This window comes from Opisthocomus hoazin, chromosome 7 (assembly GCF_030867145.1).
Source record: "Opisthocomus hoazin isolate bOpiHoa1 chromosome 7, bOpiHoa1.hap1, whole genome shotgun sequence".
Classification (NCBI taxonomy): domain Eukaryota; kingdom Metazoa; phylum Chordata; class Aves; order Opisthocomiformes; family Opisthocomidae; genus Opisthocomus; species Opisthocomus hoazin.
The window spans coordinates 1246637-1468037 of record NC_134420.1 but is presented as its reverse complement, the minus strand read 5'-3'; the positions used below and the strand labels follow the sequence as shown (position 1 = coordinate 1468037).

General features: G+C 51.1%; 10 protein-coding genes across 18 annotated transcripts; 5 read left to right on the top strand and 5 right to left on the bottom strand.

Annotated features, from left to right (window-relative positions):
* Positions 1-1438: 1438 nt before the first annotated feature.
* On the bottom strand, positions 1439-10819 carry LOC104333297 (NACHT, LRR and PYD domains-containing protein 3-like). The gene is given in 5 exon segments (XM_075425445.1): positions 1439-1834; positions 1836-3462; positions 4157-4452; positions 4826-5003; positions 10388-10819. Coding segments are annotated over 3 exon segments (1962 nt in total). The 5' UTR covers positions 4440-4452; positions 4826-5003; positions 10388-10819; the 3' UTR covers positions 1439-1782.
* Positions 10820-12267: 1448 nt separating this feature from the next.
* Positions 12268-29885, top strand: CEND1 (cell cycle exit and neuronal differentiation 1). Of its 2 annotated transcripts, none has more exons than XM_075425446.1 (2): positions 12268-12374; positions 25057-29885. In XM_075425446.1, exon 2 carries the CDS (start codon positions 25240-25242, stop codon positions 25636-25638), a length of 399 nt encoding a protein of 132 aa, XP_075281561.1. In that variant the 5' UTR covers positions 12268-12374; positions 25057-25239; the 3' UTR covers positions 25639-29885. The 2 variants fall into 2 exon arrangements, with proteins under 2 accessions (XP_075281561.1, XP_075281563.1); XM_075425448.1 differs by lacking the exon at positions 12268-12374 and adding an exon at positions 12444-12526.
* Positions 29886-39298: 9413 nt separating this feature from the next.
* Positions 39299-149008, top strand: GATD1 (glutamine amidotransferase class 1 domain containing 1). Of its 7 annotated transcripts, none has more exons than XR_012764461.1 (9): positions 39299-39397; positions 40287-40363; positions 40727-40832; positions 41403-41510; positions 42118-42212; positions 43381-43474; positions 45357-45468; positions 54585-54703; positions 61948-62025. XR_012764461.1 is itself a non-coding variant. In XM_075425113.1 (9 exons), the coding sequence occupies exons 1-9, from the start codon at positions 39301-39303 to the stop codon at positions 148934-148936; spliced, it is 792 nt and encodes a 263-aa protein (XP_075281228.1). In that variant the 5' UTR covers positions 39299-39300; the 3' UTR covers positions 148937-149008. The 7 variants fall into 7 exon arrangements, 6 of the variants coding, with proteins under 6 accessions (XP_075281228.1, XP_075281230.1, XP_075281229.1 ...); XM_075425113.1 differs by lacking the exons at positions 54585-54703; positions 61948-62025 and adding exons at positions 137872-137959; positions 148922-149008; XM_075425115.1 differs by lacking the exons at positions 54585-54703; positions 61948-62025 and adding an exon at positions 45987-46619.
* On the bottom strand, positions 57966-65874 carry TALDO1 (transaldolase 1). The gene is made up of 8 exons (XM_075425111.1): positions 65672-65874; positions 62552-62675; positions 61974-62081; positions 61106-61237; positions 60518-60693; positions 60156-60353; positions 58960-59105; positions 57966-58308 (listed from the first exon to the last, which is right to left on the bottom strand). Exons 1-8 carry the CDS (start codon positions 65766-65768, stop codon positions 58276-58278), a joined length of 1014 nt encoding a protein of 337 aa, XP_075281226.1. The 5' UTR covers positions 65769-65874; the 3' UTR covers positions 57966-58275.
* Positions 67341-133573, bottom strand: EPS8L2 (EPS8 signaling adaptor L2). Its single transcript, XM_075425106.1, has 21 exons — positions 133215-133573; positions 110231-110295; positions 108997-109052; positions 95642-95706; positions 90086-90247; positions 89050-89199; positions 88825-88904; positions 88565-88704; positions 86411-86490; positions 85289-85415; positions 84845-84933; positions 82498-82572; positions 81373-81521; positions 81064-81190; positions 80554-80669; positions 76700-76811; positions 75506-75613; positions 73870-74002; positions 71070-71253; positions 70043-70175; positions 67341-69689 (listed from the first exon to the last, which is right to left on the bottom strand). Exons 2-21 carry the CDS (start codon positions 110272-110274, stop codon positions 69618-69620), a joined length of 2202 nt encoding a protein of 733 aa, XP_075281221.1. The 5' UTR covers positions 110275-110295; positions 133215-133573; the 3' UTR covers positions 67341-69617.
* On the bottom strand, positions 139037-147861 carry TMEM80 (transmembrane protein 80). The gene is given in 7 exon segments (XM_075425112.1): positions 139037-140232; positions 141612-141704; positions 141818-141911; positions 143948-143964; positions 147030-147057; positions 147060-147395; positions 147398-147861. Coding segments are annotated over 7 exon segments (930 nt in total). The 5' UTR covers positions 147554-147861; the 3' UTR covers positions 139037-140026.
* DEAF1 (DEAF1 transcription factor) lies at positions 147778-171621 on the top strand. Its single transcript, XM_075425109.1, has 13 exons — positions 147778-148027; positions 148922-149019; positions 149408-149537; positions 150395-150541; positions 151357-151496; positions 152215-152280; positions 153172-153298; positions 155311-155439; positions 156201-156329; positions 159831-160081; positions 167373-167438; positions 169263-169352; positions 170932-171621. Exons 1-13 carry the CDS (start codon positions 147778-147780, stop codon positions 171034-171036), a joined length of 1728 nt encoding a protein of 575 aa, XP_075281224.1. The 3' UTR covers positions 171037-171621.
* A 3558-nt stretch (positions 171622-175179) lies between these two features.
* On the bottom strand, positions 175180-186504 carry DRD4 (dopamine receptor D4). The gene is made up of 4 exons (XM_075425110.1): positions 186271-186504; positions 177023-177135; positions 176112-176659; positions 175180-175382 (listed from the first exon to the last, which is right to left on the bottom strand). Exons 1-4 carry the CDS (start codon positions 186502-186504, stop codon positions 175180-175182), a joined length of 1098 nt encoding a protein of 365 aa, XP_075281225.1.
* Positions 186505-192767: 6263 nt separating this feature from the next.
* On the top strand, positions 192768-205359 carry SCT (secretin). Its single transcript, XM_075425119.1, has 7 exons — positions 192768-192853; positions 194854-198637; positions 201044-201140; positions 201634-201738; positions 202029-202133; positions 203289-203390; positions 204438-205359. Exons 3-7 carry the CDS (start codon positions 201052-201054, stop codon positions 204547-204549), a joined length of 513 nt encoding a protein of 170 aa, XP_075281234.1. The 5' UTR covers positions 192768-192853; positions 194854-198637; positions 201044-201051; the 3' UTR covers positions 204550-205359.
* Positions 205360-205663: 304 nt separating this feature from the next.
* Positions 205664-220980, top strand: CDHR5 (cadherin related family member 5). 2 transcript variants are annotated; one of them, XM_009931519.2, is made up of 15 exons: positions 205664-205733; positions 206274-206966; positions 207190-207368; positions 208282-208332; positions 208637-208729; positions 208855-208953; positions 210289-210399; positions 210761-210937; positions 211347-211437; positions 212669-212766; positions 213569-213775; positions 214839-214955; positions 215828-215900; positions 218368-218519; positions 219393-220980. In XM_009931519.2, the coding sequence occupies exons 2-15, from the start codon at positions 206888-206890 to the stop codon at positions 219972-219974; spliced, it is 2109 nt and encodes a 702-aa protein (XP_009929821.2). In that variant the 5' UTR covers positions 205664-205733; positions 206274-206887; the 3' UTR covers positions 219975-220980. The 2 variants fall into 2 exon arrangements, with proteins under 2 accessions (XP_009929821.2, XP_075281222.1); XM_075425107.1 differs by lacking the exon at positions 205664-205733 and having other exon boundaries at positions 206899-207368.
* The last annotated feature ends 421 nt before the right edge of the window (positions 220981-221401 follow it).

Genomic DNA, 221401 nt, shown 5'->3' with positions numbered 1-221401 from the left:
GGCCACCCGGTGCCACCCCACCATGGTGACAGTCCCCATGACAGTGACGGTCCCCACCACGGTGCTGCTGCTTTCGAGCTCCTCGCCCGGGGAGATGAGGCCGGAGGGATGATGCCACCCTGGAGGGATTTTTGGGGGGGTAACTCCCCACTCCGTGGGTTTGGGCACTTGGGAGATGCCCGGGGGTGCCGGGGCCACTCACTGCAGGACGCGCAGCCCCTCGCAGAGCAGGCGCACGCTGCTGTCACCCAGCGTGCCGTCGCCCGGCTCCAGCCGCGCCAGGCTCCCAGCCAATCAGCATGCAGGGACCACACCCACTGATCCCACAGCCATTCATCCCTGAAGGACCACACCCTCCCACCCTCCAGCCAATCAGCATGAAGGGACCACACCACCCATACCACAACCATTCATTATGCAGGGACCACACCCTCCCACCTTCCCAGCCAATCAGTGTGGAGGGACCTCACCCACCCGTCCCACAGCCAATCAGTGTGGAGGGACCACACCCACTGATCCCACAGCCATTCATCATGAAGGGACCACACCCTCCCATCCTCCCAGCCAGTCAGTGTGGAGGGACCACACGAACCCATCCCACAGCCAATCAGCATGGAGGGACCACATCCACTGATCCCACAGCCATTCATCACTGAGGGGCCACACCCTCCCACCCTCGCAGCCAATCAGCATGAAGGGACCACACCACCCATACCACAACCATTCATTATGCAGGGACCACACCCTCCCACCTTCCCAGCCAATCAGTGTGGAGGGACCTCACCCACCCATCCCACAGCCAATCAGTGTGGAGGGACCACACCCACTGATCCCACAGCCATTCATCACTGAGGGGCCACGCCCTCCCACCCTCCCAGCCAATCAGCGTGGAGGGACCACACCCACCCGCGGTCAATGGGCCCCCTGCCTCCCTCCGGCCCTGCTGCTGCTCCTCCCCAGGCCATGCTCCCTGCAGCTCCCGTCCCCGCCGGTTCGGGTGCCCCCACCCGCACCCCCAGGCAGCCGCGGGGGCCAGGCCCCGGCCCACGCGCCCTCCCCACGCTGGCAGTGGCACCGCGGTGTCGGCTCAGCGCCGGTCTCTTACCGGAGCGTCCGCAGGTCACTGCCCGGCTGCCGCAGCACCCGGCAAAGCGGGTGGATGGGGAAGCGCAGCTCCTCCTGCCGCCACTCCACGAGGGGACGGGGACGGCCGCTGGCTCCCGAGGCATGGGGGCTGCGGGGGAACAGAGCCCCGGGGGGCACAGGCAGCGCTCACCGGCAGCGGGACCTCCCGGCTTCGACGCCGGCGCAAAATCCCCCAAGCAGAGCTCGCCACCAGCTCTCCTCTTGAGGGACCTCCGTGGCTTTGGAGACGTAGAGGATCACGAGCGTTACTGCTGGAGGTAGCCTGCTCTGGAGCAAAGCTCGAGGTCTAATTAAAATTTCAGCACCAACCATCTCCCCTTTGCATGTAAGAAGGGGGAGGCAAAGCCAGACCTGGCTGCGGAGGGGCCTGCGCAGGCTGGAGAAGCTGAGCCGAGACGCTCCGTCTCCATCAATCCCACTGCACGCAGCGGGTGGAGGAGCCCACGTGGTCTTTGTTCTCCCCAGGAATAAGTAAAATCCTCCGCTGAGGGACTAAACCCCCAGGGTGAGGACAAGCCGGCGTTTGGGTAGGAGGAGCTGAAATGCCTTTAAAACCACCCTTTGGGGTGGAGAAGGTGCAACCTTTGCGATTTTGGGTCGTTAGAGCAGAGAGGGGCAGCACTCACCGAGGCGCTGTCATGGCCAGCCGGGATCCTGCTGGTTGAAGGAGCATCCCCGGAGCGTGACGCAGCCCAGCCCACTGCCTGATGCAGAAGGAAAGGGCCATTTGGTCGTACAGGGTCAGCTTGGTGTCCTCCAAGTCTATGTCGGTGAGATGACCCAATGCGCTTTGTGCGAAGCTTTTCTCGTTCATCTCAAACAAAAAGTGGAAAGTGTCCAACTCCGAAACCTTCGGCACTTGGCTGGGATGGGAGATGCCTCTGTGCCTCCCCTGAAGCCACCTCAACATATCTTCCCTGGCTCGCGGTGAAATTCTGCACCTGATTGTTTCGTCTGCATACTCAATTGATTTCTGGCTTACCAGACCAAACAGGAACCACACCGTTAAGTTCAAATCCTTCCTGGACTTGGTATAGCTTTCTAATAACATATTGACGGCCTTTGTGAGAGCCCCTGAGTCGCCGGCCGTTTCCTCATCGTCCTCCAGAACCTAAAACATGGCCCCGAAGATCTCCTGGAGGTGCAGGTGGGCGAAGCTGTACACGTTCCCATGGCCTGCGTCTTTCTTTGAGATCTTCTCGCTGAGGAAGAGGGGGAGGAGGTCTGGCTGGTCCAAGCCACGGTCCTTGATTTCCTTCTCCTCAAAGAGAACCTTGTGCTTCCAGACACCGTTGGCAGCCAAGGAGCAAAGCTTGCGTAGGAACTGCTGGAGGTCCTGCAGGTTGTCCCTGCCTCTGCACCGCATTAACTGGGAGAGGTAAGACACGCTCATCTGCGTGGTGCCCTTAGAGCACTCGAGGAGGTTTTTCTTCTTGTAAAGCTCTTGTTCAAGGACGGTGCAGATGGTCCAGCTCATGACTGGGATGACGCACAAGCTGTAGAGGATCTCATTGCCTCTGGCAAACCTGAAGGCCGCGTCAGCTTTACTGTTGTTCTGAAAATACCTGTGGAAATATTCCTCCCTCATGGCTGCTGAAAATCCCAGTATTTCTGCGTAATACTCACCCTTCAGGCTTCGTCCCAGGCTTTGAAGAGCCATTGGCCTCGTGGTGATGAGCAAGGAGGACTCGGGGAGAACAGTCCTCTTCAGCAGGCTCATCAGGGTGCTTTCCAGCAGCTTCACTTCCCCGGGGTCAGAGGTCAGCTCATCTTCGGGCTGAACCAAGGAAAATCCCAGGGCCTCAAAGCCGTCAAAAATGAACAGGATCTTCTTCGGGTCATCCAGGATCTTCCCAGCCGGCGTTCACCTGTGAGGGCAGCACTTTGAGACCAGGTCTGCCACGCTCGCTTCCTTGGTAAAGGCAATGTCTTTGCAGTCGATGCAGAAGATGTAGTCAAACTGCACATATTGGGTCCCTTCCACCCACTCCACCATCACCTTCCTGACCGTCATCGTCTTCCCCATCCCCGGGGCCCCCACCAGCCCCACGACCCGCGGTGTTTGCCCATCTCCGTCGGGTTTAAACAGCGTCTGCGTGGTGACGGTGGTGGTGGCTGGTCCGTTGTTGGTGTCGGCACATCCACGGCTGGAACCCATGGCTTCATGTTCGCCTCCACGCTTGCTCCGAGGCTTCCTGGCGATGGTCAGGGTGGTGTAGCGGCTGCTGACGGACAGGTTCTCCCCGAGACAGGCGTTCACTTCTTTGTCCCGGAAGAACTCCCGGACCACGTGCTCTCTGTATTTCCGCTTGTACTCTGCGATGGTGAGAAGCAGAGTCAGTCCCAAGCACAGCCAGATGCCCGAGGAGCTCCTAAGCAGCCCAACCGCGCTCCTGACACACCAGCAGGATGCTCGTTTCAACGCTCAGGGCTTTCCTCAGCCTGGCAGAGGCAATAAGGACACAGCCTGTGAGAATTTAGGGCCTTTGGTAAGTTGGAGGGGTCCTTCTGCTATCCCCGGTTCCCCCATCATTCTGATCCATCAACACCTGTTTTAAACACCCCGCAATCCTCATCCACCCTGGGAGTAAATTCAACCGCCTGGGGCCACCTGCAGCTTCCGTCCCCCTCTGCTCGTGCCCCTGGGCCCAAAGGCACCGTCCCTGGGCTCCCGGGGATGCCTCCGGCTCCGAAGCGTGACCAAACTTGAGCTCTGCAGAGATGTCCTCAATCCCCATCCTGGGAGGGAAGGATCTGCCCAGCTGCCTGCCAAGCGGTGCCGAGGGCGGAAGGGTCTCCTCAAGGAGAAGAGGGAGCCCAGCAGCAAGCAGAGAGAGCAAGAGGAGAGGTCGCTCCAGCCCCCGCACTGGTAGGACCACAGCGGGACAGCTTCGTGTTTCCAGGCTCCCTGGGAAGCCGAAACCTGGTCTTACCGACTTCCACCTGTCTCCAGGGTCACTTAAGGGGAAAAAAGAGACAAAGAAAAGCAAAATGTAGCCTGGCTTCCCACCTTTCACCTGCCCATCCAGGAGTTTCTCAGCCAGGTCTCTCTGGTTCATCTCTTCGAGCAGCCCGATCGCGATGTCCATCGCGGTGTCTTCGCTGTAGGTCGTGCCCATGCAGCTGACAAGCGCGCAAGGGTGGGCGGCCTTCGCCAGCGAATCCTTGGGGATATTCCATCCTCCTTCCACGTGAACCTCCGATAACTTCGTCTTAAACTCCTGGAAGTCTTTCGGTGCGAGACCTTGCAGCGCTCGTAGGAGGACGGCTAATGAATGCTCTTCCCCTGCCATCACGGGAGGTCACCTGAAAATACCAACGGTTAGAAGTCACAGCTACATCGTGGTGAGAGGTTTTGGAGCCGGGTGCCAAGTTTGTCCCGTACAGTCCGGTTCTTCCTGTGCTGGAAGGGCTGGGGACGGTCACCCCAGCGTGGCCAGGTCACCAGGGCTGCGGGCGCTGCAGGATCCTGCACCGTGGGGATGTCCCCCCCGGGACGGGAGCACTGGAAAGAGGAAAAACAACACCCAAAAAAGCATCCCTGGGGGTTTGTAACCAGACTGGGAGCTGCAGCCCCTCGGGGCAGAGTCCCCCCGGCCGCGAGGACAGCGCGGTCCCCACGGCCCCGGCCACGCTGTCCCTCGGCGCAGCGTGGCCGGCTGTGCCGTGATGTACTCACCGCAGCGCCGGGGCAGCGGGATGGCAGGGCACTGCCGGGAAGACTCGGATGCTGCCTGAGATCCCCGTCCCGCAGGCAGGCAGGGTTCCGGTTTCGAATGGCAGCCCGGCGTCTGGCACACGCTTCTCCCTTCCGCGCGACGGGGCAGCGTCAGAGCCGAAGGACCCCCAGAATCCAGCTCAAGAGGAAGGTGATGTTTTTGGGGGAGAAAAGGCAGCTTTAGGAAAGCGCACCGATGCTCGCAGGTGCCGCAGACCCTCTTGTGCCTCTCACCTCCCCGGTGCCGGCAGCTCACCCTCCTCCTAACAACACGTCATGGTTTCGGCTGAAAAACCACCGAGGCCCTGAATTTCTACGCCCTCCAGAGCAACCGCGCTTTGCTCGGGGTCCCCAAACCAATTCTGAACTTTGCCTTGGTAAGAAAAGTCACGGAGCCTCCTCCTCCTCCTCCTCCCTTTTCGGGGCTCCTGATTTCTGGTATCACTCTTCTCCTCCCCATTTCCAGTCTCCCATGTCTTTAGGAGACGAGCACCATCCCGCGGCTCTCCAGGACCAGATCCAGCTGGAATTATTTCCTGTAAATTCAGGAAACCAGAGGGAAGCTGCAGGAATTAATACCTGCTGCAGCTTTCACCCTGGAGCAAGGGGGACCTCCAAGGGGACCCCAGCACAGGCAACACGGAGCTAAATTTCAATGCTTGCAAAAGCAGAGTAGGATAAAGAAATTAAAAATACCTGCGAGAAACAGAGAGTTAGACCAGGAGCTGTCAGAGGAGGAGGATTATGGGGGTCATATGTATGAACGTGAACAGAAAAAGGAACTGGGAGCAGCAGTCACTGCCCACCCTGGGGCCCCCGAGACCACAAACCGAAGCCCAGCTGTGGACTGGTGCGTGGCCACTTCTAGAAATGTCTTTGAGCTTTGGATCGAATGGAGATGAAATAGCTCAGCGCTGAGAGCTTGTGCTGCCCCGGTCTTTGCTCCGACACGCGCTCAGGGATCAGCACGCGCCCTGCTTGCTGAGCACGCTGAGCCATGCTGCCCAGCAGATCGGTAAGAGGTCAGCAGCACGAAGATGGATCCAGAAACTGGGAGAACACGGGGAAGGATTTTCCGAACCAACAGGGAATTGCTAAGGCACCATCAGGACGCGACCTCGTATCGCAGCAGCCCTGCGCTGGTGGGACACGGGCGACGCGTCGCAGGAACTCGCTGCCCCTGGGAGACGGAGCGTGGACTCTGCTTAGATTTTTATGGTGAGATTTTTGTGTCGGTAATACAGAGACGAGAAAAAAGGCCGTTACAGAGGGTGAACGGACAGATGGAAGCTTTGATGGAGACGGTAAAGGATAATGGAAAGGGCAGCCCAGGAGGACGGCAGAAAAGCCCGCTGCGTAAAATCCATTGCCCAAGCTGAGCCAGCGGGACCTTCTGCTCCCCCACGCAGATACCCACGTCCTAAGGAAGCTGCGATGCCCGGAGTGAAATCATTAAGGGTTATTTTAAACAAAGCATTTATTGAGAAATGACAAAGCCATGTAATTTTCCACTGTGGCCCGTTAGGACGGCTGGTGGAAAATCCTGGCAAACGCCGGTGGAGTCCTGCCAAGGCAACGCGTTCCCCATGGGAACAGCTCCTGCTTGCCCGCGGTTATTGCTAAGCTACCAGAAAACAACAAGTGGGTTCCAGTTATAGATCCAACCGCTTCTTCGCCATCCTGCTGACTGAAGAATCAATTTGCAGGTTTGCTTCTGGAGAGAGGGAATAAACCCTTGCCCAGGCACCGCCGGGGCTTCACAACGCACCCGCGGGCACAGGCTCACGTCAGCAACCCCCTCAAACTGCTGTCTCCAGAGGGCAAAGAAAAACCATCTTCCGTGGGTGATAACCCAGGGAGTGGAGCTATTGAAGAGGTGAGAGGTATCCAAGTGTTGAATTTAGTTGGATTGGAAGTGGACACCCTTAGTGCAAGCTGGGGTGAACCACTGGGAACGACGGCTGGCAAGCCTGGAGGGCCACTGGGTACAAGTGGGATTCAAGCTTTGCGTGGACTACAGGCTTCTCCCGATCTTCTGCTGAGAACAGCATCAGCACGATTTCATTTCTGACAGGAGCACGACCATATCTTCGCTGGCATCTGCAGACAGTTGTGGAAATCACTGACTGAAGACTCTGGAGTGGAGCTGGAGCTTGGGACATGATGATGCCCCGACTCAAGCGGAAAGAAGCTGCTCTAAGACCCCCTGCACTAAAATGACCGGTACTGGGAAAACACCTTTCAACCGGAGTTTCCCCATCCGCTGGTTCTAGCGGAGCAGAAAAACGGTTACAGCGGGTGCCAGCAGCACATGAACTGTGTCTGCTTCAGGGTCTGGACCCAAAACTCCCCCGCAGCCTGGGCTGGGATGGCCTTTGGGGCTTTCACGCTCGAAGTCCCACCTACTCATACCCCTCCCAGGTTTTAGGGACATCCAGCGTGCCATCTACATGACTGCCGCCAGGCGTTGACGTTAGTGGATAGGAAAGGTGCCGCACAGACCTGACAAGGAGCAGATCGCTGCTGCCCGAGCTGGACGAGGTGCAGCCTGCACTCTTGAGAACAAATCCGATTGCAATGACTGGGTATGGGTGCAAGCGTTTTTTTTAAAGAACCCAGCGATAAACCAAAGGTACGCTTCATCAATGAGATCACCAGCTAAAAATAGTCCTCTGTGCTGATATTAGTAGAGCAGGAGAGCAAATAGTGGGGAAACTATTAAAAAAAAAAATCACTCCAAATAGAGCCCAGGCTATTACAGACATTGTTAACAGACAAACTCTCTGAGCCGAACCCATCGCATGTCTCTGTGGACAGTGGTTGCTTTAATAAAGAAATAAAATACTGGAGGTATGGCTGGAGAAGGTGACAGAAAGCGTGAAGGGAGATGAAGAAAATGAGCTTTCTCTTACAAGCTCAGAGAGACAGCGGGAAGAAAACAGCTGTAATGCATGGTAAAGTACATGGGAAGCCTGAAAACGGCATTGAGAAACAGCTGAACAAGCCAGGAGATCAACTGACGGAGTTTGCTGTGGTCTCGAGGCACGGGGAGGTCTGCAGCTTCCTTGCTGGACTGGTGAGGATGACCTGCTGCTTGTGGATGACCAACGGAGACGGGGAACAGCTATCCGCAGGGCAGGACCTGCGTGGGAAGGCAACTGCCCGGCCTCAGCTGCCAGATTTTGCCCATCTGAAGCTTTATTTTCTTTCTATTTAACCACAGTAGCCAGTAATTCCTGCAGTAGGATTTTTTTGGTGATTAAATATCTAACCTGTGCCCTGTCGTGGACTCGCTTAGCTCAGTCTAACACCTTAAAGCAATAACAATAAGTCAGGATCCAAGAATAAAAACTGTTACAGCTCTCAAGGGAAGCTGCGGAGTTACAGCTCTCGAGAGCTGGATCCACCCAGGCTGGGGACTCAAAGCTAAAGTGCTGCAAAAACGGTCTAAAATTGTAATAACCCAATAACCACGGTGAGTTTATTCACTTACAGGCTCAGCCTTGCAGGACAGCAGCTCGCGGAGAAGCAGCTAGACCTGGTGAGAGACGCTGGACCCGTAACCGTCCCTTACGCCAGCAGGTAAATACAGGGGGAGAAAATGGAACCCTAGCAGTATTTGATTAGTTAAAGCCTGAAAGAATAAAGTGTCTATATGTAAAATATATAAATATATCAAGTATAATATTGCTGATGCTGAAGGCAAACATTTTCTCTGACTGGAACTTTTAAGCGGAGGTGAACATATACCATCACTGCCGGGTTATGGGGAGGTGCATGGAAAAACTTTTTAAAAGTTTTATAGAAATACTATAATAATATATTTCTATAATATAGAAGTACTGCTCTGTACCTCTTCATGCACTGTGCTCTACAGTTATTTGCATTTCTGCAAAATTTTCTTGGTGATAGTTGCAATCTACTACAGAGCTGGAATGCCTGTAGGTGAATATTCTAATTGCAGAGCTAACTGCAATAACTAATAACTAATAACTAATAACTAATGGTGTGGACGCTGAGTGAGAGTTCCCAGCGCCACAAATCCATGTTGCCGGGAGGAGAGCATCAGAAGAGCCTCTGCTGGGCGAGGCGGTGGGCCCAGGCTCTGCGGGTGCGGACGAGGGGTGAGCCCTGCGGGGTCTGCGCTGGGTGAGGGGATGGACCAGACCGGGGGAGTTCGGTTGGGAGATGGAGCCGGAGGCAGGACTGGGAACAAAGCCACAGCACGGATTTAAAGTCCACGCAGGAGACAAGACCAGCACCAAGGCTGTAGCATGGACCTAAGATCCTTCCTGGAGTCAAGACCAGAGAAAGGCGACTCAATCAGCGACTGAGTGCCCAGGGCTGGGCTTAATTACAGACCAGGGCTGACGGCAGCGGGTGGGGAGGCTCCAGGCCAGGCTGGTCAGGGCTTGGAGGCTATGAATAGCCCCTCAGGGGCAGCTGGGCTGGGGTTTGCACTGCAGGGGCTGCCTGGGCAGGGTGCTGAGCCAGGCAGCACTTCCCACCTTGGCTGGTCCAGCAAGCCACTCCACCAAGAGAGATGACCTTCATCCTGCTCCCCAGCCATGCAGAGGTGAGGAAGGAGAAGCGGCTGCTGCCCGAAGAGCTGCGGGTTTTTGCTGCTGTGTAGCCTTTGCCTCCCTCTCCAGCCGTGGGTGGGTTGGAGCTGGGGCTGTAGGAGAGCAGAGATGCTCCCCTGATGCCCAGGGATGAAATGGAGGTGAGTCCACTCGGTGACCTGCTCTCCTGCTTTTTGTGCTCCAGTTTATGAACAGGGTACCTGCTTTGGTTAGGGGGGGTTAACCTGCGCCGAGGAGCAGATGGGGGCTGGGGGACTGGGGCTGAGGCACACGGGGGCTTTGCAGCTGGGGCTGTCGATGGCCTGTGGCTTGCCCAGGGCTCGCCTTCGAGCCAGGCAGGCTGGAAAGGGGTGCGTTTAGCAAAGCTGGCTTTGAGGGACGCTGGGAAAGGATGTTTTAAGGCAGCTGGGGAGTTCAAGGAGGGGGAAAAACCGGCTCCTCGTCGCCAGCACCTTGGCAGCTGGTTGCAGAGGGTGCAGCCGCCGTGGCAAGGCTTGCGGGGTCACTGCTGGGTGGCTCCTGCTGCGAGGACGTGGGACATGGAGGCCAGCGGGCTTTGCCAGGGGCAGGGCAGAGCTGCCGGGGGGCTGGTTCCACCGAAACGATGTTCGTTTGGGGTTTCACAGACCCCACCATGGCCTGAGCTGTATCCATCTATCTCGCAGCCTGCCATCGTCCTGTCCCTCCTTGCGGGACCTCGAACAAACCTGGGAACAACAGTTTCTCCCTAAAAGCGCAGGGCACCCCGCGTTGCTTCCCCAGATGCTGCTGCCACCGAGCTCTCCCAGCAGGGCTTGCAGGGTCCCCCCAGGAGCCAGGGCGCTTGGCACCCCTGCCAACTCATCCCGGGGTACGCTGCGAGCCGAGAGGGAGGAGGGAAAAACAGCAGCGTGGTTTCTAAAGGCTTCCCCTCTCCGTCTGACCTTGAAGGTGTCCTCACCTTGCTGTGGCTGGAGCTGAATCGCTGCTTGCCGGGGCTGTGCTGGCGCTCGGCTCTCTCCCACGCTGCGTGCGGGGGGGATGTGACCCGCTTGCTGCAGGGGACCCTCCCCGCGCTTGGTGCCAGGGGATTTCTGGGTGCTGCTGAGCTCTGACGCAGCTTTCCCGGCTTCTCCCTCTATCTGCAGTGTGGAGGGGGTGAGGCTTTACTGGTTTTACAGCTCCTTTCCTTTGCTTCCCTTTACAGCTCCTTTCCTTTGCTTCCCTTTTTCGTAGATTGGTAAAAATATTTTTAAAATTCAAAAACCTGAGTCATATAATACGGATTCAGAAAGTCTAAGGCATACGAATGCATCGTGTGGGGCTGTTTGCCTCCGAAGGCAGAGGCTGCGTGCGTGAATGCAAGGAAACTGCAGCTGGAAGCCCCTGGCCTCAGCTCATCCAGGCTCTGGCGCCCGGAGCCAGCGATTCCCGCTTGCGGGAGGCTCCCTCCTCCCTCCCGCCGTGGCGAGGGGACGTGCAGGGGCCGAGGGTGCTTCTGCCCGACGCAGAAGTGGCGAAAAGGCTTCACGAGTCCTGGGAGCAGCGGTTTGGGTGTTGCTCCTTGTGTTAAATCCCAGGTTTTCGCAGGCTTGGCAGAACCTTAGCCCCTCTCTGCTGCTGTCGATAGGTGATGTTGGCGTAGGTGAGATGCACGCTGGCTTGGCTCTTGTGGGCAGTTTGGCAGAGCTGGAGGGGGTCAAGGAAGAAAATACTGATTTTTCTCTGCAGTTTCTGCCCTATTCCACTGAGTATGTTCGTGGCTGAGCTGTCACTTGGCTGCTGTTTATGGGAGGGAGGAAAACACCGTGGCCACCAAAGTACAGGGAGTTCGTCTGTGACTGACAAAGTTGGGTTCTCACGGATTTCTGAGTATAATCTGAAGATGTCTATACTTTCTGCAAAATTGCATGAAGCTGGTCAGCGGGTGCCAAGTAACCGTAGGAGGAAGATGGGCATGCATCACACAGCCCTTATTTCTGGGAAAACTGGGCTAAAAGAGCTCTAGACAGCCCCACGACCTGGCTGCAGTTTGGGGTACGAGCAGGCTCTGACCCGAGCGGTGTGAATTCGAGCGCTGTGCCCGGCTGGAGGAGGTGAGGCCATGGCAGGGAGGGCTCAGTGCTGTCCACCACCGCGCTGCGAAGCGCCGGAGCGGCTGAGGAGCAGGCTGGGTGTCTGGCACAGCAAGGCTGGGTGTCTGACAGCGCTCCGCAGCGGGACCCGGGCTGCGTGCCCGGCTCGGAGCTTGGTCTCCCTCCCAGACCTTGCAGAGCTTCTGCAAGGGGAGTCAGACCCCAGCCTGCTGGGACAAGGTGGGGTCTGGGGAGAAGGGGAGCAGAACTGGCACAAAACGACCTGAAGGCACGGCATTTTAGCTTCCTCCTTCTGCTGCGCAGAGCGTCTCCTTGGTAAAACAGATTGCAGCCCCGTAACTCCCTGCTGGGGGACGGTCACACTCAGAAATTGCTTATCCTGGTGGGGGGGAGCCCCGTACTCCTTTTTTCTCTTGTCTGCACAGAAGCATCCCGATTTATGAGGCTGGCCCCCTCCCATTTTCCCCAGTGCCTTCCCCTCCTTTGGGGCTGTGTTCACCGCAAACCCAGGCAAGCGAGCGGAGCAGGCGGGGGGCTCAGCACTGCAGGGCCAGCCCCGAACCGCCGAGCCAGCAAGACACAGCTCAGCCCCAAATAACAGGGGATGTGGGGATGGAGCTGCCCTGCCTTAACCACCCTGCTGGTCCCCCCCCACCCCCCCAAAGTCCCAGCCCTTCCCTCCGGATTGGAGTGCTGTCTGTGTTCCCCCCCCCCACTCTCCATCTTTATGCGGACTGCAGAGGTGCATTGTGGGAAACTCCCAAGTTCCCCCCCCCTCTGCCTTCCTCCCTCCCTCCTCTCTGCGCAAGAGCCAGCTCCCAAGGTGTGACCCGTGCAGCCGGAGGACAGAAGGTAAGGGCTGCTGCTTTCCTCTTCGCATGCTGGCTTGGGGAGGGGACGAGGGGGCAGAGCTGCCGGGGGTCCCTCGCCGTCGGTGGAGAGACGTGCGGCATCCCCGCTCGGGGTGACGTAGCGAAACAGAGACACAGCTCTACCTGGTCAAGGTGAGTGTCTGCCTCCTTGCAGCTGCCTGGGAGGGAGGCCAGGGGCTGCCATGCCGGCCGGCTCGGGAGCGCGTACCCACGCAGCTTTCCCTGTCGATAGGCAGCAGTGTGGTTTTTTTAACCCAAAACAACGAGCACAGGGAGGATGGCTGGCCCCGACCAGCTCTTCCCATTCCAGCTCCCCTCTTCTGCTCGCTGAAGGTCAGGCAGCCAGAGAAGGCATTTCCACAAACACAAATGCGTGAGAGCCTGCCCGCTGCCTCCACGTACCTGCGATCTCCTCCACCGCCTTTGCGGGACGAGCTGCGCTCTCCTGATCTGGGCTGGCTGCTGTCAACGGATGCCAGGCTCCGGCAAGGAGCAGGCAGCAGCCCTGGGATGGAAACCTGCGGGGGGATTCGCTGCCGCAGAAGCCTTCCGGAGGCAGAAGGGCTCTGAGCATGGAGAAGTGGAGCCGGCCGTGTGCCGGAAACGGGGCTGCCGGGAGGGAGGAGGGGAAGCAGCATCCCCAGCCCAGAGCTCCCAGCCTCGGCAGGAGATCCTGCGCCCCTTCCTGAGAGGTTTCGGTCAGGCTTCCAGCCGCGTTTCGCCTCCCGTTTGCACGGACGGTGGTGTTTGTTTGCCCTTGGCGCTGCCTGGATGGGTTTAATGTCGCTGCGTAATCGCTGTCAGTCCCGAGGCAGGAGGTGACATGGCCGGGAACAGCCAGCAGCACCGGCTGTCGGGCTGCACCGTCCCCCGGGAAGGAGCTGGGCTGGCTCCGTAAGGCAGCGGGGCTTGGAGATTCGCCTTGGGCTGGAAAGGAGCTCACAAAGGGGAAAAATCTGCCCAGAAAAGACCAAAAATGGAGAGAGTCGAGGGAGGCAGTAGTGCCTATTTTAAGCTATGGGGAGAAGATTTCACCAAATGAGTGGGAGGGAGGAGGACACCAGACCAGGGCTCCTCTTCCCAGGTGTCTGCTTCCAGCGATAAATTGGGGTGGGGGGTGGCTCTCGGGGTTCTCAGCCTGACGTCCCTGCCTCTCCGCGCATCTGTGTGCAGCCGTGCCCCGCGTGTTTGCGGAGACCTGTTGATTTGGTCCCTGCTCCTGCTTAGTTCTCTGTGACCATCTGGCAGCTTCTGGTGGGGTTGGGGGGGGAAAGGAGAGGATTTTTATCCTTGAATCGCCATCAGCCTGGTGAAACTTTGACGTTGGGGTAAGGGGAGGAAGCCCTCCCTGTCGCAGCCCCGCTTTCCTGGGTGGGGCTTGGCGAGGATGCTGTCGGGAGAGGGAGGGTGGGCTACGTCCGACTGAGCTCCCCGCTCCATCTCGGGACTGACCTCCAAAAGTCTGACCTTCACAGGTTTGACCTTCAGCATTTTCCGTCTTTTCTCAGCTGCGGTGCTCAACACCAGCCTCTAACCCCATCTTATTGTGGCAAGACAGGGGAAGAAAATCCAGAATTTCTCTAAATGGAGCTCTTCATCCCTCTGCATCCGTCCCCTCCGCTGCCAGGACCGGGGCTGGCGGGCACCCTGGCTCACTCTCCCCATCCATGGCCGAGCGAGGAGGCAGGCAGACAGGGCAGAGGGGAGGGATGGAGCTCTCTGAGCTGGCATTTCTGTGCTGGAGGAGCTTTGGCCATCCTTCCCCAGGTCCTTCCCAGCTTTCTGCGGGGAGGGAGAGCGCTCTGGTTTCGCCGCACCGGGCGAGTGGTGGGCTTTACCCCAGGGCGTGCCAGGAGCCTCCCGTGAAGGTCGCTCCCTCGTACTGAACGGGCCCCTCGTCCGCCCGCAGCGGGTCCTTACATTTCAGCTGCACTTTTCAGGCTGATGCCTGCAGACCTGCGGGCTGTCAGCTCCGGGACCCAGCTCTGCACATGCAGAATTGCCTCTGTAACCTTTTTTTGCCGGCCGCAGCCGAGCCGCGAAGGGTGGGGACACCACGAAAGCCTGGTGCAGTCCCGCGTCGGTCGGAAGGGCTGGGTTTAGGATGTCCATAAGCTGAAGAGGGCTGTTAAATTTGCTGCTGCTTACTGCAGTGGTCGGGGCGATCTTACTGTGTCAGAGACAACCCTCAGATTTTTTGCTTGTGTTTTTGCAAGCGTTTTTTCTTGCAGGTATTGAATTTGAGGGATACAGGGCCCACAGGCTGTCGGGAAGGGGCCTTCAGAGCAGAGATCCGCTGGATCTCCGATCTCAGCCTTCTGCATCTGGGTGCCAGCTCCTCGTGGAGCAGCACCCCAAGCTGGAAGCATCTGCCTGCTGGGCCAAGGCAGCTTCCCAAGCGCTGGTGTGCTCGGTGCAAGGAGCAGGGCTTTCTGGTGGAGAGGAGCGAGCTGCTCACCGTTCTCCAAAAAGCAGAAAGGAGGCAATGAAACCTCCGCCGTTCCCGCCATGTTATTCCTGAGATGGCATCACAGAGCCGGTGCTGAGCAGGGAACTGAGACCTGCCCCGTGCCCCCAGCCTGGGCATTGGGATGGATGTCGTGGGGAATCTCTTCTCTCTCCCCTGGGGAGAGCGGAGCATTTTGGGGGTGGCAGTGACCTCCCTCCTGCAGCAAGCAGCTCTCTGGGAGAGCGGCTGAGCAGAGCTGAAAATGGTGCAGACCTCCTGGTGATGGAGGAGGGGGTGTCACTGATGCCGAGCCGTGGAGCTGTGGTTGGAAGGGCGATAATTACATTTTTAACAGCAGGGCTGTCACAGGGGGCTGCTGGCTCAGCTTCTGCTGGGGCTTTTGGGCTCTGGTGGCCTCCTGGTCTTACAGGAGGTGCCAGCTTCTCCCCACGCCGCGATGGCGTCGCGCTCTGTGGGTTAAGGCTCCGTGGTTCACGTTTCTGGCTGCGCATCTACTGCTGCACCTCCTGAATCATCGCTCCCTGTTGAAACCCCTCCGGTGCTTCGATCCAGCCTCCTGCCAAAGAGCCGCCGTGGAAAAAAGTCATCCTGGCTGAAAATCCTTTCCTTTGCTCCCCCAAAGTTCTCTCTCGGGGTGAGTGATGCTCAGTCCTGTCAGGGGGAGGCTGAAGATCGAACACCTCATGCTTTTTGAAGGGTAAAAGCTACAATCTCGTTCCACCACCAAAAATGGAGTTATGAAATGGAAAAAGAATATTTGATTCTGTGTCTGGGAAGGGGGGCTCAAACCCAGGATTAAAGTTAGGACAGCACAGCGAAATGAGGTGCTCTGAAATTGTTTTAATGATGACAGTCCCCCTTCGGGGGCCCACGCACCGCGCCCCGACCCCAAGCAGCCAGGCTCTGCAGCAGAAGGGTGTTTCCACCCGAGTCCCAGCAAAGTGTCTGGAGATTCTCTCTAATTCTGGAAATGGCTTTGCTGTAAGCTGTGGCTGAGAGCGCAGCTGGGCCAGCTGCATCTTGAGGGCTGGTGGCACTTGCGTGGGTGACCAGGCAGGTTGTCCACCCTGGCCAAGCGTGATTTCTCCTGCCGACAGCCGGCCAGGTCCATGCCGGCTGTAACTCAGTGCCCACCCCTACGGACATCAGTCAGAGCACGCGACTGGCACCACTGGAGAGCCTGAGATGAAACCTGCTCTTTCCCAAGGCTGCTTGGGCGATGCTTTCCTGATTTCTGGCATGGTTTGGGACAGCAGTGAGCAAGGCATGAGAAGGTGTTTGTGAAGGTTCCTTGTTCCTACCAGTGCTGGGTGCCAGGCAGCACGGCGTTTGGGTGATGAGTTGGGACCATGCGTGGTGAATGCTCTGGTAGAGGAAGGAAGAGGTAGGCTTGGTTGGGGTTTTTTGGCGACAGACTGTGTATTTTTAAGAAGAGTTGTGGGCAGGAAGCTGCAGTGAACTGCAGGTGCTTTTCAGCCTGTGTGGCTGCAGAGAAGTGGCCGGGTTTGTGCCCACGAGGTGCCCTGGAAGGAGCAGGAAACGGGCAACGGGAACTCGCTGTGGGTCTGCTGCAGGGCAGGGCACAGCCAGCCGTCCTTCCCTCGATGCTGAAGGGCAGAGTCGCTCAGGTTTACCAGTTCTCATGGTTCTTACCACTTGATTTTCACATAGGGTGAGAGAAGAGAACAGAAGTGTGGAGTGTGTTTTTGCCACGTACGTGGCTGCGTACAGGCTGAGTGTCTGAACAGTGCAGGTTAGAGCTGTGCTTTGGGTTTAAAAACAAACAAACAGAACAAAGTAAAGCCTCTGGCAGGAGCACTGTGTGTGCCTCTGCAACGTGGCCTCCCTCTCTCAGAGAATAAAATGTCTGCCAGGGAGATCTCTGGGGTCAGGACAAGCACGGCTTGCAGATGTGACCCTTGGCTCAGACGTCACCTCCTGCAGAAGCCACGGTGCAGAAAACGGCCGTTCAGCCTTTTTCTGGGCTCAGGCTGGTGGGGAGTGCAGCGGGGCTGCGGAATGCTGCGTCACCGGCGTGGGGAGCGTGGCCGGGCTGTGGCAGGGCAGCCTCTGGAGAGGACCCTGGCACCCGTGCTGCAAGCTGGGACTTTGCCCCATCTCTGCGCAGTTCTGGCCCACCACGGTGCCAAGGGTGGAAGGCAAAGCCAGTTTTGCTGGGCTACAGGATCCTGCCCTGTTCCTCACCTTGCCTGGGTGCCAGGTATAACCCAGCCCCGAACACCGGTCCAGCACCAGGCTAGGAGGGAGGTGACGTGTCTCGGTGGCACAGGAGCGAGGGGCAGGGTCCTGCGAGGCTCTGGGGGTGACGGCTGCGGGTTTGGTCGTTGCCAGCACCAGCCGGACGGGCGATGAGAGCGCCGGGTCTCAGTGCAGCCGCAGGACTGACGCAGCCGTGGAGCGGAGGCTTTGCTGGCAAATCCCACCCTGTGGCAGAGATTTGAAGCTGCTGCTGCTGCCGCCCGTTAAAATCCTTCCGACGTTCTCCACGTCAAGATTCAAAGGGCTCATTTGAGAGGGAAACGTTCAATCCAGGGCCGGGGGGAGGGATGTGGGGAGTAGCAAACGATAGATTGGGAAAAGGATTCATAAATATCTCATCGGAGGGAAGTGGGGCAGCGGCGTCTGCTGCAGCTTGGTGCTGCTGTCTCCAAGGCTTGGCTTCGGGGAGGCTGCCAAGCACGGCAGCCCCCCTGCGCAGCCTGGTCCTGGGGCACTGAGGCTGTAAAAGCGTCGGCGACAAGCGACTCCCGCTTGCGTTGTGTTTTATCGCGCTCGCTGTGCATTGCGTCAGGAGTGGGGGGGCCAAAACGGACCGTAAAGGAGCTAAAATCCTCCTCGGGGAGCTGCCCACGGCAGCTGAACGAACACAAGCTCCTTATGTAAAGCTGTTTTAATATTTATGGTAATACCGAGAGGCACTGCATTACCTCATCTGTCTTCACAGCCCTTCTTGGAGATGGGGGGGGAAAGGGCTTAGTCACGCTGCTCTGCCGTCACTCACCTTAGGTGCTTGCCTGGCATCTCGTTGCCTTTAACGTGTTTATTGCTCCAGCAGCTCGGTGCCCGTTGGAAATGGGGAGATGAAGCACTGGGAAGCAAAATATGCTGCTCAGTTGCAGGAGGAGGCTGGGATGGGGCAGGGCACTGAACCCAAGTCCTTCCAGCCCTGACGGATCACTCCCTGGTACGGCAGATGGAGTGGGCACAGACCCCTGAGGACGCTAGCCAAAGGCCAGTGTCTGGTCCTCCACGCTGCATTACTCAGGCTAGAGAAGAAGGTTGAGAGCTCAAGCATGACCCCCTTGGACCTGTCAGCAACTCCCTGCTCCAGTGGGGAAAGAAATTAGGTCTTGCCTGTCTTTGATCTCTTCTTACTAACGCCGCACGCAAGCCCTCTGTGGACCTCCTGCTCCAGTGTGAATGGCCTGGCCAGCTGTGATGGCCACCGTCGGCTGCAACCCACGGGTCGGCAGAGCACCGGGGAAGGATCTCCCTCCGCCGTGGCAGAGGAACAGTTCGGCTCCCTTTGGTGGCTCAGATTTTGGTGCTTCTTTACGGGAAGCAAAGGGCTGTTTGTTGTGTGCAGAAGTTCACGAGCAAGGTGGCAAACGAGGCCTCCCCGTTTCCCCCTGAGCACGGCTGCTGCACGAGCTCAGCCTCCCACAGCTCAGTCGCTGTTTATTCCTGCTGCCCGGCTCGGGAGCAGGCTGAGGATGAGCTGCCTCGGTGGAAGGGGTGCATAGGGTCCTAGGGTGTCTCGGACAAGGTATTTCCAGAAGGGATAGGGGGATGCTCAATCTGAAATGCTGGGCTTGAGCCCGGCCAGGCACTCGGGAGGAGCTCAGCATGGAGCAGGGCTGCAGGGTTAACTGGAAAAAGGGCAGAGCGCATCTCAGGAACGCGAGCCGGTGAAACTGCGTGTCTGTGGCCCAGTGCAAGGAAGGCAGAGACATAAGATGCTGAGCAGCTTGGGTGAACAGGCACTAAAATGAAGCAGAGCTGTATCAATGAAAAGACATGACTGACGATTCCCCTCGGGCTTCCCGAAGCGGTGGGATGCCCTGGCGACTGGCACAAACTTGCTGAGGGGCAGATGTCCCCAAAGGACAGTGGAGGGGCTACATTCGAGCCAGTGAGTCTTTTAAGGTGAGTCCCACGGGGGGAAAAGTAGGGCTAGCCTGGCTGTGAGTCAGTGTGTTGATTCTTCTTTCTGTTCTAAAATAACTCAGAAGTGTGATTCCAGCTCTGCCTTCAGCTAGCAGCTGTGGGGGGACAAATTGTAGGGTTTTTTTTTTTTAGAGGAGTTTTGATGGTTTCTTACATGATGTTCGGTTGAGCTAGCCAGGACTTGCACTCCCTCCTGCGGTCTGCTCATTTCAGCCCATGCTCACAGTCCCTTCTTTCCTTAACTCTCTTCCAAGCCCCTTTGGGAGAAGAAAGGGAGGTGAGAATGGTCTTCAGCCTCAGGATCTTGGGGACAGCCCAAACCCTATGCCCGTGGCTCTCTGAAATAATGGCTTCTCCAGGGCAATCTGCTTGACTGCAGCCTATCTCTTCTTTTGCTGTAAAATGGCAAGTGGCAATGAACCAGCATTGCCCTGGGGCAGCACCCTCAGACCTCTTTGGAGAAGCCTTCATCTGTCAGGACAGGCTACCTTTCGCTTGGCACTGTCCTCAGCACCCTGTGAACTCTCCTTAGCCGTGTGCTCCAGCTGTCTTCTGCTGACCGCTTCAGTCAAGATCTCTCTGGCCATGGTAACGCTCCACGTGACCACGCTGTCTTCCATCTGAGGGTCTCGCACTGGTGAGTTCAGCCCCCTGTATTGCATTGATTTGCACTGAAGGAGAGCGTTTGCGACACGCAGAGGCCATGTAGGAAGCCTGTAGCAGCACTTGACGCCCCCAGTAACATCCCCAGTCTCCAACAGCCTGGTCCCAGTCCCTTCAGCTCACAGCTGCCTCACCTTCTGTAGTCAGAACACTGCTTCTCTTATTTTTTTTTTTAATTCTTCCCTTTTCAGGAAGTTATGTATTTTCAGGTGCCCCTTTGAAGTGGCCAGATTTTAATCTTCCTTTTTCTGTGTGCAGTCTGCTGCCGGACCGAAATCTGCAGACTTCAGTCTAAAATTACCTGCTCTTCCCCTGCCAGCTGGTGCCTGCGTCTGTGGTGGTAACTCCATCCTCTGAGCCAGTTTGGGCAGGTGCAAATTGCTCTCACCAAAGGGAAGCTGGCTGAGAAGAGGGCCATTTTCTGTCCCTTGAAAAGCCAGCTTGGTCTTTAACAACCAAATGCAGACAGCGGAGACTTACAGAGCCAGTGAAGGGACCTTAAAGTAGTTGGTATTTGGTGGACTTTCTTCCTCCAGGACACCGAAAACCTTTTGCCATGTTGGTCTAGGAGCAATTGACTGAAGCATATGATGAGGACCGCGCTGGGTGTTGTGCTTCCTTAGCTTCAGGAAGGATGGCACAGGCAATCTCCTCCAGCACTGCTGAGCGCTTTGAGCTCTCATGGACCTCCAGCTACGTCATCTCAAAGGGAACCGAGAGCGGGCTTGGTTGCGTACCTCATCTCCTTGCAGACAAGCTCTGTCCCCAACCCGTGGGAGTTAAGGAGAGTGCTACCACGCCTGGCTCAGGCAATGGGGAGTTGTGGGGTGGCCTTTGCCGTGGTTCAGCTGCTTCAGGCTAAGGGGTTTTGGGGCGAGGCAGGATGAAGCATTACTGCTTGACCAGCAATAGTGGTCCATTTAATTCTTTGCCCAAAAGCCAACACAGGTCATGCTACTTCAGAGAACGGGGCTTTGGTACTTATAACTCTCCTCTTTGCCCCCAAAATGTGAACCTTCATGCCTTTCTTCCAGACAGGTAAGAATGACAAAGAAGTGAAGGGTCGATGAGGGGGTAGGGAAGAAGGTTGGAGGGTGTAGAAGGTCTTCTCTGGCTCCTTCTGCACAGCATTGCCACAGGTCAGACGTGGTCAGCAGCTATTTGAGAGCGATGTTTTCAACTGGAGGGCACCCGGAGTGCCTGGATGCGCCTTTGGTGCAAGGATAAATTCAGATTTGGTCGCAAGTACAAATTCAGATGCATAACAGCACCGTGGTGGTTGAATTCCTTCCTGCTGACAGTCTGCCAGTGTGGCAGTTGAGGACCCAATGGAAATCGTCTGCTTTTCATAAAGCAAAGCACCGTGTACGATTCCCCACTCCCCGCTGCCATGACCCCACGCACATCTGCGGGGTGCAGCTTCCCACCGCCCCCCAGACCCCACCGTAGCGGCCGCTCGGTCTCGCAAAGCGGCCGGCTTTTCCTTCCAACTGGGACCAGCGAGGGGAAGATTGCAGGGCTTGGGGATGGGGCTGGTCTCTGCAGACGGAAGAGGACCTTCTAACGGTGATGTAAAGCTAGCGGTGACTCCTCTGCTCCATTCGGTGTGGGATTGATGCAGCTTTCATCTGCACACGCAGGAGTCTACAACCTACTGTAGGTGACCCTGCTTCAGCAGGAGGGTTGGACTAGATGACCCACAGAGGTCCCTTCCAACCCCGACCATTCTGTGATTCTGAGACAGAGGAATAGATGGATTTGTTCATTTGCTGGGGGGTTGAGGCAGAAAAGGTGCCCTTCAGGGAGCCAAGGAAAGCTGCTCCTTACGTCGGCCCTGTTTCTCTGGCTGGGGCCAGCTCGTTGCGCTGGGTGAGTCCGACTGCGCTGACCTCGAGAGCCGCGACGGCCAGCAGCACCCCAGGAGGGCTGTGGTGTTTGTGTGCCCCTTCTCGAGGCGGCAGATGTTTGGAGGGCTTTGCTTTTCCCTTTTCTACTTGGTCGCTGGTTTCATGATCTCTGCTCCCTCTTCCCAGCCTGGGAAAGAACTAGGTAGCTGCCGGCAAGGGAAAACCTCCTGGAAAAGGCACAGATCGTTGAACAAAGAAATAGCATGGGGGGAAAGGGAGGGAATGAAGCCTGTCTCTCACAAAACCTTGTTCCCAAGTGCTGCTGGCTGTGTGGGAGGCAGAGAGGGAGCTGGAAGGGGGAGGAACGGGTAGACAGGCGGAGACAGCAACTGAGGAGGAGAGAGAAGGGAGGAATAAATAGATGTGAGGAGCTACAAAGAAGAAAGCAAAGGTGGAGAAATAGGCTGTTAAAGGAAAACTTTGTGTGAAGGAATGAGGGATGAGGAGGAGACAAAGGGCTGGGGAAAAAACCCCATACCCTTTTGTGCAGGCTTAGTTTATGAAAATGAAGAAAGCACCTTTCTTTTCAGTGTGTGGGACGCAGAGGTGCTTGAAGATGAGCAGATGCTCATACCCTTGAAAGTGCAGGACTGGGAAGGGGAAGGAGAACGAAAGGAAAGAGGGGATGTTACCCAAGGCAGAGAGTGACTGGGAGGTGGCTAATCACATCCAGAAGAGGGTTAAGCACTGTGATGGAAGAGGATCTGGTGCCATGAGTACCCTGGGTCCCGAGGAGGAGGAGGAGGGTGACACAGATGGCTGCGGGCTGGCGTGGTGGTCACCCACCGGTGGCTCTGGTAGCTGTGCCACAGCCGATGCGGGCAGACGGGGCACTTGGGCTGCCCGGCTGTGGAGCTGGGCAGCAGCAGCTCAGCCAAGCCAAAGGGTCTGGAGAGGTGCTGGGCAGTTCCGTGGCTGGTTCTGGTGATGGAAAGCCACCGACAGAAAGCCCTTTCATGTGAACACTTCAGAACCGCAGAGATGGGTTTTTAGCTTAGTTTGGTTTCTACATCTTTTAAAACCTTTTCTAATCTGCGTGAGGGGCTTGCATGCTGTTAGTGGAAACTCACTTAGAAATCAAGAAAAGCTTTAATGAGCTGTTTGTAGCAGTGCAGAGCGTGGCTGCGGGACAAGGCTTCATGCCACAGCGTAGGCTCTGAGCAAAAACAGTTTTCCTGCTTCCAGGAATTTGGAAACCAGATCTGATCAATGAAGGCTGTGGACAAACTGTGAGGTGCCTGGGCTGTGCAGAGCCCTCATTTCTCAGCAAAGAGGCCAGTCTGTCCTCTCTCTGATTTACCCCTACCACCTCTGTAGGCTGCACATAGCTTTGCTACGGAAAGAAGCAGAAGTTTAATGCTTGGTTGATATAGTATAACCACACAAATACTAGAGAGTGTGTGAGCAGCCCAGCTAATTGATATCAAAGTGACTGAGCAGGTAATTCAATATTTATGACATGATGAATCGGACTCTCCCTGCTTTAACCTCCAAGCCTGCTTCAGCCTTGGGCCCTGCTTACAATTTCTTTGGGTCGTGGTTGTACCAGATGTAAAATGAGGACCAGAAGAGCAGTCCTGCGAGTGACTGCGCGCAGCCTCAGCACATCTAATGCCTTCTGGAGACTTCAGGCTACCATCTCACCACGTACTCACACTCATCCTTTCTAAGGGAGGTGTGTAAGCTAGGTTTGTGAAAAGCCTTTTGGAAGTGCCTTCCCCATCACCATGCTAGAGGAGGAGCTGAGACTACTCCTCTGGGCTAAGTGCCAACCTTTCAGACAGACTTTTTGGTATGTGACGTACTAGTGTCATGGTCACCACACTTGATGCAGCAGGTGAGCTATGGACTTCCATGATTTTGGTGCTGCAATTCTCTCAGTCAACTCCCATTGACTGGCTTTGCAGATGGTGGCCACCAAACCACAGCTTACAAGGGAGCGCAGGAGAGGGGGTGCCTTCTATCTTATGCCAAGCCGTAAGCTGTTGCACAGTTTTGCTCTGGACCCAAGCACAGCATTTCTGTGGGTAGGTTTCCTCCAGGCCAACGTTTCTGCCAAGATGGAAATTAAAACACCACACTTGTTAGCCTGCTTCCCAGCAGAGGCAGCAGCACGGACCATTGCTGCAACCCTTGGACATCCTCCCTGTCAGTCATTAAAGGAGTGCTCTGCACTCTGAGCCTCTTTGGAGGAAACATCTATCTGTAGAGGCTTTTGAGGAGCCTCTTTACTTCTAAATCCAGCCAGCTAATAAGCTCGTATTTCACTTAGCAGGCAGAAAGCTCTCGGCAGGCTGCTGGCAGCGCTGAAGGTCAGCGGGGAGGTAATGAAGCAGGCGACTCGGATCTGACCGCTGCCTCCTGTTTACTCATTATTTCCCAAGCTCAAGCTTGACGCGGAGCTGCGCCGTCGGAGGCCTGACGGCGAGCTGCCTAGCAGCCATCTCCTCTCCTCCCGTTGTGCAGAGGTGGAGCCACGGGAGCTCCATCTCCCGGCTCACCTTGCCTAGATTGCTGCCTGGCGAGGCTTGCTGGCGTGATGTTTTTGTTGTGTTTTTATAACCCTTTGAAGCCGACTTTGTCCGTTTGCTGAATTCTCTGGGTGCAGCCATGCTGTTTGCTGCTTTCATCGGTTCCCTGGGGAAAATGGCTCCGGCTAATCACCTGCAGTACATCCGACATCCCGCTCGGCTCCGTGGGCAAGCCCGGCTACCTGCTGCAAGGAGGAGACAGGAGTGAGATCTCTCAGTCGCTGTGAGATCCAGCTTCACAGTTAATTTGTGCAGCTGCACTGGAGTCAATACACCGGTCTGCACCCGCTGAGAATCTGGCACTTGCCTCATTTTGCCGTAGCTCCACCAGAAATGCTGACGGCAATAATCCTCGCAGCTCTGATACCGATGACTGAGAAACTAATCCTGTTTATTTCTGCAGTACCCATCTGGATGGGGAGTATCACACAAGATCAGTTTAACCACCTCCTAAACTGAACTTGGGATAATGGTGCAAAAAGAGGGCTAGAGGGTGAGTTAGAAGCGGGGAGGAGCCATCGATCTGCTTTCCCATGGAGCAGAATGTTCCCTCCTCACCCAGGAGGAAGGGAGCTGTGGTGAGCAAATGGAAAGTAAGATTTATTTGCTTGGACACGAGTATATCTCATCACTGACAAATGACATCACACACATGGCCAGGACGGACTTGTCTTGGTTACACACAGAGCCCGGCTGTGGCAGCCGTAGATGGCAGTCAGTCCAACTTCTTTGATGTTATTGCAGGTACAGGCACTGCAGCAGATGCTTTGAATACAGCTCTCAGTTGCTAACAAAAGAGCAAACAGTTTTCCAGTTTTGTCTTCTGTCCTCCTTTGTTGCCTCCAGGTAGAATGGCACTGGCTCGCTCTCACTCACCTCTCGTTGCTCTGCTTGCTCTTCCAGGTGCCGGATCATGTCCAGATAGGACACCAACAGTGTGAGAACCATCCCGAGACAACCGCTCCGAGGGGTTGAGCTGTCCCTCTTAGGTGGCTCCTCTGCGTTCTCCAGCAGCCAGGCAAAGGAGAAGAGCTGGGACTGCCCCGCGCGCGTGGCATCCAGTCGCTACCTGCAGCACTCGTAGGGATGGATTCCAAAGGCAACGTCCGAAGCGGAAACAAACCCGACGCCAAGGCCCCCAGCTCCGGAAAGCCAGAAAAGCCCAACCCTGGGCCTGCCACGAATGCAGACAAGAAGGAGATCCCCAAAGAGCAGCCCGCTGCCACTGCCACCTCTGCCACCAAGAAGGCGGGTGGCGATGCTGCTGTCGTGAACAACCACAGCAACCTGAACCCCAGCCCCGCCGCCACGGAGACACAGGAGGCCACCGGCCAGACCCCTGACTCTGATCACAAGGGAAACAGCTCCGAGGAGTCACCAGGCAGCATCTTCGACAACATGAAGCCCTTGATCATCGTCGGAGGAGTGGCAGTGGCTGCGCTTGCTGTGATTGTGGGAGTGGCGTTCCTAGCCCGGAAAAAATGAAGACCGAGACGGGGTGGGGATGAGAAACCCAGCCCAGCTGTACAGCTCCTTTTGAGACAAATGCATGCAGAAAAATTCTATACATATCTATATATATAGAGAGAGCGAGCTAGATAGGTCAACAACAAGCACCAACTGCAAGAGTCTTGTTCAAGACAACTGTGCCAGTTTGACCCAGTGTGGGTAACTCCATGCACTCCGTGTGTTTTTTCATGTAATATATCTTGGCTTATACCACTGTGTATAGATTACAGCTTCTCCTGATCGGTGTAAACGACGGTGTCCCCTCCCCTCCCCTGCTGTCCTCCCTGGGAGACACCCCCACCTCTCCTGCAGTCCCCTGTTTTCGAGTCCAAAGTGTTCTACGTCCCGTCCAGAGTCCCCGCTTTGTGTTTTGGTTTCTGTTTATGGTTTGTTTTTAACTCGGGTTGTGGTAAAGAAGATGTAAGGGTAGACGGAGCCTAGTGCTAAGACCCAGTTTGCCTGTCACTGCGTGTTGGGCCAGTGTTTATCCAGCACCTCTGGGGCAGGGGAAGCACTGGGCAAACGCAGGTGAAAGGCAGCTCCTTAACCCGAACAGCAAAGCGTGATCTCTAATAGGTGTCTTGTGTACCTGCTGCTCGTCAACCTGCTTTTAAAAACCCAACTCGAAGCGCCCCGGAGGAAACAGGCTGGCTGCAGCTGGAGGTCGAGACTGCAGCGTGGCAGAGCTGAGTGTGAAACTCGGGACGTCACACCAAGTCATTTCTCAGGCTGGGCTGACAGCATGGGGGGGAGCAGAGGGGCTGCACCGTGCCGACAGCACAGCTAGCAGCACGTGGAGGTACGTGGCGAAGTCCCACGCCTACTTCGGGCGGACAGCAGCTGCCATCTGCTAGGTTTCTTGCACGTTGGCAGGCAGCCTTCGGGATCCCATGGCTCGCCAAGGTCATAGGAGCAGCGTTCGGGGACAGAGAGGCTTTGGTTTGGATCTAGTATTTCCTGAAGTTAGGCTGTGCTTTGCAGGATGCTGTGGCCTCAGCCCGGACTCCCTCGATGTCAGCTGGACTCTTTCTGTTCAGTTCTTTGGGCTTTGGATCAGGCCTTTCGCGTGCTTTCCTTCCCACTGAAGGCTATGGTCTCTTGGTACGTGAGAAGGTGGAAATGGTGAAGCCGTGAGCTGGTTGTAGGGGCAGAGAGGACCTGGGATCCCATGAGAATAAGACTGAGCTGCTTTATGCCAGGGAAACCCTGTTCAAGGGCTCTGGACGTGTGTGTGTCCTAGGGGGGTTTCTTTCCTCCCTCCTATGACAGTAGCAGGGATTTGTGACTCCTCCAAGCTTTGGAAATGGAAACAAATTCCCAGTCCTCATGAACAGCCTGGTTTCATCGGTGAGAAGCTCAGCTCTAAAGCCAGACCTTGTGCAGGGGAGGAGGAAGGCAGGTGATGAGAGAGGCTGTTTAGTGCATTGGCTGATGCCCTTCCCTGACGCCAAGAAGTGTTTCCTTATTTTGAAAGTTTCCATCGGACTACGCTTGGCTGCTGCACTACTGCAAAAAAGTCTTACAAAACCCCTTATTTCTTGTTTTAAAATTAGGTCAGAGATGAGGTCGGAACCGCAGAGTCACCAGAGCTCAGCAGCAGTTGCAGCAAATGGGCAGGGTTTTGGAGTGACGATTAGCAAGAGGCTGTGACAAAGTGGAATGAGATCAGTTAAAGAACCTCTGTCTTTACCTTTAACTGAGCCTGGATGTATAAATTCAGTGGGTGCAGGGCCAGAGGAAGGTGTATGTTCCTCACGTTCTGCCTCTGCAGTATCTGCTTCTGGCAGGATTACTGGATAGGACGGTGGGTGTGTATAACCTGACCTGGCAGTTCTTCTCTTGGCTCATGTCTGTCTTTACCTCCAAATGTGGTCTGCTGAATGCACATGGGTTCCCCAAACAAAAAGTCTTTTGATGCACCCTGGCCATTCCTACAGTGAGATTTGTCACCCTCTTTTCCCCAGGGCTTGTAAAACATACCCAAAGGCGCACAGCCTCTGGGAGTATCAGAGGCTGCCTTCTGATGAGCAACAGCCTCGAGTTTAATGCCTGCCCCTGCCTTTAACAGTACGGAGACAGGGGTCGGCACGTTGGGTGCACAGTGTTTTTTGGACCCAGTGCTAGAGCCCCAGGTAAAATCCTGATAGTTTAAAGCACTCTGCATGTATTGTGGATGTGTCTCCCAGCAGCCGTCTGTCGCAGCCTGGAGGGTTTTTTCCGTCTGAAGCAGAAGGGTCCATGGCAGGGTGTTTCTATAATGCCACTTCTGTCTGAAGAACTGATTTCCCCTCATCCTGTTTTGCAGATGTTCAGAGGGGCGTTTTTTGGGAGGGGAGCAGAGGGGAAGGCAAACAATAGTGAAGGCGTATGAAAGGTATTTGGAAAGCAGAGATGTGAGAGAGGATTTAGCTCAGAGGCAGTCCCGGCACAGCTTGCTTGCAGCGACTGCAGCGGGGCTTTGCAGGAGGACACGGCAAGGCTGCTGCATCCGCACTAAGAGCCTGGGAGTGCTGCAGAACTCCTGGACCCTGACTGTGCCCTGGGCACATCCTCTTGCTGTACTGGGAGAGACCCCATTGCATACCAGCTCCCCCTGCTCCTGCTTGCAGCCTCAACCCTGCATTCTCTTTCCCATCAAGGGAGGTTTGGGTCCACAAGCCGGAAGCAAACTGCGGTGCAGTCCTGCCAGGAACCTGATCTCCGTGACCGGGAGGCCTGTGTCCACCGGGTACGGAGTAAGGTATCCAAACTACCGGGGTTTGGATGTGGGGATGGCTATTTCTGGGCTCCCCTTCCCTCGGATCTCTGAAGCACAAAGCTCTTGGCTGTAGGGAAATTTTGCTCATGTTGCTCGCAAGGAAGGGAAATCGGCCACCCCTGCTCTGATTCTTGTTTTGCCAAAGCAGGGTGGTGATTTTTCAGACAGTGACTTCTGTTTGCAAGTGAGAGGCCTGTCTTTGAGATGCTTCTACCTGCCCTGTCTGCTCCCTCCCTCTCAGCCCCGGCATCTGATTTATTTTTACAGCAGTGTGACAACGTTACAGATGTAGCGTCTATCTATTCTGTCCTGACCAGAGTAGAGAGATACAGGAGGAGGAAAAAGAAACACCTGCTTCATTTGACTCTCCTATTTTACTTTTAAAGTGTTCTTATTTCCTTGACTTAACCTTTGGCAACAGAAGAAGGGAAAAACAGTTCTCAGCCAACATGGGCCTTAACCATTCCTGTCCGTCTCCGAACCCCCCTGCCCTTAGAGCACTCAGATGCAAGGCCACTGACTTCATCCAGAAACACACCACAGAGATGGTGATGGGGCTGCAGCTCACCTGGGTGTGTAACCACACGCAAACCCTCCCTGGGCAGTGAACGTGGGATGCCCTGCGCGTAAGGGATTCTCGGCTTACTGTGACCACTTAACATTGCTGTCTGCTGCCCAGATTCGCTACCTGGAACTCGGCTCTTTGGCAGTGGGGCTTGGAAAACACCTCTCTGTGTGTGTATGTGTATATACACCAACCTGCCTTCAAGAATGCTCTGCATATGTATGTATACATACATATATGTCTACATTACTGCAGTCTGTGGGGGCGCGGGAAAACAAATCAGCCTGGAGACGACCCTTCATTTGTCCCCCTGCATTCACACAAAGTGTCCGTGATGTCTTTTTTGTGCCATTTGCATCGTGCCATGCAGCACCCGAATTCTTTTCCGGTCCTGGTTTCTTCTCAGCTCAAAGAATGTATGGCCAGTGAACTGCTGAATGTACGGTGTGCCTGTTGTGCTAGAAGCTCAAAATTACTGCTCCCCTCCCTGGATAGTCGTGTGGGCTACTCGCTTTAAAATAAGGCACTTTTAGACTATACTGGACTGTACTGGACTGTGTCGTAGCGCTTTTCGAAGTGTGAGTCTAGTGTTGGTTTGAGTCAGGTAGATCAAGCGTAGATGCCGCAAGCTCCTGAGCATGCAGCTGGGGCGACGCACTCCAGTTCTGACTTGCAAATGTCATCCCTTTAGCAAGCACCTCCTGTTCTGCCTTAATGTGCCAGGCTGTGCGGTGGCTTCATTCTGAGAAAACAAAAAAATGTCCAGCGAGAAGTAGGCTGAGAAGAGCAAATTCACCTCTCTCAGAACTGGAGCGAGATTGAAACCAAATTTGTTGAAGCAGAAGGCTTAAATGACTGAACTCGCTGTGCTAAATAAATAGTTGTCTTTTCTCGTACTGAGCACATGCCGTTATTTGCTTGATGTTATTCTTTGTGTGGTGTTTGTGATACGAAGTCCTTCTAGTGAATATCTCCATGGGGAGAATGAACTAACGCTTAAAACTAATCAGATTCTGTGCTTGGGATTTGAAGAGATCTAGATTGCTAGTTTACTCTTTTGACAAAGTCTATAAATCATAAATCTGCAAAACTGACTTCAGACATTGTAGCTTACCACTAAAACTATAGATTCAATTACGACACCTGATCTCCATCTATTTTTAAGGAGCCATAAGTTTTAGTAAAATATAAAGATGTCTTTACGCTTTCTTGGACAGCTTAGCAGAAGGTTTTTGATGCTTCTAGCTTGAAGAAAGATGAAATGGATTGCACTTCTGCTTCCTCTTCCTACTGATTCAATATGCTGTGGAGAAGTCCCGTTATTCCGAACAGTTGTGCAGTAGGAGGCAAACGAATCTGGAAGCCAAAGGATAACGCAGCAGCATTTTCAGGAGGGTAGGAATGCCTGCTGGCAGGTGCTGTTCACCTCTCGGGCTCCCACGTAAAGCACTGAACGGTCATTTGCCCCGACGCACTTCTTAGCTCCCTTAGGCTGAGTGATTAATTAAAAACAGACTTCTGTCTCTGCTGAGCTAAAGTTTAGGAGTTGATCCGTAGGCTACTGCAAACAAGGGGAATTTTCCCATTCTTTTCATCGTGCTCTGATCAGGCCTTTCAGATCTTATTGGCACCAGGGATACGACTGCAGGTCATCGTAAAATGTAAAATCAGCTCGGTGGCATGTGTGTTCAAAACTGGCGAAAAGATTCCTTAGTCCTTCTGCTGAGGGGGAGGAAAGTGTTTTCTGGTGTTGGCTGGGGCAGCCCTGCTCACAGCCAGGCTTATACCTACACCAATATTTGTGTACCAACAACAGCAGTGTAACTGAAAACAACTGGAGCCTGTGAGAGCCGATTTCTGCCTTAAAAATTTCACTTTCTTTCCTGGAAATGGCACTGGGGTTTAGAAATCGACATCCTGCTAACTATTCTTAGAATTGGCTGAAAATAACAGCCCCGAAGGTTTGTTCTTCTTGAAGAAACAAACAAGAAAAGGAAGGCAATGGAAAAATGTATTTGAAGTGTGAAACTCTTGGAATTTCAATCAGGTCTATAGAAAGCTTCAAGTCCGTGCTTCTAAGGGGGTATGAGAAAGTACAGAGAAGTGCAGAGGAAAAAAAGCACCTGACTTCATTATCTGAGCAGTTTTGGTAGGGACACGTTAACTTTTATATCCTATCCTTGTCTGCTTTTTTTCTTGGACAAAAGCAAAATGACCAACTCTGCTGCCACGCAAATTAACCTTTGCTAACTGACTTTTCCAGACTAATTTTTGCTGGCTCTTCAATGTTAAAGGGGTCGTGAAGCAAGAAAAAGACCTGAAGTTTTTTACAACCAACTTTGCCTGACTAAGGAGATTGCAAGCTGACGATCTGGGTGTTTCGAAGGGCTGTGTTCTCCTTTCGCATGCTTTGCTATGAACAGGACTGAAAATCCAACCCACTCGCACTTCGACCCTCTCCGTCTGTGACTTCATGCTAGAGCGGGGATGCTGGTTCCCTTCCCAAGCCATGTAGCACCTTACCATGGTCTCATTCCCCTCACCACGGAGCCAGAAGAAATCTCCCAAGCCAGCAAGAGCTGTCTTCTGCAGGGGTAGGCAACCGCATCACATAACCTTCTCCTTGAACTGACTGCAGCTCTGCTTCACACGCTGGGCACCTCCCTGCACGAAGAGAACTGGCTCCGACCTGGAGAATAAAATCTCTGTACCTAAGTTAGTTAAGTTCTCAGCGCAGGAGGCTGGAATCGGGGTATTTCCTGATATTTACACCAGAGGTATTTGGTCCTTTACTCTTTCAGGGAGAAATCTGCTGATGCTAAAGATCTGACCTGGGCTGCCTGGACTTTTTAGGTCTTACGAGTGGCTCTCAGTTGACAGCTCTCCTGCAGAAAGCGATGAAGCCTGTGCAGCAGTCTTCTGGGCCAGGGGATGCAGCACCACCCACACACTGCAGGATTTATGCTCGGTGGGTTACGAAGAAGCCAGGAGAAGGTGATGTGAGCAGTGTCTGCCTAGTACTGTGGATTGAATATCGCTGTTCTGTTTTCAGCCATCATCAGGCCCTAAACACTTCTCCTGCAGTGACCGTTTTTGGCCTATCAATCGTTTTAAAACCTCTCCTGCGCTCATTCAATTGGAGATTAGTTTTCTCCTGAAGTTTATCTACTTGAAGTATTACTTGATCATCAATGGGAAGTTATTTTTCAAGTGGCATTAAGGGCAAAGAGCACAGAATGTCTCAGCTGTGATGGTGAATACTTGGCAAAAATGAGAGGGTACTTAATCCAGCTTCATCAGACTGAAGGTAGCCAGACAGAAAGGCGGTCTCCTTGAGCTAGATTATCTTGAATTCAGCAGCCCAGACGATGACACAAGGTGCTGCTGAGGGTACTGCAATGTAACTGAGGCATCGGCTTGGAGCATGCCTCAGGTGCCATTCAGCTGGACTCGGCTGGGTCTGTCCAACGCCATTTTTCTGTGTCTTTTCTTGTACCTTGCTCTGATTAGCTCAGATCACATTACCTTCACTGACGCCCTGGGGAGTTTAATCTGTTGAGCCAAGGGGTTCTATGCTGACTTTTTCCTCTTGTCTTTGAGACCCTCAGTCCAGCCCTGTGACATGCTTTGCTCTTTTAATGCCCAACTTCCTAGGCTATCTGCTCATGCCAGATCTTCAACTGCTACACACTAAGTGGCTCCACTGGTTTCTGGAGATCTGATTCATTGCTTGTCCTTTTCCACGTCTTTGGATACTGCGCTGTATTCCCTTTCCTTTCTCTGCTTTCTCCCCAGGCAGCTCTGCAGATGTGGCCTCTCCACAGCTAGGCAGAAACCCTGCCCCAAGGCAGAGGCAGATTTTGGGTAGCCCCACTCAAAAGGTACGGGCAGTGTTCAGCCGCCAAGCGCCTAAGGGGAACGCAGAGACTGTGTGGCACAGCAGGGAATGTGTGGAGTTTTCATCTGCCCTAATCGCTAGGGCTTGAGGGTCTGAGTCTGCAAGATGCTGAGTGCTCTCCTCTGCCACAGGAACTCAGCAGATGAAAAATCCACAGCTGGAAGGCCCCTTTCTTGTCCTTACTCCTCCATGTCAGCAAGTCACTGCATGGCCACAAGCTCTGCTCGGGACTGAAGCCTGCCTGCCAGCCAGGTGTGAGGTATCCTGGCTGCTCAGGAGATGCTGATGCGGCATGAGTATACACTATACTTGGCTGAAGCTGGTGCTTCTGCAGCCGTCCAGGTACTGGAGCACCACAAATACAAGCAGAGAAGAGAGGTTCTCCAGCACTCTTCAGCTCCCAGCTGAAGTCAGTGACCTGCATTTCTGCTGGCCTTGAAGAACCGGCTTACGTGCAGGGGCATGCTGCAGCTTGCTCTCCCATCCTCTGTTTGCTGCAAGACTGAGGACACAGAAGACTGCAAGGATTTTTCCATTTGCTTTGGCTGCTCAGGTGTTATCACTCGGCACAGCCATGCAAGACTGCTGGGCCTTGAAAATTCACATCTCATTCCACTAACCATGGTAATCAGTGGATACCCAAAGCCTGCCAGCCGTGTGCCGGATCATCGCCACCGGCTTTCCCAGTGCGTGGGTTTGGCTCTACCCTGTGCAGTAGTTCTGCTCGCTGCTTTGGACAGTGTGCTCGGTTCGGGTGCTCTGGCTTGCAGTACCTGGGGACTCATGGTCTCCGCTCTTTGAAGAGATGCTGTTCAAATTAAACAGCTTTTTTTTTCTGCTGAAGAATATAACTTGGGTTAAATAGGATCTGGACCAACATGTTCCTCTTGCTCCTGTTTCTCTTTCAGTTGCTCCCAGCTCGAAATTCACAGTTGATTCCACTATTTTTCCATTTCTCATAATGCAAAGCCCCAGTGCAGCATGCCAGGAATGAAGTTACAGGTTCTTTCTGTCTGTGCATGATGATGCTACAGTGCTACAACTCCGGGAGGAAGAGAGGAATCTTTCACCATCTTTGCAACAGTAAAGACCTGCATTGTACCCCTGGTTTTGCCACTGCAGCTTCAAGCAGTCAAGTTTCTGGGGCAATTTGGTAAGAACGAGGGTGCCATACAATTTTGTCACATTAAAAACAAGCAAACAAACCAACAAGCGACCAATTTGGCTTCACTAAGTTTTGAGCAGCCCTTCTTTAGCCTGGTGCCTTTTCCTGAGTCACTGGTTAGGACCCTTTCAATCGATGTCTTTAAAAGGTGCAATCTCAACTCTCCAGTGAAAACCGACTCTCTTCTAGTGGTAGGTGCAGGTTGTTTACAGACTTGTGGAGAAACGAAAATTGTAGAAAGGGAACTCGAAGGTCAGATTACAGGGGATTTCTTTTTTCTTTGTTTTGCTTGGATTCTGTTACTTTTCCAGGGACTGATCCAAAGCCCTCGGAAGTCAGATGGAAAGCTCCAACACTGGGAGCGGCGAAGTGCCTGGTGCTACCTTGGTAGCCATGGGCATCCTTCCGACGGCATCGGTGGGTTTTGAGTCAGCCCCTGAGTGTGTTTTCCAAACGACAGTAATTTTCAGAGTGACACCTTGATTTCTTCCCTGTACAAACAGACCTGCTCGTCACTTACACATACTTACCTGTGTTCAGCATACAGGTTTGGTTTTTTTTTGTTTTCAGAAACAACATGCTGCCAGACACATTTCCTGGAGGGAAATGGACACCTACCTACACACAAAGCTATACAGCTAATTTATACCTTGTTGAATTTATAATCTTGTCTATGCTTCTATGGACACTTTGTATGGGCTGCAGCTCAAATCCTAAAATAGTCAAGAATTTTTCCTTTCCCATATAGTATTCTATTTCCTTTGACTTAAAAAAAAAAAAGCGTATAAATGCAATAATGCAGGTAGACTAGAAATACTAGATTGAAAATTAAAGTAGTTTAGCTTGTCCCATTGTGACTGACAGTGTTGTACGACACCCAACGCTGTACCCTAACATTTTCCAGGCTTTCTACGTAGCTGAATCTAGTATTAGCTTTGGAAACCCATTGTATGAGTGGTGGGTGGATGGGTTGGAAACGTGTGCTCTCTACACGCTGTATGTTACTCACGTCAGAAGCTGTATGGCCACTCCATATGCTGTGAAACTGTAAATGATTCCCAATACACCTGTAACTCTTACCAGGATTGTGAGAAATAAACTATATATAGAGATCTATATACACACATAGATATATTGTATAATTCCTCATGTGAGCATCTTTGTGTACGTGGGTGTGTGAGTGAAAATGGCTCTTCTCCCTCTCGCCCCTTGCTCCCGTCCATGTTTCCCGCAGGCCCAGTATTTGCTAGGATAAGTGATCCCAGGAAGAGCTGTAAGGGAAGGCAGTCCCTGCCCCAAATAAACTCCAGCCTGCCCAAGAATAGCAGGCAAAGGAAGATTATCATTATTCCCGCGTAGGGACTGAAGTGTAGAATTAAAGACTTGTCCAGAGCCACAGAGGAGACCTTTCTGCTCCCAAGGATCCCCTGTCCTGCAGGCTGGTCTCCAGACTTTGCTGCACGCTTGTTTGCTGTGATCTCTCCCCTGCCAAATTAGGGTGCTCTCTGATTTGCTTGGTTTTGAGTTGGCTCGGGAGCATCTGTCCTCACAAGGAGTAAACCGTCCCCTGGGCACCCGGCCGATGTCCGTGGGGGTCCCTGCACATCAGTGTGAGCCAGGGATTCCCTCCGCGCTGTCGGAGGGGAGGAGGGTTTCGGCAGCGCGTGTCACTGCGAATGGCTGCTGTCACGTTACAGCAGCCCCAAACAGGGGCTCTGCAGCAGCCTGCAGGCTTTTGGAAACGAATCTCAGGAACTGGGAAAACAAATATTGTAAACTCCTTGGGGGTCAGGAAAAAGGGGCAACCTTTGGTTGCAAAAGCATTAATCACGTGACATTTTTGCTGCAGAGACACAGCTGAGGACTCAAGTTTTAGCGTTTTTTAATAGTCCTAAGAGCAGAGGAGCAAATAAATTCTTCTTTTCCAAGTCTGAATCTGAGGAGCTGGGATGGGTGGATGCCTGGCCCTTCCCGCTGGCCCCAGTTAGGGTGTGTGAAGGAGCACATGTGTTGGGCCAGTGAGGTATGGATGAGCTGTCCGGGCAGAGATGGAAACCTCCCCTGCCCTACCCGGGCTGCGAGAGAGCTGCTTCAAAGGAGCTGAAGCTCTTCTTCAGTTCCCAGGCTGGAGAAAAGCACCCTCTTCCAGCGAGAGCCTGGCCCATCTCTTCTTGACAGCAGAGGGTGTGCAGCCACGCCTGGGACAGGCAGCAGGGATGGTACGGCACAGGCGATGCCGCAGCTTGGAGGGTTTTCCTGTAATGCAGAATCAGTGGAGGCCCCTGCACAAACTGTCCTCCTCAGCCTGAGATGAAACAGGAGGGGGAACGGGCTGGGGAATCTTCCTCTGACGTCTCCTTCAAACCAAAGACGCCTCTCTGCTCGCTGCCAAGCAAGGCCGTGGCACGGACACGTCAGCGCAGTCACAGTGCCAACACAGGGAGCAAAACCAGCATCAGCTCAGTGCTCGCAGACACCAGTTTGGAGATCTTCCACCCATCCGTTCTGTGTTTTGGCTACTTCTTTCCCTCCACATATTTACAGAAATTTCAAAAGTATGAAAACCAGAGGCTATGTTTACAATTCTCTTAAACTGCGCTTTGCTTTCCCCTGCTCCCTTCCACTCCAGCCATCATTTAGCCAAATCACCGCGCTTTAAACGAGAAACGCAGCCGTTCTGTTTTACCAGACCAGATCTGAAGAGGAAGCACTCAGCTGACTTAACACAACCATAACGCCCAAGCTCTACCGAAAAGAATAGTCCACGTGAAGCAGCAAATAATTTACATTGTCCTCGTGGTCCTGACACAGCGCTGGTTACTGCCCACGTTTGTTAACCTCCCAAATTAAGCAGAGAGGGGCTGCAAAGTGTATCCAGTGCTTGCTGGAAGAGAAATCAGCAGCAGACCATTTGCAAAAAGGTGCTGAGGCACTGGCACCCGCTGAGCAGTGGAAGATCAAGTATTAAGATGTCGCCATATAATTTAATCTCCCAGCAGCTGGGGTGCACTCGCATGCATTTTTTTCTGTTTTCACCTTAAATTGTTGCCCTAATTCTTTGTGTTTTGGGCAGTCTAGGGAGGATGGGAAGAGCTGATGGCGCAGGAATTGAGACAGCAGTTTTCGTTCTGCTCTTGGACATAGAAAAAAGCACTGGATTCCCAAGCAAGGAACGAGGAATATTAACGCGGCACTCCATGCCATAGGGACTTGGGCTGCTGGAGCAGCACTGTCTCCCCTGCATGGCAGCTGAACTGCAAAGTGAGATACCAGATATGCTTTGGGTGTGAGGCTTCTTTTTTTTTTTTTAATAATTTTCTGGTAGGTAAGCTGGAGCAAAGAGAGACGACCATCCAGGTATCTCTGTGGTTAACCAGCCTACGGTTTCAGAACACACCTTTGGAGAGGAAAGGAGGCAGACGGACAGATGATTGAAGAGACGGACAAGCAGACAGCCTGATGGCATAAACTACTTTTCCTTTAGGAAACCAGGCTAGAGATTAAGATTTTGCAAATAAATAAACTGAAATAATGGCAGAATTGTACTGTCTTTATTTTATATCTATCATTTTATAATAGGATCGTCTCTTTGTAATACACTAGCAACCATCAAGCGCTAAACCTGTTAACACAGAGATGAAAAACGCAAGTCCAGAAACTGAACCAGTTTTACAGAGATTACTTTTCCTCTGGGGAGCCACAGAACCCAAGCAATGACACCTGCAATAAGCGAACATTTTTCTTGAAGAGTAAAGACTGAGAGCGTACGCAAAGCAGGCAATCTGGACCAGATACGAGGCACGTGAAGGACAGCTTCAGGAAGGTTTGGATGACTTTATTTAGTTTGCAATTCTCATGCTCGTTCCAGCGGCTCCAGGAAATCACCCCGCTGTCCGTCTATGTTTTTCGTGCATCATTTCTTTTCAGCAACCTGCTCTGACCGATCCATCTCGTACCATCCCACAGAACATAACCGTGGCTCCTTCAGAGATGCGAAACAGCAGAATGGACGTTTGTCCCTGTTGCGACACGTCCGTGGTGAAGATGGACAAAGCATACAATATGAATGCTGCAAATGTCAAACTTTATTCATAGATTCAGTACCTTATATACTATTTTTAAGATTATCTCATTGGAAAGTGCAATTCTCTAGTGACAGCTACAGATTATACCTGATATTTATGGTGACAACCACTAATTATATTCAATATCTAGTTTCTCATTAGTACAGGATATAACTTCCTTCCAGTAACATCTTTACTTGCCAATTGCATTTTTTGGCAGACCATTCAGTCCCATTTCTTTATGAATCTTTGCTTCCGTTCTTGTTTACTTCTTTCTGTACTTTTCCACAGTCCTTGAATCTTTCATCAGGGCGTCCTTTGATCACTGACTTTGGTCAAGCAAGGCCTACAAGCCCTGCTCCACAGCAGCGAAGCCCACATGTCCCTCCACAGCATCCCTGAGGTTATTCACCCCGAGGGGGAGAGGTATCAAGAGCAAAACCTGAGAGGTAACTTAAAACAGCTTAAAAAGAGCTTAAGCCACTAGCACCTTAAGCCAGTAACTTAAAACCAGCTTGGGTTTATCAAGTTTTGTTCCTCCTTATCTGATGTGTCAGAAACACATCGCCAGCACAACAAACCACGATCCCTCGTGGCTTGGGCTTCGTGGGAAGGCTCCTGGCGTTCGGTCGGCTGAGAAGGGGCTCCGTGTGGTTGGAAGGGGGAGGGCTGAAACTGGATGTGGCTGGGCGTTGGAAATCCGCTGGCGTTTCGCCATCAACGCCCGCTTTTCCATTTCCAACCCACAACGCGACAGCGCTGGTTCGCCCTTCTCCGGGGCGGGGTGGTGCCCGTGACAGGCGTGCAGTGTTACAGCCCTACTGGGTGTCAGCACCAGCCTGAGGAGGAAACATGAAATGTACAAAAAACCCCAAACCCCAGTGTAAAACCCGGTGAGGAAAACAGCCGGGCTGCCAGAGCAGAGTCGCTCGGGGCTACAACGGGGGCACAAAGCGCGGCGGCCGCTGGGCAGCAGCGAGGGGGGGGACGCAGGTGGGACGTGCCACCAGGTGATCCGCATGATCCGGCCCTCTTCCCCGGGGGGGGGTTAAAAGGCCCCACAGGCCCCTCACAGCCGCCTCGCCGGTCCCCTCAGCGCTTCCCGCCCAGCGCTTCCCGCCCAGCGGCCTCCGCCTGCGCGCGCGCGTCCTCCGCCCGTCCCGCACTGCGCATGCGCGGCGCGGCCGCATGAGGAGACGGCCGCCGCCCCCCCCGCCGGGCCCCGCCATGGCGGACCGGCTCGGCAAGCCCACCTGCCTCATCGTCGCCAGCGCCGCCGCCGCGGGTGAGACGCTCTCGGGGGGGGGAAGCCTCCATCCCGCCGGGTCCCGCTCCGCCCTTCGGCCCCGGCCGTGCGGGCCCCTCCGGCCTGCGGGTCCCCTGCGGCCTCCCAGCCCCCCGCCCCGGGGTGCAGCGGCCGCGCTGTCTCAAGCCGGTCCCCGGCCTGCGGGGCTCTTTGCGGGCCCCACGCTTTGCACGCGTGGCCGTGCCGTGGGCGAGGTTCTTCAGGCCCCGTCCTGTCCCGCGTGTGCCCGCAGGCCGGCGTGCACAGCTGTGCCGTGCGTGGGCCGCGCGTCTCGGCTGTGTGCGTGTAAGTCACCGCAGCCGGGCTGTGCGGGCACCCGTGGGTGCCCAGCCTGGCTCCCCGCGGGTGTGCGGGTGTGCGCGCCCACGCTGTGCTGCGGGTGCACCTGCCTTGGGCACAGATGTGCTGGCTTGCTGCGAGCGCTCATCTGTGGCACACACGTGCCTGCATGTTTCTCTGTGCAGCTGTGCTGTGGGGTGCCTGCTGGGGCTCCCCTCGGGACATGCCTGCTTCTGAGCCCGCAGAATGTCTCCCCTCTGCAGGTGCCTGCTTCTGAGCCTGCAGAATGCTGAGCTGCGCCTGCGTGTAGGCCTGGAGGAAGCCCAGTTCCCTTCAGTTCTGCCTTCCTTCCCTTTGCCCTCACTGTAACCCCCAACCCAGACAAGCAGAATGCCTTCATTATGTATTTCACAATATGTAGCTCACCTGTAATGAAGGCTGTGCATTTCTTAGCTCTTAAAATAACCCTTGGAAATTATTGAGAGCTTTTAAGATAAAAAACCAAGCTCGTGAGCTTTGCTAGAGAAAATGAGCTGGTGTGACTAGGATGAGGTGTTGTTTCCTTAAGTTGTTGGACTCTGTTTTTCAGGTGTGTCAGCCCAGTCCTTCCTTCACTGCTTTACACTGACTAGCTCTGCTTTTAATCTACAAGTTGCAACTCCCGGGGTAAGTAAAAATGGGCAGTTACTGTGATTTCAGCCTGAAACCAATTGATATCTCAGTTGATAAAAGAGAATTATAGTAAACATTTTTTTGAGAGGTGTTTTACTTGCTTTACATATTAACGAATCTTTTTTAATACTGAACTGAACACATGCTTCCTATAGTATGGTTCTGAATTCTCTGTTCACTCTCTGTTACCCTCAGAGTGGAGCGAGAGCTATTAGGACAACTACTTCAGCGGGTAAAAGTGGAACACTTCAGGTGTCTGAGAGCTAAAAGTGTCTCAAAATATCACATTCTTCAAGAAACATAGTGGATGTCTGTGCTGTGATCCTAACCACGGTCTTTAAACCACATTTTCCCTAGGGGAAGTCAATTGATTTTGTGGATGTGAACGAGAGCAACATGCGCTGGATACAAGACTTCCGTATGAAATCGTACGCAAACCCTGCCAAACTGGAGTCGATTGATGGTGAGGGCTTTGCTTTTGGCCACTGTGTCCTCTCCATTTATCGGAGAAACAGATGCTTCCTAGTGTTAGGTCTTTAGGGAAGAGTGACACAGAGAAGGCATAAAACTTGTGTTTTAAGAGAAAGTAATGGCAACTACAGTTGCTGTGTTTTTTATTTAAGGGGAGGTCTTGGCAACTACAGTTGTTCCTTTCTTATTTATTTTGGCCTGGTAATTCTCTCACTGTGTGTATATATACACAATATATATATTCTCTTGTGTGTATATACACTATATATTGTTATTTTTTAAAAAATAAATATTTTGCTAAAGTACAAGCTAGCAGACATAGCAGTTTTAAGCTTTGCCTGGGTAGGAATGTCTCATTAAAAATACATGTTTTTGTCCTAAAAAGGACCTTTTTCTCTACTCCACATAGATCTGCTAGTTTCTTTAGTTCATTCAGTTTACACACTTTTTGACTGACTTATGCTTTATTGTCTGAATCTTGTCAAATCTGAAATGGGTTTAGGATCAGGCTTTTTTGTATGCTATTTGTATTACAATTAGTTTATCCTTTCCTCCTTACTAGGTGCTAGATACCATGCGTTGCTGATTCCAAACTGTCCTGGGGCTATGACCGACCTTGCAAACAGTGGGTACCTGGCTAAGATACTGCAGCACTTCAGCACTGAGAACAGTAGGTGAACATGGTTAGATATTTTGTTAAAATAGATAGTGCTACCCTACTGTTCGTGTAAGATTGTTACCTTCCAATGACTTGAAAACGTTTATATAGTTAAAGAGCGTTCAGAACTGGAAAGAGCTGCTTTAGAGAAGTGTATCTTCTCTTAAAAAGTGTCCTCTTTGTGTAAAGTTGTATTAAAATTAGTAGCTTTTCAATGCTTGCGTCAGAAGAGGGTTCTCTGCCTTACGCTGGTACAGAAATGGCTCTCTCCAAGTCAGCAGGATTCAAGATCCAGAGCCAAATGTGGAAGGATCATTGTTAAGGCTGTGGTTAATTAAGACTCCTGTGTGCTTCTCATTTACCATTTGAGTATGTGTTTTTCTTTTTGATGCTGTCTCTGGACTTGGAGTTAACAGCTAGTAACTCTTTGCAAGACTGGGGAAATTCTTATTGTAGTGTGCAGGAAAAACCTTGCAGCCTAAGAGTAAAAACAGCACAGTATAGTCTGATTGCAGGAAGGCAACATGCTGTAATGTGGAGAATCTCATTAGCACTCATCTGTGTTTTAGCTATTTGAAGATGTTCACAACTGCTTAGATATGCTGTGATTTTTCTCCAGAGCCTATCTGTGCGGTTGGACACGGAGTTGCAGCTTTGTGTTGTGCCACCAATGAGGATAAATCCTGGGTTTTTCAGGGATACAGCATGACAGGGGTAGGTTGAGCTTTCTTCTGATTTTTGCTGTTTGGGCGCTTTTTTGCTCCTCAGGGGCCTGTGATTTCAGGTGATGATGCTGGTACCTGAGAAATTTCTACAAATAAAAATCATCTGTGTGGTACCCTTGGTTTAAGTGCAAGATGTGGAGAGTTGTCAGTGGCAAGGAGGCCTGACAGAGTGTGTGAAGGGATTGTCTCACTTGGCTGTCATGTGGAGAGTGTGGTTTTTTTCTGACTGTTTGGTAAACTTTAAACTGAAGCAATAAAATGCTGGAAATGACTGCAGCTCTTTGGATTAGTCAGGGGCTTTTAAGAATTACTATTTTTGGTTTCATGAATGCTGGAGGTAAGTTTTGTTTCTCAAGGTGCTCTTTTATTTTAAAAGGTAGAGGAAGTTTTAGGAAAAAAGGCAGTTTGTACAAATGGGCTTGTAATTCAAAAAATAGCCAGATACCTTTGATGCTTTATTTAATGTATGGTCATATCTCTGACTTCACAGACCATTTATATGGCAGTTGTACCTGTGCACCAAGATGGTGCAGACCTCTACAATACAACTTCCAGGGTTGAAAATTCACACGCAAAGTTTAAAAGTTAGCTTTTGAGTCCCGTAAACTTATCGGTGTCCTGATGTGCTTGTATTTGGCATTGCAACCAGTGCTAAAATATTTCAAATAAGAGGCCTGATGTGGCCCAGCTGTAGTTGCTATGGAAACCATAAAATTCAAGATCCTCCTGTGCACATAAAAACTGAACTAAGTACTCTAGATCTTTCTCTCTTCATTTAAGCTGTTCCCCATATTCATTCCAAGGTGGAGTACTGTTATTTGGACTCTGCAAGTGGCACAGTGTTTGTGTCACACCTAAGCAGGTCTGCACTTTCATGAATTGCATGCATGCTGTTCAGTGTCTAGTTGATGTGTAAAAATTGCTTAGTGACTTTCTATCTCATGCAAGAATTTTCAGTCTGCACCCTGCAGAAAAAGTATAGAAGCTGCTTGTGGTCATTTGGTTTTGTGCTTCACTTCTGTTTCATTTCCTGTATCCAGTTGGGAGAATTGTAGGGGGAACAGAAAAAATAAATTGCAGGTGGAAGTATGTGTTGGTTTTGCTTGGGTCTTTTAGTAAAAAGCAAGACGGACTCACTGCTTTTTGTTCTTTTTCAGCCTTCTGTGTACGAACTAGTAAGGCAGCCCAATTTTGCCAGTTTGTCCATTATTGTGGAAGATTTTGTGAAAGATTCTGGAGCTACATTTAGTGGTATGTGACTCTTGTCCAGCACTTTATTTTGTGACTGCGTTTTGGAAGTGAATGTTACTGTGCTAGTTTTACACAGCTGAACAGGACTCCGACAAGAGATCTCATCTTCCATTTGCATTTTGGATATAAACAAATACACTGCTGGATTAGAAAATGAGTGTTTTAAGAATAAATACTGCTCGGGGAGAAGTAGGGCAGTACAGTACAGCACACTCATCTCTGTGGTTGTCTGTGCATGCTCCTTGACCCCGTGGTAAACATCAGCTCGCTTGTCCTGCTGTGAAGGAAGGTGTGCTGCAGAGAAGGGTGTGTGGGAGAGTTGCCATCCACCTGCAGATGCACGGTCTGTGCCTGCAGGCAAACCTCTGTAGGTAGGCAGCGTGCTGCGGCTGCTCCCATGCTGCGTGGCAGGGAGGGTGTGCTCTGCTGGGAGAGGTGAAGTTCTAGATTTTGGGGTTGTCTTTTATTCAAACAAATGGTTTGTTATTTAAAGCTGGAGGCTTTAAACAATGTTTTTGGTCACTGAGTAGTTGTCTTTTACCATCAAGTATTTTACTTGTAGCTAGATCTGAGTTTGTAGTATTTCCTTGTTTGCGTACTAGTAATTTCATTACTGTTAGTCAAAATGTAGAAGTTTGACTTTTGAACTGCAAAATCTGAAGTTCTGTCCTGTATGAGAAACTAAATCTCTTAAAGCACAAGTGTCACTTTTTTCCTAGATGATTTCTGGATGTGCAGGGAAAAGTGTCATTTTCCTTTACATGCTGCTCTCTTGCAATGCTGAAGAGCTACAGGGAGAATTAAGTAATGAGCTGTAAATGGCTCTCTTCATTTGCAGCTGTCATTCTCTGCTGTTTGTTAGGTCATTTTTTAGAATCTGTCCTTAAAGAGGAGAATGTGATGCCCCTGGTATGTGAATCATCCTTTATTTAACAGAATAGTGCCACCCACCAAACTGATAGAATTTGAAGTGTCCAGATTAGAGATTACACGCATGGCATTGACAGGAAACAGAACCAGGCTCCTAATGCCCTGCAGCTGTCTTGCTAAGAAGAAATGCCACTGTCTTGTCAAACTGCTGTGGATTCTTTGCTTAATTCTCTTCCATCCATGCTGTTGTCAGCCTGTGTGTGTTTAAGTGGCATCTTTATGCTTTTTTGAATGAGCTGCTGATGCCACCTTCTGTGTAATGGGTTCAGTACTGGTAGTTTAAAAGCTGGTGTCTGTGGTACCTGTAATGTCACATGTGCCTGGTTGCAGTGGTACTGACAAATGCAGCAAGAAGAGGAAAAGCAGGTAGGATTTGAAGGCACTTAGCCTGTCTTTAGACAGTGCTGGGAGAGGGAGAAGAAACAGGAGTTGTTCATTACTGACAAAATAATGGTTCTGTCTGGAATGAGGTGATTTAAGAATACTGGTTGGAGTACTGAACAATTGCTGGCATGTATTAACACGTCAGGCTATTATAATGGGCCAGAAAACAAGTATTTTCCTGCAGGCTCTTTGTGGCATGGTGATTATGACTTTGATATCTTACATAAGAGTTTATATTGTAGTTCAGGGTAATTACAACTTTAAAATATATACTTTGAGGTTTTTATTATGAAAATCTCTTGATGTATGCACTTTGCCTATCTGGTGTTAATTGGACTAAGGGATGAATTCTGCTGTCCTTTCAGAGAAGGACTTTCTAATGAAATTGTTGCAGGACTGGGGGCTCAAAACTGTCCCTGTATGTGGGGGTTATAGATCAGCATGTCAGTCACCCAGCAAATCTGTCTGGTCGAAATAGTTATTGTCTGTGTTAGCTCTGTCAGAGATGTGATATTGACACTGAAGTATCCACTAACAGAATGCTTATTGCTTTTTCTCCTATATTTAGCCAGCAATCCAGATGCTGTACACGTTGTGCTGGACAGGCACCTGGTGACAGGACAGAATGAGAATTCCACTCTTCCTGCGGTTCAGAACCTGCTTATGCTTTGCAATGTCAGGTGAGACAATACGGGAGAGAAGAACTGGGAACGGACAGTGGTGAGCATCGTTTGGTTTCAGGAGTATTGTCCCCCAAGAGAATCTTTTTCCCAGGTTAACTGCTGAAGTGTGTCTTTGATCTAGCTACTCAATTGGTTATCTCTTTTGGTAGAAAGCATTTGTGATTATTAAAAAAAGTAAAATGAGATAGGAAATGCGCAGTTATCTGTTAGGACTGGTAAAATAAGGTGCAGAATAGGCTTCATTAAGCATTTCTGTTAAGAGAAACAGCTTTTGTGTGTTGTTCTTTGTGCTTTGGCAAGGTAGCATTTAGTTGTGTTTTAGGATTCTCGGAACGAATGGATTTGATTTCTTTGGTAATGGCTTGGCTGTTTGACTGTCTTTCATTTTGACAGATGGAAGAACACATACAAATAACCACAAAATCTTCTTTTGTTCAGGTGAATATGTGTTAGAAGTCCTTTCCTGGCTGTGGACTAACAGGTCGTGTCATGTTTGGATGTGTTTCGTTCAGCAGGAAATGAAGGAGCAGGTCTCTTTGCAAATAGGATGGATGAAGAGCCAGCAGGCTAAGGATTTTCTTGTATGTTAACTGGATAAAACATCCCTCTAAATTTCTGTCCTGGACTATGAAGTGACTGTGGCAGTGAACTGGCAGTGGCAGGTTTTGCGTACCTAGAATGGATGAAGGTTGTGAACAAGAAAACTTTGAAGTGCGTCACACTTCAGAAGCAACTATGAAACCGCCTTGTGTTTGTGTTGCTACATCTTTTTTTCACTGCTTCTCTCTAGACCCTTAATTTACAGATGTGGGGGGAAAAAAAAGTTGGTGCTATGAATACAAATTGTTGAAGCTGAAGACCTCGCGCTAGGTTGACGTTATACTGATTTTTAGTAACTACCCCAAAGAGGACTTGGAACTCTGTATGATCTGGTGGTTTTTTCAGACATGAAAATCTACACCTAAAGCTTCATTGAAATGCAGTTTTGGATGCGTTCACCTCTGTTTTGGTCGGTCTCAAAGTTACTGTCTGAATGTGTCTGGGACACTTGGATATACTTGGAATAGGATGGAACATGCTTAGCTAAACTGAATAAAGCAGAACCAGTTGTTTGAAGGCAGCTCACTGTGGTGATACTGTTAGCATAATGTGCCCTTGTTTCTTCCTTGCCTGTTCACATTATTGGACTTCTGTTTAAAAAGCTTGCTCAGCTGTTTATAAATGGTCTTCCAACTGGTTATCTGTTCTTTGTGGTGTGTATGTTATGACTTTTGTTCTATTTGAAATGTTTGAAATACTTCTCGCTGGCAAGTACATTGCAGTTGTCTCTTGCTGGAATTTTATGGACAAAGAAATTAAAAATGTAGGCAGATAGTGTGGATCACATCTTCTGAGGAGCCAACTGTAAGATGAAATCTGGCCTTCTCTTTTGCTTTGGGCAGCAGATGTGGCTGGAAGTTGGACATGGAAAGGAATAATCAGACTGAGAAGATTTTTTGGTGTTGCAGGCTCAAACATACTAAATCTATGGGGGAAAAACAGATTAACATTTTCCCTTCACTCTTGGAACTGAGGGCAGCGCTTCTGCAGTGCTCTGTGACGGAAAGGACCTTTGTGGTTGCTTTTTTTTCTTAATAGTCTAATACAACATACTGGTTATGACCAGTCACCAAACAAGGTAGTCTTATGCCTTTTCTGTAGAAATTCAGTTTTTCAGTTCTATCTCAAGAATTAAGTGCGATTTTTAAAAGAATCTGCTGTGGGATTTGTTGGGTCTTCTACTGTTATATTCTGGAGCCCAGCTCAATGGATTTTTGGCTTTCATAGAAGTTAAAATATCAAATAGCTTTGATAGCAAATCTCTAAGAGGAGTTGTCAGCAATGAGAATTTAAGCTATCCTCTGTTACCATCAGGGCATACTTTCCTTCTGGATTTGTAGTGGGTTGTCTGGTGAAATTGCATGGAAAGTTTTTGTACTTCAGTAGTATTTGGAATTGGGGTAATTGGATGTTGCACACTGCACCTACAGCAAGGAGACACTCTGCCACCAGAAGCTGTATTTCCATAGAGAAGGTGAAGCTTCATGCCCTAGACTCCACTGATTGCCTCAGCACGAAGCTTGGGGGGGCTGAGTCAGGTATTTGGGGCCCTGGAAGAGGTGGGTGCAGTTTATGTGGCTTTCGAGGTGAGGGAGCTTTGCCACACCTGATCTAACCCCTGCCTGCAGCTGCAAAGTGAAGTCTTGTTTCTGAAGTGGGATTTTGAGAGGCTGCAAGTCTCTCTGAGGCTGTGCTTCCGTGTGACTTTGTCCTTTCATTGTCTGCCTGTAAAAATAGAATATTGCTGTCTGCCCTGTGTCCTGTGTTCATTCCTTAGTTGTGAAGTTCTGTCCAGGCTCATCAATAAGCTTCCAGGTGAACAAACACTATGCAGACCACTACAGGCTTTGATTCTTTGTTGTACTATTTTTCCTCATTTTATGGCAGCCAGGGCCTGTTGGAACTGCTGTTTGTGCCTGTATCGGGAAGTACACTGATGTACAAAGTGCACTGCCGTTAGATTTTAGTAACACTTCGTTGTTCTTCCCATATGGGAGCAGATAAAGAGGAGTTACTGTGTGTATCTTCATTCTTTCACAATAGGTGTCAGTTTTATCTCAGTAATCTAAACCAGTCCCTGGTGTTGAAGCCACTCTTGTAAAATAGCAGAATTGCATGATCCAGCAGACAGCGGCTGGAGAGGTGACGTGCGCAAGTGTGCGTGTGCCTGCTGTTTTGTGATGGGTGGATGAGAGAAGGATGCTGGCTCTGTGGATGTGGCCTATCTTCTAGCAACAAAGCAAAACTACTTTGGTAAAACTGTCTTGTGGATGGTGGGCTGGCATTGTGTCATCTTCAGAAACTGCTGCCGAATTGTGAGCGGTTAGTGATGGTAGCTGTTCTAAGCTCTCATACAGTATGACCAACTTCAGCCAAGGATTGGAAAAAATTACTCTAAAACTGTGTGAAAAGATGAAATTGAAGTAGAAAACATGGGAAGCTGTTTAATGCTATGCCAAACACACTCAGGAAAGTTTTATTCTGTTTATTTTGAGGGTGCTATGTCAGTGGATTAAAATGTAAAGGTAGTATCTGTAATTTTTGTTCATTATAGTTTGACTTTTCTTTACCATATGCATATAGAATTAATTGCACTCTTAGTCAGGAATAGTATATAGAGTTGATAACCTTTCATAAGTTTTCTTTTAGTTCTTCATTTTGGAATGGCTTTCAAAGCGGCAGTAAACCTCTTGATTCCACAAAAATTTTCCACAACACATCAGGCTATTTGTGTAACTCCTACTTATTTTGAAGCTAAAAGCAGCAGGGTTGAAGTACAGGCTTCAAAGGCAACAGCATGTCTATAGCTTGGGGTATTGTAGCATATTTCCCCGCTTCAGTTCCATGTGAATTTTGTTCCACAAATGTAACACTTGATTTTTTGTTATTTTTTCTTTTGCTTAAAAGGTACTTACAGCAACTAAAATCATGAAGTGACATTACGGAAAAAGTAATGATTTATCTTGCTTTTTAAACTTCCTGTGTGAAGAATTCAGATACCTCATTTTTTATCTTCTGTACCTTGTGTGCTGTGCTTCCTGGTCAGGCTGTGCAGGAGGCCAGTGCAGTATTGCATCCCAGGCATCCAAGCAGCGGTATTTGTCCTGAGTTTGTTTTCCAGCATTTGACTAAAATGTCATGCCTTAAAATGGCACGCGTCTTTCCTCCCTGGTTGTAAGAACACAGTGTGCTCAAACTGCTCAGCAGCCCAATTTTAAATACTTTTCTTACCCAATTATATGTAACAAGACTGACAAATAGCCGTGGGGTGTTTGGAGGGGCATTAGTGTAGATGAGAAATGCTGCTGCTTAGTGCCTTGTGCCTGTTGACCTTTATCAGTGTCTTAGCTTGTAGTATAGTTACTGTTGTCTCCACTGCCACGTGTGAGAATCTTTAGCTTAACATTAATTTGGATGTAAAGGTAAGTGTTTATGATCCATCTAGTGATGTGGGTTAGAAATAGCGTATCACTGCCTTGAATGGGTGAGCCGTCAGCTAGAGGCAGTGTCAGGAGTCGGCAAAATATGCCAGCTCTTGACATACTCGTTTAGTATGTGTTCTGCAGCGTGGTGGTTTTTCCCTCTACCTGTCTTGCATGCAGCAATTTGCACGCTGCAGGGAGGATGAGCTTTTGGCAGTGCTTGCAAATGCTTGGTGTTTTGCTGTGATCAGTCCTTTGCAGAGGATTCTGGCATTTACACCACATGACAGGCCCTTTTGTCCCAAAGCCAGAAACTGCTTCTCAAACAAATTGAAAGCTTCAAATTCTGGAGACTTTCAGCCCACACAAATCCTGATTGTGTCAGTGTTGTGCTCTGGCGTGCTTGGTGCTTTGGTCCTAGGGGTGTTATCAACCAGGCTTATTTCCTTAGAAATCTCTGTTCTTGGGTAACATCCAGCTGCTGACTTTTTTGGGGAACTACATACAAATGAGGGAGTGTTACTCTTGTCTGGGTCTAATGCACGGAAGTGTGCGCTGTGTTTTCCTCTGTTCTTATGGGCAGGCACTGAAGTATCTCAGAGTGCCGCTGCAATACAGAGGAGAAACATGTGGGATGAATCCAAAGGGACGAGGGGCTTTCTAAGAGGATTTCTCCCTAGGATGACCTTTGCAGCAGCTGGTTCACAGCTGTAAAGAAACATTCCTGTGTTGCACCCCCACAAAGGATTTCTTCACCATCAAAACACCACCTATCGCTGTGCATCCCCCAGCACCACACTTACCCCTAAAGCTGTGCAGTTGGTCCCTGCAGGGAAGAAGGGAAAGGCAGAGAACATCTTTAATGTAACAGGAGCCCTTACTGGCAGTTGTACACAGAAGTTGCGAGGAGGGATACTTAAACACAAGACATTTGCGTACTGATGCAGCAGTTGGAGTGAGCCCCAAGACCTGCTTGTGGGTGTGATCTCAATTTTGATATTTTTTACATTTTAATTCAATTTAAGTTTTGGCTGTAACAGTAATGAAAAGGTTATCTTTCTGGTTTGACTAACCTAATGTTTGCAGGGCAGAAGACATTGTGTGACACGAAAGGTGATGAGGAATGGCCCGATCCCCAACAGCTTGGGCTTTGGGCTGCCCCTGCGCTGCCATACCTCTCCTATAGCTCGATACTGCAGCTGCAGTCTGCTTAGAATCCAGACAGTTTGGGTAAACTCAGCGTTTCTGATGAAAGGAAGCATTGTCTCTTCAGAACGCTTAACAAAACATTCGCTTGCTTTAAGAATCCATTACAGGATGTTTGAACTCAGTCCGTGCTGCCGTCTGGAGCTAATGGTTGTCAGTCATACTAGCATTGCAGTAGTGTATTAAAATGTTTAAATGAGATTCTTTTCCTGGAGCTTCCACAGTATAATCTTTAAAAAAATTTAAAAAATTGATTCTTCTGCTTTATTCATCTTAGGTGCTGTGTGATAAGCTCTGCCACACTTGATTCTGGGTATCACGAGGGCTTTTCTGTTTGAACTGACTTCTGCTCTGTTGTTGCTGGAACAGCCCTTTTGGCTTTGTACAGGGTTGTCCACTTCCCTTAGTGTGGACCGTTATCAGTGGTGAGCTGCCTTGTAGGCCATTGCAGCTGCAGCAGTGACAATTAACTGAGAATCATTGGGTTTGCTTGTATGCTTGCCCTAAACACAAGCAGTGAGCCAAACGGGGTAATCGCAGTATGACTGAGTCCCACAACTCTGAGACATTACCTGGCTGCTGCACTGGTCACACTGCTGTCCCAGGAGGCTCTGCCTGGTGTATTGTGTCCTGTGCAGGAAGATGTTTAATACTAGCAAGAGATAAAAGGAGCCTTTTGTCAATGCAGACTTCTAGGTCTGCAGGGCATTTCATCTCATCTAGAGGGTCTGGTATGTCCCTTTAGTTCCCCTGTCTGGGATTTCCATGTTGTCCACTGGGATGCGGAACACAGTGTCAGAAGCTGACCTGTCATCCTGCTGGGACTAGGCAGCTGGGAGCACTGGGGCAGTAATTTCTCCTCTCTAATGTTAGTGTGTCAAAACAAGTACCAGAATAAATGGCAATGACTCTTTGGTTGTGATTTGTTTTAAAATTTTGAATGGTACTAGTCAGATACTGTCTGGCTTGTGTCACGTAGTCTGTAATAGCCTATGATGGCTGTATTTGATAGTCTGTATAAATGAATCTCTAAGGACTAATTTACAAGTGAAATTCTATGTTGGGAGGCTGAAAATAAACAAATTGACTTACTGTGTCAGATCTGTGGATCCTACTGCCTGTTCTCCCAACAGCTGTGTCCCCCTGTACCTCTCTTGCACCCTTGTTTCAAGAACACAGGAGGTACTGAGAGCAACTCCTGGGAGCAGCAGCCTCTCTCCCTCAGCAGATTGGGTCGTGGAATGCAAGAGAGCTGTAAGAGGAAAGAAAAGCACTTGTGGTTTTTAATTTTTTTCCCCAAGCTTTGTGTATTTGCGTAGAGCTGGATGATGACATTAGAGACCTGCCATGCTGCGAGGGAAGGTTGATAACCTTGCATTTGTGCTCATCAGTTAATTGCTGCTCTGAATTGTGGAAAGGAAGAGGTACTGTGGGATGTTGCAGCCTCCCCACGAGGTGGTGGTACTGTTCTAGACAAAACTTCACGTTCCTTCTCAGCCACCAGCAAACTCCATCTCTACACTCACTTCATTCTTGCAGATTCCCAAGGAAGGGCCTGCCTGTGCTGGGCAGGTGGGCTGCACCTGAAAGGGGGGGGGGGGGGGAAACCTGGACCCCACCCAGGGCTACAGTACTGCAAAATGCCTGTTAGCACAGGGTTATATACACTAAGCTGTGCTGTAAGCAACCAGCTGTTCCCGTGGCTTCCCAGTAACCTGTGACCATAGGGTCTGCTCTCCCATGCACCTTCTTCTCTTAGAAGGGTGAGGGCAGCATAGTTAGAAACCTTGTCATGAAAGCCTCAATCCTTTGTTGTCATCTAAAACATCACATGCTAATGCTATCCTGCATGCTTTCCTTAGAAATTATGCCCCCTCAGCATCACTTCTGACTAAACTCCCTTTCTTCCCAAAGGTCTCCACTTTGCCGTTTTAGTTTGTGTAAAGCCAAGGGCCACCCCTGAATTGTAGCAGATTCTTTTAAGTTGTTCATTTCTAGTCTTGAACAACTGAGTGAAGTTTAAGTAGGTGCCACTGAAGGTGAATTTGAGCCTGGGGGGTTGCTCTGGTCTCTTCATCTCCTAGATCAAACACCAGCAATGTAAACTGGAGTCGCATATCCCTGGGAATAAGGGGCAGGACTTGTTCTGCCCAGGTGCTGTAGAGGTGAAGCTGAATTCCTGGCTTAGGCACAGCATCCCTAGCCATTAGTGCAATGTGATGCCAGGCTGAGTGTCAGCTGTGTCTGAGTGATGTGGGCTGTAGCAATATAATAGCCCCCTCTGCTTGCTAGAAATGCTACATTTCTTTGGAAACTGTGCCTGGAGGGTGCTGTAATTGTGTGGATTTCCCAGGACAAGGGGGAGATCACTTTGCGAATACTTGGCCTGATCCAAATACATCTGAGCTCAGACTGTAACCTAGATCCCAGTGGTAAGGCAAAAACAAAGCCAAAAAAACCAAAGGTCAGATTGTAAGCTTCCTTTCAATTATTCTGAACTCAAAATTGAGCAGCAGAGCCTGCAGTGGAGTCTTAACAATCCTCACCCTGATAGCATACTGTCCGTTAACACACAGAAGTCTGGCAGGCCCTCTGCAGTTGCTCTTTTCCCAGGAGATGTTCACAGAAGCTGTGCAGATACCTCCTGTGAGGCCCTGCAAGGTGTGCAGCCCTGAGGGACTTGGGACCTGCAAGTCCCTCACCTTGCAGAAAGCCAAGAGAAGAGTTGGTTGCTAAGGGTTGTGGTGTCGTCACATCAGAGCTGGACTCCTGCACAGACCACAACAGCAAACCAGCGCTGCCGTTGGGTTAGAGTCATGAACTGCTTGCCTTTTCTTTGCTTTCTGGATGGCGAAGGGTTTTTACTTATTTTTCCAGTAGCAGAGAAATTTTCAGATACGAATGTGGTATCATACAATTTCTGTATAAAGTTTCCAAGACTTCCAGACTAAAGCCGCGAAGCCTGGCAGTGCCGTAGAGAGCAGTGACAAAAGTTAGAGCCTGACCCTGCCTCCTTTCCAGGTAGCAGCCGTGACTGCTGTTGCCTCAGCCCTGCCTGGGTGAGCCTTCAAGTCCCCAGGGTGGGAGACACCATCAAACTCAAACCTGATTATTGCTTCTGATGATGTGTTTGTAAGAGCAAGAGACAGGTGGAAACCAAGCAGCAGTTGTCAATCTGATAAAGGGTTGCAGTTACAGGTCGTTAGGCCCATTGCTATTTGGGGAAACTCCTGTTGTCTGTTGAAGGTGTTTGGTGCCGATCCTGCCTTTTATGATAGCTGTTTTGTGGTGTTATTGCAGATTAGGGCCTGATGCTGTGCAGGTGGTGGGTGGCAGCCCTCTGTGCTGTCCCTTCTCCTGGTATGGGGCTGGGGAAGGCCATCTCATGGGAGGGCCTCCTCAGGTGTGGAGCAGGTAGTAAAGGCAGACTTTCTGTCCCAAGGAGTTGGAAAGGTTTAGTCTTTGTGGCTGGGAAGGATTACTGGCTCTGGGTGCGTTTAATACAGTGCACGGACATTTCAAACTCAAATTTTAAAGTGTATGTATTGATCCTTTGGAATCTACACACACACACATGCATTTTATTTGCCCCTAGTTGCTGAGTCCGAGCTTGTCTGTGTGGCTATGATAGCTAAAAACCTTTCTGGGAGACAACAGTCATCTCCTGCTCCCAATTTCTTAATCTGAGGAGGCAGGGACATCTGGGAAGCCACTAGAAGGAGTTTGTAAGCTGGGCTCAGGCAGGATCGTGCAAGATAACTCTTCATCTCCTGAAGAGAAATGAAGTTGAGGAAGAGTTACGGGGTAAAGGTGCTCTGTGTGACCAGATAAACAGGTGTACAGGCTGAAGGTTTATGTGGTTGTTGGATTTTTGCTCCATTTCAGAATGGATGTGGACTTTGTGACTTAGCCACGTACATCAGGTCACCTCAAAACATCTAGCCTGTGCTGAAGAGAAGAAGCCGTCATGCCGAAGTGGGAAACTGCAGCTGCTACCAGAGCAGGTAAGGGATCCTGTGACAGTGAACATTTTAGGTGTGACTTGTCCATCTCCTGCTCCCTCAGCTCTTGAGGGACCGTGTGTCTATAGGTAAGCGGAGTAAGATTTGACTGTTACTGAGGCATGTTTTCCTGCCTCCTCTTCCCTTTTTACTGCAGTATTTTATTGCCTCTTGAGCAACTTTTGGAATGTTTCAGCGTTGTGGTTGAACCCGTATTTCTAGGGGCCAGTCTTGGTCCAGATGAAATCCGTAGGTTTTGGCTGTGAGAGAGGAAGCTGCTATATCGAAGAACTGCTGTCAAATCCAGCTGCTTCTGGATTTGAAGTCAGTAGCAGCTAAAGCCTAGGACAGATACAGAGAAATGATTGTACATCAGATGCACAGCTGAGCTGTTTCAAGAAACTGGCATGTAGCTCTCCGTGTTCTTCTGCAAAAGAGCAGTGTTGGTGCCCCAGGGCTGTCTGACAGCACTGCATTGCCTTGGAATTATTATTATTAATGTCAAATAGGTACAAATCTCAGGAGGATGACTCGGCTAAAGGAATCAACAGAGATTCCTGTTGCTGCCACTGGGCTGGCAAATGTTCAGATAGGCTGTCCTTCTGTGTTGCATCGAGAATGAAGCTGGTCTGAGGAGTGACCAGCTGGGCTCAGTGCTAACGTGGGTAGCTTGGCTTCATGCAGCTTCTCTCCAGTATAATTGTGTCTGCGCCCTTCCACCTGTATTTTAGGCCACTACTGCATTCTTACCCCCTAATTCCTTTGCTAGGAAGTCGGGCATTAGGACATGCTTGCCTTGGTGTAAGACAAGCCATGGCAGGCTGAGAATCATCCAGCTATCTAGGGGAAGCTATAGCCTGTGGAGAGGCTTTATCTCCTGTCAGTGAACGTGAGGAAGAAAGATCCGTTTTTCAGGGAGACCAGCAACAACTGCACAGGCCTCTCTCTACAGCAATTCTGTATTTGCCCCTTATACAGCCCCAGATCTTCCTCTTCAGAATATGAGAAATAGTTGAGCTCTTCATCAGTGACGTTGTGTTTGATGTTCACAGTTCGCTAGATTAAGTAGGCTTGTTGCTGTGGGGAAATATTTTTGTCTGGCTGAGGATCCCCATCCTACCCTGTCATCTGTTCTGATTATTGTAATAGCAGTTTTCAGAAAACGAGTTGGATTGCCTGCTTGTGAGTTGTTACCTTTCAGATGTCATCTTGCTGTGGGTCTCCCTGGTCTGTCATCTCTGCACCTGTCAGTCTCACAGTGGTGCTGCACAGCTATATTAAAGCTGTCCCAAGGAAGTGTAATTCTGGACAGTCTGAAAGCCTCAGTTTCTTGCCAGAGGAATTCATGACTTCATACTTTTGTGACTCTTAACAGCTGGAGCCAAACTTGCTTGTTTTGGACACTGTGGTCCTCTATGAAGCTAGACATCTCCTCATCTCATATTAGCAGAAAACAGATTTTGAGAAAGCTAGATCCTGAGCAGAGAGCGTAGACTTGCACTTGGTGCCTCTGTTGTACTTGAAGTTCAGTTTCCTTTTCAGCAGGATACAAATGCTCTGCTAACGGTTTTTAATGACTGGGGTGATCTACAGCACAGTGCACACTTTGACTTGCAGTGGTAGGTCAGATGGCTGTGTGGCACAGCATAGGGAGCTGGGGGCAGGGTAAAGCTTTTAATGCTAGCTTGACTTTTGAAAGGAAGGAAGAAAGGTCATCTCCCTCCAGACAGCTTGCTTTCTGCTTCTCATCATTACCTACAGCTGTAGGGCAGAGGGGTCTAGATCAGTCCCTGGAGGCAGCTTCATCTCCCGCTGGAGACCGGCACTATTCCCTGGGCTGTGTGGGGCACATTCAGGGCAAGGCTGGGAGTGCAGCACCACATAGACATCTCCAGTATGGTTCTGTGATGGGACCTGCATCTGCTTTGTGAGCGTACAGCCGGCTGCTGCTTGGGCTGAAACAACAGCCCGGGTTGTTATGGCAATGTCCTGACAGTAGTGCTGCTGCGTCGTGCTGACGTTATCATCAGTTGTTCCCTTGGCTTGCTTTTCTTGGATTATTCAAGCCGGATATAGCACGTGTATATAAGTATTGTAGCCTCAGTGCTGCCTTTCCCCTCCACCCCCCCCTTTTTTTTTTTTTCAGAGGTTGAGTTCAGGCAACTGAATCAGGAAACAGTGAATTGTGTCTACATATAAACAGGAACCTCTTAGAATCATTTAGGTTGGAAAGGACCTTTAAAATCATCCAGTACAAGAGTTAACCTAACATTGTTCCAATGCTAAATAACCCTTTTGGTGAAGAAAGTTTTCCTAATACCCAATCTAAACCTCCTCTGGTGCAACCTGAGGCCATTGCCTCTTGTCCTATCACTTGTTCTTGTCTACTCTTGATGGAACTGGACCTATATAAACTAATAAGATATATTTAATTAGTCTTAATGAAATATATCATGAAATGTAATCACATGAATCCCAATTTAATAGAAAGCCCTGTAATTGGTAAATGCTGCATTAGGATTAGGTCATTCCTGAGGAAGGCTGCTACATAGCTCTTCCTCTTTTGCAAAAGCAGCAGCTTAAGGACAGTGAGGAAAGGAGGGAGTGATAGAACTTTAAGAAAACACAAAACCCCCTCACTTGTGGGGTAGGGTTGGCAGCAATTCCATGACTGTTGCATAAAGAAAAGCAGGAACTCCTCCACAGACAATATACAAAGCTCTAACAGACAATCTTGAGTTGCACCCACATGTTCACTGTCAGCTCAGATTAACCAACTGTCAGATTATTTATTAACTGCTTGAGAGGCTTAGTTACTTAATTTAAAAAGTGTAGCCTTCAATAACATTGTAGCTTGTGCCTGTGGTGTAATCGCAGTAACATTTTCAGCCTCAATCAGTTTGTTCTTGCTGTTACCTTGCTTTGGGCTCTCGGGTAAATAGTAAACAAAACTGACAAAATTCCTAAAAATTGCTTATGATACATCTTTCCCCCCTCTCCCCCCTGTTAAAAAGCCTTGAAATACTAATTATGATGGCATTCACCAGTAAGTCACTACTGCTGCCACCTTGGCTGCAGAAAGAGGACAGGAAGAGACTGGAGCCTAGCTGGCTTTGTGGGTGTATGTGTGTATATATATATATATATATATCTGTGTGTCACAGATAAGGACTTGTGGGTCTTGTACCAAGGAAAGCTGTTGAAGCCTGTGTCTTCACTTTGGTCGCAGTAGGACAGCATGAAAGACAAAACTGCTTTCTTAATGTGTTAGGAATGTAGACTTAATTAGGAATTTAATACAAAATTTTAAAAAATTAAAATACTATGTCAGATGGCCCCTGCAGCAGTGAAATGAACATGTTACAAGGAAAGTCTGTGTTAATTTGCATGTATTGACAAAAGTGCCACAAAAATTTGAAGTTCTATTTATCCCTTTGCAAATTGATAAAAAAGCATGATACAGAAATCTATCCATACATAGCATAAGACTTTTACAGGTAAGACATTTGTACATCCATTTAACCTCAGGTGATCCACTCATTCAGCCTTGACCACTCAGGAGAATTCTGATTTTTCTACTTTCCATTTTCAGCACTGAACATTCGCTCCTAGAAAGAGAGATTTAAACAAACAGCAGCTGAGTGAGAGTTTGGGCACTGGGCTGTCCTTTAGCGATGCAGGCTTAAGTCACTCTTCAGCAGTTGTCTACAACTGCATAGATCAGGAATATTTGGTGTGTGTCCTCCCCTCTCCCCCCAGCCACAGAGTTCAATCAATTCCATTTGAAAGACTCTCTATAAACTGAGAGATGACTTTCACATGGCCTGGCTATACTCAGCATATCTGTTCTTGGTGCCTCCTAGTGAATCACGATTTATTTCCAGCTCACTATCAGAAGATGATTTATGTGTTTTCTACCACTGCTGACAGCTAATGAGTTTAGAATTAGACTTAAGGGACTCTTCACTTTATAGCAGTGTTACCTTGATTAGCTGCCAGTCTAAATGCTGCCTTGGGCTTCAAACAGCAGGTGTGGCTGTACAAATCTGGTATGAATTCTTTCTTGAAATGCAGTGAAGTTTACCAGGTTCACTTAATTTAGGTGGCCAGTTTGCTAGCTGCCTGTTGCCTCTATAAAAACCTGATCCGACTTGCTCACAGGTTCCTAATCCTTAGCCATGCCCCAGGGAACTGTGGGTTAACTGCAGTACTTGGAGGAACACAAGAGGTGACAAGAGGCAGTGTGATATAACACCTACCTTCAACATCCTCTCCAGTTTAATTGCATCTGCAGCAAATTTTCTGATCCCATCGGATAATTTCTCCACAGCCATTTGGTCTTCATTATGGTGCCAGCGGAATGCCTTCTCATCCAGGTGGATCTTCTCAAGCTCACATCCCTGAGCTGTGCAAGCAGAATTGAAAAAGAAACAAACCATATTACTGGATTGTTACCAAACACCACAGGCTTCCTAAAACTGTCTCAAGATTCTGACCATCTCCAGCTGCTGAAAAATTTCAAGCACCACTTGCAACATGCCTTGCTACAGGAGCACACTTCGGGATGCAAGACTGAAAATGCTCCTGCTCAGGTTTGGGGGGGTGGGGGGGAAGTCATCCAAATAATCACTTTCTCTTAAAAGACAGTGTTAGTGTGTATGCCATTATCTTGTATCTGCTTCTGGTACAATAGTTTCAGGCCTATTATCAAGAATTATGCAACAGTCCCACCACAGTGAGATGTTCTAAGCAAATGTGCTGTACAATTAGGTCTTTGATTATTTGGCAAGTACCTAACAAAAGCTCAATTGATAACATGCCTGCAAGCCAGCTAGCACCCTGTAAGCAGCAGCCCGTGACTGCAGCTGTGCACAGATCTCCTCTTCCCAGTTGTACAGCAGCATTTTAACAAGGTCAGAGAAAAGCAGGAGTAGTGCAGTGGGAACATACATTCAAAGCCATCATGGCACAGTGTCAGTAGATCAAATCACTGTCTTGCACATGATTCATTCTGAGAGTTTCTGGAGGGAACACACACCTTTTAGGATGTCTAGAGCTAATTGCATCACTGATGTAATATTAACATAAGATTAAACCAGGCTTGGCATCTTTGCTGATATTCAGTAAAATTTCATCTTGAGCATATGAAGTATAAAGTTCCTTCTGCTTGCCCTGTCCTCTCAGGAGAGAGTGCTCAGTATTTAAGCACACTCGAAACCCGTTGTAACTCCAGTTAGTGTTCTCAGTGGGCCCCAGGGCCCTAACAAAGTGTCTGTCAGCAGCTGTAGCAGTACTGTTGTACTGAGGCTACAGCATTTCCTTTAGAGAAGGGGCAGTATTTATCCTTAAAGCGGAGGCGAAGCAAACACCACGGAGCTGAGTGGAACCACATACTCTTGCCATTCAAGAAGAAAGCGAGACTGAGCAAGGCTGTGTTACACAGAAGTGGACTTACCCTCTTTTACACTGAGTGTGGGAGTTAACTTGACATACTCTTTGCTGAGCTCTGCCAAAAGCTTGGGTGAAATAGTGAGATAGTCACAGCCTGTAAGAGCTTTTATTTCTCCTGTATTTCGAAAGGAAGCACCCATCACAATAGTTTTGTATCCAAACTTTTTATAGTAGTTATAGATCTTAGTGACGCTCTTCACTCCTGAAAAGGAGAAATCAGCAACTTTCAGAATAATTCATTTGAAGTACAAATTATTTAAATATGCTAAAAACCAATACTTTTTCATAAGAGGATATAAGTGAGTAAATGTTAGTTTCAATGAGTAGATAGTGTATTTTTAACAATATGTTAAAGGGAAAGCTTACCTGGGTCCTCTGAAGGCTCATAGGTTTTCTTATCTCCATTTGCAACGTACCAATCCAGGATACGTCCTACGAATGGGGAAATCAGAGTAACTCCAGCTTCAGCACAGGCAACTGCCTGAGCAAAGGAGAACAGCAAGGTCATGTTGCAGTGAATCCCATACTCTGCTTCCAGAACCCTGCAGACACAGGCTGGCTTAAAACAGCAGTTTGCTCACCTACTGAATGTATATTCTAGTAACAGGCTAGCAGGTTAAAACTACTGAATTTCATGAGTTAAATTAGGAAGGTGGTTCAGATTACAAGCTTTAAAGTTTTCAGCTAACAGCAAATGTTTTGCACTGCCAGACTTTGCTTTATTTGATCCTGTTCCTTGAACTAAATGCAGACAACTTAGCATGGTATTCCAGGAAACTGTTTGTAGCCTGGCCCTTGTATGAACAAACTTTTCCTATTTCAACAGAAAGCTGTAGCCCTAGTAACAGATTTCCTGGTGCAGTGCTTTCAAAACAATTGAAGTGCAGAATGTGTTTGTCAGGTGCCTGTCAACAGGCAGAAGCACGCTATGAATCAGCATACAGAAATACTTACTTGCCAGCCTGGATTCCTTCCCATGTTGAGGAGAGCTTTATGAGAATACGATCTTTACCAATTCCTGCTTCCTTGTAGAGGTCAATGAGGCGCCTGGCCCTTTGAATCATTCCTTCCTTATCAAAGGACAACCTTTGAAACAAGAGCAGGCCTGCTTAAAACCGACTGTTTTTGTTTGTTTTTAAATGCTCTCCCCCCCAAACCCCACTGAAAAACACAGTCCTGTTTTACTGGCATTTATAAGCCAATAGCTGCTTTTTGTTCTCAGAGATGCTTCCTGGATTGTGAGCCCATCAAGCAGGTGTATGACAGCGCTGCTACTCTTCGATTCAGAGGCTCCAGAGCTCGAGATAGCGTTCCTCGAGAAAGTTAGACTTAAAGTTTTCCTCAAGCTTCTCCATAATGAATGCAGAAGCTGAGCATTAGAAGTGAATTGGCAAGGAGTTGGTTAACAGACAAATCCTATGCAAGTCTTGAAATAAACTGTTAAAACAGAACTCTTGATAAGTTGAGAAGACATTATCACACAGAAGAGAATGGCCAAAACTCTTAAGTATACAGGAAACGTGAGGTTTCCCTTGCTTAAGGAACAAGAAGATTATTACAAAAATCCAAGTTCAGTATTACTTGTTTTCATAAAGTTTTGTCACCAAGTTATAATCAAGCAAACCAAGTTATAATCAAGCAAACCAAGTTATAATCAAGCAAACCAAGTAAAATCTATGCTCTAATTAAACAAATATTAACAATATAAACTCTTGCTAGCCTTTAGCAGTGAGCTGTCTAGTCAAGAACATCTTTCTCCAACTCACATCATGTCTCTTTTTGTATGTACTATCCAGGGTAACCCAGAGGAAAAAGAGCCAACCTTGCATCTACTTCTGTGGACACACGGCCGGGTATCCTCTTCAATATTTCAGCTCCAAATAATACAAAAAGTTTATCACAGGCATTTTTGATCTGCTCCTCTTCTGACCTGAAAACCGCAAAGAGAAAAATCATTTCTGTGGGGTGGGGAAAAAAGGTGCATTCACACCTTGCCATGGATTTGAGGATCAAATTTCACAGCCCTTTTAACATTAAATTCCAGAGTTCAAACAGCCCCTTCTGCTCTGCTCCATGTTTATGTTCTGCCCTCTGTGTCCCACCAGCAGTATTAGGCTTTGGACACCATTTCCTATAATGCTGTCAGCTCAAGAGTGTTCTCCTGAGCAGTCCTAGAAGGCCACATGAGAACTGGTAAATGGAGATGCGCTTCTTCAAAATACATCTGAAACCAGCGTAAGAAATTTGTCTTTTAAGGGTTGAGGCTTTTGGGGGCAGGAGATACACCTACAAGTACACGAGGGGAAAACCCCAGTACGTTGCTAGTAGTGCTAAACACTATTTGTATAAATAAGGCAACTTAAATATAATCTACTGAGATAAAAGGCCCGCTTTACTTACCCGCCAAGTTTTTTCCCATAGGCAACAGCATCATCCACAAGTTCCTGGTAAGCTGGCATCTGAGCCGCAGCTAGTATCAGAGATGGGTTTGTGGTGGCATCCAGGGGCTTGTACTCATCAATTGCTAGGGAAAGGAAAATAGGCTGTTTAAAACAGTCAGCAGGCCTGAGCAATGAGAAGGATTTGGCTCAAGTCTGTGAGCATGCAGACGCTTACGGCTGTGGGATAGTAGTGTTGGTGACAGAGTAGTGCACAGCGATGTTTAAATACCGCTGGCTTGTGCCATAGGTACCAGAACAAGGTTACAGAGCTACAGTAATAAATACTGCAAAGTTTACTGTAGACATTGCCCAAAAGAAGAAAACTTGTTGAAATGACAGATGAAGGGAAGTGCTACTAATTTTCAGTATCTCCCATCCGTCTATATCGTATTCACCAGCGTAGCTGAGTTCCAGGAATTGCAGGGGGGGAAGCAAAGACAAGGGGCTCTTTCTTCTGTTCCAGCAGTTTGGCATTTGGGGTTTTGTTTGTCTACAACTGATAGAACCACAACAGGAGAAGCACTCATCTCTTAGGCTCTAGCAGCTTCTCCTACTGCATTTTAAAACTTTTGCAAATAGTTGCAGACCAGTTCTTAGTATTTGTTCTTGTAATTTGCTGTATTGTCAGGCTTCCTTGCAGAAGTGTGAACCTTTGGCTTGCCTTAAGCCCTGGACTGCACCTATTTCAGGTGACAGCCCATTGTTTATCAGTGTGCTGTGACCACGCACTGCCTGGCCCTGATCACAGCTGAGCTGCCTGACTCAGCAGCTGGGGCAGAGCCTCTGCAGGCCCTTCAGCCACTGCTGCTTACAAGCTCCCTTGTCAGTACAGCTGAATGTCAAAAATAACAAAATATTTACTACTACCTCATTTTCCTCAGCATTCCTGCACAGGAACGAAACCCCAAGTTAGAGGGTGCAACTTTATTTCAGTCATAGGAGAAAATAAGTATTGCTTTTGGAGGGCTCCCTCCTAGGCAATGGTCGTGATCCTGGAGCAAGTCCATTCCGGACAAACAGGCCCTTCAAACCACACTTCAGTTCACGTAGGCACTGCTTAAAACAAAGCAGTGCACCAATGAAACGTGGTTCTGAAGCGTACGCACAATTTTAGAGAAGCATATTTTGACAGTTTATTACTTCTTTCCAGCCCTGCAGCATTTGAAGGCTCTCAGGGTCTCTGGCAACATGCACAAAGTAATCTTGTGAAGTTTTCCTCACCCCGTCTTCCCTTTCCAGCTGTGTTTTAGCTGTGCAGTACAAACTTTCAGTGCCGGGTGTGTGACCATCGTGCCACCTTTCCTCATCGTGAGCACAGAGAGCGCCGGGCAAAACAGTGAGTGTATCTTGGTCTGGGTCAGGTAAAAGGGAACCTCGTGCAGCTGCGGAAGAGGCCACCACCCCTCACTGCAGGAGCCACGCCAGCCGGCATCCCTTCCTACGCAGCGCCGCCCCGACACGCTTATCTGAACACAACTGGCAAGTGGTATTAGCAATTAATCAGCATTTAACTTGACCAGGGAGGGAGTCAGATGTTGACTGGAGCCTTGTTTGGGCTGTAAGAAAGACCCACGGGTGACAGCAGGCAGCCAGAGATCGACTGCACAACTGTTGGAAGGAGCTTGTTAAAAGTTCCCGGTGGGCAGCGCTCAGCCTCCGTGCTGCCACCCGTACGCAAACACCCCCCTGGCCATCGCAGGGACTTTTTTTTTTTCTTCATTATGCTTTTTTGAAACCAGGATAGACAGCATTATGTTTTAAATTAGTGTAATTTCAGCACACACTGGGCTTTAGCCGGGTTTGTTGCTACTCGAAGGTACCCAAACCTGACAAGGCTGAGGTTACCCAGCCACACCGTGTTTCCAGCTCTCTCCACGCAGTGCGTGACCAAGCTGTGTCAGTGCTCCGTACCTTTCACGGGAGGGCGGTGATCCCGCACGTCAGACTGTCAGAGGCGAGTAACCGCGTCTCCCTAGCGTTTCCTGACCCTCGGGACCGGGCGGTCCAAAGCGTTTAACAGCCACGCGTTACCTCGAGTCAGTCGCAAACACGCAGCCAGCACCACGAGGCACGGGGCCGAGCTGTTGCTACCTCGCCGCGCTCTTAACCTTAAATCTACTAACGTAAGGCATTGGGCGGCTGCCATTTAAGATTGTTTATTCATCCCCTCTAGGATTAGGTAAGAGGAGAGAGATTACCGCCGGCCTCAGCGAGGGCGGGACGGGACTCAGGCGCTCGGGGAGGGATGTCTCAGTTCTGAGGTACCGAGAACGTTGGGTGCCTGTGCAGTGACCGCTTCGGAACGAGCGGCTTCGCGATCGAACGCGGTCTTCCTCCCCCGGAAAGGAGAGCGCTCGCTCGGTCTCGGGAGATGCGGGGAACAGCAGCATCCTTGCGTTATCTGCTTTGCTTTGCCGCTGCCGTTTGAAACAACCAGCCCAAACCCAAAGCTCCAGCGGCCGTTGGAAAAACCAGCGCCGTGAGCCCCGCAGCGCGCATCTTGCCCGGTCCGAGGGCTGCGGGGCTGGACACCGGGGATGGAGCGCACCGGGTCGAACTGGGAGACCCGCTGGCGGGTCAGTGGGATGCTCCGCCCGGACTGGGCCGGCCCCGCCAGCTGCCGAGGCCTGGATTGCGACCGAGCCAACGGCGGCAACCGGGTACGGTGGCTGGCGGAGCCCCCCAGGCTGCCGCTGGTAACGGAGCGGCGGGTACCGGGACACCGGGAGCCTCCAGGCCTCCCGACAGCGGGTCCCGGGGCGGCCGCTGGCACCAGCCGGAGAGCTCCGGGCTGCCCTTGGCGGAAGCCGCTCCGCAGCCGGCAGCGCGGCCTGGCGTGCGGGGCTCCGAGTGCGGGGAGGGCGGCCCTGCCCGCACCGCCCCGCGTTAGGTAACGCCGGCCTTGCACAACGCACCGGCACCGAGCGCCCGCGGCCCCGCCGCCTCCCGGCGATCCCCCCCCCGCCGGGGTGGTTCGCTCCCCCGCGGGCGCTCGCCCCTCAGCCCGGGCGCGCCCACTCTCCGCGGCGGGGGGGGGGGGGGCGAGTGGGGTGACAGGACTCCCCCCGGCGCCTCTCACCGTTGAAGTCCCCGGTGTCGGCCACCACGGTGGTGTGGTGCTTGAGCTGGTCCAGCACCGACTCCATCTTCTGCCGCTTCACGGGGGACACCGACATAATCCGCGGGGCGGGGGGGTGCTCTCGCCGCCTATAAGGAACCCTGCGTGCCCGGAGGGGAGCCGGCCTGCGCGCGCACCCGCCGCTCGCTCGCTCCCGACACCCGCCGCCCGCGGGGAGGGGCGCGCTGCCCGCTCGCCGCCAATCCCATTCCAGCAGGGAGGCGGTGAGCCAATCAGGAGCGCGAGGGCAAGACGGGAGGAACTGAGGCAGGACTCGGGGGGAGGAAGGAAGTTTCTGATTGGGTGGTTTGGCGGCTCGTGGGGGCGGGGGAGTGGTCACCTTGGCGACGGGGGAAGCGGCTGCCCCTGCCCGCCATTGCTGTCAGTAGGGAGTGGGCAGCGCGGTGCGGCGCTCCGGGGAGCCGCTGGCCCGGAGGGCTGGGGCGAGGGGACCCTCCTGTCCCCGGGAGCTCCCGCGGGGCCTCCCCGCGGCCGGGCACGGCGCCCGAGCCGCCCCTCAGACGTCCGTCTCTCTTGGGCCCGCGGGGCCTCTCCTGAGCAGGGCTCCACCGAGGCCGCAAGATGGCGGCGGGAGGCCTGGGGTGGGTGGTTGGTTTAGTTGGTGGGTTCGGCAGCACTGAGGAAAGACTCGCAGCCGTGCCACGCCTGTGTTAACCCGCTGAGGGAGCCGAGCGGCGTGTGTCGTGGGAAGGATTGAAATGGCGTGTCAGGCAGGGCTGCAGCCTCAGAGAGCCCCCCGAGCCCAGCAAGGCACGGGTTTTCCTCGGGCCCTGGTGGCTGTTCGTTCACCTAAACCTCACTGAAGCTCTAGAGAAGGCAGTCCTGTTAACATGGTTGTGCTTCCGAAACAGGGAGTTGGCTGGAAATGTTGCAGAATCTGTCACTTGGCCTTTAAACAGAGGCTCTTTGGATCGTGCTGTCCCGCTCGTAGGGTCTTATATCGTTTCAGTTGTGGAAGCTGCCACAGTAATCTCCGTTCCTAATATATGAGAATATGCTTCTGTGAAACCTTCTTGTGCTTTGTCCAAGCCAAAGAGAAGGTAATGGAAAGAGGCGTTAGGTTTGAGTCCTGTTTGGATTCCATGACTATGCAGGAAATGCATTCTAATTATCTCCAGAGACCTTTGCTGAGGAATAAGAGAGCCTGCTTGTACATCCCTTCCCTTCTCTTTGTTCTCAGCTCTGCATTAGCTGGCGTTGACCAGGGTTGGGCGTTTTCCGCTTGACAATGTAGTCTTGGACAGTATCTGTCGGTGTAAATGCTGGCATGTTGTCTTAGTTGCATGTTCCAGAAGTAAGAGAGATTTGTTCCTCAAGATGAGAGACAGGGGATGTTTTGGATTCAGCTGGTAGCTTTCCCGGCATTTGATTGCTATCATATGTGGGATTTTCACCTGCCTCTGTTTTTAGACATGAATGATTATCAAGGCCATAACATCCTTCCGTTTGAAAGGCAGTTCCCCAGAAACAAAAGGAAACACGCGGTTTCAGATACCCTGCTGTGTATCTTAGACTCCTGGTGAGAAGTCGTTATGAAAAGCCAGCCCTTAACAACTGTTTTTGTGTCCTGTGGCTTTAATTTGTATCCAAGTGAAAGGGACAGACATGGAATTATAACTTAACTATTTTAATAAATCTTATACAGTGAGTGCTTATATCATTTTATCCTTCGTTCAATTACAGTAATGTACAGTACATTATAGCGTTATCTGCAGGCAGTACAAATATAACAGATGCACAGCTCAGTCATATGGAAATTTTTAAAAGTGACTTCTGCAGTAAGGTCTACTGATATATTTATTTTACGAAATGCTCCCGTGGCTCCCAGCTTTACAGAACTGTTGTGTATGCTTCTATTGTAATCCCAAGTAACTATAATTGTGTGATTTGTTTTCCTTTACACTCAAAGACAAGAATGGTGTTGTGTTTCCTAGCTCACTATTTGTTTTTATTTTCATTTTAGAAATTATTTAGCCTCCTGTGCTTCTAACACCAATGGTTTGCCAGTATTCACACCTGCTTCCCATCTCCACCTTAATCGAGAGCCAGGGCTTCTCAGGAGGATTGTCCTCTTCATCCCTCCCTGACAAGGGGAGTGCCCTTTGCAAATTCCAGCCGCTGTGGCAAGCCAGCAGGGTCGTGACTGAAACCATGATCCTCTGTAAGTTCCCTGCTGCACCCTAATTCTGCTGGTGCTACCTATGTCCTATTTTGAGATTAAGAAAATATATCATCCATTAGAAACATTTTTGGAAGAACAAAGCCCAAACTGAGAGGTGCGTCAGTACCCTCAGATTTAGACACGTGTTCCCCAGCCGCTGCGTTACAGCTGTACAGCTCTTTCCATTAAATGTGCAAGGACAGGCCCAAATTCTGCAAAGACTTAGGCACGTGCTTAACCTGTAAAGGAGGTGGGACCATTCGCAGCCCTTTTAAAGGAAAGCACCTGTGTAGGTCTTAGGGGAGTCCGGGCCTGAATTCCCATTCAGCCAAAGTTAAGGTGCGTGAACGAGAGAGAAAGACAAAGTCTCCTCAGTCTGTGAGCAGTTCCTGTAGATGTGTTTGCTTTACTGTGTTCTGATCAAGTTGGTCTGTAAGTAAAATATAGATATAAATACAGCGTGTGCCAAACTTGCTGTGGCAGGAAGTCTACTGTATGCTTGCTTGAGCTTTTAAAACTTTGAGTAGATTATTGATGCATAATCACTGAACTGTGTCTCTAGGGAAAGGGATTTTTTTCTCATCCCAATTTATAGATTTTAAGAGCGAGGGGGTATTTCACTAGATGGATGTATACATATGCACGTAACGTTATTAACAAAAACAGGAAGTGAAGAACAACAGCCTCTCCTAAATGAATTATCTTTTTTCTTGTGGCCATTTGTTTTGTATTAAAACAGCCTTTCCAACTGTGCATTTGTTAGATATTTAGGAAGCATTTCAGATTACTCTCTGCAATGAAAATGTGAAGGTGGGGACAAGGGGCCGGCAGCTTGGGAAGGGCTTTGGGTGTGACTGGGTTGGGAGCAAATGGTAGAGGCTTAGAGTCTCCTTGTTTGAGGCTCGGTGCTGGCAATACTGCACCTTTCCGATGCAGGATCGGTGCCCTGAGCCCCAGCCTCGGGGCGTAAGCAGCAATGATCAGGCTGAGCTCACCTATGTGCAGAGTCAAATCCCTTCAGCTGTCGCTCAGATCCTGCTCACTGTGGCGCGGTGAAAGCCCGTGTCTGCTGTTCAACGACAGCGCTGACTGGTGCGGTGTTTTTAAGGATGCAGCCCAGACTTAGGTAACGTGTGTTGCAGTTCTAGTCTCGTCCAACGAGAGGGCATGGGGGGACAGAAAAAGGACAGTGAATTGTCACCGGGCCTTTGCTAGCTGGCTGCAGGGGAGATCTGCCACCGAGAAGGAAATGAAAAGTGGGGGGAAAGACTTTTTTCCGTGGTCCAGACTCTAAATGTTCAGGCTGGCTTGTTCTGTGCTGTGTGCCGTGCCCTCTCTTCCCGAGCCGCGCCGGCGAGGGCGGTGGGAGCAGATACAGCCCTTTGAGAAAAGCTTTGCAGCGTCTTTTTTGCTTGAATCCAGCCACTGCCGTACATTCAGACACGTGTGAATTCTGCTCTGCTCTGATCACATGCACATAAAATTTCAGTATAAAATACATAGTTATAAAAAAAAAAATACTTCATGCAATATTAAAACACCTTTCCCAATGGGACATGGTCTTACTGTCTACCCTTATCAACAGTGTTCGAGAAATTGTGACTTTGATGGCATTACACTGGTAGGTGTGGAGCACTGCTGTCTCTTGCCTGGACTGGGGATCATTGCTTTCATTCCTTTTTTCTGCACTACTATGACTAATAGCTGAAATAAAGCAGATACATTTTAATTAGCGGAATCAATCCTTTCCTGGCGACGCTTCATGATTTCTTGGAGCTCTGACTCCCCTCTGTTTTTCTAGAATGGAAACAAAACAAGAAGTTTGAATTTTAACTTCAAGCTGTAGTTAAATTATAATATTTAACTAATGCTGTAAGAGTAGAGCTAGTTTCCAAGGGGTGAGTGGTAAGGGTAAGAAGGCAGATTCGTTGGAGGAGACGGGGTGATCTGCCTTACAGATTTGGGGCTTTTTTCCTTAAAAAACTTCTCAATGTTTTTAGGTGGTGTGTCTTTTTGATTGTGTGGTTTTTGGTTGGGTTTGTTTTGTTTTGTTGTTTTAATTGTGTTTCTTAAGTGTCTGTTTAATGAGTTATCTGACACTGCTGGCACAGGCACCCATTCAGGTAGGAGTTGTCCCGAAAGCTACTTACCTCCAGTTGGTTTTTCTCCACTGTGATTTTACTGTATACTCTGTTTCCCTCATCACCACACACTTTCTTCAGCTCCTCTCTGTTGAGGGAGAAGAGCTGAGCTCCAGTAAGGATGCCAAGGTGTTCCACTGTCCTGGGAAGACACAAAGTGAGGAGATGATAATTGTGCTACGCGTGGCCTCTTGCCAAAGGTGAGGAGTCAGAGATGATGGGGCTAGGAGCAGCTGAGGTGCAGCCCCTGTGCCAGGACCCTACCGCATGCAAGGCCCTGGGGCTGTGCCAGGGTGGCAGCTGTTGGGTAACCCACGCTCTTGGCAGGGCTGACAGCAAGCCACGAGGCGCGGGTGAAGCCAGCGTCACCCTGCCATCCACTGTGTACCCAGCCCCACGGGTACTGCAGTGATTCCACTCCAGTTGCGTCGCACTGGGAAGCAATCCTGGAGCTCCTCGTAGCTCGCTGGGCAGAGCGCGAGTTGTAACCCATAACCCTTGACCATGTGCAGCTTTTTGGTCCTTTACTAGGGGCCGGGATTTGCTAGCCCTGGCTGAGGGCTCTCCTTCAGAGATACTTTAGGACAGCTGCTCCAGAGCCAGGCAGTCATCTGGAATTTGCCTTTCAGGCCATGGGTTTAGTTAGTTAATTAGTTATTTTTCTTGAAGTTCAGCACTCCGAACTGGCTAACTGGGGCCAGGCAAGCACCAGTGGTAGGACGCTGTGCAGCGTTTGGCTGCGAGTCGTGTGAATAAGCAAGACCGTTCCGTTATTTGCAGCTACTCATTAGGTCTTTTGCTGCACTGTAAGGCAAGGTTCATTTGGTAGTGCATAAGACAGAAAGGGAGTAAGTTTGGGCTCTGAATGTACTGGTTATATAGCCTGGATTTAATATGATTGAAATCTAATTTGCAACACAGTCTCTGAAAGTAAATACAAGTGACTTGTAATCCAGTTGAAATGTTGCAAGCTGCCTCCCCCGCTCCTTTTAAAAGGAAGGCCCAGCATTTCATGCGGTAGTGAAGCAGATCTTACTCTTTGCTGAACGACTTTGCCTCCAGCCAGGCTTTGACTTCTTCAGTGCTGGATTCGAAGGTGAGGGGCACAAAAACCTGCTGAGGCTTTTCCACTTTGAAATTCCTCTGGGGGGGCTGAATTTTATTGTTTGTGATCTTCTTTATCAACTCGTCGTTCAGCTCGTCCATTTGATGAATAAGTTCTGGGGAAACAAGGCACAAGGTAGAAAGCAGTGAAATCGACTCTTCAGTCACAAATCCTGTTAAATTAACGTGTTTGTGGGGAATTTGTAAGGAAGATCAGAACGTGGCTTAGCATTTTTATTAACTCTGTAAATACACTAAAGGAAAGTGCTTACTTTTGTATTTTAGTTTTAAAGAACCAGCTGAAGTGTTTTTAGAGCAATAGGTTGAGCGATGACATTTTGATCTTCAAACTTCCATCAGAAACAAATGCGTAAAGGGAGACTGCCGCGGTTTTGGATGCTAACAGACTGCTGGAGCAGGTTGGGAAAATCTCACTGTTCCTCTCAAGCCAATACTCTCAACTTCCTTCAGCTTTTGCAACCTCGCTTTCTCTTTGGGAGAAACCTAGATTTCTGCAGTTCTTCTCCAGAATGATGGAGAGGAGGAATCACAATGTAACAGCCAAATGCTGCTTGTGCACACCAAATCGAAAAAGCTGCCTGAGGGTTCCTTGCAGCATGACTGACCCCTGGGACAAGCACTGCATGTCTGAAGGTTTGGCCTCATTGCTGCAGCAACATCCATTAGCCTAACTGGAGACTCTTGGAACAAGTGCTGCTGTTCTGGGAGAAAGGAAATCTCTGGTTCCGATGCTGACCAGCATCGATACAGCTGTATAATTTCTAGAGGAAACTGTGTTCTCTGTCGTGGTAGATACCAGCAGACTCTGAGCTGTCTCATTTAATAAGCACATATTCCCCAGTCCATGATTAACTGAGTAGAGATTGGTCTGGTGTGAAAAAGGAGAGCTCACATCTGCAGAGGCACTTGCTTTCAGCCAGCAGGAGCAAAACTACCCATCAGTCTGCCTGGAAAATTCTTCTTCAGAAGCACTGATTGGGGGGGAAAGTGTGTCACATTTGGCAACATAATAGGAGAACCTTTTGGTAAGAACACATCCATTTTGTGTGGCTGGTGTCTGTAGCAGGTGCTGATAGAGACCTGTAATATTCACCCATTTTCTATACAATTTTATATTGGCATCGATCTTATTTCCTGTGTTGCTAACCTAGCCTTTTCATCACACCTCATTCAAAGGACATAAACCCTTGCAACACCAACTAGCAGAAGTTTGCTAAAGGGTGTAAAACCTGATCTGGCAGTGTCTTTGCTTCCACTGGTGCTGTCAAGAGGTGACAAGGAACAGGGTCCCTTTTCCCTGATGTCTGGTGTTGCTGTTGCGTTTTTGCTTTAGTTTGTCATCTTCCTGTTTTTGAGTTACTTAGTTCCCTTTGGGCTATTGAAATAAGGAAATTGCCCTGCAAACTTAGCAGCAGGGAGGGGGAAAAACCTAGACCGCATGAGACAGCGGAGGTCAGGGAGGCTCGACTATCTGTTTCTGAGTACAAGGTTCCCATTTTTCTGTGGCCCTGTGTTGCCGTTTATTTTCTTCTCATTGCCCCTTCGCTGTCGCCTGGTGTGGAAGGCCAGTTGTGTGAATACCTACAATTAGAGTCTTGGTTTTGAGCTGTAGCCCTGCCCCCTCTACTTTTCAGTGCTCTCTGCTACTTCTAATAAGCAATTTGCTGATCTAAGTCCTCAGAGCTCCAGCTTTTGCTGTGCAGCTAAACAGAAGTGGCAGGAAGCATAAACTGGGAGTAAGCAGCGCACTCATAAAACTCCAGTGACGCATCACCTAGTATCACTTTTTCCATGAAACTCCTGAAGACTGTGGAGAATAACTCGGTGTTATTAATAGATACGTGTCCGTGATGCTCGTATTAGGAGGCTTTCCGCTGTCCCCAAAGGGCTCCGGCTTCCGGGAGTCCCCAGTAGCTGACCAGGGGATGAACCCCGGTTTTGGCCTTTGGGAGACAGCTTGCTACAGGTGTAGTGAGAAGGGGGTGAGGTGAGCAGGCCTCCTCGTCTTTCTTGTGTGCTGTGACCCCGCATAGCATGTGCAGGGTGAGGGAGTGATGTGAATCTCAAATTTGGCAGATCTGCTGGCTGGGATTTCTCTGAAACTGCTTGAAGGAACAGGCCAGATGGAGACTGCATGTATGGCAGGAGACGAGAGCAAAGGAAGCAAGAGAAAGGGATTGACCTGAATGTGGGTGGCTGCTTAGACAGACTTGAACATGTTAGCGGGGTAAAGAAACTCTCTTCTTGGGAGGAGGAGGAAGGTCAAGCTGGAAGGAGGGTTAAGGTGATCACCTTGTTGCCCTCCTTGTCCCAGGCTGCCCGAGAGCCCGTGACATGAGTCAGCGAGCTCCTCAGGGCTGCTCTGTTGGCTGTGGTACTACCTGAAGCCTCCTCTGTACATCTCCAAAACCACTGCTGGGCTATTGTTTATCACTAAAAGGTGCAGCCACTCCTTGTGTGGAGCCTTACGAGAGGGAACGCACCCTTGGGTAGCTCTCGTTACATGCACACAGCAACCAAAAATAGTGGACAGACCATTATGGTGAAAGTGAAGAAAGAAAACCGAGACAGAGAGCAAGCAAAAAGCATGTGCTCACAGAAACTTTTCAATTAAGTCCTGAAACGCAACGCCGCGGTGCCAGGCTCTCTGGCTGCCTGAGGCTGCTGTGTGTGGTGTGAAAGGTGCCCGGAGCGCGGTGTGGGACACGTACGTTCTTTGGCGTCCTGGGGAGAGCTGCGCGATAGCATTTCGCTTCCCCATTTGTCCCCAGCGTAGCTGGCAGGTAGCTTGTGAGTTGGGCTGGATGGTCCGTAGCCCCTGGGGCTCAGGTCTCCTTTGTACCTCTGGTTAGATTAGGTGATAAGAAAGGGAAAAAAAAAAAGTGTAAGATTTTTTTTTGCTGTTTTTCATTTTCTTAAACTTTTTGCCTCCCACCCACGAGAGCAAATTGAGGGACCAACTGCCATGTTCTCCCCGTGCTGATCCGGGGCCACTCGGCTGAGGCTGATGTGAGCTCAGTGGGAGCTGCACGGAGCAGGTTAATTTCTGGGGTCTCATGAGAACGAACAGAACCCCCAGCAAAGACCGAAGACTGCGGGAAGGCATTTACACCCTGGAAAGCACCTCACGCTCGTCGCACGGAGGGCAGCGGTGTTTGACACTTGCTTACTACTGCTGTGGATGACTGCTCTCACATGTGTGACTCGGCTCTTCAGCCCTTTGCTGTGCAGAAATTACTGCTCGTAGGACTTCCTCGGAGATGGAGAGCAAGGGAAGCAGGAGGGTTTTTATGTAAAGAGGAAGCAAACCGAAATCCCATTTGAAGCTAAAGCATCATTGCCCTAGTAACTGGATGTTGAGTGGGCCCACTGCCAAGTGCCTGGAGCAGTCTGGAAAGAGTTGTTTCACATTTTGATTAAACTGACAGGGCTTTTATCCAGAGCCCTGCTGGGGCACCTTATGCTTTGCCCAAGCTGTGAAATACCAAAGTGGGGAAGGAATTCTGTGCTTCCGTAGGGCTTTCAGAGCTCTCCGGCTCCACATTCTTGCAATGCAAGGTGCTTGAGAGCAATATTCACTTAGTACTCACTCAGATGATATTTCCATCTGCCTGCACTCCAGTAACGTGTTCCTGCTGCTGAACTGAACTGGAGGAGGGAACCGTCTGTGTTTAATTTAACCCCCAACAAAAATGTCAACATTTTCACAGCAGAATTTGCTTTTATGGCTGTGTTATCTCTTTCATCCTGTTCACAGCACAGCCCTGAAAGCAGCAGGGTTTTGCAATAGAGGAGGTGGTAAACCATAGGCTGAGAAGTACGTGGGGTTGGGGGAGAAGGCACTGGCAAAAAGTGGAACTCTTTCAAGCCACTGTAGCCAGCAGCTGTTTGGTGACATCTCAACACGAGACCTTTTCTGTTGGGATGACAAATCATGGTGCTAGGCTCGGGGTGGGTGTCCCTTCGAGCTAGGGTCTAGCTTCATAGCAGGCTGCTGCCTGTAGTGTAGGACTCAGCCTTCACCTGTCCCAGAACCCTGCCTGCCAGGCACTGTTGGCAGCAGGCAATGTGCTTGGCGTCTCAGAGCAGGGGGAAAGTATGAGGCTGCCATGCGGGTGGGAAGGATAGGCCTTGTTTGGGGAGGGGGAAGGTAACTGGCAAAATTTGAGAGTTTTATCATAGGAGGCTCAGGAATCTCCAGGATCTTGGTTCATCTGCTGGTGAGGGTTCATCCTGACTTGTGCACAGCATGCTAAAAAATCCAGGGAGGTCTAACTACAACATTATTTTCAGAGGCTGATTATGCCCTGCAGCTGGCTACCAGTTAAATATCACCTGGCTACAGACCTGTTCGAGCTCTTCCAGTTTCACCACATCCAGGATATTATAAGGGACGTAACCAGCCTGCCCGCTCCGGTTGAGCAGCTTCCACCACTGCTTATTATCTTCCAACACCTGAGAGAGGGGGGAAAAATGTTTGCTAGCAAGAACATCAGATCTCTAGCACATATAAGTGGCATACAGTGGAAATAAACGGCACAGTAACGTGAAGTTGTCAGAATAAGATCACTGAGGCCAGGAGCTGGCAAATAGATCTGTTGCACTCATTTGCAGTTCCTGACAAGCATCAGCACTTATCCTCATGGGGAACAGGAGAGCATCTCTGGGGGAAAACAGACCTGGGGTGCTGAAGGACTCATAGTTCCTACTTAATTTGCTTGTTTCTCCATCTTCTTTGTTTCTTTTCAGTGACTGAGTTTGTGTTGTCTTTTTGCATTAAAAAAAAATAAATCAAGAGTGACTCCTGCCAAAGATGCCGGAGTGTTGTCATATAACTTGCTCACGTGTCACATCATCACATGTAATCTGATCACATCAGAACCATGGGGTGGCAAGGAGCCTGCCTGTTGCTGAGAGATCTCCTGTTGCACCTGCCCCCCTGCTCATCTGAGCAGGCTTGTTTTTACACAGAATTGTGATTTTTTTTTTTTTTTTCCTAAAGTAATCTTCCTAGAGTGTATGAGCTTTGCTGGCAAGACCCGCAGACGTTTTCATTCCAGCTACATTTTGAACAGAGCTTTGAGTTTTGAACAGAAGTCTTTTTCTCAAGCCATAGGTCTGTTGCAGCGAGTGTGTAGACCAAATCACGTCCTACATTCTCCAGCTGCCAACAGTGTTGCAGTAAGAGAAAGGTTACGAAAAAGGATGTTTTAATAGAAAAGAATTCCTTTGGGGGTGGTGGGGTGGTAAAATGACCATATGCCCAGCAAGTGGGCGAGCAGTGCTCTACGGTGACTTGTTTTCCTTCCTCCCCATTGCTGATTAAGCTGTGACTGATGTGTTTCAGCTGAGCAAATGACCCAATGCACGCAGTCAGCCTGATCCAGCTCAGATGTGAAGCTTTAGATTTGAGCAAAGCTTTGGAGCTGCTCAGAAACCACCAAGAGAAAATGAGTTTGCCCTTGCCAGTATCCTGCCATCTCCCTGTGGTTCCTGGAAAGGGGAGGGGGGCACACCTTCTCCCCGAGCGTGTTCACGTACCTCCAGGATTTCATCCTTAAGCACTGAGAGTTCATTGGCATTTCGCGCAGTGAAATCGTAGCGGATTTTGGCATATCTCTTCGGCGGAGCCATTCCCTGTGCCTCAAAATTCCTGCAGGAGGTAAAAAAAAAAAGGGAGTTTTAATGGAGGCCCATCTAATAACTAGGACAATGTAGGTTCACTGGCAAAAGAGGAGCGGTGAAGACTGTGTGCCAGTGCACGTAGTGAGACAACGGTGTTTCTGTTAGGAGGGGGCAGTGCCTCTTTGCTACTCTATTTTGAGGAAAATTTCCACGCCTTGTTTTAGTGAAACAGCCTATGTTTGGAAAAAATAAAAGGCAAAAAAAAAAAGCTGTAGGGCTGTTTAGTTAGTGGCCTTATTGGGAGACTGTGGGGCTGCTGCTTTCAGGGTGGGAGAAAAGACTTTTCCCCCTGCCAATTGCTCTTTGCTGCAGCAAGGACTGGGGAGACTGGCAAGGCACCAGCAAAATGCTCTGATTGCACCTCCTGTGAAAAGCAGTGTGAAACCCTCATGTCTTGATAAGTGGAAACAACTGCCCTACATGCTAGAGCAGGGGAGAAGCAGTCACCAGTGCTTGGAGAAAGGGTGTTGAAAACCAGTGTAGGTAGCACTGACTGGACAGCTGTGGTTTTTTCCTCAGGCAATGGATGCTGAGCTACTGAAGCAGAATTCTGCAGGTTCTCAGGAACAGTAAGTTTGAATGTTTCTATTCTAAGATACATTTGGGGGGAAGAGGAATGTGTTTAAGTATTTTGCTTAGGAATTTCTGGTACAAGAATATACAGCTTTCAATGTTGAATTGGCTTCTTTTGGAGAGAGAGACAAAATAAATATGGTAGACTGTCAAAAATGGAAAATGGTGAAAAAGTGGAATGAAAGATTTCTTTTGACCTGAAGTGGCTTATTTTTTTCATAGTTTTTTTGCCTGGCTTAGGAAAATTTTTCACATCTCGTCTTTTTCTTCTCTAGTTAAGATGGGTGTAGTGTTATTTTTTTAATTCCAAAAATGTTTGCAGTGTGGAAAAACTGTCTTGCCTTGTTGTGTAAGGGCAGGTAGGAGCTATTTTAATGCACCTTCTGTGGATCTTTCTGCTTGTGACTTGCAACTGGCACAGCTGCCTGGTGCAGAAGCCTCCCGGGTGCCGTGTTCACAGCGGGCATGCCGACAGGGGGTCACGTTCTTCTCCGGTTTATGTCGAGCTCTGTGTAACTCGGTGAAGCCAGTGCTTCCAGCATGGCTAGCAACTATGGTTTTTAGCCTGATGTTTTTCCGTTGCTGAGTTCTTGGGGTTGGTCAGTAATTTTTAAATCTATGATCTGTGGAAACTCAGCTCTTTGTGGACTGCTTCTAAGGCATCTGTAAAACCTGGCTTTGAAAAGCAAGCCTGTGATGTTAAGTTTCAGTTCATTTTACTGTCTTCACTGGATGACTTTTGGTGGTCTGAAAAAGGTTGAAACCACTGGTTCAGTGGTTTGATATCGTGCCTGTGGCTGTACTGTTGTCTTTAGTTTGCTTGATTTGGGACAACTCTTGGTCTAGTTACAGCCATGTGCAATATGTAAGTCATAAGTCTGCAGAGGGGGAGAGCTCAGAGCAGACTCTCAGGCAGATTGAATCCACCAGTCGAGAAAGGGAGTGGTGGCCTTACCCAGCATTGCCCTGAAGGCAGGGAGGGGGAGGAAAGCTGAGTTAAGTAGAAATTACTTCTTCTGTAGCATTCCAGAAGGTAAATGAGTCCTGAGGAAGGAGGTGACAGCTGGAGGAGTTTGAGGCTAATGTGTACTTTGCATGCACCTAGGTTTTACGCAAGCGACCTTTGCTGACTATTGTAATATTGCTTGGGGCTTTCTTGATGCTTCTCTGCAGCCAAAAGCCCATAATAATACTGATGCGTGGGTATTTTTGTTAATATAGGGTCTCTTGGTTAGGAAACTAGTTCAAACTACCCTGAAAAAAGCATGAGTACAGCAGGAAATATGTCTGTCCCAGGACTGTGATCTTGGCAAACGTCTGGGCAGACTTGGCTGAGGTCTGCTCTGGACCGAAGAAAGTGTCTAAGCGCATTCTCAACTTTAGCATCTGCTTCAGTGCCCTTAACGTTGATGTGTTTTTCTTAAATGTTATCCATAAGGAGAACTTGCTGTTGATGGTCTGAAAGGTAGGTTAAAATGTACACCCCTATGCCCGGAGAAGAGATCCTCATCTACTCTTCTGTGAGTCCACCCTGTACCTAGAGTGGGTGTAGTCTCAGGGAAGCAGTCCCCTTGGTGAAAAGTCATGCTGGTAACTTGTGTTCCAGGACTCGACACCACTATTTATAGTCTGCCTGTGCTGAGACGAACAGGTGAAAATGTGTGTGTTACCTACCAGTCACTAGAGATGGACTGAAACATTCTCCTTATTTTTCATAACCTCACTGAGAAAAATTGGAGAAGAGAATTTGTTATCATGATTCTTTCCCTGCTCAACACTGCATTTGTACCATTTTATGGTCCCACCAGGACCTTTGATGGGGTGAATGGGAAGAGTAAGTTATTTCACTGATATGATTGGTTTTAAGGTATTTTACTGTGAATTTGAACTTGTTTGTAGTAGTAGAGCTTATAGATCTTTTAGATTAGAACATAAACCCATGAAAAAACAGTCTAGCTTGAAGATTTTTTCCCCATTCTAGAGGTGGCTACAGAAAAGTGCTTGGTTAAGTGTTTTACTAGGTTTGGACTTCCACTCTTTAAAGACCTGAAGTAACTTCATGTCAAATCACTGCAAAGGGGAGTATGGCAGAGAATTCATTTGCATTTTTGGAAGAGTTGGTTGAAGCTCAGAGATCTTGGGCAAACTTCAAAGGCATAAGCCCATGGAAACAAGCAAGCAGATGAAAAGCCTCTAAACTTTGAACCAAAAGTACTTTCATAAAGACTTTATGCCACTGAGTAACTGGTGACAGAAAACTAGCAGCAAGGCAGAGTGTTTGGTTAAATTGTGAAAGAGTCATCTTGGAAAAAAGGCAAAGGGGTGGCCTGGCTGGTTCTGGCTTGGGAACCGAGCTTTTGGAGCCTTCTGAAGAAAGGGGAGGTTTTTCCCCCCACTTTCTGGATTGATCTCATCAAGAAGAGTTGTCTGAAATCAACGCCCTGTCAGTCTCCCGGTGGAGAGATAGGCAAGGCCAGAAACACCTTCTCCTCTCAGTCAGCCTCCAAGAAATGCTTTTCCCTTTGGTTGTAACTGAAAGCGAAAGGAGGAGCCGCTGGCTCCAGTGAAACAAAATGGCAGCGCCTCAGTTAAAATGTTTTCCATGGGGTGCTGCTGAGCTGGGGCTGCTCTTTCCCAGCGCTGCCTTTTTGCGCAGCACAAAGCTTGCGTGGGCTTCTGCTTTAGGACAAGTTCTTCCCACGAGCAGGTTCTCTCTGTGAGCCGTTGTGCTGTAGGATGAACGCAGAGATGCTAACTTCTCTAAACGTGTGGAGACCGCAAGCGCAGCGCAGTATCTTTGGCGCGTGATCCTTAATATCCCTTCGGTGGGCTGGTGCTCTGAAACAAGACACACTGGTCTACTAATGAAGTCAGTCAGTATTTTTGCTTCTTGTGGTGGAAAACACACGTTAACCCGTCTCTGTGTAGATGTGCTGGGGATTAAAAAGCAGGTAGTGTTTACATGAATAATCCCTCGTCTGATCTTTAAATTCTCTTGATCTTGTTAACAAGTCTGAATTAATGATGGCAGAGAGTTATCTGCCAGGATGCCAAAACATCCCCGTTGCAGCGTGTATTTGTGAGGTTCCGAGGCGGGAGCTGCGGTGCCGTTGTGCCGGGCGGTGCTGGTACGTTACCTGTTCACATGCTGGGTTACGTTCTGTTTGAAGGCATCCACAGCTTGGGTCTGGTCAGCGGCCTGGCCGCGCTTGAGTGAGGAGCTGCGGTAAGGGTACCCGTTGGCTAATGACAGCTGGAAAGGCAAAACCGGAGTCAGTGTTACCAGGGAAGGGGAAAGGTGGATGGGAGGAAGGGAGAGTGATAGTGGCAGATGAATCGTGGCCTGGAAGCATGTGGCCACGGTGAGGTGCAGACCAGAGAAATGTTCGTCAGGCAAACCTATACCCATGGGGCTCAGTTACGGTATAGTATCCTATTTCTTGTCGATTGGGAGGTGAGGCTGATTATTGCTGCCCTTTTCTGGCCTTATTTTCTTTCTGTATTTAACTGGAGTGACCAGATCCAGCTGAGTTTTGAGCTGCCTGCTTGTTACACACCACTGCAAACTCCACAGATCCATCACTCACTCTGAAAAAGGGGGAGGGAGAGGGAGAAGAAGAGAAGACGACCAGGGGCACACGACTAACCTCTTCTTGCAAGTGTCCGATGTCTATTTCCCAGGGAGCTCCGCGGAAGATTTCGATGGGCGGTTCCCAGCCATTGCGGAATTTGGGGATGTAGGTGGGGATGTTTGCTTCTCGGGGCCATTCAGCTCTGGGACATGAAGCGGGGAATATGCAGTGAGATTCCCAAGGAACGCGTCTCTGAAAGCGCGTCAGGGAGAAGCAGGGGCATCAGAGCGCCCTTGACCCTCTGACACGGCTACAAAGTCAAGCACCCTGCCTGCCTTTCTCGAGAGTTTGGGGGACCTGGTGAGATGGCAGCTCTCTCCTCACCTGGATCTGGTCCATGCCTCTCCCAGGGAGTCCCAGAGGTTTATCTCTTTCGGTGTCAGGTGTCCTCTGAGGAAATCTGTGGCGTCTTTAGAAAGAAGTGGGCTGACAATAGACCTGGCAAGCTCAGGGCCACCACAGCTACTGACGACCTGGATTGCACACAAATATGAGAGATTTTGCAGGAAGTGTTCAAAATATCAAACCAGCACAGACACAAAGGAACAGAAATCAAAGACAGAAAAATCAGTAGCTCCGATCCTTTGGCATCTCTATGCCTGCTCACTCCAGAGGAAGCCAACGTACCCTCCATGGTGAGCACCTCTAAACCCAGGGTAATTCACATTAGACTTTCCCTTCCAAAGATCTCCTCTGTGCCTTTCATATGTGAGGGTGAGGTTTTGCAGTGCAGATGAACTAAGCCAATGGTTTGGTGTCACCTGAAAGGGATGCTCTATTCCCTCGGCATTCCCTTATTATCCTTGCACTGCACTGATAGTACTGGATTGGCAGACTTTATTAAGAAAAAGCAACTGGCTCTTGCTGGCAGCAGCTAATTCCTAGATCAGCTCAGCTGTTTCAAGAAACATCAACCTAGACCTTTGAAGGAGACTGGACAGTTCAGAGGAACACAAGAATTTTTCCTATTGGCGTCAAAGCAAGGTCTGATCTAAAAATGAGCTGTTGTTAGAGACAGGATACATCGCGAGCTGGCGCTTTAAGAAATGGAAAATAACTTGGTAGTTCAGTGTCCCTTCTGGCTTCTTTTTCAAGTCGGGATTTCTTCTTCCTATTTTCAGTGCAAACATTGAGCCATTTTTGCTGGAAGGTGAGCTCAGGCAGATTCCCAGCGGGAACCATGGTTGGCTTGCACTTCTGTTCACAGTGAGTCTTTGTTAATGGGGTGGGAAGTTTCATATTTGCCAGGGTTTGTGTATTTAGTTCAAGCTGGAAATCAAATCAGAGGCCAGAAACAGTGGTGTTGTTGCTGCTAGACTTTAGTGAGAAAGCTTTAGCCAGTTGTGAGCAGTCTTCTGACTCTTCTGTATAACCTAGCTGCCTGTAAGCGCGAAAGCAGCGTTTGAAAGGAGGAGTGAGTTCACAGTGAAACCTGTGAATACGGCTTACCAGTTCCAGCGGCCCAAAGAGGAAGTGCACCAGCTCGGAAGCGCTGGGGTTCTGGATGTGCTTTCTCAGTTTCGCCTGAAGGGAGAAAGGAAACACAGTTTAATCCTAACCTGGTTTTGGTTTCTCTTTCCATGGAGGGGTTGTTGCTGACGGGTATTTGCTACAGTTAATAACAAAGTCTGAAAAGTAAGGAAACGTTCAACGGTGCACTTGAAATCAGGGAAGAACAGTAAGTGATTGGGGAGTAGGAATCATTCAGTTTTAGATCATTTCTATTTTGTGTCCGTTTCTAAGAGCACTGAATTTCAGGAGGAGTGGTGTACCTACTCTGTTAAAATCGGTCCCTTTGAAGCTATTTTGAGCAGAAGCAGAAAACCTTGGCTTATTTTGAAGGTCTTGGTGAGGAAGGGCCGGGCCTATTGCTTCTGACTCTTGCGAAGCTGAAAATCCTGCTAGTTCCCATAAATGAAAACACCAGAACAAGAGTTTTGCATGGTCCTTTGGCAAATTTCAGACACCGAGGTCTTGTCTGCACTAACTAGAGCTGCCCTGGCCACTGAAGCGCTCGGTATTTGGAATAGACTGAGGTGGGGTGGAAGAGCAAGTGCTTAGGATTACTTTACTGTGAGAACTGCGTTTCATTAACAGCAATCAGCGAAGCTGTGGTGAGAAACCACTTCAGTTTGTGCTTCCTTTCAGCTCCTTCTTGTGTCATGTGCTACTGGCATTGCTGCAACGGAAAACAGACTCCCTCCTCCCCACCAAAATGCAAAGCATTTTAAATGCCAGTGATTAAACATTAATGTGGAGTGAAAAGTGTGAGATAACTGGTGGCAACAAGGTGACTAAATGAAATGGCACAAGGACTTTGCAGCCATGTGGCACGTGGTAGCAGTGCTGGGGCAGCCATGGCAGTGCTCCACTGCGGATTCCCTGCTCTCCTCCTTACTTGCCCCTGGCCTCTTGCCGGGAGATCAGCTGCTCTTTGTGGATATGTGGACAGCGAAGTGCAGGGAGAGCTCAGGCACGTGAACGAATTTCCTCTGTGCTGGCTCCCATGCTGCTAACAGGGGAGCAGCAGCGGTGCTGAGCTCGGGGGCTGCGTGCCAGAGCGTTTGCACAGATCCGCACTTGCGGCTGCATTGGGCAGTTGGCAGCGTCCGGGGCAGGACACGAACTCCAGCGCAGTCCTGTGCTGTGACGAAGGGTTTGCCTGACCGCACTGACTCCACTATATTTATCTCAGCTGCGTGGTCAGAAAGGGCCACGATGCAACAGCCTGGCTGGGATTTCTTGGTGCTTGGAGAATCCTCAGCTGTTTCTGCAGGGAAGCTGACATCCGCTGTGGGACGTGTGGCGGGGCGCCTGGTCGGCTTGTGCGAGAGCAGTGATTGCTGGCCAGAGCTGCCACCTCCGAGACTCAGTTCTGCTCCTGAGCAGGCAAAAATGTGTGCGTATTGGCTTCTAAAAGAAAAGGCTGGAGCGTGGTGTTAAGGCTGTTTACAACCTCTGTGACTTCCTTACAACTTCTCGGGAAGGATCTTGTTAGGCCGTGCTCGCTGGGTGGGTTTGGTCAGAACTGACAGAATTTCCTTCTGGCTCGTTACCCTCCTGGTCGTGCATACTTCACCGAGCGGAGCTGGCAGCGCTGGGAACATCTTTATGCTTCTGCTTGTTGTCCCCTTCTTAAGACGGCAGCTTCTCCAGGGGAGAAAGAGAGAAGCCGGGAACCTCAGGGCAGTGGGGACATCAGTTACTGCTAACCAAAGGCTTTCCAGGCCCCTGGCTGAGGCAGCTTTACAGCTGCACTGTAGACAGAACTGGATGAGAACAATTTAAAGGAGATAAGACTTTTTTTTCTTTTTTAATATTTGCAGTCCTCTGTTTTATGCCTTGTAAGGATAACAAGGACTGCAGCTCTTGGAAAATTGCCCAGACTTTTAAAGGCCACAAGCAGAAGTGAGTATCTGGAGCAGGGTTGTCTGTATAAGCCTTTGCACAGCTATCAGCAAGGTGGGCAGGGCAGCTCTTGGCTCTTTTAAGCTCACAGCTTCACAAATGCTGTAAGCCAGGACTGTATCTGAAAAGAGATCCAGGCATTGCAAGGCCCCTGGCTGCTCGGTCCCATCCTGGACTTTATGCTTCTAGTTTCAGTTTAACAGCTTGGCCCAAGAGACCTGCACAAGCCTGACACAGTGTTTGTTCTGGATTCTGAAGAATCTGGAACTCACACCTTTGTCCCTTGATAGTATTTTCAGTTTAAATTTCACTTTAAATGCTTGCTACTGTGGTATATGGGGAAAAAGCCCAGTCACTGCACGGGGCGATAACGCCCTCTGTGTCTTACCAAGAGGTTAAAAGCCAGTTTGGTCTTCTGGAAGCAGTCGATGAACTCGGCCTCACTTGGGGGCCTTGCTCGAAGAGTCAGCATGCCCTCTGTTATGAGAAGGTAGAGAAACACACTTTAATTAGAGCATCCCTTTTCAGGAAAGTTTCATCTTGCTGGCACGAGAAGACATAGCAATAAAGGGTGCTGATACTAGAACTACTAAAAATAAAGGGTTCAAGAAAACTGAAACTCTTTCTCTGTGTTGGCAGCTTCACTAGGCTCTGTGTGCACTACAGGAGGTCCCCACAGACCAGCAGCACCTTCCAGACTGGTGTAGCTGCTGTTGGGTCCACAGCCATGCTGCTGCATCAACCTGGCTTTGCTGGGGTGTGAGCTGAGGTCTGCTCCCAGCCTTGATCCGTGCCCCCGTGTTCCCTGTTTGTTCTAGCTGCTGCACTGTACCTGCTGGCGCTTTCTTCTTGTTCTTCTTCCCTTTCTTCCTCTGGTTGAGCTGTTTGAATGCCTCTGCAGCCTTCTGAAGCCTGGCAACAAACACTTCGATGTCATCCAGAGTGCAGTTCAGGATTTGCTGCAAGGACAGAAATGCAGTGAACCATGGCGAAAGAGAGCCCGCACGGCACGCACCTGGGCAGCCGAAACCCAGAGCACGCCGCCCTGTGCCTGCTTCATTTCCTGGAAGAATGCACAGGAGTGGGGAACCCAGGCATGAAATTGAGCCGAATTCATCACTGTCCAAACAAACAAAGCTGTGCCTGATTGTGTGCCATACTTGTCAGTATACCCCATCTGCAGTGCTGTGTCCAGTGCTGGGCTCCCCACTTCAAGAAAGATGAGGAGCCACTGGACAGAGTCCAGCGGAGGGCTGCGAGGATGAGGAGGGGACTGGAGCATCTCTCCTGCGAGGAGAGGCTGAGGGAGCTGGGCTTGTTCAGCCTGGAGAAGAGAAGGCTGAGAGGGGACCTTAGAAATGCTTATAAATATCTGCAGGGTGGGGGTCAGGAGGACGGGGCCAGACTCTTTCCAGTGGTGCCCAGCGACAGGACAAGGGGCAATGGGCACAAACTGAAGCAGAGGAAGCTCCAGCTGAAGATGAGGAAGAACTTCTTCCCTCTGAGGGTGACGGAGCCCTGGCCCAGGCTGCCCAGGGAGGCTGTGGAGTCTCCTTCTCTGGAGATCTTCCAGCCCCGGCTGGACGCGGTGCTGTGCCCCCTGCTCTGGGTGACCCTGCTTGGGCAGGGGGTTGGGCTGGGTGACCCACAGAGGTCCCTTCCAACCCTGAACATTCCATGATTCTGTGTGACAAGTGAACCCTGCTGATGGATGTCTGGAAAATAACCCTGAGACTGGACTGTGGGCTGGGGAGGAGCAGAGCTACCTCGGGCCAAAGGAGATTGTATCTGACCCAGTGACGGAGATTTGCTTCTGTTCTCCTGGTGTTTATGAACAGTAGATACCAGTTTAACAATGATTAGACTGTGCATTAAATGTCTGCTCGTGGAGGAGCCCCTTGCTTCCTTCTCATCTCCCTCTCCTTATTGCCTGTGCACCATTCTTGTTACCAACCGTTTCTTTTTCAATCTTCTGTGCTAAGATGGCTCGGGACTCTTCGTGGTCGTGAGAGCTGGAGCCTCGTCGTTCGTAGTCTGTAAACAAGGGAAGGAGAGAAAAAGATATTTACTGTCAGAGGTTGAAAATGGGCTCCATTAAATGCAGGGACCCGTGGGACGGTAACTCCCAGCTTGGTGCTGAGAGCACCTCCGGAGAGCGCAAAGAGCAGGAGATGATCAAAATTGCCAATTAAATCTTCCCAGGTCACAGCACTTGTGTTGATACGCTGCCTGTTCTCAGATATAAGCAGTGAATGAATTGTGCAGAGCTGCCAGCTACGGGCAGAGACCTGCAAGCCCTGGTCTCCAGCTGCTGTGAGACACCTAACTCCTGCCTGTGACACATCTGAGCTGACTTCTGCCCGCGACGAGCTGAAAGCTGCCGTGGGCACTGCAGAGCACTCCACGTGTGTGTGAAGGGCGTGTAGAGTAACTCCCACCCGCTGTTCTAACCCCAGCTTGCTGCAGGAGCCTTCCTTGTCCCAGAGGTACCAGTTTAACTAAATAGTAGCTGAGGAAGAAGAAGTAAGACCGGGAAGTGAATGCAACTGTCACTTGCTCAAAAGCAGCGTGCCAGGAATTCTGCGTGAGTGATGCTTGGGCAGGCCTATGCACAAAGCAGCACTTTTGTACAAACTTGTGTGCAGTCTCTCATGTGTTTTTAATGGGTATTTAAAAAAATCCTCCTGCAATAAAAAAACACAGGCACCTCCCAGCTTCCAGCCCCTCAGTGAGGGGGTGATATTTCAGTGTGAACCATTGCTCGGGTGGCCTCTTGTGAAACGTGTCGGTTCAGTGCAATGGGGTTTGAAAGGGCCAGCACGGCAGGATTGATAAAGTGGGAGATCTGGGGAGGCAGTTTTGGCAAAGGACCACGAAGAATGTACGTCATCTTCAAGTGTTAAGATGAGGCGATTTGTTTTGTAGAAAAAGCAATAAGGCGTGTTTCAAAGGAGAAGCCATCTCAGCAAATGGGCATCATTCAAGGTGTTCTCCTGTCGCCTGCTTTCGTGCCAGGCTCTGTGTTCTGGGATCCCAGAATCCTGCCTGCTTAGATGCTCTGCTGATGTAAGCAACGGACTTGAAGCTTTCTGCTAAGCATCCTGGCAAGGGCAGAGTTAAGGGTGCCTGTTTCATTAAAAACTGCTGTGCCTCGGAGTACAGATGTTTATACACGGTCCAGCTCTTAAATACAGATCTTCTTTTCATTAGGCGAAGCTGGACCTGAAGTAGGCTCTCGGTGCAGGAGGCCGGCACAGCTGCTCGGCTTCAGATCCCGGCCCAGGGAATGGAGTGTCTTCTCTCCTCAGCTGGTGTTCGGAGTTTCTTATAGTATCCTGATTACGTGTTTTCCTTGAACCTTGAAATTAATCCTGAGAGAAGGTGGTACCATAGGCAGTGATAAAAAAGGCTTAAAGTTTGCTTGTCATTTTACTCAGTTTGAGCTTTTGTCAGGCAAAGAGCTTATTTCTGTTACTTCTTTCTTCCAAAGAGGAATGCAAGTTTTCTAAAGCCAGCTCCAATGGGCTGAAGTCAGGATGGCTTTGGAAGAAGATTTTAGATTAGCACACGGGAGAGGTGAGCTCAGATCTGCATTTCCACACTGAACTCTAGGGGAATTCATGCAAACCACTTGATTTCTGAGGGTGAAATCTTGGCTCCTGCGAAGTCAACAGCACCAGGAATTTGCCTTTCTGACCAGGTCGGTCTCGTCTGTATATTTTAAGATCACCAGTGCCTGGTCCAAGCTTCACGTGATTGCTCAGTTTTATGACAGGCCTTCACCTCTTTTGGGAATGTCAGTATCCCCAAAATACAGGGGTCGTTACAAGGGGTTTGCAGGAGCTTTGATTTGTTGAGCTGCCACTGAGAAGATGCGTACCGCTAGCCCGGTGGGTGGAATTGTTTGCTGCAGGCCAATTTTTAGGCGTTTATAAAGCACAGCCAAAGATGCAACAAAACGTGGTGCCTTTGGTACATGCCTGTGTTACTTTATAACAGGGAAAAGACACTGGTCTTCCCTGTGTCCCAGCAATACAGGGCCTGAAATGACCACAGGCTACTTCAGGAGGGCCGGCTGTCCAGCTAACGAGTCCCTTGTCCCCAGTACCTGGATTGTGCTGGGAAGGGGGTGCCACCCGGTTCCTGTTCATCCCTGAGCCTCGCGTGTCGTGCTGGATCGGGATGGGAGCTGGCCCTTGCGGCGGTGGGAGGATGGATTGCCTCTGCTTGATCTTTTCTTGGTTTGCTCTGCAAGGGAAGCGGCGCAGAACAACCCTGTCAGTGCCTGCTGATCCTGTTTGTGAGACTGATGCGCGAATGCACAGTTGTAAATTTTTTTTACTCCCAGCTGTATCCTGCAGTACTTACTTGAGTGTCTGTGGCCGTATCTTCTTCCCGTGCTTGTGGTCTGCCAGGGCACTTTCTATGTCCTCGTGAACCATCTCCGCCTCAAAGATAAAACAGGGATATTCTTAAAGGCTTTTCTTTGAAAAGGACTGAGGGCAATAAGTGGGCAAAGAAAGAGGGGGCTGGCAGAGAGCTAGGAGCAGGTTTTGTTCTCTGTTTCACACCGGCAAGGAGGGCTCTGCTCACCTCCACCTCGTCGCAGTTGAAGAAGTGGATGTCAGGTTTGTGCTGCTCCGAATCTTGACACACCAGGAGGAGGATGGAGGAATAGCGCATCTGATTCAGCACCGTTTGGCAGTGCTGGACGGTCGGCAGAGGGAAGTCCTCCAGCTCCTCCTGGAAGAGAAAGAGGAAGGGGTCAGGCAATGGGGAACTGATGGGGAGCGGTTCTGTGTATGAACTCCTGGGATCCCTGTTTGAGGAGAGGCCTGGCAGAGCTTGTGCTTCTCAGCAGTGGTTTGCTGGGCTCTTCAAAGATGCATGTCAGGGTTTGGCAGAGGGATGGTGGCTTGGGACTGCAGAATAGGAGAGAGGTGGGTGGCAAACAGAGGTGAGCTCCTGTTCTGCTCTGAGTCCTGAATGAGACCTCAACAACCTGAGCTTTGTTGCTCGCCATCATCTTACTGCTGTGCTTTATTTGCACCAGTACACTGGCCATGCATCCCAGCAGAGCGCTGGGAGGGGCTGCAAGGGGCTTACCCTCCCACTGTCTCCTTGGATGACTTTGGGCCAATATCCTTTAATTTCTCCTTGCTAAAATCAGGGCAGCCCCATCGCTCTCCCGCTGTCTGGCTGCTCTTTCCCCACACACTGGGTGCTCTGTGTGCATGTACGTGTATCACCTGTCAAAATGGGGCACTGTCCTCAGGCGGGTGATCCTGCGTGTTATTTTAATGCAAGTGATACCTCCTTCCCTCTCTGGCTGTTCTTTAGGCAGAGCTCTGTGGACTGGGAAGTCTGCATCGCTCCCACAGAAAGCAGTTTTACTGCTGGCCTGGAGCACAGCTCGAGGTTATCTTTCACCTGGAGTATCTGTGCTCTGGAGCTGTGAATAAATCACCCCCCACCTACCTGCCCTTTGAATTAGCCAGCCGCACACCCAGGAGTGGATTTTGGTAGGAATTCGCCCTTCTTTGGGTTCCTTACAAACGGCCCTGCCGGGCAAAGTGGCCCACGCTGCACCCCCTGCGTCAATCTGTGGGTAGCACAGAGCTCTGGGTACCTGCGACTCGCAGTCCAGCAAGCGGATGGACTTGTCGTTCACTTGCAGCAGCATCTCCTGTGTCCAGATCTTCTCTTTTGAGTTGAGCAAAATGAGTTTTCGGATAGCGTCATCCACCGTCACGATGGACTCGCTCTTGTCCATGATGAAGGTGGCCAAGTGCTGAAGTTGGGAAAGGAGGAAAAAACAATTGAGAAAGCTTTGATGATGTGAAGTGTAAATCAGTGGTGAAACCACCTCTAAAGGCTGGAACTACTGTTTGTCTGCTCGTTGGGGCACAGGCATGAAAGAGTCGCTGCAGAAGGGGTCTGTTCTGGTTGTTAGTGCCAGCCTGTCCTCAGTGGTGAGAGATGAGGGTTTCATAAAGCAGCAAGGGTTTTCATAGCGAGTTTGCATATTTATCTCTTCATATGTCAGTTCTAGTAGCTCTGGCCCCCGTCCAGCAGTGCGTGTTTGCAAATGCTTTGTCACACGAGTTAGTCCCCTGGCTTGTCTGGAACTGGCTTGGAAGTTTAAATACAGTAGTTAAACTTCACTTGCCAGGATAAAAGCACTTGCATGTCGCCTGTCTCACGTAGAAGATCTCCCTGTGTGGAATTAGTCCCAGGCAAAGAGCTCACACAAGCCGTGGGTCGATGTTGGTCCTCTGTGCTGAGGTGGGATCTGCGCGATGCCTGGGCTTCGGCCGGGTGCCCTGCTCTGGGTGGTTCGACAGGCAGCACGGCTGCACCAGAGAGCTGCTGCGCTGCGAAGCCACCCGGTTTGCAGGGCAGCTCCAGGCCTGGCAGCTGGCTCTGCACCAGCCCTTTAGTCCCCTCGTGTTACCTTCCCCCCAGAAGTCCCCAGAGTGGCCCTCATGGCAGTGCAGGTTGGCCTTGCTGACAGTAAGAAGGGATATTTTGCTACTTGCTTTTTCTGCTCCGTCCTGTGGCTTTGTTAGATTACAGAATCAAAGAATGTTCGGGGTTGGAAGGGACCTCTGTGGGTCACCCAGCCCAACCCCCTGCCCAAGCAGGGTCACCTACAGTAGGCTGTAGAGGACCTTGTCCAGGCGGGTCTTGAATATCTCCAGAGAAGGAGACTCCACAGCCCCTCTGGGCAGCCTGGGCCAGGGCTCCGTCACCCTCAGAGGGAAGAAGTTCTTCCTCATGTTCAGCTGGAGCTTCCTCTGCTTCAGTTTGCCCTGGTTTTCCTCGCTCCCTCCACCTGTCCTATAAACCCAGCCTAGTGCTCTGCCCGCTACCAGCCTGCCTTCTGTGCCATCTTCCCCTCTCGGGCTGCCTCCTGCGTGCCCTTGGGCTGGGAGCAGCTCGGATAACGTGGCGACGTCCCAGACATGACTGAACTCGCCTGCCTTCCCATCCAGCAGTGTCCTGAAGCACGGGGTGATCCAAGCCTTGCGCTTGGCACTCGTATTTACAGAGGTTGTGTAACGGAGCTGCCCCTGCAGGCTTTGGACCGCTCGTGGGGCTCCGTGCGAGGGGAGTGCTGGGCTGCGCAGGGAGGCAGCTGCAGGCAGAAGTGTGGTGCCTGCCCAGCAGCCGGTGAAGGCCACTCCAGAAATCCAGGTAACTTATCTCCAGCCTGACCAGCAGCCAGTGAGAGCGAGCACTGCGCTCTGTGGGTGGGGAGAAGGTGCGTCTGCCAGCAGAGGGAACTGCAAGGCAGGAGAAGGCTGGAGCAGCCAGGCAGTTGTCCTTGTGCGAGTGACAGCACAGCCAGGCCTCGTGTTCAGGTGACAGCAGGGCAGGGGAAAAAATTCAGGAAGGACGACAGGTTAACCATGAGCCGGCAGCCCTGGCTGCCAAGAAAGCCAATGGAATCCTGGGGTGCATCAAGAAGAGTGTGGCCAGCAGGACGAGGGAGGTTCTCCTTCCCCTCTACACTGCCCTGGTGAGGCCCCATCTGGAGTACTGTGTCCAGTTCTGGGCTCCCCAGTTCAAGAAAGATGAGGAGCTACTAGAGAGAGTCCAGCGGAGGGCTACGAGGATGGTGAGGGGACTGGAGCATCTCCCCTACGAGGAGAGGCTGAGGGAGCTGGGCTTGTTCAGCCTGGAGGAGAGAAGGCTGAGAGGGGACCTTCGAAATGCCTCTAAATATCTGCGGGGTGGGGGTCAGGAGGATGGGGCCAAGCTCTTTCCAGTGGTGCCCAGTGACAGGACAAGGGGCAATGGGCACAAACTGAGGCACAGGAAGTTCCGTCTGAACATGAGGAAGAACTTCTTCCCTCTGAGGGTGACGGAGCCCTGGCCCAGGCTGCCCAGGGAGGTTGTGGATTCTTCTTCTCTGGAGATATTCAAGACCCGCCTGGACAAGGTCCTGTGCCCCCTGCTCTGGGTGACCCTGCTTGGGCAGGAGGGTTGGACTGGGTGACCCACAGAGGTCCCTTCCAACCCCTACTATTCTGTGATTCTGTGATTCTGTGAAAAGGAAATGGTTCTGTTTCACCTCGTTCCCTCTGTTGCCCTGCTGTGTTTCTGGTGAGGAGAAGGCAAGGAGAGCATGCCTGATTAGGAAAGCGGCTGAAGTTTTTCCCTGTCGTCACCAACTTTCTCCAGGAGAGCAAGGCAGGAGGTTTTAGGACGGGCAAGTTTTAGGCCTGCCCAACGCGTCTGTGCCGCAGCGAGTCCAAAGGACTGCGGCCAGGAGGCTTACCAGGCCGGCTCCCTATGGAATATCGATGGCCCATCCACCAGCACAACCCTCTTGCCCCGCTTCCCCTGCTCAATAGCATCAGGGTGAATAGCAGTTTGCTGCTGAATCAGCTGTGGGCCAGCTGAAGAGCCATGGAGCAGATTAACCCTTCTGGCAGGGCGCCCGGGGTGCTGCGGGTAGAGCAGATGATCGCACGCGTTCGCTGTGGGCCTGGGGGCACCAGTGCGGCGACCCCAGCTGCAGTCCTGCCCGGCGTTCGGTGTCTGTGCGGTGGAAACTCCTGCTTGTCTTTGCACAGGTCCTGCAGCCTGGTTTCAGCGCAAGGGCTGGAAAAGGGGATGCATTTGAAAGCAAGCCACAAATTGGGGTGTGAAATTGGGAGAGGCTCTTTGTTGTTTCTAGTTCAGGGGTGAGTTTTGCCTGGCTTTTCTGCCTCTGATCCCTTGTCTTTGTGCCTTCTCCTGGTGATTAGACATAATGATTTTAGGGTTCAAGCAGTTTCTCCTGGTGCTGTCTCTTTGCTACAGTGGTGCTGTACCAGGGTTAGGGTCTGGCATGGCACAAAAAGCTAGTCTTTGTCCCAGAACACTAACCAGCAAGTGCTACGAAACACAAGCAGAGAAGGAGAAAGGGCTGGGGGAAAATTTGTTCCCAGTAGCGGTCGCAGCTCATGAGCTGATTAAATAACCCAACAGGTAGTGTCCACAGTCGGCATGTGCCTCTGAAGGCAATGGAGGAGGATGAGAGTTGCTTGGGAAGGAAGTCCTTTTTTACCTGTAAAAGCCCAGGGATTTGCAAAGTTCTAAGTCTAGCTTCCACAGACTAAGAGGCAGCAAAAGCTGACCCGGCTCCAGCACCAGGGAGGGAACCAGCACTGCCCTGCAGTGGAAATAGGTTATGGAGGTGACCTGGAGAGGCCATGAACGTTGGGGTGTGATACAGACCCGATGGACCTGAGGGGGATCTGTGTACGCAGAGCATGGAGCCTTGGATGGTCGTGTTGGAGCGCAGGCAAGAACCGTTGTTGCAGTTGGCTCCAGACAGCGTGGATGCAGGGGGACAGGCTCAGATTTAAAGCACTGGTAGCCCCGACAGGCAGCACACGATGGTCGATGGTGGGAATTAGGGGTGGAGAGGATTTCTGGGGACCAATTTGTTGTTAAGGTGGTTGTTGGATAATTCACAAAGACTGGAAAGACCGGAGAAGAGGATAAACACTGCGCCGTGTAGGACCCAATCCTGTGTTGCTAAAGCAAAGGTATTGGGTGAGGCACTGTCTAAATAGAACTCCTGGCAGGTATTGAGCTGAAAGCTGAGATTAGCCATGCGATCAGATATGGAAAACGTGCTCGGGTAGATGTTACTGTAATTGTAAAATAGTGCACGAAAAGGTATTTGCAAAGTCAATATTATTTGTGCAGAGGTGACAACCCCTTTTGCTTTGCGATCAGTGAAGAGAATTGGTTTAGGCCTGATGACAGGCATTCTTATCTGTTCTATTATTTTAACTGCCAGGTTTACAATCTTCATAAATTCCTCCATTGTTTACTGTTAAGTAAGTTACTTTTCATGGAGGGGAAAGCTACTTGTCTAACTCGGACTTCTTAGAATATCTTTTTCTTTTCTATTTTCTTTAGATACTGGTGGAGTGACAGGGAGAGAAGCTTGCTACTGTCTGATTTATCTCATTAAAACCCCTTTTCACCCAGATGGATATTTAAATGTAGTAGCTTGTATAAGAATGGGCAATGACTCTGTCCACTATTAAACTTTGGACAGCTTGTAGATTACTTCAAAGGGTGTGAAATGCCTCTTGTGAGGAAACCTCTTCCTACCTCACTGCCTGCTCCTCAAATCCTGTTTGCCTTGGTCAAAGTTCAAGGCAGAGACTCACAATGGGTGGCATGTGGCATAATTAATGAAGAATTCACGTACGTGTCCCCGTTTAAAGTCCTTTCTCGGCTGCCATGAGTGACTTTGACAGGAGTCCCTGGTGGGGATGGTTGGCGGGGCCACCGATGGGATGGCTGGCCATCGAGTTCATTTCTCTGATGGAAACCAGGGCCTCTTTCCAAACAAGCGTTTCTAAGTCTGAATTGCATTTTTAACTAACAGAACAGGCTTTTTTTATTTCTAACTGTCTACTTAAGCTCTCTGTCTTAAACCAGAGAAGAGAGGGCCCTATCTGCTAAATATGAACCTCATGAAGCGTTTTCCTCTCTCGCCTTGCCCAGTTTTCAGTGGTGACTCGTCCAGCTGCCCTCAGACAGGCACCTCCGTTCCCGTGGTGCCCTGCACCAGCGTGGTGTACGCCAGGAATCGCCGGGCCCGAGATGGCGGGGCTGGCTTCTCTTTCTCAGTGGCTGTCTGTGACACTGGGAGATGATTTTGGCTTAATGCCTGTCGTGGTTGAAGGGTTTTGAATTACTTGAGAGGAGACAGTAGCTGAGGGAGGGCTGAAAGATGATAGTCGATGTGGCCTCCGTTGTTTGGGCAGATGAGTTCCTGTAACCACCATGGGAACCCTGTTTCTAACTTGTCTGTCCCCACTGATCAAGAAGGGTTTGAAGCGCGGGGTGATGAGAGGGACAGCAGCGGATGGCGAAGTCTGGAAGTGCAGTCCAGGAGCTAGCAGTAGTGAGGGGGCCCGGCTGGGTGGGGAGCTCAGGAGGCGAGTTTATCTCCAGGCATCGGGGAGCTGGGGAAAAGAAATACGAGGCTGCACGCAGCTTTGCTATTTGCCTCTCTCAGGGTGTGAAGGGCAACACTTGCTTATTGTAAGAAGGTTCCCAACTCCTCTTTGGCCTAATGGAGGTCCAGGGCAAACGAAAGACGTTGCATTATTGGCATCTATCGCTGATGTTGGCCTTTCGGCCCCTTAACGTTTCATTGCATACTCACCTGCACGTGGTACTGTGAAGTCTCATGCATAATGACATTGGAGTTGGAGTATTTTTTCCTTTGCTCTGAATAAAAAAAAATAAAGAAGAAAATAAGCCTTCATTGTAGTGGCTATTTATTAGTATATCAGAGTCTGAGAATTATGGCTCTTGTGGTGGGGTGCTACAGTCTTTCTCATAGCCTCTGAGCTTCCAGCTTCAATCGGGGTATTGGGAATAATAAGACATAAACAATATTAACTTTTGTAACAAGGATTGGCAAGTCGGGTGTGCAGGTTACGCATTCACGCTGCATCCCTTAATGCTGCTGATCACTTGATTGCCAGATGTCAGCACCATTTGTGGAAGAAATTAAACCTAGCGTAAAGGAAAGCCCCAGCCAATGAACCATTGGGGAAGCTTTTGGAAGGGGGCTGGCAAGGTGAGGAGTGGCTGGAGCAGGCTGGCAGGAGGCTGTGACGTGCACGTGGCAAGAAGAAAAAATCCACCCACAACCCACCAGTTTGGACATAACAGCCCTTTGAATCATCCTCCAGAAGAAACCCTCTGCGCTACTGGGACGCTTTTGGTTTCCTTTTTTGCATTTCCTGGCAAGCAGTAAAGGGCTGTAGGTGCAGATAGGAAGGGCTGTAGGGATCAAGGCCAGCCAGTCAGATCCCGAGTTTCTCGTACAATATTTTTATGAGGCAACAAATCTTCATTACTTCCTGCATTTCTTACTGGAAAGCAGCAGTAAAGAGCAACTGGGGAAAAAAACTGCTTGGAATTTCATGAGGCTATTGAATATAATCCCATAAGAATTTACCTGTCAGCTATTACTCGCTGTTTAATTGGTACCTGTCCAGGGATTCCCTATAAATACATCGCCTGAGTAGCAGAGGAGTAACTGTCCAGGCCAGAGTGATCTGAGAGTGTCCAAGCTGAGAACGTCCTCCTCGCCAGCAGAGGACATCCTCTGATCTCTGCTTTGCTTCGAAAATGCAATGGCACTTTTATATGTTTTATATGTTTTACCCTTCCTAAAGCCTGCGTTAGAATATCCTGGTCTCTGTGGCAGCAGTCACAATTAAGGGGATTTCATAAAGCAGCAAACGTTAGGGCTCCTCGTGTTTTAAAGAAGTATATATTAATCTGAGTTTATTTGTGGTTAACTTGAAAGCTCTCGTTAATGTATTCTCAGGGATGTTGGCTGCTCTCCTGTTTTCCCCTTTTCTTTGAACGTGGAACACGTGGTCTCATTTAACAAATTTCACATTAGAGGCTGGTACCTAGAAAATTAATATCCTTGTAGGAACTCAGTCGGTCGGTTTCCAAATTTATATTAAGAAAAAAAAGGCTCTTTTGGTGTAGTGTGAGACCTAGGTAAAACTTTCCAAAACGTTTCTTTAGTTTATATTTTTAGCAGCGTGTCGCATTTTAATTGAACAACACTCCCCAAGGACTTACAAGAAACTCTGGTAGTATTCTTGATTGCTGAAAATCAAAGCTCTCCTTGTAATCAAGACTGACTTTTTTTTTTTAATAAAACAGATGGAAAACTGAAGAGAAGTCTGTTTCAGAAGCTGATTTGTAATGCTCTGTAACACTTCTCTAACACCCTTTAAGCCTGAGGTGCCGTCACCTTGGCAGGACACCCGAGTACTTGGTACTTGTCTCTCTGTGCCTGGACTGAAAACACAGCAGCGCACTTTGCCTCTGCAGCTGATTCCTGGTAGCCCTGAAGTGGCTGCTGCTCACAGGCAGAAATGATTTATTGGTGGGCATGCTGGCAGAGACTTTAATGGAGACTGCAGGTCTCCGAGCCGGTGCCTTTTACACCACCAGCGCCGAGTCAGAGGTGGAACGAGGACAGGTCGGGGGGGGAAAGACCTCAGACACCCAGCACAGCTCCCTGCTCAGCCATTAGCTTCCAGAGTGACCTTGAGTAAATTTCTTCATGTTTCAGCAGGGCCACTTCCCACCTTAGGCTCACATTGAAGGGTCAATGGCATTTTCTGTTTGCTCTGTGTCTTAATTGTAGTCTGCCCTACTTCAAATGTGGGGCAAGGTCTGGAAGAGGGCACGCGGCAACACACACCGCAGGGATTCGTGTCTGATGTGAGTAACTTTTTTTTCTCTCAGTAACCTCAATTTCCTCACCAAGCATTTCTCGTGTAAATAGATGACACTAATGGAAATGAGAACACTGCGTCTGTGTGGGATGGAGACAAATCTGGATTTTAAGACATCCCGTCTCCCCTTTTGAAAAGGGAGTGGGAAAGGCTGAAGTGGTTGGTCTGGAAACGAAGGGGTTTTATGTTAGGACAGGCAAATGTCTCCAGCCCTGAAAGGAAGGGTGCAGAGCCATGTCAGGAGCTGGTAGTCCCCAAGGAAGAGAAGGAATACCGGAGGGACGCTAGTGCAGGTCTGTGTTTCTGGTAGAACAGCCTAGCAGCCTGTAGGCTGGCTTTCTGGTGGGAGAGCAGCCCGTGGAGCTGTAGTAATGGTCAGAGCTAGGGCTGGTTGCCTACAGACTTTCTGGGGTCCCCTCCAATGCCTTTGCCTCATCTTCCAAGCTCAAAGAAGCTGCACATGTCATGGTCAGGGGAGATCTCAGCATGAACCTCAGAGAAAATGTTTGGAGAAGCCCTTGGAAATCTTGGACCTGTGGAAACCTCCGAGCTCTGCATAGCCCTGCTTCCCATCACCGGCACTCGGGGCCAGGCTCACTCAGAGGGGCCCCGTTAGCCATTTGCAGCCTTTTCCAGCACAGAAGCAAGCCCCGGGGCAGGGAGAAAACGCAGATGTTCCCCCTCCCTCTGATTCTCCCTGGGGAGATTTCTGCATTACCTTTAAGAGTCACAGAACTAGAACAAAGTGCCTCTATTTTGTCTCAGGATGCCATTCAAGTGACGTCCCAGAAGCTGAGCAGGGCGAGGAAGGAGGCTTTTCTGCATACTCTCTTTCCTGTCCCTTTCTTTAGGATGTCTGCTTGTTCCTTCTGAAATCCTTTCTGTCTTGTTGGCTTCTACCTGGTCCCCACACCCATGGAAACTTTTATTTTTGTGTTTCCTCCTGGCATCTGCAAAGATAACCACGCAGCCTGAGAACAGCCAGGCTTTCCGGGGACAGCAGGGTGCCAGAACACTGAAATCTCCTCTCCTAGCATTTAGTTTTGATTTAAACACAGGGAGAAGTAGAGATCCAGACTGCACATCACAAAATAGTCAGACTTAGGCCACATCTATCCGAGAAATGTGAGTGCTTTAAAAAAAAAGAGGGTTTTTTTGTTTATTTACTGCAAAGCAATGTGGTGAAACATTGCAGAACTTTCTGTGGATGCATCATTATTTGTTGTAGCTTAAATCTGGCTCTGGTTATGCTGGGCTGATCCGAATATGCCGCGCACAGAACGATGCCTGCAGGGAGATCTGTGTTCGACTCGACTCTGTCATCCTTTCTGCTGGAAGGGTGAACTCCCTTGGCCAGGAAGGACTTCAGAAGACAGGTCGCTTGTCCTGGGTGGCTCCCGCACTGCCCTTCCGCGCAGCCCTGTCCTCTGCCTGCTGAATTTTGTATGAATGAATGCTGGCACGATAGCAGCAGTAGCTAATTTCCTCCCGGTTTATCTGACACCTCTCCTGCTAGGACACTTTGCATTTCTACAGCGTCTTGCAATGGAGAAGACCCGAGGGCACCGTAAAGGTGTTATCCAAGTATACCCTGGCCCCAGGAGGCAGAGAATTTCCATAATCCTCATATGATAAATAAGCATTAGAGGACCATAGCCATGATTTTCCCAACGTTAGATGGCAGCTGCTGTCAGAGCTTTGACACCAGTCGGCACCTCTGTTTAAATGAATCGTCCTTTGCTGTGCCCCTTAGAGGCTGTAGCGGTGGAGGGTGCTGAATGTGACATGGGATGGGCTGCAAAGGGCAAGGATTGCTCCAGGGCTGCGGCACTAGTACAGCAGACATCGGAAGGTGGCAAAAGCTGGCATGAGCCCACGCGACCACCACTGCACTTTTTCCCTTCTGTCTGTCAAGAGAGCCAAAAAGATGGGAAAACAATACAGCTTTGTCCCTTGCTTTTGGTGTCTGGCAACAAAAAAACCCCTCCGAGCACGGGGATCCTGTCTCATCTGGAGGAAGGGTGGTTGCTGTGGCCTAAAGAGCGACGATGGGTACTTCAGCGTCACACCGTGGCTGAGCCCAAACACTTGTATGAATAGCATGGGTGGTCCAGAAAGTTCTGAATGACTTGCACGTGGATGCCACGTGGGACGTGCACACTCTAGTAAATTGTCTCAGCTCTTGGCTCTACGAATTTGGCCCAGTGAACCCCAAGACACACCTTTTGGGGAGAAAAAACTAAAAGGTTCTTTTGCTGAATTCGGTCCAGCTGTCCTTTCCTAGCCAGCTATCTTTAGTCTTGCCTCGTACTCAGAGGTGTGGGGGAAACTGCAGAGCTGTTTTCTGAAGCATGTTATCTGTTGCAATACCTGACGGATACGCAGTGCCGTGGGAATGATGTTTCCACCGTCACCAGTGGCCACAGTCGGCAATGGAAAAAGCTCAGAGCACTGCAGAGGTAGCGAGGTGGATTTAGCCCAAGGGCTCAAAACTGGGTGCTGGGCTGAAATCCTAGTGGTGAGGCTACAATCCTGGCTGGAAGGGAGAGCGTCCTGTTTGGCTTTATGTTAATGGGTGGAAGGGATGAGAGTGAGTAATAAATTAGGGGAAAAGAAGTGCGCAGGATCGATGCACGTCCTGGAGGGCTGGGGTTATTGGCTTCGTCCAGGAAGCCAAACCACATCTTTGGTGCCAAGTTCCCTCCTCACTTCCATGCAGCACCCTTTTTGCAGGGAGTTAGGGCGTGAACACACCCTTTGGCCCAAGAGTGTGCGCAAGAGACTGGCTAGCGGGATAACCTCTGCTTGCTGCGACCAGCTTAGAGCTGAAATAACTTGGTTAAAGTCTCCAGGGATGCAGAGCAAAGCAGGGCAGAAGTGGGCTTGTCTCTCTTCATGCATGGGCTCTGCCAAGCCAGCGGGGCAATGTCCCAGTGGTACCAAGGGTGGGAGAAAGGGTGCCCGCAGGGGTAAGACACCCAACGGGGCGCCTGGGCTTCGGCCCTGCCTCTGCTGCCGGCTTCTGAAATGGTCTGTGGATATGCAGAGGAGGGAAACGGGCTCCTCTCGGGTTCAGCGAGACCCTGAAGCAGGCAGCCAAAGGGAGGCATGACCAAAGCATCTACCGTGGCCGGCTGTGCTGGGGGACCACACCTCTCCACGCAGAAGACACTTGTGCCTCTTCACCTGGGGTAAACAGGCCGAATGGGGTGTGCTCCTGCCATGCCCTGCTTTCCCCAGATTCTTAGGGCATTGTAGCATTTTTTTTCTGCTCTTTTTGTGTTTTCTTAAGTGTCTGTGAGAGGGCAGAACGGCCTCGGGACTGCCGTGCCACTACGTGTTGCGGGTGTTTTGGGGCATTTGAGCCCTTCTTCCCTGCTGCTGGCAGGGGGGGAGCGCCTGTGGTGCTGCGCTGAGCTGCACTGGGGCTGCCCCAGGCAGGATCCCAAAGCTCCGTCCCAAGATCCCATCTCTCTCCATCTATTTACACTCTAAACTGCTTGGAACAAAAACTCTTCTTGCTGTGCGCCGGGGCCAAAGTCAGTTGTGGTGTAAACAGGTGCCTCTGTAACAAAAGCAGCCAGTTACACCAGAGCTGCGATGCCTCCAGCCTCCCCTCTGTGCACATCTGTCTCTGATTAATCAGCGAGTTTTATCACACAGGATCCTCCCCCTCTCTCCCCGTATTTGTTTTCAGCCGCTGCTGGGCAGAAGGCACAGCAGAAAATGTGGGGGATGGACAAGTCATGTGTGAAAATCTCCGTAAGGAACTTAAGATGTATCGGATTAGGCTTTGTTTTTATTGGCAGTACCAGACCAAGGGCATCTCCTCGATTCCCTGCATCACACGAGTAACCTCTCTGGCCTCCAGGTCCGTTAGAACAGCTACTGGAGAGAGTCCAGCGGAGGGCTACAAGGATGGTGAGGGGACTGGAGCATCTCCCCTACGAGGAGAGGTTGAGGGAACTGGGCTTGTTCAGCCTGGAGAAGAGAAGGCTGCGAGGGGACCTTAGAAATGCCTACAAATATCTGAAGGGTGGGGGTCAGGAGGATGGGGCCAAGCTCTGTTCAGTGGTGCCCAGTGACAGGACAAGGGGCAATGGGCACAAACTGAGGCACAGGAAGTTCCGTCTGAACATGAGGAAGAACTTCTTCCCTCTGAGGGTGATGGAGCCCTGGCCCAGGCTGCCCAGGGGGTTTGTGGAGTCTCCTTCTCTGGAGATATTCCAGCCCCGCCTGGACAAGATCCTGTGCAGCCTGCTCTGGGTGACCCTGCTTTGGCAGGGGGTTGGACTGGGTGACCCCAGAGGTCCCTTCCAACCCCTACTATTCTGTGATTCTGTGAACAGCTGAGGAAAGCCCTGGCTGTTGCCTTCTGGAGCTTGCCAATTCTTTCTATTATCTATACATTATCTAGCAGTGCACACGCTGTTTATAGTAAGCTGCCAGCGTAGCATGAGCTCGTCTTTGCGCCAAACCAACAGGTCGGGACACAGCCCTCCAGAGCAGAAACAGAGCAGCAAATGCCTCTGCGCTCGCGACAACGACGCAAATTTGCCGGGCCTGCGTTATAAATCAGCCTTATGGAATAGCATCCATTCCCAGGGTCTGAGCACGGGGCTGGATCTGGCCTGGCAGCCTGACCACACATCTGCGGTAGCACAGCTCTGCTGATCCGACAGGTCCCTGCTTCCTCGCCGAGGGGGAGGATGCTCCAGGTTCTGCAGGGTTACTCTAGGATCTGGTTTTGGGCACTGCCCAGACCCGCTGCGTCTGAGCTCCCGACACGGAGGCATCTGCAGGTCCGTACCTTGCTGCTGCAGAGGCTTCCGTGCCCGGGGGTCCCCATGGCCAGCTGGTGCGGGGAGAGAGGGTTTTTGGAAGCATCTTTGCAGCTTCTTGTGAAGCACCGAGCTCCCTGGTTTTCCTGTTAGCACCACGGTATTTTCTGAACTGCCAGAGCTTGTCTGTGTCCGGCGGCTGTGACGCTGGGAATCTTTGCATGGGGCGGCTGTCGCCCATGGGTGGCACGTTAGTGCGTGAGCTGGAAGCTCTTGAAGTGAATGAAAAGGCTCTCATTGAGGTCGGGGGCAGCCAGAGGTATCAATGGGCTGTGGCAGCAGGGAGCTGCTTTGCTGATAGCGTGTCCAGCTGCTCGTAGGTGTCACGAGGCCGAATTCCTCCTCGGCACGCTTAATATTTACCACTAGCTCCGACCCAAGTGCTCGCATTCCTGTTTTATTAGCTGAAGACACGGCCCACTCTAGAAGAGCAAATAAAAACCTGACCCACGTCCCGGGTTGTGCAAGGACTGAGTACATGCAGGAACACTGCGTGTTTGTGTCCGGACTGTCCGCGGGGCAGGCACCCAGGGGCTGCTCAGAGGAAGACAGCTGGAGTAGTGAGGAGCTCCAGGGGAAGCTCATGGGCAGAGGTGTTACTTTTTTTTTCCTTTACAACCAGAGCTGGAAGAAATATGCCAAATTATTTTCCATCAAACCATCCAAAGTGTTGTTTTCTGAACTTCCCATCGCTGGTAATGACATTTTTTGAATGTCAGAATACATTTAGTAAGACTGGGGGGACTTTGATTTTAATTAAATAAATAGCCTTTCAGTACTTAAAGGGAGCCAATAGGAAAGATGGGGACAATCTTTTTAGTAGGGACAGCAGGGACAGGACGAGGGGTAATGGTTTTAAACTAAAACAGGGTAGGTTTAGGCTGGAAATAAGAAAGAAATTCTTTACAATGAGGGTGGTGAAACACTGGAACGGGTTGCCCAGAGAGGTAGTGGAGCCCCCATCCCTGGAAACATTCAAGACCAGGTTGGACAGGGCTCTGAGGAACCTGATCTCGTTAGCGGTGTCCCTGCTCGCCGCGGGGGGGTTGGACTAGGTGACCTCCAGGGGTCCCTTCCAACCCAAAACTTTCTATGATTCTATGATGAATTTCCTTTACTTGAGGACCAAAAAAACTCATAATGATGTTTCCCTTTTTGTTTTTTTTTTGGTCCCCTTGGGTTTAGGCATGCACATGGTCGTCTTGGCCCAGCTGTGTCGCTGAGCAAGCTCTGTTTCTAGCCACCACTCCTGCCAGGGTTGTGTCTTGTAGACAGTTGCAGCATGTGTTAAATCCACGTACAAACCCTCTTATGGAGAGCTGTGGGGAAGGAACAGCACCTCAGTGCTCCCATTGATAACTGTGTGACTGCCACGTGGCCCCCAGCTGAAATAATTAACAAGCTCATGGTTTGGGCAGCCAGTAACTAAGAGTAAATAAAGACCCTTTTGCTGGTCATCGTGCCGAGCCATCAGTAGCAAATGCACACTTACAACGCAGCTTTGGGAAAGCAAGACCATCTGGATTCAATGTTTCTGTCTTTCTCCTCTTGGAGATATTTGTGAGTTGGCACAGCTCTGGCCTGTGATGGGGATCTCACAGCAGTGACCCCGAGACCCTGCTTCGTGCTCTGCCCACCCAGGGCGCGAGCAAGGGCGCGGGAGAGCCGGCGGCAAGGAATGAGAGGCTGGGGGCCGTGCTGGGGGCTGGCGAGTCTCATCTCGGAGACCTCCCCCTGTGGCTGGGGGCTGGAGGGCCCCTGGGGAGACAAGGGAGGTCTGTGGAGACCCCAGGAGTTGGTTTGTGACCGTTAAACATCATTTACTCCTTCGCCATCGGTGTATTCTGCCTAGCCAGGGCCAGCGTTCTCTGCCAAGCCTCTGCCGGTGGAGTCTCGCTCCCCAGGCGGGCGGTGCTGGTCCAGGGCCACGCCGGGTGGGTGGGAATGGCTCTTCTCTTTGTGCGAGTGCCCCGTGTCCGGTTACCGCGCCGAAGCCCGTCTTGGGTTACGGGGGGTGTGCGGTGTCAAGTGATCGCACCTCGCTGGCTGCCGCTCTTCAGCGCCACGTCTCTCTAGCCGAACTCATGCTACAGGCAGTTTCTCGTGTTCCAGAATCCCTTTCTGAGCCCTGCACCCCGACAAGTTTTGGTCTTTTCCAGACACAAGAGTACCCAGGATGGGGTGGGCAGGTTGGAAGCCACTGGGTGGGTCTCCCAGGTTTGGATGCGAGAGGAGTGCTGCCCTCCTGCCAGGCTGGCATCTCCCCGCTCCACGTCCCACCCCTCTGCTCTGCGGCCCTGCCGGGGGCCAGCCTGGTTTAGGATCTGCTGGGCACTTCTGTGCCCCAGCACTTGAAGTGAGAGGCAAAGACACCCAAGAACAACTCCTTCAGGGGTGCTGGAGAGCGGCTGAGCGCCGCAGGGACAGACACGGTAGCCAAACAGAAATGGGCTGCTCCGAACACTGCTGCAGAGCCATCTCCTTCCTACAGCCCCACGAGAAACACACCGTAACCATCAAACTGCCTTCAGCTCTGTGCAGCTTCTCGTGGTTACGCTGCCTGATCTGTCACGAGGGGCAGCGCTGTCTGATCAGCGGTGGAAGCAGCTTAGATGAAGACCTGCAGAAGTCCACCTGGGTGTCACCACAGAAAGGGGTGGCAGAAGCCTGCTGTGGGAAGCACTACGCAGAAACACTTCCTTCCAGCCCTGCCCTTCGCTTCTGCCAGGGCCACGCTGCTTTCTCCCCCACAGCCTTTCATCTAGGTTCAGAACAGACGCCAGTAAGCGGAGAAGCAGCTTAATTTATTTATGGTATGCATTAACATGTATTCAGCTGGTTGCTGCGCACTGAGTAAGGCGGCAACTTGATAGGAGCCGGGGCTCGCACTGTGCAGGCAGCCCCAGACTCTTCCAGAATGTGGAGCTGAGCAAACCTGGTGCTGTTTGGCTAAGGGGGGGGGGAAGGATGAGTATCGTGTTCCTCTGACAGCCAGGAAACTACACGGAGAACAGCTGAGTGCCAAGAAAGTGTATCCAACTCTGATCAGCCCTGGTAGGGATAGAACCAGGGGAAGATGTCTCGGGGCTTTAAGCCAATGAGGGCCGTGAAGGTGGAGCACCTCTCCTACGAGGACAGGCTGAGGGAGTTGGGGCTGTTCAGCCTAGAGAAGAGAAGGTTCCGGGGTGACCTTAGACCAACCTTCCAGTACCTGAAGGAGGCCTACAGGAAGGATGGAGAGGGGCTTTTCACAAGGGTGTGTAGTGATAGGACAAGGGGGAACGGCTCTAAACTAAAAGAGGGCAGATTTAGATTAGATATTAGGAAGAAATTCTTCACCAAGAGGGCGGTGAAACACTGGCACAGGTTGCCCAGAGAAGCTGTGGATGCCTCCTCCCTGGAAGTGTTCAAGGCCAGGCTGGATGGAGCTCTGAGCAACCTGGTCTGGTGGAAGATGTCCCTGCTGATGGCAGGGGGGTTGGAACCAGATGATCTTTAAGGTCCCTTCCAACCCAAACCATTCTATGAATCTATGAATTCCCTGGTTGCTTTGGTTATCTCTCTGCATCCCTCTGTGCTCGCCACAGTGAAGAAGACAACAGTGGCAGGCAATGTGCTTGATGATCAAGGCAATTACAGCAGGCCAGGGGTGACACCAGAGCAGCCACCTTCCCCAGCCGTCACCAGCTGCGAGGCTGTCCCCTGTGTGGGACCTGTGGGTTTCACGCTGTGTCCCTGAACCCCCAGAGCGGATCCCCACATCTGTCACCCAGATGACTTCCTGTGCACAGCCTGGAGCTGCTGCTCTGCTTCAGCCTCACCACAGTGCTTTTAAACGTCACGCTCCAGGGTCTCACCTGAGGTGGCTTTAATGCTGCCTGTTGATACTGGGGACACCTTGGCCCTCAGATAGCAGTCGTGTCCCTGCGGTTGGGGCCTGTCATGTTAGGCCAGCAGTGAAGGCTAGGGCTGGGTTAGCATTTAGAGCCCAAGAACCTGAGCTAATGGTCCAGTTCATGCCCTCCTTCCTCCCACGCTGCTTAGCAGGGAGAGGCACTCACTGTAGGGAAAACATCCTGGGAAGAAAGCTAAAGCCAAGGCCTCGCTCCCCTCGGAACAGCACGCAGACATCTGTGCGCGTTGCTGCGTTCAGAGCTCGCTGGGGAGATGTCTGCGCGCTCCGAGTTTGGGAGCCGTCGCGCTCGTTTCTTTGGAGGCCTGGCAGCAAGCACAGGGTCCAGCCTGACTGCACTGGAGAAAAAGGGAGATAGGAGAAGTCTTGTAAGCGCCAAATGTCCCTTAGCAGCATCGTAGTCGCATAATCAAGGCCAGCTCGGCTTGGTGTGATTTGTTTCATTATGAAACATAATTCTCCCTGGAATTTTCGTTCTTGCCTGCCCTCCACCCCTAAATGTGCCAGCTCACAGCAGCAATTAATGTTGGGGGAGGGAGGATCGGAGTGTGAAGGGGGCCAGACGTTGACATATTGGTTTAACACATGCTGAGCGTCCTCTGATAAAGGCACCCTGAATTAGCCGGCCGGGTTTCAAGTTCTGCCAAGCCAAAACCCTGTGGGTGTATTCACGCAGCGCCGGGCTGAGCCGGCCAACAGCCACTGATTCCTGCAGGGAAATTCCTGCAGGCCTCATGCTGCGCTCCAGAGGTGGCAGGGAAAGAGCAGGCAGCTGGTTTACCCCTCGTGAGGATTTGGCCCATGAACTTACGGTTCTCACTTAAGGTTTGCTGGAATTTGGTTGGAGAAGTCCCACCATCCCTGATGAAATTTGCTTTTGGGGTGCGTCCATGCAAAAAAAAATGTAGATGATGTAGCTTAGTGTTGAAAATGACTTATTTGAGAACCAGCATTTGTTTTAAAGGCAGTTTGTCAGCCTTTTCCTCTGCTGGCTTTGGCGATGGAGGCATTGCGGGATGGTCCCTGCTCGCCGTGCCGAGGCACCAAGATGAGATCCCACCCTGAATCCCCGACAACTGAGAGCCCTGGGCTGCCTCCGCCGGCGTGCCGTGTTTCCAACACAGCTGTCATGTCTCTGGTTCAATTTTACGTGTCTCCGTACGGCTCTCTGTCTGCCTTGCAATGAGAATCTTTCTGCCCCTGAGCAGACCTGCAGGAGCCTTCAGCGCACAGCAAAAGAAATGTTAGAGGTAGGAGGAGCTCATCTGAACTCGCAGTCCTACGTGCAAAGGGGAGCAGCACCCAGATGTTTCCATGCTTCATCCTCTTGCTTCTTTCTAGGCTTACCTTTAATCTCCAGACAAGTGACTGACACCGCTCAAACCTCTGCTTGGCACCTGCCCATCATGCAGCATCCAGGCCACAAACACCCCTGGCCCCTAACAGCAAATTTCTGTTCTACCTTTATTCTCCTGTTTCACTTCTTTGCAGCTACTCGAATTTAACAATGACTTTGTTTAAAAATTCATGCATTAAGTATAGCCCCTGCTTCCCACCAGCTCCCACTTCTCCCCAGGCAAGACAGGTCACTTGGGACACTGCTCCAGGCCACTCCACCCTGATAAACCTTCAGGCGAAACCGTTCGGCAGCCAAAGTCACTTCCCAGGGACAAATAAACCACCCTTGCCCCCAGATTTCTGATCCAGTATAAGCTCTCCAACAAGGGGGGCACACAGCCTGTTCGCACCCGATGAGAGCACCAGCCACGCAAATCGACAGCGCTCCGGTGGGAGAGTTTGCAGGCTCAGACTCCCCGAAAGCTGCTAGCGTTCCCCCAGACAGCCCCCCAACTTCGTATCCAGGGAGTGAGTGACGGAGGTGACTTCTCACACAACTTTCTGCTTGTTCTGCCTACCCCACAGGGCAAGTCTCCACCTGGGATACGTTGAGAGAGCGGCTAAGATGAGGAATAACTGTTATTGATACCTCCGTGTTCTCTATGGCTCTTCACCCCAGCTCTCTGGAGCCGTGGTGGTTTATAAACAAGGTGCAGATCAGGCTCTGCAGAAGCAACCATCTCTGCTTGTAGAGAGCCAAAGGGCACTGGAGTTTTCGTGGTTCACTGAGTAGTTAAAAGAGGATAATCATTAACCTGCTGAGGACAGTCTCTCTTTTGTTAGGCCCTTTATCAGGTTATCTTGCCAACATAACTGGAGAGGATCTGGGTGATGGGTGGGGGTGAGGGGAAGCAGTGTTCTGCGTAGCTTGTCAGTCCTCACAAAATCACAGCTGTGCCTGGCGTGGGAGGTGGTGGCACAGTGGTAAGGGGCATTTTTGCTGCTGTGTTGGTCAGCTTGTTACATATGGAGGTCTGGATTCCCGTGGCTTTGATGGACTTCCAGCCTAAAACTCCCTAACGGCCACGTCCAGATCTCCAGAGGTGCTTTTGGTATAGGAGACCCCTTAGATGTGTTTGTGGGCATGACTTACCGTACAGGTCCTTTGCGCTCAGCTTGGAGGCTCCGTCTGCTCTGCCCATGCTGCCACTGTAAAAGAAGGAAGGTGCGAATAAACCGTCAGCTCTGGGTCTTTTTAACATCTGCTTTCATGCTGCAGCTCGCACGATGATCGGCACAGCCGCCCTGCCCTCCTCGTCACGTCCATCGGACGTGGGGTGACTCGGAATTACAGGCAAAGCGTTTGCTTCTCCGACCGCGCTGGTGGCTCCCTGTGCAACCCTAGCTGTTATCCACACCGCACGCCCCTGTCACTAAACCCAGCAGCTGGAAACAGGAGACAGAGGAGCCCGTCAAGGCCTGTCCCCGCTAGAGTTACCTTCCTTCACACGCAGCGTCCCCTGGAAGGACATTGCTGCTGGAGGGGCTGTTTTAAGGCCAGCGGCTCGCAGTGGGGTTGTCACCGGGAGCAGCGCAGGCAAACGGAGACCCCTCCTTGTTATATCCGGGTCTGTCTGAACCTGAGGCAGTGCAAGTGCCAAGATTAAGATCCCTTATAAACAGACCCTTTGGAGATGTATTCCTTCAAGGCAGGGGCTCAGATGTAGTCCCATGTAAAACTGCAGAAGGATGTAACTGTGTGTAAACACTGGAGTTTTGGGGTGTCGGGTCTCTAAGCATGGGTCACATCCCCTGTAGGGCCCCCCCCCCCATGCCTGGGCTGTACATAGGAGTGTGCAGCCAGGAGATAACGGAGTTTTCTCTGTCTCAGGCCTGGCAGGGGAGGATCAAAGCAGGACCTTAGGGTTTCAGGTGCTGTGGTCGGGCTGTCCTGCAGAGTGCAGTGAGCCAGGGGGTGGCCGGTGGCTGCTTTCTGCTCTGTCACCGTGTCCCCCTGAGGGCAGGCAGCGGTTCACGGTGCTGCCGGCACCCTGCTCTCCAGAGACCAGGAGCAGGCAGGAAGGAGGGAGAGAGCTGGTGGCTCCAGCTCCATCAGGAAGCTGCCATGGGCTGCCGCAGCCCCCAAGCCACAGGTAAAGAGGCTCCCTCTCCTCTCTGCGCACCTTAGTGCATTACTAAGCCACAGCGTGGATGAGGTGCGAGGCAGCGATGCTGGCTATGGCCACAGCTTGTGAGGAGCTCAGGAAGGGTGAAACAAGCACCAAGGACTTGGGGGTCAAGTGGGACCTCTGGGAGCATCCACCTGGGTGGCAGGAAGGAGTGGTGGTGTCAGCCATGAAATGGGGAAGCCCACCACAGATCCTTACTTTGATGAGCCGGGGTTGCTGCTGAGGGATCCCTTGAGACTCATGTCGCTTCGCAGGACAGGCAACTGCAGAAGAAGGAGCAGACAGCAGGGTTAGTGGTTAGAAAACACGCTATGGGATGATTTATCCACAGGCGTGCTGCTCTTTCCACCTCTAACTTGGGGGCTCCAAGCAGCAGTGTAGGCGGATGAGAGCAATCTGGTGAGCGCGATGGGGTGTTCTTGCCGCTCTCTGCCTCGTGGCTCAGACACCTCTCACAGCTCCGACCTGGGCTGAAGATGACACATCCCAGCGTACCTGTTTCCACCTCTCCCTCTTGCCCGTCCCTTCCAGGCACGCCCCAGCTTTGTGGTAATTCAGCACATGTTTTTCTAGCAAAGCAGCCCTGCCTGCAGTTCAGCAGGGACTGATGTGGCCTTTGCCTTCATGGCCTGTTAACAAGCGTACGAATCCCCGTGGCCATGTGCTCATAAGTGTCCTGAGTAATTTTTCCATGCCTATAGTGCCATTATATTTTGTTATGTGGCAATTTAAGCTCTATACCAGCTATTAAAGTATCCTTTCCAGGGTATTGCCTGCATAAAGAAAAATGAGATAATTGTGGATGCTGCTCCACCGGCCGCACAAGGAGGGCGAAAAATTTACTGTGGTGGTTTGAGAGCGTGGTGAGAGGCAGACAGGCTCCACTCACAGATTGTTTTTTTTTCCCTCCTCTTTCAGATGAGAATTATAAATAATGTGAGAGAAGATGGGAGAGAGATCCAGGCTCTGCTCTGAGAGCAGCAATGCAAGGGGAGGAAAAAAAAAATAAAGGTGAAAACAAGGTGTTAAAAAAGCCTCAGGGGATGCTTTGTGTTAGCATCCAAGACCTTCACCTCTGCTCCAGTGCAGGAGTTGAAGGAAAGCCAAGACAAGGTCTTTTAAGTTTTTTTTAATCCAGTTTTGAAAAGGTCAGGGGGCACCTGCCTGTGGGCTGGGCACTCGGCGCCTCTTTTTTGCTCTGCCTGGGTCAAACCCCGCTCACCTCATTATGAGGCTGTCAGAATTCAAAGTTATCACTTTAAAATACTCGTTGGCCTGAAGGCAGAAATTCGTCCCTGTTTTCGGTGGGATTTCCTGTGAGGGGACCTCTGAACGTGCTTGGTGCGTGCCATGGGCCGCTGCGACGGCCGTCCCTGGCAGGCGGTGGAGCTGCCTCGCAGAGGTTTTCCTGAGCTGAGTTTGGCCTAAATCGTGTGTGACCCCTGGGGAACACTTTGGAATCATCCTGGCACCTGGGATTTCCCCTCTGGAGGCTGCAGGACTGACTGTACCGCCAGATTCCTTCGGTGCCTGTTTTTATTTCTCGTGTTGGAAACACTCGTGGTATTTTGCTCCTTGTGCTTCACCCTGAGGCGAGGGCAGGTAGCGGAGTTTTCTCACTGACTGTAACAGAAGTGCCGGCCTGTCAGAGGGATGTGTTTTGTGGCGACCCGGCTCTCCGGGCGAAGCACGCAGCTTGCTGCATGCCACGCACCCCACGGCACAGCCGCACGCGTGCACGCAGCCGGCGGGGAGCACCCCGGCGTGCTTTGGGCTCAGCCTCGCGGCTTCCAGCCTGCTTCGTGTCACAGTAATGCTCCTCAGCACTGAGACGCTGCTAGAAATTACTCTGGTTTTGTAGCTAGTGGATTAAATTCTCCCTTTTTCATCTCTCTTGTGGTTACTAAAGTCTGTGCGCACACGCACACGCAGATATAAATTCATATCCACGCTGGAATAGAAACTCGGTGTTCTGCCAACCCCTCTGAGCGTAATAAAACCCGTCCCTGTGCCCAAGCTTGGGTACCTGTGAATTTTTCCTCTGTTAATAGCTGTCTGCTGGTTTCCTTTTACAGTCCTCAAACTGTTCTTATCTCCCGGATCTCTGCGTGCATTAGCATGAGATACCCAGCACGGGGAACGCGCTCTAATAAACCCAGCGCTGGGCTGTTTGCTTTGCGCCAGCCGATCGCTTTAGTCCCGTGGCTGATGGTTATAGCTGGGAATGTTTCTGCATATTAATGTAATATTTCTGGCTCCCTTTCACTTACTGCCCCAGGGCCGTGTCCTTAATGGGCTGAAATCCAGGTTACTGCAGCGGGTAAGTGGCACCGAGTCCGGCCCGTGGAGTTCAGAGCTTGCTCCCAGGCCCCAGCTGTGAAACAGCTGGAGGAACCAGGGGTGCAGCCAAGGTCACTCTTGGTTTTGTTTCTCCTTCACAAGCTCTGTCTGAAAGACAAACTCTGGGCATCTACTCCTGCTTCTAGAGGAACCCATCTGGCCAAACCCTACGTGGCTGCCAGAGGAGCAGAACCCATGGCACTGGCAGAGGTCCCTCCCCAGCTTTGTGAGTGAAGTGGGACCAGCCACAAAATAAGCCAATTCTTTATCTCATGGTAGTTAATAAGAAAGTACTGACGGGATAAGGTGGGCTCCCTAGAGCAAGGCAGGATAAGCTATCGTGTACCTTGGCTAGTGGAAACGCTACCGGACCCCGCCGGCACCGGAGCGACTTGCCGACGCGTTGCTCAAAGCGTGTGGTGGAACACCCACCACCCACGACACAGCAGACGGGTTCTGTGCCGCGTGCAGCCCCGTTTGTACCGTGAGGCTCCAGAAGTCTGGCACCTGGCCGAGCAGAAGCTGCGGTGCGTTAACACCGCTGATACATCAGCGAGGGGCCGATTACAACCCGCTCCTTCTGACGTGTCCCATCGAGCGATCCCTGGTCAGAATCACAGAATCACAGAATAGTAGGGCTTGGAAGGGACCTCTGTGGGTCATCTAGTCCAACCCCCCTGCCCAAGCAGGGTCACCTACAGCAGGCTGCACAGGACCTTGTCCAGGCGGGTCTGGAATATCTCCAGAGAAGGAGACTCCACAGCCTCCCTGGGCAGCCTGGGCCAGGGCTCCGTCACCCTCAGAGGGAAGAAGTTCTTCCTCATGTTCAGACGGAACTTCCTGTGCCTCAGTTTGTGCCCATTGCCCCTTGTCCTGTCGCTGGGCACCACTGGAAAGAGCTTGGCCCCATCCTCCTGACCCCCACCCTTCAGATATTTGTAGGCATTTATAAGGTCCCCTCTCAGCCTTCTGTTCTCCAGGCTGAACAAGCCCAGTTCCCTCAACCTCTCCTCGTAGGGGGGATGCTCCAGTCCCCTCACCATCCTTGTAGCCCTCTGCTGGACTCTCTCCAGTAGCTCCTCATCTTTCTTGAACTGGGGAGCCCAGAACTGGACACAGTACTCCAGATGAGGCCTCACCAGGGCAGTGTAGAGGGGTCCCTCTTGGTGCTGGTAACGCAGTAAAACCCCAGTGTCCCCCTCCCTTCGCCCAGCGCCGCTGGAAGGTCGTCCTCGCTTCCAGGGTGCCTGCGTCTGAAGGACAGCATGGAACTGGAAGCAATGCCAGCGCCTGCCCAGCCAGCGGGTCCTTGTCCTGCTGGGGCTGGGGTCCCTTCTTTTTATTTGTTCACGCTGTTTTTGTTATTTAACCTTTGCCTAGCTCTTACCGCTGCTTTAAGGGCTATGTCTGTGTTCAGACTTGTGTTAATCGAAATGAGGGTGTGGTGTGATGCTGGCCAAGTTAAACCAGGACAGAGCCTCACGCCAGAGCTTTTAATTCAGTTTAAATTGCCTGATACTAATTTAATCCTGGATGGCAGGCTGGGGGTGGGGACTTTGTAATGGTTTTGCTAAATCGAGAGAGAACTGGACTTGGGTCAGCTGAAGAAAGGACTGAGAGTACTTCACCTCTAAGTGTGGACGGAGCCAAAGATAAGACACGAGAGACAGGATGGGGTTGTAGCCGTGGGTCTGGCTTTCCCCACGTTTCCCCCTCCCCCTGGGGCCATCCCGAAGAGCTCTGGCAGTCTGCAAGCTCTGATGCGCACGTTGTCTTCTCCCCGCTGTCATTTCAGCTGTGGATCACACTTCTCTGATCAGAGGGTTCCTGATCTCCTGTCTCCCTGCAGGGTGCGGCTGCTTTCTCCTCCGGACGAGCACGCGCAGGAGGGGAAGCACGAGGCAGATCTAGCAGCGTGATGTGGCTGCGCAGGGGTTGCCTTTCACTCAGCCTGATCAAATCCAGTTTTGAGACCATCACCCACTCTTCTGATGGTGCAGGGCAGCGTTTCTCCGTGGGTCACCACGCAAGCCAGCTACGCCTTGCACGTGAGCGTGGTGTTTAATGGGGTAGGGGCTCCAGCAGCTAAACCAGGCTCAAAATTTTGGCCACAGGGACAGACAGCAGCACTACGCTTCTGCTGGGGGGACTGACAGGGGAAGCTTAACTGCCTGGCTAAAGCCTGGCACCGTGACCCGTCCCGGGCCAGGAGATCTCATGTGCTGAAACAGAGAGCCTTAGGGAGGCCAGCAGAAGGCAGTGCTGAAGGGCGTCGAGGCGGGTGAAGTCATGTTGTACTTTAAAGCGAAGGAAATCTCACTCCCTGACTTTCCGGACGGTCTTATCCTTTGAGGTCAAATATCCTCCCGAAGACAGGCAGAGCTGTGATAGGGGCCTGGCATTGTTTTTTGGACACAAACTGAGGCACAGGAAGTTCCGTCTGAACATGAGGAGGAACTTCTTCCCTCTGAGGGTGACAGAGCCCTGGCCCAGGCTGCCCAGGGAGGTTGTGGAGTCCCCTTCTCCGGAGATATTCCAGCCCCACCTGGACAAGGTCCTGTGCAGCCTGCTCTGGGTGACTCTGCTTGGGCAGGGGGGTTGGACTAGATGACCCACAGAGGTCCCTTCCAACCCCTACTATTCTGTGATTCTGTGATTGTTGTCTGTGCTACATCTCTGTACTTCTACAGCAAATGGAAGCGGGCCATGCATTGTTTTGGCTTTCTGTGAGTCTCTTTGAAGAGGGAGCTGCAATATTGCAAGGGTGGAGAAGCTCTATGGGAGGGGAAAGAATAAGAGCCTTCTTGTCTATTGTCCATTATTTTTATTAGGAATGCTTCTCCCTTATCTGCTGCGGTCATGCATTTTTGTTCTTATAGCAAATGGAAAGGGATTGTGGAAAAATTCTGGACTTGGAGTGAAGATTGGACAACTTGACAATGTGAAATGCTAGTGTCTTTTTTAGGGCTATTAGTATTATAATCACTATTAATAGCAATAGCAGCATCTAGTGTTTGTGAGTGTTCTTCATCATGGTCTAAGAGTACCTTTAAAGACTGCGATCAAGTAGCGTGTGCTGGAGAAGGTTTGTTGGCACCAGAGGCCATTAAGGATATATGATTTTAGTGGCAGGGTCAAAATGCAACAGCTTTTGCTGGAACAGCAGTAGAAAATTATGGCAACCCCCCCAGGCCTTAAAAACTGCTAAGCTACCTAGGAGTAATAGGAAGTGTTTCCTAGCATGCTCTAACCCATCTCGAACAGACCTTGGCTTGGTTTCCGTCAGTCATCCCGCTGAAATCTGCCTGGTCTGACAGGACTTCCGAATTGCCCACAAGCTGCTACTGAAACACGATTTCCTACCTGAAGCCATGGCACTGATACTGCTGGTTTAACCAATGTGTCACAAAAAGGGGTCAAATAAGGTTTGATGTCTGCAGACTAAAGCGTTTCTGGGCTGGGACCACCTGGAGCGATGCCAACACGCACAGTGGTCCCTTGTGCCCCCTCAGCTCAACCCAAAGGTGGTGGTGGGGAACGGCTTCGTTCTGCAGCTCGCGCAAAGTGCTCGAGGACGTGGCGAGGGACGCCTCTGCGCCAAGCCAGATGATGGGCCTTGGGCACTGGTGAAACACATGGGATGGAAGCGCTGCCCGGGGAGGTGTAACGAGGGGGCTGCTGTCTGTGCGTGTCGCCTGTGCCAGCTGGATGGGCCGGGCAGAATCGCTAGATTGGCGAAAGCCTCGGCGAGTGACATAACGCGTCGGTTAGAAACATTAGCTGGCGACCACGTGATGTTATCTTTTAGATTTCCCAGGACAACAAAGCGCTGTCTGTTAGGGCTGCTGGCTGTTTTCGTAAGGGAACGTCGCACTGTGAAAGCTGTTTGATGGACCGTCCCACAAGCTGAGTCTGCTTCTACTCAGTAGCAAAGGGAGCGCAGGCACCCTGATCTTTGTGTCCTGCACTGTCCAAGCTCCAGGCAGCCCCCCCCAGCCCCTCGGAGCACCCTGCCGACTCCCACGATCTCTCCTGCCCACTGTGGCTGTATTGAAGGAGCTGGCAGAGAGGCAAGGCTACAATCCCACATCGGTCCACTAAAAACCAGCTTTCAGGTGCTGGTGAGGCACTGGGATCTGTGCGCTCAGCGCTCCTCACGTGGCACCGAGAGATCTAAATTCACATGCCCTGGTTTCGATTTCTCAAGTGCTTGTGTGATGCACCCTGCGAGCCTACGGCAGAACTGAGAACTTAACCTGGGTCTCTTGATGAAGAGACCCTAATGATGATGGTTCCTAATGATGAAACCACCCTTCTCCTGCTTTAAGTCACTTTTCTGAACCTGCTAGTAAGGACGGCTGTCAGGGCTCACTGAAAGAAAGTCAGACCTGCTCGGTAGGGTCTCTACCAAGAACATGCACTCATAAAGATAACTGGGTTAGTCAGCAAGCATCAGGGGAAACCCAAATCCAGAGCAAGGAGGCTGACAGCCCAACAAATGAACATGCTGCTGCTGCTCCTTTGTAAACACAAGCAGGCAAGGATCTCGTCCCATCTTAAGACTGAAATTTCCAAACCCTGTCTTTGCAAGTCAGGCCTTCCAAATCATGGTGGTTCAGTGGGACCAAGCTGGAACTTCATGACTCTTTTAACCTGTTGCTGGTGCTTCCTGCTTTGAAAAGGGGAACACATTGAACTGATATTTCTCAGAGAGTCTGGTGACCCTAGCAGTCCCCATTCTTATCTGCATTGTTTGAGATGTCTTTACAGTGCCCCAGGTTTTGAAAAGTGGTGAGTCCTATTGTCCTTTCCTTCCTCCCTCCCCCCCGTGGCACCCTTTCAAGTTATCTTTACGGTGACAGAGCCACTCGAGATCACAGGTGACTTTGGGAAGACGCTGGCCCCTATGGAAGAGGTGAGCGTGACCGCGTGCGTAGTTTCAGGGTGTGCATGGCGTGTGGTGAGTTACACCAGTTAGAACCATAGGAGGTGCATGCAGCCTGCGAGGTGTCTGGAAGAAGCACTCCCTGCTCTGTACATGGGATTTTTCACATTGCAGAGATTCTCCAGAAGACAAGCACCTACATAAACATAACCCGGCCCAACAGGTCAGCGCAGGTCTGAGCAGAGAAGAACCAAGCGTTCTTCAGCCTCCACGGGAGAAGTGGCAGCAGCTCTCTTAGACTGAAGCACCTCAGATCTGCAGCCACGTTCTGCCAGCTTTGATGGACCCCGATTGCCGCTTTTTGTTTGAGTCCCCCCTCCTTCTGCACTGTGCCCAAACATCGCGGAGCGTCGGGATAAGATTTATACCCATTGCTAGGATCACACCCAAGTAGCCTGTGCCTTGATCACTCACTGCCTCAGAAACAATAATTTGTGCTTAAAAAATATTTCCTGGGAAAATGTTTAGGCAGACTTCCCAGCATCCAGAGGGGAACGCCCACACGCTTGTCCGGCGGCTGGGCTTGGCATGACCAGCTCCCGGGAGGCCACACAGCCCCGCTAGATCACACTAGAGATTTGGAGGCAATGCATGTGGAGTCTCCTTCTCTGGAGATATTCAAGCCCTGCCTGGACGCGGTGCTGTGCAGCCTGCGCTGGGTGACCCTGCTTCAGCAGGGGGTGGGACTGGGTGACCCACAGAGGGCCCTTCCAACCCCAACATTCTGTGATTCTGTGATCTGCTGCCTTTATTATTGATCCGCCAAGATGAGATGGAGGCTTGGGAGTTAATGCTCAGGAACACAAAGTGATACCACAGAGCAAAAGTGCCAATATTTACAAATTCCTGATGCAAGATTTCACAGACTACCTAGAGAGAGCATGGGGAGCTACCCCCGTGTCGCCCCAAACACGCACACACGCGTGTGCCTGGCTCTTTCCAGTCCAGGGGTGATCCACACACAGACCTTGGTTTGGGTCCAGGTCTGGTGTCCAGGCAGCGCTGAAGGCTCTCGGTGCCCGCAGAGGTTGGAGGAGAGGAAGGCTCTGCAGGCGAGCTGAACCAAACTAGGAGCTTTTATATTCCTGCCAGAAAGTAAAACCTTCCTTCAAGAAACACAACCAAAAGCAAGTCTAGACAGTGCCTTGCTCTATAAATACCCAGGAAAAATGCACAAACAGCCACAATCTCCATGATCTCGGGGAAAAGCTGGAAGCAGACTCCACTGCCCCTCTGAGAGACGTGTTTGCAGTCCCCGTGCTGAGTCACAGCTCCTGAATTTACACTTTCCCTCTCTGTCGGAGGAATCCCGCAGAAGCCAGGTGGAGGGAAAACACGGAGCAGGTTGGGGCTTGCTGTGTGGCTGCTGAGCCCGTCTCTTGCCAGGGGTGCCAAGCTGAGCGTTATCTACGCTTGGGCTGCGGTTTAGCAAGTTTGGGAACCGGGCCCAGAAATAGCATGCCAAATATTAACAGACGCTTTTGGAAGGATGGGAGGAGATGGATGAGCGTGTACCTAGGATAACAGCTCGTTAAATGGTTTAAAATAAAAGACTCCAGAACTACCTGAATGGGAGAAAGTGTGAGTCACTTGCACTCCCCACGAATTAAAAACAACGTGACGTCTTCCCTAGGCTTCCCGGGAAGGGAATTGTGGGGAATTCTCCAGCTTTTTCCTCCGTCCTGTTTTGATTTGTGCCCGCAGCTTCTGTGAGCAAAGCCTGTCCCCTCACCCGGCGACTGGCAGGTGGGAGCCGTGGGGAGGAAGGAGCTGTGGGAGGCTGGTGTTGGCCGTGGGTCTGTCCGGGCAGGACGCGAGGGGAAGGCTGGAGGGCTCCAGCCATCCTGCGCCGGTGCTGGCAGGACCTGTGGGCGTAGCGTGCCTGGTACCAGGAAAGTTTGCTGAAGAACTGTGCTGGTGGTTGTCAGGCTGAAGGTTTCTCTGCCCTGCGTCCTTATTCCATTCCTTCCCGCAAAAAATGGTCCCTTTTTCCTAGCCTGGTGCCGGACTCCAGGAGCCGGCTCACCGGCAGCAAGGGGGTTATAGCTGTGATTTTTAGAAGGGGAGAGGATTTGACGCTGACTCTGTTGATGAAAGGGATCTTTGATTTTCTGTGTAGAAATCAGGACTGGGACGTCAGGCCAGTAAAAATAGGGAGTGACCCTGCGTGTGTCGTATTCCAGGGCAGGACGGGTAACGGCCCAAGGCACTGCCCTGTGCGGCTCCAGCCCAGCCTGAAGGAGGGCACTGAATCGCCTCCGCGCTCCGAAACACCAAAACCCTGCGCGTAACCGGCAGCGTGCTCGCCTCTCCTGGCTGCAAGCGCCGACTCCCAGAGCTGCTCCTCACGTGCACCTCGCTGTACAGCAAGGTCTCTCATTGCTCTGATGGCTTTTCCAGGCTCGAAGGTGTTTGTGAAACAGCTGGGAGACTCGGCAAGAGGCTGGCACCGGTGGGGCGGGATGGGCTAGCGGCCGGGGATGGGGAAGGTGTGCGGGTTCCTGCTGTGTCCCCGCTGCTTCCCGCAGTGGTGTCAAGGCAAAGTGTTCGTATTTATGGTGGGGCTCCAAGGAAAAAAAGCTGACTTGCTCAGGGCTGTCACATCCACGCTTGGAAGGTGGTGGTGTGTTTACACCAAGCACCCGCAGCAAAACTGCTTCTTCCAGAAGCTTTAAAGCTCTCTCGCCCAGCCATCAGCTGCCATGTCTATGCTGACAGCACACTAATAATACCTGGGTGGTCCCTGTTAGTCCCCAGTGGGTACTGGTCACCTGCTGCCAGCTGTGGCCACGTAGATAGGTAAGAGATTGGCCTTTGCTGTCATGAGGGCTCTGAGCTAATCACTCAAGTGCCTTAATTGTTCATTAAATGATTGCGTTAATGTGTAAGTACACTGTGACCCCACCTCCTATTAATACTGTGCCATCCTTACAAGCTAGCCTCACCAGTCCTAGTTTGTTACTGCTTTTACAGGAGACCTGTAAAAATGAATAAATAATAAAAAAGTAAATTGGGCAGGCTGATTAGTTTTCCACGTTGCCTCCCAGTAAAGGCTTTAGCCCCAGGAGAACTGTGATACTTAAACCTGAACATCACTTGCCTGGCTAGTGCCAGCCCAAACGGGGCTGAAGTGCTTGAAGAAAAGATGACTGGGTGGTATGGCTGGTCCCTCACCAACCCTCAGGAGGGGCCGAAGGAGTTTTGTGTGTAAATGAACCCCTCTGCGCCGACCGGTTCATGAGCAAGACGGAGGCGTTGAGGTCGGTGGGCCGTTTCCCCCCCCTCCTCCTAAAGGAAGGGCATTTTTGGTCACTCCCTGAAACGCTGATTCACTGGCCTGGCAGAAATTCAGACATGCAGCAGGACAGTCAATGTGCCGAGAGCTTTTTCTCCATCAGAGAAAAGCTTGCTATTAGGCTGAGAGCCGCTTCGGGGGCCATGTTTAGCTTCAGTTTGTCTCCAGCACGGTCGTCTGGCAGTCTTTGGGGTTCCAGCGAGATTGGTAAATCTGAACCAAGATTTATCTCCCTGTGTAGGAAGGTCACCCATGGTATCTTGCCCCAAAGAAAGGGAGAGGGCTGCAGCCTGTCTCGCTCTGCCTGCACCAGTGAGTAGCTAGTTCACTCTGCTCCCTTCTCCCCTTCCAAATGTCTGCCTACAGCAGTTCAGGCTTGGGGAAGTTAATGCATCAATAATTTTCATTTTCTGCTGTCAAACTTGCCCTGGGGTTTTTGCTGGGAGGGTGGGGCAGAAGATCTGAGGGAGGGGATTCATCTCTTGAAAATCACTTTTGATTAAGGCTTTTCCAGCCTTCTTTAGGCTAATCATGACAACATTCGCTGCCACCTCTTCCCACCCCATTTTGTGCTTCCTACTCATATCCTGTCTGTGTATTTTTGGCCACTTGCTAACAATTCATTTGAGCTAAAACTTGGCACAGGGGAGCTCGGCTCTGAGTGTCACTGCAGGAAAACAAGCTGACATCAGTTTAACCAGCTCAGTGACCTGGTGGCAGCCATGCTCCCAGAGACGTGGCAGGGCTCAGGTCAGCTTCTGGTGCAGCAGGGGATGGGGGTGCTCCTTACAGGGGGTACTCGGCCCCTTGAGATGCACCCGGGGCTCTGACCTGGCACCTTTCCTCTGGTGCTGCCCACGGGGTGCAGGCGACGGCCGCTTCTCCCAAGCCCTGCGAGCACGGAGGGCGAGCGGGGTCTCGCTCCGGGGCTGCTGCTGATTTCCTCAACCCTCTCATCCCAGGGTGCCCCGAGATGCCAGGTGGGAGCTGGAGCAGGAGCACAGGCAGCCAGAACTGGGCCCAGAAATAGATGTCCGTGCTGGCAGAGCACGGCTCGCTGCTGGGGAGATGCTGCTGACGTACCCCTGAGCTCCTGTCTCGGGGCACGGGCACCGGTTGCGGGTGCAGCTCGGATCAACACGGGTGCATCATCCACCTGGCTCCTGGCAGTGCTCCCGAGGGTGGGAGTAAGCGCAAAATGTCCCTGCAGCAGCATCTGGGCCTTTCTCAGTAGCTGTCTAATCCAGCTTTTTTCTTTCTGTTGTTGGTATTTTCATGTATATGTCAGAGTAGGTAAAACTCTATATGGAGAACTGTGGTTTATCACTTTGCACTCATCTCTGAAAGGCAGAAATGAGAGTTCATCAGCACGTGCTTTGGCTGTCAGTCATTTATGCGTTTCATCTGCAACATGCTGAGATTTTTGGATTCCCACAGGAACCCTGATGTTGATTCCTGATGCAGAACTTGTTCTGCTGCAAAAGAATTAACTGGACTTTCACGTCCAGCTGAGGACAGCCTTGCTCTGTCTGTGGATTCGGAAGACAAGATGCACAGCCACAGAAAACCAGTGAGGGGAAGAGAACCAGGTGTTATTCTCCAAAACCCTACGCAGGAAACTCGCTCCTTTCCTAAGACACAAACTGCTCATCACAGACGAGATTTCAGTGGTCTGACACGGGTCTGTGCGTCCTTCTGCGCGTCCTTCGGACTCTGCAGGGCTCTGCTCCCATCAGCGAAAGGGTGCTGGAAAATGTTACAGTCTCACAAAGAGGAACACAAGAACGACTGCACGGCTTGGAGGAGGGGTGCAATGCGGGTGCCTGAGCTGGGAAGAGCAGGGGCTGGACGCGAGTGCTGCTGATCCAAAGGGGCTCATGCATTGCCTGCTCACTTTAACCTCTTTGTAAGCAACTCATCTTGCTGGCCTGTGTGTGGCTCTGGGCCGAGCTGTAGCATTTGGAGCTTTCTGTCAGCAAAGCCTGCTAGAGAGATTCCTTGTGTTAACCTTGGGGGTGCCGTTAGATACAGCAATCTTCTTCTGGCAGGTTCTCCCTCCTGCTTTTGAACTCCTGCTTGATTTTTCGCTCTGAAACCTGGGCTAATGACAAGTGAATGGTCCTTATTCTCTCCTAGCAATGACAAGTTACAGCCTTGGTTCCAGGAGCAGCTTCAGCACTTCCCAACCTCCTGCTGTCCCTGGCCACCATCTCTTCCCCAGCAGCTGTGCGCAGGAGCACTGCGACCCCGAGCAGGAACCGATGGGGCTTGGGCTTCATTCCCCCCCCACATATATTTTTTAAAAAATGGTTTATTCTCCAGCTGCTCTCACTGGTTTATTTTCCAGCCAGATCAGCTCCAGAACCCGCCTCGCAGCCCAGCCCCACAAGCCGTCGTGCGGGCACAGCGAAGGAGTGCGAGCGGCTGGGAATGGCTCAAGCCAGCGTGGCTGCCAACTGTGGAGCCTTCCCCTGCACGCATGCAGGTAAACTCTGAGCTTTTCCAGGGTGATCACCTGTCATCTGGGCTGATTTCTGATGTTTGGGCTTTCAGGAAAGCCACCAAGCTCTGTGGATGAGGCCAGCAGGAGGGGTTTTTGCAGCAGGAACAGCCAGTTACACAGTAACCAGCACAGTCCCGTGAGAGGACATTCCGAAAACAACAAAAATGTGTTCCCTTTGCCCTTTGTTTCATTTAGAATAGAAGGATGTGTGAGGCTGGGTTTATCAGAAGACTTTAAATGGCACTTTCTAATCTTACGGTGCAGAAATGTTTTAACAGTCTTGCCGCAAAAAAAATTAATCTCCTGCAAGGGCAAGGAGGAAAAGGCACAGTTGGTCCCTGCAGCAGCGGCCTGGGATGGGAGTCTGCGAGGGCGGTCTGTTTGCTGGGCTCGGAGGAACCAGGAGAGATTGCAGGGCTGAGAAGGGGAGAGAAGAGCTTCCTGCAGCATCTCAGAGAGGAAAGGTTTCACTAGCCAACACCTGCGTGCCCCCCGGGGCTTGGCACAGGGACCTCCGGTCCCGAAAAGCCAAAGCTCTGCAGGGGGACACGAAGGAGACGTTTTCTGCTGTGGGGACCTCAGCGCTGGGGAGCAGGTTGCCAGAGAGGTCGTGCTGTCTCTGTCCTTGGAGATTTTCAAGCACAGACTGAGAAAAGGCCGATGCAACCTGTTCTGATTTCAGAGCTGACCCTGCTTTGGGTTGGACCAGAGGCCTCCCGAGGTCCCTTCTGGCCTGAATGACCCCGTGAGGCTCAAAGAGAAGGAGAGGGGAAGGAGCAAGAAAGCCCTTTTACGCCAGGTGGGCATGCAAGGGTTGGGGCAGCTGGAGGATGGCGCGCAGTCGTGCGGACACAGGCCACGTAGATTCTCCTGCAGCCAAAGGAGGAGCCAGGAGTGGTGGTGACCACAGCCTGTGGTTTCAAACCAGCAAGCTCTCCTCGCTGGGCTGGCTGTCTTTTGGGTTCACTGATCTGCAGCCGAGCCGCAGGTTTATGGGTCACCCCTGGAGCAAGGCAAGGTTTGCAGAAGCAAGCAGGGTCGTGTCTAAAGATGCACACGGAAGGACCTGGCACGTTCTGGGAAGGTCGTTTTGGAGGAAGGGGCAGGTGGCCCGGAGAGCACAGGAACAGACATGGTTTTGAGAGGGACAGGGAGCCTCTGAGCGAGCGGAGAAGCCAAAGTCATTTATCCTCCACCTCAGCAAATACCAGCTTTCCTGACAGCAGAGCTGCAACCCTAGCAGCCAGCCCTCCTGCGTGGTTTTCCTTCAACTGTAGATAAATATAAGTAGGTGTCATTTTTAGCCCTTTCCGTAATTCCCCTTCCCGGCGGCCTGGCTGTGGCGGGGACGCAGCCCTCCTGCCCACGGCTGTCTGCCAGAGGATGCTGCCAGCCTTCATGAAGATGCTCTTTCAGCAAACACAGCCCTGCTGCATCTCGGCTGGTGGAGGGGACTCATGATGAGGAGGGGACTGGAGCATCTCCCCTCCGAGGAGAGGCTGAGGGAGCTGGGCTTGTTCAGCCTGGAGAACAGAAGGCTGAGAGGGGACCTTAGAAATGCCTCTAAATATCTGCAGGGTGGGGGTCAGGAGGACGGGGCCAGACTCTTTCCAGTGGTGCCCAGCGACAGGACAAGGGGCAACGGGCACAAACTGAAGCAGAGGAAGCTCCAGCTGAACCCGAGGAAGAACTTCTTCCCTCTGAGGGTGACGGAGCCCTGGCCCAGGCTGCCCAGGGAGGCTGTGGAGTCTCCTTCTCTGGAGATATTCCAGACCTGCCTGGACAAGGTCCTCTGCAGGCTGCTGTAGGTGACCCTGCCTGGGCAGGAGGGTTGGACTAGATGACCCACAGAGGTCCTTTCCAACCTCTACCATTCTGTGATTCTGTGGGGCTCGCTTGGGCTACGACAGAGTGCGATGCCTGGTGCTCCTCAGTCCTGCCCTGGGGACTACTGCTGGCAAGAGACTAGGGTGGCCCTACTGCTAAGCTGGGTGTGATGACCTAACCAAGTCCTCTTTCAGCTTGCGCTGCTGGGGGACGGGATGCTGAGACAAGAGGAGCTGAGTGCCAGTCGCTCACGCGGCGCTGGAGCGGAGCACGGCCTCTGCCAGCAGCAGCTTGGCAGCCGCGTGCGCTTGTCTTGGCAAGGACCGGTCGAGTTGGAGTCAGCGTCACACGCTGCGCCCCAGGGAAAATACCAGGGGCTGCCGAGGATGGTGACAGCCTGGATCGCTCCCGCAGTCTTCCTCACTGCTTTAGATCGTTCTTCTAACCTTTGACCGCTTGCTCACAGGGTCTTGGCAGGCAGGGAGCGGAGAGCAGGAGTGTCTCTGGGCCTGTGCCAGGTGGGCAGCAGATGTTCTGGGGACCTGTCTGGTCTAGTTTGCACGTGACTGTCGCAGGCGGGCTTTGGCTGCTCAGCTTGTTTCTTCCAGCCACCCTCAGTCCTTGCTTCCTAGGCTGTGATTAAACTTGCATGACGTTTCCTTCCACTGAGCAGTTACTGGGGCTGGAGCTTCTCTCCTCCCTGCCATCCTCCCTTTTGGCTCGGAGGAGCCAGGCAGCTGCCGGGCCGTGGGGTCGTCCATCACCTCTCCCATCACCCACGCTCCGTTCCTGCTGGGGTGGCAGGCTGGGAGAGCACACACAGCTGTAGCACATGGAGATGCCCGGGGGAGAGTACAGGAACAGGACAGGCGCACAGGGAGCCTCTCTGCAAAGTTTCCCAGCCTCCAGCAGTGGGATTTAAGAGCTCTCGGTACCCTTTCTCATCTCGGAATTTGTCCAACTGCATTTGGCCAACCTGTGTAAACTTTTGACATCCTGAATGGCCTGTGGCAAGATGCTCCGCAGCTCGGCTCGGCGCGGAGTGCTCAGCCATCTCCTTTTGTTTGTGCCGCACTTGCCAGCTGCCAGCTTGATGGGATGTCCCCCAGCTCTGGTACCAGTAAACAACTGTTCCCTTATTCACTGTCTCCATGCCATGGGCAGTACCGCAGATCTCGAGGAGAGATCTGCTGTCTCCCTTCCAAGCTGAAGAGTACTGGAGGTTTCATAGCTTAAGTCACGTCTATGGAGGCCCTTCCTTCTTTATTTTTAAGCTCGGAGAAGACGGAGCAGTGGGAAAAGGGTGCTTCCCTGTCCAGAGGATTGCTCAGGCAGCTGATGGCCCGACCACACCTAGGGTGTTACCTGCTCATACTGGCAAAGAGCAGCAATGAGCACAGCTCTGGTACACTTTCAATTTATCCTGCTGAACCTGCTCCTTCCTAGTTTCCTGCAGCAGCTCATCTGACTGAGCTGCAGCTTTTCTGGCATTTTTTTTTTTTTTCAGCTGGTGAAACTTTATCAGCTTTTTTTTTCGAGCAGTAGTAACTGACAGCAGCAAACCTGACAGTCCTGCGGCTCTACAGTTAACCCTGAGAGCCTTTCGTGTCACATTTACTCACCGGCCCTGCCCCTTCTATTGCAAAAAATGGGGGGAAAAAATCCAACCCACAACTTTCCCGGTGTTATTCGCAACCAGCCTTCTCTGGCCTCGAGTGCCTGGCTGGAGTGAGCACGTGCCTGGATGCTGGCCTGGACCCTCCCTTCACCAGCTTGGGCTCTCTGCTACTGAAACTCTGCAGGGCCAGCCGGAGAATGCCGACTTACACCGCTTGGGAACTGCCCCTTTGACTTCAGCGGGGCAGACTGCTGTCTCCATAGCTCACATGTACTCCTCTTCTGCTATTTCGAAGGGTTTGTGTTCTCAGCTGTTGGAAAAATAGAGGAGAACCAGCAGTACACCTGCCTGGAGATCATCTAGAGATGCTGGTGTGCAGTGCCTGGAGGTACGAGACTCCTTCCCCTGCCAGCCTGAGGGACCTGACTCTTCTCAGGTGGCTCTGAGCATGGGTCAAGCCTGCCGAAGTCCATCTAATTCCCATCAGAGGATTTGCTTGGACACAGTCTGGAACACACTCTCCATCACAGAAGTCCTGCCTGCGTCAGATCCTAAGGGCTGGAGTCTCAGCAAGGGACAATTTGCAAAACTCTGTTGTGGTCAGTGTACGTCGGCGGAGGAGCCGTCCCCGTCCCCTCCTACCTAACTTCACACCAGACAAGCAACATCCGCACCTGCACAGGCTACCTAGGATACGTGTTATTCCTCTTCCTCCTTCAGGGAGTTCTGAAAGTCCTGTATCTCCAGCCACAAGCAACGCCAGGAGCATCAGGCACAGACAACCAGACGAACCGCCTTGCTGTGTGAAAGTCAGCGCTACAGCTTACCCGGCGGGCATGGCCAGAGACAAGCCCATTCGCTTCTTCCCCAGGGGAAAGCATGAATATCTTTCTAGGGAACAGAGAGGTTTTAATTAGTGCTCCCTTCTGCATAAAGCCTGGCTCTCCTACTCCGTCTCCTCAGACGAACACAGCTATAATTAAGAGGCAGCAGTGTCAGGAACCAAAGCAGGCTCCAGCCTGTGATTTATTAAGCGATGTCGTGGGTGCAATTACCTTTCTCTCTTCTCCTCTCCCCAGTGCTTTTATAAAGTGAATTTACTGATGAAAGGAGTGTCTCGGGCTCAGGCAAATGTGGACACCTCCGTGTTTATCTACAGCACAGGCAGCCAAGGCAGTCACTGCTTCCTCCCCCATACAGTTACTGAAAGCCTCACACCTGGCTTGGAGGATTTCGTGTCCACAAGTCGCCGTTCTGGCCTAAGCCCCAACCCTCTGTGACCGCCCGTGAGCAACACCTGGACCAGGGGCAGCACCCACCAGTGCCCTCCGTGTTGCCAACCATCTGCTGCCAGCAGTGGTAGGGTGAGGAGTGACCCCAGGGAGTCCTGTTGATGGCAACGAGCAGTGAGAAGCAGACTAGGACAAGCCGCTTGTGTTGTCCACAGCAACGAGGTGGGTCAGGGCTTGGGTTTTGCTTTGCATTTGCTGGTGTGAGAATCTGGGGGAGCCATGGCTTTGGGTGGCAGCTCTAGTTCTCCTGGCAGCCAGCAATTCCAATGCATGAAGAGGTTAGAACTGTCTCGGCTCCTAGATAGTTCCCACCTCTGGTCATCTTCAGTGAGAGGAAAGTGAGGTGTAAACAGTCCGGGGAAGGGTGGTGTTGACTCGGACTGTGCCTGTTCGCTTGATCTTAATCAAGCGGCAGCGTTTCGCTTTCCGAATTGCTCAGCAGTGGTGAGCATTACTGATGGGTGGCTGAACTTTGGTTTATTGCTGTTCAGATGGTCTGCACTTTACCTTTCTAGGTTATAAATCTGGACAGGTTGAGACTGATAAGACAGAGAGAAAAAAAAAAAAGAGGGAAGCAGGAAGAACAAAATTCAAATAAGTTCAAATTATGAAAAGCTTTTGGGGGCCAGTACCCCAGCTGGACACCAAAAAAAAGGAAAGCATTCACTGGCCCTTTCCAAGGTGGTGTTGAAAGACTCCAGACCGCCAAATGTGGAGCGTTCCCACTCCACCAGCCACAGAAAGAGCTGCCTTCACCGAGGGCAGGGCTGGGTTAGAGGCCTGTGAGCCATCAGGGTTCATTGGTGCCACACCTGCCCATCACGACAGCCAGGGTGGTTGCAAAATCCTGTCCGCTGCCCCTTCCTGCCCTGGGTCTTGGCGGCCATTGCCCTGGCAGTGCTCAGCTCCTCCGGCCAGCTGAAACGCCGGGGAGAAGCCGTGGCGGGGTACTGAGCAGTGGGGAAGGAGAGGTGAGTGGGTGGGCTAATGCCTCAGTGGGTCAATGCCCTGCCGTGCTTTGCGTGTGGGAACGTGCCCCTGGCACCCGAGATGAGGATTTCTGGCACGTGAGACGTGTTTGTCCGTCTCAACAGGGCAAGGAAAACCTTTGCGGGAGGTGCTTGTGAGCGGGGTTGGTTTGTGACCCTCCTCTGTAGGCAGCAATGGGTGACAGGGCACGCAGCACCCTGAGCAGGCCCTGGCTGCCATGCCAGCCGGGGCTGCACCTTGTACCCGGCCTCTGGCATCAGCCTCTGGCCTTGTGCAGGTGTGAGGGTCCCCCCCTGATCCCACAGAGCCTGAGGAGCAGCCACCCCCGGGCTTGGTGCTTCAAACCAAACCAGGGCCCAAGCAGCCTGTCTGGCTGCTTCAGGCACTGCTCCAGGGCAGCCGAGCCGGCAGAGCCTGTGACTCCTCTTCCCGTGGGTTGGGGAGCTTCTGGTCGGCTCCCTCAGCAGAACCCCAGTGGCAATGGGCACGCTGCAGTAACGCCCTTGGGAGCATCTGGGAACGGGACGGAGGGCTGGGCTCTCCTGGGGAACCGCAGTGCAGGGGAATGGGGAGGATCTCCAAACCGGGCTGGCGCTCAGCTACACACCCTTCCCTCCCTTCTTGGTTGCAATCCCTCCCGATTTTCCCTGGATTGCCAGGAAATATCAACACCAGAGCTTCTGTGGTTAACCCCCCCCGGCATCGTGCGTTTCAAGCATGCAGGCAGCGCCGAGAAAGGCAGCCCCTCGCTGCCTTGGGACAGGGCGAGCTCTTGCCTTGTGCACAGAGGTGGCCTTGTTCACGTGGGAGCAGCGCAAGGACACCAGTGCATGGGTTCGGCTCTCTCCAGGATCCCCTTTGACTCCCTCTTGACAGTGATTTGATGCAGGGGAACTAAATATTTCAGGGATGGGTGACAGCATGCTTTTTCTTTGAGCTTGCCATCTCCGACCTGCTGCAAGCAGGCAGAGCTCCTGTTCGCAGCCTCCTCGCTACATCCTTACTGCTCCTCTCTGCTGCAACCCTGACAGGTGAAAAGCTGTGTGGTCTTGTGGGCAGGTGGAGATCCGGGAGCCAAATTGTGATCTCGGGTCTCCAGGGTCTCCTTGAATCTCGTCTCCTGCATCACTCAGGTATTTCTGATGGTGCGAGGACCCTTCTATAACACAGGTGGATGAGCGGGGAGGCTTTCTGAAGGTACCACCCTTCTCCTCCCTTTGAGCAGGAGGCTTGAATCCCTCCTGGGCAGGCAGGTGGGTATTTTTCTGGGCACCTGCTGAACCTTGGCCAAAGCAGGGTGGTTCAGGAGGCCATGCTGGCAGAGTCCTGTGCTGCTACATCTGCCCCGTGCTGCTGTTCCAGGCAGACACCCTGCTGCTGATAAAGCTTTACCGCAGTGCAGGAAACCATCTCTGTCACTCCGGGAAGTCTGTGGACTTTCCCTGGCACTTCTGCTTGGGGGGCACTAGGGAAGGCTCGTAAGGCTTGAGTATTTTTGGAAGGTGGTTGTTTTTACTGCCAGTCATATCAAACTTACAGGCTAAAGGCCCTGCGCTAACATCTGCCCTGGAGTTAAGAGCAATACTGCTGACTGCTGTGACGTAAAGTAGACGTGAGGCCAGACTTCAGCCCTGCACAAGGAGAAAACCGCTGAGTCTTCATCGAAGCCACAAACCTGCCCTGACCTAATGCTTCGAGGGAGACCGTGGCATGGAAGAGGGACAGCAAGCAGGGAGGGTGATGGAGACACGGCTCCAAAGCAGCACCCTGGGATCCAGCCCTCTGGGAAAAATACTCTGAGGCTCCCCCACGCACTCGGGCTTTACACCCAGACTGATTTTATATGGATGTTTCTCAAGCCCATGCAAGCCAAAGCTGATATTCTCCATTTCCCTCCTTTCTTTATCTACCACAAGGACCGAAACCTCCCGAGTCCTTTAGCGCTTTAGGGCCTCTTCTGGATCTCTTTCCCTTCCAGACTGAACTATCCCATAACCCCACGAAAAGCTCCGTGTTTTCCAGCACACTGAAAGCCATCTCATCAAGAGTCAGATACTGACCAACATCTGGCAGACCTGGCCCCAGGGCCATCCCCTGGCAGGGTCTCCCCCCTGGACGTGCAGCCTGGTTACCCCGCCGGAGCGGGGCCTGGGTTCCTCCTGCGCAGCCCCTCCTGGCTCTCCATGCCCTTGGCTGAAGCCAGGCAGGCAGCCACAGCGGAACAGCCCAACAAAATGGTGGCTGCTGTTCACGTTACCGAAGACAGCGTCTTCTCTGCGACGCACCTGCAAGCGAGCTGCCACCCATCTTGGCACGCTGGTCCGTACAGACCGGGTGCCTGGATCCATGGGAGCCGGGCAGACGGAGCCCCACCAGCAACGACACGTAGGACCTATTTCGCCAGGCTCGGGGCCGGGTTTTGTCACTCCGACTGATGGTGAGTTGTTTGCAGTTGACAAATCGACAAGTTTTTTGCAGTCCCCTTGCTTCAGCAGGGGGTTGGACTAGATGACCCACAGAGGTCCCTTCCAACCCCTACCATTCTGTGATTCTGTGAAAGGTGGGCACCGAAGGAGAGAGTCTCTCTGCCTTCACAATACAGAGCCCGTGGCCCGAAGACATTTCCTCCTCGCGTTGTGCAGCGGCCGGGCTGCTCGCCTCTGCCTCGGTGTCTTTGCCCACCCTCGCGTTGGGTGGTGACTGGCAGAGGGGCAAGGGCTGAAAGCTTGTCTTGGCAAACTGCTTTGTCACACCACGCAAGCGTGCGTGCGTGTGAGCACACAGCAGCCGCGCTTCACCTTCTTTCACAGCTGTTCCCTTCCCCAGGACTTCACCAACATCCAGTTCAACGATGCCAGTGCTCAACTTTTTCCTCAAGTGCCTGAAAACAGCCCCAGTCCCTCTAAGCTCTGTCACGATATGACAAACGCAGCCTGCCCTGCAGGGTACAGCGGAGCAGATCCTGCACTGGACTGCCTGCAGGTGCCAGCGCGAGCCGGAGGGCTGGGATCCAGCTGAAAAAGCACCAGGTCCTCAGCCAGCCTGGCTTCCTAAGGCTTCAGCGGCAGAAACCAGCAGCAGGTACGAGCCAGGCCCGAGCGCAGCGGGGATCGAGCGGTTCGTGTTATCCCAAACACCAGTTTGAGCCTCGGTTTTAAAGAGGGCGAAGCAGTGACCTTTGCCACTCACAGACGCGTTCCCGCAGTGGAGCCCACGTCCCTCTTCACAGTCCTGTTTTAAAGGGCTCCTTGGTTCAGTACTGCTGCCTGCCCTCGCTGCGTGTGAAGGGCTAATTTATGTCTCTGATGAACTGAAAACTCGATCGCGCAACTGAACGGAGCCAGGAATGCGCTACTGCATGCGGCAGTCACGGGTGAAACCCTGCGTGGGTCTCTGCCTCAGCCTGCCAGGCTGCTGCGCGTCAGCTGGGGCTGAGCCTGTTGCTGGCTTTTCTTTAACTTGGAAAAAAGCCCTTTTTTAGGGGCAGATCCCACCAAAGCAGCCCAGCGCTGGAGCTCTTGGACAAACACTCCCCGATGGGTCTGATCCCTGTGACAGCACTTGCTTCGCGCAGCGTTTCAGCGCAGCCCAGCAATGCAAGCGTTACTACCCGTTGTCCTAATTACAGCAGGGCAATCACTGTGTTTTACCTCTGTGTTGTCTCACAATTATTTCCAGTATTTAAAAATAACGTCAGTCAAATCGTTCGTCCCCGAGCCTTGTCCTCGGTGGAGTTTGCACTGGGATTTTCCAGGCAAATAAGTGAAAGGGAACAGGAGAGCTGTGCTCCAACTCTTTCATGCAGACGAAAGCTCACGGGGAGCCGGCGCTGTCACGCGAGGGACCGGGGCAGCTCCGAGCAAGCCTTCCCTCCATTCCGAAATAGGGCGATGAATCCTGCCGAGGTCACGGCCGGGGAGAGCTCGGCCCCCGAGAGAGCAGCTCGCCGAGGTGCCCGGTGGGGAACAGCCCGAATTCCCTCTGCACGCATCCCGAACGGAGGAAACCCCGAGGTTTGCAAACAAACAGCTGCTGAAAACTACCGTCTCCAGACTTCATTAGGAACAACAAAAAAAAGCTGCGTTCTGTGCCAGACGGACATTTTGCTGCCAAGAAAGTGCCACCTACTGGACCCGGCCCATGGGGAAACGCAAGGACGGCAAACAAGCCCCGAAAAAATAACGCTGGAAAAGTTATGGTATTTTTACTCTTTAAAAAACCCCCACCCCATAGAACGATGGGCTGACAGCTATCCCAGGCGCAGCCCCCGCTCCAGCCACGCTCCCTCCGCCGCTGAACCCGCCCGAGTCTGGAGGCAGACGGCGCCGAGGGGGGGAATGTGAAGTTTTCGGGTTTGCGAGGAGGGACTTACCGGTGCTGAGAAGCCGCTCTGGTCTCACGCCGTCCCCTCGGCTCCGGTGCGTCCTCTCCCAGTTAGCCGTGCCCTCCTAGTTAAATCCCGCTGCCATTCTCCGGCAGCCAAGCTCCGTCTGCCTCCCCGCGCCGCGCTTTGCCTGCGAGCCCAACGGCGGAGGAGAGAGCGAGGCAGAGCCCACCCGGTGCCCCAGCCTGGGGTCCCCGTGCCGCTGGCTCCCCTCGGTCCTTCCGTCCCGGTGCCGCTCGCCCCGGTTGTCTGAGAGCAGGTGACAGAGGTTTCTTGGCAGAGGAGAGAGGAGGGGAGGGAGGTGGAGGCAGCGAGAGGTGGAGCTGGGACCCGGAGCAACAGGTTACTGTATAACTAGGAGCCGGCTGCGTCCCCGCAAGGCGTCGGGGGCAGCGGGGGCCTGCGCCCACTCCTCACGCAAGGGGACCAGAAGCTGAGGCGAGGTCCTGCCTGGGAGGGACGTGTAAAATTTCGGGTTTCTTTCGCCTGGGAACATTTCATACCGGAGGGGGAGGCTGGTGGTGGTGAGGGAGTGCTTGGTGCTGGGTTTTCCATCGCTGGTGCGGGAGGGGACGCGCTGCCCGAGTGTCTCGGGGGGGAACAAGGCGCCTTTTGTGCAGCCCGGCGCTCTCCTCCGCAGCTCCGCGCTGGCTCGCCGGTTGTTTTCCTCCAGCTTCGCTCTTGCTTGCTCACTCTGCCCTGATGTCTGCAGCGGGGAAAGGTGCCGTGAGATGGAGGGAGAGGGCAAAGTGTCACAGAATCACAGGATGGTCGGGTTGGCAGGGACCTCTGTGGGTCACCCAGTCCCACCCCCTGCCGAAGCAGGGTCACCTACAGCAAGCTGCACAGGACCTTGTCCCGGTGGGTCTTGAATATCTCCAGAGAAGAAGACTCCACAGCCTCCCTGGAATGTCCTGGAAAATGTCCTGTCTCTCCTGGTCCCCGAAGCAGTCTGGGACGAGGAGCAGAGCTGCCTTCAGGGTACCCCACACCGTGGCACTGCGCTCCTCAGGGTTACGCGGCCGTAAAGCCCCTCGTCTTGCCCCAGCTCTCCCGCGAGCTGGCAGGAGGTCGCGGGGCCTGGCCGTACCACACGTCTCGGCCCCACGCTTCAGCCCCTGGCACTGTGCAAAGGTAAACCATAGCTATGGCAGAGCAGTGCCCGGCTTACGGCAGGGAGAGGGGAGCGATTGCTGGACCCCCCTTTGGGAGGAACCGAGGTGAAGCGATTGCCGTGGTGCGGGAGGGGAGCGAAGGGCTCGCTGGCCTCGGGCGTCAGGCAAAGCTTTTGGCGTCAGCACGGTGCAGCCTGGGCAGAACTCGCTCCTTGGCAGGAGCTGCTCCCTGTTGGCTCTGCTCAGGCAGCCGCCGCGTGCAGGGCCCCGCCGTTACTCACACGCGTGTGCCCGTGCGTTCTGGCAGGCAGAAACCGTAGGCGACCCTTTTGGCTGTCGCAGGGAGCAGTCCTGTGCCGCCGCGGTACTGGGTCAGCCCTCCCCTGCGGGGGCCCGGGCTCGGTTACCGGTGTTGGCAGGAGCAAGCCCACCGTCCCCTCCTCACCCGGGGCCCCGGGTGGGGCACGGAGGACGCAAGCGCCGCTGCTTGCCGGAGTAGCAGAGGTAGGGCTGGAGCTTCAGCCCCTGCGTTGTGGCCGGTGTTGTTCCCGTGCTCTCTGGGAAGGGGTTCTTTAGAAGCCCCAGTCTCATCACGTAGCCTCTTGTTGCTCCTCGCTCGCTCTTGAAAAGCCAGAAGGAAGTTTTAAAAGGTGGCAAGGCTGCTCTTGAGTTTCGGTTGCCAGACTGCGGAGAGGGTGTTAGGGTTGTGCTGCAAGCCCAGCCCTGCAGACTGTGTGTTTGGGGGCCTAGAGGGACCCTGACCTCTGGGAAATGGTCTCTTTCCATGAGTCCGGCGCAGACTCATTTCAAAGAGCACCTAGCTTCTCCTGACTTGAGATTTAGTTTTCAGGGGTGTTTTAAAATGATGGGATCAGCTCACGAGCTGGTTGCGAAGCTGGAAAATACCAGCTGAATGCACGGGTCTTACAGGTGTGTCTGCGGCAGCATGAGATCCACCTGGTTAGCGAGTCCTCCCCAAAAAATGGGGCTTTTGAGAGCATTTTATTCAAGTGCCTGTGCACCGCAGGCCTCCCCGCTATCCCACGACGTGTTGAACCCACGGCGTGTAGATACTAGAGACCCCTTATCCCCAGCCCCAGGGAAGGAATAGCTGTGACTCGGACACAAGAGAAAGAAATAGGGAAACGCTTCCACCACGGGACAGAGGTCTGGAGGGAGCCTGGCTTCCTTAACACGGCGCTTGTCGAGCTCCGTGCTGCCGTGGTTTTCTTTGGTGCCCACCGTGCTGTAGGGGCTTGTGCTCAGCTTGCTGCCTGGCCCGCGTCCAGACGCCGGGCAGGGGAACCGCCCCGGGTGAGTTATCGCAGGAGGAATGCCGCCGGGTGAGCTGGGCACGGGGAGAGCCAGTTCCTCGCATGACAGTCACAATTTTGGCAGCTTGGTTTTGACAGAACGACTTCTTCCACCGCGGAAGAACGTGAACCGATACTCGGTGTGATGCACCCACCCAGCGCCCCGTCATCTTCCTCGTTGCGATGTCGGTGAGATCGCAGGGCTGGCACTGGGAAAACGTGGCCGGCCCTGGGAGAAGCAGCACTGAGAGAGTGACCACCGGGCAGGGGAAGGGAGATTGCTTCAACAGAAGGGAAACGTGGTGGGAATGGCAACTATGCCAGAGCCCAGCGAGCCTTGCCAGCTGAAAGGTTTTGTGCAGGATCCACTATCTGCCACTGGGACCGCTGGGCTGGGCTGGCTTTCCCAGGATGCAACCAGGCAATGGGCAGGATTCTGCTGGAGGAGCCACTTGCTGTTTAAGGCAGTGACTGCTTGCTACCTGGCAGCCTTGGCATCACGTTCGTGAGGAAGCCAGGCACAGCAGGCTGCCGTGAGGTGCTGCACCCCGCAGGAGATCTCTGACTGCTGAGCAGAGGAGGGAACTTCTCCTCCGGCGGGGAAGAAAACCACAGTGGAGCTTACTACATCTTCCCTGCACCAGCTGATGCTGGTCGGAGTGGGGAGAGGCAATCGGCCAGCCGGGAATTACCCTGCTGCTCGGCGGCAGTTCCTGCACGCCCGCTCGCTCCGCTGGCTCGGCTCCCAGATGTGGAACCAAACGAGCGTGCGTCCTCGGCTTTGCTCCTTCCGCCGCGGCTCGAAGCCCTTCAGCGCTGTGACGAAGACGGTGGTCGCTGGGGGACTGTTCCGCTTCGCCTGGGTTTTGGTCTGTATGTTGTTTCTGCCTGCTGAGGAACACAAAAAAGCCACAGGCCAATAAAGTCCTATCTCCCGGAGTATCTCCGAGTTTGAAATCCCAGGAGGTTAACTTGCCTCTCAGGATCAGCCTTTTAAATCAGGTTGGCGGCAGACACCCCTATGATGGCTTGAGAACAAAGACTTCTTCCTTGCAGAGTAAACAACACCCAAACCGAGCTCCTCAAAATATGTGTTCCTCTAAATTTTTAATGCTGTTTTCATCCGACTTGCTTGTCCTGTTTCAGAAGGGCTGGGCCCTCATAATTAAAAGCTCCAGCAATCTTATGTCTGGCAAATGTCATCAATGGCTTCACTATGCCGTGCCCTGGCTTCTCCGAGCAGTGGGAACGGTTTGGAAAGGAGCTCCTGGTTAGAGAAACTCTCTGAGGCAGGGCCCAGTTCACCTTGGGTCTTTGTCCCAGCTCAGCATGGAGAGAAGCTGTCATGAAATCAGGGTCACCAGCATGAATTACGATTCCTATTCAAACCCTGGAAATACCTGAGACAGAGGAGCTGGCTGAAGCTTACAGATTTCTTCATCCTTCTCCTACCTTCACCACAGAGTGGGGGGCTGTCAGCAGCAGCAGGACCCCAGTATCTGCTCACCTAATCAGAAAAAGTTCATGGACAATTTTATCTTAAACTGATAACTGAAACAGAGCTGTCGTGCCCTTTTGAAGGTGCAAACCCAGGCTGGTGCCACCCGACCCCCCGCAAGCACTGACAGCCGTCCCCGACGCTGTGACCAGCCTGCAAGCCAGCCGGCGGGGCTCGGAAACGAGCTCAGAGGTTTTTGGTTTGCATCGTGTGTGTGTATTTACCCCATTGCTGACTGTCAGCAAGCACTGTCGTTCTCTGCTAATTCTTCTTTTTCGTCTAGGTGATGGTTAGGCAGCAAGGGGTTCACTGTGTTTTATAACATATAAATATATATATACATACATAAAAACTCCACACTGTTTAATGAAGCTCGAGGAGGAGGCTGCTTTATGTGCGTGGCCCAGCAGACTGTCCCCAGCGCGGACCGTGCTGTGGGGTTGGGCAGAAACGTGGCAGCCATCACCTAAGTAACAGCCTCATCCGGAGGAGCGTTTCCGAGGGCTGTTTTCTGCACGGGTCAGGCCAGGGATCGTGTTTTACGGCGCAGCGTCAGCAGTGGTTGTAGGGCTGTAGCTGAGGGGCGGTGATCTGCGGTGGGGTCAAACACCTGGGGGTAGGAACACCTTCCGCTAGCTTTGCTGGTGTCTGCTGAATCTATACCCTGGGCCTCTGCTACTTCCAGTCGTGCTAATATTTTGCATTTATTTTGTTCGTAGGGAGCACCACGAGAAGGAAGGTAAAGCGTGGAGGCCGCAACTTGAAGTTAACGTGTGTGACCCCGTCTGCTGCACCACCTACATTCAGGTAAAAAAAAAAAATGTCCTTTGCGCTATTTCCTTTAAAACCTGTCAGATGCTCTATTGCCAGACCTTTGTGTAAGGCAGGTGTAAGTTCCAGGAAAAGTTTATGCTTTTGTTTGTACGCAGACAGGAAGGGGTTTTGCTCAGTATGCGTTCGTCGTTAAGCGGGCAGGTACAGCTCGGCAGGTTTGTCACCTCTCGGAACACGTGAGGAGTACATTCCGTTGTGCCAGGCGAATCGGGAAGGACAAACGGGTGGGTGTTTGATTAACGCAGATGAAGCACAGAAACCTCTGGTCATTCGGTTTCCTGGCTGCTCCTTAGCACCCAGCTCTGCCGCTTTCACACTGTCTGCACGGGTGCAGCCTCGCTGCTGCTGCTCAACAAAGGGTTGGCTGTGCCGCTGCCTCAGCAGGATCTGGCCCAGGGGGATTCCTGCCAACGTGTCTGCTTTGATTTTGGCTGCTGGGCGGTGTAACGTGGATGGAAGCTGGTGCTACCCGGCCTTGGAAGGGGCTCCTCTGGGAATAACCGAGGGATGAAACTGGGCCCTTCCACAGGACCTTCTGCATCGACAGGACAAGGGGCAACGGGCACAAACTGAAGCAGAGGAAGTTCCGTCTGAACATGAGGAAGAACTTCTTCCCTCTGAGGGTGCCGGAGCCCTGGCCCAGGCTGCCCAGGGAGGCTGTGGAGTCTCCTTCTCTGGAGATATTCCAGCCCCGCCTGGATGCGGTGCTGTGCAGCCTGCTCTGGGTGACCCTGCTTGGGCAGGGGGTGGCACTGGGTGACCCTAGAGGTCCCTTCCAATCCTGAACGTTCTGTGATTCTGTCACTGCTGGAAAGAAAACAGCAGTGTGGCTGCGGCGGTGCGGGGCCTGCCCCGCTGTGTTTTCAGCCCCTGGCTAGTGCAGATTAGCGCAGTCCTCGGGTGCTCTCTGCCAGGGCAGGAGAATGGCCTGCATACAGCAGCAGCAGGCTCAGGAGGGGCTTCTGCACAAATCCAGTCTTGCCCAGGTCCTTCTGTGTGTAGCTTAGCTGTAGCCTAGGATCTGAACAAGACGCTCTGCACTTCAAACACTTCTTAGATCTAAAACTTTATTGATTTGAATAAATAAATACAAAAGTAGGAAATTCTGAATATAAAACTTGCTTGTACAAAACCCCACAAACTGCCGACGCTTTACATTAATGCATACATACTTTTGATACAGTAAACGAATCTGAATTTGTACACAGGTCTTAATTTAAAAGACAAGGCTTGAGTGTAGTAATTTTTGCAGAATCATGGAAATGACCACATTTAACACCAAACAGAAATGCACCTGACAACATTCTGTTGGACTTTTAAGTAGGACAGCAGGGTGAGTGAATGGTGAACATTTCTGCTCGTCTTAAGGCCGCCCTACTGAAACAAACGTACCCTCACGCTGCTGCCTTTGGCCTCTGCGTCGGCAGGAACCAGCGGCCCAAACCCGGTAGCTCGGCTCTCTGGGTATGCACAAAACTCAATTCATCTCTCTCCCACCGGGATACACCGGGTACTGCCCTACTAAAGTCAGGGAAATTGCCACTGAGGTCTGAAAACACAAATGAGAGCAGAAGAGAAACTGCGCCCTCGGACACGAACGCGCACGCGGTAAGGCAGAAAGGAGTCCACGCTGCGTTGGCCTGATTCGTTTCTGTGTCACTTGGGTTGTACGCTGCTGCTACGCCGTGAAAGCTCGCGCCATCTCAACAGCACGCAGACGGATGATGCACTGGCTCCCACTCTGTGCTGGGAGTCAATACTGAGTATCGATCCCTGACGAATGCCAGAGCGTGCAGCATTTTTGCTGCATCATCTGTTGCCTTTGCCCATAAATGAGCTAACTGAGGAGAGCGTGTAACACAGCTGTGGACAGGAGATTTTACCTACCGTTCAGGGAGACCTCTGCCCCTCAAAAATGTGTGCTTTAAACAGAGGAAAGTTTTACAGGATTTTTATATGCAAAAGAATTAAACATTTGAAATAGAAACCCACTCTTTTATAGAAGAAATGTGTTGAAAACGTGTGGAAAACTGCTAGGGTTTAGCTGACAAAAGCAGCAATGGCTATGACCTTCAGGACTGACTCCAGCCCGTATGTAAAGAGAAGAACAGCGTTTAGAATGACGTCTGCTTTCAGCACGTAGGTTTGCCACACCAGGAAATACACAGACAGAATCACACTTCCAACTGTGATCACAAGACTGAGCCCTAATGGTGCCTCTTCTTCTGTCAGGTTGCCCTTTGAACCTTGAAGAAAATAAAAAGCTGATGTGAGTCTTTTGATTTCTTCTGCCAGTATCACAAGCCGTAAGTCTAGAGTATTCCTGTTCAGAAAAGGTCCTAGTGCTTGCAGCTCAGAGTACATTGAAGCACTGGCCTGAATCCAGGCTCTGTCAGTAAACGTAAGGACAAACCCAAAGACCAGTGGACAATCCATTTCTTGCTGACCAAACAACCTAAATAAAGAGCAATCCATTTCTTGCTGACCAAACAACCTAAATAAAAAGCAATCCATTTCTTGCTGACCAAACAATCTAAATAAAGAGCAATCAGCTGATACTCGAAGTTGTGACACCTATCTTTTCTTACCACAGATAATCAGTTATGAAGCTGCAACCATTCTGATCGCTCAACTTCTTAGTCAACCATCAAACTTTCCCCCAGCCCCGCACTTCGTGTGACGACTTGGGGACTGCTGTGCACATCTAAGAGCATCCAATCCTGATTTAAAAATCTTATGCCACATGGAATCTTCTATATTGCCTACCAATCTATTCCTGTTTGAAGTTACTATCATTGTGGAGAAGCTGCACTTGTCTCTTCCTTGCATCTTATTTCCAAGCTAGTCTCAGTAGATTTTGCTGTTTAACTGCATTAGACTTGAAATTTGCTTCTTTATTCATCCGCCAGGCTCTAAGCAAACGTATGCAGAGCGCGTGAAGGCAGCAGGCTAAATTCACCCCTACAGCAAGTCAGCTGAGCTCAGCAGAGACCCACCTTGCATAAATGACTTAGGAATATTGAGCACGGATTTTAATAGGAACTTGTTTTTTTTTAAAAAAAAGGACTTTGTGAAGCTTTAGCAAGCTCTGGATAGGCGTCAGGAGGCCCTTTATGCTGTTCTGTCTTAGTGAAACAAAGATGTTGGAGCTGGTGTGTCTTCAGGAGTGACGGAAAAGGTGTAGTCGCGGCGGCAGCCGCGCGCTGCTCGGGGACCTCTTTAGCATTACCCGTTCCACAAGGCTGCGGCCATTCGGTTACTGGTCTACGCTGCTGGAGCAGGGAAAGGAGCTGGATCGCGTCAGTGAATGGAAATCTCTGCGTTTCAACACGCTCATTCTCACAAGTCACGCTCACTTGTAAACAGCATTCCAGCTGCCCCAGTTATATTGCTTCCTGACAACCCAGCTATTGTTTTTTAATGTCTTTATAGATTATATTTCATGTGAGAGCAAATTCTGTTTGATCCTCTGACACATCTATTGATCAGTCAGATAAAGTTTAATGACATAAATGAACAACAGTCTCCAAATATCTGCTAGTCTACTAAACTGGCACGTTTTGACACAGACTCAATTTCAGAATGATGAATGTTTAAAGATTATATTCCACTGAAAAGGACATACCCAACTGTAATCGGAGCACTTCAAGAATGGCCATAATGAAAAGCAAGGCAAGATCAGGAGCCAGAAAATCATCTGGATAACTGAAAGCCTGACCTGTAGAATAAGACAGTGTAAATAAGCCGGGGAAATACAGTAGGCATGCTGACCAACCACAAGCAGGTCGTAAGCACGCAGCCTACCTCTGTGTTAGAATACATGCAACTTACTTTTATAAACAACCATTGCAAGAGTTGCCAAGAAGTAGAAGATGTAATATATCCCGTTTACATAAAACAGAATCTGTAAAGGAAGAGATGACAGCTGGTAACTGTTGTTAAGGATTTCTCACAGCAATGAGGTGGGATCCATTTCATAAAATCGCCATTTCCCAGTACCCTCAAAATATACTGCTGTACCTTTTTATACAAAATGGTTCAACTATGACTGGCCTACTGGATAGGGTTCAGAAAGTAACTTGAGACTGCAAATACCAAGAGTTAGGATAAAAGCTTGCTGTTTCAGGTTTGGCTTTAGTTCTTTTTTAAAAAGTGTTATTTGGTATGTAGTGGGGTATTCGTCAGCTTAAGCAAATGAGGGGTGTGTGTGCATGTGTACATTTCCCCAGACAACTTCTATACCTCTTAGTCAGCCTTAAGCAAGTTGACAGAGGGTTGGCAGACTCCAATACATCAAATTCCTGTAAGTTTTTGAAAATAGGTGGCTCTGTGAAGCAGACAGGCCCTATTACTGCCCGCATGATGGAGAGTCTGAAAGCTGTGCTGTCTTTGTTACGTCCCTGAGAAAGGCCACGAGCTTAACTCTGAGATGTAAATTCCTAAGAAACAGACTTCCTTAATTCACTGCTCACAAACCTGTTGTATGCTATGAGATAATATTTAGTTATTTGTCTATGTGGATCCACTGCCAAGGTATTTGAGAGCTCCACAATCCTTAAAACATCCTCAAAATACCCCTGAAGGATGGGGAATCTGGCCCAAGCTGTCCTACAAATCAGGAGAAATTACTTGCAGGCTCAGGACCGATTCGTCTCACCTGTGGCCATCCCAAGATGACAGCCATGCTAAAGTTATGCATTGAGTCCCCTGGAGTCAGTGGAGACAGGAACCCTCCTAGCCAAGCAGCTCCTGAGCAGGGGGGATGAACTACTGTCCCATGTTGCACTGCTCTAGCTCCCTGACAGGAACAGGAATGGAAATGCCAAATTTCTGGGAGGCACCCCACAGTCAGACGTCTTCAAGAGCCCACCCACCCCCACGGACGCACACGATTCCTGTACAGCAGGTACACACGTACCAAGGGAATCATTTTCTCTTGAGGCACAGCAGCGTGTCAGTAATGCAATACAGAGACGCGTGTAGGACGTCCTGGGGCTCAGCACCACATGGAGAAGTTGGAAGGTGGCTCCAAGAATTCAAAAAGTTTGTCCATTCATAAGTATTTTTGATAACCAAATTACACCAAATGCCTTTCCTAGCCTTAAATAATACAATGTAATTTCTATAAGGAAGTTATCAGTGCAGATTCCATTATTTCCACATCTCTTTCTGTACTCAAAATATTCTTTACTCTCCCCTCTCTTCCCCAGCCTTTCTCAAATCCTCTGAGTATCTCCAGGCAGGAACTTCATCCCAGGCATCTTTTACAGGAACTGCCCATCCAGTTTCTGAGCGGAGCAGCCACCTACACGTGGTGGATGTATTCCAGTTCCCAGAGCAGCTCATTTTATTAAAACAGAACGAGGTTTTTGTGTTTTTCCAGTTGAAGGAAGGTGGAGCAAAAAATTACTAGATAGGTTCTAAGCATGGAAATCTCTGAAGCCAAGGGTGTCTCCTCTTAGGAGGTTACTTAGATCTTGGCAGGAGTAAAGGTAGGGTGAATTAACATGAGAGAAGAGGAAGCGCTGCTGAAAGCTGCTTTTACTGCCTCTTGTCAGCTGTGTCAGCTGTCTCTGAGCTGTGCTGCGTGGGGTTTCTGTCCATCAGTCCACAAACCCAGTTTTTAGCCTTGCTTCCTAAGCAAACGAGGTATGTGATCATACAACGTGGCTGCCAGCCCTCTGTCAAGGCTGCAGGGTGGGTTACAGGGCTTTGTGCACAACTGGGAGCTGATCAGGGCAGAATCGCAAGCTAAACCCCAGCTAACGCTGCAAGAAACATCTTCCTGTGGAAGAAATGTTCTACCAGTTTTGCTTCATATGGATGGTGCTGATGATGGAAAAAAGGAGTAATACAACAGCAGCTTTGTGCAGATCTATTAGGCAGGAAGATGTGAGTGCCTTTCAGCCAGTCTTCCTGAAGAGTCCTGCGTGTGAGGGATGAAAGGTACAAAAAGGATACAACTGATGAAGTTCTTCCTTTCCGTTGAGAAGGAAAAAATAAAGACAAGACAGTAAGTCTGAATGTCTACCGAAAGTGCTGCAGAAACATTCAAACAACTGATGTTAAGCAGAGAGGTCAGGCATGCTTGTAAAAAGGTTTTTTTTGTTTCACTGGAAGACTTACTATTTTCTCAGCTCATGCAGTTTGGGTTCCAAAAATAACTTTTTCAAACACATGAATTCTAAAATATTTTGGGGGAAATCCCTGTTGTGAGAAGTCACTTTCATGGAAGAACCCATCTCTTTCAAAACAGAAAGAAGTACACAGGCGTTACCTAGAACTTGTTTATCCTGTCCTTTTGCAGCAGATGACGCCTCATCCCCTCTAACTACGCAGGAACAAGGGAAACACGAAAGGGAACCAGAATGTACCATTTGTTTTTAAATTGTGAGAAAGCGTTCCTGTAGAGCACAGGGCTCCCCGGTTCCTCTGAACAACATCCTTCCAAACCGGTTCCCTTCAAAAGCAAAGTCATTCTATGTAAAACCTCAGTACGTTCTGATCACCCACAGAAATCATGCCAAATATTTTCTATAAGCTAACCAATACACTTTACCTTTCTCTTTTTTTGTTCTGCAGAAACACAGATAAAATTCCCTTGCAACATGATGGCACTGACCTACTAAAGTACCTCTTAAGTAACTCATTAATATTCTTAGCCTCTTTCAGACACATGAGGAATTGAAAAGTTCCGATCTGTTTCAGAGAGCAAAACTGTCTGTGAAAGGCCGTTTCGTCCATCTTCTCTCAGACATCTCATTACTGTCAAATCAGTGGGACACAGTCACCGCACCATCTTCATCCCTGGGCTTCCTGAGGCTAATGTCCTCGTCACCTAATTGTTTCAAGCAGTTGGGCCCAAATTAATCCCCACTAACTTTAGGCACCTAATGAAAGTATCCAATTTGGGAACACGGTGGAAATAGGCAAGTGATTTTAGAAGGTGATTCATACTGTGATCTGAAGTGCCTCCTGGACGTGCTTCCTCTCCTCTCCGCTTTCTGGAAAGGGACCGTGGGCTCCTAACAGACTCGTCCCTTCACTTGGCCAGAAGGCGTTTAGATGAATGCTTGCTTTCTTTCTGCAGAGTGGGAATTACAGGTTTCATTACACGTCTTGCTCTGCAGTGACTAATGGTTAAAGAGGCGTTTGTATTTATACCCCGGTGTGAACCCTGACGCAGAAGTAACGCCTTGTGTCAAGACGACGTGCTTCCTTTCTTGCACAGCAATAAGGAGATGTCTCCATTTTGAAGTTATTTTAGACTGTGCAGTAGGACGGTGATTTGAAATACCACGACTGCATGTGCAGGTGTGTTATTGTTCCAAAGAAGTGTCCGGATACAGAACTTTCTCTGTGTAACTAAACGCTGTGCTATCCTGGCGTCGCCTCGCCCAGGCTGGGTAGCTACGCTGCCGTGATGTCAGTGGCATGACTGCAGTGGTACGATTCTGCAGTACGGGCAACCCCGAGTGAATTCCCTAAGGGCAGCTCCCCAGCTTTATTTCTAAACTTTTTTTTTTTTTACATCATTTTCCACAAGAGGGCACTGACCGCACTCCTGCCTCTGTTCCAGGGAGGGGTTTGGTCGCCACTGTTTATTTAGAGCATGCTGCCTCCCCCTGAGCGAGAGGGGACATTTCACACGGGTTAAACGTTAATCCCCACAGCACGCCGGTGAAAGGGCTACTGCAGTTAAATTGTAATTATTATGCCGGCTAAGTACATAACTTCAGGTGTAACAGCAGGCTGCTAATCCCAGCACCCTGAGACAGTCCTCACTGCTGGGACTCATGAAGTCTGCAGTGCTGCTGGGGGATTTTTGAATTCAAAGTGAGCATTCTGGCACAGGGAGGGGAAAAACCAGCACGGTAATAATTTTAAAGCATTTATATGAAGCATGCAAACTGGCAGCAGCAAGAACAGCGTTCTGCTGCGGGGGGCATTTGCGTTGGTGAGACCTGGCGCAGTGGCTTCCCACCGCGTGCAGGCTGGCACCCGATTCCTGCCCGTTGGCTTGCACGGTCCAGAAGAAAACTAAGCGTGACGGCCCTTGCTCCCAGTTGTACGAATTCCTTCATGTTAGGAGAGCGACTCCCAGGCAACAAGGCCTTTGTGCTGGGGATGAGTACGGGTGCTGAGCCTGAGCCTCTGCGAGCTGCTCACGTGCCCGAACCGACTCCGAGGAGCGCGGCAGCTTATCCAGCGCTCGCCCGGGTGCCTGCATCGCAAGCCCTGCGCGCAGCCAGCCCCTGGACCGAGTCCTGCCGACTCCCCTGGGCGGCGTCGCGGGGAACAGCTACGGACCACGCGCCCGCTCAGTCTTTCACGCAGCCAAAGCCTGACTTACCCAGGCTGCTGCTGATTTTAGAAGTGGCTGTGAGTGACACTGTGCATGCTTACTTGACGTAGAACATGGCCCAGTTTCTAAAAAAAATGGTTTAATTTTCTTTAATGCCAAAACTATACTAAAAGCGCGCAGCAGCTAGCGTCAGCGTTGCCCAGTGCACCTCATGACACAGACTTGTCTGGAGGTCGCTGGCAAACACGAATCGTGCAAGCCGAAGTTTTCAAAGCCAGCTTTGGCGACCGAGGGCTGAAGTTTACACCTGGGGGGAAGCCTCTGACCTCTCTCAAAGAAATGCAAATTAACCACTCTGACCCCGCTAATGAAGAAACTTCTCTGCATCCCGGCGCCTCGCGATCTGAAACAAAGAGCTGAATTTTAACTCCGCCTCAGTAAAGCCATTCCCTGCGGATAAAGGCGCTCCTCGGCCCGCACAAGCGCCAAGCCCCTGCTCACGCTGTCCCGGACCCCGCAGCTGCCGGAGTTCACCTCAGCATGTCGCGATATGGCTGTCGGGCTGAGCTCGGCGCCGAGGCCCAGCTTGCCCTCGGACCCCGCCCCGCTCCCCCCGTGTCCCCGTGCCTGGGGCGGCGAGAGGTGACCTCTGAGGCGGTGGGCAGCAGCCGCCCCGCCCCGCCGGGACCCCGGGGGGGGGGAAGCGGCTGCCGGTATCGGTGGCAACGCGCCGCTCACCTCGCCTCGGCGCGGCCATCTTGGCGCCCCGCCCCCCGCCAGTCCTCCAGCGTCCCGGCAGCCTCTGCGCCGCGACCGTTCTGCCCTCCCCCCGCCCCCTTCTGCCTTCGGGTACGATCGGAGCGCTCGGCCCGGTTCGGTCGCTTTCGGGCGGCTTCGGGCGCTGCCCGTTCGGGCGTCTCCGCTCGGGCCGGCGAAGGGAATTCGGGCGCGATCGGAGAGGACTCGGCAGAGCTCGGCTTCCCTCGTTCCTACCTCAGCCGCCTTCGGGCGGGATCGGAAAGGACTCGAGCGAGCTCGGGATTCTTCGACCCTCCGGGCCGGACCGCTCGGGGACTCGGCCCTGTTCGGGCGGGCTCGGCTTCCCCGCCCGCTCCGTCAGGTATCGCCGCGGACTCGGCCGGGCTCGGCTCCGTCCTGCCCCGGGATTGGCCAGCCGGCAGGAAGCGCGGGCCCCGCTCCTCGGGAACCGCCGGCCGCCTTCGGACGAGGCCTGGGAACGCTCGGGACACTTCGGGCGCCATCGGAGACGGTTCGGAAGCGCTCGAGTCCGCCCGCGGAACGCGCTCGGAAGCGCTCGGCCAAGCTCGGCCCCGCTCGGCAGCCCGCCGAGGAGCGCTCGACTGGCCTCGGAGGACCGACCCCCCCCCCCACCCCGGTCCTCTCCCCAGCTGCGTTCGGGGTGGGGGGGGGAAGCCGCGGGCGCCGGGGACCGCTCGGGCGGGCTCGGCTCCCCCGCCCGCCTCGGATGGAGGACGCCGACTCGGCGGCGAAGCGGCTGGGCTTAGCGGAGGCGGCGGCCGCAGTGGCGGCGGCTGCGGCGGAAGGACCCGAGCAGCAGCAGCAGCCGCGAACGGCGGCCTCCGAGTCGGAGGCGGAGCCGGAGCCCGAGGAGCAGGAGGCGACGGCGGTGACGGTGATGGCGGCAGACACCGGACACATGGAGATGGGAGCCGAGCCCTTACCCAGCGCCGACGAAGCCGCCACCGCCTTCGCAGGTCAGGGCGGGCGGAGTGCGCATGCGCCGCTCCCCTCAGCCCCGGCCGCGCTGCCCGCGCCTCCCGCCACGCCTCGGGGCCGGAGCGGGCAGCCCGGCGGGCCCCGTCGCTGCCGGCTGCGAGGCGGCCGTTTACCTCAGGGGTGCAGTGGAGAGAGCGGAGCGGAGCCCGGGGCCGCTCCCGCCCGCCTGGGAAGTCGCACGCCCCTCCCTGTCACAGCACGGAGCGTGAGGTGAAACGAGCGCGGGCAGGCTGCGTGCGCCCGAAGCGACTCCGGGCCTGTGTCCCCTGAGCAAAGTGCCCTGACACACGCAGAGAGCGGGAGGCAGAGAATCTCGGAGCCCTCCGTACCCAGATTGGTACCTCCACGCCAGCTCCTGGGCTGGTTTTTCGCTTTCTCCCCCCATGTGTGCTGCTAAAATCCCTGGGGTGCTGGGCAGCCGGACAGGCGATCTGAGAGCACAGAAACGGGGGGGGGAGTTGGTCCAGTTTGTAACTGGGCCAAACGGACAGGTAACGGCACCCTAGGAATTGATACATGGCAGAAAGAGGGGCGGTTGTTCTCCTTACCTCGATGTTTGCCAGTTACCCCTCTTTTACTAAAAAGCATCACAGTTTTGGGTTTTTTGTTAGTACAGATGCGATATTCACTTTCCCCTTAGCTCATCACATGCCGAGAACCACTGCTATGGTCTCAGGGAGGTTAAAGCGTGCTCAACCCGAAGCTTAATAAAAATGAGAATGGTTTTGTTTATGACATCTTAAAGGAGTCATGAAGAATAAATAGGAAAGAAGAAGGAAATGCAATTTTATATATATCTATATATATTTAGCTGTTTATCAGGCTCTCTGGGTGCAGCAGAACATGAATTTCCTGTCTGTTTCCCATTCCAGAAGTCACCACAGTGACGGTAGCCAATGTCGGTGCCTCCGCAGACAATGTTTTCACCACATCTGTGGCAAATGCAGCTTCAATTTCGGGACACGTGCTGGTAAGTCGGTCCTTAGCAAAGTCCCACGTACTTTCTTGGTGTAAATAAAGAGTTCAGTTTGTGTTGTAGCTGTTGTAACGGCAAAGATAAGTTTTCATTGCAGTACACAGGCTTTAAGCCACAAAACCAGTAGCTGGGGGACATACAGTTTTTTCTTTATCACTTGGAGAGGTTTTTTCACCTTTCCACCCCCATATACTCGTTCTGTAATGGAACCAATGACCTGGAACATGTAACCTTTGAATTCAGTTGGCTGAAACCTCGAAAAGTAACCCAATAACTGCCATACTGATTGGTTTTTTAGAGTACCTTTGGGAAGATTTGGGGGAATACTAAAATACATTGGTATTTTAACTCTAATAATTTAAACTCTTTATTTCTTCTCTAGTCTGGGAGAACAGCCCTCCAAATTGGGGACAGCTTGAATACTGAAAAGGCCACTCTCATAGTGGTTCACACAGACGGCAGCATTGTGGAAACCACAGGGCTGAAGGGGCCATCAGCACCTCTCACACCAGGTATAAGGCAATCTGCTTGTGAAGTGTTGTTCTCCCGGAGGCGTTGCTTTTCCTCCATTTTAATTGTGTTGCTAGGATTAAAAAAAACGTTATGTGCAAAATATTATGCAGTTGCCTTATGTGAATCGTTTGTCCTCTCTTCACACGGTACCTCATGTATTTCTTGAGAGTAGAAGGATGCCTACTTTTTTTTGGTTTTTTTTCATGTCAGAAATATATTTCATTTTCTTATTCTTTGCCCTAACCCTTGCAAATAAGCTCTTGAAAAATCTTGCTCTGCTGCTGGGCTATCACATGCCTTTCTACACCCATCCCACCCCCAAAGGCAGATGGATCATTTTCGTATCGATAATAAAAGTTTGAGTCTCCCACCCTACACATGAGTTCTTTCTAAAGGATCCTTGAGTGTAGTTTGATCGCCATTCAGGCCGCCTGCTGATAATTAAGTGTCACAATAGCTGGTGTCTTCATTGCTGCGGTTTTGTTGGCGGCTGCTTGGCAGTTTTCTGTCTGCCCACAAGATGGCAAGGCAAGCCTGCAGCCTAAAGCGCCATACGGGCTCGGCTCTGGGCAGGGGAAGATGCAGCCAGCCGCTTACACCGCTGCAGCTCACAACCTCAGCGTTTAATGCGCTCTTAGAGCGGCTTTCCTGAGGTGCGGTTTGCATATTTTCAGTCATTTTCAGAACGTTTCAGTTGAATTTTTTGTGGTGCACCATGTCACTCACGTTGCTGCGGAGAGCTGTCGGCTGCTTCAGTTGGCCGCGTGACACTGCTGCCCCAGCCAAGCTGGGCGTGTGAAGGTGTAGCCAGTGTGCTTTTTGGCTGCTGTCACCTTTCTTTTCTTTTTTTTCAAAGGACCGCAATCTCCTCCTACCCCTTTAGCACCCGTTCAAGAAAAAACTGGAACCAAGTACAACTGGGACCCGTCCGTGTATGAGAACGAGCTCCCGGTGAGGTGCCGGAACATCAGTGGCATTCTGTATAAAAACAGACTGGGCTCAGGTAACAACGACCTTCTGTGCCGGCTCCTTCCTCACTTGGTGCGCTCTTCTTTTAATCAGGCTGCTTTTACGGGGCGATCGTGAGGGAAGAAAAAGACACTTTTCTAGCCAGCCCTTTCGATACTATTGTTCTCTTCTGTTTTGCTCTTTCTTCAGAGGCTTTTTAACTTTTTTCTTAAATCTGTGAAGATACAGGCTGCTGTGCAGTGAGTGTTGCTGGTAATAGGTTGACTCCTCTGAAGTTCTTTCTGTTTCAGAAGTAGACCTGCGTTTCTACAAAGCTCTAAAGAATCCCTGCTGGAAGGGAGAATGGAGAGCTTATCTCCTAATGGGACTCCTTAGCTGCCTTAGCCTCTCCTCTGCTCTTTTATCTCTGTGGGAAAGCTGAAGAAGCAGCAGCAGAAACTGTCGGCAAGCCTGACTGCGCAGCACAGCGCTTGCTTCGTGGGTAGAGAGTTTTCTTCGTGACCAGAAGGATTAGAAATTTAAATTCAATTTAGGGAAGGGCTTAAATCCATGGTGTTTATCCAAGAAGGACTTATCCTTCTCATGGATGAGTAAATTTTCCTAGCCTTTTGATGCATTGGTGAGGCCCAAACACTAAACGTCTCTCTGAACCTGCAGTCATTGTCACAACCAAGATAATAAATGGGCATGGTTGTCCTAGAGTGATGAGAAGTAGCAGATGGCAATGTTTGGCGATTGCTATAGATTAACTGCTGTTTTGTCCAGCAGTCTCAGTATTTACTTCTTTAGGAAAGTGGCAAAATGATTCTCACCCTTTGCTAACAATTTCTTTCTTCTATTTTATTTCAGGAGGCCGTGGTAGGTGCATTAAGCAAGGGGACAACTGGTACAGCCCCACTGAATTTGAAGCTATGGCGGGACGAGCCAGCAGCAAAGACTGGAAGAGGAGCATCCGCTACGCTGGGAGGCCGCTGCAGTGCCTTATCCACGTAAGGTTAAGTTTGCTTCCTCCTTTCTGCTGGAAGGGGCAGGTGGAGTCTGCCCAGCGCTGCCGTCCGAGCCGTGCGCGCTGCCTGCTCAGTTATGTGCGCTGGTGCTGCGGGGCAAATCAGAAGCAACATTTTGATGTGGCTGAGAAGCAGTGATGTGAGAGGAATTTTTGTAGATGTGTTTTCAAAAAACGTGATACAAATCTTGCTTGTGCTTGAAAAGGGGTTACAGTTTGTGCAGGATGAAGTCCAGCCTTGAGCTGTATCGCAGGAACTGAGAAGTAAGCTCTCGCCCATGATACTGCAATTCAGTAACCTGACCTGCTTCATTCTGTTTGCCTGACGAACACGTTCTTCACTTGCACCATTTATGGAGTAGTGCTCTGGGTCTGTTATTTCCTGCAGTGTCCAGGAGTCCCGTGGAGAATCTGCCATTGCCATTAGGTTGACAGTTGGTTTCTGCTTGGGCAGAAACTTTATAAAGCCTCAAATTCACATATCCTTGCCTTTTGATCTGAAAATTGTTCATTCTTCCTTCACTCTCCTCCCATCCGCTCACCCCATGATGCAGCAGAGCTGAGCTCTGTTACCGCACAGGGTCCCTGGGAGGGGATGGCTGCGTCTCTCTGGGAGCCGTCTGAATCTTTTGGCAGAACGCAGCTGTGCTCGCGGTGGTTTTGGTGACTCTAATGCTGAACTGGTAATCTTGTAATTTCAGGATGGGATTTTAAATCCTCATGCTGCCTCTTGTACTTGTGCTGCTTGCTGCGACGACATGACTCTGGTGAGTTGCAGGTTTTACATCCCTTAGTTTAAAAACAATCAGTCAAGCTGCCAGGCCATTTGCGAGCAGGTGGAGTGTCCTGGAAATGTTTGTTCACGGGTACTGTGGTTGCAGCGTGCTTTGTCCGTGCTGCATACAGAAAGGAGGTGAGGGACTGCTAGCACTACTGCGTAGCAGCCTCAGTAAAACTGGGTGATCATTAATGCTTTTTCTTTTTTTTTTTTTAATAATATATTTATGTAAAATGCCTTTTGGGGATGCCAACGCTATTTGTGATTTTTGACTCAAATTTCACAATTTTTTGAGCTGGAAAAAATGTTTTGATAAGGAAGTAATGTAATACTCTATGTTGGATTCATATTTTCATATTAAACTGCTTGGGTTTTTTGGTTGGTTTGTTGGTTGGTTTGGGGTTTGTTTGTTTCAGGAATGAGGTTAAAGTCCTGAAGGCAGAAGTCTTTAGCTTGACTTGAAGTAGTGTTTTGCATTTCTTTTCTGCTGTGAATTGGATGATTTGCTGGTTTCCTAAACCTGACACTAACTGCTTCCTGTCTTCCCCTCACTCTTGTTCTCTTTTCTTCCACCGCCTTGGCCCACAGTCAATTATTTACCCAGTTCTGCTCCTTAAAAAAGTGGCAAGAGGCTCAATCTGTGCCTCTTCAGCTGGAGGGAGCTGAGCATAGCTTTTTTTCACAGAGTTCTGTTGGTTTGGAGAAGTAGGAGGTTTTTGGGCAGTTGCTGCAAGCCACACATCTTCCGTGGGAATACGCGCTGCTTGACCTTAGCTGCATCTGGGAAGATGAGAGTAAACCCAAAGTCCCCAGAGAGGTGCCTCCGCTAATGCCTCTTCCTTTTTTCTTTTTCTTTTTTTTATTTTTTGGTTTTGCCTAGAGTGGCCCTGTACGACTCTTTGTACCATATAAAAGACGGAAAAAAGAAAATGAAATGCCTGCAACTCCAGTGAAGAAGGATTGCCCCAAAAACATCACTCTGCTTCCTGCCACAGCTGCTACTACATGTAGGTTCTTTTTTCCTAGTAAAAATTGCTTCCCTTTTTTGATGAAGAATTGCCATGCTAGATATTTCATATCTGTCAGTGGCCCCTTGGAACTCGCCAACTGAGAGAAATGTCTTCTTTTTTGGCACATGCTGTTTGTTGGCTCAGTGTGTTTAGCGACTTTCACTTCCTATTTTGTAGAAACTAGCGTGCCGTTGCCACATCTGGATTGCAAGTCGAGTGGGGAAAAGTGTGACTCTAGATCTCGGGGAGACTCGGTTCTAAGCCTCTTATTGTCCTTTTGCAGTGAGCAGCAGGTTTCATATTTTGTTCTGAGAGAGGTCTGGATTATATTTCCACTCTCTACCTGCTCTCTCAGCCTGGCAGCGCAGGGCGGGTTGTGGAGTCCTGGCCTTGACCCGTAGTGGGTTTCAGGTAGGTTTTTCATAAATGACAACGGAGAAATTTCCTCCTGTTGAAATTAGGTTGAGGGGAAGGCTGGCCCTTCTCTGCTCTGCCAGAGTTCCCCATTCCATCCTCTGAGCTTAGTGTTTGTCCTTTAGAAGCTGGTGGCAGCTATGGAGTAAGATTTGTGCTATTTCATGAAATATGTAGAAAAGTAGGCCCCAAGCAGCTGGAATGAAATCCACAGCCTGCAAGTCGTTAATGAAAGAGGCAGAAGGTGACGCTTTCATCTGCAAATTCCTCTCTAACATTCAGGACGTGCTTTGTTACTTACTGGTTTTGATTGTCAAACCATCTGTGTGAGAACAGAAATTAATTTGCAAGCTCATCCGGCTCACACATTCCCAGTCACATTTGTGTGTCCTCCTGCTCTCATCACGCTAGCATCGTCTGGACGGTAACAGTGCAAAGTGAATTGAGGAGGAAGCAACAGAAATCCAAAAAAGAACAGCCAAAAGTAAGATTAGATTACCAGCAACAGCAGGAGGAGAAATACACAGGGATTCTGTAGAGTTGTTTGGTTTTGTTATATCCCTCAAATAGGTTTAATCTGTGTTGGGTTGTTAATGCGAGGCGCTGTGAGGTTGCACGTTCGCTCATGCTGGCGTTGGGAGAGAGGAGGACTGCTGGTTTTGGTAGCAGCCACGTATTTCACCAGACATGAATCCATAGCCTCATTGTCTTAAAATTGAATTACTGTTTGTGAAAAGATCCTGCTGGCTGAGCAGTGTGCCGCAGAAACAGCTCATTACCAACTAATGCTGCCAGATTAATTAATCCTGTTCAAAAAGAGTTTTAAATGTTTTGGAGCCACTCAGGTATATTCATCCAAAAGGATTTTGTTCCTTGCATGGCCAAGCGTATTATATCACTCTGTGTAGACAGGCAGCTAAAATCGTCCAGCTTATGAAAGCATCATAGAATTAGTTGTAATCCACAGTTTTTTTATGTTGCTTTAAGTGGTAAGATCTACTCTTGCTAAAGTTGTAATAAATCGGGATCAGCCAGAAGCTGATGGGCTTTGTGGCCCCGCTGGATCTCTCCAGTAGGTGTTAGGTTTTTGCTCATATAGTAATTGGAAAGGTGGCGATGTGGAAGGCGTTATGTTTAGGGTGGTGAAACACTGGAACGGGTTGCCCAGAGAGGTAGTGGAGGCCCCATCCCTGGAAACATTTCAGACCAGGTTGGACAGGGCTCTGAGCAACCTGATCTAGTTAGCGGTGTCCCTGCTCGCCGCGGGGGGGTTGGACTAGATGACCTCTGGGGGTCTCTTCCGACCCAAAACTTTCTGTGATTCTATGTTGTAAGTGAACACTCTGGCCTTGTACCCTCAGAGAACAAACAGAGGCCTGCAGGAGGCCAGCAGTGCCTTCAGAAGCCAAATGGGGCTTTTACTCCCCTTTCCAATTGTACTGGTCGTAGGTGTGATCCAAACTTGGGGATCACAGGCCGTTTACTGATCTGTGAGCTCCCTGACTTTGGATGATTCAGAACGGGGGTATCGACAGCTAAACAACTGAGGCCTCCGCGCCGAGTGTTAATTATGAAAGTACTTCTAATATTTCCAGTCACCGTGACTCCTTCTGGACAGATCACTACCTCCGGTGCTCTGACATTTGACCGTGCATCGACAGTGGAAGCCACAGCAATTATCTCGGAAAGTCCGTCCCAGGGTGATGTTTTCACGGGAGCCACCGGTAAGAGTTGGGGTGCATGTCTGTGAGACATCCGTGAGAAGGGGGAGAAGGGTTTGGACGCCCACTGCTCGGGGAAGAAGCATTCTGAATGCTGCACAAAGGATTTCTTTCTCCAGAGCTTACAGAGAGACTATGTAACCTGCTGTCCTTCCTTTGAAACGATTTCAGCAGCTTGCAATCTCACCAGCTGCACAAAAGGGGTTGTAAGTTTTGCCCAGACGCTGCAGCTGCTAGCGTACACCTCTGCTGATTTCGAGGGGTTTACGGTCACCTCTGCCATTTTTTTCGCTCCTCCTTTGTCCTAAGATGCTACCACAAAAAAACTAGCGGAGTGTTGAAACTAAGTGAAAAATGCTGAATAAATGCTGACAATTGCCAGAGTGAATCAAACAAAATGTAAAAGTGTGACGTATATTACAGTTCTTTGAGATTGATTCTTAGACGGGGTTGTGAGCTCTGCTGAGGGAACTGTGCTGCTCTGAGAACCGTGGTTTGGGGTCCTGTGATTATTGTAAATACAGAGGGGTGTGGGAGGGAAGCCAGCAGTAACCTTTGCCTTTAAAAGTGAAAGCAGAGAGAGATGACAGCGGTACAGTTTGCCTTGCTTGCCAACTGTGTAAGACCATGCTACTGTTTCTCATTTGCAACCCTTGGAATTGTCGCAGAGTGTAGGAAGGTGCATAAAATGTAAAATCAATACGGGCGAAAGAGCCTGACAGCTGTGTTACACAGTGATTCGTAACGCCCTTGTTCTTCTGCAGTTCAAGACACCAACGTCCAGCAGCCTTGCCGGGTCAATCACCCAGAACCCCACTACCCGAGTTACCAGGACAACTGTCAGATTTCTCCTTTTCCTGAAGCTGCACTGCCCACATCTCATCCCAAACTTGGTACGTTTTATGTCCGTCATGTGAGACACCGCTAGCAGTGCTTGAATTTACTCTCTCACCTTCTTTCTCCACAAAGGTAAAGATTGAGGCAGAAAATGAACTTTGCTCTGCTTTGCTTATGAGTTTTGTGGTTATTAAGATTTGGACACACAGATTTTCCACTGTATAGAAAGTTTTTCACTCTGTGTTTGAGAACTTTGATTTATTGGTTTCTACCGGAGGAGGCTGTTGTGATCCTGCTTCCTAAATTATCTTGCAGTCCCTTGCCTTTCCTGAGGCTTTTGCTTCAAGGCTTTTGTCACCGCTTGGGCACTGTGGCTAAACATATAGTTAGTTTTTGATCTGAGGAGTCCAACCCCTTTAAAATTATGTCACAGAAGCTTTTCTAAAAGTGCCCACATCTCTTTAGGAATCCGCTGCTACGTGCTGAGGCAGTTTCAGGCAGGCTGGGTGTGCTGCTCTCGCATCCAGTGTCAGTTTTCCATCCCTTAACGCTGAGGTTTGTGCTGGAATGATAGGCGCTGGTTAACAAGTGCACGGAGAGCCTCCCCTGCTCTGGTCACAGAGACTCTGGAGTAAGAAAAGAAAACAGTATGAAAAATGAGGGATGCAAATCAGTCTGTCGTGTTTGATAGGACGGGTTAAACTGATTATCAAGTATCTCTTCAGATGTAATTATATTACGTAAACTTAGTGACCTTTCACTTGCAGAGCTGACATAAATTAAGTGAGGGAGGACGCTGTTTGAGTGTTGCCTGTACTGATAGAAACTGGGAGTGTTGAAGAAACTGGAATTGCAAACTTGGAGCATTGTTCTTGCTTTATGTGTTTTTATCGAGCCTGGACGAGAGACACAGCAGGGAACAGCCTGCCGCTGGCTGGCTGATGGGTTGGGCGATTTATAGGCCTTTTACTCCTCGGATGTCTGTGAGTCTCTGAAGTTACTCTGGCACGTACTGATTGCGCTGACACAGAGCAGCTGCAAAGCAGATTTTGATCCCTGTGACTGTTCTCGCAGACATCGAGAAAAGATCATGTAAACATGTTGTATTTCTCTGTGCGGTCTGAAGTCTTTCTTTTATAAAGCCTGTTTTCTCCCCTCTTTGTGACCTTTTATTTACTTATTCGGAGCAGTACAACGCATTCCTGCTCTGTCTAGAGTGAAATCTTGTTGTGGGTTTTAATTCTGTAGTCAGATCTTGACGTTACTAATTAAACATTGATTTTTTTTTTTCATCAGTGAATACTTTCTTTTGACTGCGAATACCTAATACCAAAACGAGGAATCGGAAGTAATTCCTGTTAGATAAGTTATCAAATGCCATGCTGGCCTAAATATTGTGCTGGAAATGTAGCAGTGGGAAAGGCTCTTCTGCAAACAGCCGCTGATAAAAGGCTGGTTAATCTCTTACTCATATCTAAGTGCAAATAGCTCTACGCCAGTCACATGCGAATTGATTAAAATTACTATTTTAATACTAATAGTAGTTCACCTGTGTGGTGAACTTGCAATGCTGTCAGCCAGAGAAGGTCGCACGTCTGAGACACAGCGACCTGCGGTGCTGCGGTTGTTGAGACCTGTTCTCTCTCTCCAGATCGGTGCTGGATTCTTTCAGCTTTTGCTGCTTGCGTGAAAAACTACCAGATCTGACTCGAGAAGGGTTAAAGTGTTAATACATCTAAATTAGTTGCTGTCTTGGAAGATACTCAGTGTTCAGCGCAGCCTCGCAAGTCTTGTTTGTCCGCAGATGCTTTGCGCAGGAGAGGTTCGCTGCGAGTGGAACGGCTGGAACTGCCGCCTGCTGCAGGAAGGTGTGCTGGCCTGCTGCAGTTCGGGACAGTATTTACAGTCAGATTTTTTCAGGACATTATTTACAGTTGGATTTTAAGTACCATTTGAAGTGTAGGCGAGAAGATTTTTTGCTGAATGGGGTGGTCTGCTGTTCTATGTTTTTAACTAGGCTGTGGAGTTTGCTGTTCTGTGTCCCCATCTTTCAGGGGGAGAGGTCTGAGGCTGGTTTCTGCCTTAGACAGGCCAGCGTGCCAATATCTGCAGTGACATCCAAAACGGATTGCGATGGGAGACTGATAGTAAAGTAAATGAGAATAAAGTGCCTTTCAGACACTTCAACCTCTACAGTTTAAGAACTTCCTGCTTAGTACATTTCCTAACTCAAAGGAAAGTTTCAAGGAGAAGAATCTGGCTCCAATAATGATCCTTTTTAATGAAAACCATGGTGAGTACCCCGCAGTGGGAGCTGTGCTGCCTGCAGCTGGCTGCAGGGCTCTCCCTTGTGACGCTGCAGATGCCCAAGGACAGTGAGGGTGCGTTTCCTTCTGCAGCGTCAGCAGTGCGGGAGCTGGAGGCCGAGCTGGCGGGCAGAGGCGCTGGAGGGGTTGAGTAACGCAGGCACTGGCGGGATGCGAGCAGGATTTAAATGGCTCAGCACTTCTGAAGGTATATTCCCAGCTGTGTTCAACATTTCTCTCAGGGCCGTAGCATCCATCAGTTGGAACGGTTCTGCGTGTTTTATTTGAACGTGTCACTCATAAAAATTCAAGGAAGGGAATTGGCTTTTGGTGCCTGGAATGCTGTCAGGAGGTGTGAAGCTAAAACGTCCATCTGGACTGTATTACGCTCACTCTCACCTTTGGGATTAGGCAAGGAGAGATTTCGGACCTGTAACAAGCATTGCTGTTCAGAATACCCAGGATATTTGAATATAGTAGCTGCGAATATCTTTTATTAAAATTTTTGGTGTTTCAGTGTGGTATGTGTATTGTTACGGCCGTAGTTTGGTTTATGGGTAGGATCCAGGATGAAGGGGAAATGACAATTGCTGAATTTTTTTTGAAGGGCTTCCTAACCGGTGGTTTTGGAAAGTGCATGTTTGTAATGCATGTAATTTTGAGGTGATAATAACTGACTTGGTTTCATTCCAGTCTTGGGTCAGGGTTGTGATTAAGGTCAGAATTCAGGAAGCACAGGGGAGCGTGGTGTGGATCGGTGCCTGTGTTTTGTCGTTTTGCAACCTGGGAACTGATGTCTGTATAGTGGCATCAGGAGATTTCAGAGAAGTATTGGGTCACTGAATGGCTTATTATAACCTTCCTTAGTGAGACTAAAGGGAAACATTAAGTGGAACATTGTGATGACAGTGGCGGACTCTCCCTGGAAATGCTGCTTTCACTGCTTAATTGGGCCTCCCTCCAGCAGTGCGAGGAGGTGTTAATTCCTTCCCAGAGTAAACAGGAGGGTCAGGAGTTCTGTCCTGTGGGTCTGAGAGTGCTGCAGGGGCTTGTTCTGCACAGACCGATTCTGTGAGCATTGATCTGTTTAGCAAAAACTTAGCTGGATGGGAAAGTTTTGCAGACCATATTTTTAAAGAAAGCAACCAAACAACACACACACACACACAAAACCCCCACAAAATCCCTCTCACTTTATGGAAATTAAATGCCTTAATTCTCTGTATTTTTTTTTTCTTTCCTTATATTCAGTGTTAACCTCGCTCCCTGCCCTGGCGGTGCCCCCCGCGACCCCCACCAAAGCCATTTCCCCTTCGGTGGTGAACGGGCTGGAAGTGACGGAGCAGCGGAGCTGGCTGTACTTGGAAGAGATGGTCAACTCGCTGCTCAACACCGCCCAGCAGCTGAAGACTCTCATTGAACAGGCCAAGCAGGCCAGCTCCTCCTTCCGCGAGGCTGCTGTCACGCAAGCCAAAATTCAAGCTGATGTGGAGAGGAAAGAGGTAATTATGCTGGAGGGGGTGAGAGGACTCAGCCAAGGGCATCGTTTTGGCTGAGTGATGAACAGAGTAATACCTCGCTGGTCGTCACTGGCTCGAACAGAGATTGTTTCTCAATGTCTTAGAAGTTGTTTCTCAATGTCTTGAGAGCTGTATTACCAAGAGAAATCTTTCTGAGTTACTGGTGTCATGGGGAAGGGAGTGGAGTGCTCTGGGATCCCGGGAGCTGTGGGGTGCAGGCCAGTAATACAAACTGTTTGGTGTTACGAGTCCTGAGCTCTCCCATCAGCCATCCTTAAATTTATGAGACGTGGACACTGAGTCCTGGTATGGGAAAGATGGTGAGTGTTCAGCCGTGCAGTGGCTGCTTTCTTCATGTCAAGTGAGTGGGGCTATCAGAGAGGCTTTCGATGGCCCGAAGAGGCAGAGGGGTAAAAAGAACAGCAAGCTGTAGAGTTCATGGGGCAGCTGAGCAGTACAATTTAGTACTTTAGTACTTTAAATTAGATTTAGTACAATTTTAGTCTTGCTGAGCGTTGTGCAAGCAAAGCTGATCTCGCATGAGTCTTGCGGTAAGACTGCGAGGCCGGCTGGCATTACAGGAGTGTTGGCTGGTACCCTGTGTAAGGGGTTGTCTACAAGGACTGCCCTCTTCTCCCTGCTTTTCTTCTCTGCATGGCAGGGACCCTGGGTTCTTCTTAACACCAGCTCATGCGTGTGCCCTGAGTCTGGCTCCATGCGCTGCTGGGCGCGTTCCCCTTCTCCCCCAGCTCCACAGCTGCTGGCGTGGACTTGAGGGAGAGAGGCGGGGGGCAGCGTACTGTGCAGCTGGTGTCGTTCTCGTTAGCTGATGAGCTCCCTTCCTGCACACCACGCTATCTGCCGTTGCCATCGGCGTTATTGCTGACGTCAGCTTTCCACTGAATTCATAGGCACGAGTGTGCAGCAAGAGACCTTGAAGAAATGTGTGTGGGAAGACTTTGCTGAGAACTGAGAACCCCTATGACAGTCCTTGCAGCATCTTTGATATTCTTTGGCACGTTGTCTCTGCTAAACTCTTCTGTACGCTGCATCCCTGACGTGCAGGCGTGTGATCCGTTGAGAGTCTGGTTCTTCCCTGCCTTCCCTCTGGGCAGAATGGGCATTCGTGCTGCTGTCCAGGTTTGGGCCGTCTGCTGCTAAAAAGCCGTGTAGAGCGTGGGATACCGAAAAATTGGAAGCTTTGACGCAGTTTAGAGATGAACTTGTGATTTTGTTTAACTTCACTCTCGGATCTTTTTCCAGTTTATGTGCTGTTTTCTCTTCGGTTTATCCTTACAGTGGGTTCTGGAATGGTTGTTCACAGTCCGTTCCCCTCACCCTCTGATCCAAATGCAGCTCACTTCAGTGTAATTCTAGTTTCTTCTTGCCCCCCGAATGGGAGTTAAAATCACTGTGTATTGATTCAAGTGCTGGCTCTACAAGGCAAGGATGAGCACGTGCTTGTTTCCAGAGGCAGCCCCCTTCCAGGAACTGCTGAATGCCCAGTTATACAACTTGTGTGTCTTACCTGTTGTGTAATGGGTACCTTAGCAGTTTTGTATTTTGATAAAAACACTTGCTCATGGTGGTAATTTTTTAATATCCAAATAACAATTCTCAAGCCTGTGGCTGTGTGCTAGCTTCTAGAACCATCTGGGCGATATCGCAAGTAGCTATTTCTGAATTCCTTCTAGTGAATTCCGTATTTGGAAAAAAATCTGGGTTTCTGGGTACAGGGCTGGCATTGGAAGTAATCACAATAAATGTCAAGGAATTGGCTGTCTGCTTTTGTGTTGGCCAGAGGTGCTTTTCCAATTTCATGCATGTTTCCCCGATGTGTAACGCAAGTCTCTTTCCCACCCTGACTATGTGTGTGGGCAAACTGCTTTCTTTGACAGTTAGGGTATATGAGAGGGAGAAAGAGGTGTCTTCCTGCCTTGGTGGTTGTTGATTTTTGCTGGACCAATTTAATACCGAGGAAATGGGTGCTTTATCACCACGCTGTGTTTGTTACACTGACAGAACTTCTAAGGGCTAACAAACGGGCGTATCTTCTCGCCACCTCCTCCGTTTGCACGAGCGGAGACGGGGAACGCAGCGGTGTGGATGCTTCTCTGCAGGAGAGCCGCCAGTTCACAGAAGGTCTGTGCAGCAGCGTGGTCCTAGGTATTTAGAAGTGAAAGATTGTGTCATTGTATCAGAGCTGCAGAGCAAAGGCTGTACAACAGATTAAATTATAATAGAGCTGAGACTCGGCTCTTCCTGGAAGAGTGACTTAATAGACAGCAGGATTAAAGAGATCTGTCAGGGGCAGGCTGGTTCCCAACTGGATACACAAACTTCATTGCCATCACTAAATATGTATCTCTAGTTTTCACAGTGGTGCAGAGCTCTTTCCCCTTTCAGTGTCCCGGCTCTGGAGGACGTTGAGTTCAAGCACTCTGGATCTTGCAGCTGTCCGGATCCCTGACCATGTCCTTCTGTCACTGTGCTGAGCAGGGAGATGGCCTCCGCGGGCCGACAGCAGCGCAGGACAGCGCGCTCGGGGCAGCACTGTCTTTACCCGCCCTTCTGCGGAAGTCTGAAGTGGCCCCGAGTTGAAGCAGAGTAAAGAAGAAGTGGCAAGAACAGCAAACACGCAGGAAAACTTCCTTGTGTGCTAGTTTTGTTCCAGTCTTCCTAGAGAGCAGTAAATTAAGCATGAAGAATTTTTAATCGCTGCTTATATGCTTTGTTGTATATTGCAAATCACTCGTTATTCACTTGTTATTTAATGAGCTTTGGAGTTCATTAAATATCACAAATGAGCCAGTCTGCTCCCGTACCGCAGCAGTTTGGTTGACTTGGCTGTAAATGCCACCAGTGGTACTCTGTACTGAGCAGTGGCAAGCGCTCGTGGGACTTGCAGAGCTCTGAACTGTGGAAGGCAGGCGTCTGCTCCGAGTTTTCTCTGAGCAGGGAGGCGTTTGTGCTGCCTGTACGCTTGTGCTCTTACCTCTGAAGTCAGAGAGTGGACATCACTGTTTCATTCTGCTCACGCTTGCTAATGATATCATCCAGGGCTGTTCAGAGGAGTTGTGGGAATACATTATTCCCCTCCTTTTGAAGGTGGAAATGCCAACATCAGAGAGGAACTGGCAGGAAGGGGATCTGCTAAAGGTAGCAGGGGAAAACTATAAAAAAATTACAAGTGCAGCATAGATTAGAAGCATCTGCAGTCGCGTTTCTTCCTGAAGATGGCATGTCTAATCTGAATTTTGCAGGAGGATTGGATCCCCGATTGCAGTTCCAAACGCATGGCGATACCTAGTTAGGGGGTCCTCAAAAGCAGCAGCGGGGCTGAACTGGGAAGTGCTGAGCGTTCAGGCGTCCGGCTGTACAGCAGTGGAATATAAATGCCTGTCTTCATAGGCAGGTATAGAAAATACAGGAAAAATACAGGAAAAAAGCTTGCTTTCCACTCTTCTCTCGTGTCTGACAGGAGGCTTTTTCACTCTGCCTCCCTGCTATACGGTTACAGCCGTATAATGCCCTGTGTCAGGGTCTGGTGACGTCCCTCGCTGTTCTGGAGAAACTATAGGTCAGGTTCCCAGGGCTGGAGCTAACGGCTTCACCAACAGAGTTTTTCTTGCACGTAATTTTGTGATTTTGAAGTCTTTGCGTGCGCTCTGTTGCTGTCTGTGTCCTTTTTAATTTCTGTAGATTTGTTTAAGGATCATGGTTTGCTGGGCAAATATCAAGACTGAGGATCTCTTCCAAATTTTGTTTCCATCTTTGCCACAAGTTATTTAGATGTCCCTGGGTAAGGCCATGGCCTCTCTGGGCCTCAGAGCCTGCTCTTTCAACGAAGGATGACACTTCCTTCACAGGGGGCTTGCGTGCCAGTTTGCAGGGGGGTAGGATCTCTGGGTAAAAGGCCGTGAAAAAATGCCTCAACCTTGTAAGTCCTAAAAATGAGGACAATTTGTAAACTTGAAGTTTACAATTCCCATATTTATTACAATATCTCGTTTGCAATAATTTCTTTTGAAACAAAATTGTCCTAGAGTCTAAGAAAGTGGTTAAAAATACCGTTCCTGTTGTGAATGCTGCCTGCAGCACCGCGTGTGCCTGTTGATGGTGAGAACTCCTTAGTGACTAAGCCGAGCCCTCGCAGAGGCCGTTCCAGACGTGACACTGGTGGCCATCAGCCTGGTGCTTTCCGTGTGTGTAAGCGAGAGACGCGTGTGCAGCTGGGGCTCAGCCGGCGTCCGGCTTCGGGTTGGCAGACACCACCTAGCAGTTGCGTTTGTGTTGCCCACGAGTCTTGGGGAATGACATTCTGAAGAAAAAGCAAACCACGGACTCCCCAGCTCAGTGCTTAGATTAACTTCTAAAATGCGTCATGCTTATTGCAAAGTATGAAAATATCAAAATATTTGTAAGCTTTGTCTGAATGGCAGCATTTTGCATGGGATTAATTAAATACAGCTGCTCTGTCAGAACTTCATGCAGCTGTTAGGAGAAAGTTCTCCTCTGTCATCATTCATTAGCTTGTGACTGAGTGTCTCTGATCCTTTGGCTACTGTCTGAACGTTGGCTCTACTGCAGTTTTTAGTTTGGGGAAGAACATTTTCGAGGAGAGTGAGTGGGGCACAAAGGCTCGGTGTCTCTTACAGGAGATACCTGCCAACTTGCAGGGCTGGCCCCAAAGGAACGGATTAAAGACAGTGCTGTACGCAGAGCTCTGCGGGCTGCGGCGATGTAATTTTTTTGAGTGTGCATTAAGCCATCGTTTATATCAGATAAACTTTAGGAGGGGGAGAATACATGAACTCACCAAATTCTGTGCCAGAAGACATTGCTGGAAGATAGCAAAGATACTCAGGAAATGGGTTAAGCAGTTTTTCTGTGTAAATTTAAAAGATTCAATGTCGAAATATGACAAGTGTTTTAATTGAAATAGCCACCTTAGTGTAATGCAGCGATGCCTTCGGAGCCCAGCCCATTTGCTAACAAGGTGGAAGATTAACTCCGCTAACAGCTGGACCATCTGAATTCTTTTTTAGAAAGATTAAAACAATTCAGGACTAGAGAGTACGAAATTAACCTAAAAAGGGTCGGGCATTTAAGAAATGTAGCTCTAGTAAGCAAAGCATGGTTTGGGTACTCCAAAGCAGCAGTGAAAACAGTGGAGCATTGGAGGTTACCAGTTTTCTGGAGCCGCTTTTGTGAGAGATTTGGATGTGTCTGGCTCGGTTCTCTCTCTTACCACACCTTTTCCTTCTCCCTTGTTTCTGAGTGGCTCGTATCCTTCGCACCGTGGGCTGTGCAGGACTGCCTGCGTGGGTAGACAGGAAGGAGGCAGAAGGGGGCTGAACGCGTGGTTTCCATCAGCCGGTTGTGAGGGCTGAGAGCAGAGGTGGAGGAGCTGCTGTGGCTCTGCCCAGAGGCGGCCAGAGATCCTCGTGGTGCCTTTCTCCTTGCAGTCTCCCTGGAGAACAGGGTTAGTAACACTTGTAGAGGATGAAGTGGACGCTAGTGGTGGGAAGGGTTTTCATTCTGGAGCTGTGGCACTTGGTCAGAACCGGAGTTCAGCGCGTTCAGCCTCAGCACTGTCTCTGCAGGGGCTGTTGCAGAGGGCACGGTACTGGCTGGGATTATGTGTGCAGAGGTTTTCAAGCTGGGCTGAAATGCCACCTCACCGCATGCTGTGGTATCTGTATTTCCACCTCCTTCACGAAAATGTTTAGAAACATTACGCAGTTTTCCTAGCCCAGTGCTCTTAACGTGGGTCTTTTGTCTTTCCCTTTACCGTTCAAAACTCCTTTTAACCTTTCCTGAAGAGTCCACGGTTTCCTGCCAGCCCTGTTCTCTGCCTGTGTGCAGCGTGGCAGCGGGCAGAGGCTGCCGCACGAGGCGTTGAGTCCCAGCTTCTTGGCGGCCGGTGCTCACTGACGTTAATGATTCTCTCAAGAATCAAGGCCATCTTCTTCCTGAGACAGCAAGATTGATTCTTAGGCCAGAGGCCATGTCTCAAGCTGCCGGTGTATTCCCTGTCTTCACAAGAATGCTTTTGATTTGGACACAATTTTGGTTTGCAAAATAGCAATTTTGAGATTTCCATACACGTGGTGCACGTTTCGCGTACGCAGTACCGGAAGCATCGGGGATGCTGTGCCTGTGCCCTGGCGTGCCATGAGCCTGGTCTTGCCTCTCTGTCTGACAGTGGCAGAACCCAGTCACACCCCGTGCAGCGTCCAGCAAGAGGCTTCCCTGCCGCCTCCACCACCTCCCTAGAGCTTTTTAGTTTGCGTTTGTGTCATGGTAATAGAAAGGTTTGGAGGGTTGTGATTTCACAGGAGAATAAATACTGTGATGTCAGGTCACAGAGACACTTGTAAATTAAGCCTTTAATCTCCTTATATGTTGGGTCACAGTCACTCCTGGATAAACCTGCTTTGCCTGAAGGTGAGGGTTTGGGTTTTTTCTTACATTTTCACTGTTCCAAATAAATGTAAATCTGGCACATAATCAAATCAGGATCCATTCTGAATTCCTTTGTTTTAGGACTCCTGCCTCTTAGCAGCATTGGCTGCTGAGCATGGCAAGGCAATGGGTGCAGCAGCAACCTGGCTGGGCTTCAGCTGGTTTGGAGTAGATCTGCAACACACCCAAAGTGTGCACTGGAAGTCACCTCCAGAGGACTGCTTAATTCAAAAACTGTTGGAAAACCCTTTCATGCTTTTATTAAAAGGAGGGATAATGGTGGTGGTTGATGCTGTTTCGGAAGTCTTGAGTGTGTTGATTTTGTCTGGTTTTGTCCCCTAATCCACGTCGTTGGGCTGTGCCATCCCTTCAGACTCTTTTGCCTGTTAGTGGACTACGATCGCTGGACTTGACCCAAATGTTGGCCCAAGAAGATGGCGCTCGGCCCTATTACCTTGGCGTTCTCCTTGTGTTCCCTTTGCGGACTTCCTAGGCTCTTGCGTGGGTGTGCAGTTCCGTCGTGGCAATTAAGCCCCCTGTTTTAAGGAGGAGTGCTTGGCTGGACGGAGCGGGAGTAAACGCTGTCCTTAACCAGCCATTTTCTCACAGACTTCTTCATCAGTCTCCACATACGGGCATAGTGTCCCTCTCTTGTAAGGGCCGAGCGAGGTTCCTCTTCAGCTGCAGTTTTGGGCTTGCCAGAAGCAAGCTCGGTGTCAGGACCCTCCTTACAGAGCACCCTTTTCAACCCCCGGTGCCGTACGCGGGCTGTGAAATGACACGTCTGGTTTATTTTTCCTTGCAGCAATATCAGAACCAGTTATTTCAACAAACAGACGATGTGGATGGGAAAACAGAAATCATCATTAAGGTGAGCGGGGGATGTCTCATATTTTATGAAGAGTCTTGTGTTGTTTGGCTTGTTCCATTAAAGATGCAGAGTTTTTTATCGTTGCTGCAGAAGCAATCTATTCTGTATCTGGCTTTGCCTTCTGGCAGAGGACTGAGCTTTCCCTAGCGGGACTAATTCTCTGTTTGAGCAGAGTGTGTCCCCTTTCCCAAGCCTTCCACATTTTCACAGCCCTTTATCGTCATCTGGCCGGGTTAATCCATCTCGCTCACCTCTGAGGAGCGGTACCGCAGCTCTGATGGATGGCTGTCACTGAGGCCTGGCAGGAAGGAAGTTCTCTGCCTGTTTCTCCTGTGAGCTGGTTTTCACACCTGCACAGTTTCCTCTGGCTTCTGGAATGGGAGGATGAGTCGAGCTAGTTCAGGACCCGTGATTTAAGCCCTTACAGCTCGATGTGTTATTTGTTAGCCTTTCTAAGAGCTCCCGGTACAAGGGCACACACTGCGCATTTTCAGCATTTTCCAACACCACACAGGTTCCAAGCAGTCTCAGTCGAGTACCCCTTGGGGACAGGCTTTGCAAGGCCCGAGGAGCAGCTCTAAGCCCCTCTTTGGTGGCCTGAATCCCCGGCTGTACCTCAGGAGTACAAATATAGTTCAGTCGCACCAGCTGTTCGATGTAGGTACATTGGTGAGACGTGAGCAGGTGAGACATGGGGTGATGGAGTCGGTGCTAATCAGGGCGCTGGTTGCTGGATCGGTTGGGCTCAAAGGGAGGAAGGAGCTGGGGGAGCTGAAGATGCCTGTGATACTTTCACAGCCGAGAAACACTTCCCGTCACGGCCTCACACTGCTGCTCTGACGTGCTAATGATTTATCAGTAATTTAATGAGCTGGAGACGGAATGCTCTGTGAAGTGCTTATTTTTGTGGTAGTTCAGTGATATTTCCACCTAAATGTTCAGGTTGTGTTAATTGATGTCACTGATACAAGATTAAAGCGATAGACACAAAAACATCCTGTAAAACCCAGGTGTGATTTTTCTTCCACGTATCCTGTCTCACCTTATTTCTAGGTTTAAGTCCTTGCTCCTGTTACAGCCTTCTCACTTCCACTCCCCTGTCTTCTGTTTCCCTGTTGGGACACTGCTTCCGTAGTCGTGCTGCTGACTGGCAAGGGAACAAGCCTGCTCAGCCCATAGGAGCAGATCCCCTTCTCATCTCAAAAACCAGGGAAAATTAAACTGAAGGGTCCCATCCTTATTCCTACTCCTGTTGTCCTTCCTCAGACCCTCCCTCAGGGATACGCAGGAGGATAAACCAAAGCAAAGCAAAGCAAAGCAAACCAAAGCAAACCAAACCAAACCAAACCAAACCAAACCAAACCACCAACCCAATCTGCCCTTAAATCTTTGTATCTGAGATAAACTCAGAGCTTGGGTGTCGACGGCCTGTGCCCAGGCTGCACGCCGCGGCCCTTGGTTACGCCCGACCCCTGCAGAAGCCTGCAGTCACCTGCCCAGCCGACGTGGAGGAGGCACCTTTGTGGTATCGTGGACAGACTTCTGCAGCCGCTCAGTGTCTCGCCCACGGTTTTGAAGGGCTTCTTGCCCACGAGAAAGGAAGACAGAGGTGCATTTCGTGTCCCAAAGTGATCCCTGCTAAAACGGTGAGGAGCGTGGGTTCTCTGGAGGCGAGTCCAGAAGGCACAGGGCCTGTTTGCTTTGTGTTTGTGTGTTGAGGCTTCACTGCTCCTGCGCTGTGTCACGCTACAGCGCCTGTGTTACGCTGTGGTGATCTCCCTGTTATTACCTCTGACGTGGTCACTTTGCTGTCCATTTTCACAGCAGTCCTGTGTCAACTGTGGTCGAGAGGCGACGAACGAGTGCACGGGCTGCCACAAAGTCAACTACTGCTCCACTTTCTGCCAGCGCAAGGTATGAGCTGGGTTGTGGATTCGGTTGTCTGGAGAGGGCTGTGTGACCCCAGGGAGAGCCCGACGGCTCTGCCTGCTCCCTGATGGGCGTAAGCACGGTGAGAGGGACGGGCGGCAGAGCCTGCCGTGTCGTGTGGGCAGCCGGAGCACAGGCCTTGCACACATCGGCAGCCCCCGCACCCCGAACCCACCCTGCCGGCTGGATTCAGAGCAGCACGGCGGCGGTGGGGCAGGCCTGCAGGTCAGGGTCTGGAGCAGACAGGTAGGGAAGGTCCTCAGATTTGGAAACACCTTCTCAAAGGTGATGTAAAAATCAGAGTCACACCAGAAGTGAGGGTGCAGACACCTCGTTGTGCGAGCTGTGGGGACCAGTTAGCTGGGAGCACTCCTACAGCCCTTCCTTGCTGCGTCCTGGTAAGCTGAACCCTCCCCAGTAGCTGCGCTCCCGCTGCGTCACCGAGGACATACTGTCTTATTCTTGACGTTATTTGTGATGCTGCAGAGGATACAGTGGGACAGACTGTAAGATTTTGAACATGGGAGGTGGAAACAGGTATGTGGAGGTGTGGTAGAGGAACCGGCTGTGCGTCACGCATCCCATCAGTTCCTGACAAAGACCCCGGGCACCCTGCTTTAGAGGAAGGGGTGACTGAGTTTGGCCGGGGCTGCGGTTCTGCAGGCTGCCCAAGTTCAGTCTTCATTAGCTGAAGCTGGGGTTGTTGAGCAGCTGAAGAATTTGACCGCTTCCTTCTGCCTGTCACAAAGTGTAATGGTGGCCACGTTCCCTGTCTGCGTACCAGAAAGACTAAAAATCCAAAGAAGGAATGAAAGCTGCTTGCAGAAGTCTTACGGGGCCTACCTGCCGCCTCCCCAGGCACCTCACGGACTGTAATGCCACCCTGTTGCGGCACCGGTGGAAGCAGCACCCAGCAGCTGCCTTTGGTCCCCTCCTAGGCAGCTTTTCCCTTCAAGCGGATGTCGCCCACGCCTGCAGCTGGGGGTCTGCGCGGTGACGGGGCGGGAGAGTTGGAGGTGCTTGTCGGCACCCGATTCCTCGGGACTCCCCGTATTTGTGAGCTATGGTGCGCAACTGGGTAGGGCAAGGTCAAGGAGTATTTTGCTGGTGTGGAGTAGAAGCTAAAGTAAGTAAATCTGGGGAGGGATTGTATTCCTCTCCTTTGCCATTCCTGAACTAAGACCCCTCATATGGTGCTGTCCTTCAGCAGTGCTAGCTTGTAGCCAGGATCTTCCAGGAGAGGGTTTAAGTCAAGGTTCTCACTCTGATTTAGTAAAATTTCCACAACCTGACTGACACCGATGTCCTGTTTTGGTTTTTGGGTTGAGAAGCCGGCATTCTGCTTAGTTTGTGTCCACCTTTCGTGTTGATGCAGTGCATGGTTCCTTTCCTGCCCATCACTGGCCTCGTTTGGCCGAGCACTGGAGACCCGCTGCAGCCCATCTGTGCCGGAGGAGCGCTGCTCAAACAGGGCTTCTCGTGGGGCCCGGTCAGCTTTTGCACGCTGCGCGCTCTCCACGGGCCCTTCCTCTTCACGGCCTTTCCATCTGCTCTTCCCTGGCAGGACTGGAAGGACCACCAGCACATCTGCGGCCAGTCGGCCACGGTGACGGTGCAAGCCGACGAGGTGCACGTCACGGACAGCGTGATGGAGAAGGTCACCGTCTGAGCACACCTACCTCTCTGACCGTTCATGGGCGACGTGGGGCGGCCGGCTGGATCGGCAGCCCGGCCTGAGCGGCCTGTTCTTTGCAAACCACACTCTTCTCACTAGCGGACTCATTTTTGAAAGGCTTTTTGATACTGTGACAGCATTTGCGTACTCCTCTTCCGAAACTTTGAATAACAGAGACTGTGAAAACCTCATCTGGAGCAAACCAACCCCACCCAACCTCAGCCTGGCCGCTGGGAGCCGCCTCCGGCTGACGGGAGCTTTGGCTTTGCCAGGCTGGAACCTCCACCATGTGGATTACAGCGATCTCATCATCTCTCTTGAGATGGGTCTAAAGCAGGTGCTGCAATGAGATTTGCGATGTTTCCTTCTCCCCGTGCCTCCCTACCTCTTGTTTGAAGACAGAAACAAACCTTAATTTGGTTTATTTAATTGCCTTGAAAGAGTCAGTACAAGTTCTGAAGTTTGCCATCAAAGGACTTCTTTTTTTCCAGTGTTCCCTCTGTGCTGGGCAAATCTGGAGCACACTGGAGCTTCTGCACTTGAATGAAAGCGAAAAAATAACATGTTGTTAAATAAAATGCGGTGAAAGCACGAGCGTGCCCGGCGGTCCTGTGTCATTCCCGGGGCAGCACCCGGACGCGCGGCTGGACGCAGCAAGCGGCTGCAGCGTGGCTGTCGGGAGCGCTCACACGCGTGTCAATGCTCTCGGGGGCTGCCTGCGCGGCGTGTGCTCCGCAGGGGAAGCGCAGCCCCATCCCACGGCGTGGCTCGTGGCGGCCAACCCGGTCTGATCAAACCCGGAGTGAGCACATATTCACAGCAGGCTGTCCTCTCATTGCCTTTTGGTAGCTACTAATTAAAGAAGTGGTGAGCATTAGGAAGTTATTTGCTTTGTTCACTGCCAGAAAATCATTTAATCATTAATGTACTTCTTTAATAATTTAGGCTAATCAGTCGCTGTTATTCGTGTTTGAAGATTGATGCCCCAGGCGGGAGGAGTCTCGGCAGACACGCACGCCTGGGGTTGGTTTGGTGGTTTTGAGCCTCGGGCATGACAGGGGCCACGTCTCCGGCGTGGTTGTTCGCTCCGATGCTGTGTCGGTGGGCGAGGAGGATTGTTGTTTAGCTTACACTGCGAGAGGGGTCACCTCTGAACCAGAGGGACCCAACCCAGCATCTTAAAATGCTGCCACAAGGAGAAAATTCTATGCAGTTACAGGAAAGTAAAAACAGAGGAGAATGCGATGGAAAATACTGAAGTCTTGCACAAGTCCCTTCCTTCCTCGGTGAATCTTAAAGGCCTCGTTACTCTCTGCGTTACGGGGAGATGGGAGCTGGTTCCTCGCCTCTTGCAGCGCCTGTGGCCCAGCTGAGATCTCTCTCCAGCAGCGCCCGTCGGTGAGGTCTGCCGGCAGCCGAGGGGACCCTTCCGTGGAGGGCGGCTGGGGGTCTCCAGCACCGGTCGGTGGCAGTGGGTGGATGCTGCTTTCTGGCTGTTTCTGGAAACGTTTCTCCTGCTACCGCAGAGCTTAGTGGGCACGGCAGGCAGCACGGCTGGCAGGAGGGCGAGGAATCGGCGTCGGCGAGGGAAGGCAGCACCGTGCTGGTCTCCTCTGAAGGAAACTTCTCTGACAGAGCCAGGCTGAGAGCAGAAGCGACCCATGTGCAACTCCAGGGAAGGAAAGAACAGGCAGTTCCTTAGATTCCCACAGCAAAGTGCTCACTGCTCCAGCTTCCCAGAGCAATACTTCAGTATTTGTAATAGTTGCTTCTCACACTGTGAAGTTATGACTGCCTGTTTTCTAAAGCTTGAAGACAATTAGTTAATTGAAAAGATGGTCTTAATTGAGCCTGCAGTAATACAGCTAATTTACAGAGTTTCTTGCCTCCGTCTGTTGCCCATTAAGGTTCTGCCTACATGGAACAGCGCAGAACGTCGAACTGTGGGGCTGCGCTGCCTGGCCGTGTTTGGCAGCTCCCGCAGCAGCACCCTGGAGCCGGTGCCAAGCTCTGGGCACAGTGGTGCCGTGGCAGAGGCCAGTGCCCGCACCGGATCCACGAGCTGCCGCCGGACCAGCCCGGGGCAGGGCGGGCGGCAAGCGATGCTGCGCCTTCAGTCCGAACCCCGCTTTGCGCAGGTGTCCCCGAGCAGTGGTTCTGCTTCCACAGAGGAGCTGCTCCTCAAATAAACGAGGGTGAGACCGCAGCGCCTGGCGTTCCAACGCGGCACCTTGGGAGTGCTAAAGCTGCACTTGCAGTGTCAAACGCCGCTTCCAGCTGGAAAACATTTCTGTTGCTTCAGCCCTTTGGCTCCCCTTGCTCTCCCCAGAGAAGCGCCCCGTACGGCACTGCGGGTTTGCGGCGCGGAGCTCCGCGTGGATTCAAGGACCCGTACAGCGACAGGGAGAGGTGAGCTGAGAGACCGGGTACCCGAGCTGGCCAGGCCTCCCGCTCGCGGAGGTGACCGACACAAACACAGAGCAGGTCCTCCGCTAGCCTTGCTGCGCAGTTTGTGGCCGAGGACAGCTGAACCGGGGCTGCTGCCCGACTTTTGACTTCACTGAATCTTTTAAGGGAGAAAAAATTGGAAGAGAGTGGGGCAGCTTTCCTCAATGAAAAACATCGTAGGTGTGAGTCACCTGCAATTAAAGCTTGTGGGGAGCTTCCCATGAGAGCCCGGGCATCTGGGGCAGCTGCGCCCCAACACAGCTCAGAAATGTACAGCGCGAGCACTGCGGGCATCTGTTTATCTGTTGGTGATAAATTGATCGAGGTTGTTCTCAGCCAAAGAGAAAAGCTTCAGACCTCCCTGCAGTACTTTTTTCCTTTTGTTTCTAAGCAAACCAATTACCCCTTGGAAAGCAGCAGCCCTGTACACAAATCGTTACTCAGAAGACGGCTGTTTTGTGCAACGATCCTTTTCTTCCCTCCTGCGCCTCAGCGAGCAGCACGAGCCGCTCTCGCTGGCCACCCTTGGTGTCGCTGCGCTCGGGTTCGCCAAAAGGTGTAAAGGGCTTTATCCTGCAGGCTGGAACTGGCTCCTGGCTGGGATCGTGCACCTCGATCAGGAATTCTGGAGAACTCGCCGTAACATCACTGTGCCTTCGGATGGGTACATCTAAAATTACAGCTGGGCAGCCGCGTGCACTCTTGCAAGGAGCTTACAACTCCCGTCCTCGCTTACCTTGCGCATTCGGAGCCCCAGCAGCTCAGCACAACCCCACCACTCCCAGGCAGCGAAAATCCAGCGACCAGCAAGGGCAGAGAGCTGCTGGACGAGCTGGGCAGAAGCCGGGCAGCTGCGAGCCCCCAGTCCTCCCTGCGTCTCCTCGCAGCCCGGCGTCGCTGCGTGCCGGGAGGGACGAGCGGCCCTTGTCTCTCCAGTGCCTTGGGAACGGGGGATTACAGAGCAGAGCTACCCCACAGCAGTCACTTTGGATTTCTCAGATCAAGGGTAAGGGGAAGGAGGTTGCTCCGGTAGGTACCCCCTCATCCGGCACACGAACCTCTGGGAAACCAGCTCAACAGCCTCTTTTCCCCAGGGACTCCTCTCACAGCCCTGCTAATGCAACCCCAGCAGCCAGGAGAGGCCAGGGTGGGCCCAGAGCCCGCTGAGGGCAGCTCAAGCAGCATGTGGGGCCCTGCTCCAGGACAGCCAGGCTGGAGAGTAAAATGATGCAAAAAATACAATTTACGATTCTCATTGATCTGCGCCAGGCTAAAGCTCTGCCCAGAGCCACTTCTGAACTTGCAGCGGCAAGCTTCAAAGCCTCCCTGCCTCCCCGGGTCGCAGCGGGGATGAGGGGTGACAGCTAGGAGAGGCCCAGACCACACACCTCCCTCCAAAGCAGATGTTCTCAGACCCGTCCCTGCTCTCCTGTGCCGTCTCTTGCCACTTACATCAAGCTCCAAGTGACTACGCCCACGGTTTCCAGTGGGGAGAGAATCCGAGCTGCAGCCACCGGCACTCACCTGGAACTCCTTGTTACAAAGCGCTGGGACCCAGCGTCCTTCAGCCGCCGTCTCCTCCTGCCCTCCTCCCCAACAAAGACAGCAGACCGTAGGCAGAAATAGACCTTTAATGAACTATACAAAAAAGAGCCTGGTGGTTCCTTCTCCCCGCCAGTTCCGGTGCGCTCAGCAGAAGAGGTGCAAGACTTTGCGGAAGAAGTTCCTGAACTCCGCGTTGAAAACGGTGTAAATGATGGGGTTGAGAGCGCTGTTGACGTAACCCAGCCACGTGACAGTGCTGGTGACTTGAGTGGGAATGGTGCAGGACTTGCAGAGAGCCCTGGTAATGTGGACCACAAAAAAAGGTGTCCAGCAGAAGAGGAAAGCACCTGCCAGAAGGACATTGAAGAGAGAAAGTGATGTGAGTGTTAAAAAGGGTTTGATTTAACGAACGCAGCCTGGGCCAAACTTGAACGGAGACAGCTCAGAGTGCTTAGGGAAAAAGCAGCTGATGTGCTGACGTGTAGAGCTGGGCGTGCGCCCAGACAGAAAATTCAGGGTGTCTTTCTCACCCTAAATTAAGAAAAGTGTTATGTGTTCGTTTTGGATTCGCATTTAAGCTATCAGGAGCCACGGGTTCACCTTGAAGAAAAGGTTGGACTGCAGACACTGCGCGCACGTTCTCTGCCGCGGGTGGTGGCTGTTGGCACTGCTCTGGCTCAGAGGGATACCGAGATGGCCCCGGGAGCAACATCCTCTCACAGCGAGAGAGGGGCACGGCAGGTCTTCAGCCACAACCAGGCTGTTCCCCGGAACGAGGAGGGTGAGTGTTAAAACGAGCTCACACGTGATGGAGAGGGAGCAGAACGAAAGACTGGGGAGGTGGAACGAGAGGGAGGTGGCTTTTATGTCACCCTCGCGTCCTCCAGCAAGGAGAAAGCGTGGCTCTCGGCGTGACACCTCTCCTCGCGTGCCTGGGCAGCGTGGCTCGTGGCAGGGCAGCCCGCAAAGCCCCTGCCCACTTCGCCAGGTTCAGAGGAGTCCTGCCAGACTGAACCCTGCCGCGGGACGACGCAGCACCTCCCACCCTTCCCCAGCCACCACCGGCTGCTACTCACCGACGATGACAGGCAGCACCCGCATGGCCTTCCGCTCCCGGCCGTTGATCTTGGCCCGCTTCCGACCGTGTCCTGCGTGTGGGTACTTGAGGTGTGGGTAGGAGACAGTCTGGATCCCGTTGTTCATCACATAGTCCCCGGGGTGCTCAGAGCGGGCGTAAGGGTCGCACTCCTCTGGCTCCAGTCCGGTCTGCTCCCTCTCGATAAAGGTTGTGGGGTGATAGAGCTTCCGGTTGGCCCCGTAGATGCTGCCCCTTAGCTTGGCCTTCCTGGCCTCTTCCCAGCGCTTGAGTCCTTGGAACATGGCGCAGTAGAGCACCAGCATGACGGGGCAAGGGATGAAGAAGGAGCAGATGGAGGAGTACACGATGTAGTTGTCGTTCTCCAGCTGACACAAGCTGGGGTCCCGGTTTGGGACGTTGTTGAGGCCAAATATGACTGGGGATGCTACAGCAAAGGCGAATATCCAGGTGGTGGATATAAGGATCAACTGCCGCAGGTCGATTTGTCGCCGGTTGTAGTTCAGCGGGATTGAAACAGCGATAAACCTGCCAACAGAGGTGAGTCAGTCCCAGTGTGGTGGTGTCACTGCCGGTGAGTGGTCCCAGGGCTGCTTGCCACTGTCCTTCCCCCCTGTGAATTTACTCACATAGCTGAGGCCTGGGCTATGACCAGTGCCCCCCCCCCAGGAGAGCACCCACGGAAACAGCTCTGGCCTCTCCTTCAGCTGTGCTTTCCACAAGGGTGCTGACGGGACACAGAGCTGGCGATGGGCAGGACACCCTCCTTAGGGGAGAACAGGATCTGGCCTCCCTGCGTGGGACCCGTGCAAGGGCGCGTACGGAAGGACGCAGCGCGGTGCCAGGACACAGTGCTCCCGCCTCTGGCACGAGGAGGAGGAAGGCACTTACCGATCCACGCTGATAGCACAGAGGTTGAAGATGGAGGCCGTGCACAGCATCACGTCCATGGTCATCAGGGCATCGCACAGCACCGTGCTGAGGGACCACACGCCCCCCTGGAACTGAAAAGATCCCCGGGGTCAGCAGACGCCATGTCCCACTGCCTTTAGAACGACACAAAACAACTCCGTGCCTCAGCCCCATAGCCACTCGCGTCTTCCTCCAGCCAAGCGGCCTGAAGTCGAGCAGTGCTGCCGTAGCACGGTACCCCCGCAAAGCAGCGGCACACGGGAATTACCCGCACGCAAGAGCTCACAGCTTGCTCAGGGCTCCGTGGTTCTGGCCTGGCTGGAGAACGGAGCCTGCAGACCGTCGGCACTGCCAAGCAAGTCGTGCTGGGCAGAATAATGGACACAGGGCAGCCCGCTGCCCTGGGTTTGTGCAGAGTGACAGCCAGCAGACCCCCCAAAACCCCCCAAACTCATCAAACTCACCACCCCACCGTCTCCCCAGTAATGCAGGGCTGAGCACTGGCTGTGCAGCATCACTAGCTGCCAGTCACTGAGGAAGCAGGGACAAATGACAGCACACAGAGCTCCTCTCCCGTTTCTCGCGTCTGAACCGCTCCAACGTCCCGTTTGCAGACGATGTGAATGGTTTCTGTGCGTTACACGGCTGTTTAATTCTGTCACGCTGAGCACAAGGCCAGCCTCTTCAGACTGCGTTCAGGCTAGTCAGGTATAATCTGTTGTTCACTCTCTCTACAGCTGCAGGCACGCAAGGCAGAGCAGAAGTGCTGCCAGCGAGAGGACGTGACCAGACGTGGGTCATTGGTCTGTATTACCTGGGAGTGTTGACTCTGCTGTACAAAAGGTATCAGTTAAAAAGCTGCGCTACCGCATCCCAAATAATCCTCAGGAAAAAAACAACAAATCCAGGAAATGCCCTCGGGGTTGTGGTTTATCAATACTGGCTTGTGGAACAGGAACGTTTGCTCAGGGGTGTGCTGTGAACCCGGCTGTTGGAAAATGGGAATGGAAGGAAAAGCTCAAGGAGCACCGAAATAAATGAGGGTTCATTGAACCCTTCCTTCTTCAGCACATGGCACCAAACACGTGGCCAGACCCTCTTGCATCCAAAGCTGATGCACTGAATGTCAGCTTCCTTTCCTCACACCAGGACAAACTGCCTCCAGGATAAGACTGTCAACAGAATGTTTAGAAAAATTCAAATTTTAGTAGAACAAAAGAGAGCACCTTTTTGGCTTTCCCTGACCGTAAAAGAGGGGCTCAAAACCCTGCTCAGCTCAAGCTGAACTGCTCCATCCTAGTTCAGCGAGCCCCAGGGACTTTTTCCTATTTTATATATGTGAAAGATACTTTTATACATATCATTTATCAGTACATTAGTATTAGGTGTTATTGTGCTGGGCTCAGCTGGGGCAGGGTTGGCTCTCCCAGGAAGCCGGCTGGGCTGACCCACCCAGCCAGTCCAACGGGGCAGCCTCCACCACCTGCTGCCAGGCCCAGTATTTAACTGGGGAGCTGGCTGAAGCAGGGCCTTGGCTACTCAGGAGCAAGCTGAGCATCAGGTGGGGAGAACCTTGCATGCTGTGTGTGCTTTGTACCAGTACTGTTGTTGCCGTCTTCTCCCTTTGCCAGCCTCTTAACCTGTTTTTATGACAACCCCCGAGTTTTGCCTTTTCCTTCTGATTCTGCTCCCCATCCCGCTGGGCAGGGGGGAGGAGTGAGGGAGCAACTGCGTGGTTCTGTGTTGCCAATTAAGGCCACACCATAACCCTTATACAGTGCTTTAGTATATAACAGTATAATATAGAACATATATTAATAATGTCTATATTCTGTATTATCTATTGTGGTAAGAATCATAGAATGCTTTGGGTTGGAAGGGACCTTACAGACCATCTCATTCCAACCCCCTGCCATGGCCAGGGACCCGTTCCACCAGACCAAGCTGCACCAAGCCCTGTCCCACCTAGCCTCGAGCACTGCCAGGGAGGGGGCAATGTGTAGTAAAATACATAAAACATACACACTATATCGTTATAGGTGATGTATTCATACTTGTGAAATAGATATTATGTGTGTATATATGAAACTGGTCCCAGGCAGAGAGCAGAGGGTGTGTGGCCCGGGGCTGTGCTTGTCCCCTGGCAAGAGGAGCACAGCCCCTGCCACCGCCTTCCCAGGTGAGCTCAGAATAAGCACTTTGGTACCAGAAAAATATTGACAAACCTGAGGAGGCGGTTGTTAAGAAACAAGAGTGGGGAGCCAAAACAAGCAATTCAGCATCCTTAGAGAGTGGGTGAAATGCCTGGCACCTGGTGTGGGGACAGCGGAGGAGGTGCCAAGGGGGGGGAGAGGAGTTCAACCCACATGCCAGTGCAGAGGGAGGAGCGATGGGATGAAGCCAAGAAGAGAAATAATTAGACTGTCGCTGTGTTTGGTTCTAAAACAGGAGAAGAAGGGAAAAGGGCTTTAGTTTAGCCTAAGGAGCCCACCAGAAAGCCACCCAGGGAAGCAGATGTCACCTCCCAGCACGTACACGGGGGTAACATGACCGAGGCTGGAGGGCAAACTGGAGGCACATCTTTGAGCGGCGCAGCCATGCCCAGCCTGGAGCCACCCCGCTCGCCGGGGCACGCAGCCTGGGTACTGCCGGGGTGAGCCTGGCAGCTCCACCGCTGCTCTCCAGTCCCTGGCCAAAGCAGACCTACAGTCGCAGTCAGGCAGTGCTCGGGTGGTCTAACTCCGCCGGCCTCGTGCGCGGTTCGGGGCGTGGGTGTAGATTTGCTCGTGTATGGATGCTAAACAATAGGTTCTGGTTTTATTGATCCCAGCACACAAAACGGAGCCGTGTGGGTAACGCTGGGCAGGTGCAGAAACCCCTGCCAGGGCCAGGACCAGGGGGCAGGCAGCTCTGCAAGGATTAATACCGGGCGGTAATGATGTCACGCACAGGATTATGATTAGTGGAGCTGTAAAGCCAAAGCAGACTCTGAAGGAACTGTTTGGCTATTTTTATACAGCCATCTCCTTGAGAGGCAGCCCAGACCTCCAGGGGAGGGCTGGATTCAGACCTGGATGCTTCATTCAGACCTGGATGCTTCATTCAGACCTGGATGCTTCCTTCAGCCTTTTCTCTAGCGCAGCTCAGCCACCCCAAACTGAATTTTGGAGCTGAATCAGGAAAAAACAACCCTCAATTTTTTGCCAAGCTCACTGGGATCCTGACAAGTTCAGTTCAGATTGTGAGAGGAAAAAGTTTGATTCTGGGCTACGGTTTTCAAAACCTGTTTGTGATTGTGGGGAACGAATTGATTCCGAAAAGGACAAGAGCTCTCAGGCTGCAGCACCTTCAGAAGACACAGCCTTCGCCTTGAGATTGAAGTTAGGCACTCGGAAAGTGCCACAAAGTCTTCCCTTTCCCCACCAGCCCCCAAGACTGGCTCTGGGGAAAGTGCTGGGACAGGACTTGTTGCCCATGTTTGTCGCCTGCCCACCTTAGCGAAGCGTGCCAAGAACCTCTCCGATGGGGGAGTGACTTTGGATTAGAGGCATAGCTGGCTTTGCTGGGTCATGTGATGAAGTGGTACCTAATTACAGGAGGCTGCAGAAGATTAGCCCATCAAGGCACACAGTGTAGAGCTTTAGGGATCATAAACAGCTCAAGCCACCTTTAGGAAGTGCTCCAGAGCAACTCCACTTTCGTTGGCTTTTTTGCCTTTCCTGCTGTGTCAGCGTGAGGCCCCTTGTTCTCCTCCAGCGGTGCCCAGTCGGTCGTGCTGGTGCTGAGAAGGCACAGACAGCTGCACAGCAAAACGGACGCTCTGCAGGCGAGCCGTCTCCCTTAACAAAATAAAACAAAGCTGCAAATGCAACCTCACAAACCAGCCTCCCTGCTACGGCTTTTCTAGCGCCGATGACATGCTCTGCAGGGAATACAGTCTGGGCCTTAAGTGGCTGAGGACAGGCATGTTCACCGCCACGCTCGAAACCTCCAGGCATCGGCTCTTGGAAGAAGAAGGAAAACTCTGTACGTGTGGCAGGGAGGGTCACGCTGTGCCCTCAGCTCAGCGCTTCGTGGCCAACAAGGAGCGTTTACAGGAAGGTGATGATGATCACCACGCTGGACACGAGCCAAACTCCTTGCAAAGTCTTATTAGTCTTTAGGCTTATTTCCTACCATAACAGCTCTTGTCTCAGTCCTGCCACATGCTTCTGCACGGCACCGCACGGCAGCTTCATACCTGCCTCTCTTGCCAGCCCTGCAAACAGGCTCCCCAAGAAGCAGAGTGCACAAAGTGATCCTTCGGTCTTTGGTGGTGATGGCCTCTGAAATAAGATGCCCAGGCAGCAGCAGCCTGCAACCGAATCGGGGGATGCCCAGTGGAATTTCTGAACAAGGACCTGCATGCCCACAGCCAGGCCATGGCTCAAGTGCGTGGCGTGGGGAGACTGAAAGTGCTAATCCGAAGAGCCCAGGCCTGCCAAGAAGGCTGTGACACCAACCAGCAGAGTAATAATCCTTGCAAGTGGGCAAAGTCCAGCACTGGAGTTAAAGAATTGTCCAAATACCCACAAGAAGCTGACTCTGGGCCTTTTTTTATGAGCCTTGACGACTGCTACATTCTCCAGAAGACAAAACACAACCTTCAAGGGGAGAGGAAGGAGAGGGAATGGCACACAGGACAAAGTGGCCTCCTGTCTGCTCTAACAGCCTTTCTTGACTTAAATCATTGAGGTCAAGGTTTTTCATAAATGATGAGCAAGTCTGGTCATCCACCTGAAACATTATGAGGGCCCAAAATTCAAAGACACCTCGCCCCCATTCTCGGTCACTGAAAATAAAATCCTTAGCACTGGTTTAGAACCTCTGGCCTGCGTCACCTCCCTGGTATTTTGTGCAGAGACTGTGCTGCGTGGCTCAGGCATCGGTCAGGCCTAGGAGAACATCTATTTCCACTAAAGCTGGAAGATTCCAGGAAAGACCAATCTCAAACACTGCTGCAGAAAGGATGACATGTTCAGAGCACTGCTTGGAGGGTCGATGTCTGGTCCCTCATCAGAGGAGCCGCATCCCAGGCACAGGACATGCTGCAAAAAAGAGCTCTCTCCAGTGACGCACAGACACCCTGAGAGTTTTGTGCAGAACAGCATCACCCCCAGCAGGAAAGCAGCTTGTGTAACCAGTACTGGGTGCTCTATCGCGCCGAGGATCTGCCAGGCAGAGCGCCTGCTTGGAAAGACTCATCTCCCCTGACCTGGGGAAGGAGCTGGGTGAACAGAGATCTGCTGAAACTGTTTCCTCTTTCTCGTAATCAATTCCACAGATCTTGGTGGCAAAGATGTTTACGTAACCGTGCCTGCGACGGCTCCTGCCAGCGCCTGCCTGGATCAGCCCCTCTCGCAGCTCGGCGCGGATGAAGGCGAGCGCTGCTCAGAGGAACCGTCTGCGGCCCAGGCAGGTAGGAGGTGTGCTCTGCCGCAGAGCCCAGGAGCAGAAGCTGCTCAGCCTGGTGCTTGCCCTAATTGCTGGGAGTGCCTCCAGTTAATGAGGACTGTTTAAACTGCTGCTGTGGCTCCTGCTGTTGTCACAGAGTCTTTGGGCAAAGGAAGCGGTTAAACATGAAGACAAGTCTCTGGAGCCACGCAGCTCCCTCACTGCGGATTTCTAGGGGGCAAAGCCACTTGGAGCCTGAAGATATCTGCAGTACCTCCACAGCACCTCGTAGCTCTGCTTTCTCAAGTGTCCTCAGTGCTCAGGGGAGCGATAACCCCCATTATCAGCGCTATCGATGCTCCAGGCAGACTCTGGCATCTTCTTCCAGCCTCTCTTCACACAAAAGCAGGGCTTTGCTCCTGGGGAATCATCCTGGACCCCTGGGAGTGCCCAGGCCGCCTCCTTCCCCTTGCTTCCCGTCATCCTTGCCTTACTGGCACTGGATAGCTAGGAGAGCACTTCACACTCTCATCAGAAAGATGAGGCCGCTACAGAAGGGCAGTCTACTTTCCCCATGGATTTTTACCTCTCCCTGTCATACTGCCAAGACCTGACGTTCCCAAGCAAGCTGGAACAGAAGTGCCTTCTGCGTACCAGGGCAGCCTGCTGCGTGGTAATCGACGCCGGGCAAACACCAGAACGTGTCTTTGTTCCGTGTTTGAACAGATTCAGTGGAAAGCACTGGGAAGAAATACAGCCTGAAGAACTCCCAACAATGCACAGTGGACACCAGAGAGAGATTTAGGACAGGGCAGGATTCGGGGGGAAGGTGTCCACCTTGCACAGAGAAGGCTGGTCTGTGGGGAGAAGAGGTCTGCAGGCTTTCCTGCACACCCGGAGGGAGCCACAGGGCTCCAGTTCAGTGGGAGAGACTGGTTTCCTACACCACTGGCCTATTTCCAATGAAAGTTCTCTCAGCCAAGGACTGTCCATTTTCACACGTGTTGAGAGAGCCTGGTGCAACAGGACCACAGCAGACACCATCTCCTGCTCACCATCAGAACGCCATCGCACCGCCGTGGTGCCTCTCCCATAAGCTGCACGCGCGAGGTGGGGACTGGAGGAGGTTTGCATTCGATGGCCCCATCTCCCTGCCCTTCTGCCGAGCTCCGGTTCCAGTCAAGACCACCATGATTGTGAAATGGCACAGAAAAGAAACAGTTGTGACCACACACACCAGTTTCCCCCTTGTCTAGCACCTGCTTTCAGCAGTCCTCCAACCCTGCAGGTGCAAAGAAGGGACATCCAGAGAGAACGAACACGCAGTTTGGCTTCCTGCAGCCGAGACCTCCGAATGCTCACCATGCACTAGGAGTTTAGCTGTGACAAAAAGTGACGCTGGCTCTTTCAGAAGTACCAAAGGAGAGTACGTGTCAACAAATGCTGCTAAGGCATCAAAAAAAGCTTTCTTAACAACTAGAAATAACAGTCAAATCAAGGTCTGTCCCACTGCACTCAGGCTTCTGCGAACAGCAGCCGTGGGTAATCCACGTCTCACAGGAAGGAATCCCGTCCCCACTGAAGCTTGTGGGACATCTGCTGTTTTGTGGGGATGTCAGATATCGCCTCAAAAGCGTAAATCCCTCCAGCTGTCTTCTAAAGTCCTGACCGGGAGGGATGTTTCCAAAAACCTAACACGAGAAGCCATCTCACAGGAGAAGAAGCACAAGATGACCGAGCTCCTCCTGCTGAATGCAGGAAATGATCAGAGTTTATTGTTCTGTTCCTGCTGAACACGAAGCAAAACCCCACCCTCTCAGCCGGTTTCCAAGTCCTCCAACAAGCCCTCAAAGTCCACCTTTACTCTGTCAGGATCTCTGCTAAAGTTAAAAAACCAACTAAACAAAACCCCACAAGAGTAACGGTTGAACTGAACGTTCAGGACTGTCCGTGCCACATTTTCAGTGGCTACATGCAGTGGTACAGAATGCAAGTTGACATCGGTTTTGAACAGCAGCAATCACTGTACCCTGCACCCCGGTCCAAGTGCCTGATTCTGCTCAAGTTTTCGCTTTTGCCTCCGAGAAAAGAAAAAAAAACCCAAACACTAAAATTCTGTCCCCTGGCACTGACTCAATGGCTACTCTCACTTTTCCATAGCATATTTCAGAACAAAATGAGCTGCAAATCTGGCACCAAATATAGATTATTAAAAGTTAACATGGGCACTATGGGCTCTGAGCCCCCAGAGGAACTTCCAGGCACGAAATGGGTACAGCTTCAACACAGAGAGCAGCCTAAGCTGCTCTGCGTTCCGAAACCCTGTTGCCTGCTCGAGGAGGCTGTGATTGCTGCTCACGCCCAACGGGAAGCATTTTCAGAGGTACCCCAGAGGATATTAACCTGCATTTTACATATGCCAGCAAAACCGAAGCATGCAGGCTAGAGGAGAGCACAGGGGTGGGTGTCTCTGCCCACCGAATCTGAAACTGGAGGCATGGAGAGACAACAGAAAGAGCAAGGGGAAAAAAAAAAAGGAATTCCAATTAGCAAGAAGTAGCTGAGAAGAATCATGAAGGCAGAGGCTTTCTAACCACCAAAACTGAGTCGAGGGAAAAGCAAAACCACCAAAACCAAGCACCACATGGGGCTCCTGTCAGCGTGGTGGCCAGCGAGAGGGGAATCTAAAGCTCCTGCTCTTCACTGGTGGTTCTTAGGGGTCCCCAGCTGAACCTGTCCCTCCAGAACACCTCTGTCTCCAGAGAGGTCACAACGTCCTGCAAAATCCCAGGACCAGGTAGAGAGGCTGAAAGCACCCTAAGCTCTAATCCGCAGCCTGCCTTGCTGCTGAGAGCACAGGCTCAGCCCAGCGGGGCACCGGGCGGCAGAAGGGGAGATGCTAACGCCTCAGCGCTGCTGGCAGGCTCCTGCGTTGGCCTCCAGGGACGGGGACAGCCCCGTTCGCTCCCCGAGGCAGCGCTTAAGCCACCACCTTACAAATCATGTGGCGATCAGAAAACGTGAGATTCGTCTGACCCCCCATCCCCCCACTGCAGCGTGCTGGGGGGCTCACTCTGCCCCCACAGCTCCATCCCCACCGCTCTCCGCATCTGGACAGAAGAGGACTCCTCTTTCTTCCACACCGCCAGCAACAAAACAACGGCTGCTTTGGCCTTGGTGCTATTTTGGTGCTTTCGTCCACTCGCGCAGGGAAAGAGCCGCTGGCTGGCACTGCCGGGCAGGCTCCAGCGAGCCTCCTGGCTCCAGTCCAGCAAAGCCCCCCGCAGTCACGAAGCGTTACCAGTCCCCTGGCAGCAAACATTTCTTCTCCCTTTGACAGAGAGAGATGCAAAACCCACTCCACCTCGGGAGCTCCTGGTTTTCCTTTCTCGGAGGTGAGCAGCCCGCGGACGTGAACCGGAGCCCCCGAGTCCTCCCGGGTGGCTCCCCGTGACCGCTGTCACACGCGGGGACAGGCCTGCGCCAGCCAGAGGACGGCTGTCCGGAGGGGCCCCGCAGCGAGCCCCCGGCCGGCGGTGCCCCGGGAGGTTCCGGGGAGCAGCCACCCTGCCTCAGCAGCGACCCACGCACCCCGGCAGCGAGCGGGGGGCACGGAGCCAGGGGCTGCGCAGCGGCCGGGGCACTCCCGCACCACATGGACGGAGGTGAGGAGCGAACGCGGAGAGGGGCTTCGACGCTTGGTCCCTCGCCGATCCCGCCCCGCATCCCCAAAACTTTTGGGATCCCCGTGCCTAAAAGCCCCCAGCCCCCCGCAGCCCCCCGGTCAGCCTCACCTCGGAGTAGACGTAGAGGGGCAGGACGAGGAGGGCGAGCAGCAGGTCGGCGACGGCCAGGCTGACGATGAAGTAGTTGGTGGTGGTCTTCAGGGCTCGCTCGGTGCAGACGCTGAGGCAGACCAGCCCGTTGCCGCCCACGATCAGCAGGATCAGGACCACCCCCAGCACCAGGGCGGCGATGTTGTGCGCGGCCCCGGCGCAGGGCGCGGCCCCGGCGCTGCCGTTGCCCATGGCGGGGGCTGCCCCCCGGCCCCAAACTTGCCGCTGGGTCACCGACCCCTTAATGGGGAGGGGGGGTGGGGGGGGGGGCTGCCGGTGTCCCGTCCCCGCCGAGCCCCGCCGCCGCGGGGGACCCCCGCCCGCAGGTCTGGGGGAGCCCCCCCCCCCCCCCTCGGGGGGATGCTCTTCGGGGGACCGAGCCCCGCTTGGCACCGAGCTCCGCCGAGGCGAGTGCCGCCAGCCCGGGGCTGCAGCGAGAGGCAGCCGGGGATTAGCGCCTTGCCCTGCGCTGCCCGCCTTAGCCCAGCCCCCCGCCCCCCGGGGGGGGGGTGTCTCCGGGGGCCGGGGCCTCCGGAGCAGGGGGGGGAGAGAGCCGGGATTCCCGGTGCGGTCAGCCCCCCCCCTTACCGGGACGGGGGGTTCGGGACGCGGCGCTTCCCGAGGCGGCTGTCGGTGGCTGGGGGTGTGACAGAGGCATCGCCTGCAGAGCTGAAAATGACCGTAAAAGACAGCAGCGGCGTGTTTTAGGGCTGGTTTCTTTGGTTTGGTTTTTTTTTTTCCTTTGGTTTTATGTTGTGTTGTTTATTCGACGATCTGCTTGACTGTTTTTACACGGCATGTGTTGGGCTGTGAGGTGACTCTTGTTGTGGAAGTGGCATAGCAGGAGGATAAAAACCAAGGAGTGGGTCTCACAGAATCACAGAATCACAGAATGGTCGGGGTTGGCAGGGACCTCTGGGGTCACCCAGCCCAACCCCCTGCCCAAGCAGGGTCACCCAGAGCAGGCTGCACAGGACCTTGTCCAGGCGGGGCTGGAATATCTCCAGAGAAGGAGACTCCACAGCCTCCCTGGGCAGCCTGGGCCAGGGCTCCGTCACCCTCAGAGGGAAGAAGTTCTTCCTCATGTTCAGACGGAACTTCCTGTGCCTCAGTTTGTGCCCATTGCCCCTTGTCCTGTCACTGGGCACCACTGAAAAGAGTCTGGCCCCATCCTCCTGACACCCACCCTTTAGATATTTGTAGGCATTTATAAGGTCCCCTCTCAGCCTTCTCTTCTCCAGGCTGAACAAGCCCAGCTCCCTCAACCTCTCCTCGTAGGAGAGATGCTCCAGTCCCCTCATCATCCTCGTAGCCCTCCGCTGGACTCTCTCCAGTAGCTCTTCATCTTTCTTGAACTGGGGAGCCCAGAACTGGACACAGTACTCTAGATAGTCTCCTGCAGTGAGATGTCCGTGGGCTGGACGTGAGGTCTTCCTAGGCGTGAGCCTGACCACATGCACGTGACTCGGAAATAGCAGAGGCGCTGACCCTGCAAGCGCTGTGATTGCAAATGTTGGGGTAGATCTAAGGACTCCTGGGGCTTGGCTGGACCCTCACAAAGAGGGAAAAAACCCAGCAGGTAAGGAAATGTTTGGAGTAGAAGGTGGCTTTAAGTCAGCCCGACCTGAAGGTGTTTTCCCCAGGAGACTCTAAGCCGTAACTCGGACAGTAGTTAGAGAAATCAGCACCATTGGCTTTGATCTCCAACAGCATTTGAAGGACTGTAAATTCTCCAGAAGTCCAGAAAATGGCAAACACTGCCTGATGTGAAATGGAGAGAGACAAAAAATCGGGGCACTGAAGAGCAACCTGGGTTGCATCAGTCCCTGGAAAGTAACAGAGCTTGTTTGTTTCTGTGCTAGACCTGGGAGCACGTGTAGGAACGAGGAGAAAGAGTAAATATCATGTGTCTCAACTTCAGCTGCAGTCTCAGATGGCATTCTCTTAAGCAACGTAAGAGGAAAGGCTAGGTAAAATTGCTATGGGTTGGGTGAGTAACTGGAAAATTGTATTCCAAGATCTGTGCAGAATCTGGCAGCGTTTAGTGCTGGCGTAATTGGAGTGCGGGTCAGAGAGCCCACTGATTGAATCTGGAGATACTGCCAAGGCAGGAGGGGCTGCGAGCAGCTTGAGCACAGAGTAAGAATTCAAAGTGGCCTTGGTAAGTTGCAGAAACTGCCTGGCAGTTGCAGGATGCATTTCAAGAGCAGTTTTGCATCTGTCCTGCGCTTGGGCAGGAATACTCAACTGCGGGAACGCAGGACTGAGGAAGCAAGCGGACAGGCGTCGGGGGTGGGAGTGAAGGTGGTGCAGCAGGTCACCAGCTGAACATGGGGGCTAGGATGCCTTGCTGATGAAAATGAAAGAAAATGGGGAGCTGTGACCCCCCCTTTGTAGCCCAGGTGGCTTGGGAGATGTGGGACCTGGTCCAGACTCAGTGGACATCTTTCCAGCTGTGCTGCCAAAGCTCTGCTCAGACGTTAAGGGCCAGCTGGCCATTCAGATCAGCCTGGTGTTCGTTAAGGCAGTGGGAAGAGAAGGCATAGCTGGAAACTACATGGAGGGGGAAAGCTACATTACTGGCAGCTTTGCAGAAGATGAGAAGCTTCTCAGAGCTGTGTGTAGGCTCCAGCTACCCGAGTTTCATCTATCAATAGATCAATCTCTTAATAAAGAGACTTGTGGAGGAAATCCTCTCTCCAAACCCCCACCCTCGTGCCCCCCAAGTCCCTTGCCCTTTTTTTGAAAACACATCTTTAACCCTTAGCATGTGCGGCGTGGAAAAGCCAGCGCCCTGTTTTCAGCCGTGGGGACGCAGTCAGATCTAGATACCGTCCTTTCCCTGGAGTGGATTAGCAGCAGTTGATCCACACACTCTGTTTTACCCAGCTGCCTCGGGCTCCACAATTTGATACCTGAGTAGGAGAATATTACCTCGGTTTAAGCACTTTGCTGGCAATCTGGCTTGCCAAATGCTGTCTCCAGAGGTGTGGCTTCCAAGTCTTTTCTAAAGCCAGGAAGAATACCATCCCTCTAGTAGCTACTGAGCTGTATTGCCCCTCTCTCCCATCCACCGTGTGGGTTTGCCATCCTCCTGATGATCCCAGTACCCATGGATTTGTCTCATCATCTCCCTCTTCCAGTTCAGACAAGGAAGATGTATGTTATCCAGTGGAGCAAACTGGGACAAAACTACCCCACCAGTGTGCTTTAACCCCGTATGTCCTGATGGTGTGAGTTTGCTCGGTCATTTCTGTCACCTGGTCACAGCTTTTCTGGTCTGGTGGTCGGTCCCTAAAACCTAACTGCTGGCACGCTTGCTGCTGTCACAGCCTTCCCTCAGCGAGGAGCTGGTACAGTGGAACCACTTTCACTAGAGCCCTTTTACTCCGAGAAATCAACTCAAATTAGCCAAAGGAGGCACTGAAACCTTGTGTGGATGGAATACCCTTAATTTATTTATGTTTAAACTACCTGAGAAGCAAAGAGAGCAGGATCAAATTGTGACTGCAGGCCTTCTGCCTTCCCGTAGGGATTAATGCCATTTACCTAATCCACTTTAACAGTTAATTTATATTCATTATCTTCATTTTCCCAGTGGGTTAGTGCAGAATGACTCTTAATTCTCCATGTGGAAGCCCTTATTCCAGACTAACGGTGCCTTAATCCTAAACTAGTTTAATCCTGGAGTGGATTAAACTAATGTGAAATAAGGCTTTTGACTTCCAAAAAAGAGCAGCCATGGAAAGCACTAATTAGAACAGCTCTTCCATTGCAAACTCACTGTCGCCGAGTCCTGCGGCTCCTCTTTGTCTGCGGCCCCTCTGCCCGTAGCGCACCCTTGGCAGGGACAGCGGTTGTAAACCAGACCCTGCTAGCATGGGCCAGCGGGTTTGGCTTTGCTGTGCGAGCAGTGGGTCCTGGAGAGCGAAGGCGAACACGAAAGCACCCTTTGTTCTGTTGGAAAGCATTAGACACAATTGCTTTCTTGGATGAGAGGAAATGTCCTCCTAGCAGAGGAGAAGGAAGGTCTGTGGTACGTCAATGTATCCAAAGAAGTCGTCTCATGTCACTGCGAGAAAGAAAAGATGGCTAAGGACAGAGTCATTTGTCACTCTTGTGGAAGGGAGGAAGATGTATATGTCAGTGATGGACAGTGCATGCTGAAGAGCACCTTTGGTGAGTGTCTGATGTGGTCAGTGGTTCTGAACAACCCTTTTTTGCTTGGATGTGCAGCTCGCAGAGTGTCCTGGTTCCCCCATCGCGCTGTGACAGCCTGCTGGCTCGGGGCAGGGGGGGGAGAGGCTGTGAAAGCCACCCACCACTGCTCTGGCTGTCAGAAAGAACGGCTGATTCTGTCCTAAGCAGGTGCCATGAAAGACACAGGGTATGAACAGCAGCACCTTCTGCCAGCATGGACACCCCAACCTCACGTAAGATTGTGCCTCAGTTTCCCCCTTATAAACTGGCGGACTGGTCCCCCCGCCACTCCGTCAAAGAAACGTCTGTTCGTACACGGGGGGCAGAGTCTCTGTATGAACCCATGCCAGTGCTTGTCAAATACGGGGAAATGAGACTCCGGTACCCAGTACCAAGACTTTGCTAGCGAGCACAACGTCACCGTCACTGCCCTCCAGCCACCTGCAAACTCAGCTGCCACGACCAGCTCGTGGCAGCACCAGGAAAGCACCTGTTTCTTACGCAAACTGAAGAAACAGCGGGAGATCTGCCTTTTCGGCGTGTTTCGGAGCGTGTTTTTAAAAGAAACTCTGGAAAATGAGCAGTGTGGTTGCTTGCTGAAAGTGGCTGTGGTGGAGCTGGTGCCCGACAGGCAGCCAAGGAGCTGGGACGCGTCCCCCAGAGACTCCCCCAGGGTGAGTTGATGGAAGATTTGATAGTGAGCCAGTTCAAAGGATCAGGAAGGCCACAAAGGGAGACATCTGTCAGAGTCTCCCAAAAGACATGGAACTTTTATTACTGTACTTTTTCACACCTGAGGCATTGAATTTTTATATAGAAAAGGAGAACAAAACTATCTGCCAAAGTCTCAGCACAGATGTGCCTAAACTCAGCTGTTGAATAGTACCCTGATAGCTGGGCAACAGATCACCGGGGCTATCTTCAGGTTCAGAACAAAGGGAGGAGAATAAAGAGCTTTTAAGGCCAATCCTGTTCCTTGTATTTGACATATTTAGCCGAGCAATTCTCTGTGAAAGTATCATCCGCAGCAAAGCCGTCCCGCTTTACAATCTGCCTGTAATGCGTTTCTGAGAAAAGAGACGGAGGCAGCATCCTGCCCTTCGGGTTAACCTTTGTAGGAGAGGGACGGGGATGGCACGGCGCTCTCGGCTTTCCAGGCTCTGAGTCCCCCTCCAATAAGCCGCGGGGATTTATGTCTACATTGAATAGATCTTTTGACATTTAACATTTTGGCAAGTTACGATAAATCCGTGTAAGATGTAAGAACTCATGCATTTTTAATGGTGATTAGCTATAGGGATGAAACTGCAGAGAAAATGGCTGGATTTTCCATCTCTGTCAGCTTAGAGTCAAAACTGGATGTTTTTGTGGACGCCTGGTTTCAGACTAAGCCACACAATTGTAACCTGGTGAAATACAAGGCTTTGGGTCCTAGGGCAGATCAAATTAATAGCTTCAAGAGCCCCTACTGGTTTTAAAACACCAGGGAGCTTCTTAGAGCCACTTGGCACGAAAAACCTCCTGGGGAGGAGGAGAAGCGCACAGCACCAGGCAGGGGAAGCCATGCCTGCGAGCAGCGAGCACCTCCAAGTGCACCTCCTTCCACCCTCATCCTCACAAAGCCTGCCCTGGTTCAGCTGGGAGGGGTGTCCTGTCAGCTGGGGCAGGGCTGGGTCTCCCTGGGCTGACCCACCCAGCCAGTCCAACGAGGCAGCCTCCACCACCTGCTGCCAGGCCCAGTATTTATGGGGAGCTGGCTGAAGCAGGGCCTTGGCTACTCAGGAGCAAGCTGAGCATCAGGTGGGGAGAACCTTGCGTGCTGTGTGTGCTTTGTACTAGTGCTGTTGTTGCTGTCTTCTCCCTTTGCCAGCCTCTTAACCTGTTTTTATGACAACCCCCGAGTTTTGCCTTTTCCTTCTGATTCTGCTCCCCATCCTGCTGGGCAGGGGGGAGAAGTGAGGGAACAACTGCGTGGTTCTGTGTTGCCAGCTAAGGCCACACCACAGCAAGGTCCCTGACAAAGCCCGAAGAGGGGTGGACCTGAAATGCAGCCCAGGCAGCCGTGTGGCTGTCAGGAGCTGCTGTGCTCATAGCTGGCACTGCGCACCTGGGACAGCTGGGCCAAGCCTGCCTGCCAGCTAGGACACCGAGCATATCATCCTTATAATTAAAATTAATTCCCTGAAGTGCTTTCTCTTCTTCCCCAGACACAGCAAACAGCTGGAGGCTGAGATTACGGACCCTGATGCCAATTAGAGCTGTGATAAGGCCAGATGCATGGGGAGCATTAGTGCACGGATCTGCTGTGGAGAGACGGCTCTTGGAGCTCCTCTGTGTCCAGGTACGAAGCAGCTTCCAGCTGGGCAGAGAGCAATGCTGGGCCGGGAGGGCAAGGGTGGCCAGAGCAGTCCTGGGGAGGAAGGCACCCAGTCCTGTCCTGGCACGTCCCTGCAGTGGTTTGTGTTGTCCCATCCATGGATCCCACACTGCGGAGGCTGCCTGCAGACAGGCAGCGTGCACCCACTTTGGCAGGCCTGAAAGGAGAGCTGGAAGAAGGCCCATAGGGTGTGAAAAAAACCCAGCAAGTGATCGATGGACGTGGCAGCTTGTCTTTGCAGGTCTTTGAAAGAGCTTTTTGTGCTTCCGTGGTGACAGGGAGACAGCCACAATATGCACATAGGTGGGGAAAACAGAGTTCCCCTCTTCCCTTGAAAACCAGGCTGTGCCCCGAGCCTGGCTTTTGCTTTTCTGGGTCCCAGTGCCAGCTGTGGTAAAACCAACCCTTGTTTCTCTCTACGGTGTCCGTTCCCAAGCAGGGAGGCAGATTTGCTCGCAGGAGGGAAGTGCCTCATGGCAGCCCTTCCAAGTTCAAGGCTGTCTCCCGCTCCCCACAAGTGTGCCTGCGCAGGGGAGCAGCGTCCGCGGGGTGAGCCTGGCTCAGCCCCAGCATCCCCGGGCAGAGCATCTCCAGGGAGGTAGACTGGCACCCTTAGGGGCCCCTCTGGCTTAGCACCCAGCCCTGCTCCAGAGCAGGGGGATAAGGGATGTTCTGGCTTGCTTCCAAAGCACCTCTCTCATCCCACACCGTGGAGAGCCAAGGTGCTCTGCCACCACCCACTCACGCACCGGTGGGGTACTCCTCCCCTTTCTCTTGCCGATTCCTAGTAAAATATTTCAAGTGTTTGGTTTTTTCCAGCGTGAGTCAAACACTTCATATTTTTCCTAATCTCTTCTTTCAAAGGAGCTGGATTTTACTCCAGATTTCACCTAAAGATTTGCTTGGAAGCAGATACAACTTTGAGTGAAATGACCGAGGTCTGCTCTAGCACAGCCCAGAGCTCCTAACACCAGGGTTTTGCTGTCCTTGCCCCTGGGCAGTGCTGCCAACCACGGGGGTAACTAGCATCTTCCTTTCAGACTTCAGAGCAGGTGGGCACGCTTTCAGGAATGTGACATCTTATGCTTTTGGCCCCTGCATTTGAACTTTCTTTTTAAACTGGTGCAAATCCAGAAAGGTGCCATAGCTTGCAGCAAAGCACCACGCATCTCCCACCTGCCTTGCTGGATGCTGCTGCCCGGCTGAACAAAGCAGAGGAGAGACACAGGCAAGCTAAGCAAACGCAGGAGCAGCTGAGGAGCTGGGCACTAGTAGGCAGATAGAAAGACAGCCATGCACATCCTAGATCTGGAGACCTCCTTTGCTTAGGGTAATTTGTCCCTTGATGAATCACATGCTGCCATGTGGAGCCTCAAGGACAAGGGTCTCCCATTCCAAGGCTGGGACTTGAATGAAACCCAGATATCTTGTCACTGGGCGTGGGGATGTGCGTACTCCCTGCCCACAGCGTGAGCCTTACAGAGAGTGACAGAGCCCATTTGCACACACACAGGCACTGCGAAGCCAGCCAAAGAGAGTAAGCGTGGCTTTTCCCTGTGTTGTGCACTGCTTTAAGCACAAAGCTCCGAAAGGGAGCAGGAGGGCCTGGCATGCTTCTGTGACACTGGGTTTGTTCCAAGACAAGGGTTGCTCCTCACCCTGTTCAGGGTTCGGGAACAAGAACTGAGTCCACCTTGGGGCTTGGGAGTGTGGTCAGTGTTTTTCTGAGGTCCCTTGGCCATATGGGACTGTGATTTTCCTTCTCCCTTCCTCTCCCAAGCCCACCTACAGCTGCCCCGGCTCACCCCTTCCTCCCATCCCACTCTTCCCATTTGCAGCCAAAATTACAAAATCGGGTGGTAAAGATTAAAGCCACTCCTGAAACCATCCTGTGCAAGAAAGGAGCATTTAGAAGGCTAAATCCTCCAATCCCCTTGTTCCAGTTAGGGTCCTTTCTCTTACAGACCTGGAAGTGGTGCAAGAAAATGATTCCAGTCTGCTCTCGGTGGATAGCAGCGTCACTGTCAGCTCCTTGGGATGGGGAAGGCTCACCTGCAAACACTCGAGAGAAAATCCCCGCTACACACATGGACTCGCACACATACATATTAAGAAAGAAAAAAAAAAAAAAGAATGGGGGAGGTAAAAGTTCCTGAACACCCCATAAGCTGATTAAAGGGTATTTTACTTTTACGTAGGAAGGATTTAGCCATGCAGTTCCTAGTACCATCTGACCTCAATAAACTCCCATGCCATTGGATGGGGTCACAGCCTGTGCCTGGGCTCCTCGAAGGTCAGCTGCACCTAGACAGCTTCCTCGGGACCTGTGACAGCATTGCTGGACATGTGCGGTGGATGAGATGGTCCTTCCCCAACCTTCTCAGCCTGTCTTGACCCTCGTGCACTTAGCCATCTCAAAGCTATGGACCTCAAAGAGAGCAGTGCAGAGGCTGTAGGAGCATTCTGGGATGTGCGTTTTGGCCAGCCAAGGTGTCTTCGTGAAGAACAGCAGCCCCAGCAGATCCTGAGTTGCTGCAGTAACACAGCTGGGGTCTGGACAGTGGACAGTCTGTCAAGGGAATCTACTTTGTAGGGGTTGCCCTGGATAAACAGCAACCCCAAAGGCTGGATGGACTTTCCTCGTCCAAGGCAGGAGCACCAATGTCCACATGACACTGTAGGAGCATTTATCCAGCCTGTTCTACAAGCTCCCTGGAGATGGAGTCTGAATGCATCCACGCTGCTCCTCCAGCCGGATGGTCTTTTCTGATCTCCTGTATCAATTTCTTTGAAGTGTGAATGGGAATTTCTCCCCTTCAAAACTCGGAATGACCCCCCCGAGCTTTGTATGCTGATTTTTGAGAGCCCGCCCGCATCCTTTTTGCCGCTTTCCTCTGTGCCACGCTCAGCTTTGATGCCTTTGGGGCGGTTCAGCTTGTGTGCACTAGCTGTTCGGTGCCCTGTGATGCAGAGCCTTGGTGTCGAAGTGGGGATGGGCCCTCTGTCAAGCCTAAGCCCAAGCGACTGCACAAAGATCCTGGTGGCTTTACACCTGGCAGCGTCCTCAGGGCGGCTCAGCTCCTGCTCAGGGGTGGCCCCAAGGCTCACAGACTCCTTCTCCCTCCTGCCCCAGGGCGTCTCTCCCGGCCCTCTTCAAGGAGTTTTGATGCACGGCCTCAGCGTTCCTTAGTGTTCCCTGTTTGTGGCACTTTGCTACACGTCCCGTAAACCCTGTGCTCTGCCCCATGAACGGGTAAGTCGCTGGCAGCTGGTGGCAAGGATCAGTCCAGCCCTGACTTCTTGCAGCTTCAGGCACGACAGCGGTGCAAGGAGCAGGGATCGGATGAGAGCAAGAATTTCCTTTGCCTTTGTCACTCGTGGAGTCAATGATGGGGAGCTTTTCTCTGCAATGAAGCTGCACAGAGAAGATGGGTTAGATTACAGTGATTAATGGATGATTTAATCACACTTTGTGCCTGCTGGGTGCAGGCAGGGGGAATCTCCACTCCCACTTTGAATGCTCACATGAATGGAGAATGGGGAAAGCAAGGTGCAAATTCACAAAGCTCCATTCAGCTGATATTGCTAAGCAGTACTGTTCTTCACTCCTGTTTCTGTAGGGTCTCTTGATGAGAGTTTAATGCTGGTTCTGGTTAAAGGAGAATCAGATGTTCTTTCAGGACTGGGGATTTGGTCTGGGCTCCAGTTTATTGAGGTATATATTTCAGCTTGCAAAGTCTGAGTTTCCTTGCATGGTCCTGAATTTCATCAGGGGCCTCAGGAGCTGCGTTTAAGCTCAAGGTTGGCACCTGCGTTGTGTTGCAGCAGTGCTGGGCAGGGCCACACACTGCGCTGCCCCGTCACCTTGTCACTCTGCCACAGCTGCTGCAAGGCAAACCCCGGGTTTTGCTGTAAAGTAGATAAATCAGGTTAGTTAGTTCGTGCTCTTCCAGTCCCCAGAAGCTTTTACTCTTCTGTTTCTCACCCTCTGCTGCCATCACGGGGCCACTTCGTCACTGCCAGCTCTTCTCTGTGCCTCTTACCAACCCCTTTAGGTTCTCACAGCAACCGGAGTTTCCCCCAGAGCCTGGGGGCATTTCAGATCCATTGCGGGTATTTGCAAAGGAGGGGAAATCACATTAGTCATTTTTAGCTCCCTATATGTTATTTAGCCTTTTTTAACACACTTTTTGTTCCTCCTTGCCTTGTTCCTCCATGGTCTTGCTCCGTTGTAGATGCTTGGCAGCGCCACGAGCCCAAGCTGAAGCTGGCCGCCACCGACGCAGACATCAAATACGAAAACATGAACATTTAAATGCAAAGAACAAAAATACAAGAATTGCCCGCCATAATGTCACTGAGAGCTCCCAAAGTAGGGCTGGGTGCCCAGAAGAGCTTTCAGCTGCCGTGGGAGAAGGATGTGACTCGCAGTGCATCACTCCTGGTTGTACAGAGTGGAAATGCATTGAACGAGGCCGTAACGCCGCAGGAAGTTGTCCCAGAGTGGTGGTGGGAGGGCTGCAGGAGGAACGCCAGCACAAACGCCGCTGAAGGAAGCAGTTGTTACAGAAAGGAGAGGAAAAGGGTTGGGAAACACCTGGAGGTGTGCGGGACTGACCTACACTGTCTCAAAGGAGGAAACGGGCTTCCCTGTCCGAGCGGTGGCCTTGGCACCTCTCAGTCCTCCAGTCCTGGACTGGGACCTGCAATGTCCCTGCTGTTGCCTCCCCTCCCGTTTGCAGGGGTCCAGCCTGCAGTCACAGGTGGTAGCGCTGAGCCTGGCAGCTCATCAGTGCCTGGGTTGTTTTTCCAAGGGAAAGATGATGGGGAAAATCGGGTCCCTCCCAGCATCTGGTCACAGGGACGCCCTCTGCTTGTCCAAAGAAAAAAAGATAAGTAGACAAGAAAAAGTGTAATATAGCTCCTATTTCCCCAACTGGAAGCTATGAAGATTTATTTATAATGATTAATCCTTGCAAGCTACTTTATACAGTATAAAGAAGCAGAGAAAAGGCGTAATCCTATTTTCTCCCTCCATTTCCATGTCACCTTTCGTAGCAGTATTTGAAAGCGACCAGCTCCAAACTCCAGCAAAGACAGCGAATATATTCAGGATGTTTTCTATGCGTGTAGAAGTATGCTTCCTTCTGTGAAGCTGTGATACAGTACGTTCTCAGCAGACCTTTCCTAGACATGGCTGTGAGACCACAGCTTGAAAGGTATTGTCCCCTCACGCAAAAGTCAGCCATCTCCTACTGATCAGAGAATGTTTGCACTAAAAAAGTGACACGTTGTTTAGCCAAATCGCAGGTGGACACATACACTCACCTGGCAATTGCAAACAAAACCCAAGCCAGGATTAAAAAAGAACAGAAGATGAAGCTCCTATCAAGATGTAATTAAAGCCAGGAGGACAGATAATGATGACAATCATAACGAATCAATTAGTACAGGGATGTTTGCTCAACAAATTACTGTCTTTATAGCCAGAAGCAGGAATTATTACCTATCAGCAGAAATGCAGTCTATTGAACTGCTGCGAATGACCTGATCAGGTTTAGAGTAATTAAAATGACATTCCAGCCTGGATGCACGATTTGCTGTTAATTATGATTACTCATATTCATATCTTTACCGAAATAATTACTTCTGATAAGGGCTGCAGATTTATAGGGGTCCAAGGAGAGGCGTGGGCCAGTGGTGCATCGTAGCCTGAGACAGCTGAGAGCCTGCAGGGACCACGGTTTGGTGAGTACCGCTGTGCTGACGTGGTCAGGCTGCACGGGCTGCCTTCTCCCCTCTTACAATCTTTGGGTGGTGGATTTCAGGCCTCCGTGATGCTGTGCTGAGCCATTGCTTTGAGGGCAGCCATCTCCTGAACAACAGTGCTGGTAATATGTGGGGTTTTCCTCCTCTGGAACAACCAGAGGCAAGAACGGAGCCCAAAGAGCCACTGGACCAGGTAGCTTCCAAAAGCACATGGTCTTCAGTTTTGTGTAGGGCACAACGGATGGGCAGGAGAAAGAAGGTATGCAAACTGGCTGTGTTCCAGCCTTTTTGGAAGCTCTCCTGGCGGTAATGCCCCTGCAGGGAGATGGGAGCCTTGATTCAGCAAAGTCTTTGGGTGCAATCTGACATTTCAGCAGTAGGATTTGTCTGCTGGAAGGATCTGAGACACTCCCAGGTCCTGGGGTGGCTTGGTGCACACTTCTTTCAGCTAAAGGTCTCAGCTAGCTAAGGAGTTTGCATTTATTGAAAGCCAGCAGCACTGGGGAGGGCAATAAAAAGCTCAAAAGTATCTTAAGAAGGTTAAACAGCTCTACTGTGATGGCACTGAAGAACTACCTCCTCCCTGGGGTCTGACCTATTAGCAAACCCAATGCAGTACATCATTATTTACACACAGGAGAAGTTCCCCCACAGCCACTACTGTTCCTGCCAGCTTCAGCAAGCAATATGATCTGTGCAGGCAAGACAAAATTGTGTCCAGAAAAGGAAAAGATAAGTTGATCCACTTGATTAGCCACTAGAAAGGTTATGAAGAGAGAGGAAACTCTGGAGAGCTAAGGATGGGGTTTAAAATGAGCTCTTAAATGTGATGCTCCAAGACAAATGCCAGCCCAAGGTTGGCACAGGAAAGGCCAAAGTGCTGTGGTGAGATCCTGGCTGGGGGTCAAGGCACTGCGTGGCAGGTATTGTACAGGCTGAAGGACAGGCTCAGGATCTGGGTTTCCCTTCCCTGAAGAGCTGTGTGCTCTGGTTTTGGTGGCTGTTTTCAGCTCTTTCACGTCCCTCAGCTGGGAGACGGTACTGTGGAGTCTGTTTTGGTTGGACTCCAATAAGAAAGTGAGCTTTGAAGTGTCCATCCTGTTTTACTTGTTCAGTCACCCTCAAAGCCAAACCAGGCAGGAAAACACAACACTAAAGCATCAAAAGTGTGCGTGAGATGAAGCTTATGGCCCCTTAATCTTGCAAAGCCTCTCACCTGTCTGCTCTGCAACCCCCATGAAATATTTGTGCCGTGGCTTGCAGCAAATAAATTTCTGTATAAATCCCCCACTCTTGTCCTTCCTCCTCTTGCCTCTCCTCATCTCGCAGTACCTCCAGAGTAGCAAACAGTCCCAGAAGGGTGTCTAGAAAGCGTTCAGGGAGCTCTGACAGTCCTTTCATGCTCTTTGTACTGTCTGGTTTCAGACTGAAATAAAACCAAAGTGGGAGGACTTTGATTTTGGGTTAGCAAGTACTGTCGGAGAGTTTCCAGGACAGCAACAAAGAAAGCAAGGTTTGCTTTGCGGGAGGAAGGCAGTTCTATTATAAATTACAGGTATGGCTCCTGTGCAGTCTTCGTGGAAACGTGAGCAGCCTCTTATAAAGGCACATACACATCTCCACAGGCACAGGGCTGCAGAAAGAGCCTGGAAATAAAAGGGAAAAACACGCAATGGCTTGTGATAAACAAAGTATGCTTTCTTTTTCTTTTTATTTCAGTAAGAAAACAAAATATGGGGTTCTGCTGCTACTGAGTATGTGTATTATTTCTTTTTTCCTTCTTGAAAGATGAGAGGGTAGGCAGATATCAGCACGCACAAGAGCCCTTCTGTTCTCCTGTGTGTAGGTGAATTTTTATTTGCCACATGCCTTTTTTTTGGTCTGAAAAAATCCAAACAGATTTCTCCTGGGCATCCTCTAGGTATACTAATAGCTGTCCATATGGGATGCTTTCATGGGTGCTTTAAATCCTCTCCCTGAAGGCTCAGCTCTCAGAGACTTACAGCAGAATGGGGTTTATTCCGTGGTGTGGTGCCGCTGATGGATTAACTCACGTGACACCTCTCTGCATACTCAAGGCGAATTATACTGACTCGCAGCAAAACTCCACACAAACATCGTTTCACGCAGCCAACCCCAGGCCCGTGCCCCAGTCGTACAACAGTTACAAACAACTTCCAACTAACTGGCAGCATGAATGATTTGAGTTGTTCATCTTTTGTATTTTGAAGAAATACTGTTTTTGCTGGCAGGAATTCCTGCCTAATTTAGTTAAGGTGGTGTTATTTATATAGCCATGTATTCTGTGTGGAATGTGAGCTGTACCAGACAAAGACCAAAGTAATTTGTGCTGCTCATAGAACCTTGTGCTTTTGCTTCTCTCAGAAGAGAACATGGTTTCCCTGATGACTGGTCTGTGGCAGCTAATTATTCCCATGATTGTCCTATCACACTTCTCAGCAGCCCTTCCTTCCCGCGAGAGGTAAGCATTTCTTGTTCCTCTGCTTCCTTTTTCTCCACGGCTCTTTGCTCAAGGAGCCTGATAGCTGTTCAGTCAGCCTTTTATCTTCCTCCCAGAACTTGCATCTGCTTGGCTGTTGGATTTTTTCTTTCCTAAATTCATTTAGTTAAATGAGTGCAAATGCTGTCAACATTTTTTCTTGCTTAAGAATGGAAGCATTGATTTGACTTAATTCAGGAGAAAAATCAGGACCCCAGATAGATCAAACTGCAGTAAAAAAACACTCTTGGGTCTGTTTTCCCGCTCAGTACTTATACAGGCTGGTAGAGGTGGAAGCTTCTGTTTCAAATAGCGTAGTCCCAAGAAAACATAACCAAAAATAGTCAATCTTGTAAGTTCCCCAGTTCACAGTCTTGTGTGTAAGACTTCGACAGGGTTGTCTCTCCTCCTGCTTGTGCAGGGGCAATTAAAGCACAGAGCCCTTTCCCCTCTTTTTTCTCTTCTAACCTCCCAGGAGTGAGAGACATGCTGATGGGCTCTTCCACAGCGAGCTCAGCAAGATGAACGGCAATGCCTACGTGCAGGAGCTAGTCAGACACCTGGTGGGCCTCAAGGAGAGGTAAGGACCAGCCAAAACCACCCTCCTGGGGCATGGAAGTCTCCAGTGGGAGCTGAGATCCCAGCAATGAGGGGGATGCCCATGGGGCTGAGCTGTCTCCAGCTCCAGAGCCAGCCTGAGCACTGGCCTTATCCAGAAGATGCCCCAAATGAAAGAAGACAGAAGAGGAGAAGGTGGGGGGCTACAGGGCTCCTTGGTGGTGGGAGGAGGGAAATTTCTGTGTCTTGTGCGAAGTCCCACGTGGCGTGGCTGAGAGCAGCAGCCATGGTACTGTATTTCCCCTGACGCAGGTCCCAGAGGCACTCAGATGGAGTGTTCACCAGTGAATACAGCAAGATGAGAGGCAACGCTCAGGTTCAGAAATTCATTCAAAATCTCATGGGCCGCAAGCGCAGGTGAGAGCTCTGCTTCCTGGGGAATGGAAAGGCGGCTTGGGCCGTGCAGGCTGCAGGGCGGCAGGTCTCAGCTCCAAGGAAAGGGGGGTGGCATGACCAGCAGCTTGGAAAACTCGAGACCAGGGCAAGAGGGCTGGGGCTTGGTCTCCTCCTGCTAGACTGCGCCTAGAGCTGCTGTGCAGGGGCAGAGATAGCCCATCAGCGTGCCCTGCCTGTCACAGCAGGCAGAGCAGGACACAAACCTTCTCACTGAGGCCATTTCGAAGCATAAAACAACGTTATCTACTGCATATGCATATCAGGCTTAATCTACAGGACACGAAACTTTACCTCGGATCACAACCTGGGACTTTTTGTTTGCATTTTGGTTTAGCCTTTGGGGAAAGTTGTAGGTGATCTACCTACTTCAAATAAAGCGCCTGAGACACTGCTCGTACATAAATGGGCTCAGAATGAGGAAGGCCTCCAGGTTTCACAGTCCCCATCCATGGCTCTGACTGCCAAACTGGGCAGGCTTTAGACATAATTATATATGTGGTCAACAGGGGGTCTTTCATCCAGCCGAAATACAGGGCCGCTAGCTCCCACTGAAGCCACGTACGTGAGCACATCATCAGTGATAACGTGGCGTGCTGTGATGCAGCTCACAACTGCCGCTGCCCTTGCCACTTATATGCTATGAAGGGACAACGTTGCCTGGAGAGCTTTTCTTCAAGCTTGGTCCTTTCTTCAAGGCAGAGACTTAGCACATTGATTCCCTCCCATCTGTTCAGGGTGCTTTGATATTTTCTGGGGCGTGTATCACTAACAAAATCTTGGCAGATGCAGTAGATTTTTAATTTCCAAATGCTGGAAAAAGGTATATATCCCTGGGCGGAAGGACATGCCGGTACCAGGTAACGAGGCAGAGTGCAAGTTAAAACCTGTCCTTTTGCCACCCGGAAAACGTCTGAGCCTGATTTGAAGATGATATTTCTTTTCCTTCCTGCACAGCTATGGTGACAGTCAGCAGGTTAACAGAGCGTGGACCACGGGGAGGTCACTGGGGGTGTGAACCTGCCTTCCAGAGAGCAGCGCTGCTTTACAGCTGTGGTGGTTACACTGCTTGTTTGGGAGTTTAAAAAAATTATTATTCATTTTCTTTATCTAAACCAGCTCTCCAGGCCCAGTCAACACAGATGTGCAGGGGAGAGAGGAAGAAAACAGCCACGAGGAACTTTGCTTTATGTGGTTGTACCAGAGCTTTCTAAACACCAGGTAGGTGGGACAGATTTGTCACCTCCATGGCCCTGAGCACCAAAGTGTTGAAGCCAAAAGAGGACTTTTAGTAACTTGTAAGTGCCCAGTTTTTGGCCCAAGCTCAGAAGTCTGAAGTAACGCAGTAGATCAGAAGGGCTCAGCTGATATCCTCAAAAATATCCTCAAAAAGTGGAAGGGTGGAAGGTTTATTGAATTGTCTATATTTTAAAATCACTTCTGCTTCCTTCCCTAGCAGCTTGTGAGGCGCTGTCTGGGGGGACTGTCGTGGCTGAATTGCAGCCCTCCATCACACAGTTCTGTACCTCCTGTCGCTCTGCCAGCAGCCATGCACCCAGGGGTGATTTGCAGAGCTAGAAAAGCAACTACTTTAATCTAACTGCAAGGTGGCGTGCGGCTGCGTGCAATCTCAATTGATTTCCGTGCCTGCATGCACGATAATGTCTGTTTCTATGTGCCAAGCCAGCCTGGCACTCAGTTGTGCCTTATCTAAAGCAAATCTGGCATTTTGAGATTTATGGCTAATAAGTGCCATATAAAAGCCAGTTATTAAGAATAATAAAAACCAGGGAAATCAAATAATATCTTTTTCTAATCATAGAGTTGTCATCCTGGACTGAAACAATTCTTCATCCCATTCACAAACCTGATCTAATGGAAAGTCTTTGCTACCCTGCCTTGATGCGGTTATTGATTCGAACACACACCTCAGGGTGGGCTGTCCCAGCATCGGGACATTGTCTCTTCCTAGTGACCAACCACTTTCAGTTAGACCTCTCACTGTTAAAGCACTAAAATTAGGAGCAATAAGCTGGCTCTTTGTACCTCTTGTCCACGTTGCCTGGAATAAATGGGGATGATAACACCGATAGGCTTGGCTGTGCGTTTGGGAGGGGCTGGCTGCAGGCAGCCATGATCTGGGTCCCTCTATCGCACGTCTGCTCCTTGGAGTCGTCTGTGAATTGTACAAGGTGGCCTTGTCACACATCCTGCAGTCTGCACCCCCCGGGATAACAGACTATTGCTCTTTTTTTCCCCTCCCAACAGCCACTCAGACAGTGATGCCAGGGAAGCTGCTGCAATTACCAGCCAGTACATTTGCCCCATCTCTAAGCAGCTGGGTGCAGGCATGAAGGAAGATACAGACGGTTTTGACTGAAGATGAAGGGAAAGAAACAGCCAAGGAGACAGCTTTGCATGTATATAGCCTTGAAAATAAACAAGGAAGCTCTTGAATTTGCTTAGGAAAAACTCTTGGGATCAGCAAATAAAAAAAAAAAATTCTGGAAAGCAGCAAAAACCCCAAGAAAACCTCTTAGATTATCAAGAGTGAGATGTACATCAGTGTGAACTGGTGTCAGTAGATGGAGCCTGAACGAAGCACATCGCTTCCACTTTGTGTCAGCATCTGGCTGCCTGCTTCTGAAGTCAAATAAAGATTTGTTAGCTACGCCTTGTCACTGGCTGCTCTTTGCGAAACAGTAAGAAGGGTGGTACCACTGCATGGTGCTGGACCCTTAGGAATGCAGAGTTGGGGGAGATGTATTTTGCCCAGCTTCCCCCACATAAGGCATGGAGGGACTAGCTGGGGTCCCTGGCCACAGCTTCCACGGCTGGGACTCAGCACTGCTCACAGTCCCTGGCTACGAAGAGGCCAGCACCAGCGCCTCCATTCAGCAGAAGCTTAGCCAGGTGCTAGATTTTGTTGCAAAGAAATGTACTGAGAGCCAGGCAACACAGATACACGCTGTAAATACTGTTTCCACTCCGTTGTGCCCCTGCATTTACCGGCCCAGCTTTCTCAGCCACTGAAGACAAAGATCCACGAGGAGGAATTTGTTCCCACCATTTGATGAGGTTTATGTGCACCACGCTGCCTGGCAGATTCCCTCCTCTGACAGAACAGCAACTCCCCCTTTCCTGTAAAACCAACAGATTTTGAAGAGCGGCTCTAAAATAAGGCATCTTCAGCTGCAGTCACGTGTGCCTTTGCAGACCTGCTCAGTCCACCCTGCGCCCTTAGTTTTCGCTATTTACGATGCACCTGACATCTGCAGAGAAGCTGGTCCCTCGCAAACGGCCGTCTGCGCGCCCCTTCCCCTGCTGTGATGCTGAGGTGCTGCTGCCGTGGATCTCGGCGCGGGTTTACTTTGGTCCGTAGGAAGTCTCTGCTAGGGAAGCAACCTTTTGGAGGACTTTTGGAAGGAGTGGTGACAGGCTGGATTTTGTTAAGCCACTAACGGCCACCTGGCTAAAATGCAGCATGTGAGAGCTTTCTGAAATCAACTGGGGTTTTGAAAGGAGCAGTGAGAGCAGCTGTCCCCTTTTCCTCCTACACAATAGGTGAGCTGAAACAGTGCTGCTTCTTTGCGTGAGTGGCCAAGTGCCTTGCCACATGATATTTGGTTTGGAAAAATTTACACAGGCTCAGGAAAAGACAGGACAAGACAGCAGAATAGCTTGCCGTTGAGGCTTCAGGAAGCTGCTGAGATGTCACTAATTAGAGCCTGGATGGAGATTCTGGGGAGCATCCCTACAAAGAGCCCCTGCTGGCAACTGGTAGAAGGGGACATGCGTTGTTCCTGCGAAGTTGCTGGGTAATCACTGGGCTGCAGCTGAGCCCAGTCGCTGTCTCTGGATCTGCTCTGCTCACCTTGCAAGGGTACTGGCTGGGAATAACAAGATTGTCTCTGAAACATAACGGATTATCTCAACCCAAGAATTTACCCAAGGCCTAGCTCCTTCCTTTTCCATCCAAACAAAAGAGCAGCCACAATGGCTTTGTCTTCACTGAAACCTTTGCCTTTTCCAGAAATAAAGGTAAGACATTTGAGAGCTAGCTTTTAAATTTTTTTTCCTAAAAGAAAAATATTTGTTTTTCAGGAACAACATGACAGACTGCAACTAGAAGAGAGAAACCGTAAGTTACGGGCTGGAGAGCCAAAACCATGATAAAGGGGAATGTGGGCCGTGCAGAAAAAGCCTGGCTAAAACAAACAAGATATAAGGGCTATGGTAGCATCATTACGCCTTTTTCCAGGAAATGATCTGACCAAAACAGACCTTACCTCTGACACATCAGAAATGCAAACCTGCCCGCTTCCTCCCCTCTGGGAGAGCCTGGAGTATGCAGAGAGCTTACCCAGTGTCAGCCCTTGTCCTCCTTCATGCTCATCTCGGGGGGGTCTGGCTCTGAATTCTGAAATGCTTCAAATATATCCTTGTTGCTACAGTGAGTTTGGGATGGGAAAGACCCAGGAACAAAGTAGAGACAGAAATTTATGCGTTATCATGTTCCGTGACTGGTAATTGTCTTTCAATAAGTCATCCAATGAGGCAAAGAGGCAAAGGTTGACCTGCAGCAATCCGCTCCAGCCAGCTGCTATTTTTTGCCTTCGTGAAGCAGTGAACACAGAAGACGGCACTGGGAGAAACAGGGAGAGAAGAGGATCAGCTTAATCAGAAACAGGGATTTGTTCACCAACTGGCAGCTAACCATGGCTGTTTCTCACTGGCTCCTCGCTTCTGTGCTCTTGCTGCTGCTCTGCACAACACAGGTTTCGGCACAGCAACAAGGTAAGCCCTTGCAGGAGGTCCACGACCACAGAGGAATAACCCCCAGGGCAGCAGGTTGCACCATTATAGGTGGGAGATGTTCACACTCTTACTCCGAGACAGCTTTTTTCAACAACCTTCTCTCCAATGGTAACCAGAGGGGTCTCGGGCCTCATATCTCACCCAGCTCTGCCACAATGTGAATCCCTGGGCAATTTTCTGTCTCGTTTGTGTGTTTTTCCAGGATGTTCTGTCGAAAATAGCAAACCGAGTGTTTATGAAAATAACCCTCTTGGCTACGTGTTGACCACTATCCATGTGGAACCAGGCTTCACTGTAATGATTGATCCTACTTCCCACGATGCCAGTTTTTTCATCATACAGGGGTCCGAGCTGCAGCTGAACCGAAGCGTGGACTACGAGGTAAGCCTTTAGCTGGCAGGCTGTAAGGATGGGATGGGTAATGCTGGGATGCAAGGAGTTTCAGTCTGGGGTCTTGGACTTCCAGGGGTTCGTAACCCATTTCTAAAGGATCTAGGAAATAACTTTGAAAAATAATCCTGTTTCAGTTGGGTTTGAGCTCACTTCTTGGGTGGTCAGCCCTTCGACAAGCTGAGTATAGGGAGGAGGGGGATGCATGGTGTGCCTGCTGTCCTCTTCCTTCAGTGAAACTGTTTGAATTAAAGCAAGGGGAAGTTTTAAAACCAAAAATGTGACAACTGTAGTGTTCAGAGCTCTCCAGGACTCATGTAAAATGATCCCTGTTTGCCTATAGAAAACACAGCTCTGAGCAGTGAGGTGATCTTGTGTGAAGCGTAAAGGCAGTATAAAAGGTCAGTGTGTTCAGTTAGATTGCTGCTAAATTATTTTACCTTCCTGGAGCACCCTGTACGCAGCCACAAACATCCTTAAGCTGCATTTCCCTAATGTAAAAACCCACATTTATTTGAGTGTAGAACAACAGACAGAGTTAACACCCTGCAGACGATACAGCACTTGCTGCATGGTACATTTCTGTTTCGTTCAATTTAAAAAGAAATCTCTGAATTCACCCAAAGTGCGAGAAAATGGCTGCTTAGCTCTGCCGACATGTTATAGGAATCACAGGCCGAGAAGCTGGAAGGTTGGTTTGCTCTGACTCCATTATAAACAAGGTTCTGGCGCTGGTAGATGGGTGTAAAGGAAAGAAAGGAAAAGTTAGATATGCCTGGAAAGAAGATAAAGCCCAGCAGCATTTCTGATTCAGCGATACGTTTCTCCGTCTCATTTACTTCAGGAAGAGTTAGCACATTTTGCCTTGTGTCTGCAATGGCTGAGTTTTTGTTTTTGCGTGCAGACAGACACCGTGCTGCTGGTGTACCTGATTTGCCAGGACTCTGCTGGGCAGGTGAGTGCTTTTCCAAACACTCAGCCCGGTTACAAGGTGCTGCAGGGCAGCGTGTCCTTCCCCCTGCTCCTAGTCCGCAGACCGGCGTGAGGAGCTGTACTTTTCTTTGCGGAGATGCACACTCCTCTCACAGCTGGAGAGAGCGGCCGAGGCTCTGCGAACGGGAACAAACCCCACACCCTGCAAACCCCTGCCCATCCAGCTGTGCTCCTCACGCCATCTCCTCTGCCCGCTCTGCAGATCAGGAGCAGCCCCTAACAGTCTTACCTCTGCCTTTGATGCTCTCGCTTTACCCTTGCTGCAGAGCGATTCTCTGGAAATCATTGTGACCATTCTCAACGTGAATGATAACAGCCCAGAGTTCGAGCAAACGAATCTCACTGCGGTTGTTCCTGAGGTGAGCGTTTTGTGGGAGCGAAGAGGGCACTGGCTCACCCAGAGCTGTGGGGCTAAGCAAGGGTTAGCAGGGAGAAGTCCTCAGCCCGTTTCACAGAGAGAATAACTGCAGCAACTTTGTTTCAGGATACAAAAGTGAATGCAACCGTTGTAGCCCGTGAAGATTTAAGCGCTAGCGATGCTGACCTGGACACCATATATTACGAACTCACGACAGTCGTGCCGGTGAGCACCTTTGTTCTTTGGGGAGAAAATGGTCGCTCTGGAGAAGTCTTTGTGTTTAATTCAGAAAAGCCCCAACTCTGAGGCTTAGGTCACTGTATCGCATTTAGTTCTCGGCCAGCTTCTGGAAGAGGTACGTCTTTTGGAAAAACCAAGCCTTGGTTTGGTTAGCAGAACTGAGCAGCGGACGTTGCGGGTGTTGAATTCTTTTACTGCTCGTGCTTTTATTCCACTGTTCAGATTAAACTCTCATCTAGGATATTGTGAGCCGTATGATCTAGGGAAGCCTTGTTGGGATGGTCTGTAAACATATCGGGAGAGACCTTTGTACCTCACAGAGTTCAGAGCTGCCCGAGTCGGACAGGGAAAGGAGGAGTTATTGTCCTGATTGCCACAGCGTCAGTGCAGGGCGGAGAGAACACGAGCTGCCGAAGATCACACAGAGAGCCTTTGGCAAAGCCGAAAGCAGGCTCCACTTTCTCCAGGCCCCAGTTTAGAGCCTTAGGTTATTTGCTCTTTAGAGGTTTGCTTGATAACATGGGAAGTTAGTCGTACGCACAGTTAAATTGATGCCAGCCTAGAATGCAAGGGCTAGAAACTAAAAAACAAAAAACAGTAAATTCAAGAGAAAAACGAAATGTATGTTTAAATTTTTTAAAATTATTGTGGAGGGACCAGAGTGTCTGACATTCTGCCTCCACTACCTCCATAACCCCAGGGATTTTAAGGGTTGTGAACAGAAACCACAAGTTTTTGAATTTCAGCTATGGGACCATTTAGAAATCCAGAGTTCTAGTCAAGACATAAGATTAAAGGAGAACTAAAGCAAGTGCAGAAAGTTACAGAGTAAAATGCAACTTATGTTGTTTCAATCTAGCTTTACAGTAGCTTCCAAAGTTCAGCTGTGCTAGACTAAGGCAAGTGGTCTTGCCAGCTCTCGGAGGCTGAGTCGTCTTTGATCTGTTTTGTGCATGGAAGTGAGACTGCTTGGCTGTCACAGACCCAGAATCAAGGATTGCTGGCAACCCGCGGAGTGTAGGAAAGAAATGAGGTAAAAGATTTCATCCAGTACCTGCTGAGCAGGTAGGCAGGCAAAGCAGGGGATCTTGGAGAGGAAAGCTCATAGGAACATGAACAAACCTTTCTGACAAGCCAGGCGGCTCCAGTGTGCAATACCAAAGACTAAACAGATCTATCATTCTCACACTGCCCGTCCGCCAGGTCCCCAGGCTTACAGGTCTGACTGGGATGACAAACACAGCAGAGAGCAGTATTTTGAACATGTCTGTGGTTGAGTCTGCTAGTAGGGTTTTTCCTTTTTTTTTTTCCCCCCTCCAGGGCACAGATGGTTATTTTGCCATAAAAGGAGTTAATAACCCAGAAATTTATTTACAAAAAGCATTGGACTATGAGAAAATTAAATGGACAATATTGGTCTTGTGTGCAAGGGTAAGTCCTTCAGGAGGAACAAAATGCCTTGTTTGCCCCAGTCTCTCTTAACTGAAGGGTAACTCTGAAGGGGAGATCTCTGGGATGGCAGGAGGGAGGGTGGATACGGGGGGCAGCGATTTGGGAGCAGGCTTCCACCCTCAGTAATTACACAAGGACTGTGTCCAGCCTTGCATTCAGTCCACCTTTGTCAGCAGAATGAGATAATTCACTGCTTTAGCTAATCTCACATAAACTGCTAAGCCTTAGACAGAAGGGAGCTGCAACAGGTAAAAGACCCTGGGCCACTGGCTTTTGCAGATGGATTCTTCTTTTGGCATAAAACTTGCATCTCACGAGTATGCTTTGCCTTTGGGTACAGGACAGGCCTGTGGGCAGCTCTGACACCACCAACACAGCTAATGCAACAATCAACATATTTATTGAACAAACTGACACCAGACCACCCTGGTTCCTACCCTGTACCTTCATTAACACGGACAACAGCATTTGCATCAGCAGCCCCTATACTGGGAGGGTCAACATCTCTGAGATTTCGGTAAGCTGGCATGATCCAACAGTATCCTTGATGTTATTCTCAGACAATATCCAGGTGCTATTCCCAGTGGGTAGTGCCTAATAATTTTGATGAGCTCATGCTGATCTGCAGTCATAAAGCAGGTGCCTTAGCATGACAGGGAGCCTCCATCATCCTGGAAAGTGGAGGTCCCCGTCCCCCCCAAGCAGCACTGCTTGCCCTTGTTCCTGCAGCACGACACAGGAGAGGTGAGAGCTGGAAAACCGTTTGCTCCAGGCTGTCTCACCTCTGCCCTGTTACAGCCATTTCCCAGCAATAAGTGCCATTCTGCCCAGACAAAACCACCAGAGCCCCGCTGTGATGGGGGAATGCTGCAAATGCTGATCTGGTGCTGTAATGTGCTATATAATGGTTTTCTTTGTTGTTGCAGATGGAACCACTCATCCTAGAGCCAGGGCCTATCTATGCTATTGATCCTGACTACACTTTAAATGAAAAAATCGTGTACAGTATCGTCAGCGGTGAGTAGAAGTTGTCACCTTCCACACACTGCGTTTCTCATGTCCCCTACGTTACCTGCCAAGAGGAGATATCCTCCACAGCACTGGAGAGTTGGGGGCCTGGGAATTTGCCCCTCTGTTTGTGCCACAGAAACATAACTAGATGCACTGTTGCAGAAGAAATGGACTGTACGGAGAGGACAAAAAAGAGAGTTACAGTCCCACGAACCAATCTCAATGAAATCTGTTTCAAAAGGACTTAATTTTTTTGGGAGATGAGACAAGTTTTATCATCTTAGATTTGATTTTGCCAGTCTGGTCACACCACTTTCATTCAGTCTTTGAGCTGAACCTGAAATTCCCACATCAGCAGCATAATTTTCATTCATTGCCAAGAATTATGATTTTATTCCCCATCACATTGCTGCTATCTAATCTGCCCTGTTGAAGTCTTGATTTCAAAAAGATTACTTGAATGCTGTCAACTGATTGCTCAGGCATTGATTGGGCCATTTATTTCATTCAAAGGATTTTTTTTTTAAACAATAGTGGGGTTTTGAATAACTGTCAAGGCAAACGTAGATCATATTGGTCGGGTGGAGCAATCACTTGTTCATCTCCCTTTACCTATGCCACACAGCACCACATCTGTGAATATCCTCCTGATAATAAATACATGAAAGAACCTATATAGGTTCACGATACAGGTAACGAGGTCAGGCCGACACGTCTTACCTTTAGATGCCTAGAGCTATTTGAGATGAATCCCCACTCAACTATGCTTTGTAGATTGGTTTCTTGCCTTTAAAATAGGAATAATCCTTCCCTAATGTAGATTGGTTTCTTCCCTTTAAAATAGGAATAATCCTTCCCTTCTCTGTCCTGAAGTGCAGTTTGGGTTCAGTTAGGGTTAGGGAACTGGAGACCTTCAGTCCTCAAATTGCACCAAAGTCTCTAGGCATTTAGCAGAGTTTAAGCTGGCTGCATCTGGGCCTAGGCAGTGGAAATGCAGAGCCTTGCTGGCCTACCTCATCTAGCTGGGTTCACACACCTCTTCTCGGTACTTTTGGTCTGAGTCCCTCTGAATGCCTGGCCAGCACTGCCAGCCCTTGGAGCAGCCAGGCAGGCAAGGAAAACAGCGTTATGCCCTGGTGGTATTGTCACTAAGATGCAAAAAAATGAGTCGGTGAGTACCAGGTCACTCCACTAAGGTATCTGGCTGATGATTGAATAGTCTTTCCATTTTCTTTAGGGGATGCGGATGAAGTATTTGCTGTGGATGCAGACACAGGGAATCTAACGATGAACAAAGCAGCAACTTCCACAGACTCGTACCTACTGCAAGTCATGGTAAGTCTGATGACATTGCAGACAACAACCCAGCATAGCTGGCTTTCTAAGAAGCAGCAGGCTTGATGTGGCAGGACTCAATTACACTAATAATTGAATCTAACTCAGTTACACCCTTTGTTTTGGAAGGGCCTAGTATTTGACCAATGTCTTATACCAACTTGCATGCAAAGCTCCTGCAGAAGTGAAGATGCATTTTTCCCTGTTGTGTGGGTTGCAACATGAAAGCAAATTAATTGAATGGGAGATCCTACTGAGCTGAAAGTACGGAGCAGCATGACTGGAAGGCTTTCTTCAGGCATGACTGGAGCTTGTGTTATGGTAGTTCATGTAACTCAACCCTACAGACAAGCTCGTCTTCTGGCTACAGCTCAAGAGGAAAGGAGGGAGTTGGAAAGCGCTCCCTGCACGTACATACCTGGGAAGGTGCAGACTCTTGGGCAGTAACTGAACTGACCCAAACCCTCACGAAGGTGAGCAGTCTGTGCCTGCTGGTGCTGGAATCTCACTGCTTTGTACTGAAGCATGGCAATTTGTCCAGATGTGGCCCTTATGGAGGGCCACATCTAGATTTTGGGGCTAAACCAAGACTGTGGGGAGGGCCAACAGCAGAAGCAAGCTAAAACACAAGACTCCAAACCATAAGACCTCCTGTGACAGGCCTGCCTCAAAGCTCACTGAAAGTGATGGAAAGAACCCCACGAGTTGTAATGGGCTTCAGATCACGCCTATCCTTTTATGTCTCATCACTAATAGGAAAAAGCTAGCATCTGCGTCTCTCTCTCTCTCTCTTTCTCTCCAGGCCACCCAGGTCAACAACATACAGAAATACTCCATAGCCATTGTAGAGATTAAGGTCATCAATAAAAGTGATTATGCACCGTACTTTGAGAGCAAGAGCTACAACGGGATTGTATCTGCTGGTCTGGCCCCGAGAAGCTTTGTCTTCCAAGCTGGTGATCCTTCAAGCCCCCTGATGATAACAGCTGCAGATGATGATTTCCCTGATGTAAGAAACTGAACATGCCCTGCATTCCTTCTCACTGCTTCAGGTTTAAAGCAGGGTCAGAAACGTGAGCAAGGGGAGGTGGGGAGAGGCAAACACACGTTTTCCTCTAGTGTCCCATATTGTATTTCCCTGAAAATTTCGCATAGATCAGAACCACTTACGGTGTGTTGTAATGTGGAGAAGCTGCTGGACTCCTCTCTTCCAAGAGCCAGTCCCACCCAGACCTATGTAGGTGAGCTGATCCACTGCAAAGCATCATGCTGAGTAGAGCCCGGAGTTAGCAAATACTGTGAACGGGTCCAGATCCGAATTAGGGCTGGGTGAAGTGTTTCCTTAAAGAATTCAGGGTGGCAGGGTCCTAGGCAGAGGTGTCCTCTCTCTGCCAGGTCAAGGAAAGATATTTGTGGACTGGCCTGGGAAGAGGAGCCAGTCCAAAGACAAGAGACTAGCAAGGACCTGTAGTCCTGGGCTGGAAATTGTTAACCTTCTCCCTGTAAGGACGCATTTTGAGAGCGCCATTCTTGAACAACGTACTGGCAGAAGGAAAGGGGAAGAGATTTACTGACCAGCCATTCCCATCCCACCCTATTAAATAGAGAAGTGCTAGTTTTATTGATGCTAAGGCTTCCTTAACAAGATTGGGGACCTAGTAAAGGAATAGCAGCTCAGACACAAAGGAAAAAATTGTGCAGACCTCAGCACAAGTATTATTCTCCATGTCCGTCCCCCTTTGGCACTGTATTAAAGGCAGAACTGATCAAATTTACAAGGTCCCTTGCATAGATGTGTTTTGGTTGGCAAATACTGAAGATAACAACACAAGCTGGGTAAGATGGGATTTTTTTGGAGGCAACACTTTTAGGGTACATTCTTGAACTCTGAGCAACAGGGTGAACACATTTGAGTTCAGCCTTTCTCGCCTCCTCAGTCCCGATTGATTTATTGCTCTACAGACCTGCTCGTACTTCGGGTGTGTTTGACAAGTCCTGCCAACGGGTTGTTACGAAGATGCACGCAAAGCACAAACAGTGGGGTTTAATCATTCACTCTTCTGGCTTTTCAGAAAGTCAACCCAAACATTGAGTACTACATAAAAAACAGCACTGATTTCATCGCAACTAGAGATGGATTCATCCTGACAAATGTGATGCTGCAGTCACCAGGAACTGTAACCATTGAGGTAGGGCAACTTTCTCCATTATCTTGCCAGGGTCGTGGAAGGAAGGGGTAGTTTCTAGCAGAGAAGCACCAAGGGTGGAATTCCATTAGGTAAGGGATATAATGAAAGGACAGTCCTTGCCCTAACCATTTGCATCATAAATGTATAAGGATGGAGGGAGATGAAGTGATTGCAGATTTACTCTGTGTACTACAGGCTATATCTGGTGCTAGCTGTAAAACTGTTTCTCCAGTCCTGTGGAAAATATCACTGGAGACAAACAAAAAGTCACTGGGGACATTTTAGGAGCCCTCCTCCCACACTCTGAGTCTGATTAACAAAAAAAGGATGGCGAACAAGGGGGTTGGAGGTTGATGTGTAGGCAGGGGTAGGGTATGGTTGCTGCCATATACCCCAGCTCCAAAGGCTGCAGCCTTTGGTCAAAGGAAGCAGTTAATAGCCTTAGACTTTCTAAGAAGCTGGGTGTTCCCTTTGTCCATCTGCCTGCCAGTGACAACTGGCTCCCTAAGACTTGACTAGCACAATGCCGTGCCCTGTGGAGCTAACTGAACCAGCTTGGCTGTAGCACTGTCTTAGCTACACGGGCAGGGCAGAGAGAGGTGGCACACGCTGCTGCCTGCCCCACGCTACCTCGTTGTCTGTGTACAGCACTGTGCTGCAAAGCTGCACACAGACAGTGCACCAGGTTCCAGTCCAGGACGAGGACTCTTCAGAGCTCTTCTTCCTGCGTGACCAGATTGTCCAGCTACAATGCAGGGATATTGTGGGGATACGGACAAGGTACTTTGTCCACAAAGGACCCACCACAGACCTTGAGAGTCAGTTGGAGATTTAGGAAGTCTCTAAGCTATCTCTTTTCCATGTTCACATAGGCTGTTGGAAAAGATACGCTGAGCCTGCAGGAGGCGAGCACTGTAATCGTGGTGGAGGTCCTCCTTGCCACAGGTGAGCTGCGTGTCTCTGTTTTCTGCTTTGTGGAGTTGACTGGGGAGTCTTTTCCACTTCTGTGGGCAAACTGACAATGACAGGTCACCCACTGAAGTCTGGGGACCTGGGCTGAGGCCAACCCCATACTTACAGGCAGTTCTACGGTGGCTATAAGAGAGAAAACACTCCAATGACATCCTTATGATCTGGTCACCACATGCCTCAAACCGCCTCCTGAGACTTTAAGTAGCCCTGTGTATTGCAGTGTCTTTTCTTGCTATTCCAAAGCTAAATCTAGGGTTGCTTCATGCTGGTTTGTGGGCCAGAAATAACCCAGGAAGTCTCATCATGGCAGGTGCCTTGGTACATCATTGTTCCCTTTTAGCCAAAAATAGAGAAAACTGCAACATTATTTCCTGTCTTACGCAGAGCGGACTGAAGTTGGCACGTTCCCACAGAGCCAGGCTTCCTCATGAGCCAAGGCATTTTCTGCTCAGGTCAAGTTCTAATATTCCAAGATTTTAAGGTCTTACCAGGAGAAATGACCCAAGAGAAGCAAGATAGGCATGAGGCTACATGCATAACCCTCCTCCTATCATTTGGCTTTGTTGACGTATAAATAGCTTACACTTCCATGCTTCGTAGAAATGGCTCTTCAGTAGATCTTATAAATCAGTGAGATTTGAAGCTTACGAAGTTTCTTATCCTTTGGATTAAGATGAACCAACATCACACATTTTCACACCAGGATAGACAGATTGTGCCCGGACTCCATTGGTTTCTACATGATGATGTGTGATTGAAGTTCTTTGTTTGGCTCTTCCATTACTTCACCCTCTGAATCACCACCACCGTGGGGATTTCTCGTGGGTGCCTGGGTGTAAATTTGGATTCCCTGAAGGCAGTGTCACTTTACAGCTGAAAACACTGGCTGGAAAAAAAACACCTAAACTCAATTTAAGCGCACAGTTCAGCTCAGCAGAGAGCTAGTTCAGGTGTCAGTACACAGACCTGCAAACACTCCAAACAGATGTACCAACGCTTCTATGCAACTTTTAAATGTTGCCCTTGCTATTTAAACAGCACCAAATAATGATGCTGGTAACTATGCAACAAAGTAGATTGAAATGACACTGAATGGCTCAGAGCCCATGAGAGGAATTGTGCTTTATTCTGTACTGTAGCCAGCACCCAGAAATGGCCTAAACAGAGCTGAGATTACCATTTGCCTGCCCAATCTGTAGGATATTTAACCCTCAGCTCTAAGAAGTGGTGTTCAGCAATGTGCATTCAATGGTTGGAGAGCACTTTACTTAGCGTTCCAATATCCAGGAAGAAACTGGAGTCATATTTAGTACGCTCTCTTTCTGGGAGGTGGTAACTGTACATTGGCCTCTGGTTTCCGAGACGCTGGTGCCAGAGCCAGCTCACACCAGTCTCTAGGTGGGTCACTCCACCGAGCTGAGCTAGCTTTCACAGAGGCACTGTGTGCTGCGCAGCACACGAGGAGTTAAGGGTGGTGGAGTCTCATATCAAGTCTGTGGGCTGTGACTCCCCAGGAGACATGATTAAAAAGCAAAAATTCACTGACCTAAACAGTCACCAACATATTAATGATAAACAGAGGGTGCAGTCAAATGCAGAGGGAGTATTCAAAGTCCTTCGTCATAAACGGGTCAGCAGGAGAACAAAACTGTGTTAGTTCACACCATTCAACTTTAAAGAGACTAATTTACACTACAGAGTGAAGCTGGAAAAATTAAAGATAAAGAATCCCACCGACAACAACAAGCAAAGATGATTAACCCTGAGGAAGTTACTGTCTTTCCACTGTAATGTTGATCTCTATCCAAATATGCGTACACGGACTGGTGGCTGAAAGCACGAGCTGCTCCTGAGAAGGCTGGCGTGTATTGCTACAGCTACACAAGGGCAGGAAAGGGTTTTGTGTCCTGGGGACCTTTTAAAGCTTTTCCTATTTCCTATTATGCTTTTTTATTTCTTATTTTAATGTGCTCATCGGTATCAGAGGTGATGTTCCGGATTAAAGGAAGCTTTGCATTTTCACACACATATGTACAAACATACCTCATTTTGGTACAAATGGGTGAAGTGGGACAGTAAAAGACCTACCTAGCTTTACTCTGTGTAACCTCTGCTTGCCTAATACAGTCACATATATATTACCTTAGTTAAATCGTGGGGCAAAAGTCATTGTCCTGTGAATGATGCTATTTTCACTTCATGTAACTCGTTGGAAGTTATAATATTCTGTGAATGGTCACCTTAAAAAAACCCCTCTGCTTTTAGGACAGCAAGCAAATGGCCTTCAGTGACATTAAATATATCATGGTCACATTCTGCAGCTCAGGATGCTTCTTTGCCCTTCAACAATGGGTTGGAGCTTCTCCCACAATGAAGTGTTGTGTTAAAAAAGGTAACTGCCATTTTTAGGCTTTGTAACACTGGTTTGTTTTTCTTGTAGCTGTAACCTCCTCTAATAAGACACACACTGCTCGGGATATGGCTATCTTAGGTGGTACGTTAGCAGCACTGCTGCTAATTGCCTTGGTCTTCCTTGGAGTGTTGATATATAAACAGTATGGAAAACCAGTCAAATACTTGATAAGGAAAAAGGTAAGTGCCTTGTTTGTACCTGAATTTCTTGGTGTTAGAAAGTGGGATCTGAGGAGGTTGTGAAGGGCTGTCCAAAAATGACACACATGTGTGCGAAGGTGATGAATCACTCCTGAGACAATGTTTGCAAAGGTAGCATCACTGTGGTGGTTGCTGCCGTTCTGGTCTGCCCCCTGAGGCTGGAGCTGTATGGTAGATGATGAGCAGACATGGTAAGGAAAGGACCACAGCTCTGTGGAGCACAAAATCTAGGATGAACGTGACACACATCAGAGGTAGTCTCTGAAAAACATGTGTTTGTGGTACAAACTACTGCTCATCCTCCCTCTATAGTCAATAGAGAGAAAGGTCCCTCCATATCCTAAAGCCTGGGCTTAGACAGTTGTCTGCGCCTGAGCTACTTACTTACTTGGCTCTCTCAAGTCCCTGGCAGACTGGTTACTTGAAGTTTAGGGTGTAATACATCTGACCAGATGTTGGTCTCTGCCTTAGGATGGGACTGTTGGGACTCTACTGACTACAACAGGAGTCCAGAGCGTATAGCTCAGGTGAATAACAACAGTCCTTCACCTCAAGTGAGGTGAACCCCGCTCCAGAGCAGTACCACGAATGGATGGGTACAAATCAGCGTACATTGCTGGTGCTCAGCCCTCTGAAAAACATGCCTGTGCTTATCTGAAAAAATCCAGAAATAAACAAAGAATAGCTGTTCTAGGGAGCTGTATCTTTCCCAGACTTTAAACAGGTCTAACTGCAAAACAAGCTGAAGCTCTCCTGAGCAGTAGCTCAGTCACTTCAGCCACTCCTTCCCCTCCTCCTCCCCCACATTTCTTTTCATTTCGCAACAATCACAAGGTGTCTCTCCTCCTGTAGTTCTCCAAGGAATTCTCTGGGAGTTACCGTAACAAATCTTATGAGCAAGGTGAACACCCAAATGTGGGCACCAAACAGCATGAGATGTCAGAAAACAGCAATGTCCGGTCGATGGCACGTGTGCTAGAGCAACCAGCGCCTTCCTTGCCCTCTTCCAATGCAGTAGAAATTGATAGCCTCCCAAAGGCTTCTGTAGCTTCCACCACCATCTTTGACAGGGAGCAGAAAGAGAAAGAAGTGGAAGAAGAGACTGAGCATGAGAAAGAAGTGAAGTCTATCCTCAAGACAGACAGGCATGTGGCAGATGATGGCTACAAAGCTGTGTGGTTTAAGACTGATGTGGATCCAGATGCTGGAGAGAGGGTTGAAGTGATTGAGGACAATGCAGCAGATGGTGATGATGACAGTGACCAAGATCTACAGAAGAATGAGGAGGAGGAGGAGGAAGATTATGGCAAGGACAATCATCACAGAGGGCTGAGAGGGTCCTTTGCCTCAGAGAGCTCATCGCTCCCAGCTGCAGAAGTGAGAGTCAAGATGTCTCGCACAGATGCAGTGACAGAAGATGCCAATGACATATAATGGAAACAGGCCTGCACTCCCCCCAAGAATGGGGGCATCTCAGCTGCTTTGCTGACATGAAGCCCATCTTCCTGCTCAGGGGGGAAACTGGAATGCAGGAGGAGGAGGTTGCCTGTCCTGCTTGTCTGAATGCAGTGATTAAAGCCGGAAGAGTTTACAGCTAATTCAACCTTTTAGTGAGACCTTGAAATATCACTTAGGATTTCAGGGGGTGGGAACACATCTCATCTCTGCACCTTCCTGCCTGTTCCCCCTGGGGCCCCTTACACCACATTTCCCAAACTGGCTGCAGGTACAGCAGAGATGTAGCTGAACTGACTTTGAAGCAGTCAGTCCACCTTGTGGTAGCGATTTAGTTACACAGCTCAGTGTTCGTCCCCTCTTGGTGGGTAAATAAACCAGCATTGACTGCTTGGCAGTTCCCTTCAGGGTGTCAGGAGTTTGATGCCAGCAGCAGGGCGTAAACCAGCGCACGTCACCCTGTCCCTGCAGTTGCTCGTATGATTGCACCCAGGAGCTCGTTTCAGGGCTTGGCTCTGCTCTCTGCTGTGCCAGATTCTGTGCTCCCAGCACAAGCAGTTGGCGTGTGCCACCATGGTCCTCGTCCTGCCAGCAGCCAGGACTTTACCTGCTCAGAAGCTGCTGTTTCCTCTATCACTGGTAAGCAAGGACCGATCACATGTTCATTACTGAAGGACTTTGTCATAAATTTTTCTGTGTCATAAAACTACTAATTGTGCAGTGCTTCTTTAGCCTCCTATCTGTCAGGGAAAAGAAAGGCTCCTGCCAGGACCTGCCCACAAAATGCCTGGGTATTTCCAGCTCTCTGGGCTTTTAGCAGCAACAGGTATCATTCCAGAGGTGCCAGATGTGGGCTCAGCATGTTGTTTCCCATTGTTTCCCTTGTCCAGCAGGGCTCAGGGTGTCCCTTTTATCATCACTGCTGAAGGTGGAGGTCAGCACTGCCTCCAAGTGCCAGATCTCGCCGCCATTTCTCTGCTCCTCTCTCGTCTCAGATGCCATCCCTTTTGCATATCATCTTTTTCCATTCATGAGGAGCCAAGCAGGCTCTTTTGCTGGTAAAATACATCTTTCAGGCTTCACCAAGAGTCAGGATGCAGCCTGAGAGCAGAGGTGGGCTGCTGAGAGCAAGTCAGCTCTGCTGTTCTTGGCTTATGAGTCCAGGCTTGAGCTAGTAAGCCTGCTGAGCTCTGGATTGACTTCATGGGTGACAGCACCGTAGCATGTTGGACCCCTCCTCCCTTGATCCTCCCTCATCTTTCAGCAGTATCATCTTAAATTATGATCCTGCCATAAAGCCCCAGTTTAGCAAAGTAAGCACTCCATTTCCAGGTGGCGTGGGGAGTAAAGTGTTTGATGCTCTGGTCTAGATTTATGCCTACCATCAACCAATCTCTTCCCCCAGC

What these genes read in the sequence shown, in the direction of transcription:
- CEND1 (XM_075425446.1), top strand. Translation starts at nt 25,240, where the DNA reads ATGGATTCCAAAGGCAACGTCCGAAGCGGAAACAAACCCGACGCCAAG.
- GATD1 (XM_075425113.1), top strand. Translation starts at nt 39,301, where the DNA reads ATGAGGAGACGGCCGCCGCCCCCCCCGCCGGGCCCCGCCATGGCGGAC. An exon ending in TACAAGTTGCAACTCCCGGG is followed by an intron (nt 40,364 to 40,726) that starts GTAAGTAAAAAT and finishes CATTTTCCCTAG; the next exon opens with GGGAAGTCAATTGATTTTGT. An exon ending in AGGGATACAGCATGACAGGG is followed by an intron (nt 42,213 to 43,380) that starts GTAGGTTGAGCT and finishes GTTCTTTTTCAG; the next exon opens with CCTTCTGTGTACGAACTAGT.
- TALDO1 (XM_075425111.1), bottom strand. Translation starts at nt 65,768, where the DNA reads ATGTCGGTGTCCCCCGTGAAGCGGCAGAAGATGGAGTCGGTGCTGGAC. An exon ending in CGACACCGGGGACTTCAACG is followed by an intron (nt 62,676 to 65,671) that starts GTGAGAGGCGCC and finishes TCCTTTCCCTAG; the next exon opens with CAATTGATGAGTACAAGCCC. An exon ending in AACTGGAGAGGATGTTGAAG is followed by an intron (nt 58,309 to 58,959) that starts GTAGGTGTTATA and finishes CTCTCTTTCTAG; the next exon opens with GAGCGAATGTTCAGTGCTGA.
- EPS8L2 (XM_075425106.1), bottom strand. Translation starts at nt 110,274, where the DNA reads ATGAGTCTCAAGGGATCCCTCAGCAGCAACCCCGGCTCATCAAA. An exon ending in TCAACTGCGACGAGGTGGAG is followed by an intron (nt 88,905 to 89,049) that starts GTGAGCAGAGCC and finishes TTTATCTTTGAG; the next exon opens with GCGGAGATGGTTCACGAGGA. An exon ending in TCTTTGGGCCGCTGGAACTG is followed by an intron (nt 81,522 to 82,497) that starts GTAAGCCGTATT and finishes TGTGCAATCCAG; the next exon opens with GTCGTCAGTAGCTGTGGTGG.
- DEAF1 (XM_075425109.1), top strand. Translation starts at nt 147,778, where the DNA reads ATGGAGGACGCCGACTCGGCGGCGAAGCGGCTGGGCTTAGCGGAGGCG. An exon ending in TAAAAACAGACTGGGCTCAG is followed by an intron (nt 150,542 to 151,356) that starts GTAACAACGACC and finishes ATTTTATTTCAG; the next exon opens with GAGGCCGTGGTAGGTGCATT. An exon ending in GCTGCGACGACATGACTCTG is followed by an intron (nt 152,281 to 153,171) that starts GTGAGTTGCAGG and finishes GGTTTTGCCTAG; the next exon opens with AGTGGCCCTGTACGACTCTT.
- DRD4 (XM_075425110.1), bottom strand. Translation starts at nt 186,504, where the DNA reads ATGGGCAACGGCAGCGCCGGGGCCGCGCCCTGCGCCGGGGCCGCGCAC. An exon ending in CCCTCTACGTCTACTCCGAG is followed by an intron (nt 177,136 to 186,270) that starts GTGAGGCTGACC and finishes GGATCTTTTCAG; the next exon opens with TTCCAGGGGGGCGTGTGGTC. An exon ending in TGTGCTATCAGCGTGGATCG is followed by an intron (nt 176,660 to 177,022) that starts GTAAGTGCCTTC and finishes CTCTGTTGGCAG; the next exon opens with GTTTATCGCTGTTTCAATCC.
- SCT (XM_075425119.1), top strand. Translation starts at nt 201,052, where the DNA reads ATGGTTTCCCTGATGACTGGTCTGTGGCAGCTAATTATTCCCATGATT. An exon ending in CTGGTGGGCCTCAAGGAGAG is followed by an intron (nt 201,739 to 202,028) that starts GTAAGGACCAGC and finishes CCCCTGACGCAG; the next exon opens with GTCCCAGAGGCACTCAGATG. An exon ending in CTCATGGGCCGCAAGCGCAG is followed by an intron (nt 202,134 to 203,288) that starts GTGAGAGCTCTG and finishes TATCTAAACCAG; the next exon opens with CTCTCCAGGCCCAGTCAACA.
- CDHR5 (XM_075425107.1), top strand. Translation starts at nt 207,093, where the DNA reads ATGGTAACCAGAGGGGTCTCGGGCCTCATATCTCACCCAGCTCTGCCA. An exon ending in CGTGTACAGTATCGTCAGCG is followed by an intron (nt 211,438 to 212,668) that starts GTGAGTAGAAGT and finishes CATTTTCTTTAG; the next exon opens with GGGATGCGGATGAAGTATTT. An exon ending in CGTACCTACTGCAAGTCATG is followed by an intron (nt 212,767 to 213,568) that starts GTAAGTCTGATG and finishes CTTTCTCTCCAG; the next exon opens with GCCACCCAGGTCAACAACAT.